The 240,787-nt window shown below is 56.5% G+C and overlaps 3 protein-coding genes across 7 annotated transcripts; 1 reads left to right on the top strand and 2 right to left on the bottom strand.

The window, feature by feature from the left end:
- Nucleotides 1-524: 524 nt before the first annotated feature.
- CPSF3 (cleavage and polyadenylation specific factor 3) lies at nucleotides 525-40,292 on the bottom strand. Its single transcript, XM_062208933.1, has 18 exons — nucleotides 40,111-40,292; nucleotides 35,743-35,806; nucleotides 33,246-33,343; nucleotides 31,501-31,629; nucleotides 30,131-30,308; nucleotides 27,909-27,998; nucleotides 26,278-26,428; nucleotides 24,815-24,990; nucleotides 22,712-22,870; nucleotides 21,214-21,360; nucleotides 19,820-19,972; nucleotides 16,783-16,891; nucleotides 15,303-15,401; nucleotides 13,640-13,734; nucleotides 12,204-12,291; nucleotides 6,633-6,702; nucleotides 2,509-2,605; nucleotides 525-685 (listed from the first exon to the last, which is right to left on the bottom strand). The coding sequence occupies exons 1-18, from the start codon at nucleotides 40,158-40,160 to the stop codon at nucleotides 584-586; spliced, it is 2,055 nt and encodes a 684-aa protein (XP_062064917.1). The 5' UTR covers nucleotides 40,161-40,292; the 3' UTR covers nucleotides 525-583.
- Nucleotides 40,293-40,417: 125 nt separating this feature from the next.
- Nucleotides 40,418-49,681, top strand: ITGB1BP1 (integrin subunit beta 1 binding protein 1). Its single transcript, XM_062208932.1, has 7 exons — nucleotides 40,418-40,534; nucleotides 44,096-44,199; nucleotides 45,608-45,686; nucleotides 46,858-46,994; nucleotides 48,392-48,484; nucleotides 48,820-48,969; nucleotides 49,423-49,681. Exons 2-7 carry the CDS (start codon nucleotides 44,128-44,130, stop codon nucleotides 49,492-49,494), a joined length of 603 nt encoding a protein of 200 aa, XP_062064916.1. The 5' UTR covers nucleotides 40,418-40,534; nucleotides 44,096-44,127; the 3' UTR covers nucleotides 49,495-49,681.
- A 979-nt stretch (nucleotides 49,682-50,660) lies between these two features.
- Nucleotides 50,661-222,116, bottom strand: ASAP2 (ArfGAP with SH3 domain, ankyrin repeat and PH domain 2). 5 transcript variants are annotated; one of them, XM_062208926.1, is made up of 28 exons: nucleotides 221,964-222,116; nucleotides 163,842-163,914; nucleotides 147,676-147,821; nucleotides 128,934-129,008; nucleotides 126,731-126,780; nucleotides 122,441-122,570; nucleotides 115,127-115,212; nucleotides 109,713-109,788; nucleotides 109,457-109,543; nucleotides 102,853-102,956; nucleotides 102,688-102,757; nucleotides 95,957-96,044; nucleotides 92,303-92,351; nucleotides 92,030-92,196; nucleotides 88,931-89,064; nucleotides 79,688-79,782; nucleotides 72,191-72,380; nucleotides 70,755-70,840; nucleotides 69,384-69,499; nucleotides 67,474-67,541; nucleotides 65,770-65,883; nucleotides 61,696-61,948; nucleotides 58,954-59,085; nucleotides 57,441-57,606; nucleotides 55,270-55,319; nucleotides 54,870-54,958; nucleotides 54,372-54,494; nucleotides 50,661-53,017 (listed from the first exon to the last, which is right to left on the bottom strand). In XM_062208926.1, the coding sequence occupies exons 1-28, from the start codon at nucleotides 222,087-222,089 to the stop codon at nucleotides 52,943-52,945; spliced, it is 3,018 nt and encodes a 1,005-aa protein (XP_062064910.1). In that variant the 5' UTR covers nucleotides 222,090-222,116; the 3' UTR covers nucleotides 50,661-52,942. The 5 variants fall into 5 exon arrangements, with proteins under 5 accessions (XP_062064910.1, XP_062064912.1, XP_062064913.1 ...); XM_062208928.1 differs by having other exon boundaries at nucleotides 54,870-54,955; XM_062208929.1 differs by lacking the exon at nucleotides 221,964-222,116 and adding an exon at nucleotides 189,566-189,688.
- Nucleotides 222,117-240,787: the final 18,671 nt, after the last annotated feature.

Raw genomic sequence — 240,787 nt, 5'->3', positions numbered from 1 at the left:
TGACCGTCCGGCTGGGCGCCTGCTGCGGGAGGGGCCGGCACCGCCGCAGAGGTCAGGTCCCGCCTGGGCAGGTGGGCGGACCCCAGCGCCCCGACGCCCCGGGCCCCGCGGGTTGCAGAGGCCAGGTCCCGCCTGGGTAGGTGGACGGACCCCAGCGCCCGGACAGGAGCCTGCACCCTGCAGCCCCGGGGCCCCGCGGGTGGGAGAGGCCAGGTCCCGCCTGGGCAGGTGGGCGGACCCCAGCGCCCCGACGCCCCGGGCCCCGCGGGTGGCAGAGGCCCGCGTCGGTGCGGTTCCGGGCTCCGTGGGTGGGCGGCTGAGCCCCCTCCGTGGGCGGCTCTGCTTGCTCCAGCCCGCAGCACGGGTCGTGCGCCCCCTGCAGCAGCACTAGGGTCCGGCTGTGAGCAGCTTCGGGGTTTCGCTGGGAGCCGCCTGGAGCCTGGAGCGAACCCGCAGCTCTACCCCGTGCAGTGTGGCTGCGGCACACGACGGCGGGACTCTGGAGGAGTGAAGACGCCGCCCCAGAGAAGAGACCACGCGTTTTATTAAGTCGCACGGCAGAGTCGAGGGTTCAACACGCAGCTCAGTGCACGGGCGTGAGCGCCTCGTACAGCCTCTGCGCCGCCAGCTCCACCATCTCCCGCAGCGACTCATCGTCCTCGCTCCCCTCTTCACACTCCACCGTCTGCAAGGAAACCAGAGAGCCGTCAGCGGGGAGCCGAGCAGGAGTGCAGGGGGCTCCCGGGGAGACACTCAGGGATGGGGCAGCACACACACCTGACCCCAGGACGGACACGGGGCGGGGGGGCAGTCTAACGGACCACACGCGCTGGGCAGGCTGTGCCGGAGCCTGGAACTCCGATCTCCCCTGTGGGTAGCAGGGTCTGGGCCAGGGGCCATCACTCACGGCTCGCGGCATGCCCATTAACAGGAAGCTGGAACCAGAAGCCCACGGGGCCTCCAATCCCAGCAGTTGGATTTGGGACACAGGCACCCGGCCACTGCTCTACACCTGCTCCCGCCGGCTTTGATGCAGTTCCCAAACTGCCCTCGGGAATGCACACGCCCTCTGCGCCCCAGGGCCCAGGATACAAGTTCCTTATTTATTTCACTCTCTTTGTGCTGATAATTCATACTTTAAACTTGTATTTCCTCTAATTATCTTTTTAAAGATTTATTCACTCCAGGGGCTGGGCTGTGCCTGCAGTGCCGGCACGCCTTACAGGCACCGGTTAGAGACCCGGCTGCGCCACTTCCAGTCCAGCTCTCCCCTGTGGCCTGGGAAAGCAGTGGAGGATGGCCCAAGTCTTTGGGCCCCTGCACCCACGTGGGAAGACCCGGAGGAAGCTCCTGGCTTCAGATCGGTGCAGCTCCAGCCGTTGTGGCTAATTGGGGAGTGAACCTGCTGATGGAAGACCTCTCTACTTCTCTCTGTAACTCTTTCAAATAAATAAATCTTTAAAAAAAAAAAAAGATTTTTTCATTTCAAAGGCATAGCAAGAGAGAGGGAGACACACACACACATGGAACCATCTGCTGGTTCACTTCCTCAATGGCTATGAGAGCCAGGTCTGGGCCAGGAGCCCCATTCTGGTCTCCCGCGTGGTTGGGAGGAGCTTCCCCGGCACATTAGCAGGAAGCGGGCCTGGAAGCAGAGTAGCCTGGACTGGAGCCGACATTCGGCCACGGGATGCTGGTGTCTCGAGCGGCAGCCCTGCCTGCTATGCCACAGCAGCCACGCCCCGCTGATCAGGGACGGATCTGAACGCTGTCCTATGCCTCCTGGCCACCTGTATCTCTCCAGTGAGATACCTACTCAGGTTTTCTCATTTATATCAAAGTAACATCTAGTGATTTCTCAGACACCTACATAGTCAAAGAACACAGAAATTAAAGACCGCGCAGAGGAGGTGGGGCTCCCATGGAGACCGCGCAGAGAGGTGGGGTTCCTGTGGGAGCCCATGGAGACCGTGCAGAGGGGTGGGGTTCCGGTGGGAGCCCATGGAGACCCTGCAGAGGGGTGGGGTTCCCGTGGAGCCCATGGAGACCCTGCAGAGGGGTGGGGTTCCCGTGGAGCCCATGGAGACTGCGCAGAGGAGTGGGGTTCCCGTGGGAGCCCATGGAGACCGCGCAGAGGGGTGGGTTCCCATGAAGCCCATGGAGACCCTGCAGAGGGGTGGGTTCCCATGAAGCCCATGGAGACCCTGCAGAGGGGTGGGGTTCCCATGGAGCCCCTGCAGAGGGGTGGGGTTCCCGTGGGAGCCCATGAAGAGATCCCATGGGAGTGAGGACCCTGCAGCAGAGCGCAGAGCACGCTGGGGAGCTTTCTACGTCACGCAGACTAGAACAGGAAGCTGGAATGAGAAGCAGAGCTGGACTAGCAAACAAGCACAGGAGGAGAGGAGGAAACCCAGCACGCGAACGTAAGCTGTCAGGTGTGGGCCATGGGTCACTCCTGTTCCACTCCACCTCCAGACACCTGAGGCGCAGGGAGAAGCTGCTGCGTACCCGCGTCTCCAGGTTGATGTTGGCCGTCTTCCCGTCCACCGTGACACTGAGCAGAGCGCCATCTTTCACACTGACACAGTCTTCTCCAAATATGTCCCTTGAAAGAACAAAGCAGCTGGATCAGCGGCACAGCCCGACCGCACAGCCGCGGGGAAACAGCTCTGAGCCGAAGACGCAAATCTTCCCTTAGACACACTTCCTACTTACCTTGATAGAACTTATTAATATACCAAACAGGCTACATAGACACACTCAGGAACCACTCAGTAAGACTGCTTTATTCAGCGGCACTGTGCTGGCCACTTCAGAGCCCAGTTTAACCAGGACTTGAGCTGTGATTTCCTAAGGATCCCTTTTGCCACTCGGCAGACGAGCCACAAGAGTTAAGTGGCTTCACGCCTCGTGGTGCACCAGCAGCTGAGCTGTTCGAATCCAGGTTCCAGATGCAGCTGGCGCCCACGTAAACTGCTTTTATCATCTTCAAACGCCTAGCTGAGTTAATTCATGTCGGCATTTTTTTAGAAGAGATTTATTTATTTGAAAGGCACAGTGACCGGGAGAGATCTACCCGCGGGTTCCCTCCCCAAATGCCTGCAGCAGCCGGGGCAGGGCCAAAGCGGAGCTGGGAGCCCCTGAGTTTACTCAGGTCCCCCAGGACTGGCAGGAGCGCAGGCACCTGGGCACGAAGTACAGCAGCCAGGACCCACCCAGGCACTCTACTGGGTGCTGGCGTCACCGGTGGTGGCTTCGCCACCCTTAAAGCTGGTACAGGCTGCGCATCCTCGGGGCCCGCTGCTGGGGATACAGAAGTCAGTAAGACCGGTCCTGTCACTGAGGAGCCAGTCTAACCACCCGTCAGTCAGCCCTGGTCATCCTGCACAGTCTAGTAACTCGGAGCGGGGAGGGGCAGCCACAGCTTTGCTCCATCAGGCAGTCTGATGCTGGAGGGCGGGGCACTGGCACAGTGGCTGAGACACCGCTCGGGAGGCCAGCTTGCCGTCAGAGCGCCTGGTAGGAGTCCTGGCTCCAGCTTCGATCCACTTCCGGCTAAACGTGCACCTTGGGGGACGGCAGAAAGCGGCTCAACTACTTGGGTCCCTGCCCTTGGGTGGGAGACCCGCAACTCCCGGCTTCAGCGTGGCCCAGCCCTGGTTGCTGTGCACATCTGAGGAGTTTGCCAGCAAATGGAAGGTCTCTGTCCCTTTCTGCCTTTTCAATAAAGTGGAAAAAAATACTGGGAATGTGACTTAGCTGGGTAACCAGCACCAAGGAAAGCACTCTATTTCAAATACAGATAAACGCAGAAGGACAGGACAAAGACGTTTCGTTCTCATGTAATTAACTGCCGGTCACTGAAACACTGTTCAGGTGGCTGTGGAAATGAGCTGCGCTTCTTAGGCTTCTGTGGACTTGCAAGTTCGAACACTGCCAGTCACACTGACGAAGCCAGAGCAAGCTGTGGCTCTGTCTTGTGTCTCTTCTCGGAATAACTGTGTGGTTCAGTGTTCATGGGGGAGGCGGGAGGGGGGAGGGGCCGGTGGGGGGCAGGCAGGAGGGGAAGGTGCAGGTGGGGGGGCAGGCAGGAGGGGGGAGGGGCCGGTGGGGGGCAGGCAGGAGGGGGAGCGGCAGGTGGGGGGCAGGCAGGAGGGGGAGGGGCAGGTGGGGGGGCAGGTGGGGGGCAGGCAGGAGGGGGAGCAGCAGGTGGGGGGGCAGGCAGGAGGGGGAGGGGCAGGTGGGGGCAGGCAGGAGGGGAGGGGGAGGGGCAGGTGGGGGCAGGCAGGAGGGGGGAGGGGCAGGTGGGGGGCAGGCAGGAGGGGGAGCGGCAGGTGGGGGGCAGGCAGGAAAGGGAGGGAAAGGCAGGAGAGAGAGGGGGAGACAGGCAGGAGGGGGAGGGGCAGGTGGGGGGCAGGCAGGAGGGGGGCAGGCAGGAGGGGGAGCGGCAGGTGGGGGGCAGGCAGGAAAGGGAGGGAAAGGCAGGAGAGAGGGGGAGGCAGGCAGGAGGGGGAGGGGCCAGTGGGGGGGCAGGCAGGAGGGGGGAGGGGCAGGTGGGGGGCCGGCAGGAGGGGGAGGGGCCGGTGGGGGGCAGGCAGGAGGGGGAGGGGCAGGTGGGGGCAGGCAGGAGGGGGAGGGGCAGGTGGGGGCAGGCAGGAGGGGGCGCAGAGGCCAGGTGCACAGTGAAGCTGAAGGGCTTGCAGGCCTCTTGCAGATGCCCCTTGGTCAGCCCAAGGGCCACCAGGGCAGTGCCCCTCCTATAGCCCCACTGTGGTGCCTGCAGAGCCACTCCAGGATCACAGGCTGCGGGTCCTGTAGAGGCCCCGGAACAGCGCTGTCCACAGCAGGACGTGCCGGGACACCCCGGGCTGGCCCACTCCCACGAACATAGGCCAAACTGCATGAGTGCACGTGTGTGTGCACGTGTGTGTGCACGTGTGCGCATCTCCCCTGCTCCCTGCCTGGGAAGAGTCCCGCAGCGTTACTGCCCACCCAAGGGCACAAGCACCTAACAGAGGCTCTCAGAGGCCAAAGCTGGCGGGTCAGCTTCCAGAGAGTGCAGGGCAAGGCCCTCTGCAAGGGGGGGCCGGGGGGGCTGGGGGCTGGGGCCAGGCGGGGAGCCGGGGGAGCCGGGGGGCTGGGGGAGCCAGGGGGCCGGGGGGGGTCATGGGGGCCGGGAGGAGCTGGGGGTTCCAGGGGGGCCGTGGGGGCCGGGGAGCCTGGGGAGCCAGGGAGAGCCAAGGGGAGCCGGGGGGAGGGGCTGGGGGAGCCAGGGGCTGGGGGGGCATGGGGGCCGGGGGGCTGGGGGAGCCAGGGGGAGCCAGGAGGAGCCAGGGGGCCTTAGCCGCAGCAGGAACCCATGTCCTGAGCTGTGCCTGCTGCTCAGTCTGGGTGACACAGGGTGGGTTTTAATCAGAATGACAACACCAGGAACACCTTCTGAAATGCGTGATGGCTCATGTGAGCAAAGTCACCATTTAAGGTCCATCACTGTGTACAAGTTAGCGAAGGTTCCTTTAGGAAGATGAGCAGCTCCTGCGTCGTCCCATAGGGGATGAGTCCCCGCCCAAGACACGGGAGGCCCACAGGGGGGCTGGTCTGCTTCCAATCCAGCTTCTTGTTAGTGCACCTGGGAGAGCAGCAGAGGAGGGCCTGAGTGGGCCCGAGTGCTGGGGGCCCTGCCACCGGGTGGAGAACCAGGATGGCGCTCCCGGCTCCTGGCTTCAGCCTGGCCCAACCCTGGCTGTTGCTGGCATTTGGGGAGTGAACTAGCAATCAATGGAAGATCGTCACTCTGCCTCCAAATAAATAAATAAGTAGACAAATTCATTTCATAAGTGTGGATTTTGGGGACAGGAAGGCAAAAACAGAAATGTTAACATGAAAACCTTCCAAACATGCGGAGCATTTTATTTCATTCAGGTGCCTAATTAAGTAACTTTCAATTTCAAACAGAAGCACTCACTTAGTCAACAAGTATGGGAGACATTAGGTACAAGCACTGTGCTAGATGCTGAAATTATAGAAACTCCCTTACTGTAGCTATCCACTCCGAAGAAGCTTTATGTTTATTTTATTTGGAAAAGCATTCTGAAATCAGGTTCAAAGAGTGCCTGCAGCAAGGTGGTGTTTAGAAAAATGCTGAGTTGAAGGTATTTCATAATTGCAGGCTCCCTATCTGAGCAGAGTCTAAAAAGAAACTATTCTTAATGAAGAATTCGCATCTACGTAAATACCTAAAATATTCCTTACAGGCATAAAAACACGTGAGGTTGTTAGAACTTATCCTTGAAAGACCACCTGCTGTTCACCCTCAAATGCCCCAGCAGCTGGGGGCTGGGTCAGGTGGAAGCCAGGAGCCAGGGACGCCATCAGGGCCTCCCACAGAGGTGGCAGGGACCCAACTACGGGAGCCGGATGACTCTGCCTGCCTTCCAGGAACATCCCAAGAAGCCACACAGAAGGGGACGTAAGTGGCTGGCCACACAGGTCACACGCTCAGCGAGCTGGAGTGCTGAGCTGGAAGAGAGCAACTCAAGGGTTCCCCCCCGGAAAGAAAGCCAGGCTCCCACAGCAGTCAGCGCTGGCCGGGCCTGAGCCCGCCGAGCCGAATCCAGGGCACGGAAACTTACTGCAGCATGATCTCCAACCTCTTGCTATAAACGTGCATTTCCAATTTCTTAGAAACCTTCTGTACTGCACCTGGAAAAAAATGAAGAAAGTTCCACTTAATGACAGCAAGTTCAATTTCCAAATGCCCATTGAGGAAAACTCCCAAATCAAGAACCGGAACACAGTAACGGGCAACTCAAAGTGATTAACTATGGAATCCTCCACGTGACAAGCTTCAATTTGTATCATCTACCTGCTACGGCAAATTGGTATTTTTATTACTTTCTTTCATGTTCTTATTAAAGAACCACAAAAGACATTTCAGATTACTTTTATTTCCAACTTTACATTTACGAGCAGAGGTGAGTAAAGTTCTACCTCTAGGAGTTCTAGAACAACCAGACCAAAGATCTGAGGTCTATTTAAAATGTTGTGTAAATTTATGGGGCTGGTGCTGTGGCGTAATGGGTTAAGCCTCCGCCTGCGGCGCCAGCATCCTACTTGGTTGCCAGTTCAAGTCCCAGCTGTTCCACTTCCAATCCAGCTCCCTGCTAATCTGCTAGGGAGAGCACTGGAGGATGGCCCAAGTGTTTGGGTCCCTTCATCCAGACGGGAGACCTAGAAAAAGCCCGTCTCCTGGCTTCAGACCAGCCCAACTCCGGCCACTGCAGTCACCTGGGGAGTGAACCAACGGATCGAAGATTCTCTCCCTCTCCCTCTATGTCTGTGACTCTGCCTTTCAAATAAATAATCTTTTTCTTTTTTTAAAAAAGCTATGTAAATTTAGCATTCTACTATATACAACACATCTGATTACTTTATACATGGCACATCTTTAATCTGGAGTTTGAAATGAGCCCTGGCACATCACTGAACACCTCCTGTCTAGCGGTTTCTCAAAACTTCTACCCCTAGCTCAGACCCAAGGGGAAAGAGAACCTGTCTACACAGACAGACTTGTAAATACCCACAGCAGTGATAGTTCTAGAGCTGCAGGGTAGAAACAACCCACAAGTCCATCAACCGGTGACTGGACAAACAAAACGTGCGCCAGCCCACAGTGAGGACAGAAGGAGGGTGTGACGTGCCGATCTGTGCTCCGACACGGCTGCACCACGCACACGTCACACTCCGCGAAAGCAGCCAGTCATGAAAGACCATGCGTGTAGGGTTCTACTTATATAAATAGAAAATCCGTCCCGAGCAGGCAAACTCACTGAGACAGACGCAGGGCAGTGATTCCGGGAGGAGGGCACAGGGCACAGGATTTCCTTCTGGAATGATATGAACGTTCTCACGTTCTCCCAGTGCATTAAAATCACTGACCTGGCGCTCTGCATGGGAGAGCCGCACGGCCGCGGTTATATGCCAGGAAAACTGCTCCAGGGACCGGCGTGTGACGCAGTGGGTGAGCTGCAGCTTGGGACCCCAGCATTCTCCATCGGAGCTGGGTCAGGTCCCAGCTGCTCCACTCCTGGTCTAAGTTCCCTGTTAATATCCCCTGGGAGGGGAGTAGCAGTGCCCCAAGTGCTGGGGCCCCTGCCAGCCATGTGGGAGACCAGGATGGAGCTCCTGGATCCTGGCTTCAGCTTGGCCCAGCCCCAGCTATTGTGGCCAATCAGTGGGTGAAAGATTTCTCTCTCTGGCTCCCCCATCTCTGTCACTCTGCCTTCCAAATAAATAAATAAACACATAAATAAATAAAGCTACTACAAGAGTAGTGTGGATTTTTATAATCCTTCATATAACACACACACACACACACACACACAAAACATATATACCATGGAGAAAAATGCCAGAAAAAAATTTTATGGCCTCACTCATAAATAGGGAAATATGAGACACCTTCTCCATATATTTTTAGATTTGAGAGGCAGAGTGACAGAGAGAGCTCTCATCTGCCGGTTTACACCTCAAGTGCCTATGCCAGCCAGGATGGGGCCAGGCTGTCGCCGGGAGCCAGGGACTCAATACGGGTCTCCCATGTAGGAGACAGGGACCCAATTACTTGAGGCATCACCGTTACCTCCCAGGGTCTGCATCAGCAGGAGCCACAGCCAGCTCTGAACCAGGCACTGTGATACGGGATGCAGGCATTCTCACCCGTCTCACCTGCTAGGCCAAACGTTCTCCTCCAACTCTTGTCATTTTAAGGAAACTTTAAAAGATTTCTTCAATATGCATTCAATTTCCCAGCCCAAGTAATTATTTTATCATTAAATACTATTAAATTTGTGGTATGATATATATCGCGGCCATCTGGAGAGTGAACCAGCAGATGGAAGACCTCTCTCTCTCTCTCTGCTTCTCTGTAACTCTGCCTTTCAAATAAATAAGTATATCTTTAAAAAAAATGTATGAGGAACTTCTCAGACACATACACCATCTGTGAACTCAACCAGACAAGCACAGTTGCCCTGTGTAGGTCTGTTAGAATAGTACATGCTGAAATAAACATGCTGAAAACATGGAACACGGAAGAGCATGATGGGACAAGAACATAAAAGAAGGCCTTTGTAAAATACATAAGCTGGGGAGCCTGTGCTGTGGCGTAGCAGGTAAAGCCGCCACCTGCAGTGCTGGCATCCCATATGGGTGTCAGTTCGAGTCCTGGCTGCTCCTCTTCGGAGCTCTCTGCTGTGGCCTGGGAAAGCAGTGGAGGATGGCCCAAGTCCTTGGGCCTCTGCACCCATGTAGGAGACCTGGAAGAAGCACCTGGCTCCTGGCTTTGGTATCAGCCCAGCTCTGGCCATGGTGGCCATTTGGGGAGTAAACCAGATGGAAGACCTCTCTCCCTCTAATAAATAAATCTTAAAAAAACAAAACAAAAGAAACCAAAACAAAAAAGGAAATGCACAAGCTTTCCTGTGTCTGGTGGCACAGGCACTGAAGGGAAAACCACACGGGCACAGAACTGGGATCGAGGCGGAGGAGGTCAGGATGGGAGGGGACAGTGCCACCTTCCTTCCCGTGGCCTCATCTCCTGAATCAGGTTGTTTCACAAACGCGCCTCCACAGGGCTGGCAGCCATTTCTGCAGATGCTGGATGGTGCTGTCAGCTTTGTGCACCACGGGTCTCAGCCAAAACTACTCAGCCCTGCTGTGGCCACATCACAGCAGCGCAGGCTGACGTGTGCACCATGGACAGGCCTGTTTTCCGGTAAGTCTCCTGCCAAAAGCAGGTGCAGCCTGGATTAGGCCTGGGGCCCAGCTGCACACCCTGCTCTGAAATGCTGAAACTGCAACTCGGGTAGGATGAGGTCAATCGGATAATAATCACCTTGTGAAGCACAGCCAAGAGCGAGTGTGTCAGCCCCTGCAACACTTCCCATCTTCAGGGGGAGCATGGACTCCTTACCAAGGCCTCTGTCACTCAGCTCCATGGGTGGCCCTGGGCCGTTAGTTCGTGGCTGAGACTCATCCTGACTGCGCCTCCCCTCACCCCTACACGAGCCCCACTTCCAAAATGATCTCCAGAACCCGAGCACTTTCCCAGCTCCACAGCTCAGACCACGTCTCCCATGTGGACAACTGGGAGAGCGCCTAACAGACTGCACTGCCAGCTGCCCTCCTGACAGCCCCTCTTCCAAGCACCACAGCAATTCTTTAAAGACTTGGTTTGGGGGTCGGTGCTGTGGCGTAGCAGGTAAAGCCGCTGTCTGCAGTGCCGGCATCCCATATGGGAGCTGGTTCAAGTCCCAGCCGCTCCACTTCTCATCCAGCTCTCTGCTATGGCCTAGAAAAGCAGTAGAGGATGGCCCAAGTCCTTGGGCCCCTGCACCCACGTGGGAGACCCAGAAGAAGCTCCTGGCTCCAGACTGGCACAGCTCCAGCCATTGTGGTCAATTGGAGAGTGAACCAGTGGATGGAAGACCTTTCTCTCTCTCTCTCTGCCTCTCCTTTTCTCTCTGTGTAACTGATTTTCAAATAAATAAATAAATCTTTAAAGAAAAAAAGACTTGGTCGCCCCTGCTCAATGCTCAGTGCTGCCCTGTCTCACTCAGACCTCAGTCCAAGGTCCCACAATGGCCCACGAGGCCCTCTGGCATCTTAGCCAACTCCATGCCCTATCAAACAGCCCTGGGACACGGCGGAATGCTGGCTCCTGGAGGGCAAGAATCCGCCTGCTTGGTTCTCTGACGTATCCTAAGCGCTAGACTACTGCCGCCAAGAAGCAGGTGCTCTGTACACACTTGTCATGTGAACGTCCCCTCCCCGAGAACAGTACAATCTGGCTTTCCATAAACACAACAGCGGCGAGCCAGGAGAGACAAGGCAGGCAGCTGGTCCACCAGACGCTCACCACAGGGGAAACACAACGAGCCTGCTTCTCACTGATCTGCAGGAGCTGCTGCGCAAACACCCAGAGGCACAGTTCTAGCAGTGGCAGGTGGACACGGATGTCATGACTGTCTTGTACCCAACTACAGTTGGCCCTCCACGTCCGTGGGTGGAATCAACCGTGATAAAAATATTAGGAAACAACAAGTCTCTGAACACAGATAGACCTTCTTCCTAGTCATGGTTCCCTGGAGAACACACTAGAACTATTAACAGTGCCTGTGGTACAGTAACTAACGGAGAGACAATTTAACGTACACGGGAGGATTGTGGGTAGGCCGTATAGAAATGCTATGCCATTTGGTCTAAGGGGAGACTTGAGCATCTGCGGCCTTCGGTATCCACAAGAGGGTGCTGGAAGCATTGCTCAGAGGACAGCAGGGCCGACGGGACCAGAGTGGGGAGAACGGCAGGCTTTCCCTGCGGGGCAGGGCACGACGGCAGGGTCAGACCCAGCTCTGGGGCGAGTTCTCCTTCCCGTACAGCAGACGTGAAGCCTCTGCTGGTCGTCTGTACCCCAGCCACTGTCGTGTTTCTCAGCACGTCACAGCCAAGCCGTGCTCAGAACAGCGAGTGGCACCTTTGGCGGTGTGCTCCAAGGCTCTCCCCGGCCAGGAAGCGGGGAGAACGGGCTAGCCCAGCTCAGGCACCACATCGCTGACGGCACACGACAGCTTCAGGGCCCTAGTACTGCCATTTCTGCACAGAACTTTAACCTTCTCAGAAGGTTACACAAATACAAGATTATGAAAGACGGTATTATGAAGACTTCATTTTATAAAGGGCTATCAGAATAAACAGAAGACCCGTATCTGAGGGCAGGCATTGGGCTGCATTACGTATCAGAGACCCGAGCTGCAAATCAGGAAGACAGAATGTTTCCAGTGGTGCTTTCCTCTGCTGAGAGCTGTCCCACAGGGCGAGCACACGCGACTCAGCACGCTTCTGACACACAAAGGCACAGCGCACACCTTCCTAACAGGCGTGCTGGCTCCGTGTAGCAATATTTGGAATTTTCCGTTAAAGTGTTTTGAAGAGGACTGTTCAAGGGGATTTTATCAGTGCTAACGGTAACCCAAATTGTACAATATAAACGGAGAGCTAGGACAAAAACAAAACACCAACAACATCCGCTGTTATGCGTATGAGCGATCTTAAAAACGACGTAAGCGGGAGAAATCTCAGGAGATCTCAAGCGCCATAGCCTTGTGCGCAAATCAACTGATAAGAGCGAGGCTGTTCAGTACCTTTCCTTATTTTGGGATTGGACTGAACTTCCAGTATCACCGTTGTCACCGCGTCTGCAAACATGTCGTTAGAAGGGTTCGCCAACCACTGGAAAGCAAAAGGCAGAGTCAGGAAGGGGCAGCTGTGGCCGACCACAAGGAGCACGAATGCTCCCACCCACCCGCGGAGTGCCACACGCCACGGACTGTCACTGCGATGACTGGGCCCGTTGTCTGCTGAAGTTAACAAGCAGTGCTAGACACCTGTCACTTCCTCTCAAACAAAGCGAGAAGCACGGAGCAGTTCCTCTGTGGCAAAGCGCTTTGCACGCCTTATCGATGGATTCTCATTGCAAAGAGCAGCACTGACTTCAGTTTGTGAAAGGGAAGACTCGAGTGTAATTTGCCTAAGATGCTAGAGCTGGGATCCAAGCTCAAACCCTGAATCCCTGTGTGTGCAGCACGGGCACGGACACTTTTAAACACGTGCTTCTGCCTCTCAGATGAAGCCCAAGACTCCCGTTCACCCGCCAAACGCTGCGGCGAAGCCTCCAAGTCTCTGAGAGAGAAGGAGCGCCCTCCCTGTCTCTTCTCGTCTCTCCCGAGAGTTCTTTTGCAAGCAATGCGAGGCCCTTGAAAAACCCTCTTAGATCTTCCTCGACAGTGTCAGCTCGGGGAACAAAACTACATTCTCTAATCACAGTAGCAAGAGCTAAATTCGTGTCTCTAACAACTCTTTCCCTTTCTCTGATGTTAACATTTCAGATACTTTATGGATTCATGTCACAGATAACCATGCCTTCTGACACTTTTAGTTTTTAGCTGTATTGTTAGACTTCAGTCACAGAATTATAGTGGGGCCAGAGCTGACAGATCTTGGAAATGCTTTAAAACAATCACGCTTTGGGAAGAAAATAGCTGATTGTATACCTGGGGACCAGAGACAGACAAGGTGCCTCCCTGGATCCTTCAGTCCCAGGACTCACTCTGAATCTAACAAATGCCAATCCATCAGAGCGCCAGGAGGAATTAAAATTCTAACAGTAGGAAACACATTTGCCTGAATTGATGATTTCTAGTCTTTTTTGATCTGGGTCTTCTTACCTGAATTTCCAGAATTTTACTTTTAAGGAATGCATGCCATTTGCTCGCTTTACTGTAACAGAATTCTATTTTTACCCTGAGAATTTTAAGACTCAGAAGACCATCCTGGAGTGCCACCCTTAAGGGACTCCTACATTCATGCACAAAATATTAACCCTGACTGTTGTAACACGTAAAAGCCCCGTTATATTATATTTAAAGATGAACTTAGGGAAAAAAGAAACATACATATACATATATTCCAACTACCCTTTTTTTCCCTGATTGGGAAGAAACTAATTTTCTCTATCATTGCACATGAACTGTTGTAAAACTCTGTTTCTTCCTTGTTTAGGTAAGTGATCTTATCTTACTTCTAATACCACCATGCCTGGTTCCTGTATTACAGTAATATTTTTGAACACTTTCAGAGCAGGTTTCTCTTGAATTTCTATTTCTTCTACATCACCTGAAAAAAAGGATAAGACGTGTATAATTTTCCACTAATATTCCAGCAGCATAATTATTCCTTTGTTTCTAAACAGCTGAAATAAGGCTGCTATACAATGATAAAAGTTAACTCACTGGTAGTCAATTTTTAAACAGAAAACAAAGTGTTAGGCTGATTGCTCAGAGCATCTGAAAGATCTCATTATACATGATAAAACTTAGTGATAGTCAAACACCAGTGTAGATAAGGACTTAGCCTTTCACTAGAATCTATTTTTTAAAATATACCTTTATTTGAAAGAGTGATATAGAGAGAAAGAGATAGCTGGCTCACTCCCCAGGATGGCCACAGCAGCCAGGGCTGGACTAGGCCAAATCCAGGAACCTGGAACTCCATCTGAATCTCCCACGTGGGTGGCAGGGACCCAAGCACTTGGGCCACCATGGGCTGCCTTCCCCAATGCAGTGGCAAAGCTGGATGAGAACTCAATTCTGTATTCTGATAGGGGAAGTAAATGTAGTGTCTGAAGCAGCAACTTCAGCCACGCACCACAGTGCCTGCCACTCTCCCCAGAACCCCCGTGTAGAACACAAGACTACTGCTAACCGGTCACGTCCACCTTCTGCCTTCGTCAGTTTAACTACCCCATGGGGAGATTCTACTGCCAAAGAGAAGAGGTTTCTGTCTGCAGTGTCCAAGATGACTTGGACTTATTTCATCAGCTGTCTGTGCTATGAGCTATAATTCTATCTTCAGGTTTTGAGGAAGAAAGCTTTTCCGGGGCTGGTGGTGTGGTGCGGCAGGTTAAGCCACTGCTTGAGACGCTGGCATTCCATTATCAAAGCACCAGTTCAAGTCCAGATGCTCCGCTTCTGACCCAGCTCCCTGCCAATGCACATGGGAAGGCAGAGGAAGACGGCCCAAGTGCTTGGGTCCTAGCAACCCACATGGGGAACTTGGATGGAGTTCCTGACTCCTGGCTTCGGCTCGGTCCAGCCCTGGACATTAAGGCCATTTAGGGAGTGGCCAGCGAGTGGAAGATCTCTCTCTCTCTAATGGCCTTTCAAATCAATCATAATTTTTTTTCTTTCTACTTGCTTACTACAATAGTACTTTACTCTAAGAATTACAAAGAGTATAATAAAGTGTATTTTTAAATATGAGATGATCTTGCTATTAGTCCACACTTTTTGATTCAATTAATGCCCCTCATTATGTTAATACACAAAAAATGTCTATTTCCCCAAGGTCTAATATGGAAACAGAATAGGTTTATTTGCTCATTGGCCTTAGGCCAGTGGTCATGAGCTCTTAGGAAATTTGCTGAACCCAATGATTCTGATGGAACCAGGAAAGAACAAAGACAAGAAATAGATAAAATTTTTGGTATAGTCAAGTAAAGCAGATAAAAGAAGTAAAGACTACTGACATTTTTAGACTTTAAGTGGATTGAGGATATTATGAGATTTTTAAAAAATCTTCAAAATTGTCCAATTCTGAGATAATTACCAAAATTACATGACATCTTTTTCTAGAAATAAAATTATCTTACTGAAAAAAATTAATGAATTTCAATAAACACAGACCTGTCAATTTCTGTAGCTGGTAATAGAGCAAATTAAAGGGGCCAGTGTATGGAATAGCTTGGGTCTGTTTCACAGTGCTCATGGCCAAGTCGGTATAATCTGAAGAGAAGATTAGAATAAACCTACTGTAAGAAACAGTACCAGTCCCACAAGACTCAACTTGCAAACACACACAGGGTAAAGAAAGAAGGACATTCACAGTCAAGAAGAACGTGTTTTTCTGAAAGCTAATGTCCTACTTATCTCCACAGGCCCTGCCCCCTCCAGTTAACTGGCACTTCAGCCACAGGAGAGCCCTCACCCTCCTGGACACAGCAGGTGCTTGGACATCTCTGAGCCACCACACCGGCTATCACCTGTCTCTGTTGTGCCTGGCAATTACTCCACCACCCGGCACAAGTACTACCTGATTTGCAAAGTTGTCCCCAACTCTAGGCCGGTCTCTCCCACATACTAACTGTGCAGATCCACATGTCACCAAGCTCTTTCCAAAGCTGCTTCCCTCCTGTGACTAGAGATCATGGGCTAAGTCTGCATTTTAAATCAGTCGTTAGTGCTTCAGCACCCGGCCCAAAGCTTGGATGAGAGTCAGCACACATCCACCTTCTAATGGAGGAACGAGTCAGACCTGAGGTGTGATGGTCCGAGAGCCAAGAGCCGGTGTCTCACAGACAGACACCTCACACGGCTGCTGTTTCTCACCCCTTCTCTAAGTGCTCACAGTTAAACAGTGCTGTCGAAATAAAACTAAGCTTGGCATTTTATTTACTGGAATACTGCTATTTTTTGGGAGAGTAATAATTTATTTATTGGCTTGGCGTTTACACAGATACAGAATTCATACAGAAATGTTTATAAACTGGGAGAAAAGCAATTCACACCCTTGAATGCACCCCTGTTAGCTTTGTGCATGTTATTCTACATAATAAGCTTCAGCTGGTAACACACGTCAGCTGTGCTTGTCGATGGCTGGTGTTAGTTGGATGATGAAAGAAATCCTAATGCAATGAAAAACTGGGCTTCATGTTAATATTCTTCCCTTTTAAAGGGAAAAAGGGTTTGTTCCCTGCTGAGACCGTTCTCCTGGAGTGGTACAGAACAGACAGGCCCGGAGGGTGACCCAGACCTACAGGTCATGAAAGCAAAGTGCTGATCGGGGATCCATAGTTCCTTCTGGATAAAGCACCGTACTCAGTTGTAAGGGGCAGCAGGCAGCAGGCAGGGTGGTAGGGTGGTGGGGTGGGGGGGTCAGAACAGCTGTAAATACGCCTCTGATTTGAAAGCTGCCCTCGTGAACATCCTCAGTGCTCTCACAGTCTGCGGGAGAATTCCCTAATTCCACCTAGAACTCTACTCTCACCGATTCCTACTTTATTCCTTGCTTGTGACTTACAATTTGGCAACTAGGTTAAGACACGTTTTCACAGGTCTTCTTTCAATGCTAAGATCAAATGACATCTGACACTGAGAGGATACTTACTGGACAGGTCACAAGGAGACAGTATGTGGTAGTTAAAGTTTCGTTTAACAAGTATTCCGGAGACCCGCTGGCCTTGTTCTGGCTTTTTGTCTGCTAAAAAGCCCATGACCTATTAAAAAAGACAACAAAAATCTTGAAGAAAATAGAATCTTGTCAAATGCAGCTACATTAACACACCCACTCCACACGGTGACCATTAGACATCTTAACCTTGAAAACAACACATGAATTTGCACCTCCACCACCAGGGCAGCAACGCGGCTACCACAATGTAAAAGGGAGATCCAGCATGAACAGCCACGCTCAGTTCAGTTCCAACCAGCTCAAAAGCCAAGTCCACAAGGCACTGGGGCTTAAGGAGCTTCCCCAGGGCGCCAGTGTAGTGGGGCGGGGCAGGCAGCGACTGTGACACGCACCTGCAGGCTGCGCTCAGCCTCTCTGAACCAAAAGGTGAAGGAAGCCAGGGACGGATGAGCTCCCCCACTGAGCGGGAGCCGTCCTTCAGAGAAGCTGACGCTCATTCACAAGTAAAACCGACACCCCTACAGCCAGGAGACCACAGCTGCTAATGTAACTTCTCTCAGCTAAAAATGAATGAACCCAAGGGCACAGACACGGGCAGGGCCTATGTACCCCCCCAACCCTAAGGGCGAGCAGCAAGCGGGCAGTGGCACTCTGGTTCTTACAACTCTAGACGGCGACAGCTCTATTTCTCGTGGTTTCTTAGGGCTAATTTCTCCTTGAACGAGGTGATTTTCTGAAAAGGGGCCTGGTTCCCAGGAGATTGTACTTGAGAAAAAACATCACTACAGCTAATGCCATGAAATAATACACTCGGGCTGAAAACCAGAACACCGCCCGGAAGAGCCCGAGCTCCTCTTTGATTACCTACCTACACGGCCTCCCCCTCTCCGCCAGCAGTTCCAAAAACCGGTTCTGGACTCTCAACTGAATACATTCTTCTTTTCTTTTTTAAGATTTATTTTTATTTTTATTTGAAAGAGTTACAGAGAGGCAGAGTGAAAGAGATTAAGACAGTCTTCCATTCACTGGTTCACTCTCCAAATGGCCACAACCCCTGGAGCTGGGCCGATACGAAGCCAGGAGCCAGGAGCTTCCCAAGGACCTGGGCCATCCTCCACTGCTCTCCCAGAAAATAGCAGAGAGCTGGATGGGAAGTGGAGCAGCCGGGACTGGAACCAGTGCCCACATGGGGTGCTGGCACTGTAGCTGGTGGCTTTACCCTCTACACCATAGCACCAGCCCCTGAATACAATCTTCTACAGCAGTAAGACAATACAATCTTCTACAGCAGTAAGACAAATGTTACCAAATGAGCCCTGCAAAGCCTTGTGAACAGTGAGACTGCAGGAAACACCACCACAGGCTCTGCTTTGGCAACGAAAGCCTCACATCTTAAGTTCTGCTCACTTCTGGTTTTTTGTTGTTGTTCATAAAAATTGAACAGCAAGAGGATATTCATCAATTAGCTGCTTCATGTCTGGGCCATTAAGAGAACTGTGAACTCAATCAGCACTTTCCCTTCGAAGTCTCTTTAAGGGACTGGCTTTGTGGTGCAGCAGGTTAACCCTGCGCCTGCCACTCCAGTATCCCTTATGGACACTGTTTCAAGACCCAGCTGCTCCAGTTCCTATCCCACTCCCTTGCTAATGCGCCTGGGAACGCAGAAGATGGTCCACTGCTTGGGCCCCTGCACCATGTGGGAAACCTGAAATAAGCTTCTGGCTTTGGCTTGGCCCAGCTCCCACCATTGCAGCCACCTGGGCAGTGAACCAGCAGACGGAAGACCTCTCTGTCTCTCTGCTCCTCTTTCTGAAACTCTGCCTTTCAAATAAAAAAATAAAACTTAAAAAAAAAAAAGTATATTAAAAAGGCTTTTGACCAACAGAGATAAAAATGGAGACTTCTTACAGCATCTCTCTAAAATCCTGGGTAAGGTTTTTCTTAACTATTTCAATTTTAAATTCAGAAAACATTACACTTCACCATTAAAAATTTTTTTTAAGGTCTATTTTTTTATTTTCATCCACACGAAAGGCAGAGTGAGAGATCTCCCAGCCACTGGTTCACTTGACAAAAGCCAGCAAGGGCTGGGGAAAACCAAAACCAGGAGCCCCAACGCAGTCCGGTCTCCGTGTAGGTGGCAGGGCCTGAGCTACCGAGGCATCTGCTGCCTCCCAGGATGAGGTGGCCGGAGCTGGACCTGAAGTCGCACAGCTGGGACCTGAGCTGGCACTAGGATTTGGGATGCAAGTATCTCAAGTGGTAACTAACCTGCTGCACCACAGAGTCTGCCAGTAACCAATTCTCAAAAAAGACATTTTAATATTTTCTAACTCTTTGATTTTTTTTTTTGACAGGCAGAGTTAGACAGTGAGAGAGAGAGAGACAGGGAGAAAGGTCTTCTTCTGTTGGTTCACCCCCCAAATGGCCACTGCGCCGATCTGAAGCCAGGAGCCAGGTGCTTCTCCTGGTCTCCCATGCGGGTGCAGGGCCCAAGGACCTGGGCCATCCTCCACTGCCCTCCCGGGCCACAGCAGAGAGCTGGCCTGGAAGAGGAGCAATAGGGGCAGAACCGGCGCCCCAACTGGGAATAGAACCCGGTGTGCCGGCGCCGCAAGGCGGAGGATTAGCCTAGTGAGCCGCGGCACTGGCCTTAATTTATTCTAACCTATCACATACATGTTCAGAGACACGGGCCTAGTTTTAGATTCCTGGGGAGAACAAGAGTTAGAAGCCAATATTGTACTGGGTACAGCAAAACCAGCGACGAGCAGGCGTTTACCCTCAGGTGAGGGAAGGACGGCACAGGGCGGTGTGGATTAGAGTTACCCACCCGACTAGATCTAACGGATCTGGAAACTTCCCATCTGAAGAAGAATCAGTGGACCCAGAAGGAGCCTAAAAAGCACAAAACTAAAGTTCCTGTAGGTGGAAACAGGCACAGTATCGTGATTTGCATAAAGGAGGCTTATCTTCAGAAAGCACGGAGAGGATGGGCGCCACGAGCCTCTACCTTCGCTAGTTTTTCTCCTCTGAAGTTTAAGGTCACTGCTTCTGTGTTCCGAGGATTATGGACCTCTATGTGAACTTCATCGTTGTCCTCATACTCTCGAATCAGGGCTGCTTTCAACCTGGCCATCTCGTTCTGCTCTCCGTGGACCAAAATCTATACAAAATAGAAGTTAAAAGGGCACAGAGAAACGTTCTTTATTCAGATGCATGATGGCCCGTTCCTGAATCAAATCCATGAAACAGACACTGGGAGCTGTGGAACTGCTTTTCCTCCTCCAGTCTTTGCCACTGAGAAAGCCCGTGACTTTTCCTGCTTCTACGCTAACACTGGTCAAGGGCTGGACCAGGCGACTCGTCCCTACCACCTCCCAGTGCACGATTCTGCTACAGAACCATTGTACTTTACTCTCAAGAAGCACCTACAGCTTTCTTCAAGTTTTTACTCTAAGACTTTCAACAGAAGCTTTTTGTGAGGATAAAACAAACTGATATTGTTTCCGTTTAATAAGCCATATCAAAGAAATATTTTAGAACTAACAGAAATGTCCTGGAGGAGGTATATGAGTATGCCACTAACTACCAGTCTCTCTGTCCACTTTTATGATGTCTATTCTACAAGACAGATCAGCCTTTGCCTGTAGACCCTGCTCAAGGGTGAACAGCATTACTAAAGTGCTTAAGCCACTGAATTACACACTGGAATTGTTAAAATTACAAATTCCATTTTATATATATTCAAACAAACGTATTTACAAAACAAACAAAACTAACCAAAGTCCACTTCCTTCATACTACTTAATAGACATGTTTTTAAGTGTTCTTCTAGTTAAAAATACATATTTTTTTCAGCTTATTCCTCTCTTAGATCCCACTAAGATACATAACTGTTTCATTTATGACTGCATGAAACTTAAAAATATAAACAAGCTGTACTAATAAGCTATTATGTGATTTATCTTTCTCCTTCTCCTAACCATCCTTGCACTGCCTGTCTGGTATTGCTAAGCGTCCATCTGCTCCCGGCACCCCATCCGGTGCTGTGGAAACAGGCCCCTGTTTAGCCTTCCCGACAGCTGCATGCAGGGCTATTCTCCCTACGGACACAGCAGGCAGAGTGGCTGCGTGGCCTGCCCAGGGCATGGAGCTGAGGGGGAAAACGAGCAGTGGTACAGCACTGGGGAAGCAGCCAGCCCCAGCAAGCACCGAGGCTGAGAGGTCCAGACACACACGAACAAGTGCGCAGCTTGCCTAGGGCAGGGCACTGAAACCACGCCCAAGTGCAGACGCTCTGCTCACCACAATGGAGGGCAGTGTCTGTCTGTGAACCAGCTGCTGCCTGGTTTCCTGGGTAAGCTTTTTCCACTAGAGCATTACAAATCAAATTCATACACTAACCACATGAGGCGGTTTCAAAGCACGAATAAATTCACTGGTTTGTTGGTAATCTGTGTGAGCAGAGAAAGAAATGTAATCAACAGACATTTTCAATGGTAGCTTCTGTCCAGACATGGTAGTAATTTCTTCAGGTTCAGACATGATATGCTGTGAAAAACAAAGACAAATCACAAAATAAAGCAAACAAACTCTCCAGTTAGAAAAGAGGAGGTGCACGTAGCCATTCAACTCCCAGAGTAATGTGGGACCTTCAGCACAAAGCCCATTTGAACACTGTGACTCAGTAATTAAATGTTCATTTTCCTCATCAGGCAAGCAATTAGTGAGGAAAATACGTAGATTAACAAAAATTCAATGTTTCGGGAGTGCTGGCAGTAAAAATCTCAAGTCTTATGATTAGAAAGACAAACCTGTATTCCCAACGAATTTTTTGCTCTAAAAATTCACTTTTCAGATACAAGGACTCATATAAAGCACAGATGTATTTCTATTCTAGAAATCTACCTTAAATATATGGCCAATATTGTTTCTAAAGGACTTGACAGAATTAGGCGAAATAATAAAAATGATCAAAGTGGGAACCATACCACATTTTTAAAAATAAAATTGATGTGCACGGTAAGAGGGTGAGGAGATGACCGTGGATATTCAGAAACTGCCGTTAGGCCTGGCACATCTTTTCCACAGCATCCACACCTCGGAGAACCAGCATCATGTTTTATACCAACAGGAGGACGGTCAACCCAATCCCAACAGGAGGATGGTCAACCCAATCCCAACAGGAGGACAGTCAACCCAATCCCAAGAGGAGGATCGTCAACCCAATCCCATTCCAGGGCTAATTAAGACAACTCGTTACCAGCTCAACATCCTTCATCTGAAAACCTAAAACCTTCAAAAACCTGAAACTCTTTGAGTGTTGGTATGACACAGCAAGCAGAAAATGCCATGTCTGACCTCACGTGATATGCCACACACAAAACACAGGCACTAAAAATATTACATAAAACTGCCTTCCTGTTATGTGTGTAGGATATATGTGAAACACAAATGAATTTCCTAGTTAGATTTGGGTCCCATACCCAAGATATCTCATTAACTATACAGAAAATGCAAAAAAAACAAAACAAAACAAAACAAAAAAACCCCAAAAACAAGAAAACAAGATAAATCAGAAATCCAAGCACTTCGGGTCTCAGGAACGTGAGGTTAGGAGGCCGTCCTATGTATTAGTGAACCTTCTCCACGGCACGAGGGCGTCACGTGTGTGTCTGTCTCAGAGAGGTGCCATCGGTTCTTTTTAACTGGCAAGCAGATGGGCGTCTCTCAAACGTCAGTGAGCGTGCCGACCGCATGGCTCTTGCTGTGCTGTTTGGTGCGTGCACAGCTCCTCGCCCCATGCACATCTCTAGCACCCTATTCCCATGCTCACTTTAATTAATGAAATACGTTGGTGGGAAAACCTCTGAGGGTCCCGAGAGCCCAAGACGTAACTGACCTTGGCAAGCGTGCCTTCCACGCAGTAGCCTGCTATGATGACGCCGTTTCTCTTGTCGGTGCACCAGCTTTCAAAGAGCTCTCTGGACAGGCCACTCTGCATCATGCCCGGTGAGGCCATGACCACGCTGGGGCCGATGTCGTCAAAGTGGTCCATGCTCTGAGAGAGAGAAGAGGCAAACGCACACCAACCACCAGGCTCGGCAACATGTTCTTCATTTTTAAACAGGGATCAAACGTTAGGTGAACCATTAATCATACTCCTGAAGGGTCTTCGCAAGACTAGTAGACACTCTAAGTCCAAAAGTTGAGTTCTAACAGTTTAGCTGGCAGGATAGGTAAAGAAGTTGATAAAAAGCAGGAAGTCAGCGTTGACCTGCAAAACCTACTTGGACCTAACGGGCCATCAGGACATTTTAGTGCCAGCAGGCAGGCGCGAAAGGCCAAGGAGAGTCCAGGGGGTCTCCACCCACCCAAGACAGAACTCCCAGAACGGAGCCAGACTCACCACGACCGCATGTTTCATCAACATTCTGAGCCAGCCTGGCATTCTTCTTTTTTCTTTTTTTTAAGGGATTATTTACTTATTTGAAAGACAGAGTTATTCAAAGGAGAGAGAGAGAAAGAGAAAGAGAGAGACAGAGAGAGAGAGATGTCTTCTGTCCACTGATTCACTTCCCAGATGGCCTTAATGTGCCAGGCCAGAGCCAGGGGCCGGAAGCTTTGTCTGTCCGGGTCACCCTTATGGGTGGCAGGGGCCCAAGCACTTGGGCCGTCCTCCACTGCTTTCCCAGGGTCATCAGCAGGGAGCTGGATCAGAACTGGAGCTGCTCAGACTCTAACAGGAGCCTAGCTGGCCCCACCATCTTAGCATTCTGACCAAAAAGTTCACAACTATTTCAAGGGAAAACTTGGCTCTAAATCTTAAACAACTGACATAAAAAAATACATACTTTAAAGATAGAGCCTTGGGGCTGGCACTGTGGTGTAGTGGGTTAAGTCTCTGCTTGTGGCGCCAGCATCCCATATGGGCACTGGTTCTAGTCTTGGCTGCTCCTCTTCTGATCCAACTCTGCTATGGCCTGGGAAAGCAATAGAAGATGGCCCAAGTCCTTGGGCCCCTGCACCCACGTGGGAGACCTGGAAGAAGCTCCTGGCTCCGGATTGGCCCAGCTCTGGCTGTTGCAGCCATCAGGGGAGTAAACCAGAGGGTGGAAACCCTCCCCACCCCCTCTCTCTCACCCTCTCTGTCTTTAACTCTGGCTTTCAAATAAATAAATCTTTAAAAAAAAATGAAAGTAAAAATAAAGGCAAAGCCTATTTACTCGAAGCTCACGTAAAATTACTTTGGATCTTATCCTATTATCATTAAAGCACTCACTGGAACAAAACAATCTCAGACTTATTGAATGCTTCAGAAAAGTAAACATAGAATGATTAGATTTGAGTGAGAATGGAGGAATGATAATGTTAACACAAAATGTTTTCTTGGCCGGCGCCGCGGCTCACTAGGCTAATCCTCCGCCTTGCGGCGCCGGCACACCGGGTTCCAGTCCCGGTCGGGGCACCGATCCTGTCCCGGTTGCCCCTCTTCCAGGCCAGCTCTCTGCTGTGGCCAGGGAGTGCAGTGGAGGATGGCCCAAGTCCTTGGGCCCTGCACCCCATGGGAGACCAGGATAAGCACCTGGCTCCTGCCATCGGAACAGCGCGGTGCGCTGGCCGCAGCGCGCCTACCGCGGCGGCCATTGGAGGGTGAACCAACGGCAAAAGGAAGACCTTTCTCTCTGTCTCTCTCTCTCACTGTCCACTCTGCCTGTAAAAAATTAAAAAAAAAAAAAAAAGTTTTCTTAGTAGAAGTTTTAACCAAGTACTTAGCAATGGTAAAGACTGAGGCCACAGGGAGACCTGGGACCAGGGCCACATCTGCTTATACAAAGAAAGAACGCCAGTCGCTGGGATTCTGATTTCGGGCAGAGAAATGCCACCTGCCAGGAAGAGCCCTGCTTTCCCCAGAGGAATTCAGCCACAGCTAACGGCAGGCACCGCCACCAAGGGTGGTCTGCATGTCCCCGCTCCTGTCCTTCGTCCTTCCACGAGCACGCACCTTGAGGTTACTGATGTGTTTGAAGACAAAGGGGTTGTTGATGTTGATCTGTTTGCGGATTTTGTCGTTCATGGCGTTCACGTACGTCTGGTACACGGCCATGCACTTCTTGGCCAGGGAAGACGCGTAGTATATGGGAATGTCATGCAGTTCTGGGTGATTCTGCCAGTACTCATCTGGAGAGGTTTTACAAGAAACACAAACTCTGTCTTATGTTGCATAAATAGCTCAAATAAAAAATGACACACATAATTAAGTTTCTAAACTTCAGAAAACCAAGAGGTGAATTAAAGCACTCAACTATGTTTAAGAGAATTACAAAAAATTAGTTGGATCCTTACCAACTTAAGCTCACAAATCCAAAAGTTATTTCTAAATACTAATATACCACCCCCAAAAATGCTGTAATTGTAGAACAAAGGGTGGGGGCTTTTAAAAATGATGGGAGTGGGTGGCAGCACTGTGGCATAGTGGGTAGAGCTGCTGCCTGCAGTGCCAGCATCCCATATGGGCGCTGGTTTGAGTCCTGGCTACTCCACTTCTGATCCAACCCTCTACTATGGCCTGGGAATGCAGTAGAAGATGGCCCAAGTGCTTGGGCCTCTGCACCTATGTGGGAGACCTGGAAGAGGCTCCTGGCTCCGGATCAGTGCACCTCTGGCAATTGCGGTCAGTTGGGGAGTGAACCAGTAGTTGGAAGACCTCTCTCTCTCTTTCTCTGCCTCTCCTTCTCTCTCTGTGTAACTCTGACTTTCAAAAAAAAAAAACAAAAAAAATCTTAAAAAAAAAAAAAAAAAAAGACTGGGGTGGGGGGCGCTGTGTCTGTGGTACAGTGGGTTAAGTCCCGGTTTGCAGTGCTGGTATCCACATGGGTGCCAGTTTGAGTCGTGGCTGCTCCGCTTCAGATCCAGCTCTCTGCTAACGTGCCTAGGAGAGCAGCTGAGGATGGCCCAAGCCCTGGGCCCCTGTACCCACGTGGGAGACCTGGAGGGAGCTCCTGGATCTTAGCTTCAGCCTGGGATAGCCCTGGCTGTTGCAGCCGTTTGGTGACTGAACTGGTAGATGATCTCTCTCTCTGCCCCTCCTTCTGTCTTTCTAACTTTGCCTTTCAAACGAATAAATAAATCTTAAAAATTGCTCTGATTCCAATCCAGCTTCCTGCTAATGTGCCTGGGAAGGCGGCAGAAGATACCCCAAGTACTTGGGCCCCTGCCATCCACGTGAGAGACCAGGACAGAGTTTCTGCTGGCCAGAGAATTCACGCCATTTAAGACTTCCAGGGCTGACGGCACCAGAATGGTATGCCAGCTTCTGGTCCCAAGAGCAGTGCCCAGAGTCGCTGGTTTGCTGGATTCTTATTAGGAAAGTGAAGCTCAGAAAGGCAGAGCGAAGCAGCCAAGGCTCTGTTATCATCTTGCTAAAACGGTGGAGATTTTGATAAGCTCCCAAATGAAGAGGCACACCTAGAATCAGGAGGAGCTCCTGAGCCCTCCCAAGAGCGAAGACAGGAATGAGACCTCGGCCTCCTCTGTTCACAATGTCGTGGACAGTGTTACAGAATCTTGCTTCTCGCTCTTCACGCTTCTCGTGGATATGGGTCCCGTATGTCGATTCCTAAATAACACATGAAAAACATGACACCAAGATCAGTGATGCCCAGAGATTCACAAAGTGAAAAATCAGCGAGCTGCTGAGGCAAAGTGATTCGCTTCTCTGTTAACATGCCATTTGCTTGAGCACACAGTAATAAAGGATTAATCAGAACAGCAAGTAAGAACATCAGAATTCAGCTCCGAGCGATAAGAAATTCTCAAAAAATGGGATCAGGAAATAGTCCAAATATGTACGGAAATGCTTCTTTTTCCTTCCAGACACTTTTGGTGTCTTTAAAAAAATCTTTAGGGGCTGGCACTATGGCATAGTGGGTTGGGGCCCCACCCTGCAGCACCAACATCCCAAGCAGGCTACAGCTGGAGTCCCTACTGCTGCTCCTGGGAAAGCAGAGAAGGCCCAGGCCCTTGGGCCCCTGTACCCACATGGGAGACCTGGAGGAAACTCCTGGCTGCGGGTCAGTTTAGCCCCAGCCATTGTGGCCATTTGGGGAGTGGACCAGTGGATGGAAGACCTGTCTGTCTCTATTTCTCTCTGTAACTCTTTCAAATAATTAAAATAAAAACATATCTTTATAAAACATTTTTAGCCGTTCTGCTTCCCACTGAGGTCCCACTGTAGTTCACCGGCCAGCTGCACAGCGCGCCCTGGGAGCCTCTCCCATGTGCAGAATCCCGGATGCACAGAATCAGAGGCTGCCTCTCAACAGAATCACGAAGGAGTCACAGCATTTAGCGCTGGAGAAGCCTGCTCCGCACTACAGCTACCCTGAAAATAACTACCTTTCCCGAGGGCTGAAAGAGTAAGTCTCCTGCTGGATCAAGGTCAGCTTCTACACGGCATACCGTGCGCGGAGTCCAACCTAAGCCGCCAGGAGTGTGTTGCTTAAGGACAGCAACCGGCACTGGCACGCCCACGCAGGCAGCTGAGGGATGCTGGGGCGGGACAGGGCTCTTCCACCCTGAGCCAAATATTCCAAAGGCCCCAGAGAGCACTTCCGGTCCCTGACCAATACAGTTATTGCTTTGCCCCTTAAGGAGCTTCAGTGCACAGTTCATTCTTCTTGTTCTCCTGGGACTTGCAACCTAGCATGGAGGTGGGACAGCAACATGAACAATGGGACAAGGTAAGCAGGTGTCCAAGGGCCGAGAGGCAGTGGGGCCCCAGCGTTTCTAAACAACCCTCAAGATGGTGTTGCACAGCTGGGCTCTCCCCTGCACAGAAATATCTAGCAGATAGGCGGCAGCACTCCCGGGTTTAAACAGCCTGGTCAGAGACAGCCTGGTGTTTCTGACATTAGACTCAGGTGAACACACTTCACAGAAAAAAGTGGAGTTGAACTACAAAGAAAATCCTGCAAAATCAAATTTTTACCCAGAAGACAGCAGATAAATTAAAACCTCAAAGTGCATGATGAATATGAGATAATTTTTTTCTTTTAGAAAATAGTTTCAGCATACTACTACAACACAGTATTACTTACAATGATAAGAATATCCGGCTTAATATTAGGAATTTCAGCTGCCATTAAGTGTCTATCTTCTTGTCTTGAGAAATCACCTGTGTACAAGAGCTGTGAAAAATATAAAGCCAGAAAGTGAGGATTTGGGGAAGGCTTCATTTTGCTAGTGAACATAGTAACCCCACGAGAACCCAAAGTGAAGCTAAATTAAATAACAACAGCCTACAACCAATGACATCTACATGCAACACACGTGTCTAATTCAAAATGTGTAACGCAAGTTAAGTCACTAACCCATCTAGTTCAACCACTGGATCTAATTAATAACAGTAATGTATTCCCAGAATCACCCCACAAGATAACAAACAAATTAGTAAATAAGCGGAGTGCTCCTGAACTTCTCAGAGAAGGGCTTGCTGATAAGGACAGGAACTCCCTCAGGTCCCTGGGAGCACTGTCTAAAATGAAAGAAGTGACCAACGGAACACATGCATCCAATTCCACATGGGAACCAGACTGCACTCTCACTGTTTCCTGCCTTGGGCAATCTGCAAGAGCATGTGGTTTAGTGATATAGTATATAATTCAATGTGTTGAAGTTTCAAACACTGGTATGTGAGCAGATCTAAAAAATTATCACAAGAGAGTACTGGTTCTCATCTTGGTTACAAACCAGAATCACCTAGAAAACTTAAACAGGAAGAAGTCAGGGGCCAATGGCCTGCGATGCCAGTGTCCCATTTGGGCACCAGTTCAAGACCCGGGTGCTTTACTTCTGATCCAGCTCCCTGCTGAGGCCTGGGAAAGGCAGTGGAAGATGGTCCAAGTGTTTTGGCCTTTGCCATCCCTGTGGGAAATCCAGACGAAGCTCCTGGCTCTGGCCTGGCCTAACCCTGGCCATTGTGGCCATCTGGGGAATGAAGCAGCAGATGAAAGATCTCTCTCTCTCTCTCTCTTCCCTCCCCCTCCCCCGGTCTCTGTTACTCTTTCAAAATAAAGAAGTCCTAGAAAAAAAAAGAGAGAGAGAAAAGGCAAAGTCCACACCTGCAGACTCAATTCAGTGAGCATTTTGGAAAAGCGCCCTAAGGGATTCTAACGTGCAGCCAGGACTCAGAACTGCTGCTCTAGAGGCCAGAAACCTCTTAGTCCCTCAGGGTTTGCACAAGTTCATCCCGCCTTCCTTTTTTTCTGTTTTTGACAGGTAGAGTTACAGACAGTGAGAGACAGAGAAAAAGGTCTTCCTTCCGTTGGTTCACACCCCCCCCACCCCCCCACCCCCAAATGGCTGCCAGGGCTGGAGCTGCCCCAATCTGAAGCCAGGAGCCAGGTGATTCTTCCTGGTCTCCCATGCGGGTGCAGGGACCCAAGCACTTGGGCCATCCTCCACTGCCTTCCCGGGCCACAGCAAGGAGCTGAACTGGAAGAGGAGCAGCTGGGACTAGAACCTGGCGCCCATATGGGATGCCGGCGCTGCAGGTGGAGGATTAGCCAAGTGAGCCACGGTGTCGGCCCCCTCATCCCACCTTCTATCACACTTGCCAATCAAGGACGGCTGCAAAGATCTTTCTAACTTTTCCTCTCAAGTGCTGCAGCCCAGCCTGCTCGGGGCTTGTCGGTGAGACCTAGGACATCAAGTGAACATGAATACCAAATCACGTTCCACGTTTGCACGGACACAGACCCAGAGAAAGCTCTGTAACCAGTTTCTTAATAGGCACTGAACAGGAATCACAGCTGCCCCTCAGTATCTGGGCAGACTGGTTCCAGGACCCTGCAGGGTACCGAAAGCTGCTGCTGCTGTTCAAGTCTCACACAGGCAGAATTATCTCTAGATAAATTATAATGCCAAATACACTGTAAATAACTGCCACACTGTAGTTTTTAGGGAATAATGAAATAAAATGCACATGTTCAGTACATGTGCAATTTTTCCCCTGAACATTTTCCATCTGCAGTTGGCTGAACCCATGGGGGCAAATGCAAGGAAACACAGGGCTGACTCCAACCCTACAGTGTAGGGCGGAACCTATGCTCTGATTGCTTATTTTACTCTCTTCTCAATTTTGCTAGAAAATCCATCATAATGAAGGTAGGAATCATGGTAGCCAAAAGCCTTACGTACTGACTTTATGCCATGTTTCAGTGTCTTGACACTTGGCAAATATCACGGAATTGTTTTTAATGCTCCTTGTGGATAAAGCTCTGACTGGGGCTCTCGGGGGGCAGGGCCACAGTGGCAGTACCTTCACACCCGCGATCTCGATCATGAACATGGCGGCTCCCAGGACGTGGCCTGCATGGTAACACCAAAACTTGATTCCTGCCACTTCCTTCACTTCATGAAAGTTGATAGTTTCAATTTTGTCCATGCTTTCTTCCAAGTCTGTCTCTGTATACAGCATGTCATCTGCTGATATGTTACTAAATTGTAAAGATGCCAACAAAAATAATTAGGGTAATATTTTTAATAAGTCTACATATTCAAAGAAATTGTGGATGAATTATGTCTTAAACTATATTATACAGATTGTGCTACTTACACACTGTCAGGTATTTTACATATTATTTTTTAGTTTGTTATTATAATAAAAATATTTAGGTTAAGTAGCTGTAAAACTTGATTTTAGGCAAAGTGCACAGTAAGTTAAAGCACCCTTCATTTCAAGTCAAACACAGTGAGCGAAGGCCAAGTCCTCTGTGGGTGGTGTTTCTCAAGCTTTCCTCCTGCCACAGCTTTCTTGAGAGAGAGCACACTCACGGGCAGGGGACCAGGGCAGAGTCTCCCACCGGGCTGTGAGAGGCCCCCAGAGCTTAGCCTATTTTGTCCTCTGAAAATGATGCTGAATTACCCCCGCAAGAGGGCCTAACGGCTGAGGACCCGGGCGCGGGAGGCAGACGGTCTGCGCTCGGATCTCAGGTCTGTCACTAGCTGGGCCTGCATTTCATCCTGTGTAAAGTGGGATTTATAACAGAACCTGTATCTTGAGTTCTTATGACACGTAAATGAGGTAAGGTAAGACCTGAGGCCGGGGCCTGACATGGGGTATGGATTATTTTAATGTCAACTGGTGTTAATATTATAAAGATAACTTTTCTACTTCTTTTTATTTACATATGAAGAATAACAAATAGTATTTTAGCTACCTCTCAGGACATACACATTAAATGACAAACTTTTGAAGGTTAATGATTTGTGTTGTAGATATCAAAAATTCTCCACATTTCCCAACGGAGCAATGAATCTTTCTCTTACAACTGGTAAGAGCCTCCTCAGGGAAATTTTCATTTAAAAATGTCATTTTTTTATTAAATAAACCAAACTAAGACTTCAGTATATACTACTGCACAAGGTGCCTGGTCTCAAATTTTTATGAAATCCTATTTATGGAGCATCTTTATCAACGCTTACAACTCACTTAGGATAAAACAAAGAGTCAGAAAGAGGTAACACTCCAGAGAGATCGAGGGCAGAGGTGTTAGATACCCAACAGAAATTCAATCACTTGCTACTGAATGCCTAAACTACAGGCATCCTTATGGACAGACAGCGCCTCATTTCAAAACACAAAACCTCACATGAACCACACGCACACAGAGTCTAACGGTAATTTACCTAACTTTCACATAATCTGAGAGAAGCCATCTGTAAATAGCTTTCGTTGCATGCGTCATAAATGTTCTTCCTTTGAAACTTGTCTTCTGTAGAAACCAGGGCAAAGCTCCACAGTGATCCAAATGGAAACTTAAAAAGAAACAAAGAGAACGTGTTCTTATTAAAATATTACCTATCAGATGCCACAAACAATGCAACCGTCACTCTAAAAAAAAAGTTCTCTGGAACAGAATACCACTGCTCATTGCTTGCTGTACCAAAAAAGTTCTGCATAACAATTAGATCTTGACACGTTCAGAAATCCAAGAGTAGACTTGTACACAGGTAAGGAATAATGCATATTATTCAGGATAGGAAAAAATTTCTACGACAGTTAAGAAATATTTTTAATTAAAAAAATTTTGGAGCCAGCACTATGGTATACCGGGTAAAGTCAGCACTTGCTGTGCTGGTTCAAGTCCTGGTTGTTCCACTTCTGATCCAGCTCTCTGCTATGGCCTGGGAAAGCAGTAGAAGATGGCCCAAGTCCTTGGGCCCCTGTACCCGTGTGGGAGACCCGGAAGAAGCTCCTGGCTCCTGGCTTCAGATCGGCACAGCTCTGGCTGTTGTGGCCACCTGGGAGTGAACCAGCGGTGGAAGACCTCTCTTTCTCTGCCTCTGACTCTCTGTAACTCTTTCAAATAAATAAACCAATCTTTTAAAAAATAGCTATAAAAATTATTTATTTTCATTTTATTTGAAAGGCAGAGAGACAGAGACAGATGGAGAGATCTTCCATGCACTAGTACACTCTCAAAATGCCCACAGCAGCCAGGACCGGAGGCCCCAACCCGGCGCCCAGAACTCAATATGGGTCTCCCATGTTGGTGGCAGGGACCCACCTACTTGAGCCATCACTGCTGACATTTAGGGAGTGAACCAGCCCAAGAAAGATCTGTTTGCCTATCTCTGTCTCTCTTTCAAATAAATTTAAAAATATATTCTTTTTAAAAGATAAGTTTATTTTGGTGCCAAAACTTCTGAAATCCTTGCATACTTGTAGCAAAAACTCCACCAGTGAATAATTAGAGGGACGACTGTACCCAAGTCTACTCCTGGCAGCCAGGTAAGCGGTCACTGTCGTGGACTAACGTCACAACGTGTTGCTGTTTATAACGAAGCTCACAGAAGAATGTGGTAAGACAGCGACCCAAGACGACACTGGCTAAGGGCTTTCTCAGTCTCACGCGTACGATCACTCCAGGTCTGCAGCGGCCCCTTCCCACGTACAGGACCAGCAGTGGAGTGCGGTAAACAAGCAAGCTCTTCACAGTAACCTCTGGCCTGTGGCCATAACATGCAGTGCTGCCTGGACCTTGGACATTTGCTATATGCTATCTGGTAGGAAACACTGTAAAAAATCAAAATCTCGTCAAGAATGATCTTGGAAATGAAAGTCCTTGAAAAACAGTGTCATTCCTATTTTTTAAAAAATTTATTTCAAAAGGCAGTTACACAGAGGGATCTTCCATCTGCTGGTTCACTCCCCAGATGGCTGCAACAGCCGGACCTAGGCTGGGGTGAAACCAGGAGCTTCCTCCAGGTCTCCCACACGGGTGGCAGGGGCCCAAGTACCTAAGCCATGTTTCACTGCTTCACTGGGGAGTGGATGAGAAGTGAAGCAGTCAGGACTTGAACCGGTGTCCGTATGGGATGCCATGCCTCAAGGCCAGCCCCCACGGGGTCATCATAAAGGAAGAACTTACTGACTAATTAGCAGGAGGTCGATCTCAGCGGGGTCTATTAAGTCGATGTAGGGAAGAGCATCCATTCCTTCCAGGCCAGGGTGGATCCCACAGTCCAGCTACGAGAGAGAGAGAGAAAATCACAACCTCCTGTCTTATCAACACTCACTCAGCAAACAGACAACAGCTGCAACCCGTCATCACCTTTGTAACTAAATATCAGCACCCGGACCTTAATTCTTACTGAATGTGGTAAACACGCCCTAACAAGTCACATTTCACAAATTTAAAATACGGCCCACATGCAGGCTCTGGCCAGCATGCAGACCACACGGTATCCTCCCAGACTTCTGGCAGTCACTCAAACAGTCCATGAACTCCTTTTCAAAGATTTATTAGCTGTAGGGCATTTTCCATAGACTTACTATAACACAACCTCTAACTATTGGGAGAAGACAATAATTAGAAATGGGAAACTTCCCTGGTTAGGGTAACCTGTTTACTTTGTGAACATCACTATTTTTTGTCTTTTTAATAGGGACCCGAGCACTTGGGCCATCCTCTGCTGCTCTCTGAAGCACATTAACAAACAGCTGGATGGGAAGCGAAGCAGCAGGGACTCAAACCGGCACCCATACTGGATGCTGGCATTGCAGGCCGTAGCTTAGCTCACTGTGCCACAGTGCTGGCCCTGGAACATTACTATGAAGTAAGTGACTGCCTGACACATAAAGAGGAACCAAAGAACACGAGCCACTGAACGGCTTTTCAGCGAACACCTTACAAAGCATCTCTACTACTCCCTCTGCCTTCGGGCAAAGAAGCAGGCTCAGAGAGTGAGTGACCAGCACCACGTCAGCACCCGGGCTCCCCAGCCAGGGCTCCGTCACCACAGCAGGATGGGCACAGCCGGGGCTCCAGATGTGTTTGCAGCGATCAGTCCCTTGGGGTCTTTCCTTGACGGTGTGGCGGGGGCTTGAGCAAACGCTCCAGAGTGGAAGAGGGGCTTTGATGAAACAACAGCTCAGCAGATCTAGCTGACAAATTTACAATCTTAGAATATGGGGATACTTCACAAAGTTTATGGAAAAATGGAATGAAGGGGCCGGCACTGTAGTGTAGCAGGTTAAACCACTGCCTGCAGTGCCAGCATCCCATATGGGCACTGGTTCAAACCCCGGTGGTTGCACCTCCGATCCGGCTCCCTGCTAATGTGCTTGGGAAAGCAGTGGAAGATGGCTCAAGTGCTTGGGCCTCTGCATCCATGTGGGAGACTGGGATGAAGCTCCTGGTTTCGCTCTGGCCCAGCCCTGGCCAATGCAGCCATTCGGGAAGTAAGACAGTGGATGGGGGATCTCTCTCTTGTCTCTCCCTCTCTATCTGTAATTCTGCTTTCCAAATAAATAAATGTCTTTGAAAAAATAGAATTAAAAGGCAAGTTTATTTTGGTGTAAAAATTTTAAAATCAATGTATAGTCCTTTCATATTGTCCATGAACTTTTTGAAAGTCCTTAAATAAACGATTTCAAAATTTTTGCACCAAAACAAGTTTATCTTTGTAAACAATTTTTAAAATCTATTTATTTCTACTTATTTGAAAGGCAGAGAGACCTCCCCTGCTGGTTTACTATTCAAATACCCACAATAGCCAGGGCTGGGCCAGGCCAAAGTCAGGAACCCAGAACCCAATCTGGTCCCTCAAGTGGGTGAGCCATCACCTGCCGCTTCCTAGGGCGTGCACGAGCAGGAAGCTGGAACTGGAAGCGGAGCTGGGACTTGAACCCAGGTACTTCGATATAGGACACAGGCATCCCAAGCAGCATCTTAACTGCAAGACCTTTTCTGTCTTTCCCTCGCACTGTCTCCACCTCTCAAATAAATAAATAAAATTAAAAAAGATACTCTCGTCCAGTGCCGCAGCTCACTAGGCTAATCCTCCACCTGCGGTGCCGGCACCCCAGGGTTCTAGTCCCGGTTGGGGCACAGGTTCTGTCCCGGTTGCTCCTCTTCCAGGCCAGCTTTCTGCTGTGGCCCGGGAGTGCAGTGGAGGATGGCCCAAGTGCTTGGGCCCTGCACCCCATGGGAGACCAGAAACACCTGGCTCCTGGCTTCAGATCGGCGCAATGCGTCGGCCGTAGTGGCCATCTTGGGGATGAACCAACGGAAGGAAGACCTTTCTCTCTGTCTCTCTCACTGTCTAACTAAGTGGAGCATGTATTAGTTCTTCACATTAATATTTCGCAGCAGGGGTAGGGACCATTTATCTGCCAGGGGCCACTGGACAGTTATAGCATTTGCGGACCACAAGATCATTAAGTTAAAAACTAGCCTGCTCTAGATGTATTGAATTTTGAGTCACATGTGCAGTTGCCTTGGCAGGCCCAGACCAGATGATTTCGCAGGCCTTATAGGCCCTGGCTGGACGCCCCCCGCCCTGTTCCTCAGCATAGTACTGTAAGGAAAAGACCTAACACTCAACACAGACACAGCCAAACTGCTGGAGAGAAACAGTGATTACCATTATTTTTCTTCCTTTGAACTCCAGAATAATACATGATCTTCCTACTTCCTGCCCAGCTCCGCTGTAAAAGGGGAAAGATAAAAAGGATTACACAACAATCAAGGCCCAGCCCAAGAGAGTCCAACTTTTTTACAACCTACAAGTGCATCCCGTTTGATGACAGCACTCACTTAAAATTTTTGAGGCAGAGAGAGTCCTACAAAATGACAAAGTGGGGCAAAACGGCGTCAGTGAGAGAAGAGATGGAGAGAAGGTGGTGCAAGACTGGAAGCGTCTGACTGTCGGCACTAAAGCCGTGGTTACACAGATGTGTACCACCGTTAGCAATAACAGTCTCTCTAGATACCTACTCATATGCCGTAAAATAACAATCATGGTAGCTTTACAATTAGATACCTGAGCTTGCGCCAGGATTCTCTGAAGATTTTGGTAACACCCTAGTAGCGTGACTAGTTGTATTTAGCAAGTTGACAACATTATAACTAACAAGTAGGAAGCAAGCTACTCAGTGGTTTCAATTATAAAAGCTAACTATTTGTTGTGAATGTGAAATTTGAAATAAGTTATTCCATTAAAAATACACATATAAAAAAAAAGAAATAACAGTCTCAGCGTCAAGCCCTAAGCACATCAACATTCCTTAACCTCCTTCAGGACCGTAACAGGCCTGCAGCACAGAGCTTACACTCAAGACTTATTCGGTATACTGTGAGTTTCAGTCCCTTTCTCGCGTTCCGCTATCTCAGTGCAGAGATAACGTTAGCTTCTTCCCAAGTCACGAAACAGCCATGATTTCCAAATGCCACAAGACGCCCTTTAAGCTAAACCTCACCTGCTTTTCAAATCCCTCCCCTTCTTGGAGGCCTTTCCCCAGCCACGGCAGCTCACAACTCACTCCACGTGACACGGCCTCGGTTTGCCAAGCCCTGCCTCAAGCGCTCAGGATATACAACTGTCCCATCCGTGGACCCTGATCTCACGGAGTTGGATTCTTCTAGCAGATGGCTGTAGAGGTACTGAACCCCAAACTAGCAGAGCAGGCTGCTGACAGAGGCAGCAGAGCGCCCGCACGGGAGCTCCTGCCTTCCACTTTTCACCAGGCCGTGCTGTGGCTCCCAGCGCCCCGGCTCGGTCTCGCTTCTACTTCCCCCAGCAGCGGTCCCGGCTCTCTTCTCTCTGCATCTCCTGGCCCTTTCTCTTCTGCCGCAACAACAGAGCTCACTGACATCTGCTCAACTGCACTCACCCACCAGCCCACATCTGTCTCCTGCCACCCCTGCCTCTTTCTAAGGGGACCCTCCTCCCGGTGGCTCCACACGGCACACTGCCCCCTCCTCCAGGTACTGAACACTGCTGTGTTCCCGCCGTCCGCTCTTCACCCTGTGAATTTAGACTTTCTAGTCGTTCTCACTCCCAGATTATCTCCTTCAGCTCATTTCACTGTTCCCAGAAGCGCTGCATTCCTTCCCTCCCGTTCGCTCCAATCGGGCCTTTACCCCACTGCTGTGAAAACGCCCTGCTGATAACGCAAGCGGCCCTGACCGCCCCCAGTCCCCTGCTCCTTCTTCGCCTATTCACTATTCATTTGTCTGAGAGACACAGAGAGAGCTTCCACCTGCTGCTTCACTCCCCAACAGCCACAACAGCCAGGGTGGGAGCAGGCCGTAATTTAGGGGCCAGGAGTTCCATGGTGGGGTGGGCAAACGCCGGCCCCCACCTGCTCCTTCCTCGACCACTTCTCCCTTGTTTCTTGGGCTCCACGTCCCCCCCTTTCTGGCTCTGGTGCCCGTCTTGCCCTACTATTCCCCTGCGCACTTCAAAGATCCTGCCCCTGTCCTCTTCTCAGCCTTCAACCTCACATACTAAGATGCTGACTTGCAAAGCTGTTTGTGGCCCAGGCTGCTGTCAGCTCCAGACAGCTAGTAAATACACCTGACACTGACTCTGCTGGGGTATCTGCCGGGCACTTCACAATGTGCCCAGTCAGCTTCCAGTACAAGCCGTGCACTTCTTTCTTCCCAGAATGCTCTCCTCTCAGATACTGACACACTGGACTCCTTTGTATCAGACAGGCTCTCAGTTCAAATGTCACCTTCTTGGGTCCTTGGGCCAACGCTGTAGCCTAGCAGATAAAGCTGCTGCCTGAGGCGCCGGCATTCCATATGGCCGCTGGTTTGAGTCCCAGCTGCTCCACTTCTGATCCAGCTCTCTGCTAATGCACCTGGGAAAGCAGCAGAGACAGCCCAAGTGCTTGGGCCCCTGCACCCATGTGGGAGACCCTGAGGAAGCTCTTGGCATCAGCCTGGCCCTGCCATGGCCAATGTGGTCATTTGGGGAATGAGCTAGTGGATGGAGGATCTCTCCTGTCTCTCCCTCTCCGTCTGTTAACTCTATAAATAAATATATACATACATAAATCTTAAACATTCACCTTCTCCAAGGCTTTCCCTTAATTACATCTTTTAAAAAAATTTTTTTTTTTATTTGGAAGGCAGAATTACAGAGAGACAGAGACAGATCTGCCATCCGCTGGTTCATTCCCCAGATGGCTGCAACAGGCGTAGCTGGGCCAGGCCAAAACCAGGAGCCAGGAGCTTCCTTCAGGTCTCCCATGTGGGTGCAGGGCCACCTTTGGCTGCTTTCCCAGGAGCAGCAGCAGGGAGCTGGATCAGAAGTGGAGCAGGTGGGACTTGAACCGGCGCCCATGTGGGATGCTGGCACACTTGCTACACCAGAGCACCAGCCCCCATCACCTCCTCTAACTTGTTCTTCACGGCAAATCACAACCCAGCAACCTCGAATCGTAGCACAGGCTATGAATGGCTTGTTTCTCCTAAAACAAGTTCCAAAGGAAACTTCATTTACTGCTGTTACCTCCACAGTACCTGATGTGCTAAGTCCCAAGAAACATTACACAGCAGCTCCCAAATTATGAGCATTAGAGACCTTGCGCTCATTCACCTACGACCCCGTTCACATGAAATGTCCAGAGCGGATCATCTAGAGGGAAACAGAGCTCGCGGGGCTGAGCAGACTCGGGGAGGAGTGACTGTGAGAGGAGCGAGGAGAGCATCCTGGAGTTAGTGGTGACAGGTACAGAACTCGGACACCCGTCAATGCCTGTGTTCTACCGGAGGCGAATACTGGATCAGCAAAGCTGCCACAAAACCACCCAACTCCCAAGCTCGCTCTCCACCTGCAGCATCTGACACTACGGACTGACAGCCCGGCCCAGACGTCGGCGTCCACCCAGGCCCAGCTCAGCCCTCACCAAGCCCCGGATTTCCCTGCCCCGCTCTCCACCCACGTGCGCTCGGGGCTGCAGGCTCCCCCCACTGCCACACTGTCGTCACCCGCGGCAGGGCTCCCCACAACGGACACCTGAGGCCCAGACGCCTCCTTCGCCTCCAGATGTTCCCAGCCCCTCTGGCCCACTCCCCCGGCACTCGGGCCGCGCGAGCCGGTGCTCTTCACCAGCTGAGTGACGACCTCCATGTTTCCTCCTCACTGCGCACACGAACTCCACACCAGGAGACGCCTTCGGGGAGATCCGCTGTCCTAGCCTAGCAGGCCGTGGGGCAGGGACCAGGCTCCAGCGCCGCCCCCAAAGGGCCCCCACCTCTCCCCAGCGTTTTCCGCTTTGCACTGCAGTTCGCTCCTGGAGGGTGAACGCCACGAACTCAGTCCTCTGTCGGATGTGCACCCCCAGCCCGGTGCTGTGCTTGGTACTTGCCCGGTCTTCCCTGAACGCACACCTGGGTTACGAACGTCCCTGCAGGCGCTCGGTGAACCCCTACAGGACGCGGGAGCAAAGCAGACACCACGCATGTGTGTGCGGGGGCTGGCACGGCGGTGCGGTGGGTGAAGCCCCTGTCCGGGACCCCCGCTCCACTGCCAACCCAGCTCCCAGCTAATGCAGCTGGGAAAGCAGCAGAGACGGTCCGAGTGCTTGGGCCCCTGCACCCGCGTGGGAGGCCCGGACGGAGCTCCAGGCTTCCGGCCGGCAGATGGAAGCTCGCTCCCTAAGTCTCTGCGGGTCCACACTGCTCTTCCAGAGTCCGACACTGATGCTCACCTGTATTCCTGTATTTACCCTCGGGGCCAGCCCTGGCGAGAGATCGGCCTCCCGACGGACAGGGCGCGCGCCTGCTCCCCCTCCCCGCCGCGGGCTGCGCTCCCGCACGCCCCTCTCCCCCTGGGGCCCCGCATCTCGGCACCGCCAGGCCCCGGGGGCCGTCGGCGACGGGGGCGGCTCTTCCCCGCGCCGCCTCCCCAGAGGCGGGAGACCGGGCGAAGCCAGCGCGGGAGGCCGCCCGGGCCGGGCCCCCAGGACCCCTCCCCGCCCCTCGCTCGCTGGGCCCTTACAGGGGTCGGATCAGCAGCTGGTCGCTCTCCTCGGCAGGAATCGCAGACATCCCGGGAGGCTCAGGGAGAAGCGTGGCTGAGCAACCGGGCACCCGAGTTCTTCCGAATTGGAAACGCAGCTCCCGAGACCTGAAGAAGGAAGAACCCGGGCCGGTGAAGGCACAACTTCCGGTTCTCTGGCGCTCTCGGAGTGAGGCTCCGCCCCGACTTCCGGTCCGAGACCCGGCCCGCGAGGTTCCGGGCGACGCGCAGTCCGGGAGGCCGGGGCGGGTCCTCAGGACTGCGCCTGCGCGGGGCTGGGGAGGCGCGCCCCGGCGGACGCGGCGAGGAGGCTTGGAAAAGCCGGCGCCGGAGTTAGAACTGGCGCAACCTCGGACTCGCCGCGGAGGGCCGGCGTCCCCGGGGCCGGGCCCGCGGCCGCGAGGTGAGGGCCCCGCGCGTCGCCTCAGGCGGGGCCGAGATGGCGGGCGCCGGCGCGGAACGCGGCCCCGAGGGCGGCGCCGGCGGCCGGGGAGCATGGGTGGGGCCGAGGCGGCGGCCGCGCGGGCCCCCGGGGCGAGGCGCGGGCCCCGCGTCCCCTTCTCTCGGCGCCCCGGGGCCAGGCCGGGGTCGTCGTCTGCGCACGCGCACGGTGCGGGCCCCCGGCAGGTGTGCGGCCCCCGGTGCCCGGCGCGGCCCGCTCGGCCCCCAGCCTGGCGCCCCCGGAGCGCGCGACGCCTGCCAAGGGGGCGGCGGTGCCGCGGCCTCGGGGGTCGCCCCGGGAAGTCCTCGGCTCGGTGTGCAGGGCTCTGCAGGCTGTGCCTGGGAAGGGGGCTCTGGGGCCGGTGGGCCCAGGGTGAGGGCGGGCACCCCCGCCGTGGCCCCGTGGCTCAGCCCGGGGGGCCGGGGGCCCGGTCGCGGAAGAGACGCAGCCTGAGGGGTGGGAGGTAGCCAGGTGACTCCGAGTGGAGGGGTGCGGGGGCTTAGCACACCCGTGCATTCCGGGCCGGGGGCTCGGGGGGCCTCCCGTGCCTGTGGACGGCTGTAAGTGGGCCGGGGGCGTCAGAGGAGAGGCTCAGGTGTGATGGGTGATTCAGGGTGGCGGGGCGCCCAGCAGGACAAGGTCCTGCGCCCTCCCAGGAGGGGCTCCCCACTGCCGGCAGGTCCTGAAAGGACAGCGACCTGGCCACGGAGCGGGTGGCCTCCGAGAGCTCCCGGGAGCCCGGTTCTGGGTTGGCTGTGGGGGCCGGGGCAGCCAGCACTCGGTTGTGGCAAAACCGTACTCTCCCGGGGTGAAGGTGGAGCAGGAGGGGGAAGACGCGGTGTTGCGCTGGCTGAACGACAGTGGCTTCGTGCGCCTCATTTTGGTGGATGAGTAAGGCAGGAGCGGTTTGCCGAAGAAGTGCATCAAGGTATCGAAGACTTAACAAGTGCTGCTCCCCCGAGCTCCCGGCCTGGTGATGTAAAGAGGCTTAAGGCGTCCCCGGGCCCAGAGCGTGGTCGATTCCAGCCGTTCTCGGGGTTCTACAGGTCGGGGAGATGCCTTAGGGAGCTGTGGACCGCGCTCGACGCCCTTGTGCACGTAACTGGGTTCTCACACACACAGAGGCCTTCCGGATCCAGCGATCCAGGACGACAGACTGCACCTGCTCTCAATGTGTACAGCTCTCCCCTGTTGCTCCTGGGTGGCCACGCATTATTTAGGCAGCGTCCACGGGGTACTGGCTGTTGTAAGCAATCCACGCACAGGAGGATGTGTGTAGCTCCTTTACAGATACTACACACTGAAGGGTGGTGCACATTCCGGTTTTCTTTGGTGGGCGAGGTTATCCTGGAACCAATCACCCGGGATCCTGAGGGGACGGGACCTGAACCCCATGTGTTCACTGTGGTAGCCCCCGCGGCCCCACCTTGGCACAGGAGGCTGCAGTGCTGGGCCTCCCCGGTCGTGTGCAGTCCTGGACATGAGGCCCTGCTGCCTCCTGTCTTGCTGAGAAGCACCCCTGAGTGATGGGCAGTGCTGCTGTCTGCGACAGTAGCCTGCGAACCAGGCTGCCTCTCTTTTCTCTTATCCTGGGCCATGAGCGCCCTACCTGGCAGCCAGAGCCATTTTTGTTTAAAAAACAAATGTTGTGACTTCACTGCTTTTTTAAAAAAAAATTTTATTTATTTGAAAGTCAGAGTTACACAGAGAGAGGAGAGGCAGAGAGAGAGAGAGAGAGAGAGAGAGAGGTCTTCTGTCTGCTGGTTCACTCCCCAATTGGCCACAACGGCCCGAGCTCCACCGATCCGAAGGCAGGAGCCAGGAGCTTCCTCCAGGTCTTCCCATGTGGGTGCAGGGGCCCAAGAACTTGGGCCATCCTCCACTGCTCTTCCAGGCCATAGAGAGCTGGATCGAAGTGGAGCAGCTGGGTCTCGTACTGGCACCCATATGGGATGCTGGCACTTCAGGCCAGGGTGTTAACCCGCTGCGCCACAGCACCAGCCCCCGTCCATGAATTCTCTTGACAGGCAGGCCCCAGATCCCCCCTCTGTAAAATACAGATTATAACGTACCTCTCAGAGCTCCCAGCAGAGCTGATGACATATAGTAGGCTTTATTTAAAATGTTTTTAAAGACTTTTTATTTTTCTTTATTTGAAAGAGCTACAGAGAGAGGTAGAGACACACAGAGAGAGATGTTGCATCCGCTGGTTCACTCCCAAATGGCCACAATGGCTGGAGCTGAGCCTATCTGAAGTCAGGAGCTAGGAGCTTCTTCTGGGTCTCCCACGTGGGTGCAGGGGCCCAAGGACTTGGGCCATTTTCCACTGCTTTCCCAGGCCATAGCAGAGAGCTGGATTGGAAGTGGAGCAGCCGGGACTTGAACTGCCACCCATATGGGATGCCGGCACTGCACGTGGTGGCTTTACCTGCTATACCATAGTGCCAGCCCTGACATAGTAGGCTTTTATACAGTCCCGTGGAGCTAATGAGAGAATAGAGTGTCCCAGAATCTGAGTGTCCCAGAATTGCTGGGAGGATATCATGAGACAGTCCATAGACGTTCTGATAGGTACTTCAGTTCTGTAGTACCTGGGGGTCCATTTTCCACGTACAACATCTGTGCTCTGAATTGATCAAGCATGCATCTCATTAGGTATATCTGACACAGACTCTGGGAAGGTCATCTCTACCTGTTTTGTTTTTTTAATATTTATTTGGAAGGCAGAGTTATAGAGAGGCAGATGCAGAGAAAGAGAGAGAAGGAGAGAGGTCTTCCATCCACTGGTTCACTCCCCAGATGCCATCCATGGCTGGAGCGGAGCCAGTCTGAAGCCAGGAGCCAGGAGCTTCCTCCAGGTCTCCCACACAGGTGCAGGGGCCTAGCGACTTGGGCCATCCTCCACTGCTTTCCCAGGCCACAGCAGAGAGCTGGATCAGAAGTGGAGCAGCTGGGCCTCAAAGTGGCACCCGTATGGGATGCGGGCACTGCAGGCCAGAGGCTTTACCTGGTACCCCACAGCGCCGGCCCCTCTACCTGGTTTTACCTGAGCGGGAGAGGGAGGAGCTAGCATCCAGGGATGTTTTTGTGTGTCAGCTTTTACTTACAGGAATTTCAAGACTTGCAGGAAAATGCATGTTTCTGAGAGCCCCCTATATTCCGTTCTTTGCTGTACCAGTACGAAGCCTGAACCCCAGACAGACCCTGCTGTAAGTCCCGAGTGGATTAAGAGAAGTAAGGAAGTTGAATTTTCTTGAGGACTGGATGGCCTGTATCTATTATTTACAAGAAAGAGCTCGTCACACCTGATGCAGGACAAGGCGCTTCCCGCCTGTTTGGAGTGGGAGTTTGCGCTCTGGTAGGAAGGGAGAGTGAAGAAGCCGTGTGCGGGGGACCGACGTTTTAAGTGAGAGGGAAGCAGTCATGGAACCGAAGGAGCCCGTGATCTGGGCTCCTGTTCTGTGGAAAGGGCCTCAGCGTGGCTTGCCATGCTGTGACCGTGACCAACACTTGTTCTTCCAGGGGAGCGGCTCTGGACCACGCCATGGTGAAGAATGTTCCGGAAAGGCAAAAAACGGCACAGCAGCAGCAGTTCCCAGAGCAGTGAGATCAGTACCAAGAGCAAGGTGGGGCTGGAATTTGGAGCACAGTCCCAAAGCAGCGAGCATTTTGTTTCTCCCAGAGGCTGCTCTCTAGGGGCGCTAACCACAGCCTTCTGACCGGCTGTGTTTTAGTGGGCGAAGTCGCTGATTTCTGGGAGCTAGTCAGGACCGCTGCCTCCCAGCCTCGGTGTGAGGGCCCAGCCTGGGGGTGGGTGACGTGGCCTGCGGTCTGGTCTGCTGGAGCAGAAACCAGGAGGGGGCGACTGCACGCCCGGTGCTGCAGAGCAGGGCGGGAACCCAGACTTCTCGTTGCTGGGAGGACCAGGACGACCTCGCGGATGCTGTGGGATGCTGTGGGATGCTGCTTCCCTGGCCATGGGTGCTGGACGCACCTGCCAACCCAGTTGGGCCACCCAAGCGGAGAGTGGGCAGAGGGGTGCAGAGGGGACCCAGTGGGAGGACTTTAGCTTCAAGGTGCTGGGGAGCGCGTGGTTTCTCAGCGACGTGGCGACTGTCGGCCAGGTGCCTCAGGAGGGCACAAGCGCTGGTTTTGAGACTCCGACTCCCTTTCTGCTCTCCTGCTCAGGGGTCGCTGGGACCTGCGTTGAGCTGCTGCTTTTCACTCAGGGAGGCAGTCTGGACCCCCCCACCCTGCCGCCCCTGCAGGCCTAGGCGTTGGCCCAGCATCTGCGTGCACAGGGCCCAAGTCCAGTTACTGAGAGAGGGCAGGCGTAGTGCGTTTCTGCACTCACCTTTGATGCACTCAGGGTTTTAGGAAAAGCGGAGTTTGCTAAAAGGTCATTTTGAGTGGCCAGGAAGCAGCTCACCTTTTGAATCAGCGCTCACAGAAGGCCGTTTCCCAGGGGACTGCAGCACACCGAGAGTGCCGTCCTGTAGAACAGCCGGTACTGCTCACAGTGTGACTCCTCGCATTTTGTCTGACGGCTCTGTCGGCTTCTCATAGCCGCTCACATGGGCAGGGGGCTCCCAGGCTCTGCCTTGGCCTCTGTGTTCCTGCGGCCGCCGAGCAGCCCCCTCGTGACATCAGTAGCTGGAGCGGCCCCAGCAGCCCGGGTGAGCACTTAGGAGACCCGAATCTCCCAGACGGGCCTTGGGGCCGCGCCTCCGTTCGTTAGGCCAAGGTTTCACTCCCACGGTTCGTTTTGGAGAAAGTGACAGCTCAGGGTTGGACCGAGCGCTTTGGCACCACAGGTATCCAGCGTCGGGTTACTGTGGGACGAACAACTGGAACTGCGTCTTTCTGTTCGTTTGCTATAGACTTTGTCTTTGCTGCACGTCAGTAACTGATCAGATTGTGTATGTGTTGGCTCAGTGATAGTAAGTAAGTAATTTGGGTGTGTTTGGCAGAGAACGTTAGAAAAGGCAGGGTTTCTTACAGTGTGAGGTTTCTGATTTGTCTTTTATCCCTCAGTCTGTGGATTCCAGCCTTGGGGGCCTTTCTCGGTCCAGCACTGTGGCCAGCCTCGACACAGACTCCACTAAGAGCTCGGGTACGTCACAGCTGGGCCCCCTCTCGTCTGTCCTGTGTCCAGCTAGTGTCGCCTGTAGCACATTAAGCTCTTCTGTGTTTGCTGTGTCTTCCGTTCCTCTGCCCCTTCTGCCGAGTTTAGAAATGGACCAAGATTTGGGGGATGTGGGCTGGGGTGTGGTGGGGAAGCCGGTGCCTTGGAGGTTGGCTCGGGCACGCGTGGGTCCCAACGCCAGACCGTTTGAAAGCTTCATGTGAAGACAGCTTAGAAGGTTCAGATGGCTTTTTAAGAAATGGGGGGAGGGGTTGGGAGGGAGCAGGACAAACGTCCTGGCGATGAGGGAGCCACCTAGCCCCGGGTCCCCGGGTCCCCGGATCCCCTGGGACGCGCTAGCTCACGGAGCACAGCTGACAGCTGCGTCTGGCAGAGACACCGCACACACAAAAGGCGGCTTCGCGCACAGCCCCTAGTGAGTGAGTGGCCCATTGGAAACGCAGTGTTCATTTTCTGGTGTGCAGTCCTGCAGGAGCGCAGGCCAGGTGACCTGTAAGAGAGCACTTGTAGCGTGAAGCCCATCGTCTGCTTCCAGATCCCTTTAACGTGTTGAAGACGTGCAGCTTCCCCCAACCCAAGTAACCACATAGATCTCCTGGTGTGGTCAGGAGCACTGAGTGTGCAGTCTCTGTGCTGGCTGCACTCCGCAGCTCCCGGTTCTTCAGCCTGGCTCTGTCTGTCGTGTCAAAGGACTTCCTGTGTGGCCTTGTTCCACCCCTCTTAAAAAAAAAAAAAGAAATCGCCTGGTCTTTCCAGGCTTCCTGAGCCAGGAACGGAAAGTGAACGAGGAAGAAACCAAAAAGAATGAAATCATTAGGCTTATAGAGGCACTCAGTCATTTTCAATCTATTCTTTTGTTTTTCCTGTTTGTTTTGAAACAAAGTTATTCACAGTGATGTAGTCCATTGTTGAGGCCTTTACATGCACTTAGTACACTCTGAGCCACCGAGGGACAAGGTTAGTGAAACTGGAAGTTCTTCCTGTCATATGAAAAAAAATTGGCATTTTGGAAGTTTGTACTTGAAGGCTATATTTTAATGACAATGTATTTTTTTTATTTGGGAAGGGGCCAAGGGTACTCTGTAATGTAGATATTTCTTCTGAAGTCTTACTGTTATAATGTTTCTTTCACCTTTAGGACAGAGCAACAGTAATCTAGATACCTGTGCAGAATTTCGAATAAAATATGTCGGTGCCATTGAAAAACTGAAATTCTCTGAGGGAAAAAGCCTTGAGGGACCCCTAGACCTGATAAACTATATAGATGTTGCCCAGGTAAGAACAATTCAGTTTAAGCCTCTGGTTCTGAGGTCCTAGAGAGGACACTCACAGCTGTGGGGACGATGCCTGTGCCCCAGGCCCCTGCATGGCCGTCTTCAGTGTCGTACTGGAGCCACCCGTCACTGTCGCCCATCCCGAGGGTGCTCTGTGGCCAGAGGTGGTCCGGAGTCACTTGGGAACACACACTGTTCTTTCCTTGCAGCGTGGCACTTTGACTTCTTTCCGAAAGGCAGACAGAGACAAAGCGTGCTTGTTCTTTCTCCAGATGCCCGTAACAACGGGCTGGGCCAGGCGGGAGGCGGACTCAGTCCAGCTCTCGCCATGGGTAGTAGGCACCCAGTGCCTCCCGGGAAGCTAGGGTCAGGAGCCGCAGCCAGGTACCAAACCCAGGCATTCTGATGTGGATGAAGACTTCTTAGCCACCAGGCCGCCCGCCCCACTTCATGTTTATGAGGCTGACTGAGCCCCGATGGTGGTCACTGCTCCCACTCACCCAGGTTCTCCTGTCCAGTCAGGCAGAAGCTCACCCGATCACATCGAACTAGTTCCATCTCCTAACACTCCGACTCACTGTGCTGTCGACATAACTTATCTATTCTTAGCTTGCTCCCAAGGAGAATTGAGGCGAGATACAAAATAGTCAAAAATAGTCAGCCCTTGCATCCACAGGTTTGACCAACCCTGGGTCTGTGTTTGCACGGAACGTGCACTTTTTCCCTCACCACAACTCCTACACAGTGTAGCACAACAGCTGTCTACATGGCCTTTACACTGTTAGGTAGCAAATACCACCACCACCACCCCCCCCCAGCCCCGTGACTTCACGTCCACGAGAGGGTGTGTCATTTCCATGCAATATTAAACCATTTTGTGCAAGGGACTGGCACAGCCCTGGGCTTTGGTATCCAGGGATGTCCTGGAGCCAGAACATCTAGGTCAAGAAAATGAAAAATAAGTCACAATGAAAATGAAGATAAGTCAGAGGTGTGAGGTTGGTAGCTAAGACTGTGTCCAGGGCGTACCCTTGCCTGCATGGGGAGGTGACCCCCGGTAAATCGCCTCCAGGAGCCGACAGCCACTCCCCTAGCGCTGCAGGCACCCAGACACGAAGGCGCAGGGCTAGAGCTCATTTACTGTTTCCACAAGACATCGCTAATGCGGGCTGGCCGGCCTGCCTGCCTGCCTGCCAGCCATGTCAATCAGATCAGCCAGGTAATTCCCTAGGGAAAACCAGGCATTATCTGCTGTTTTGTTTCTGAATAGCTCAAATACTGATTTTTTGGAGAGAGATTCTTGCCGGGCTAACGCGTGTCTCACAGTTTAAAGGGTTTGGTACTAATGACGACGAAGCCAATGTAATATGTTTCATGTAATTTATTTTTACTTTGAAGCAAGATGGAAAGTTGCCTTTTGTTCCCCTGGAGGAAGAATTTATTATGGGAGTTTCCAAGTACGGTATCAAAGTGTCAACGTCAGATCAGTATGTGAGTAACTGTGTGGGGCACAATCTTTGGGGAAAGGTGTGTCTCGGGAATTGGGGAATTTGCACTGTTAGCAGAGCGCCTGGTGTGCTGTGTTCCCGACAGCCAGCCTTAAACGTGACCGATTTCTTAGGGTGAACAAGGGCTTCCCTTTCTACCTCTCAGGTAAGGACAGCCCCTCCCCAGCTCCTAGCGCCCCGGGATCTGGGCAGGGAGGTAGATGCCCCTGGGGTGACGGCACCCAGGCCCGGCTGTGGGCGGCCTCACAGCACGCTCCTGCGGGGAGGCAGGGTGACGGCGGTGCAGCACGGCCTCTGATCCGCCGCGCATTGCTGCAGGACGTCCTGCACAGGCACGCTCTGTACCTGATCATCCGCATGGTGTGCTACGATGACGGCCTGGGGGCCGGGAGGAGCCTGCTGGCCCTGAAGACCACAGATGCAAGCAACGAAGAGTTCAGCCTGTGGGTCTATCAGTGCAACAGCCTGGTGAGACTTCCCGTTAACACTGTCCGTCACGTGTCAAATCCCGGGTCGGAGACCCCAGGCCAGCCACGCTGCGCACTTAGCACAGCTGTGAACGATTTCGGTTGGGCCCAACACCAGCACCCACCTGTGCCTGGCCCTGATGCATCAGGGTAGACACAGCAGCTGGGGACTTGCGGGTGGCCGGGGGCTCCCTGTTCCTGACGGCATTCTCCCTGGCCCGGGGGCCGTGCTGCTCACATGCCGCTCCCGTGTGCTGATGGCCTTTGCTCTTCTCGGGGAGCAGAGGGGGCCCAGGTGCAAGGGACTCAGGGTGGGGACCCCCATCCGGGCACACAGGTTGAGGCGCTGGATTGGGAGACATGCAAGGGCCAGGTTTATGCCTTTGCTGGTCAGCTCAGGTTCAGCGCAAGCCTGATGAACGCTGCTCTTACTGTGTCTTCTCACGGAACGCAGGAACAAGCACAAGCCATCTGCAAAGTTTTATCCACGGCTTTTGACTCTGTACTAACATCGGAGAAGCCGTGAATGCTGCAGCAGTGGAAGTCGACTTCATCTGAAGGGCGCGCTGTTTCCTACCAGTGGTTCCCAGCCTGCAGTGCTGAGCCGTCGCGGACAGATGAAGGAGTCCTTGGTCCTGCATTTCCTGAAGAGAGTGCAATGTAGAAGGCTGGTCATTCACTTTTGTATTAAAATGTGTTGTATCCGGCAGTGAGTCAACTCTCAGTGAGCTGCCTGCCTTCTGGGGTAAACAGGGAAGCTCGTGTGTGATTTCACACCAGGCAGGCTACACCCGGGTCACAAAGCCTGCTCAGTGACTGCACACACCGAGGGCCTGTGTGGCCGTGAACGCTGTCCCAGAGCGGCCCCCGGGAGATGCAGGTCACTGTCCTGACCTCGGATCAGACAGGTCTGGACTGACGGCCCAGCCCACACTGATGCGGAACAGCACTGAGTTCAATAGACAGTAAATCCGTCAAAGTGCGTTGCCAAGGTAACATGCTAGGAGCCCACAGCCTGTGTCAGGACCTGGGTTCAAGTTCTGGTTCCTCCACTTCCCATTCAGCTTCCTGCTAGTGTGCACCCTGGGGAGCAGCCGGTGATGCTTAGTACTTGGGCCGATGATGCTCAGTACTTGGGTCCCTGCCACCCACTGGGTGAGTCCCTGGCTCCTGGCTCTGGCCTGGCCCAGCCCTGGCTGTGAGGAGCCTTCAGGGAGTCAACCAGTGGATGGAAGACCTCTGATTCTGTCTCTGCCTTTCAAATTAAAAAAAAAAAAAAAAAAAAAGTAAAAGTAACTCCCAGCGTTCATCTGAGAATCTGGAGAACCTTAAGAGATTACTGCTTGTGTTAGCAGCGATACATTTCAAGGCTCTCGTGCCTGTGTCATGGCATAGGAAGTAAAGCCACTCCCTGTGACGCCCGCATCCCATGTGGGCGCTGGTTCGAGTCCCGGCTGCTCCACTTCTGATCCAGCTCCTAGCTAGTGTGTCTGGGAAAGCAGCAGAGGGTGGCTCAGGCACTTAGGCTCCTGTACCCACATGGGAGACCCAGCAGAAGCTCCTAGCTGGAGCAGATGGAAAATTTGCTTGCTCACTCTCTAACTATGCCTTTCAAATAAATAAAATCCTACAGACTGAAAGGACTGTCCATGTACACACTTGAGAGATGAAAACATTACAAATACGACAGTATCCATTTAAAAGTATTTTTATTTTTTCCAGTCAAATGACTAGTTAACAAGAGTAAACTTATTAAACATGCTCTAATTATAAATCACTGCATCGAGGACAATGAAAATAAGAATTTAGGTTATACAGTATATACAGTTGCGCTGCAACTAGACCAAAGTAATCAAGCGAATGGACTGAATATCATACATCTCAAAAGAGCGCTCGAGGCTGCGGTTCACATCACCCATCCCTCGGCAGCTCACACCGGAGCGTTCGTCTCTGCACGCGTTTCTAACGTTTGAGTCAACATCCCTAGAGGTCAGATCCGATGGAAAAGGGCACACAAGATGCCCAAGTCCTGCAGCTGACGTTCATAAAACATAAACTTTAAATATAAATAGATATCTACAATGGTTTCCTTTCTCTGGCGCTTTTTTTTTTTTTTTTTTTTTGGTAATTTGCAAAGAGCAAATAACTAGGCAAGTGTGTTAGCAGGGCAGTTAGTATAATTTCTCTTCTATTCATTACTGCACAATAGCACCACCAAACTGTAGATTGGAAAAATATTTCCTAGATATTTATGTACCAGTGAACCTGACAGACTAGTTTGGGGCCTGGAGTTAAAATGTTGGCGTGAATCAAGTTCACTCTTAGAGGTCTGGCACCAGCTAGCCCGAAGGCCAAGACACGGATGTGGGAGCTTTGCTGAGACAGACGGGAAGTGCGCTGTGCAAAATACACGTTTACTCCTTAAATCGAAGAAAATTAACCAAATGAAGGGTTCAAACAACAGAAATGAACAATTAGTGAAAATAGATGTAGTGCTTTAAAAAAAGAAGTTAATTACAGATCTAGCACATTGTTACCCAGAGCTCTGAAAGGAAAAAAAACAATTGCTATGCAACATCATAAAACATTCCAGTTTGTTCTGTCTTCCTTTAGGATAACAAAAAAATTACAATGCTAAGAAACAAAACAAAAACTCTACACCTACAAGAGACTTGCATATTAGCTGCTTCAGGCCGATGTACCATCGTAACCGCGCTGACAGCACGCCGCCTGGCTTCCAAGCCTGCACTACGGTTTATTCCTTCTGTTAAAAACCCGAGCGGGCATCAGAGGGCTAGTCATTCTCACACAGTGCCGACGTTTCTAATGTTCCTACTGTGAATCTTACGCTCACAACTGCAAAGAGGTATGACAGAGTTCCTTAAACTAGTGAGTTCTGATCTCATCACATACGACCTAACCCCACCCCTCCCCAAGCAGTTACGTTTAAATGCTATGATGGCTTTACACAGTCAAACTGGGGTGTCTGGGAGTATTTCGTCACCCGGGACCTACGGATTTCTGATATGCTCTCGGTCACAGACAAATGGACAGGGAAGCTACCATTCCTGTGGGCATGTTCTATAAACACGACACTAAGCTGAGGAGGCATTCATGAGCTAGGAAACGGGAAGGCAGTGGGACACACAGGACACGGCACGGGGCGGGCGCACCCAGTGTTCTCCCCGGCGCAGCTGCTTTCCCGGAGGTGAGGGGGCTCCAGGAGGCAGGAAAGCACCCAAAGCTGCTACTGCAATCCTTCATCCTTGGTTTTTAATCAAATTCAGGAAATGCAGGTTTACCTCCTCTCCAGGGACGGGAGTTGCTGCCGTCACCTAGGCTGTGCTGGAGCACCAGTGGTTCTGCTAGCTAGGCTTGGGCACAACGACAGGTCTCACACATGCAGGACACAGTGGCAGCTCCAACCTCAGGCCGGGCTGGAGAGGACAAGGCTCGTGTGCCAACTCCCAGGCTGTAGGAGGCAAACGCCGGGTGGGTGTCCAAGGAACAGGTGTGTGTAAAGGTGAACTGATGGCATCTACTGAGGAAGTCCAGAGCCGGGCTGGGACCCCGAGGCGGCAGTTATGGCTCCCCAAAATACTAATTGCACGAAAGGTCCCCGACTCTGTAACGGGGCAAAGGGAAGCAGGAAGAACTAAAATCCCAAACAGATTTTTTGGTTGAGCTAGTTCTATAGATGTAGAATCTAAATCTTGAATACATAGTTAAAATAACTCTTCAGTTCACCTTTTAGGAAATTCGGTTCTTTGTAGTAAAAGTATAACAATGTTTCATGGACATCACAAATTATAAAAACCACTGATATATAAAAGAAGTTGCCGTTGAGTTTGTCAAACAGAACGGAGAAAATGGGCCACCATAGGATTCACAAAGCCAGCACCTGGCAAGGGTGTTGGTGCCAACGACGGACTAGGAACATAACTGTTAAAAGGGTAGCTCTCGCCGGTGGCAGCTCAGTCGGCAATAAAGTGCACGAATGACACAGGGAACGCTCCTTTGCGACTGGGGTCTCCGTCGATGTGGCCGATCTGGAATGGATCAGAGTTGGGGCGGTTACAGGGCTCCTCGGGGCTGGAGCTCGGTGAAGACGGGAGGTCTGTTAGAAGGGTCCCTCCAGCCAGCAGGTACTACACTGCTCCTGTTTGCTCTCAACCACGCAGTCACGCATGCCTCCCACGCACCCCACACGTGTGCACCCCAGGATGGACGTGCAGGCCTGGCCCCGACCCCTACCCCGGGGAGCTCCCTCACCGCGTGCTTTGCCTTCCAGGGAATGAAGACAGAGGATCAGAGCAGCCATAAAGTGCAGAGGGTCTGACTTGGCTCCATTTAAACTTTGCCAAGCATTTGTGGAAGGTTCAAGAAATCCACTTAATTTTGCTGTGGGTTAACGTGTGTAAATGACACCCAAGTGTGATCCCAACAACGTGAATTATATGGGCACGTAAAGGTCTACAGGAAATGGCCAGAACACAGATGGTGGGGATTCTTAGTGAGGCGGGAGCGGGCCGTGGTTCTGGGCGGTACCCATGTTCCTCTCTCCAGCTCTCTGGATTCTGCACATCTAGGGGAACGAACAGGTGTTTTCCATCCGGCTCGGCCTGTTGTGTGTGGGCGTGGGGCCCTCACAGCCCTGCGCGGCTGACGCATGGTCAGCAGAGGCCGCGGGGGCTCCCTGCAGCCTGTGCTGAAGGCATGGAGGGACCCAGGACAGCGCTTGTCATGGCCCAGCCAGGGCAGGGACCCAGGACAGCGCTTGTCAGGCTTCCCTGAGCCCCACCCAAGTGGGGAGTTGAACCGCTGGGTATCCGAGTCCCAGGACGGGGCCGGGCCACGGCTGTGGCCACACGGCCGACTCTGCCAGGTGCTTTCTGCATGTGTCACTCCTGTGGTCACCCCCGCCTCCCTCAGAGGGTGCTCACCACAGGCTGCTGTGACTCCCTGCCAGGCGCTGGCGACAAAGGGAGAAGACCCCGGTGCCCTGGCCGAGGTCAGCAGCCTGTTAAGTGGCTGCATCTGAACTCCGGGGTCGCCCGGGGCAGGCCCAAGCTCACCCTGTACCCAGGAGGAAGCCTGAGCAGCCCACGCTCGCCTTGGAGCCAGGTGGCACCCGCGGCTCCAGCCTCTCGGGCAGCAGTGGGCGGTCACGACCTGGAGACTAGGGGCCCTCGCCTGTGGTCTGGAGACTGCAGCCCGAGAGGCTGCAGGGAGGAGCCCCCCCCCCCCGGGGGGGTCATCAGGTCCACTCGGAAGCCGATGTGCAGGAGGAGCCCCCCCCCCCCCCCAGAAGGCCAGGGGCAGAGCGCACGCTCGGGCTGAGAATCTCGCTGTGAGCAGGCGTCCCCGGCCAGGCAGGCAGGCCACGGCCCAGCCCCGACTCACCCACCACTCCTGGTCCTCCTCGCCGTCCACAACGATCACGTCCCCCTCGGAGAAGGTCAGCTCGTCCGGGTTGTCCGCCACACAGTTGTACAGCGCCTTCACCCGCTTGGGCTTCGCCTTGGTCTGCATCAAGCAGGGGAGGGAGCAGAAGCTGATGCGGCAGGGAGCTACGCTCTGGGCCGCTCTGCTTCCAGCTGCTCTCGGGGGCCGAGGCCCGGGGAGACCCCAGACGTGAAGGTGGGGCAGGCGCACGCAGCTCAGGAGCCAGGGGGTGAGGACCTGGGCAGAGCCGGGAAGCGAGGTAGCTGGGCCTGGCGCCCGTGCGGGCCCTGTGCTAGAATGGGAGCAAGAAGAGGACCAAGCCCAGCAGCTGACCACACCCCCGAGACCGGTGACCAGCAGGCAGCAGCCCCAGGGAAGTCTGCTACCGGCCCTCAGAGCGCCCCCTGTGCCCCGCTGGCCAGAGCGAGGGGCGGGAAGGGAGGTGTGTCTGCTTACCGCCTGTGACTTCCTGGGCATGGGCGCCGGCGGCTGCAGGACCACGGCATTGGACAGAGGACCCAGAGCTTCCGTTCCAGAGAGTTCTACTGCAAAATGGAGCGGCGTTACAAGATGCCCTGGCAATCCCGGGGGCGAGGGGTCAGCACGGTGTCATGTCTGACAGCAGATCCCCCGATGCTCTCATGGGGTGGGGAAAGGACCCTGAGAGCCAGAGCCTCCTGTCTCGAACACAGTGTTCACAGAGCTTAGGAGGCAGGCCAGTGTCTGGGCCCGGCCCTCCCCCCACACCTGCTCACATCAGCAGGGGCCTCGGGCCCTGGGGAGGGCTGGCGTGAGACCACCGGCTGGAAACGTCCTCTTGCTGCCCCCAAGAGCCCGGCCCGCGGCAGATAATTACCAGGTCCCCTGGACTGGCCCTTGCTGGTCGGCGGAGTTGACTTGTCAGCCCTGCAAAGAAGGGAAAACAGGTTTCCTGCTGCCCGCCCCACCCCGTCCCTCTGACAAGGGACTCACCTGCGTCCCATCTGTAAACGCGGGAGGTGATGTTACTCAACTTTTTTTGGAAAAAGGAGGAACCAGAAGCCCAGGAGAAAGTGCTAAATCAAGGTGCCCGAAACCAAGGTTCTCCCGAGGCACCATGTCCATGCATGCCTGCGACCCATGACCGGGTCTGGACAGGGGCTGGGCAGTAGCACCTGGCTCCACCACGCCCCCACCCTGGGCCCTGGCCCTGCTGTGAAAGGATGGCCTGCATCTTAACCCCGGGTCCAGGCGGCTCTGCCAGGACCTGCCCAGCCACCGCACTCAGTGTCATTCGTGTCTCTGTGTCCTGCAGTCCCGCTGACAGGCGCTGGCATGGCTGACCACGAGCTCGGGGCCACTCGTGAGCTGGGGGCCCAGTGTGTCCCAAGGCCAGGAGGCAGACACACAGCAGGAGGCCTTTGAGCTGACCTGCGACCTGGGCTGCTGCCTCACTGGGCTGCCGGCAGTCACAGTGTCATCTGCAGCCGGTGTGACAACAGCTCTGTTGTGAAGCACGGGCCACGTATCTTAGCGAGCCAAGAGAGGCGCCATCTTCCCGGAGCTAGCATGGAGCCAGCAGGTGGAGAGACGGGGCGGGGCTGCAGCCATGGAAAAGGAGGGAAGGGCGGGAGCTGGGGAGGGAATTCCTTCTGCGGCGTGCTGTGGTTGCTTTCTGAGCTGCCCCGAGAGCACGCTGGCTTGGTCGCCATCTGAGCTCCAGCAGCGTCTCTGGGCATGAATGTCTCGAGACCCCGTCAGCCCTCGCCCCTCGCTCACGGCCGTGGGAAGGCCTGAGCCTCTGAGCCACAGACGGCAGCTGTTCCTCGGAGGCCAGGCAGTAACTGGCTCTGTGGGCTGCGGAGTCCCTGCCAAGGTACCCTGGAGGCAGCCGCAGCCCGCACAGCATGGAGGGTATGGCCATGTGCCCACACTGCTCACGGGCACTGCAACCTGAACCTCGCGTCATTTTCACGTGCCAGACAGTGGCCTCGGGGGGGGGGGGGGGGGGGTTTGGTCTGGAGGTGGAGACGCCAGTTCCAGCATCCATGCCCCACATCCCAGGGCTGGGTCTGGTCCCAGCCCCACTCCTGGCTCCAGCTACCTGCCGGTGTGCACCTGGGAGGCAGCAGGTCCCGACAGCACAGGGGACACCCCGACTGAGTTCCTTGCTCCTGGCCTTAGCCTGGCGAAGTCCTGGCCGTTGCGGTCATTTGGGGAGCGAACCGGTGGATGGCAGCTCTCTCCGAATCTTGAAGACAAATTTCTTTCTTTCTTTTTTTTTTTAAGATTTATTTTATTTATTTGAAAGAGTTACAGAGAGGCAGAGACAGAGAGAGAGGTGTTCCATCCGCTGGTTCACTCCCAGATGGCCCCAAGAGACAGAGCTGCGCCGATTTGAAGCCAGGAGCTTCCTCCAGGTCTTCCCACAAGGGTGCAGGGACCCAAGGACTTGGGCCATCTTCTGCTGCTTTCCCAGGCCATAGCAGAGAGCTGGATTGCAAGTGGAGCAGCCGGGACTAGAACCGGCGCCCATATGGGATGCCGCTGCACCACAGCGCCGGCCCCCGTAGACAAATTTCTTTAAAATGTTCTTGATTTGTTCCCAGCCATTTAGAAACACAAAAGGCTTTCTGAGCTCACATGGCAGAGGAAGCCAGGTGGTGGGTCCAGTGCTCGTGCTAAGCAGAAATCGCACTTCATGACGCACATTTAAGATTCAGATGCATTTTAAAGAAATGTTCACAGCTTAGGAATTCCTGATGAATTAATTTTCAGACCTCTGAGACCTGGTGAATTAGGCATGTGATGCCTGATCTCGCCGTTACCGTTCTGGAAGCAGGAGAAACTTCAGACGCTCAAACAAACTCAGTGGATAACGGGAAGGGATTTCAACAAGTTCACGGAAAATGTGCTGTGAAGAAAGTGCACGTGGACTGCGACACTCATCTCTTCTGTGGCCTTCCGTGGCCTTCCTGAAGGGACGGTACAGGCCACTGCCCTGAAGGCAAGAGGCCAGCAGGGCCGGAGTGGGGGGGCAGGGCTTACCCGGGAGCTGGCTTCTTCTGGGGGAGGCGGCTGGGGGGCTGGGGCGGCAAAGGTGGGGCTTTGCTCTGCGAGACCCCTGGCTGGGTGGGCTTGCTGGGCTGGCTCAAGGCTTCAATCACGCTGGGCGTCCTGGCTACTGGAGGGGGTGGCATCGGGGTCAGGGGATCTGCGGAGACAGGAGAGCACAGAGAAACGCGGTCGGGCTCGGCTCGCAAGGTCTCCCGAGCAGCTCCTCCAGCACCGGCACCAGCTTCCTCTGTGCTACGGCCCAGTTCAGAAGGGTTGGGAAAACCGGACTTGCGTGAGAGGGTAGGGCCCTTGCCAAACCAATCAGGAAGTTGCCGCCTGCACCTGTGGCCTGAGCCGCTCTATCTGCCTCGCCTTGGCGAGGATTCCTGGCGGGGAAGGCAGCCCAGGACAAGCCCAGGAGGCTGCACCCAGGGCCCAGCTCTGGGCCTGCTCCCTGCCCCGCAGAGCTCCGTTCACCAGGCTGCTGAGCAGGGGCACGGCCAAGGGCAGATCACGAGAACTCTTGTGGCACAGGCTCCACGGGGGGAAAGTGTTCATCACGGTCATCACCAGGGGCTGCCTCTCCCAGAGCGCCTCCCTGTTGCTGGGCACCACCACCCTGCGCTGCCTGGGCGGGAGCGGGCACACCTTATTCCCTGCCAGGTTAGCCTTCTGGGGTCCAGAGAGGGGCCCGGGGCGCGCCGATGGAGGCAGCTCCAGCACGCAAACCCAGCCCCAGGCCCGCAGCCCAGAGGAAGGAGGGCGGCTGCTGGCTGCTGAGCCTCCCCAGCCCTGCAGCTGGACGGGGCTCTCTCCGCCGGCTCCCGTGTCCCTCCTAGGGCCAGAGCCTGAGACAGCCTCTGGATCACGCCCCCAGCCACCGTCCCGGGCTTGGCCGCAGCGCCTTGCAGCGGTGGGGCCGGACTGTGCTTCACGGTCCTGGTTTTACAGAGGTCACAAGCACCTGTGCCCGGGCCGTGCCCTCGATGCAGCAACACACAGGGATGCTTGGTGCCTCCATGCCAGGGCGGGGGGCGGCAGGCCAAGGCCAGGGCCTGCTTCACCGATGCCGTGAAGTGGCTCTGGCTGAGCACCACCGCCCCCTGCAGGAGGCTCTGGGGATTCTCGACCCCAGGTCGACACTGGAAGAAACATCCCGAGATGCTGAGACTCGCCCAGTGAAATGGGAGTCCCGGGGAGGCGAGTGGAAGCGGAAATGGTGCAAATGTTTTGGGAGACAGGAAAAGAACGAGTGAGCCCGAGTGAGCCATCCCAGGGGCGTTGGGGGGGTGGGGGGCAGGAGCTGGGGTGGCAGCTGGAAGGGTCGGGGCCGGGTGGACAGCCGTGGCTGGCCCGGCAGCACTGGGTGCCCAGTGCCTGTCTGTGCCGTGGGTGTGCGGCCCGCAGCGCTCTCTCCCCAGCTGGCTGTCGGCAGCACCAACCCCTCCCCGCCTTCCAGAGCTACGAAGCCCCCTGGCAAGAAAGGAAAAAGGCAAAAACGTACTGGTAGACGTGACGCGGAGAGGGGGCAGCGGTGGGTGGATGGCTGGCGGATCTGACGAAGACCGCTGCCTGCTTCCACCATCCACGCTCACGGAGTTTGTCTTCCACAGGGCGTTAGCTGAGGCTGCCTGAACTAAACCCGCACACGCACACACACGCACGCACACGCACGCGCACACGACAAAAACAGAAACAAGACACTGCGTTACTGATCCTCCCGCTTGCAAAGCGGCCGCCGTGACGCGTCCAGCCTAGCACGTGGAGCCGGCTGCGGGGACACACGACACCAGAGAGGCTTCTGGCGCAGGTCCAGCTGGTTTTCTCGATCTGATTGTGAGGTTTACAGAATTCCTGATTCTTTCTCAGTGAGGTTGAGCATCCCTTACCCGAACTGTCTGGTCCCAGAAATAGTTCAGATTCCGGGGAGAGGAACGTTTGTATTGACCTAACCAGGTCACCGTTCCTACTCTGAAAGGCTCCAAAACTCCAGTCACATCAACACTCAGAAAAAAATCCCCAGGTCTCGTGCCGTGGGAGGGGAGCCGGTGAGTGACACCCACGTCCCTTAATGGAACTCGGGTCCAATTCCCGGCTCTGGCTCCTGACTCCAGCTTCCTGCTAACGCAGACCGTAGGAGGCAGCAGTGCCGGCTCAAGTGCTGGGCTCTTGCCATCCACACGGGAGACCCCGAATGCATTCCTGGCTTTGCCTCCTGTGAGTCAAACAGCAGATGGAAGCTCTCTTTTGTTATCCATCTCCCTCTAATAAAAAAAAAAAAAAAAAAAAAAAAAAAAAGCTTCAGGTTCCGGAGCATTGCGGAGTTCTGGGCCAGGGAGGCTCCACCGTACAAATGCTGTTTGCAGAGGGAAGTTAGAGCCGCAGCTGCATCTCCCGAGCGCCGTGTTCAGGGTGTACGGACCTTCTGCCCTTCCCTGCCCACCCATGGGCCGTGGAGTGACCACAGTGGAAGGACAGCACTCGCCTCCCAGCCCCTATGGGGACAGAACGTGTAAGTCAGACACGAGGGGAAGGGCGCAGGTTCAGATGACCCGCAAGGGAGGAGGTGCTTCCCTGGTCACAAGTCCTTCAGCCACATGAAAATCGCAGTGCGTCTACGCAGGTGCACGGGGCCTGCGTCTGAGGTCGCGTGCAGCCCACGGGGAGGGCTGAGCCTGATGGTAAAAACAGGGCCCGCCCACTCCCGGGAACGAGGGGAGGCCCACGGAGGGGGGCGGCAGGCACAGGTGCAATCTCCACCGTCTCAAGCAGAAATGTAGCTGAGACAGAGTGGCAAACAGAAACACAAGGAAAACACCCAAATCCTCCAACTCCAAGACTGCCGGAAAGCCAGACACCGGAGGAAGAGCTCTCCCTTCCTTCCCTGACCCAACAGAACAAAGCCCCATCCGCCCTCGCCAGGGCACACACAGTGAGAGCCGCTCTGGGGTGAGCATGACCACCACGTTCGACGTGGGCCCTGCAGAGCCAGCCCGGCCCCAGGCCACAGGGCGTGGTGGCAGGAGGCACTGGGACAGCCCCAGCAGGACCCCACGCGGCCTGGGGAGGCCAGTGGGGAGGAGGCAGCTCTGCGAGGAGCCTGCAGCTGACTTTCTCGGGATGACCTCATCAAGCCTGGGTGCAGACACGGGTCTGGGATGTGGGGCACCTGGGGGCGGGGCCCTGGGGAGCACGTGGGTCTCGGGACATGGTTGGTGCCAGGTCTGCTCCCAGCGGGTGCTGCTGGGGCGGGCGACTCAGGGACTGCAGGGTCATCAGTCCCCTCTCTGGGCCTCCCTGGAGGCCAGGGGCAGCGCCGCATGTAGTCTCCGAGAGGGCGAGGCCCAGCCACCCTGCCCAGTCACACGGCTGTGTGCTGGCCTGCAGCCCGGCCTTCCAGCCACCTGCGACCCTGTCTCCCCTCCCCCACTCCCTAGCTACAGCTGCTGTATGAACACAATGTGAGTGGGCTTCGGTGCCACCGGGCTGCTCCACTGTGCTCCCAGGGGCCCCGAACCCCAAAGCCCGAGCAGCTCCCTCTTTCACACAGAAAACCCTCCAACAGCCACTGCCCAGGGCTGGGTGGCCCAGCCCACAGCCGGACGGGCCACTTGCCAGACCTGACTTCAGGGGCACGGCGGCCAGCCGGTCTTTAGTACTGGGTGGACTGATTAACTTTGGGGAGCAAAACCTCTCATGACTGCCGGGGTCAAACTTGCTAAGCTGGGACGCAGCGGCGGAGCTGGGTGAGGCCTGGGCACGGAGCACACTGGCAGGACACACAGGCATGATTCTGTGTTTCTACAGTAAGGCTGAGCTAAGTCCCCTAAGTCAGTGTCTCTTGTTCACCTTGTGGGGACCACAGAGATAGGAACCATGGCAGGGACCCCAGGGTGGCCCGGCTGCAGGAAGAGAGGTTAAGAGGGTCAGGATCGGGGCCCGGAGCGGCAGCGGGTGGGGCAAGCAGAGGAAGGAGGAGGTGATGCTCGACAGGCGCCTGTCTGCAGGTGGCTCCAGGGGCCGCCCACCACCACAGGCCGGTCGGCTGCGGCCCCAAGCACGCGGCACCACCACTCTGCCCACAAGAACTGTCAAGGCACACACATAAACACGATGGGGTCCCTTTAGGGAATACACAGACAGTAACTACAAAATAAGAGTCCCAGGGCTACCTCGCTGGGAACCTCCCCAAAGCACAGACCTACCCGCCACGTGTGTGTGTGCTGAGGGCACTGAGAGGCCGTACCTTTGCTGACGTTCCGAGGGGGCAGTGGGGGGGCGCTGGTGGTGCTGGGGACTGCCGGCTGGGCAGGGGGCGGGCTGCCACTCAGGATGGCACCGTAGGTCTCGTTCTGTAAGATGCTGGGCCCAAAGCCCCGCTGCTTGTCCTTGGCGAGGCTGGCGGCATCTCTGGCCAACGAGGCCACGCTGGACGGAAGCTGGCTGGATCCCAGCTGGTAGAAGCTGACGGGCCGGTCCTCCCGCCGGTTGGGACTGGGCTGTGGAGGAGCGGCCAGCAGAGGTGTGAGGCCAGGACACACAGGTCTCCCAGGGGGAGCATCCACCAAAGCGGGGAAAACCCCAGCCAGGCCTCGGGATGAGAGCACGCACTCCAGGAAGGGCGTGCCCCACGAGCATCCCGGCCCCGCCCCAGCCCCGATGTCCTACTCTGCTTCCTCACATCCCGGAGCAGAGCGGCTCTGGCCCCGGCAGCAGCCACAACGCTCTTGAACTTCCTCTAACTCAGGGTCAGTGGACTGTGGCTGCCAGAAAGAACGCTTTACGGAAACACAACCTCGCCCGGTCACTCGTATGTCCAGGCCAAGCTAGCAGTCCTGGCAGAGTGCAGTAGCTGCAACAGGCTGTTTGGGCACTAACCCTAAAGTGTTTAGCACCTGCCCCTTTAAGGGTCTGCCCAGCCCTGCTCTACCGGAAGGTCCCGTGGGGTCACGACCCAGGTAACTCAGATCCACCTCAGCTTTCGAATGTTACCTTCACTACAAACTATGTTCCTGAGCCACCCGCTCATCTGTTCAGCGTGCACGGCTTTGCCTGCTCTGCCAGCCTGGTGCCAGGCGCCTCGCAGGGGCTCAGTATCAGCACCACCCCCACCGCCCCTCCTAAGACCGCCTCTCAGCCTTGGCTCTTGGCTCTGGCCGTTCATACACGGCTCGGGATGTAGAGGTCTGCACCTGTGGCTCCTCACGCGGATTTTTTTTTTAAATACACGTTTTATGGGGCCAGCGTTGTGGTGCAGTGGGTTAAGACGCTGCCTGAGATGCTGGCATCCCACGCAGGAGCGCTGGTTTGAGTCCCAGCTGCTCCACTTCCGATCCAGCTCCCTGCTATGGCCTGGGAAAGCAGTGGAAGACGGCCCAGGTGCTTGGGCCCCTGCACCATGTGGGAGACCTGGATTGAGTTCTTGGCTCCTGGCTTCAGCCTGGCCCAGCCTGGCTATTGTGGGCATCTTGAGAGTGAATCAAGGAATGCGAGATTGTTTTCTGTCTCTCTGCCTTTCAAATAAATAAAAGTAACTTTTTAAAAAGCAAAAGAAAATAGTAAATACAGAGATTAACTGCTCACGGAACAAGAATAGGTCAACGAATTTCAGAAGTGCCATCTATTTATCTGTCTATACCTATTCATGTCTACATCAATTACTCATCCATTCATTCTCAAATACATTAGAACTTTAAAGTCCTATAGGGAAAACAAAAACAATCTAGGGGCTGGCATTGTGTTATAGTGGGCTAAGCCGCTGCTGGCAACACTAGCATCCCATATGGGTACCCCTTCAAGTCCTGGCTGCTCTACTTCTTTTTTTTTTTTTATAAATTTTTTATTATTATTATTATTATTATTTTTTTATTTTTGACAGGCAGAGTGGACAGTGAGAGAGAGACAGAGAGAAAGGTCTTCCTTTGCCGTTGGTTCACCCTCCAATGGCCGCCGCAGTAGGCGCGCTGCGGCCGGCGCACCGCGCTGATCCGATGGCAGGAGCCAGATGCTTCTCCTGGTCTCCCATGTGGGTGCAGGGCCCAAGGGCTTGGGCCATCCTCCACTGCACTCCTGGGCCACAGCAGAGAGCTGGCCTGGAAGAGGGGCAACCGGGACAGGATCGGTGCCCCGACCGGGACTAGAACCCGGTGTGCCGGCGCCACAAGGCGGAGGATTAGCCTAGTGAGCCGCGGCGCCGGCCTGCTCTACTTCTGATCCAGCTCCCTGCTAATGCATCTGGGAAAGCAGTAGAAGATGGCCCAAGTACTTGGGCCCCTGCACCCACGTGGGAGACCTGGAGGAGGCTCCTGGCTCCTGGTTTCAGTATGGTCTGGATCTGGCAGCTGCAGGCATTTGGGGAGTGAACCAGCAGATGGAAATTCTCTCTCTATATATAACTCTGCCTTTCAATAAATAAATCTTTTTTAAAATTTTTTTTAAAATTTAAATTACAACAGTATGTCTAATATGGAATTCCAGTTGTGTTAATAAGGCAATCTGTGTGTCTAACGTGGCATTCCAGCTTCCTTAACATGGCATTATGAGTGTGTCTAACGTGGCATTCCCACTGTGCATCTAACGTGGCATCCTGAGCATGTGTCTAACATGGCATTCTGAGTGTGTCTAACGTGGCATTCTGAGTGTGTCTAACGTGGCATCCCAAGCCTGTGTCTAACATGGCATTCCGAGCGTGTGTCTAACGTGGCAATCTGAGTGTGTCTAACGTGGCATCCTGAGCATGTGTCTAACATGGCATTCTGAGTGTGTCTAACGTGGCATTCTGAGTGTGTCTAATGTGGCATTCTGAGTGTGTCTAACGTGGCATCCCAAGCCTGTGTCTAACATGGCATTCCGAGCGTGTGTCTAACGTGGCCTCCTGAGTGTGTGTCTAACGTGGCATTCCAAGCCTGTGTCTAACGTGGCCTCCTGAGCCTGTGTCTAACATGGCATTCCAAGCGTGTGTGTAACGTGGCCTCCTGAGCCTGTGTCTAACGTGGCATTCCAAGCGTGTGTGTAACATGGCCTCCTGAGTGTGTGTCTAACGTGGCATTCCGAGTGTGTGTCTAACGTGGCATTCCGAGCATGTGTCTAACGTGGCATTCCAAGCCTGTGTCTAACATGGCATCCCGAGCCTGTGTCTAACGTGGCATTCCGAGCGTGTGTCTAACGTGGCATTCCAAGCCTGTGTCTAACGTGGCATTCCAAGCCTGTGTCTAACGTGGCATTCCAAGCGTGTGTGTAACATGGCCTCCTGAGTGTGTGTCTAACGTGGCATTCCGAGTGTGTGTCTAACGTGGCCTCCTGAGCGTGTGTCTAACGTGGCATTCCAAGCCTGTGTCTAACGTGGCATTCCAAGCGTGTGTGTAACATGGCCTCCTGAGTGTGTGTCTAACGTGGCATTCCGAGCGTGTGTCTAACGTGGCCTCCTGAGCGTGTGTCTAACGTGGCATTCCAAGCCTGTGTCTAACGTGGCCTCCTGAGCCTGTGTCTAACATGGCATCCCAAGCCTGTGTCTAACATGGCATTCCGAGCGTGTGTCTAACGTGGCATTCCGAGTGTGTGTCTAACGTGGCATTCCGAGTGTGTGTCTAATGTGGCCTCCTGAGCCTGTGTCTAACGTGGCATTCCCACTGTGGCGTTCCAGCTGTGCTGACACTGGATGTTTCCCAGCATCCCTCACTGACCCTGCTTGAGGGGAGATGAAGAGGCTCTCCGCTAGGGGTACGGGCCCAGAGTCGCATCCTCTGACTTTCTGCCCCGAGAGCCACGTGAAGGGGCCGGGCCTCCTGGGACCCAGCACGTGTGCCAGGTAGTGAGTGCTGAGAAGGGAGCTGGACCAGGGGCCAGAGCCCGGGTTCTCACCGCCAGGCCCCCTTTCGGCTTCAGTGTCCCACCTGATGAAGAAGGACATTGGCCCGAGGAGCTGCGAGGGCTGGTTGGTGAGGGCAGCTGAGTCTTTAAAATCAACAATACACGACCAAGCCGGTGGACGCGCTGGCCCACGCTGGGGGCAACCTGACCCTTTATACTCTGAGTCTGTCGCCAAGGGGCGTCCTCTAAACCCCCTCTAATCAGAGCAGCTCCCGCATCCCTTGGTGGGGAGGGCGAGCAGCTGCCTGATGACATAATTAGCCGTCCCTTTAACGAGCGTGGAGCTGGGAGACTGGAGGCTGCAGTGGGAAACCCGCTGAGGTGTGGGAAGCAAGAAGCCAGCCCTGCCTTCTGTCGTGTGGGGCAGCTCCCGCTCTAACTGCGGGCTGGACCCACCCTGCTGTGAACGAAGCTCTCCGAGCCCCTCCACGCCGGGCGGCCCGGCACACACCTGCAACTTCTCGTCCATGTCGTCATCACTTTCGTCCAGGTCTTCATGCAGCAGCCGCCACTCATATTCCACGTGAACGTGAGAATTGAACCTTCCAGACAGGGCCTGGTTCAGCTGGGAGGAAGAGAGGCGTGGTCAGAACTGCTGCCCGCTCACTCAGCCAGCTGATGCCGGCACCCTCCAGGTACCCAGACAGGCAGCGCAGGGGCAGCCCACGGAGAACGGGCCCAGGGGCCTGGGCTCTGGAGGCAGGGAGCTGCACTCTGCCCAGGGCAAACCCATTAAAATCCCAGGGTCTGGGGTCGAAGCCCCTCCACCTGAGGCACAAAAGAACCTTGAACCTCAGACCTGGTAACTCCTGGTAGGCGCTTTGTAAACTGTAAAGTGCTGTATGCTGGCAAGGGCTAGCAGGCATGATAGCCTGGGGGCACCAACCTGGTGTAAAGTCAAGCTTAGAACAGACGTTCTCCTAATGTCAACCCAGCCCTCCTCGGCTGGGCTAGAGAATTAAGTCCTGCAGGATATGAGCTGAGCGACTGTTTTCCTAACTCTCTCAAGGAAGAGAGAGAGCTGGATCCATTCTCGGTGTGCAGAAATGGGTATCCCGAGGACCGGCACTGTGGCGCAGTGGGTTAATGCCCTGGCCTGCAGCGCCAGCATCCCATGTGGGCACCAGCTTGAGTCCCGGCTGCTCCACTTCCGATCCAGCTCTCTGCTATGGCCTGGGAAAGCAGCAGAGGATGGCCCAAGTGCTTGGGCCCCTGCACCCATGTGGGAGACCTAGAAGAAGCTCCTGACTCCTGGCTTCAGATCAGCCCAGCTCCAGCCATTGCAGCCATTTGGGGGGTGAACCAGCAGATGGAAGACCTCTCTCTCTCTCTCTCCACCTCTCTCTGTAACTCTTTCAAATAAATAAATCCTAAAAAAAAAAAAAAAAAAAAAAAAAAGGTAACCTGGTCATAGGACTGAAAGCTCCCCAGAGCCAGACAGCAGCTGTGTGATACTGAACGAGTTATGTAACCTCTGCAAGGGTGCGTCCTTGGCGAGGCCATGGGAATCATGGTGGGGACCGTGTCACAGCCACAAAGAAGAACTTGAATGGACTTCAAGGCCACCACGTCGTGGGCACAGAGAGCGAACGAGGCAATGGCTGCCAGCACTGGATTAGGAGCTGCTGCTACGCAGCCTGCGCTCGCTCGGGTTTATGACAACACTTCTACTGACGGGGCACTCACTGCGTGATATCGCTCTAGAGTTCAGTGATTGTCTCATAGCCTTGCAAACTGCTCCACTGACCCACCTCACGAACAAGGACACCGCTGAGCGCACGCCCACTGCTGACCCGCGGCTGCCCGGGCCAGCTGGCTGCTTCGCGCCCAGGCTGCCACTCCTTCCCCAGCAGCAGAGGAAGACGGCGCTGAGCAGCCCACCCGGTGTGGGGCAGGTACACAGGGCAGCCCGGGGTGCACAGAGCAGCCCGGGGTGCTCAGAGCTCACACACACCAGAGGACAGGCAGCCGCGTGGCGTGGGCTTCTGCTCAGCTGTCCAGATGATGCCAGGGCACCGTCAACGCGCCCACCCATGCCTCCCCCAAGACGCGTGGTCGAGACTCCCCAGTGGCTTTTACAGGTAGGGCCGAGTCACGGCTCGTGCCCCCCGACACTGAGATCTGCTCGGGCCGTCCACACCAGCGGGGGCCTCACCAGCTCTTCACAGTGCTCGTGTTTGAGGCGCTTGGCGATGTCCAGCGGTGTCTCCCCGGCCTCGTTTGCTGAAAGTGAAGGGCGAGGAAAGGCGGCGTTACGGCAAAACCCAGCAGAGGCCTGACAGCTTCAAGTCATTTTAAGAAGATACAGTAGGGGTCGGTGTTGTGGTGCAGCAGGTTAAGCTACGGCTTGCGGCGCCAGCATCCCATATGGGCACAAGTTGAGTCCTAGCTGCTCCACTTCTGATCCAGCTCCCTGTTAATGCTGATGGGAAAGCAGGGGAAGACAGTCCACGTGCTTGGACTCCCGCCACCCACTTGGAGACCTGGATGCAGTTCCAGGGTCCTGGCCTTGGCCTGGCCCAGCCCTGACTGTTGCAGCCACTTGGGGAGTGAACCTGCGGATATAAGATCTTGTTCTCTGTCTGTCTGTCTTTCTCTGTAACTCTGTCCTTCAAATAAATAGATGAATCTTAAAAAAAAAAGAAAAAAAATAAAAATGATACAGTAAAATAACACTGAGTTAAATTAAGCACAATTCATGAAACCTGCAGCTGGTCTGCCCTGGCTGGGCTGGATTTGTGTTACAACTGCACAGAACTGCTGCAGAACACAAAAGGCGAGATTTTAAAAGGCGAGGTTTGAGCTAATCACAAAAATGAAACGGCTGATGCAGCCAGTGAATTTAAATCAATACTCAAACTACGTCTTTGAATCCAATAGTTTGTTGTAGCGGCTGGCACTGTGACATAGCGAGCAAAGCTGCCGCCTGCAGTGTCGGCATCCCATATAGGCCCCAGTTCAAGTCCTGGCTGCTCCACTTCTAACCCAGCTCTCTGCTATGGCCTGGGAAAGCAGTAGAAGACGACCCAAGTCCTTGGGCACCTGCACCCATGTGGGAGACCCAGAAGAAGCTCCTGCTTCTGGCTTCGAATCAGCGCAGCTCTGGCCACTGTGGCCAACTGGGGAGTGAACCAGCGAATGGAGGACCTCTCTCTCTCTCTCTCCCTCTCCCTCTCCTTCTCTATGTAACTCTGACTTTCAAATAAATAATCTTAAAAAAACAAACAGTTTGTTGTAAATCTCTAACCAAAAGCAGTGCTACTGCAGTTCCATGCATTTGACTGGAGTAAACTTTTATGCCTCCTGCTAGGCAGTCTATAAATTTGAAATTACGCCTTTTCTTCTTAAAAAGTCTCAGTCAGCATTTATTAAGTTTTTAAAAAGAGCAAGGCTCGGGGCTGAGGCTGTGGCAGAGTGGACTAAGCCTCCACCTGCAGCACTGACAACCCAAATGGGCGCGCTGGTTCACATCCCGGCTGCTCCTCTTCCAGTCCAGCTCTGCTGTGGCCTGGGAAAGCAGTGGAAGATGGCCCAAGTCCTTGGGCCCCAGCACCCCTGTGGGAGACCTGGAAGAAGCTCCTGGCCCCTGATCAGCCCCGCTCTGGCTGTTGTGGCTATCTGGAGAGTGAACCCAGGCTCCCTGGTGCAGGGACTGGGTGCAAGTGAAAGGGCAGAGTGGTCAACAGAGACTCCCAACAAACTGTCAGGACCCAGAGCCAAGCTAGGGACTAAGTCTGGCAGGGCTGGGGTAGCACGGCTTCAGGTCTGAGCTGGTTCCGGTTCCCCAGCCTCACCCAAATTCCCCAGCCCCAGTGGGCACAGCAAGGCCCAGTCTCTGGGGTCTGGGGGCCCGACAGGTGAGTGCCGCCCACCAGTGCCCCGTCCTGCAGCTGTGATTCCCTCCTCCTTGGCGCTCGCGGGAGCTCCAGTGTCTGCCGTGTCCAGCGGGTGGTGGGGGCCGGCAGGACCCCCCGGACCCAGGCCAGGACCCCCAGACCCCAGGCGGGACCCCCGGGCCCCAGACCAGGACGCCCGGGCCCCGGGCGGGACCCCGCTGCTGCTCACCTATCTCGATGGAGGCCTTGCCCCGCAGCAGCAGCTTGAGGCACTCGTTGTTGTCGGTCAGGCAGCAGTAGTGCAGGGCTGTGCTGCCCTTGCCCGTCTGCTTGTCCAGGTTCCCGCTGCCCAAGAACAAGGGGGAGAGGAAGAGCAGTGAGGGCCAGGACCGGCATCCTTGTCCCTTGCCCGTGCCTGCTGGGCTGCACCCAGGCCTCGGGAAGCTAGGCTGAGCTGCCCCACCTTATCTGCCAGCAGCAGGAAGGCCCACGCTCACCAAGCCCGCGGGCCCAGGGCTGCTCTGAGCTTCCAAAGGTTTGCAAAAGCTGCTCCCCCCAAGCCTGAAAAGGTGCCTGTGGCCTGTAGTCATGGGACAAATATTTCACCCCCCAGGGAGCAGCCTGTAGGCGTGGCCCCCGGCATGCTCTGAGCAGGGACACCAGGCTCTGTGGCCCTGGGCAGACAAGCGGGCAGACAGGACGTCAGGGGTGGCACCCACTGCTCCCATTCAGACGAAACCATCCGAGTTCTTGGGGTGGAACCAGGATTCCTCCTGTCCTGGCCCTGGAGAAGGCACACGGGGAGAGTCCATCACTCAGCTGCCCGTGGACTGTGCTCTAGGTGCGGGGCTCGCGTCACAGGACGGGTGTCGGACAGGTTTCTGCCAGGAGTCTGTGTCCCAGGTGAGGGCTGACGGCCCTACCTCAGGTCCCTCTCCTGTCTGCCCAATTCTGCCCTCCGCTGCCTGTCAGGGACAGCAGGGGAAAGCAGAGGATACAGAACACAACTCCTCTTCCATTCCTCCCTGGTGCAACTGCCCATTCCACTCGGAGCCAATGCAGTGGCTTTCACCCAGCACCTCCCCTCCCCACCATCACGGAGTCAAAATACACGCCAAGCGGTCCTGGTGTCTGGCCTTGGGATGCCGGGCAGGTAACGCCCACACAGGAAGGACCACGTGCCCAACAACAGGTAAAACAAGGCCCTGTGTCCTCAAAGCATAAAACAGCCTCTCAACCGAAGTGCCCCAGGCCAGAGCCCAGGCTGGCCATCTCTGGTGGCCCACGCAGGGATCTCTGCCCCCTCACACCTTGCAGGACAAGGTGAGGAACACACCTGTGCACAGGTGCTGTCACGGACCCCTGACACTCAAAGTTCGAGCTTACAGACAACACGGAGCCCAGGGTCCTACTCCCACCCTCCAGGGCTTCCTTGGAGATTACCATGAAACACCCCGTCTCTGGCCACACCTTTTCTGGCCCATAATTCTCGGTTAGACCTGAACTTGGGAGTTTCCTGGCAGCTTCGAAGCAGTGAGTCCTTCCCCGGAAACCCCAAGCAACCGAAACAAACGCCGCCCCGAACGTCTGGAACACCCACCTGTTCTGAACCAAAAAGTCCACGATGTGGAGAGAAGTCCGGTCCACGGATCTGACGGCCAGGTGGAGCGCCGTCTCGTCCGGCTCCTGAAAAGCAAACACAGACCCTCCAGAACCCAAGAGCAGCGTCCACTTTGCATCCAACACAAGTGAAACTCTACATGGACCTCCTCCCGCTAGATGATTTGCAAACCCTGCCCCTGGGAACACTTAATTTAGATACTGGTCGTCTTCCTCCTATCCCAGGGAAGTGAATGAGGAATTCAGGGGGGTGTGGTCCGAAGTCCCTGCAATGGTGAACGCCGCCAGCCCTATGTCACCACCACCACCACCACCGTGCGGCCAGCAGGCAGGGGAAGGCGGCCAGGCTCCTTGTCCCCACCCCTGCCCCTGTTCCCTCAGCCAACAGAAGTGTTCTGTGGCGGGGTCAGGGTTAAAGCCCTTCATTCTGCAGCTACAGTGTGAACGCCCACCTGGCCTGCAGTTCACCCTAGAGGGCATAGGACCCCCACTGCCACTTCTGACCATTGAGCTTGGCAGGGGGGAGAAGAGACGGACAGGGGGAGGGGTGCCAGGTGGGCAGTGGAGGGAGGGAAACTCCCACAGAACAGGGGACCGGGACTGCCTCCTGCCTACGGAGTGCTCTCCTCCCCAGTGGCCCAGCTCAAGTTCTCCTGAGACGGGGCTGGAAGGGGCACCGCCCATGCACAGCCTGCATGGGTGCAGGTGGGACAAGGGGGCAGCCGTCACCAGCACGAGGACGTTGCTGCCCTTTGCCCTCACTCTGGAGGCCCGAGCCCCCACCACCACCACCCTGGGATTCTGAAAATGATGGCTCCACATAGCAAGTGACACTGGTCAGGGTTAGGAGGGTCCAGGGCACGGCACTGTGCGTCCCCTGCATCTGTGGAAGAGTCCAGAACACCTGTCAGCCTCACTGTGTACCCGGCCCCTGGTGGGATGCCCAAGTCCCCTGGGGAAGCTGGGGTTCTCTCCTGCTCCTTCCTGTGGGAACCTGAAGATGAAGTTTGGCTGGGACTAGGCTCCCTGGGCCAGGGTGAGGCTCAGGGCAGAGAGGCCTCCCCGGGGCTGCCAGGGCTCCCTCGGCCCTGGGGAACAGTCTGTCTCTCCTGAGCTGGGATTTTGGCCTTGGTCTGAGAACAGCCCGAGGTACAGAGGAGTGAGCTCTGCAGAGCCGGGAGGCGCGAGGATGCCGGTCAGCCACGCGCACTGCCCATCTCAAATCAGGAGTGGACCTGAGATGCTCCCACCACCAAAGACGGTGGCTTCTTCATTCTGCAGCGTTAGCATCTATCTAAGCATCACGCCATATCCCCTGCACATACACCTGGCCGTCACCTAAACACGCCTACAGAACACAGCACCGCCTCCTCTCAGCCCACCATGCAGCCCCGCCCATTTCTCCCACGCCCTTACGTGGCCGTTGGCAAGCGGGATTTTCTCTGTGAGGTCCACGCCGTCCGCACAGGCCTGGAGTAACCCGAACACGTCTCGGGCCTTGACGGCCTCGCACAGGCTGTGAAGTTTGGCTGCATTGTCCACGTGCTTCTTCCGTGCGAATCTCCTCTCGATGTACTTGGCCGTGATGTAGTCCTTCCTCGCATTCCTGAAACCAGACAGACCTGCCACGTCAGGCCACCAGGCACCCACCATCCCCCAACACTGGAAACTCCAGGAAGCAACACTGACAACAACACACATGCACACACACACACACACACATGCACACACACATATGCACACACACGCACACACACATGCACACACACACGGCCCTGCTGTAGCGTCGCTGTCCATGGCTACCGCCTGGGCACCGACAAGAAGCACTGGAAGTCTTTAGTTCCCAGCCTTGGTGGCGTCGAGGTCCTGGGCCTTGCCCAGGAGCAAGGGACAGCTGGCCAGGCGGACGCCGCCCTCAGGTGCCCCCAGGCTGCAGGCTGTGTGCCGCATCTCCCAGCCCTCCTGAAGTTCTGTGCTGGGACCTCGGCACACCGCCACCGTCGTCACCATCCCAGCACCTTGTGCAGCAGCCCTTCTACGTGGCGTTCTCTGCACCCCTCTTCTCAGCCCATGGTGCTGTCAAAGTTGTTCATGAGCCACCTCCTCCAGGAAGGCAGGCCGCCCTCCTCTGCCCTCCAGACCGCCGCCCTCTGTCCTGACACCCTCTCCCAGTAGATGGAAGACCACTCTGTCTCTACCTCTATGTAACTCTTTCAAATAAATAACATAAATCTTAAAAAAAAAAAAAAGGTGCTGGCACACCACACAAAAAAAATTATTTGAGAGAATGCAAACCCCTACACAGGCAAGGCCAAAGCTGGGAGCTGGGAATTTGGCCCAGGACTCCCATGTGAGCGGCAGGACCCAACCACTGAGGCCATCACTGGACCTCCTCGGGTCTGCATTAGCAGGAGCTGCAGCCGGGAACCCAACACTGGCACTCGGATACGGTGCTCGGATACGGGACGTGGACACCTTAACCACCAGGCCAAACGCCCACCCCAGACAACGCTTTACTTTAACCAACAAGTCTACCAGAGATGCAAGGAGAAAAACCCAACGGGATTTGAGCCCCTTGGCTTCTGCTGCCCACTACTTTCTAGAAGATGTGACACACACTGAGCTACAGAAGGGTGGGCAGGGAAGGCTGAACTCAAAGGATGCACCTGGGCCACCTGCAGGCTGACGGTCAGCTCTGAGCGTGCGTCGCACAGCCTGGGCTCTCCTGGCCGCAGTCGGCCAGATCTCCAGCTGGCTCCCACCTCCCACTGGGTGACCGTGACCATGGGCAGGCTGCTCAACTCCTGTGTGTAGAGGAACTGCGCCCACAGCCCTCGCACAGGGCTGAAGGGGACAACACACTCAAGTGCTGAGCCCCGTGCTCTGGCGCCCAGCTGAAGTTCCGCTAACGGTCAGCGCTGCACAGAGGAGGCCGGGGGGTCCCGCTCAGCTCTCGAACTCGGGCCCCCCTGCCTCCAGCCCACTGCCAGGGCAGCCATGCCTGCTGCACCTGCACTCCTGCCGCTCAGGCACCAAGCCCCTCACGACAACGGGGTCCCGGCGGCAGGGCAGCAGTGCTTTGGGGCGAGCGGGTCACCCCACGCTCCCAGGGCAGGGGCTCCAGAGACAGACACCCCTGCGGACATCCTCCTGCCCTACCAAACCCACTTAACCGCCCCCCTCCTTTCCTTTTCAGGCTCTAGTGGAAAGGGGGAAGGGGTGGAGGACTCTTCGCTGGCCCCCACCCAACGCCTGCACTCAGGATGTCTCTAGGTGTGGACCTCAGGAACCAGAACCTGGGGGTGGGCCAGGTAACCCGAGCACCTGGATGCCCACTGAAGGCTTACGGCTGTGGCCCAGGTGACCCTGAGAGTCTCTGGAGGGCAAGAACCAGGCAGGGGCACAGCAGTTTTACCCACCTGTATCTCTCCGTGTCTAGGAAGGTGTGCCCACTCCCTAAGGGGCTGGCATTCCTATACTGCCCTGTCCCGACCTCCCTCTCACCCAACCGACTCCACACTGAGGTCTCTGGACTTTTCTGCAGCTGCCCCAAGTCCCCTCGGACCCCTCCTGCAGGGGTGCCCGAGCCCCTGGGAACAAACTCCAGGCAGAGAATGGAGCTGGTCAGCCAGGGTGAGAGGGCATCACCCCCACAAGGCCCAGACTGAGCCGTGGGACACGGTCGCGTCTCCACACCTCCCCCAGCTTCACGGCTGCCCTTGGCTGCACGCTGCTCCTGTGCCGGCCAGCTGGAGAGGGAAGCCCTGGCAGAGCAGCGGCTCCAGCTGGGCGGGAGCCGGTTTCACAGCCCTGGCGACCTGTGCTCTGACCTCGGGCTGCAGCCAGCCCACGTTTCTTCACCCCGCATCCTTCTGCTTTGGCCCCAGCCTTCTCATCCCCAGCGGCTCCCTGCTCACTCAGCAGAGTCGCCAGGTGACTGCCACATTGAGGGGAGACTTGCGGTCCCTGGGGGCCCCCCCCAACAGGGCAGTGGCTTCTGGTCTCCACTGAGCAGCTGAGCGCACTGAGGCCCACGGGGGCGATCCTGGGTTCTGTTTGCTCAGGCAGCAAGGCTCCCCGGGGCTGACGCCGCATTACTCTGCAGGTTCTCCTCTCAGGATCTCCTGGCTCGCATGTGATACGTGGGAACGGTGCCATGACCACCCTTGTCCTGACGACAGGTGGTGTGGGACGGCACACTCAACGGTCTACCACCGGGGTCTCCCACGGCAGGCGACGAGAGTGGACGGCTGTCAAGTCTCATGTACCTTCCACAGTCACTGTGGGACGATCACTACCACCGCATCTCCTTTCCTCGTTTTTAAAAGTGCACCGTCGATGCAGGCATTGTGGTGTGGCGGGTTAAGCCACCGCTTGTGACGCCAGCATCCCACATGGGCACTGGTTTGAGCCTCGGCTGCTCCACTTCAGGTCCAGCGCCCTGCTAATGCGCCCAGGAAAGCAAAAGATGCCCCAAGTGCTAGGAGACCCAGATGGGGCCACTGTGTCCACTTGGGGAGTAAACCAGCAGACGGAAGCGTGCTCTCTCTCTCCCCCTCCCTCTCTCTAACTCTGCCTTGCCCTGCTCATCTGGCCAGGGCTCTGAGGCCCTGAAGGCAGTTGCAACACAAACGTGGCCTGGATCTTAGCTCCATACCAGACTCCAGGCCTCAGGAAGGAAGCCTGCTCTGCCTGCGTGATCAGCCTCCTTCTGTTTACGTAAAGGCTTAGGCTCCGGGAGGAAAGAAACCAACTTCCTACAACAACACATCAGGTGTTCACAGGAGGGACGTCCCAACTTCCTACAGTGACATGTCGGGTGTTCACAGGAGGGGCGTCCCAACTTCCTACAGTGACATGTCGGGTGTTCACAGGAGGGGCGCCCCAACTTTATACAATGACACATCAGGTGTTCACAGGAGGGGCGTCCCAACTTCCTACAACGACACATCAGGTGTTCACAGGAGGGGCGTCCCAACTTCCTACAACGACACATCAGGTGTTCACAGGAGGGGCGTCCCAACTTCCTACAACGACACATCAGGTGTTCACAGGAGGGGCGTCCCAACTTCCTACAGTGACATGTCGGGTGTTCACAGGAGAGGCGTCCCAACTTCCTACAGTGACATGTCGGGTGTTCACAGGAGGGGCGTCCCAACTTCCTACAGTGACATGTCGGGTGTTCACAGGAGGGGCGTCCCAACTTCCTACAGTGACATGTCGGGTGTTCACAGGAGGGGCGTCCCAACTTCCTACAGTGACATGTCGGGTGTTCACAGGAGGGGCGTCCCAACTTCCTACAGTGACATGTCGGGTGTTCACAGGAGGGGCGTCCCAACTTCCTACAGTGACATGTCGGGTGTTCACAGGAGGGGCGTCCCAACTTCCTACAGTGACATGTCGGGTGTTCACAGGAGGGGCGTCCCAACTTCCTACAGTGACATGTCGGGTGTTCACAGGAGGGGCGTCCCAACTTCCTACAGTGACATGTCGGGTGTTCACAGGAGGGGCGTCCCAACTTCCTACAGTGACATGTCGGGTGTTCACAGGAGGGGCGTCCCAACTTCCTACAGTGACACGTCGGGTGTTCACAGGAGGGGCGTCCCAACTTCCTACAGTGACATGTCGGGTGTTCACAGGAGGGGCGTCCCAACTTCCTACAACGACACATCAGGTGTTCACAGGAGGGGCGTCCCAACTTCCTACAACGACACATCAGGTGTTCACAGGAGGGGCGTCCCAACTTCCTACAACGACACATCAGGTGTTCACAGGAGGGGCGTCCCAACTTCCTACAGTGACATGTCGGGTGTTCACAGGAGGGGCGTCCCAACTTCCTACAGTGACATGTCGGGTGTTCACAGGAGGGGCGTCCCAACTTCCTACAACACGTTGGGTGTTCACAGGAGGGGCGTCCTAACTTCCTACAGTGACATGTCGGGTGTTCACAGGAGGGGCGTCCCAACTTCCTACAGTGACATGTCGGGTGTTCACAGGAGGGGCGTCCCAACTTCCTACAACACGTTGGGTGTTCACAGGAGGGGCGTCCTAACTTCCTACAGTGACATGTCGGGTGTTCACAGGAGGGGCGTCCCAACTTCCTACAGTGACATGTCGGGTGTTCACAGGAGGGGCGTCCCAACTTCCTACAGTGACATGTCGGGTGTTCACAGGAGGGGCGTCCCAACTTCCTACAGTGACATGTCGGGTGTTCACAGGAGGGGCGTCCCAACTTCCTACAGTGACATGTCGGGTGTTCACAGGAGAGGCGTCCCAACTTCCTACAACACGTTGGGTGTTCACAGGAGGGGCGTCCTAACTTCCTACGACACACTGGGTGTTCACAGGAGGGGCGCCCCAACTTTCTACAACAACACATTAGGTGTTCACAGGAGGGGCGTCCCTTGGGCTCCTGAACCACAGGGAGCATGCAACGGGCCTGAATCGCAGACACAGTCCCGGCCTCAGAGCAGATCAAACCTGGCGTTCCCTGCCCAGCGGCACCCCTGCCCCCGCACGCCTCCTCCACCTGGGGCGGCGCAGGCCACTGGAGGGTGTCCGGTTCCCCCTTCGGCAGGTAGCTGCAGACGGCGTGTGGCTCCAACGGGAAGCTGGAAAGGCCACGTCTTGTCCTCTGGGAGCAAGCAGTCACTTCCTTCAGCAGGCACGGGGCTGGGACTATTGCTCCCGGTTGCTGAACCACCACAGACAGCACGGTGAGTGTGGTGGGAGGCACCAGCGTGAGCAAGATGCCACCTGCCAGAACAGCACCACACATGTGAACACCGAGGCCTCGTGTGACGTGGGGCCGAGGGTCTCAGACCAGAGTCAGTGCTACGGGACCGCGGAGAGCCGAGCCACTCGCCCTGACGGGAGGCCACGGGGGTGGCGTGGTGTCACCACACTGATCTTCGTTCTGAGAATCGGAGGGGACTGTAAACTTCCTTTCAGGGTTGCCAGGGCTGGGGGAGAGGTCTCAGTGCAGGCAGGGGCGTTTCCACTGGAGGATTCCTACAGGCAGTGTTTTTGTTCATGTCTGTTTATTTTCATCTACTTGAAAGCCAGAGAGAGAGAGAGAGAGAGATCTTCCATCCATTGGTTCTCCCCAAAAGCCCATGCAGCAAGGGTTGAGCCAGGCTGCAGCCAGGAGTCCAGAACTCCGGGCAAGGCTCCCACAAGGGTGGCAGGGCCCAAACACTTGAGCCTTCATCTGCCCCGCAGAGTACACACAAACAGGAATCTGAACTGGAAGTGGAGGAGCAAGGACTCGAACTGGCACTCCAAGGGGGACGCGGCGTCCCAAGGGGCTGCTTAACTGCTGCGCCACAGGACCCCAGTGTAGCCTTCTAGAATCTTCTAGCCCAGAACAAGCAAACGCTCTGATCTGCAAGGTGTCGCCAGAACCTGGAGTGAACTCTGTACTACACACTCTGCTCAGAGCTGAGCGGCCTCACAGCACAGTGGCAGACAGGATGAGTGAGCAGTGGCACACGGCGAACCACGGGCAGGGTTCCGGCACACCCCAGGGACTCCAACAGAAACCAGACCGGAGGGGCTCCTTTGTTTTCAGTGGTTGGAAGTCACCTGTGTGGCCTCTGCCGCCCACCCACCTGAGCACCCAAGCCACACTGATTTCCCCCGTGCTCGGGGTGGGGGGCAGTGCGCTCCCTTTTCACGGAGAAGCTGAACTAAGGCCTGAGTGCCTGCCAGGTCTGAACCCGAGATCGTCACCACGGGAGCACGACTGCTAGGAAGCCTCTCGCCTGGTGTCGGAGGCCACACGCATCCAACTTCCGGGACGCACACGGCGTGACGCCTGCCTTGGGATTCAGACACGAACTGCTTTCATCCGGCACCTGCCAAACAGCTTGCCCGCGACACCTGACACCAGGGAGAGCCCTGGAGGGACCAGGGCCCACGTGTTCCCGCAGGAACACTTCGCCCGCTGCGGTAACCGTTTCCACCACCAGAATGCAGCACAGCACGGGGCCTGCGGCCTCGGCTTCCCAGAGACACGCCCGACAGGAGGGTAGCACAAACCTGAGTCCCCAGCATCTACGAGAGCCCCAGACGCCTCCCCCGGTTTGTGAAACTGCTCTCAGAGACCCGCTGTCCCAGGAGGACCTGCCCCGTCCGTTCCGCGTCAGGTTTATCCAAGGAAAACACCGTCTTCTACTCCAGTGTTCTTAATTCTCTTCCTACGTCTGTTTTCACTTTTCCCTCTCCTGCCACAACACGGAGGTCCATCTGTAACCACGCCAACGCAGTTGCTGTCTTTCTGTTTTACTGGCCTGGGGACCTCTCTCTCCTGTCCGCCTTACTCCGCACCAGACCACAGCAGGTGCCACCCCGAGCCCTCTGGGCACGGTCAGGCCTGTACACTGGACAGGGCTGAGGGCAGAGGCAGGCAGGACACGCCCTGCCCGGCCTCGCCTGTCTCCCGGCTGACTCAGGCTTCATTCGGTAAGACTGGCAAGCAGCTTCCCTGCTGTCGCTGTGTCTCAGTGAGCCAGCTGGACGCGTGACGGGGCCCCAAGTTTTCTATGGATAGTAAAACAAACACGATGATTTTTGACCGAGACAAAACACACACACTGCACCCTGGCAAGGATGCCGGCAGAGGGAACAGAGCGCAACCACGTCTCTGTGACAGCAAGCTCCTCTTGGACACAGGACTGACGCGAGGGGACAGTGAGGAGGACGGCCAGCCAGGACGCGGAGTCGCTTCCTGTGCCTCCTTCTGGAAAAATGACCACCTGCAGTTTCTATACGGACACCCCAAAGCAAGGAACACAAAACCCAAGCCTAACTTACACCCACATATTTCCCAAAGGAGCAACAGCCGAGGTCCCCGAAGCCCTGGCTCCCCTGCGCCCCCTGGGGGAGGGGTGAGGGCAGCAGTGCCACACTTACATGTCGCTGCCCGGGTTGGGTTTGATGGAGTCCCCGGCCGGCAGGCAGCACTCCATAATTTCATTGAAGCCTGCGTTCCCGATGTTCTTGGCGAGCTGCAGAAACAAACGCCATCTCAGGGTCTTCAATTATTAACGCGCGGCACACACAGCGCATGGTTTATTTAACGGCCACTAAGAAATAGAGCAATAAAGTGGTTTGCCTTTATGAAGACAGACAAAGCCCAAGGTGCCCATGGAGTTAGAAACGCGAGGCGGCATGTCCTGGAGTCCCAGAGGAGACAGGGAGAAGCAGCCATCAGCCCCGGCCCCATGTCAGTTTCCATTCTTTCCACCGCCTCAAAAACACCTGTGTTCCCACTGAGTGGATCCACTCACCACCTCTGAACAACCTTGACTGAGGCCACCCACCAGGCGGCTCGGCCACAGTGGAAGAGATCCAGTGGAAGAAGCCAAGACTCGGGTTCAAAGCACGGCTCTGCCACTGGCCGTGTGGCAGCACATCAGTCTCCCCGAGCGCCAGGAAAAGGGGGGGTGGCCCTGTTCTCCCACGGTGGGAATAAAGTGGGAGCGTTGGGGTGAAAGCACTCAGCAAATTGAAGAAATGGGGCATGTCGGCTCCCGGGGGGAGGCCTCTGCAGGCCCATCTTCCGACCGCCGGACAGGAAATGAGCGCACTCTGAGGGTGTCAGTCTGCGTCACGCTACACTGGAAACGCGGCAGTGGCAGTCTCTAGAATGAGTGACAGCAGGACTGTGGTCCTCTTGAGACCCCGGCTTGGCACATCCTGGTCCCAGCTCCCCGCTCAGACCTCAGCTCCCCAGCAGAGTCTTAAATGTTTAAAGAAACGAGGCTGGAAGGATGCACCCGGCGCAGTGCTTGGAGAGCACACAGACGTCCATTCAACTCTACAGGGAGCACCGTGTGCTGGGGGAGTCAGGCACACTTCGGTATTTCTACTCTCAGCTAACTGTGTAAAACGCCGGGAGGCCCCGCTGCTGCCCTAACAGGCTTCTTTATATCCTGGCTTCAGCTGCCGAAAGGGAGTGGGGATAGCAAAGCTCCACCTCCTGGGGACACCAGAGCTGCAACTGTGGAATGGGACCACGGTGGACCGGGACCATGCAGGGACAAAGGAAACAGGTGGGGTGGCTTAGGAGTGAGTGTTAATAGTGGTGAGCCTTCCTACTTTTACCTTGTTCTTGAGAAGTGACCCAAACCTCCCCATGGCCCAAAGCATCAAGCACTAACCCACCGCACCTTCCTGCTCAGTCCTGACCGACCGGGGGCCTCCAGCCCAGGTGCAGGGCTGTAGTGTTCCCCAGGATGGGGAATCGTCAGGATGCCACACCACCTACAGTGACAAGTGCCCCAGCAACATGAAACCAGGGGCCCGGGGACATCTGGTGCCACACCCTGGGACGAACTTCAATCTTGGAGCCCCCGGTTCATAGCCAGGCAGCCTGCAATGCCCGTCTTACAGTCCAGTGCGGATTCACAATCCTCTCCAGAGGTGGGCGACAGAGGCCACAGCAGCCCCTCTGTGAGGGAGGGGCCACCCTGATGCTTCCTGTGCTGTGCTAAGCAGATGGGAGGTGGGAGGAGGAGAATTCCCCTGGGAGCAGGAAGCTGCTTCCCGTCTGCTTGGACTTGGCTGCTCTCCCAGGAGACAGCCGGTGCAAGGAGGCTCTGCAACCGTGTGCCACACGTGTCCCACACTCGAGAAGATGTGCCGCCCCCACGGCTCTGCCAGGACCCCTCCGGAGCCATCAAGAGAAGCAGAGTGTCTGTGCGGAGGGAGAGGGACATGAGGTGCCGGCCACAGAGCCTTTGTGTTAAGGGCACATCACTGTCACTCAGAAAGAATCCGACGGCCACCCCGACACAGACTGGGCTAGATACAAGCTGGCGGGAGAGGTCGGAGTGTTTCAGACCCAACTGCCGCCCCTGCCGCCACCCTGCACGTACATGGCTTCAGGAAAGCACGCCAAGCCCCTCACCTGCCGGGCACCGACCGGGCCCGAGTCACCACCATGCACCACGGCAGCTCAGTGGAACGAGACAGAGATGAGTAAGAGACAAACACAACGGGGTGAGACTTGGAGGATGTTTGCCCTGAGCACTGAACGACAGAGATGCTGGACCGCGGCGAGCAGAGCAGTGCACCCGCCCCAGCCCTCGCCTTGCACGGACCCTCAGGTGTGCACCGGCCTCCCTCACTGACGGCGGCCACCCGGACACACACTGTTTAGCCCGGCACCTACCGAGCAGCGCTCACAGAGCCACAAGGAGATCCCAGCTTTCACCTCGAAATCGCTTCTGGAGTGTGGAGTGGGGTGGGCTAGCGGGCTAGGGCCCTCCCCGTCCCCTTCCCTCACCCATTTCCATGCTTCCTCAATCACTGTGACATCTCCCACCTTCCCTGTTGGGACTCAGCCCGGGACGGGGACAGGCAGTGAGACCAGGCTGCCCTCCCCTGGCTCAGTGTGGCTGGGCCTCCTCCCTCACAGAACAGAGGGTCTGCTCCTGCCAGCTCAGCCCTTGCCAACAGCAGCCCCAACTCTGATCCCCATCAGCTCTCAACTGGCTCCCCACTGGAGCGTCCAAACAAGGTGTTCCCAACTGGGCCTCGGACAGCCCAGCAGGGTGGGAGGCACACCAAGGTCCACGGCCAGTGAAGGAGCTGGGCGGGGTGGGCAGGGCCAGGAAACAGCCAGAAAGAGCTGCCTCCAGGGCCGGGAGCAGGAAGGCTCCTCCGAGCAGCGGGGAAAGTTCACACGTGATGTTTGCACCTGAGCCTTTAGGACGCCTATTTTTGGGGCCGGTGTTGTGGTGCAGCAGGTTAAACGGCCACTTGCAACGCCGACATCCTATACTGCAGAGTGCCAGTCTGGGTCCTGGTTGCTCTGTTTCCTGCTAATGCACCTGGGAAAGCAGTGGAAGATGACCCAAGTACTTACAGCCCCGACACCCACATGGGGGACCAGGAGGGAGTTCTGGGTTCCTGGCTTCAGCCTGGCACAGCCCCAGCTGTTGCAGTCATTTGAGGAGTGAACCAGCAAACTGAAGATCTCTCTCTCTCTCTTCCTTTCAAATAAATAAAGTGTATTTAAAAATTTTTTTTTTAATTTTAATTTTTTAAAAATTTTTGACAGGCAGAGTGGACAGTGAGAGAGAGAGAGACAGAGAGAAAGGTCTTCTTTTTGCCATTGGTTCACCCTCCAATGGCTGCTGCGGCCGGTGCACTGCGCTGATCCGAAGCCAGGAGCCAGGTGCTTCTCCTGGTCTCCCATGGGGTGCAGGGCCCAAGCACTTGGGCCATCCTCCACTGCACTCCCGGGCCATAGCAGAGAGCTGGCCTGGAAGAGGGGCAACTGGGACAGAATCTGGCACCCCGACCAGGACTAGAACCTGGTGTGCCGGTGCTGCAAGGCGGAGGATTAGCCTATTGAGCCACGGCACCGGCCCATGATATTTTTAAAAAGCACACGTTTTGGTACCCAATTTTTTTGTGATAAGTTTGTGGTTTCTAAAAGCTCCGAGTTGTGGTTTTAAGAAAGGACAGGACACAGCCTCTGGCTTCTGCTGGTCGAGTGTAAATCCTGGCTCAGACGCCCTGAGCAAGCAAGTTCCTGACCCTCTGGGAGTTCCTGTTGAGGATGGGCACAGCACATGCCGAGCACCGGCAGCAATGCTTGGGGCCTAACAGTTATCCAATAAACGCTAGTGACGGCCACTCTGTCTGCCCTGGGCCATCACTTCCAGCACCTGGAGTGGCTCCGTTCAGCCCTAGGTGAACAGCAGCTTTCAGTTCATTCACTTCCTGGTCTTCGAGGGCTCTCCCAGTCTGGCTGCACCCTGACCCTCACCCTGTTTGAGCTGACAGGTTGCTATGAAGCTTCGGTGAAGGGACACACACGGAATCCACACACAGGGTGTGGGGCAGTAAACATTTGCTCCTAAGGCTGCTGACACTTGCTCTTCAATTCGATGGAACATGTAGAAGTTTCTGACTTAAATTTGATTTCAGAATATCAACATTTCCTTTATGACTGTCACTCAAGTTGGAGAAACTGATCACAGGCCACCAGCAGCCCAGACTCTGCTTGTACTGGCTTGTTTATATGTCCTAGAAGATCAGTGCTGAAATCGCCATCTTCCAAGATAAGGAGGAAGTTAATTCACCTTTATGTACACTTACTGGAGGGCAGATTTGCTCAAAAACCTAAGGATGTTTACGATGACACAAATCGCCAAATTCCATCAAACTACTGCTACTTCAAGCACTCGGTTTCTGTTCCATTGATGATTCTAAAAGCAGGAACAGGGAAGCAAAGATTACCGGTGACCAGCCATCCTCATGCAGGTTGACGAAATCCATTCAACTTACATGGAAGACAAGCGGCTTGGAAACCAGAACAAATTAAAGACGTAAATGGTGAGACAGCCGTGGTCACCATCCAGGGGAACTGCAAACCTGAGGCCAGAAATCAATTCCCAGACTCAAGCAAAAGACTCCGACCACGAGGACTGCAGTGTGGCCATATGGGAGCACAGGATTGACATGCTGTGGGTGACATCTGTCTATTTATAGACCCAATGCCAAACAGAAAACGGGCATGCCGCCAAGCAAGGTTTGCTCATGTGCCGTCCTCTCGGGCCGTTTGACATTGATTTTTTGCACAAGCAAAACCACACACATTGGACTGCTTCTCTCTCAAGAGCTTCAGTATAGCAAAAGCGACAACCTATAAGATGAGAGAAAATATCTTCCACCCCACACATATGATAACCGGTTGGTACCCAACACCAAGAAGGAACTCAACCCACATAGAAGCGGGTGAGGGCATGAGACATTTCTCCAAAGAAAGATACAAACAGGGGCTGGTGCTGTGGCGCAGCGGGTTAATGCCCTGGCCTGAAGCTCTGGCATCCCTTATGAGCACCAGTTCAAGGCCCAGCTGCTCTACTTCCGATCCAGCTCTCTGCTATAGCCTGGGAAAGCAGTAGAAGATGGTCCAATTCCTTGAGCCCCTGCATCTGTGTGGTAGTCCTGGAAGAAGCTCCTGGCTCCTGGCTTCGGATCAGCTCAGCTCCAGCCGTTGCGGCCATCTGGGGAGTGAACCAGTGGATGGAAGACCTCTCTTTCTCTCTCTCTGTGTAACACAGTATGCACAGTACGCAGGCTCCTCACACAACTGAAAACAGAATCTCCACGGGATTCCTCAGTCCAGCTACGGGGTCTGCACAGCACAGGAAGTGAAGCCGCACGCTGAGAAGACACTCGCCCCCGCCCGTGCATCGTGGCAGCCTAGTTAAGTGTCCGCCGATGCCCAAGAACCTGGGGTCCACACACACGGCGAAGTGCTATGCAGACCTAAAGATAAACCCCTGCCGTCTGGGACCACACGATGAACCAGCAGGGCATCACGTTACACGAAACGAGCCAGGCACAGAAAGAACACACGAGGTCAACTGCACGTGGCGTCTACAGCAGTCGCCTGAAGTCCCAGAGGAGGAGCCCAGAGCCGTGATGACCGGGGGAAGAGTGGAGATGCTGGTCAAAGCACAGGGAACGTCACCTGGACAGGGGAGATAAATCCTGGAGACCTACAGTGCGGGATGCTGGCCATGGCTGTTACTAAGGGACCAGCATGCTTGAAAACTGCTGAGGGCCCAGATTCTAAGTGTTCTCACCGCAACACATTGTTCAGCGTCTGAGACGATAGCTATGTTAACAGTTCAGTTGGTACATGCTGTACCAAAACATCACACTGAACAACGTAAATATACAGCAAAAAGCTAGGATAAATAACAACAGCAATAAATCCCTCCTCCACCACAGCACGTGAGCACGTGACACGGCTGTGCCGGCACTCACTGGAAAGACGAGACACTGCGTGTGACAGCTGTCCAGGCTGCCTCCGCTGATTTCCTCTAACAGGGGACTTGGGGTCAGCCCTGGCCGCACAAGGAAACACTCCCTGATGAACAGGTCAGCCCAGGGCCTGTTCACGGCTCCAAGAGGCAGAGGGTTCAGAAACAGAGCAGACAGGCGGAGGAGAGCTGCAAACCCACACGTGTGAGTCGTTTTCCTGAAAGGAGTTTGTTAAAGTCATCTTGCAGGAGACAACAGTGCTGGCCAATGGTTTACAGCTCTTAGTACTACATGCCAGACGGAACTTCAAATACATAGACACACAAATGGAGCAAGAGAGGAGAGCCAGGACTTCAGGAAACCTTGGTTCGGGCACCTCCTTGTCTAAGTGAGGCAAAATAAACAATGGGGTGCTGTAAAAAGGCCTGAATGCTTACGCTGTACAGGTGAGCACTGGCATCTGGGATCCCACCCAGGGCCGGCCCCGGGGGCTGGGGAGGAAGGTCCAGATGACGTCACACCCCAGACCCAGCACCCGGTAATGGGGGCTGAGGGAGGGGAGTCCCGTGAGCCACAGAGGACCAGCCAGGGCTCAGGCGCAAGCAGAGGACACTTCAAAAAATCCACGGGAAATGGAACTGTCAGATGCTCATACTGGTGCAGAGAAAATCTTCAGTCCTGCCTCGTCTTCTCACAGGGTGCACGTTCCATACACCTGTGAAGACCCCTTGCCTGCAGATTCCAGAGTTTTGTTTTTTTGCACCAAAATAAACTTTCCTGTGTGTTTTCTTAAGCATCTTCATAAATCCCACACAAATCAGCACCTCGTGGCGACCACCTAGGAAGAGAGGCCTACATAAGGGGGAGTGGAAAACCGCGGCAGAAGTTGGGTTTTGATAATACCTGCAGACATGAGCCACGCAGGCCCTGCCTGACCTCTCAGAACGGGCGGAGCTGTGCGAACTCTGGACGCCTGCGAGAACAGAAACTGCAGCCTGAGTCGGGAGGAGCAGTCACCCTGCGTCTCATCGAGACAGAGACCACAGCTCCTCGCCGACCTTCTTGGGTGTCTTCCTCGTTAGCGGGCAGTAGGATCATTGATTGGACTCCTGAGAAACACTGGGGAAGTTACGCCTGACCAGCCGATGAAAGCCGACTTCGATTTCCAGGAGCTCTGTGCGCCAGCTCTTGAGCATTGCGCTTACGAAAAACGGCGCTACAGAACCTCATACTCAAACAGATTGCATTAGAACAGGCATGAGCGTCTCAAACTCATCACCTAATTATCTCCCTACACGTAAGTTATTTGCATCCATTGTGGTGCAGTCATCATACGATCTAAATGGGCCATGGACCATCTCTTTCCAGCTGCACATCCCGTAATTCACACAAGTAGCGTGAAGCTGGCAATCAGTGGGAGCATTTACTCTGTTGGAAGAGGCAGGGCACAAACCCGGGTTCTTCAGACGTGGCTGTCACACATGTGATGTGGATGAGCTATGGGGAGGGACAGCAGCGATATTTGAATGCTTACCCTAAGGCAAAGACAACTTTACTGCAAATGCCAGTTTATGTCCCAGACTCCTCAAAGGTTAAGAGCGTACCTTTTACTTTTCTTTCCTTTCCTTTTAAAGATTTATTTATTTATTTGGAAGGCAGAGTGACACACAGAGAGGGAAAACCAGAGAGAGAGAGAGAGAGAGAGAGAGAGAGAGAGAGAGAGATCTTCCATCCTCTGCTTCACTCCTCAAAATGGCTGCAACAGCCAGAGCTGGGCTGGTCTGAAGCCAGGAGCTTCTTCTGGGTCTCCCACATGGGTGCAGGGGCCCAAGCACTTGGGCCATCTTCCACTGCTTTCCCAGGTGCGCCAGCAGGGAGCTGGATCAGAAGTGGAGCAGCCGTGACTTGAGCTGGTACCCATACGGGATGCCAACATTGCAGATGGTGGCTTTACCTGCTATGCCACAGCATTGGCCCTAAGAGTGCACCTTAATAGCTACATAAAACCTAGGCACATAGCATTCCAGGCCCGATTCCTCACTTGTAAAGTGGGGCTAACACACCAAGGCTGTCCAGTGGTTGTGCTGATCAAATGGACCAATTCATATAAAGCAATGACCCCATCCTCAGTCGCTTCATGCTTCCCATTATTTTAAGAAAAGTCAGTGAAAGTAGCACTTGCCATAATTCACCAGTGAGAGGTGAGAAGTAATTTGTGTTTCCGTAACATCACACTGTGTGATGATCTCAAACCATGCCATCACCAGCTACCCAGGAGCCATCACAAGCACACAAGCACCTCCATAGGTTTTCTGTGTTACATCAACACTAATCACGGAGGGGAACCACGAACACACTGCCTGGGTCTGGCCAAGCCCACCTTAGCTTCAAGCTAAGTAATCGGGAGCCCACTCACTGGCATACTGGGTTCCACTCTCCGTTCTCCCGACTCTGTCTTTCAAGACCATAAAGGAATTGCTTGAAAAGACGAGAAGGTTCAACAAGACAGTTCAAAAGCCTTCATTGGAAGTCCAGACACATCGGGCCCAGGGCAGTCATCAATGAGATTTACGGCCCCTTGAGAGGCATATTGACCACGGCGATTGATTTTCTGTCGAGACTATTGCTCTTGACATTAAAATCAGCAGCAATCAATACCCACTTAGTATTTACAGCCCCACGCCCAGCTTCCCCAGGGAAGAATGTGCACGAGTGCTTTCTCACGGCAGTAGTGTACTCTGAAGACAGTCCATAAAAGTTCATGTTTTAGGGGTCCGAAGCACAGCCTGAGCCTGACTCACCGTGAAACTCCTGGGGCCACGGAGTCAGAATCTCAAAGCTACCTCCCAGGAATGCATCCATCTCAGCTCCCCACCGCACAGCGGATGTGCTGCTACGGAACCAAGGAAAGGAAGGCCCCTGGTGAGAAACAAAGACCAGGCTCTCCCCCGAGAGGGACACAGGGAGAAGGGGAAAATCCAGTGAGATGTGAGGCAAGTGCTGACCACAGCCTTGCCAGAAACTTGCAAGGAGAATGGTTCCTTCATCGTCTCCAGGCCTTGGTTGGCATGGGGTGAACCCAGCTGAGGCCACCACCCCGTGCCACTTCAGCAGACTCATTTCGGCTCCAACAGTCACTTCACTGGCTTCCTCTCCCTTTATTCTAGCGACCAGAAGCGCACTCGAGTACCAGGAGCTGAGAACGAGCAGTTGTCACCGAGCTCCTACTTACTCGGATCCGTCAGCCACAGGACAATCCCTAGCCTCCCTGGAACTGCAGGGAACCAAAAGGGACCAGAATGCCAAAGCAAAATCCGAGTCCTCAGCTACTTATCTCCGATCTAAAATCAAGGACCCAAGAGTTACCAGCAGCTCAGACGTTCCCAGCACGTCCAAGGTTAGGGACTGCATCCTGGAGTAGTGAACTCCCAGCTCGCGGTGGATTCCGGAACACTCGATGCAGGTCAGAATGCCCAGGTTGGTGGAGAGCCACGTAGGATCTGCCAGAGAGAAGACACAGGTTGCAGCTTGCACTCAGAAGAGGGGCAGACGTTTCTCTGCACAGCTGCTGCAAATGGAGTTGCGAACGTGATCCCAGACACGGCTGTTCACGTTGTTCACCCACAATTACCATGCTTACACGCCAATCCACACACATGCACACGTCTGCTCACCCTCCACCTCCTCCCTACTTTCCCACCCAACAGGATCTGTGCATGCAAAAATGAACAGGACACAGAGCACTCTAGAATGCCACAGGTTCAAGGATGGGTCCTGAATACAGACCCATCACCCACCTGGTCGTATCAGCAGAGGGGAGCGGGAGAGAAAATGAAACCCACCCAAATCTAGTACTGTAAGGGATACAGCCTTAACACACACACGACTACAGATGCCAGTTGTAATAGTGGACGTATACCCTATGCTTATGATATGCCGTCCTCGGCACTTTGGTAGTAGCAGTTAACAGTCTGCGCTGTGAGAGCTTCAGAAATCACAGAGCGTTTTCAAATTAAGAGCTCCATGAGGCCGGTGCCATGGCTCAACAGGCTAATCCTCCGCCTTGCAGCACCGGCACACTGGGTTCTAGTCCCCATCAGGGCGCCGGATTCTGTCTCGGTTGCCCCTCTTTCAGGCCAGCTCTCTGCTGTGGCCCGGGAGTGCAGTGGAGGATGGCCCAAGTGCTTGGACCCCGCACTCCATGGGAGACCAGGATAAGTACCTGGCTCCTGCCTTCGGATCAGCGCACTGCGCCAGCCATTGGAGGGTGAACCAACGGCAAAGGAAGACCTTTCTCTCTCTCTCTCTCCACTCTGCCTGTCAAAAAAAAAAAAAACAAAACAAACAAACAAACAAACAAAAAAAAACTCCATGAGCAGCCCAGGGCAGGATTCTTCTTTTTGTTTTTTAAAGACTGATTGATTGATTGACCTACTTAATTATGCACCGTGAAAGGCAGATTGGCAGACAGAAGGAGAGGCACAGAAAGAGATCTGCTGGTTCACTCCTCAAATGACTCCAACAGCCGGGGCTGAGCCAGGCCAAAGCAGGGGTCAGGATCTCCACCCGGGTCTCCCACGTGGGTGCAGGGGCCCGAGCACCTGGGCCATCTCCCACTGCTTTCCCATGTGCTTCAGCAAGGAGCAGGATGGGAAGAGGAGCAGCCAGGACTCGAGCTGGTGTTCCCGTGGAGTTACAACACAGGCAGGGACCCTCACGAGCCACATCCCACCATGTGGCGGGGCTGGGCTGCAGCGCTCCCGTCACAGGTGCTGGTGAGCTCGGAGCAGACTGAGTGCAGAGCCACACCTTCCCCTCACAGCACCTTCCCTTTCTCACTGAAGCACCCTCCTCCGGGTGCTCCGCACACATGGGGACCCCAGAAATGCTGGACAGACGAAAGCTGAGGGCACTGAAAATGGGGAGTGAACATGGAGAGGAACTTGGGCACATCATCGCAGCCCAGCGGTGCCGGAGTCTTCAGATCTGCCGCTGCCTAAGAAATTCACAGCAGGTGCAGGTCACAGCCTGGCTCACCTGGTGCTCCTGAAGTTATTTAAAAACGCTCAAAACTAGAAAGCCTTTCCCCACGTCGGGAAATAGCGCAGGAATGTGCACTGGCCCTTGTGGACTATTCCCCGGAACCTACGGTGCTTCTGTGGGGACACGAGCCTATGTTTGCATGACTGTGTCAAGCTGCCGTATCACCCGTGCTGTCCTATCGTTTTCAAACAACAGCGCACACGGCTTCAGCTTCTTCAGTGTTTTAAATACCCAGAGTGCACACCGTCTTTCTCTCTGCTCAGGGAAGGGCAGGATTCGCTACTGATCGCTCCCTGTGTCATTGCTTGGCAAAAAGACATTTGCTAACGAATCCAAGACCACGCGTAGCCTTCAGGGTCACAGGACTCCAACGTCTGCTCGATTTTGGTCTGCCTGCTTTTTATAAAACCTGTCATGGATTGGGGGGGTGGAAAGGTAACTGACCACGCCAGCCGACCCACAATCCTCCTCCTTTAACATGGGTTAAGGCTGGCGTGCAGTTCCCCACTGCATCCTAATCAGAGCAAGTTCATCCCTTATACTTTTCAAATACTAGCCTCGTCCTTAAAACGAAACCACTGGGGCCGGCGTTATGTTGCAGTGGGTTTAGGCTGCCGCCTGCGACATCAGCATCCCATGTCAGGGCACCGGTTTGAGTCCCGGCTGCTCTGCTTCCAATCCACTTCTCTGCTAACGCACCTGGGAAAGCAGTGGAAAATGGCCCGGGCCTGTAGGCCCCTGCATCGACATGGGAGACCTGGATGGGGTTTTGGCTTGGTCCAGCCCAGGCCACAGAGGCCATTTGGGAAGTAAATGAACGGGTGGAAGAGCTCTCTGTTTTTTTCTCTCTCTGCTTCTATCACTCTTTCAAATAAATAATTTTAAAAAAAATTAATATCTCATCTCACTGAATAAGATGGAAAGGATGGGCTCCGCCACCTGACAGAAAGGAAAACCGACGCCTAGCGAGGCTGTGGCTCCTCCAGGGTCCCCAGGCTGGCGCACAGCCCAGAGTGACTTCAGAGGTTCTACAGAGCAGGACAGCGTGAGGACGGCAGACATCCCAGGCAAAGCGGCCCGCGCTGGGCTTCCACAGCCGCTCCGGGCCCCTGTGAGGCCCGCTGCCCTTGGTCTCGCCCTCACTGCGCCCTTCAGTTCTCATTTCTCAAAGAGCCCTGAGATCTTTCAGCTCCATCAGGCTGTCTCTCCCGCGTCTTGCTCAGCGGGCCGGCAGACAAGCCTCTCGTGCCCCAGCCCCCGCTGCCGCCTGCACACAGTTCATTAAGCATTTGTGTAATGGGATGAGCTCAGGCTGAGCTGCACTTCACGTCGCGTTTGACGGGAAAGCGAAAATCAACGCGCGGGCACGAGCTCCCGAGAGCATGCGCGTGCCCACACGCACACACGCGCGGCCCCGCTCACCTGGTGCCCCGCAGTCGCAGCACACGGCGTTGCCCGGCATCCTCCGGACGTCGGAGATGATCTCCTTGGTCAGCTCCTGCACGATGTTGTTCTCGCCGGTGCTGTCGTCCCCCTTGAACGCGTTGTTCAAGGCCTCCTCCTTGCTGTTCTGCAGCACGGACATCCATCTGGAAAGAGCAGTGAGGCGGGGTTGAACCCCCACGTCAGCCGCTGGGCCTGGGCCTGGGTCTGGCTCCGAGGGCCGCCCCCAGCCCACCCCTCCCCGGAACTCACATCTGACATTCCTGCTCGTCCTCTGCCTGGAAGTGGTACGTCCTGTCATCTGTGCGGCAAGAGACACTCGGTCAGCCGCCAGCCCAGGCCAAAGTCGCACACAAGCCGGCTGCTAATTACCCTCCAGGATCCTCCTAGCTCTCCGCCAGGAAATGAGCCATGTGCACTGAGGTGAGCACACCTCTGCCTCTGCCCGGGAATTGTGGTTTTCTGACGCAAGTTAGCCCCCTGCCCAGCTCCCCACCCCAGGCCACAGGGTACAGCTGCGGCTGTAGTTAGCTGTGGCTGTCCTCTCAGAAGCCACACCTAACTACAGGTTGGCCCCCAAAAAGCGACTGTCGATGCCCCCTGAAGACTAGAGCTCTTTCCCTAAAGAGCGCATCTCGAAGTTTTCTGGCTTTCTCAGAAAAAGGTCAGCGTGAGGACTTCTGAGAACAGCATGCTTGGGAGTCCCACGTTGCAAATATACCTAAAACAACAGGGTATTCTTAAATAATGGTCTGATAGAAAACCGTACGTCCACACACAGCCGCCGGCCTGTGGGGCAGGGGGAGGCGTGCAGTGGGACGACAGCACTTCCGCAGCCCAATCACTAAGATCCAGGTCAGGTGAATCCAAACTGAGGGACAGCTGACCAAAGCCCAGATCAGTCCTGGAAGGCAACGGGAGCCTGGTCTGTACAGGCGGCAGGACACCGGGGAGGAGGACTAAACACCACCCGGGGTCCCAGCCGGAATCGCGGAGCAGAAAAGTGCCTCCGTGGAGAACCGGAGGGTGTGAGGGAGACACTGGGGCCACGGCACCGTGCCACGCCTAACTTCCTGGTTTCGACCACTGAGCGTTGGCCGATCACATGCACTATTTGTGGATGACTGCACCAAGACACGACTGCTGGGGGAGGCTGGGTGGGGCACCCACATTCTCCGCCTACAGTGAGTCCGAAAACAAACCAATAAACCAACTTAAAGAAAAAAGGGTGGAGCTCCAGTTTCTGCAGAGGGCAGAGCAGAAGCACGGGGTCCTCAGGGCTCCACAGTGAGCACCTGTGCCCCTAGGAACGCGCGCGTGCGCACACACAGCGCCCTCCAGGCGTGGTTTCTTCTGAAAGCACTCTGCTCCTTGGAACAGCTCAGGGTCAGGGGACTGGGCGGAGGCTGCAGCCCAGAGACGATGCACGGAAGAGCAAGCAGAGCCAGGGGCGGTGGGCGTGTATCTGCTACACATTTCTTGTTTAACACCAGGAGACTGGGCTTCCTCCGGAGAGGAACAGTTTAAGAGAACTGTTTCCAGTTCGGAGAAATGAACGATTTGTGGCTGGGCCAGGCTGAGGTGCGTAGGGGGAACTGCCAGGCAAGCTGTTTCCTCCTGCTCCTGGGTGCTGGGCTCCTGAGCTCCACACCCACAGCCCGAGACCCCAGAGCCCTGGTGGTTTGCTCGCTAAGTGGGTCTTGGGGTTCCTGGAAGCTGCCTCATGGCCAGACCCGAAGCAGCTCGGGGAGACAGCGGGAGGAGCCGGCTTCCTCTGGCTAATCTTGGCATCTAACAGGTAAGAGCTGGAGGAGCAGGAGTCACAAGTCCGTGGAAAGGGCCAATAAACATCCCCCTCCCGGAAGCTCTCTGGAGACGCCTATTCGCCAGAGAACAAACACCACGCAGCAGAAAAGCCAGGGGACACGGTGGGGCCAGTCGGAGCTCTGACATGCTGGTGGCCTGGGAGGACCGCCCTGGGCTGAGGCTCTGGCTCCTACTGGCCATGAGCAAGCCGCCCAGACCTGGAAAGTGACCAAGTCCCTCAGGGCTCATCCTATTCAGGGAACTGGCCTGGGTGGCCTCAAAGTCCTCCCGTCCCCTCAACCCCACCCAGTCTGCCAGTTCAAGCTGAGGACAAATGACTCAGGCCTTAAATCTGCTAAGGGCTGGGCCAGTCTGAGGTCCTGAGGTCGGACGAACTTGGCCTTGACCCACCCTGTGCCCACTGAGCTGTGATCACAACAGGAAATCCCCATCTTGGGGCAAGAATGGAAAGAGAGGATCTCGCAGGAAACAGCTGAGGGCAGCAGTCAGCCTGCTTCTCTCCTGTGTCTCGGGCACATTCCAAGATGACCGCCCCAGGAGCAGGAGCAGGGGCGACTTGGGGCCCTGACAGGCTCCCAGCTCAGTTACTCTCACCCCACTGCTCTGGCTGAGAGGGAAGCAGCTCGTCCTGAGCCAGGAAGTCAGGTCCTGACCCAGGCCCCCGCCTCTGCACGCTCACCACACTGGAGCTGTCACTTCCTGCGGCGTCTCCCCGGTGAATCTCGGGGTGTCCCGCCGGTGGCCAAGTGTCTCTACAGCACCCCACAGCTGCACAGAGCACTCTCACTGCTGATACGCCAGGTGCTTTGGGAGACCGGCTGAGCATGTAAAATCTGTAGGGCTGGGATTTGCTGTCCCAGGGAGGGCCGTTCTGCAAGGTGACGATGGCCCCTGGTAAGCCTGCGTGGCTTGCGGTTCTTCCTAAAGGTATCTGCTGCGCCCCATGCTGCGGTAAAGACCCGGATGGAGGCTTGGCAAATGTCAGCCGCCGCAGCCCTCCGGGGCGGCCACCGTCCCCGATGTGAGGCGGGTCACACTGCTGGTCCTCCCCGGGGCTGGGGATGCCCTGCCCGTGGGGTGCTGGGCCAGGGTCCTCACTGCGGGGAGCCCGGCCAGGCCCGGCTAACAGGGACCCCCTGACGGAGGGGCTGGCTGCACTGTAGGAGGGGGCCCCGGGGTCGCCGCCTCAGGACATACAAAGGCCCAAACCCCCTGAGTCTTCCCAGCCGCAGGAGTCCCTCAGCCTCCACCACCAGCCTCTGCACGTAACGGGCTCTGGTCACGGCCGGTTCGCGCCTGACAGAGCCGAGAGCAAGCGCGTGAGACGGCACAGGCGACCCTGGGGCCCCGCCAGACGGAGAGGGACGAGCTCGCAGCAGGACCAGTGCCCACGGAGCTAACAAGTCAGTCCGGAGCCCACAGAGCAGAAGGAACGGGCCCCACACAGCAGTGACGCCGAGCGCCCAGCGCGAGCCCAGCGCGAGCCCAGCGCGAGCCCAGCGCGAGCCCAGCGCGAGCCCAGCGCGAGCCCAGCGCGAGCCCAGCGCGAGCCCAGCGCGAGCGAGTTGCCTCGCGGGGCTGACGCGCATGTGCAGCCACGTGACCGACAACTTCCGGGAGGCCCGGTCGCCGGAAGAAGCGGCCCCTGAGGCAGACAGGACGGCGCCATGTGGGCACGGGGAACTCCCGGGCCCACCATGGCGAGGCCCGGGCCTGGGCTCCCCGCAGCCACAGCCCTGCCTGCCCCACGGATCCCCAGGGACGCACGGTGCAGTGCGCTCCCGCCATCGGAGCCCTGGTCTCTGGGGTCAGGGCGGCTCCGGAGCGATTCTTCCAGGCGCGTGGCAGAGGGGCGGGGAGGCCGAGCCCGAGGCCGCGCAAGGATCTGCGGACATCACCCAGCGTGGCGGCGCCACCCACGGGGCCCTTGACCGCGTTCAGTGAGGCCGGAGGACATACGAGGTACGACCTCCCCACGCGCGGCCCCTGGGGGAAGGGAACACCCCCCCACACCCCGCTCTCGCCCTGCGTGTGTGGCCCACGCCCCAGAACGCGGCAGCACCAGCGCCCAGGCCTCACGTGAGATAAGGTCGAAACACTTCTTCTCCTCGGGGTTGGCCTTCACTTGGCACGTCAAGAGGTTGAGCTTGGCCGGCGGCCGGTTCGCCTGTGGAACACACGGAAACGGGGGCGTGGGCGCGGAGGAAATGGCACGGCGCCGCCCCTCGGGGCCGGAGCAGAGCAGGCGGAGGGCACCCCGGGACCCCGGCACCCCAGGGCCTGCATAGCCCCGCTCCACAGGGGAGGGGCGGTGCCAGCGGGGGGCGGGGGGGCCTGCGATGCCGCACCGCTCCAGCCCCGACATTCAGATCCCGACTTCCAGCCTGAGCCCCGCTCGGCTGCTGGTGCTCTGTGGGTTGTTAACCAGCACACGTGAATTGCACACAATTACAGAGCAGCCTGGGATGTTTCTGTAGCCAGCTCGCTGCCTAACGCCCCGTCATAGCTACCGTAAACATTCTGTCGTAAACATAGCTACCTCCTCATTTAACGTTTTTTGTGGTGGAAACATTCAAAATCATCTAATTTTTTAAGAGATACACACTACATTATAGTCAGCCCTTCTACAGAACTCTGACTGAAGTCCTGAACCTAAACCTCGCTCCCAGTGGAGTCCTCTCAGAGCACAGACAGCAGGGCAGCCATGTTCCCACCTCTGTGCGGGGATCATAGGCAATGCACTCAGCGTCCTAAATGCCGACCACCACTGTCGCTGACCAGAAAACACACTTCATGCCTCCATAACCCCCAACCCACCCGCCCCACAAGAGATCACAGCATCTCACACCTTTTGTCAGAGGTGCGTCAAAAAACAGCTATTTCACTACAGTTTCAAACAATTCACACTTAGTTTTTAAAAGCAAAGGGCAGGCCGGCTCTGCGGCTCACTTGGCTAATCTTCCACACCGAGTTCTAGTCCCAGTTGGGGCGCCAGATTCTGTCCCGGTTGCTCCTCTTCCAGTCCAGCTCTCTGCTGTGGCCCGGGAGTGCAGTGGAGGATGGACCAAGTGCTTGGGCCCTGCACCCGCATGGGAGACCAGGAGGAAGCAGCTGGCTCCTGGCTTTGGATTGGTGCAATGCGCCCACTGTAGTGGCCATTTTGGGGGGTGAACCAACAGAAGGAAGACCTTTCTCTTTGTCTCTCTCACTGTCCAACTCAGCTTGTCCAAAAAAAAAAAAAAAAACAAGACACCACTTGGGATGTCTGCATCCCATATTAGCGTGCCAAAGTTCAAGTTCCAATCGGTTTCCAATCCAGCTTCCTACTGATGTGTACCCTGGGAGGCAGCAGGTGATGGTGCAGGAAGTGGGTCCTTGGCACTCACACAAAAGCTCTAGACAGTCCCCAGTTCCTGGCTTTGGTCTGGCCCAGCCCCAGCTACTGGGGGCATTTGCAGAGTGAACCAGTTGTTTGGGAGATCTCTGTCTCTTTCTGCCTTCCAAACAAATACATAAATAAAAATATTAAAAAATAAATGTCTTAAAAGTTTATTTGTGGGGCCAGCGCTGTGGCATAGCAGGTAAAGCTGTTGCCTGCAGTGTTGGCATCCCATATGCGTGCCGGTCCAGGTCTCAGCTGCTCCACTTCTGATCCAGCTCCCTGCTAATGCACCTGGGAAAGCAGCAGAAGATGGCCCAAGTGCTTGGGCCCCTGCACCCATATGGGAGACCTGGGAGAAGCTCTTGGCTTCCAATTGGCCCAGCTCTGGCCACTGTGGCCATTTGGGGAGTGAACCAGCAAATGGAAGACTTTCTCTCTTTGTAACTCTACCTCTGAAATAAATAAATCTTAAAAAAAGAAGTTGGATAATCAGGACGGAACTTAGACTCTCCTGATCCTGATTTTGTCTCCTACATGGAAGTCATCAGCTGTCCTCCGTGGTCTGCACACGTCACTGAATTCCTGGATCCTCAGAAATCAGCATTAGGAGACTCCAAGCTCTGCCTAGTCTTGCAAACCTGGACAGTTCCCAGTAAAAGCACCATCAATTTTGGATCTTTACCAACAGGATATGTGGCTGGCCCAAAAGCCAATACGCCAAGTGACACATTGCAGTGGACAAGCAGGTGGCCATATCACATATAGAAGCAAGTGCTTTACCACAGGTGAATGGACCACAAAATGCGTCTATTCTGGTACCTCCCTGGGGCCCGTGCAACTGCCAATGTGCCATGTTTAGGACCACTGGTGTCCACTGAGCGCAAGACACAGGAGCAGTCAGAGGGGTGAATGCATGGTGATAAACACAGAAGCACCTTTCACAGACAAGCACATGACTCAAATACTCAAATACTGGGCGCTCCATTCACTCAGCTATTACCGCGTACTTACACAGGGCAGGCACCGTTCTAAACAATTTCCAGGAAGTAATCATTTACTTGTCCTATCTGCTCTCTGTATTAGGAACCACTATGATTTTACAGATACAGATTCTGGCCTGTACCGACTAAATAATCTGATGAGAGTCGCACCCACACCTGACAGGAGCAGTGGAGTGAGGGCTGGGACAAGCGTATCTGGCTCCTGGGCTTAGGCACCTTAGCTGCTGCTCTCCATGTCCATGGAGGTAGAGTCGTTCCTGGACTTATCTGGAAGAGCAGCAAAGAACCACCACATTTTCTCCCTCCTCACTTCTAATGTTCAGTCTTTCTGTTCCTGTGGACTGGGGAGAAGCTGCTCACTTCCCCTGGGCTAGCCACCACCCTCCAAGATGGATTTCTTACTGTACAGCACGTGGACTCTACCAAATACAGAAAACTATTCCATGCCTTTACTTGAACTCAGAATAACTGTAAAGGCATAAGTGTGGCTACAACTATTAAAAACTGACAGTCATAAAAAGGGCCCACAAAACACATATGCTGACACTCTTCAGTATCAACCATTCTAGTTTCATATTAATAATTATTTGTTATTTTATTTATTTATTTTTTTTGGGACAGGCAGAGTGGATAGTGAGAGGGAGAGACAGGGAGAAAGGTCTTCCTTTTTGCCGTTGGTTCACCCTCCAATGGCCGCTGCAGCCGGCGCATCTCGCTGATCCAAAGCTAGGAGCCATGTGCTTCTCCTGGTCTCCCATGCGGGCGCAGGGCCCAAGCACTTGGGCCATCCTCCACTGCCTTCCCGGGCCATAGCAGAGAGCTGGCCTGGAAGAGGGGCAACCGGGGGGACTAGAACCCGGTGTGCCGGCGCCACAAGGCAGAGGATTAGCCTGTTAAGCCACGGCGCCGGCCATAATTATTTGTTATTTGCCCATTCAGGATAAGTATCAGCTAACAGCAAAGCTGAAAGAAAAAGGTATGGAAGAAAATTCTATCCTATCCATGAAATTCTTTCCCAGGTGCAATTTGGAAGAAACAATATTATGATTGGATTCAGCTACAGAACGGTTTTATGGAATTCACAAAGGACGAGTATTCCCTGAGAAGCTCTGGTTGTATAGAAAACTCAGGACTGAATGGGCGGAAAAACCACCTGTAGCCTCAGCACTGGCCGCAGAGGCAGGGTCATCAGTGACTTTCCCTTTTGAATCGTGCCATTCTTTTTCCAAATGAATCAAGTTTTTAAAAGTGTGTATTCTCTCTGCATGATTGGCAATCATTTTCGACCTTTCAGATCACGTAAGAGTTGCTGGATGCTTGCTTCTACTTATCACAGTCCCAGGCCTCGCTGGTGTGGCCACGCCGTGAGTCTGGCGAAGATGCTGCCTGATGAGGATTACTACACCTCACGGACCCCTTCCTCCCTGCTCCAGAAAACACACTGGGCCTCACTGACTCCATCCCGGACGTCTCCCCTCCCCCACTAGAATCCAGAAGTCAACGTTTCACTTTGGGAGCTGCCCACGCCCTGGGAAGGCTGTTCCTAACACTGCAAACGCTTACACCACACACACACCCCATTCCCAGCTGTGCGCTCCAGGCTGCACCAGGATTCCCACTCGTCAAAGCTTCAGAAATCTGCCAGTGTCCCTGACAACAAGCTAGTACATGCAGCAGCTGCTGGCCAAGCAGGCAAGCTACAAAAGGAGGCAAATCACAACAGAAGCTAACCAGAAAGGCACCTGTCAACTCCCGCTCAGCTTGGGTTCATCCACACCACCACGTGCACACACTCTGGACGTGGCAATGGGGAGGGGTCTTCAGGGTGCTCACTTCCAGAAAGGGAAAGCGAAAGAGAGGACTCAGCAACTGAACGCAGGGCTGGACACCTGACTCGGCTCCCTGCAGGGCAGTGGGCGGTGGCCAGGACAGAGCCACCTGCTGCTCGGGGTGGGGGTGCATCTCGAAGTGGAGACTCCCTGGAGAGAGTGCCCCCCCCCCACAATGCACTCCTCAAGCACGAAGGTCGAAGGTCGTGAGACAAGCTGAGCCCTTGCCCTCCCACGGCACCTGTCGTTCTATCAGCCAAATAGCAGGGCAACCACCAGACTTCAGGGAGAACAAAGCCTCCGTGTGTCCTGAGGGAAAGCTCAAGTGACAGAAGTGACTCAAAGTGAAGTCCATCGCAGCAAAGCATTGCTGGGCACGTTGTCATCCACCAGGCAGCGAGAGCCACCCAGGGGCTTACCCTGAGGCCCCAGGTCCTGGGGACTGTCAATGAGGCAAAGATAGCTGTGGGAGAAGGGCTACAAGAGCATGAAGTGACACTCAGCCTCGCTTTATGACAGGTTCTGCATGGAGGCAGTAACTCAAGTTACAACAAACAACCAGACCCACAACGATTGGAGTCACAGAGGTGAGATTAAGAAGGGACCCTGTCACCATTTAAGGCCTAACCTTCTTAAAGATGAATGATGCCAAAATAAATTGTTTCCTCAGATGATGGTGCCCATACCACCCCTCCCCACACCCCACGTGTCTATCTACAGCAAAGAACATTGCACAGGGGTCCTAACTGGGCAGCCGCAGGAGTGAGGTGGTGACCACACAGCCGGGGGAGCTGGCTTTCGGAGAAGAGATGACCTTCTGTTGTGCTGTCAAGAGCCACAGTCAACCAAGAAGCCCCTGCAGACTACCCTTGATGTAAACTATGGAGGAACTTCAAAATGTCCGTGGAAAAATGGACTTTACAAAATAAGTTTATATGATGAAAAGCAATAGTTTTTGCATAATATGTATTTTAAAAGACCCCCTTGGGCCGGTGCCAGGCTCACTAGGCTAATCCTCTGCCTGCGGCGCCGGCACCCCACCTTCTAGTCCCAGTTGGAGCACCGGTTCTGTCCCAGTTGCTCCTCTTCCAGTTCAGCTCTCTGCTGTGGCCCAGGAAGGCAGTGGAGGATGGTCCAGGTCCTTAGGCGCCCTGCACCCGCATGGGAGACCAGGAGAAGCCCCTAGCTCCTGGCTTCGGATCAGCGCAGCGCCGGCTGCAGCGGCCATTTGGGGAGTGAACCAATGGAAGGAAGACCTTTCTCTCTCTCTCTCTCTCTCTCTCTCTCTCTCTCTAACTCTGCCTGTCCAAAAAAAAAAAAAAAAAAAAGATCCCCTTGAATGCATTATTTCAAAGCTTTTTGCACCAAAATATTCTTATCTTTTAATTCCATTTCCCCCCAAATTTTCTGAAGTTTCCTTAAGGTTCTAGTTTCTCTTCCTATAAAGGAACTGGCAAAAATGACAGGACTCCAGGGGAACACGACCTTGGCTTCAATATCACCCTTACTCTCTCTACTTCTGTCCTCGTCAGCACTGGGAAGGGCTGTTTCTCAGGACCGTACACTGAGCCACGACCTTGCCAGACGGCCCAAAAGGCCCCACGGTGCTCCTGCCCAGAGGGAACAGGTGGCACGGGGAAGGGGGGACCGAGACAAGACTCACGACGCAGACAGATGCAGACCATCACTGCATTCGTGATCAGCAGAGCAGCACGCCCCTCAGCCCCTGGACACTTCCAAAACTGTATACCAGTCCACACGGTCACCCCTAGCTCTGGTCCCACCAGGCCCAGGGAAGAGGAGCCTCGGGCCACGGGGAGCGGCTGTGTGCGCACTGGCGGCAGAAGCTCCTGGGCTCATTTTCCTCTGAGCGTCTTTTCCACAAGCTCAAAATTTGGGACCCCATTTTCCTTGCATGGGCAGCAAAAAGGGCTTGATGACGTAGGGCGCACAGTACACCAGCTGTCTATCATCAGATGGCGTAGGGCGCACAGCACACCAGCTGTCTACCATCAGATGGCGTAGGGCGCACAGCACACCAGCTGTCCATCATCAGATGGCGTAGGGTGCACAGTACACCAGCTGTCCATCATCAGATGGCATAGGGCGCACAGTACACCTGCTATCATCAGATGACGTAGGGCGCACAGTACACCCGCTGTGTATCATCAGATGACGTAGGGCGCACAGCACACCAGCTGTCTATCATCAGATGGCTGACATCGCTTTTCTCTTGGATTTCCAATGCTCCCATGTCTGGACCACGAAAACATTTCCCCCACAATGGAAAAAACGGACATCTTCCCCAGTGAGTGCCCGATTTCCAGAGACAAGGAGTTTCCCGTTTCTGCAGTTTCTGGAAGTCACACACTCCTGGACACAGCCAGCCAATTGGCTTGGTTACTGCTGACTCTGCAGCTCACACAGCAAACAGGGCACCCACGGGCGCAGGTGACCCCGCAGACAGGAACCCAAATGGGCTTTGCTGACACAGTCCTCAGACCGCGCCCTTCATCCGTCACACACACAGGGGACAGCTCCTGTCCTCGGCCTTCGCCAGGGACCACGGCAGACAGAGTTACAGGAGATAGTACTCACAGTCCCGTGCGAGATGGTCAGAAAGCCATTCTTCACGGAGCACTTCCTCTTCTGCCACACCTTCCGGATCCTTGTGGAGAAGCGGGAAAGACAACTGGGGTTTAGAGCTTTGGGACGCAGGGCGCTGGACGCGCGTCCTGTTCCCCACAGCGCCACGGCACCCACCCATCACTCTTCTTGTAGAGGCTGCCGCTGCGCTCTGTGCCGTGCTCCTTGTTGCCCTGAGGCTGGTGCAGGCTGTAGGCCGTGCTCTGGCGCATCTGGGAGTCCTGGAAAACACGCAACACGGTGTTCTTAGCCCTGTGCAGGTCTCTTTTTTAAAAGCAGCACACCAAGGACATTTATGACTTTTTTTTTAGAACAGATTTACTTATTTATTTGAAAGTCAGTTACAGAGAAGGAGAGGCAGAGAGAGAAAGAGGGATCTTCCATCTGCTGGTTCACTCCCCAAATGGCCAGGCCAAAGGCAGGAGCCAGAAGCTTCATCCAGGACTCCCACATGGTGTGGGGGCCCAGTTTCCACTGCTTTCCCAGGCCATTAGCAAGGAGCTGGATCAGAAGTAGAGCAGCCAGGACTTGAACCGGCACCCAGCTACGCCACAGGGCCAGTCCTTGACTTTTTTTTTTTTTTTTTTTTTTGAGATACTTCCCCGTCTCATCACCCCCAAATAAGGGACATAAGGCTCCTATGCAGGAACTCATGAATGCCATCTGCCAGGCAGGAGAGGGGCTGTCAGAAACCAGCATGAGCCCTAACAGTAGCAAAAAGCTCCGGGAATGGCACACACATCCCTGCCCATCAATGTGTGTGTGTGTGTGTGTACGTGCGCGCGCGTGTGTGTGTTGGGGGGGGGGTGCTGAGTTCAGTCGCTACTGGTCTGGGAGTCTTAATCACAGGGCAGACCATATGCACAGGCAGGACACTCCATCTCAGGGCATGGACTAGTCATGAGTCCCAGGGGCCTATGTCCAGTGTCTGGTCTCCAACAAGGTGCCCGACTGGTGCTTAACCTGGCTAAGAGAAGAGCTGCTGGGACCAGCACTGGCGATTCTGACAGATCTGACAGAAATGAGCAAAGGGGAGATGTGAACCAACGGCTGACAGGTCCAGCAGGCCCGGGCTGGAAGCTGCCTGCTTCCTGAGAAGCTCCCAAAGTGGCCCACTGGGGACAGAAGAAACAGAGAAGCAATGGGGTGAAGCAACACGCGCAAGGTGCAGAGCTCCTGAAAGCGGGAGCAGAACTCAAGAGGGGCTCCGGCCTCCCATCTGCTGCTCCTCCCCTCACTCCACACAGCCTCTCCAGCTGAGTGCCCCCGGGGGAGACTAAACCCACGTGGATGACGGAGGAACTGCATTGGAAGGCAGTGTGATGTAGGCTGAGAACAGGAGTCCTCAAGGGCAGACGAATGGGAAGGGGAGAATGGCAGGGAGAAGGGGGGCAGCAGCAGGGCCCGGGGGATGTCCCAGGCAAAGGTAACAGAGGGCAGATGGGCGTGGCCACCTCCCAGGGGAGGAAGGGCAAGGGCCAGAAGGGGCACGTAGGCCGGTGTCTGGGTGCAGACTTCATCTCAAAGCACCTGTGAGCCACCTGGATTCTTGACAGCTTGGAAGATTTTGGAAGCACAGGCTTCTCACTGTGACGAGGTCCCATTCCCCTACTGTCTGGTCCTTTGTGCGTTCATGGTCACGTGTAAGAAATCAGTGCCTAATCCACGCTCACAAAGATTTATGCCTGTACATCACTTCTGAGAGCTGTATAGACTCTTCTGTCTCACCTCTTGGCAACCTTGAGAATCAACTGACCATAAACATAAAGGGTTTATTTCTGGACTTTTCTGTTCCATGGAACAGGAGGTCTACCGTGACGCCAATGCCGCATGGCTTGGTTACTACAGCTTTGGGGTAAGCTGTGACCTCAGATATGGGAGTCCAGGGGCAAGCACTGTGGTATAGCTGGTGGGAGTGCTGGTTCAAGTCCCAGCTGCTCTACTTCCCATCAAGCTCCCTGCTAATGGCCTAGGAAAAGTAGAAGATGCCCAAGTACTTGGGCCCCTGCCACCCATGTAGGAGACCAAGATGAAGTTCCTGGCTTCTGGTTTTGGCCTGACCCAGCCCTGGCTGTTGCGGCCACCTGGGGAATGAATCAGTGATGGAAGATCTCTTTCTCTCTGCTCTCCTTCCCTCTCTGTAACCCTGACTTTCAAATAAATGAATACATCTTTTTTTTCCTTAAAAACTTTGAGTCCTCCAACTTTGTTCTTGTCTTTCAAGATCCATTTGGCTCCTCTGGGTCCCTCGCATTTCCGTATGAATTTTAGCATTTAGCTTGTTAATGTCTGCAAAGAGGCAGCTGGGATTTTGACAGGCACTGCGATGAATCTGCAGATCAATTTGGGGAGTTCTGTCATCTGAGGAATATTAAGTCTTCCAGTCCGTGAGATGTCTGGCACTGACTTTTAATATGCATGGAGCAGCTCGGCAAAGAACATCTTCATCGGAGCCTTCAGAAATGTGTGGAGGCACCGACAGCCGACCCTCAACCAAGCAGACTCCCAAACTCCAGAAATGACTTCCTCCACCGGAAGACGGCTGTCTCTGGACAACCAGGGCAAAGCTCACTCTCGGATGGGGCTGGACCCGGCGTCCGTATTGTCCCAAAGGGCGGAGCAGGAGCACTGCCAACTCAGAGCAAGCCAGCATTAAAGGCCGCTGGGAAATAACACAGGGGAGGAGAAACAGAGAAATGCTGCTCACCGCAAAAACCTCTGGGAGACTAAAAATAAACCTGTGGCAAGAACAGACCACACAGCCAGGAAACACACCTGCTGACTCGGGGAGGGAGGGCACACCTGCACAACGGCAGTGGTGCCATGGAGGGACAGCACTGCTGCAAGCGTCCGTGCCACACCCGCCCCTGAGAGCCACATGCACTGTGCGTGGTCGGGCACTGGGCGGGCGCAGGACCGCCTTCTCCACATGGGACTCCACGCCACACTTGAGGGGGGAATGCCCCCTTTACACTCTTCTGATCAGCCCCCTGGAACCCATTAAAAGCTGCAGCAAGTCTGACACTGCGCTGGCACAGACAACTCTTGCTTTGTAAACAGGAGGACCATTATACATTCAACTCAAACCCAAATGTGCTTCAGGCCACGCCCATCTCCCCCAGGGGACCCGACACCCGCCTCGCTACTCCTGTGCTGCAGAAGAGGCCAAGACTGCGCCACGCCAGGGGCAGGACGTGCGGGACCCAGGGTTCAAGCAGCGAGACCTAGCTCCGCTGCCTTGCTGGGCAGCTCCTCAGGAGCCCCCCTCATCAGAAGCCGGCCCACCCACGGCCAGCATGGTGGCGGAGCAGGTAAGGCTGCAGCCCGAGATGCTGCGTCTCACGTGGGCGCCAGTTCATGTCCCAGTTGTTCTACTTTCAGTCCAGTTCTCTGCTCATGGCCCAAGAACAGCAGTGGAAGATGGTGCAAGCGCTTGGGGCCCTGCACCCATGTGGGAGACCTGGAAGAGGCTCCTGGCTCCTGGTTTCAGCCTTTCCCAGCTCTGGCTGTTGTAGCCATTTGGGGAGTGAACCAGCAAATGGAATCTCTCTCTCCCTCCCTATATATATGTGTGTGTGTGTATAACTCTGCCAAATAAATAAACCCTTCAAAAAAAGGAAAGAAGAAGCTGGCTTACCTGCCCCACCTGCTAGGATTCTGCCAACTCCTAACCACACCCCCGCGCCCCTCCAGGCAACTCCCAGCCCTGGCATCATGGCTGGTGGGAAACCACCGGACAGCACCTGCCCCTGCCCCTGCCCCCGACAGCCCTTCCCGGAGCTGCCTCCATCAGCACCCTCACCGCCCAGCACATCACTTCTCTCTCCCCAGCCTGGACTGTGCGCCCCTGAAGAGGTGAGAATGGCATGTGTGTCACTCTGATCTATGTGCATGTGTGTGCACTGCCTGGCTCAGTGCCCATCGAGAGAAGGGCAGGGGGATGCGGGATGCCGTAAGCAACTCTCCTACCGAGGCGGCCACGGAGGCCAGGGCAGGCCCCAGGAGCTCGGCAGGGGAGGGGAGGCAAGGAAGTGGGTACGGCAGAGTTTCTGATTAGGGCCAGAGTCAGATAGGACAAGGACAAGCGCAGCTGGGAACATCAGAGCGAGCAGCCATCATGGCTAGGGTGGACTCTGCTGCCTGGCCAGCACACGCCATCCACTGTATCCTGCAGACGGGGCCTTCCCAAAGAGGGAGGCAAAGCTGACGAGGAGGCCACGGCCAAGATGGGAGTGCTGAAGGGGTTAACCTTCTCCAACAATCGAATACCAGGATGCATCATAAGTATTCACGCTACGATTTTCCACTCTCTCATAAGCTTGGAATGTGTGTAATAAGACGACAGAAAAAAGTCAAAGCAGTCACATCCTCTTCGGAGAGAGCAGCAAATACCAGGGAGAAAACAGGAAAGTCAGGTGATCTGCAGGCGTGACCCTTGTGGCCCCAGCCGCATCCCCAAGGGCAGCCAGGGAGTGACGAAGAAGAGCAGCCGGAAGCCCCACCCTGCAGGGCAGGTCCTTCACATGGCTGAGGTTTGAGACGCGAGGAGACGGGTGGAACAGCGGCTCCTGCCAGCCACGGAGGCAGCATGCATAGGGCGTGTGACCTCATCTGTAGGAACTGTCATCCCACAGAACTCCTACAACGCTGAGCAAAACCATCCTACACCTTGTTTCCCGAGTCATGGACGAGAATCCAACGGACAGGAACGAGGGCCTTGTGTGTGACGAAGTCCCGATGCCCGCTTCTCACAGCCATCAAAGGGACACGGGACGGGAATCCGGACATGAAAGTCATTTCACAGCACAGCAAATGGAACTGATTCACACTTGCTTGGTACTTGCAACTGTGTCCAGAGAGTCCAGTTTACTGTATTCCTCCCCCCAAAAGCGACGCAGAGCGCGAGACGTGGACAATATGACACGGTCACAAGGGGACAGCAGAGCTGGGTGGTGGCAGGTCGTGGCTGGTCGGGAAGAGGAAAGTGAGACGGTGGAGCTGGACAACAAAACCACGGAACGACAGAGCACGGAGACTTCCGGTTGGTGCTGCTAAGTCTGCTAAGTCTTGTGCAGAGCTGCAAGTGTCCCGCGCTCGGACGGCAGCAGTTCCCCCAAACTCCTGGTTCTGCACAGCCCAAGCAAGCTGGGCCTGCACACGCCCTGCATTGACAGCAGCCACCGCGGCTCCACAGCTTAAACCCGAGCTGCGTGGGGCTGCCGCCTCTTCCCAGACCTGGTTCCCCAAACGCCCCAGAGGGCAGCTGCCCTGCAGAGCATTCTGGCTGGATCAGGCCACTGTCTGCTCCACACTCCAAGCTCCCACCCCCACTTTGGTGTTTATGTTCCACATCTGGGAATAGCAGAGCATCCGGGCCTGTGCTCTCTAGCCTGGGAGGAAGGCCCCATGCTGGGAGGACGGGAGCCTTGCTCTGAGCTGATCCACACCGGACACCTCCTGGATGACACCACCCTCTCCGGAGGACAGGATGGGCACGGAGGGCCGAGGACGTCCTCATGCCACTCTCAGACTTCAGACCGGGTCTGGAAACAGAACGTGCTCCGTGACTCAGACAGCTGTGGGCCGGGCTGCGCGGAGGTGGCTCCTGGAGGCAGGGCCCTCACTTGGACAAGGGGCTGGGTAGAGTCCAGCCACGCAGGGAGGGGGCTTAAGCTGCTCCCCCTGCCCTAGGAGCCGCAGCAAAAGTGTAGACGGTGAACTCGGGAAATGTCTCTTTTACTACCATCTGTGCATCTAATAAGCTCCTGAGCCTTTAATAAAATCCACTACAACAAACGAGGCAGGGTTAAAATACAAAAATGCTACTAGCTATTCACAGATACATGGAAGGAACGAGTACTTTTGGAAGGTTACAAATGCATGCAAAAGTCTCCGACTTATTAAAATATTACTTACTCTCCTAGACTTCGGTCACAAAAGGTAAATGCATTTGGGAGAAAAACAACAATATTCAGTTACAGTACAAGAACTTACAACAAAACAGAGCCTAGGCCACAGCCAACAATGAACTCTGTGTTCCGCTAAGTAGCTTAGTAATCCGTCTAGCCTCTACCAGATACACGCTCAGACACATTCTGCATAAGGAAGTGGGATTATTCTAAATCTGTACTGTAGGGAACATATAAAACTTTTTTTAAAAGTTACTTTTTAATTTTTTTTTCTTAAACAAGGCCTGGAACACACAAGTCGTCACTGTCACGTGTCAGCACACAGAGAAGTCAGCGTGCGAGAGGCGAGGCCCATGGGGAGGTGGCATAAGAAAAGCTAACTCCAGACACTCAACTCTCAGGGCTGGACGGACACATAGCCCCGGGCACAGACCTGTGCCAGAGGGGCAGTGTCCAGACCTGGCCGGCCGGAGGAACCACCTGGGCCCAGGCTCAGAGTAAGATGGCACAGACGGCCACGGGTCCACGTGGCAGACACCAAGGGTGACTCCTCCAGTGACCGCCACAGCAAAGCAGCTTTATACACAGTCATCTGGTCACGCCGGAGCTAATGCTTCCCCCACAAAACTGCCTGTCGGAAAAGACGATTATGTAAAACTAAGAGGGCAAACTCAGTGTTTCATCGTGGGCTGACCCGGCCCCAGAAAGGGCCGTGGGCCCCCAGGATGCATGGGTTTCATGCTCCTCAAAGGCTAGGATTCACACACACACACACACACACACGACGGTCTTTCAAAATTCAATCCCCTCACCTCCTTCTGCTCCACCTGCAACGCTGACTTCAGGATATCTCGGAGCTGCATCAGCTGCCGCCTCTCTTCATCCTGGGCCTGTTTGATCTGTAAACACAGAGTGAAGTAAGAGGGAGGCACTGCCCGGTGCTGGCAGGCTGGGGCGGGAAGGCCACCCTCCCGCGTGGCCCCTTGCAGAAGGCAGGCGCGAACATTTAACTGCAGACGCGTGTGGCACGCAGGCGGCTCCCGCGGCACTGCGAGGGAAGCCACTCACCGTGTGAAGATCTGTTGAGAGCGTTTCGATGGAAGGTTTGAGGCTTTCCACTGCTTTCAGTCCATCCTGGAAAAAACTAGGGGGCAAAAGACAAAACAAAAACTGTATGAGGGCGTCTCCAAAAAGCTGGTGGCGAACGTCAGTGCCAACAAAACTGCGCGGATTCAGAAATGGCACCAAGATGAGCCCTGTCAACTGCACTTGCTAGGAGCGATGTGAAGCACGCTCGTAAGTCATAAAGGAGATCCTCCTTTCATTAGATGGAGAAAGAGCATCCCAGGAAAATGACGGACGGCGTCATGCAACTCCTGGGGACGCGAGATGACTCGGAGCCTCAGCAGAAGGGAACAGACAGGGAACCGAGTGAGCCCCGTGTCTGCTTCTTCCTGACCCACAAGGAACGAGGCTGCTGTTCTCAGACCGGCGGCAGCACGGTTTTGAGTTCTGAGCATGCGACACGAGGATCTGGAGAGCCCGGGTGCCTGTGAGCGTGAGACACTGAAGAGATCTCCTCCACGGCGGGAGCCGAGTGCCGGAGAGAAAGCTGCGGGAGACGGCGGGGCGTGCTCTGCGGAGAAGGGAACCGCGCTGGCGGGACGCGAGCCCCCACATCTGAGGCCTCTGCATCTTTCAGGCTCACAGCTCAGTGCCGCACAGCGATTCATAGCCATTGAGTCGGGGGACACGGCAGACACCGGACAGTGCGCCACAGCCACGGCAGGCTGCGCTGGGCAGCACTCCAAAGTGAGCGTGCACAGCACTTGAAGGAGCGAACGCAGGCTTCCCAGAGAGCTCGGGGGAGAGGCCAGGATGCCCATGGGATGAGCTCCTCTCTAAAGCCGTCTCCATACGCTCAACCGTTTCTTCCGGCTGATGCTCACCCACTCTTTAATTTCAACACTGCCTTCTTAGTGAGGTCTTCCAGGATCCCCTGCTTCTTTGGTTTTCTAAAACTGATTTTCATTTTATTTGAGAGGCAGAGAGACAGAAAGAGAGGGATCTTCCATGCGCTAGTTCACTCCCCAGATACCAGAGGGCTGAGCCAGGTCACAGCGCGTCCAGGTCTCCCACGTGAGTGGCAGGGACCCCAGCACGTGAGCCATCACCTGCTGCCTCCTATGGTGTGCATTCAAGCCAGGCTTTATGGGACGTGGGCACCCCAGGCCTTGACTTAGCCAAACACCTTAACCTTTAGGGCTTTAAGAGGCTTCCTTGCTATTTGCTTCAAAACTCTGATGGCGTAATTGTAAAAATATGATCCTCCCATCAGCTCCGACGTGTCCACACAGCCCCACACAGCCCGGCGCCGTGTTCATGGCATCCACACAGCCCGGCACGTGTTCACAGCGTCCACACAGCCTGGCGCCGGGTTCTTCTGCTCTTCCTTGAGTAGAGAAATAAAGTAACAAAGGCAGGAAGCAACTCCTGCCAGTTTCTAGCTCTGGGTCTCCCAGGCGCGCCTGGGAGGTGTTGTTGATTTCTATAAACTCGGCAGTGGCCCTGTGGGACTTCCCACACCACATGTGTCACCAACAGAAGGCTGTGAAACAATGAGGTGGGACCGTGGGTACAGTAATTCCAGGGAGAAGGCAGGGAGGGGCCCTGCACGCTGACGGCCGGTCACCAGCAGCAGTGAGTGCCTCGCCACCACCCCCAAGAACACTTTACAGCTCCGTCCCTGGGTTCACATTACTGGCCCGGCACCTGCACACTCCACGGCTCTGTCTGAGTGTGTGTGGCCATGGCTAGGGCATGAGTGCCCCCTCCTGCCCCCAGCGCAGAACTGAAAAGGAAACTTGGAAACCAGTGCAGGGCTGCGGCAGGGAGAAGCTGCACTTTGCCCTCTTGCCACGAACTCATCTACTTCTATTTTATTTACGTTTTTCCTTTATGAGGCTCCCTTAATGACTTCCAGTCCTTGAGAAACAGGCAGCAAGGGGGCGGGGAGAGAGCTGGTGAGGCGCAGACCTGTGCTGAAATGCCCCCAGGGAGTGGGACCAGGTGCACTGCTCTCAGGACCCTGCAGCCTGCAACACCCACCCCAGGCATGAGGGAGTCCTCCCCCGACCAGGCGCGAGAGCAACCTCCCATCCGGAGCGAGAGCCCCCCTGCCAGGCTTGCGAGCACCGCCCCGAGGCACGAGAGCCGGGAGCTTGATCAAAGCCGCAGAGCCTTGTCCCTCACTGCCACCATCAATTCTGCCTCGACCCCAGACGCCGCACTTGAATGACAAGATTTTGGACTCAAGACTCGAGTTTCATCTTTGTCACAGCCCAGCCAGTCCTACCCATCTATCGAGTGGAAACCTCCTCCCTCTGATTTTCAAAATCCTCATCTTGCTATGCCCTCCTCCCTCTGGCCTGTGCGGGCTCCCGGGGATGCTCTCAAAATGTCCCGGCAGTAGGGAAAGTGGCACGGGGCTGCGTCCGCCTGCTATGGCAGTGACACCCACACACAAGGCCCCTGGGGAGGCCGTCAGTGCTTCCCCACGTCCCCCACGGCACTCTCACATCAATGCCACCAGATCCAACCTCTCTTCTAGTACACATTTCCAAGCCCGACTTTCACACGTCTGCTCAGTGGACTGATGTGGACAGCGTGCAGTGCACACACACGCGCGTGTACACACACACACACGTGTGCCCACCAGGGCAGCAAGGGCCTGTTTTCAAAGGTTATTGAATTCATGTCCATAAAAGGCCAACTACTGCACTTTCCACAAGTGGACTGTTGCTACCCAACCAATCCGTTTGGGCAAAATAAAGGGGAAAAAAAGGAAATCCTAGAATAGCTTCGTCTTAAAAATAAAATATCAGCAAGGAAGCGACCCACTTCCTAAATTGCCTCGCAGAGGGTTAGCAGGGTGAGCACCGGGGAAGCACCTGCCTGGTGTTCACACGGGGGACACGGGGGCGGCTGCAGATGCCACACCCTGGAGTCTGCAGCGGCCGGGGCAGTGTCTCCGGGCTGGGGAAGCACTTGGACGTCCTCCTCTGGCCGGAACAGTGGCCGCTTTCCAGAAGTGGCCACGCACACTCCAGTCAACAGAGCGAGTCACGGCTGCAAACACGAGCCAGGCAGATGCCCCAGGCACTGGTTACGGAAAATACACTTTCTCTAAGGTCCGCAGTCCAGCAGGAGCCACCGACCAGAGGCCGGCAGAGGTGCTGCTGTCACCCAGCACGGTGAGAAGTAACTCCGGGGGGAAACACGAAGGACGGCGAAGCCGACGGGACCAGTGAGCGAGGGCCCGGGGAGAGGAGCTGGGGAGGCACCAAGGGCCCAGAATGGCGTTCCAGGAAAAGCGACATGCGCAGAGGTTCACCTGTCTGGCCAAGCCACGTGCACCTCAGCACTGTACAGGACAGCAGCCGTGGCCGCGGCCACTCTTGTCCCACCCAGCTCCTCCTCGTTTGGAAGTTGCTTCTGGTCAGTGCCACGCTCATGCTCTGCACAGCTTTGCCTCGCTTGCTCGTCTGTTTCCTGCCCCGTCCCCCGAGAGATTGCGGCCCACGACCCTAAGAACTTGGTTTCCCTCCTCCTCGACTCTTGGCTGTGCCCAGCATATTCAAAGGAATTCTCTGTGAAAAGTGGTCCAGAGCCTCCACGCAGTAGGGATAAAATGAAAAACCCATAACCAGGCAGCGAGGCGGCCCCGTCTCCAAGGCTTCTCACCCAGTCTCATCTGGCACTGCTGTCACTCACTGGTCTTACATCTCCACTCTTTCTGGAATGTTCTCCCACTCCTCCTCATCCTTTAGATGTCAGAACATATCTGCTCCCATCCGAGTCCCTACTGCGTGCCAGGAGCTAGGGCCTGGCTGCTGGTGAATACGGCAGGGGACAAAACAGGGAGAGAAAAATGCCTCTCCTCAAGCTGTCTAAATCACATCCTTCTATTGGACGCCTTCTTGGATTCTTGCACGTTAAACACTGCAGGAAACGCCCAGGTCCCAAGTCCAGCCCCCCTGCTGACTCCCCAGCAGGAACCGTGCGTGCACATCAAACCATCTGTAGCACCTATGGCAGCTCAGCACGGGGAGGGAGTGGGCAGGGGCCTGTGAATACCAGCAGCTGGGGGTCAGGAGGAGAGATGGGGGTCAGGGTGAGGGGCTATGAGGATGACAAAGCTGAGAACTCGAGGCACCCCCAGAACAAGGCAGCTTCTCCTTCTCTCCCACACACACCTTCCCCAGCCCAGCTCAGTCGTCCGTTTGATAGGGTGATATGTGAAAGTATTTTCTGAATTTAACGTACTGCACCAATATAATCTCATTGCTCTTTTACCAAGCAAAAACCATCTGAGAAGCACATGTTAGATCAAGCTAGTTTGCTCCTCTACAAAGAAAATAAATATATTTGGGTTGGTCATGTGGCACAGCAGGTAAGATGCTAGTTGGGATGCCTGCAGGCCACAGCAGAGTCTGCTAAGTCCTGGCCCCTCTGCTTCCAATCCAGCTTCTCGCACACACACACGGATAGCTCAGGTCCCTGGGCCCCTGACATCCTCATGGAAGACCTGGATGGAGCTCCAGGTTCCTGACTTCTACCTAGCCCAGCTCCAGCTGCTGTGGGCATCTGGCGAGTGAACCAGTGGATGGAAAATATTTCCTGTCTTCCAAATAAAATGAAAATCAATTTTTTAAAATTAAAATATACATATATTTGAACCATTACTATGAGTTTTTCCATTGCATAATTACTTTTTTTTTTTAAATTGAGCTATAACCCTCACAGCATGAGATTTCTGCTTTTAGGGACCTGGTGTCACAGCACAGTGAGTGAAGATTCTGCCTGTGACACTGGCATCCAATACTGGAGTCCTGGTTTGAGTCCCAGCTGCTCCATTTCCAATCTATCTCCCTGCTAATAAGGCTGAGAAAGCAGCAACAGATGGCTCAAGGCTTGAACTCCTGCAGCCCATGCTGGAGTTCTGGGCTCCTGGCTTTGGCCTGGTCCGGTCCTGGCTGTTGCAGCAACTTGGGGAGTGAACCAGAAGATGGAAGATCCCTTTCTCTGTCACTCCGTTTGTCAAATAAATACAACACATCTTTTAAAAATTTTACTCTGTAAGTGTGTCATTCCGTGGTTTTTGGTGTACTCAAAAAAGCTGTGTGATCACCAGCACTATCTAAACCCAGAACATTTTTAGCACCCTAAAAAGAAAGCCTGAGCCCGTCGGCCGCGTTTCCCACTTTCCCCTCCCCTCTGCAAACGAGCGGGGTCACAGTGTGTGGCCTTTAGCGTCCGGCTCCCTTCGCCTCACGCGTCGTCTAGGTCACGCATCAGTACCACACTCCTTTTCCTGTGGTGCTTACCTGAGTGCTTATTTCCTCGATACAATCTCACAGATCTACCAGCAGCTGTCCTACGTGGAGGAAATATTTAACACGGCATCGTCACAAAGAACTTACTTGCACTGGGCATGAAAATATTTGATCAGATTCTGAAGCAAATCCACTCCCTTTTTAATCTTGATTTCATTGACCTTCAGCAGATACTGTTGAAAGAGAGAGAGAGAGAGACTGTCACAGAAGGAAACAGAATACGAGCTTCATGGGAGCTTCCGAGCTCAGCGTCTCTGCCGTCTTCTACGGGGGGACAGCTTACGGCAGAAGCTCAGCATCTTCGACGTCATGACTCGAGGACTCAGCCTGCTGCCATACGAGCTACCTGACGGTCAGGCAGTCAGATGTGCAAGTGCCAAGAATCCCTCCTAGTCAGACACTCTAACAGCATGCGCGCTCCAGCCTCACGGAAGACTGAAGAACGAACAGAATTTCTACCCATTTCGACTCTTCCTGTGTATATACTTCTGTCCCAAGTACCTTTTTCTAGATGGGTCATTACCCAGAACACCAGCTGCTGAGATTCTATAGCTAAGACCCTTGTCATCACGTCTCTAACCCCAAGACACTCAACATTAAAAAAAAAAAAATCAATTATTAAAAGAGCAAATTGAAATTAATTAAGCCCACTTTTAACTTGGAAAATTCATTAAAAGCCATTAAGACATTAAGAAGCCCCAGGGACCTGCGAAACCAGCATCAGGAAATACATTTGGTCTATTTATTTATTTATTTATTTGACAGGTAGAATTACAGACCGTGAGAGAGACAGAGAGAAAGGTCTTCCTTCTGCTGGTTCACTCCCCAAATGGCCGCAATGGCCGGTGCTGCGCTGATCCAAAGCTAGGAGCCAGGTGCTTCTTCCTGGTCTCCCATGTGGGTGCAGGGTCCAAGCACTTGGGCCATTATCCCACTGCCTTCCCAGGCCACAAGCAGAGAGCTGGACTGGAAGAGGAGCAACCAAGACTAGAACCGGCGCCTATATGAGATGCCAGCGCCACATGCAGAGGATTAACCTAGTGTGCCATGGCGCCGGCCCCCTGGTCTTTCCTAAATGTTTGTAGAACAAGGTAACTCCCTGTGGAAGAAATCTGAGCGTCTCTTCTTTGAGACAGGATGTCCTCTGCAACAGCCACTGTACTGGGCTGAGTCACGTGGCACTCAGCTGTAATGCAGGGGTAGAGAACTGTGTGCACCTGCTCTCCCAGGGCTGTCCTGTGTGCATCTGCTCTCCCAGGGCTGTCCTGTGTGCACCTGCTCTCCCAGGGCTGTCCTGTGACACTGCTCTCCCAGGGCTGTCCTGTGTGCACCTGTTTTCCCATGGCTGTCCTGTGTGCACCTGCTCTCCCAGGGCTGTCCTGTGTGTACCTGCTCTCCCAGGGCTGTCCTGTGTGCACCTGCCCTCCCAGGGCTGTCCTGTGTGTACCTGCTCTCCCAGGGCTGTCCTGTGTGCACCTGCCCTCCCAGGGCTGTCCTGTGTGCACCTGCTCTCTCAGGGCTGTCCTGTGACACTGCTCTCCCAGGGCTGTCCTGTGTGCATCTGCTCTCCCAGGGCTGTCCTGTGTGCACCTGCTCTCCCAGGGCTGTCCTGTGTGCACCTGCTCTCCCAGGGCTGTCCTGTGTGCACCTGCTCTCTCAGGGCTGTCCTGTGACACTGCTCTCCCAGGGCTGTCCTGTGTGCACCTGCTCTCCCAGGGCTGTCCTGTGTGCACCTGCTCTCCCAGGGCTGTCCTGTGTGCACCTGCTCTCCCAGGGCTGTCCTGTGTGCACCTGCTCTCCCAGGGCTGTCCTGTGTGCACCTGCTCTCCCAGGGCTGTCCTGTGTGCACCTGCTCTCCCAGGGCTGTCCTGTGTGTACCTGCTCTCCCAGGGCTGTCCTGTGACACTGTTCTCCCAGGGCTGTCCTGTGACACCTGCTCTCCCAGGGCTGTCCTGTGTGTACCTGCTCTCCCAGGGCTGTCCTGTGTGTACCTGCTCTCCCATGGAAGGAAGCCGCTCTGACCTGTTAGCCACAGAAGACTCCTTTGCTTGCCATAACTCCCAGTACCTTCTCTTCTGCCTCTCTTTTTGATATTTATTCATTGTTAATTGGATGAGAAATTTGGCAAGGTATCAAAATGGTGACATCATTAATAAGGTGCTTGGCAATGTATCAAAAATTAAAGTGTATAGCATCTGACCCAGAAATTCTCCTTACAGGAACTTATTGTAAGAAGAGAATCATAAAAATCGACACAGATGAGCAGGTAAGAGGGCTCACGGTAGCCTTGTGTGTAAAGTGAAAACACAGCCGCGACCCAGAGGGACCAGACGGGCAATGGTGAGACGGTGGCTCCACACGGCGAGTGCAGTGGCGGCTCCACACGGCGAGTGCAGCGGTGGCTCCACACGGCGAGTGCAGCGGCGGCTCCACACGGCGAGTGCAGCGCAGCCACAGTGAGGAAGAGGGCAGGGGTGCTGACGTGGAGGACGGCCACAGCGCACTCCTGCCAGGGGGTAGCGCACGGGCAGCGCACGATCCACCTCTACACATCACTCAGTTGTCTTCATGTTCATCTTACTTAAACGGCAGGGCGAGGGGGAGGGGCAATGAGCTCTTCACCTGCTGCTTCACTTCTCAAACGCCTGCCACATACGAAGCGGGGCCAGGCCGAAGCCAGGAGTCCAGGGCTCTATCCAGGTCTCCCGTGTGGGTGTCAGGGACTCAGCTACTGCAGCCGTCACCTGCTACCTCCCAGGGCACACCCTGGCAGGAAGCTGGAAGGGGGAGTGGAGCTGGGATTTGAACCCAGGCGCTCCAATGTGGAATGCAGGCCTCCCCAGCTGTGTCTTAACCACTGTGCCAAACTCCCATCTCTGTGGAAATCATTTTTATACACGAATACACAGGGGTACACAAAAGACACCCTGCTAACCATCAGGTTGGTTATCTTCTGATAAGCAACATCTGGGGTGACTTTGGCTTTTTTATATGTGTTTTCCTACAGTGACCGGGCTCTTGAAAAGCACATCCTAGTTTTATATTCACGACAGAGCACGACAGCCCCTGTCACCCCTTCTCCATTCACAGCGGCTCTGTGAATTTCTCTATGAATTCACTTTGGAGACAAAGTTCCCAGCTTTAAGATAAAAGCCTGAAACCACTCCTGTAGATTAGTTCCTGGGCAACCAAAATTCCAAACCCTAAGGAACCTCCACAGTTTCGAGCCCAAGAACTTCAGTTTCCAGGAAAGGTCGGACAATCGTAACATGAGTTTAGCTGTCAGTCCTGTTCACTCGGATGCTGGCTTCTCACGTAACTGCTCTCCGTGGGATCTTTCTTGCTCAGCCCTTCCTGGTCCTCGGCCACCTGGCCCAAGGCTTCATCAGATGTCTTCCCTGAAAACCCCAAGTCCACGGCTGGCTGAGTCCACCCTTGCTTTTGCCCATGCACTGAGCACTTCTCTGGCTCCACAAGTGAGAGAGCCGCCAGCAGCTGCCAGCCCTGCAGAGCCAGGGCCCCCAGCACTGGACAGTCCGGGGCCAGCAGACCTCAAGTTCATGGCACGCAGGCACCGTCTTCACTTGGCATTTCAATAAAATAAGTGACCTCATCACTTGTCTACACCTGGACAGGGCAATGTAACCAGTGCAAAGCACACCCCCCAGAGCATGACCAGAGAGCCAGGAGGCAGCCCACCTCCTCACACTCACATCAAGGCCAGGCTCCCAGCAGGCTGCTAGAATTTCAGCAGTCAACACATTAAGGATTCTGGGAGAATTTAGATTAAAAAAAAAAACAACAAAAAAAAAACACAGAAGGAAATCCAACCATATCAATAAACATGAATGGATTAAACAGTCCAATCAAAAGGCAGAGACTGTCATGTAGCATCAAAAATATGACCCAGGGGCCGGTGCCATGGCTCAATAGGCTAATCCTCCACCTAGCAGCGCCGGCACACCGGGTTCTAGTCCTGGTTGGGGCACTGGATTCTGTCCTGGTTGCTCCTCTTCCAGGCCAGCTCTCTGCTGTGGCCAGGGAGTGCAGTGGAGGATGGCCCAAGTACTTGGGCCTTGCACCCCATGGGAGACCAGGATAAGCACCTGGCTCCTGCCATCGGATCAGCGCGGTGCGCCGGCCACGGCGGCCATTGGAGGGTGAACCAACGGCAAAGGAAGACCTTTCTCTCTGTCTCTCTCTCTCTCACTGTCCACTCTGCCTGTCAAAAATAAAAAAATAAAAATAAAATAAATGAATAAATAAATAAAAATATGACCCAGGGGCCGGCACTGTGGCATGGTAGGTTAAGCCTCTGCCTGTGGAGCTAGTGTCCCATATGGGCGCTAGTTTGAGTCCTGGATGCTCATCTTCCAATCCAACTCTCTGCTGAAGGCCTGGGAAAGCAGTAGAAGATGGCCCAAGTGCTTGGGCCCCTGCACCCATGTGGGAGACCCAGAAGACATTCCTGGCTCCTGGCTTTGGATTGGTTTAGCTCCAGTCATTTTTTTGTTTGTTTGTTTTAATTTTTTTATTGCTGTGAATTCAAGGAAAAAAAGTTGCACAAAATCCAATCTGTTCTAGAAATGTAAGTGGCCTTTCCAGTACATAGCATTTCAAATATCAAAGTATATGGTAAACATACAAAAAAGGAGGAGGTGACACACCTCCTGGGTACAGTACAGTATTTTAAATAAAATAAGCTCCATAAAGTACAACCGGCAGGTGATTCACAACACGCTCCATACGTGGCTTATCAGCACTCTCACTTAACAACTCAATTGCAGCTTAATAATTCATTTAATAATGTGGTCCAAGGCCGGCGCTGTGGCTCACTAGGCTAATCCTCCACCTGCAGCGCTGGCACCCCGGGTTCTAGTCCCGGTCGGGGCGCTGGATTCTCTCCTGGTTGCTCCTCTTCCTGTCCAGCTCTCTGCTGTGGCCCGGGAGTGCAGTGGAGGATGGCCCAGGTCCTTGGGCCCTGCACCCATATGGGAGACCAGGAGAAGTATCTGGCTCCTGGCTTTGGATTGGCGCAGCGCGCCGGCTGCAATGCACCAGCCATGGTGGCCACTTGGGGAGTGAACCAACGGAAAAAGGAAGACCTCTCTCTCTCTCTCTCTCTCTCTCTCTCTCTCTCTCTCTCTCTCTCTCACTGTCTAACTCTGCCTGTCAAAAAAATAATAATAATGTGGTCCAAAAATACCCAGATCAAATAAAATATATTTACTCAAAATAATTTTCTTTAGGGCCGGCGTCGTGGCTCACTTGGTTAATCCTCTGCCTGCGGCGACAGCATCCCATATGGGCGCAGGGTTCTAGTCCCAGCTGCCCCTCTGCTGTGGCCCAGGAGGGCAGTGGAGGATGGCCCAAGTGTTTGGGCCCCTGCACCCACATGGGAGACCAGGAGGAAGCACCTGGCTCCTGATCGGCGTAGCTCCAGCCGTAGCGGCCATTTGGGGGGTGAACCAATGGAAGGAAGACCTTTCTCTCTGTCTCTCTTTCTCACTGTTTATAACTCTACCTGTCAAATAAAAAAAATTCCTTTACTCAAACTGTTTCCCCACCCCTGAAAGTTTCAAAATGTACACTGGTGCTATAAATATAAATATAAAAGTGAACCGGCGGATGGAAGCTCTCTCTCTCTGCCTCTCTCTCTAACTCTGCCTTTCCAGCTGCACATTCTGTCTGTAAGAGGCACTAGAGTCAAAGCCGACACAGACAGGCCGGAGAGTTCACAGAAGCTGAAGCGCCGATGTCACAGAGGTTCAGAGCAGAGGCGCAGCCACTACAGGCCAGGCGTGGGGGAGGGGAGGGGCATGGAACCGGAGCCAAAACACAAGTCCGGGAAACAGGTTCCCCTGTTCTGCAGCACAGCTCACCACGACTCAGCACACATTTTGTAAAGAACCAGAAGAGATGGGTTCAGAGGTTCCCACCCTGAGGACACGATCAGCATGCCGGCACCCAGGACTGCCGATTGCCCTGATTTGATGGTTACACACCATGCACAGGCATCAAATGACACACTGCACCCACAAACACGTACAACTGAAACACAGTAATGCACTGGGCTCTTCAGTCCTTTTTTTTTTTTTTTAATACAATGCACATTATAACCAACGAGAGCTGGAGGGGCTACTCTAACTCCAGACAGACACACTTCAGGCTTTCCAGGACCAGCTCTCCGGCTGGGTGGGTGGTTTAGCCGTCAAGGTGCCCGTGTGCCGTATCCAAGCGCTCAGGCTGGATTCCTGCCTGCGCTCCTGACTCTACCTTCCTGCCAGTGCGCACGCTTGGAAGCAGCAGTGATAGTTCAAGTAACTCACAAGGGGCAACCGAGGGTGAATTCCTGGCTCCTGGCTTCAGCTTGGTGTAGCCTCCACCAGGGCAGGCGTTAGGGGAGGGGAGCAGGTGGGAGCTCTCTCTCCATGTCTCTGCCTTCCTCTCTGTGTGGCTCTACTGCTTAAATTATATAAATACATGTTTTTAAAATCAAAACATTGAAAAAAAAGAGTTTGTTCTGGGAACAAAAGCCCACTCAAATGTATTTCCAAGTTAAACACGTATCACGGCTAAGCTCCTGCTGCAGTTCCGAGACCAACACGCAGCATGAAGAAGTCCTTTTGGGTTAGCTTTGCTGCTGTTATTAGAGCTGGCCGAGCCCTCTCTCCACACCTGGCACAGACGTCACCCAGGCGTTTCCAAACTGGAAACCTAAGTGCGCACTGTGAGGAGAGGGAGATAGGGGCCACCCAGCCCGAGGGGCTCTGACCGGGAGCTGTCCCCACACGCTGTCCCCCATCTGCACCGGCAGCAAGGCATAAAAATAAAAGACCATGATCGGATGGCCCCTGGCCTCAGAGCAATGCTCCTATGAGCTTCTGTCCTGCCACACCCCTTCCCCCAGGCAAGCACCGGGGCCGCAGGATGGAGAGGGACGGAGAGGAGCTCCTCGGCGGGGGCTGCCGGCCTGGACACGCCCCGAGCACCATCCGACAGCTGGGTCTTGCCCCAGCTGACCCCTCAACCCTCTGCCCCTCCGCTCACTCCACGGGTACCACAGACACCCAGAGAGCTCATGAAACAGAAAAAGATAGACAGGATTCAGGTTGTTCCAGCGAGAGGTGAGTGGGACAGGGCGTGTTTCAGGAGGGCAAAAAGGGTATTTTTTCAGGTTTTTTCTCCACTTTTCATAAAAGGCTGGTGTGAATTTTATCTCCTCCCACCCGCCCCCTGTTCAGGCAACAGTCAACACAGGGAACAAACAGAATCCAACAACACGCTTGGTGTTTTCTCGGAGGCAACAGAGCCAGTGGCCGATGCCTGCTCCCCGCCAAGGGTGGGGCTGGGGGCGCTGTCCTGCAGCCCGGCCTGGGGTCCAGCCCCCCAGCCTCTTACCTCGCACATCTGCAGCTGGAAGAACCGCCTCTCCTTCTCCATCTCTTCTGCGATTTCAGCCCCGCTGATCTCGGTGCGGATCATCCCGTGGAGCTTGGCGTGCTCCTTCTTCTCCTTCTCTATTTTGGTTCTGTGCACGGGGAGGGGAAAGGCGAGGATCAGGAGAGGCCCTGGGCAAGGCCCTCGAGCCGCTCAGACAACGGCTGGCCGCACACCTGCCAACAGCACAGGCCTGCGCTCCCCGGGAAGGAACGCGCCTGGGCTCACAGAACGCCAAGCGTGACCGTCCCGCTGCTTACTCAGCAAAGCCTTCCCAAGGACCTGCCCGAGTCAGAGGCCACGGGAAGTGTGCACGTGCCTCAGTTTCCCCAGCACCTGCCTGCCCTGAGAGGCCCCGGGGGAACCACCCGGCCAGTTCTCCCGCCCTGCCCTACACAGGGCTCGCATGACAGAAGCAAACAAGCCACCTGCTCAGCCGCTCAGCCCCAAACCCCTTTGCTCTGAACTCTGTCACCCAGACGTCAAGTGTGCGGCCCGGCTATAAACCGCCCACAAAAGAGCAATGAGGGTCAAAGGAGCCCAAAGTCATGTGGTCCAAGAAGGGCTTGGAGGAGCCAGAGAAAACGAGAATAAACAAAAATAGCAGAAAGCAGTCCGAAGCTGGCGCGGCTGCCGTGAACACCAGGGGTCGGCACGCCCCGAGAGCCTCTGGGTAAACACTCAAAGACGCTTTCTTTCGTAGTCGGTCAGTGGGGCAGGTGTGCAGCCCAGCGGTTACACACCAGTTAGCAAGCCGGCGTCCCGCATCAGAGCTCCTGGGTCCAAGCCTGGCTCCGGCTCCTGACTCCTGCTTCTTGCTAACGCACACGCTAGGAGGCAGCCACGGCGGCTCAAAGGGCTGAGTTACCGCCACCTAGCTGTATGGACTGAGATCCCGGCTGCAACCCCGGCCAAGGCCTGGCCATGCGGGCATCTGGGAGGCACACCAGTGGGTGATGGCTCCCTCTCCCGCTCTCAGGTAAGTTTTTCAGTTGTGCAATGATGACATGAGCTACCCCGGAACTCCAGGGTGCCCACCACTGCGGGGAGCAGGAAGGAGTGTGAAGAGGCACGGGGACAGGTGCTAAAGATGGCCCCCTCCCACATCAGAGTCCCGGCTACTGCACTTCGGATCCAGTCTGCTGCTAATGCGTCCTGGGAAGCAGCAGGCCAGGGCTTAAGCGACTGGGGACCTGCCAACCACGTGGAACACCCAAACAGAGTTGTGGTTCCTGGCTTCAGTCTGGCCCACCACTGGCTATTGTGGGCATTTGAGAAGTGAACTAGAGGATGGAGAGCCCTCCCTCTCCTCTCCTCTCCTCTCCTCTCCTCTCCTCTCCTCTCTCCTCTCTCCTCTCTGTCACTCTGCCTTTTAGGAAGATGAAAATTAATGAGCATATTAAAGAAAACAAGGCACAGCGTGCAATGTGATTCTTCAGCTTGGAGCACAGTACTAGGCACAGAGCAGCCACACAATGATTTGAAGTCAAGAATAGAAACAAAAAGGCCATCCGGAGGGGATGCTCCTCGCTGACTTCATGCTCCCAGGAGGCAGTGCAGAGGGAGGCCCTGAGGTCCCTGGACAAAAATCACACACCTCCAGGGCCCCTCTGCCAAGGGACCAAGTCCAGACAGCAGCCACTCTCTTACCAGTCAGGTACGGGACAGTAAGGACCGCCTGCCCCAGGTCCCAGGTGTTAATCACCAGGGGTAAATGAGTCCCACACGGTCATGGATACGGAACTACTTCCTTGGGTGTGGCACAGCGGGGTAAGTGCTTACAACACCAGCACCCAGATGGGCGTCGGTTCGAGCCCCACTTGCTCTACTTCAGTCCTCACTCCTGGCTAATGTGCTTGGGAAAAGCCACAGAAGATGGCCCAAGTGCTTGGGCCCCTGCCACCTAAGTGGGAGGCCTGGATGGAGCTCCTGGCTCCTGGCTTGGGCCTGGCCCAGCCCTGGCATTTGCAGCCAATTAGGGAGTGAATCAGCAAATGGAAGATCTCTCTCTGTCTCTCTACCCCTCTTTCTGTAACTCTGCATTCCAAACAAATAAAAGTTTTTTTTTAATTATTTTTTTTTAATTTTTTTTATTTTTTGACAGGCAGAATGGATAGTGAGAGAGAGAGACAGAGAGAAAGGTCTTCCTTTTTGCCGTTGGTTCACCCTCCAATGGCCTGCTGCGGCCAGCACATCTCGCTGATCCGAAGCCAGGAGCCAGGTGCTTCTCCTGGTCTCCCATGCGGGTGCAGGGCCCAAGCACTTGGGCCATCCTCCACTGCCTTCCCGGGCCATAGCAGAGAGCTGGATCAGAAGAGGGGCAACCGGGATAGAATCCAGCATCCCAACCGGGACTAGAACCCGGTGTGCTGGCGCCGCAAGGTGGAGGATTAGCCTGTTAAGCCACAGCGCCGGCCTTTTTTAAATTATTTATCACAGAATTACTTCATGTTTTATTTTAAAGATTTATTTATTTGAAAGGCAGCATAACAGAGAGAGGGATCTTCCATCCGCTGGTTCACTCCCCAAATAGTCAGAATGGCTGGGGTTGGGCCAGGCTGAAGACAGGAGCCTGGCACTTTATCCGGGTCTCCCACGTGGGTAGCAGGAAGTTAAGCACCTGGGCCATCTTCCACTGCTTTCCTAGGGACATTAGCAGGGAGCTGGATCGGAAGTGGAGCAGCCAGGACTTGAACTGGTGCGCTCTGCGATGGGATGCTGGCTTACCCAGGTCCATCACCACGCCGGCCCCACACTTCACATTTTAAAGGGTGCTGCTCTCTCCTCCTCAAGTTCTAGGACAGTGGGAGTCTTTCTAACCCACCCTGTCTGTGCAAGTCTTGGGTTCACAGAGTGATGTTACTCCCCTTGTGCCCCTCCCTTCCTGAACCAGAGCTGGGTCTCCAGCATCCTCTGCAGAAACTCCGATGCCCTCGGTCCAGTCACTCCCAGAAGCCCTCCTTGCAGGTGCCTAAGGGGTGCAGGGGGGACAGACACGGGTGTGCTGGCCCTGGCCCGGCTACCCTCCTCCTGGTTGACCAGCAACACCCCCTGAGCCTGGCTTTCCAGCTGTCAAGGAGGAACGCTGACCCCTGCCCTCCTGCTCATCTCCCTGGGGAGCACCCAGACAAGGGACCTTGACGGCCCCGGGGTGATGGGTGGGGGCCCCTCCGGGGGGGGGGGGGGGGGACAACGTTGCGGCCATCCTCCAACATCGGGCGGGCTCGCAGGAGCCTGGTCCAGGGAGAAACTGCACACCCGGCCTGCGAGCTACGGCAGAGATGGGAATTGAAGGCTTCCACAGCAAGCATGAGAGGCAAGGGCTCACTGCTCTGTTCACCACGGGAAAGACACCCAAACCTGCTTGAAGTAAACAAACAGAAGCGTCTGAAATGACTTCCTCTGAACACCTCTCCCTTCACCAGATGGGAAAGCTCACACTTCCACCCAGAAATTTCTGCATTGCCCACGGCACAGATTACAGAGTTAACAGGAGGCATCGAGAAACAGCTCCCGTGTCTCCAGTACTTAAGAGACACAGTCACCAGCTCACCTCTAGCTGGGCCTAGGAGCGAAACACTGAGGTCGGGAATGTAACGAAGTAACCCAGCTACAGCGTCGTGCGCAGAAGCAACTGTGGGTCACACCCCAGCGTCAGCTAACCCACACACTGTGGGATCTCTCTCTCTCTCTCTCTCTCTCTCTCTCTCTCTCCCTCCCTCCCTCCCACCCTCTCTGGCAGCTCTCTCTTTCCCTCTCTCCCTCTCTCCCTCCCTCCCTCCCACCCTCTCTGGCAGATCAAACAACCAAATAAAGGTACAGGAGGTAGATACTCAGAGTCTCTCTGAGACCAAGGCCCTGGTATGCAGCAAAGCAGAGACCCAGGCTAAAGGCAGCCGGTTTTCACCAATCACCAGGAAGTTCCACTCGGCAAACTGTGCTGCCATCACCGACAGACAAGCAGGGAAGGTGTTTAAAGAGCACCATCAGAGACATGGTGCCTGGGCCTCCCCCATGCACTTCCCTGAAGGCAACATCGCATGAGCACAGACACCACAGAGGGAGGGACGAGGGGCAGCGCACGGGAGCCCAGCGCCACGGCCCCGCCCACAGGAGCAGGTGTCGCCGTAACCTCCACACCTGGCTGCAGGTGAATCCCTTCCCGGATTCAGGTTTGCCAAGACAAGCCCTCGGAGCAATAAATGGATTAAAGTTGAAATCGCAATGCCCCACACGCAGGAACGCACTCACATTTTTGTCTCATAGTCCTTCCACGCTTTGTCAAAAGGTTTCTTCAGATCCTGTGAACAGAGACGTCAGTTAAGTCAGACAAATCGTTAGCTTCCGTGCAATTAAACCTCCTTACTCGGGACCAGTCCTGAACGGAGCGTTCACTTCCGCAATAAATGGTGTGAGTCATCCTGGGAAAACGAAGAGCCTACAGCACAGCCCTTCAATGAGATGAGGGCTGGCATTTTCCTCCCTTTTAAAATATCTGATACAGGGGCCGGTGCTGTAAAGCCGCTGCCTGCAGTGCTGGCATTCCTTATGGGCATGAGTTCGAGTCCCGGCTGCTCCACTCTAGTCCAGCTCTCTGCTATGGCCGGAGAAAGCAGCAGAGGATGTCCCAAGCCCTTGGGTCCCTGCATCCATGTGGGAGACCAAGAAGCAGCTCCTGGCTCCTGGCTTCGGATTGGCTCAGCTCCAGCCATTGAGGGCATGACCCATTGGGGAATGACCCATTGGTTGGAAGAACTCTCTCTCTCTACCTCTGCCTCTTTCTCGGTAACTCTGCCTTTCAAATACATAAATATTTTAAAAATATATCTGATCTAGAATAAACCAAATGCACACAACAGTAGAGACACCCTCACCAGGGACCCAGCACCCAGACACAATCCTCACAGCCTATCTTGCATCACCTGCACCCTGTTTGCTACCCCAGGTTAATTCTGAGGTTGAACCCAAAATACAACATTCAATACGTAAATATCGGGGCCGGCGCTGAGGCGCAGCGGGTTAACACCCTGGCCTGAAGCGCCAGCATCCCATATGGGCGCCAGTTTGAGACCCGGCTGCTCCACTTTCGATCCAGCTCTCTGCTATGGCCTGGGAAAGCAGTGGAAGATGGCCCAAGTCCTTGGGCCCCTGCACCTGCGTGGGAGACCCGGAAGAAGCTCCTGGTTCCTGGCTTTGTGTTGGCACAGCTCCGGCCGTTGTGGCCATCTGGGGAGTGAACCAGTGGATGGAAGACCTCTCTCTCTCTCTCTCTCTCTCTTTGCCTCTCCTCTCTCTGTGTAACTCTTTCAAATAAATAAATAAATCTTTAAAAAATATGCAAATATTTCAGTCTATCTTGCTAAAAGAAATGGATTCAGGCAATCTCCACTAACATATGAATCTCAACGTGTGTAACCCTGACGTGAGCCCAGCTCACAACATAAAAGCAGACCCCTCCCCTCCACCCCGCGTCTCCTGCTGCACTGTCGTCTGGAATTCAGGACTTTCTACTCTGAAAAACCCTGGCTCAAAAGGACTGAGTTGGAGCAGCGCTGTGGCACAGCAGGCTAAGGCATCGCTCCCGATGCTGGCATCCCACATCTGAGCCCCAGCTGTCTGCTAATGGCCTGGGGAAGCAGCCCAAGAACCTGGGCCCCTGCACCCGCGGGGGAGACCTGGATGGAGTTCCTGGTCCCTGGCTTCGATCTGACCCAGCCCCGGTTCTTGCAGCCATACGCAGAGTGAACCAGCAGATGGAAGACCTCTTTCTCACTGACATTCATAGTAACAATAATTCTTTTACAAAATGAGCCACGTTCTAAGCGTTCCCACCTGGCGATGCCCCTTCCTCAGGGCTCTTTTAGAGGGGGAAACTGGTTGTTTTTTTGGTGAATTTCGGGCTGTATTTCCTTTGCAGCTTTCTAAGGCCTCAGGACACGGCCCAAGCCCCAGAGCCTTTCTGCCGGGTCCTCGGAGCACAGGCCTGGCCCAGCCTCTCCTCAGGGTCCTGACAGCTCCCGGCCACGCACCCGGCCCAGGAGACATCGAGCGTCTCCGGCGGCTCGCTTGATGGCCAGGCCGGGCGTGCAGAGGTGCCCGGCTGTCGCCGAGAAGCACAGGGAGATCCCATCACGGAACTCTGGTCTCCCAAGAACGCACCCACCTCCTTTCACAGCACACACCCGGCAGGGCCAATAGCGCTCAGCCCAGCACCCAAACGCCCCGCCCCCGCCCCGGCTGCTCCTCTGCACAGGGGCACAGCCGCACCCCCAGCAGCCATGCTGCTGCCCGCTCCCCCCCCCCCCCCCGCTCCCCCGAGGGGCCCAGCGCCCTCGCCTCCCAGACAGCCCCTCCCCCCGCACGTTCCCGCGTCGAGTCGACACCGCGGTCCTGGCCGAGGGCAGCACAGAGGCTCGACGGTTCTGGGCTTCCCCGGGGCGTCAGCGGTCATTACCCCTTTGACCCCCTTCAGGTCCCCCTTCAGCAAGCTGTCCAGGGGGAAGGAGATGATGTTGTTCATGTTCTGAATCTGGAAGACAAACAGAAAAAGACGTCCTTATGCACTTGCCTTGGAGCTCTGCGGTGAGAATGGGAGCCGGAGGTGGGCAAAGACGAGCCTTCCCTGCATGGCCTGGTGGGGGAGGGGGCAGCTGGGCGAGGGTCTGGCCTGTGCCCCCTGGCCCATTCTACAGAACGGACTCCCCGAGCCAGAACGGAACGGCAGCTCGGGGCAGGTGCCGGGTGAATGCCGAAGGCAAAGCAGAAGGGGGTGCGAGTCTGCACCTGTGGGCGAGCGGTGCCTGCGCAAGGGAGGGTGTGAGCATGAGGGGGACGGCGTGCGAGGGATGGGCTGCTCCAGGGGGAGCAGACACCCCAGGGAGGAAGGACAGGAGCTGCCCCTGCCCCTCCCCTGCGGTCAGGAGGCGGCTGCTGGAACCCTCCCTGTGGACCGGACACCCACAGGGCGAGTGTAGCCGCAGAGCTGGCTTCGCCGTGAGCAAGCCGGCAAGCTGCAAAAGCTCGGTCAGGAGGGGGCTCCCATGACAGCCCCTCCCTGTACAGGAAGTGCGCGCCACCTCCCTCCTCTCCCCCAGGTCAGACGCTGCAACCCCAGGCCGCCTGCACCCAGGCACAGGAGGAGGGTGGTGGGGAGGGAGACCGAGCACGGTGCCATTTTTAAGACGCTAAGGAGCTGGCTTCCCTGCGACTCGACTTGCAGACAGGAGCTCACTGCAGCAGCTCGGGAGGTGCATAACCAGGCCTGCGGCACAACCGGCTGTCCCCTCAGACATGCCTTTGTTGGGTACATCTGGGGCTTGGCGCAAACAGCGCAGCCCTTCTCAGCCACCTGGGCCCAGCCGAGGGCGGCCCAGCTACGGTGACTCAGGGGATCAGCCCGGGGGTGACACGTTCCAGCCCTGAAAAGCTGGCTCCCGGCGAGGCCTCGGGCTGAGTGGCAGGAGCGGCGCTGGTGACTCATCTCCGAGTGGCACACCTGGGTCCTCCTGGAGCCAGGCAGGAAGACGAAAGGGAGGGTGCGGGTCTCCACCCTGCTCCTGCCTGTCCGTGCACCACCCCTCACGCCTCTGAGCTCACACCTGCGCCTCCGCTCGGCACCACCTGCTGGGCCCCCACCGCCTCACCCAGCCACCAGCCCGCGGTCTTCCCACAGCATCCCCGACTCAGTGCCACGGGCCTGCCAGGCCTCGCGTGGCCCCACGGCCCCTCTCTGGAGGCCACGGTGGCCCCGGCTCCCTGTCTCTGCTGGCCCCACCCCTCCTTCACAGCTCTGCCATTCGCACCAGGGACCAGGGCCCTGAGCAAGTCTGGAGTTCCTGTTACTGCACCCAGAGGCCGGCCCGTGGGGCTGGGGTCCGTGGCCCTCAGACCTAGGGAGAACGTACGCCCTGCACAAGCAGGCTGCCGGCTGCGGCTGGAGAGCTGACTCCAGGCCGACCGGCCTCTCCCCACTGACAGCTTCTTGTGCTGCGTGTGCGACCTTGCGGCTTTCAATCTCACCTCCAGGGTGGCTGCCGTCTTTCACCCAGAGCTGGCAGGGGAAGGGCTGAGCCCCTGGGGAGAGTCGGACCGGCTCCAGGAGACCCTGGCTATCTCGTGTGACCCTTGTAGCTTTAAATCTGTCTTCCGTAGTGGGTAAAGCTGCCGCCTGCAGTGCTGGCATCCCATTTGGGTACCACTTCGAGTCTTGTCTGCCCACTTCCAACCCAGCTCTCTGCTGTGGCCTGGGAAAGCAGTAGAAGATGGCCCAAGTCCTTGGGCCCCTGCACCCACATGGGAGACCGGGAAGAAGCTCCTGGTTCCTGACTTTGGATCAGCACAGCTCCGGCCATTGCAGCCAACTGGGGAGTGAACCAGCAGATGGAAGACCTCTCTGTCCCTGCCTCTCCTTCTCTCTCTGTGTAACTCTTTCAAATAAATAAGTAAATCTTTAAAAATATATATATAAACCAGGCCTTCAAGTTAGCTGCAATCTCCCATCCAGAGCTAGCAGAGGAGGGAACCGAGCCCCTAAGGGGGAGACAGGCCATCTCTAGGAACCCCCTGCTATCTCCATGAGCCCCAAGCCAATCAACATAAAGTATGTGAAACCCCTGTCCAATAGGCGCTCCAATAGGATGACCCAACAAACAGACAGTAATGCCTTAAAAACCTGGGACCTTTTCAAAGCCGGTGTCCCGCTCGGGCACGCCACCTGCGCTCCTCTCGACCACACGCTTTCTCTGTCGCTTGCCAATCAAATCAGTTTCTTTTCTGTCAAATCAAAGTTTCTGCCTCTTTGCAAATTGTTTCCCGGCTTTCTATGTCTATACTAAGCTGAGGAAAAGAACCCACGAGACTCGCTCCTGCACCCCCTCCCCTCCGTGACCAGTGACACACTGACACCCTCCATGGCCCTGCCACGCTGGCCACATCGCGTTTTCACACTCAGCCAGAGCCGAGTTCCGCTGTTCGCTGCTTCCTGGCTTTGAGCGCATGCTCCAGGTCCCGCCTGCCCATCCCTACTCCCCGAAGCCTTCCCCACCACCCAGAGTCCACGAAGCACCCTCAGTCTCCCACGCAAAAATGGTCCCTCTCTCCCCAAACTCTTGTAGCATTTTCCTTTCTCTAAATCCCTCTAGGCGCTTGCCAGGCTGTCTCCTGCCTCCACCTCAGGGGTGCCACCCCGTGAGTCCCAGAGGGCGTGTCCACCTGTTACGCTGATACCCCCACGGCTGGTGGCAATTGCTCTACCCAGAGTAGAGGCACTGGGGGGCAAAACCATACAAATATTTTTTGGAGCATATAATATCTAAGAGTCAGCTCCACAGAGACTCCAGATGCAGCTGGAGTTGTTGTATTAACACGTTTAAACCAAACCTCCCACACCACACACACTTGTGACTTTATTAATTCAGTCATCACACAGGTACTGCCCACCTGCTTACAGGCAGCAACAGCTGGCTACAAAGGCACCTGCCTGCTCTCTCACAGGAAGAAAACACACACACACACACACACCCCAAGAATTAAAAATCCCTCTAAGCTGAAAAGCCCTTCACTCAGCCCAACTTCCAAAGGGACCACTGCAGCTGAGGGGATGGTCAAGTAGGGTCAGCAACATTGCAGGCAGAACTGTAAATTTCTTGTTAGAGATGCCACCTGCCTTTACCTGGCCAGCTCTCCTCCCAGGCCAGCCAAGTAATGAAAGTCAACAGAGTGCCTTCCCCTAGGAGGTTCACACCTCCCTTAGGATATACCCCATGTGAAGAGATAGATAGGTCTGGGCCTCTTAACTTACAAGGCCTAAAGCCCACCAGATTATTATCAAGCCCCTTCTGTCAGGTTCTATTTGCCTCTCAATCAGAAAACTTAATTGTAGCATAGACAGCACCTTTCTTAGCTCCTCTAATAATGACTCTGTCCTTTGTTCTAGGCCCTGTCTAGTGCACTTGGGCCTCATTCCTTTGTAATCATAACCTCTACTCTACCACCAATGGCTCTACTCCCAACATGTGTGTACTGATGGTCCTCTTCCCCACTTAATGCTGTATAATTGTTCAAACCTGGTAAATGCCACTCTTAGGATCATTGGTTACTATCCTCACTCTGTCTTTTATGACCTTGTCTAAATATGATCAGAGTCGGCAAACTTGGAAGGCTTCCATAGCCTTGGCAACTCATGACGACAGCCTAGGGTGGTTACTGGCGCCATAAACTAGAGTGTCGATTTGTTGGGTCAACAACAGGAGCCACTGTGCACTTGCTCCTCATGTGGGATCTCTGTCCTTAATGTGCTGTACATTGTGATTTAATGCTATAACTAGTACTCAAACAGTATGTTTCACTTTGTGTTTCTGTGTGGGTGCAAACTGTTGAAATCTTTATACTAAATTGATCTTCTGTATATAAAGAGAATTGAAAATGAATCTTGATGCAAATGGAACGGGAGAGGGAGTAGGAGAGGGGAGGGTTGCGGGTGGGAGGGAAGTTGGGGGGGGGGGAAGCCATTGTAATCCATAAGCTGTACACTGGAAATTTATATTCATTAAATAAAAGTTAAAAAAAAAAAAAATCCCAAGACAGGGGCAGGCATTGTGGCTCAGAGGGTTAGCTGTTGCTTGGCGTGCCTGTATTCCGTATAGGAGTGCTGGTTCGAGTCCCGGCTACTCTGCTTCTAATCCAGCTCTCTGCCTATGCACCTTGGCAACGGCTGTACCTGAGTCCCTACCACCCACGTAGGAGACCTGGGTGCACTTCCTGGTTCCTGGCTTCAGCCTGGCGCTGCTCCAGCTGTTGTGGCCATTTGGGGAATAAACCAGGGGATGGAAGATCTCTCCCTCTCTCTCTCTCTCTCTGTCACTCTGTCTTACAAATAAATGGATTTTTAAATACATTTTGGAAAAACAAACCCAAAGACACAGCACTCAAGGCGAACATTTCACACGGCACAGACACCAACGGCTCCTCACAGAGGAAATACGCAGTCATTATGGACGATGTCCATTCACCGGCGTGAGCGACAGAGCCACGCCAGGGGCCCGGGCACAGGCCAACCCAGCGCCGAGCACCACCTGCCTGGGAGCCAGGGCTGTGCCACCTTGGACAGAGGCACACGCAAGAAAGGGGGCGGCAGAAACCGCCCAGAGAGCTCCTGTGGTGGAGCAGGAGAGACTGTGGCTACCCACACACTCGGCCACGGTGCTTTCACTCTTCGTCCACTCGCGCGGTGAGCGTGCTAGTCCGTGCTGGGCAGAGCCCTAGCCTCGGGGGACCAGGCTTCCAACAACCCACTGCGGCAGTAATGACCCCTACGGAGGCGGCACAGCCAGCCCCGGGGAGTGAGGAGAGGCAGCCGGATGCAAGGACGAACAAGACGGGACCTCGGTCCGTAGGAGCATCGCTGTCAGCGTGGACCCTGAGCAGGAGACGTGAGGCGAGCGTCAGAAGCCGGGGAGAGGTGTGTGACAAGGGGGCAGGGGGAGCCCAGGCTGAAGTGGGCCGGGTCGGCCAGGTCACCCCAGGATCTGGCTCCACTGACAGGTTCTCCTTTTGGAGTTCCTCGAATGATCTAAAATAGAAAACGATTACTTTGCTAATCAGGAAATTACAGAGCCGGAAAGTGGAGCAGGGGCTGCCAGAGCTGGGGGAGGGGAGCAGGATTCACTGGGGGAAGCACACGGCCTGAGACTGACGGCGGTGTTGGGAGCACCACTCAGCGAAGCCACGTGGAAATCTGACCTGGGCGACGGCACCGCCCGTGACGCCAGCATCCTCTGTGGGTGCCTGGTTCTAGTCCTGGCTACTCGGCTTCAATCCAGCTCCTGCTATTACACCTGGGGAGGCATCGGAGGATGCTCCAAGTGCTTGGGGCCCTGCACCCACGTAAGGAACCAGGCTCCTGGCTTCAGCCTGGCCCAGCCCTGGCTGTTACAGCCATTTGGGGAGTGAACCAGATGGTGGAAGATCTCTCTCTGTCTCTCTCTCTCTCTGTCATTCTTCCTTTCAAATAAATAACTAAATAACTTCTTCATTTTTTAAAAAAAAAAAGATTTATTCATTTATTTGAAATTAAAATGACAGAGAGAGGGAGAGAGAAAAAGAGAGAGAGAGGGAGGGAGGGGGGAAGGGAGAGGGCGATGAAGAGAGAGAGAGAGAGAGAGAGAGAGAGAGATGGAATCTTCCATCCACCAGTTCATTCCCCAGATGGCCACAACATCCAGGACCGGCCCATGCTGAAGCCAGCAGCCAAGAGTTTCATGCAGGTCTCCCACGTGGGTGGCAGGGGTCTAAGGACTTGGACCATCTTCTGCTGTTTTTCTCAGGCCATCAGCAGGGAGCTGGATCAGAAGCAGAACAGGGGCCAGCGCTGTGGTGTAGCAGGTAAAGCCGCCGCCTACAGTGCTGGCATCCCATATGGGCACTGGTTCAAGTCCTGGCTGCTCCACTTCTGATCCAGCCTGGGAAAGCAGTAGAAGATGGCCCAAGTCCTTGGGCCCCTGCACCTGCATGGGAGACCAAGAAGAAGCTCCTGGCTCCTGGCTTTGGATCAGCGCAGCTCTGGCCATTGTGACCAGTTGGGGAGTGAACCAGCGGATGGGAAGACCCCTCTCTCTCTCTGCCTCTCCTCTCTGTGTGTAACTCTTTCAAACAAATAAATAAATTAAAAAAAAAAAAAAAAAGTGGAGCAGCTGCGACAGGAATCAGCGCCCATGTACTATGCCACAATACTGATCCCCAACTAAATACATCTTTTAAATATACATATATATTTATACCCATAGAATTTCTTAGAGAAACTGTTACAAATATAAATTGCATCGCCATCAACGGCTTCACTGAGCAAACGTCAGTCCTCCGGGACTTCGCCGTGTGGGCCTTCTCCCCCCTGCTCTGTGTGCGACACCTGCACACAGGGGACCTACTCGGGACACTGAAGCAGACATCTCTGCTTGGGCCACAGAAGAGGCGCACGGGGGCCCACACACTCTGGCTGGGCAGGTGCACCCACAGCCCACGGGAGGCAGGCTCTGTGTCTGTCTCCCTCCCCTCACTGTGTGTGTCCTCCCCCCGGCCCAAGAGACAAAATCCGCAGCCAAGAGGTGACTGCACGTCCCTCGTGTTCAGCCAGCCCAGCCTCAGTTTACCAGTAGTGAAATGCTTTCGATCTGTGGGAGGAATTAAATCATCTCCGGTTAACCCAACCACAACATCGCCCGTGGCACCGGGCAAGCACTGGGCTTTCTCTGAGTTACTCTGCACAAGCATATTACATAAAACACCTTTCTGCAACGGCAAGTGCAACCCAAATGCAAATTACCCCTCTTAAGTGCTGCAATTTTTAAGCGTGACGACGCTCCCTCTTTTTCCTCTCTCTTCCTTTCTTCCTAAGCTGACTTGGACCCGTCTGACAAGGTGGGTCAGGGCAGGGTGCGGTGTCTCAACACAGGCGGGATTAAAGCAATGCGGTCAGTGTAGCAGGGGAGCGGGGGCCAAGGGCAGGACTCTGGTGCCAAACGCCACAGCTGGTCAGCAAGCAGAGACAAGGAGAGAGAGGCAGCGGCCCGAAGAGTTGTCTTCTCGCTTCGCTCTTCCCAGTTATTTTTATTTGGTCTTAAAATCTCTGCCTCTGAATCTGTGGCTTTCCCCACTCCCCTGCGGTTCAGCAGGCCCTGGTCACCAGCTCTGACCGGAGCCAACCTCACCACAAGCACACCCCCGCCCCTCCATGCAGCCCACGCCAGGGGCCCTCGGCAGGCACTGCTCTCCCTCTGTGGAGGGAGGGAGTGGTTCTGCTTGGCCAGATGACCCAGCAGGGAGGGACCCACACAGAAGCCCCAGCCTAGGCAGGGCTCTCGGGTCAGAGCAGCACCAGGACCCGCCTCAGAGTCTGCGGAAAACAGGTCTTCCCAGGGCCCTGCCCCCAAACCCTGAGCAAGTCCAGGCGTTTTAGGAAATAATTCCAGCTCTTTCTGCAAAAGACCGTTCTGTCCCTTGTCTCTACATGACCTAAAACATGACCGAAGACTCGCACCTGAATCCTGCCAGTGCCATCGAGCTTACTTTATGTATTAGAAAGGCAGAGTGACAGAGAGACAGACAGACCTTCCGTCTGCTGGTTCACTCCCCAGATGGCCACAGTGGCCAGGGCTGGGCCAGGCTGAAGCCAGGAGCTCCATCTGGGGCTCCCATGTGGGTGCAGGGGCCGTGCCCTTGGGCCATCTGCTGCTGCTTCCCCAGGTGCGCTAGCAGGGAGCTGGGTCCAAAGCAGGGCACCAGGACTTGAACCAGCGCTCCAGTACGGGACGCTGGCATTGCAGATGAAAGCTTAGCTTTCTAACCACAACTCTGCCCCTCATTTATTTTAATATGCCCAACATATAAGAAACTCCAGCAGTAGAAACGACAGCACCTTGAGTCTGGGTTTTTTTTGTTTTTGTTTTTGTTTTTGTTTTTTTCTTATCTTTTCAAGTACAGCAAATGTGCTCAACCACAAAGCCAAAGAGAAAAGTGTAAGGCTTCTCAGACAGACACCCCAGCGTGCACCCTTGCAGAGGCCATGCAGCACGCCCTGGCCGAGCACAGAGAGCTGCAAGCCAGCCTCCCCACCACTGTCTCAGTTAAGGGCGTTCGGAGAGGCTGCAGTGTTCGCAAGAACATGCATGCATGGAACAGCTGCCCGGTGCTCGAAGTGCCCGGTCACCTCCAGGAGTGGGAGTGCGAGGCCCAGGGCGTCGTGGGTGTCAGGTGGGGCTGCTGGGCTGTCAGCGTGGCAGGTGAGGCTCCCACCGGCGCCCCGGCTCACTGCTACTTCACGTTCAAACTGACTCAGCTGCACGAGGAGCGTTCCATGAGCTCACAGGCAGCTGGCGCCTTACCACAGACCGCAAAGCACACACGGGCCAGCTCAATGCAGCCTGCAGCACCAGGTTCAAGTCCTGGCTGCTCCACTTCCAATCCAGCTCCCTGCTAATGCACCTGGGAGAGCAGTGGAGGATGGCCCAAGTCCTTGGGCCCCTGCACCTACGTGGGAGACCTGGAGGAGGCTCCTGGCTTCAGCCTGCTCCAGACCTGGCTGTTGTGGCCATTTGGGGAGTGAACCACCATCACCCCAAGTCCTCCTCCTCCCCCTCAGCCCTGCCCCCAGCACCTCACCCCCAGTCCTCCTCGTGCCCCTGCAGCCCTGCCCCAGCACCTCACCCCTGTCCGTAGTCCCCTGGCAGCCACGGACCCACTCCTGTCCCCATCGAACGGTCTGCGTTCTGCAGGACTTTCTGTACAAGGACTCACACAATCTGTGCTTCTCTGGCTTCTCCATAGCCATCTCTGGACAGAGCCCCGCCCACACTGCTGCCTGGGTCACCGCGTCACAGCCTTTCCACGGTGCGTCTACCCGGCACCACGGCCGCACCTGTGAGTGGTCCCCAGTGTGGGTGAGAAGCGGATACCACACGTAAAGATGCCCTGACCATTCGTGCAGTGAGGACTCCTCCGGAGAGCGGTCAGGAGGCCTGACGGGGGGGCACCTGAACAGCCCGGGAGCGAGGCGGGAGCCGGGGAGGAGCCCCGGGAACAGTGCTCTCGGCACACATTGGTGCGGGGCCAAGGAGCGGTTTTCCGTGTTCCTCCCACAGGCTGGGCATCCAGGCAGAAAACCCCAGCGACGCAGGGGCGCCAGGAGAAGCGGCCTGGAGAAGCCGCCACGGCACCTGGTCCTCAGGGCCACTCTGAGACGGAGGCTCTGTCTCCCCTGTTTACAGAAGGGGAGCTTACGTCATGCGTGTTCCCCGAAGCCAGGCAGCGCCGAAGGAGCAGCGCTGGGCTCAGCGCTCTGAAGCCACAGCCTCCCTCTGGCTTTCTTACCAAACACAGCTGAACCTCAAGGCCCCCTCACGGGCGGGAGGCGAGTGCTTGGTGTGAGCTCAGAATCCGATGCTGGGATGGGGTAACCGCTGCTACCCCGGGGCTGCCCCGAGATCTCCTTCCACTCCCCCACAGCACACAGCAGCGCTCCGGACACGCACAAGGCACTTGAAAACAGAAGGCCCGGCTGGGGTAGGGGTGCAGGCTAAGCCACCCTGCCGTGGCATCCCTATCCTATGGTGCCGGCACACGTGCCAGCCGCCCCACTTCCGCTCCAGCTCCCTGCTAATGGCCCACAAGGGCAGCAGGAGGCAGACCAGTGCATGGGTCCCGACACCCACAGCAGGACAAGGAAGAGTTTGGGATTCCTGGCTTCGGCCTGGCCCAGCCCCGACTGTTGTGGCCGTTTGGGGAGTGAACCAGCGGACAGAAGATCTCTCCATGTCTTTCCCTCTGTCTCTTTGTCACTGTCTTTCAAATAAGCAAGTCTTAAAAAATAAAGCAGAAGGCCGGCGCCGCGGCTCACTAGGCTAATCCTTCGCCTGCGGCGCCGGCACCCTGGGTTCTAGTCCCAGTTGGGGCGCCGGATTCTGTCCCGGTTGCTCCTCTTCCAGGCCAGCTCTCTGCTGTGGCCTGGGAAGGCAGTGGAGGATGGCCCAGGTCCTTGGGCCCCGCACTCGCATGGGAGACCAGGAGAAGCACCTGGCAGTGCACCGGCTGTAGTGGCTATTTAGGGGCTGAACCAACAGAGGGAAGACCTTTCTCTCTGTCTCTCTCTCTCTCTCACTGTCTAACTCTGCCTGTCAAAAAAAAAAAAGAAAAGAAAACCACCTAGGTCACTTTTGTTTTTGGTGTAAGAAAGGCCCCTGCCTATCAGCAGTGCTGCCTTAAAGTCTACCACACACGTGTGCACACCACACACACAGCACACACATGCACCCTCTCACAGAGGGCCCTGGTGAACACATGCATGCAATTGGCCCAGGGCCGCTCTGGTGTTTCCTTAATTAAAAAAAGAGCGGGGAGCCCACACCGATCTTAACACAAAGTGAAAGATCAAAAGCCATCAGCTGCCAGAAGACGGCGGGGAACCGCTGACCGGTTTCTGTTCGCTGCTGCTTCTCGAGCAGTCTCACTGCTTCCATCTCACTGGTTCTTAGATTCTTAGCTCCGCCCCTCCCCTACTAGAACAAACGAAAGGACGTGCACCCCAGCCGGCTCGCGAAGACCACCCTGAAAACCCGGTGCTGGGGATGCTAAAGTGGTTAGACCAAAAGCACTTTCTGAAAGACGGCCTCCTAGAGGCCAAGGTTGGAAAACCTTTGCGCTGGCCTCCGGCACTCCGGCTCCACTTCCCCGGGGGTGAGGCAGGACACGGGAGCACTTCCTGGAAATACAAATTTGTGATTCCATCCCAGAGCTCTGGGATCTGAAACTCCCGGGGGAGGAGCCCGACAAGGTGTGTCCACGTGATGCTGACGTCTCAGGTGCTTCTGTGGGTGCGGCGTGGGGGCTGTGATACTGCATTGTTGACAAGTCGCGGGTGCTGCTGACCTGGGGACCATGCTCTGGGGACCCCGGCCTCTGGCAGCTTCTGGAGCTCCAATGCACCTGGCCATCCCGTGGATCTGGGGGTGCACAGCTGGGGTGCAGACATAGCACACGCTGCCCAAGAACTCTGCACCCAGCACCGGCACAGCCAGGTCCTGGATGTTACCAGATGAACACGCAGCTGAAAACTGAAAGATGGGGCACATTCACCCAGAAGCCGGGCCCCTGTGTGTATTTGTACAGATTCCCCGACACCCCCTCGGAGACACAGTGCGTCCACAGCGGGAGACAGTCATAGGGCCCCGGCTCGCAGCCCCTGCTGCCGCCACCAGCCTCTGCCAGCTCAGCTCCTCCTCTGGAGCCCAGAAACAGGCCCTTCCCTGCCATCATCAACCTGGAACTCTGAACACCTGTCGTCTCTACCCTCCCCTGTCTTCTGCCCTTACAGAAAGCCACGCCCCCACAGCCAGGACGCAGACAGCACCACCCACGGCCCTGCGCCCCTCCCTCTTACTCACGCCCCCTACTCGAGCCTCCCCACATTCTCACATTGGTCCATGAAGCTTTCAGCTCCCTCCGTCAGGGCAGCTGTCCCTTTAAAAGCCAGCAAGAGAGAAAGCAGGCCCGTTCTCCGCGTGTGCAGGTGGGCTCCGGGACACTTGGCGGCAGACCCGGGTTGCCCCTGTCCACCCCAGGGCAGCCTTGGGGCTCCGGGAGCTGTCGCAGGCAGCACAGCACTCCCTGCACGTATCCTGCCCAGGGCGTGGGCAGCCCCTGGCAGGCCCAGGCCTCCTCTCGGAGCCCCTCCCTCTCCTCTGCACCACCTCTGACCCCTGCAAGCTGATGGGCCACGCAGCAGACAATGACGGACATACGGCAGCACTGCCCCTCCCCCAGCCTCCGGAACAGCGTCAGTGCAAAATTTAAACAAGTTAATCAGGTGGCAGGGCCGCAGCGGGGACTCGGGACCACAGTGGGGGACACGGAGTCCCACGTCCCCGCCATCGGCCTTCTGCCCTCACTGTTCCCATCCAACCCACAACGATGCGCTTGCACTTTTGACCGGGCCCTGGTGAGAACAGGAAGCGGTTTTCAGCGCTGGTCCTGCCTCAGAGCAGGAATTTCCAAGCCTAAATGAGGCCGCGGGGGAGCCTGAGCGGGGAGGGCCCCCAGGGGTGCCCAGCAGAGGTCTGTCCAGTACTCGAACCCCCTAGAGAGGCCCACAAGCCCCCCACTCAGAGGCTGTGGGCTCCAGCGCACGAGCAAGCCGAGCTGAGCGCAGTCTGGCTGTGCAGCTCAAGGCACAGAAACACGGGCCGGGCGGTGCACACCAGCACGGGGCAGCGGACAGAGGACACCAGGCGGCAGAGGCTGGAGACAGACACGGGGACGAGCCCGCAGCCCACAGGCCACGGCGGCCTCGCAGAGCTCAGGCGTGTGTGCCAAAACCACATGTAGCCTTCCTTCCAGACAGGGAGGCGGCGGCTCCTGGTTACAAGACAGAACGTAAGACCGAAACCACAGGGTCCTGCAGCGAGAGGCTGGAAGCCCGGAAGTCGAGGGACGCACCGAGCTCGGGGGACTCTGAGGTCTGCACGAGAAGTGAGGAGCCGGCTCTGTGCACACGGAGGTCCAGCTCACGTGCAGGGGCAAGAGTACTCTGCCCATCACCCACGCAGCCAAGAGTACCCTGCACCATCACCCATGCAGCCAAGAGTACCCTGCACCATCACGTACACAGCTAAGAGTACCCTGCACTATCACCCACACAACTGAGAGTACCCTGCACCATCACCCACACAGCCGAGTACCCTGCACCATCACCCACACAGCTGGGTACCCTGCACCACCACCCACACAGCTGAGTACCCTGTACCATCACCCACACAGCCGGGTACTCTGCACCATCACCTACACGCTGGGTACTCTGCACCATCACCCACACAGCCAGGTACCCTGCACCATCACCCACACAGCCAGGTACTCTGCACCATCACCCACACAGCCGGGTACTCTGCACCATCACCCACACAGCCGTACTCTGCACCGTCACCCACACGCTGGGTACCCTGCACCATCACCCACACAGCCGGGTACTCTGTACCATCACCCACACAGCCGGGTACTCTGCACCATCACCCACACAGCCGGGTACCCTGCACCATCACCCACACAGCCGGGTACTCTGTACCATCACCCACACAGCCGGGTACTCTGCACCATCACCTACACGCTGGGTACTCTGCACCATCACCCACACGCTGGGTACCCTGCACCATCACCCACACAGCCGGGCACTCTGCACCGTCACCCACACGCTGGGTACCCTGCACCATCACCCACACAGCCGGGTACCCTGCACCATCACCCACACAGCCAGGTACTTTGCACCATCACCTACACTCTGGGTACACTGCACCGTCACCCACACGCTGGGTACACTGCACCCACACAGCCGGGTTCAGTGCCCCACAGCCAGGTACTCTGCACTATCACCCCCATAGCCGGGTACCCGGCACCATCACCCCCACAGCTGGGTACTCTGCACTGTCACCTACACACCGGGTACTCTGCACTGTCACCCACACAGCTGGGTACTCTGCACTACCACCCACACAGCCGTACTCTGCACCGTCACCCACACGCTGGGTACTCTGCACCGTCACCCACACAGCCGAGTACCCTGCACCGTCACCCACACAGCCGGGTACTCTGCACTACCACCCACACAGCCGTACTCTGCACCATCACCCACACAGCCGTACTCTGCACCGTCACCCACACAGCCGGGTACTCTGCACCATCACCTACACAGCTGGGTATTCTGCACCATCACCTACACAGCTGGGTATTCTGCACCATCACCCACACAGCTGGGTACTCTGTACCATCACCCCCATAGCCGGGTACTCTGCACTACCACCCACACAGCCGTACTCTGCACCGTCACCCACACACCGGGTACTCTGCACCATCACCCACACACCAGGTACCCGGCACCGTCACCCACACAGCCGGGTACTCTGCACTACCACCCACACAGCTGTACTCTGCACTGTCACCCACACACCGGGTACTCTGCACCGTCACCCACACACCGGGTACCCGGCACCGTCACCCACACACTGGGTGAGGTGCCCTCCACCAGGCACAGCTGTGTGAGCTTCAAGGTTGGACCTCGCTTGTCCCCTGCCCCTGGCTGTCACGTCTTTTAACTCACAGTGACCTCCGTGCTCGCCTCCTGCCGGCACTCTCAGGTTCCTCTTTCAAACTGGCTGGACTGAAATTCCACGCGTGGGCCTGGCATGGCGGTGCCATCGCCAGCTTCGGCTCGGCACGGCTGGCCGCGGCTTGCACAGCACAGCCACCTTGTCCTGCCGATCGCCGACGTCAGAGTCTGCCTGCGTGTCGCTAACCACTCAGCCTCTCGTGAAACTGTCAGTGCACAGAAGGCGCCCCGGGGAAATCGTACTCTCCCATCCCTCTGGGACAGGAAAGAGCCAGAGATGGGCTGAGCTCAGGACCCGGTGAACCGCACCCGTGTGTCATTTGCAGCGCTGGCTTCCTTTCCCGCTGTTCCGCGGACCTCACGTCTGAAGGCGAGGATCTCGCCCGGGCGTCAGAGGCGCTGGGCTAGGAGCCGTCTCTCAGCCTGCAGGTGCGGGAACGGCACCTGGGCCACAGGGAACTGGAATGTGCCTCAAACGCCCGGGGAAAGCACGAGCCGGGCTTTGGAAACGTGAGCTGGGACAGATGTGGCCAAAAATAGGAACCAGAATGGTAAACGAAAGACCAAAAAAGGAGAATTCCCACATAGCCAGCTGATTCTGCCACGGCTTCTCAGAAGCCACCCGGGGCTGTGCGGCGGCCACATGGGCACCAGCCTGGGAAAGCCTGCTGAGTGCCAATTCAGGCTCAGATCAGAGACTTCCCTTCCCCTGACCTTTGCCAGGAAGCGGATCTACGATCCCAGCTCCAGGGAGCAAAAGCAGCGCACTTGCACGCAGAGCTGTTGCCATGGCAACACCGGACATCCCCTCGGCGCCGGGTATCTAATTCACAGAAGGGTTCATGCCTACAGGTGCCCTGTGTGATGGGCCCGGCCTCGGCTCCTGGACAAAGCCAGGCCCCGGGCTGCCTCCGGGGCCCTCCAGAGTGCACTTCCACAACACCTGACTTGTGTTCAGCGTTTCTCCCCCAAGCAGTTGGCGAGAGGCCTTGAAGGCCCCGGCAGGCCGCGCACTGCGTGCACCCTACGCCCTGCATAGGTGGGGAGGCGCGTACGACACTGCGGGTGCCGGCCCTTCCTCCCTGCAGGTCTGCAATGACCTCTGAGGCATTGAGGGTGGCAAAGCCGCAGGCTGACAAGTGACGCGCCCGTCCTCACGTCCAGGCCCTGCCCTGCTTCTGCAGAGAATGTTTTACGGCGGCGGGAGCGGCTGCTCTGACGTGGCTGCGTGTCTGCCCACGTGGCCATCAGCGCAGGCTGGCTGGCTCCTGGGAGCTGCAGGCCTGGAGGCACACACCCAAAGCCACTGGGGACTCCGGGCCTGCCCGCCCAGGGAGCTATTAGCTCGTTAAACCATCCAGGCCTCTGCTATCTAATCTCTAAAGGGGAGATAACCCTGAACCACCTCATAGGATTGTCGCAAGGACTAAGCAGCTAAACTGTGTAAAAGCAATCAGATGGCTACACTGTAGACAGAAACCAGGTCCGAGGTCATGTTTTACAGCTGAGCAAGGGGGCGCTGCCTAGGGGTGGAGGCACAGAGCCCTGGCGCCCCACCTCCACCTGGGCCTCACTCCTGCGAGGTCAGGCTGCTGTGAATCCCCCCACCCCACCCCACCCCGCCTTTTCACGTCTGGTTTTCCTGTGCTGGGTCCTGGTCCTTTCTAGGTTCTGGTTTTCTTAGCCTCCTCTTCATTTTGCTAACAAGCATCCTTTAGGAGTTTCAGAGACAGGACGCGTGCCAGCAAAGCCTCGGGGGCGTCACAGATGCCTCCCCTCCCCTCTCCCACCTAGCTGCTGGGGTGGGGTTCCAGCTACTGTCCCCAGGATTTTGAGGTCCAATGCCATTCTGATTCTGAATCCTCTGGGAGTGTCTAAAGCCTCTTGCAACTTCACACCGAGCTGCCGTGGGGTGGGCCTTTTCCCTGCTGTGCCGGCCAGGTGAGGCCCCCAGTCTACAGGCGGGGAACCTTCAGCCTTAAACATCGTCCTTTGCAGTGTTGCACTGATGATAGCCCATCATTTACAACTTTTTGTAAAAAGTACTGAGCGAGAGAGAGAAACGCTCCTACCCACTGGTTCGCTTCCCAAATGCCCACCTGGGCCCTTGGCTGGGGCTGACGAAAACTGCTGGGCACTCAATCCAGGTCTCCAGCGTGGGTCACAGAGGCCCAGCCTCTCGAGCCATCCCCACTGCATGCCAGGATCTGCATGAGCAGGGAGCTGGGGTCAGGAGCCGGAACTGGGATCCAACTCTGTCCACTGTGCACTTCTGTCTCTTGTCTCCTGGGCCACTCTCCGAGGGGCTGCTCCTGCTCCACCTCTTCTCTCTGGATGTTCATCATCAAACTCCCTACGCTGCCAGTCCCCCTGCCCCTCCAGCAGGCTCCACGCCAGCCCCCGCCTCTCGGAGAAGTCCCTTGCAGGGTCTCTAACATTCACTGCTTTCTGCACTGTCCAGCTTCCTCTTTCACTGCCTTCGTCCCTCCCTCTCGATGGCAAAGGAGACGGGGGCCCTGGAAGCTCCGTGGCTGCCCTGTGTGTGTGCAAGGCCGTGAGACCAGGCAACACGATGACCCCACGCCCTGTCGGCTTCCACAGCTACACCCTGGGAGCCTGCAGTCCCAACAGCCTTTCTGAGGTCTATCCACCTTACCTATCTGCCTGTCTGCAAGGCTAGAACAGCCGGCCAGGAGCTCCATCCCTGTCTCTCACATGGATGGCAGGGGCTCAAAGACTCGGGCCATCTTCTGCTGCTTCCCAGGTGCGTTAGCAGGGAGTGGGATGGGAAGCAGAGCAGCCGGGACTCAAACAGGCGCTCTGATGGACGCCAGTGTTGCAAGCAGCTGCGTCACATGCCGCACCCCAACACCGGCCCCTCAGACTCAGTAGTTTGTTTTTAAATGCTCCCCTGCTTTCTGACTCAATAGTGAGGCCCCCGGTGCGTGTCTGCCAGCATGGGGTGGGGTGAGAGCGTGGCTGTGCCGCACGCAGCCTCGGCCCTGTTTGGGACGGTGTCCCAGGGTGGTGACCTCCAGCCAAGCCCCAGGGGAGACTTCAGATTCCTCCCAGGACCAACGCTAAGCACAGCGGCAGCTTTTTCAGACGGGGAGGGGGCCAGAGCTGGGATGATCTCGGCCTCGCCCTCCCCGGGGCTAGCTCGTCCCTGGGAGTCCCCGTTTCTGTCTGCAGAGGCCTCCCTGCAGACCCACCGTCGCCACCAGCCAAGGCTCACGAGCAGTGTTTCCCTCACCCTGAGCTCGCTGAGAGCAGACAGGGAAAAGTCACTGCTGACGGCGCCCTACACACAGCGGCCCTGAGCCCTCACCCACGGCTTCTGTGACCTTGAGGAGAGCTGGGGAGGAGACAACAAAGAGATCCTGGGGCCAGCGCTGGGGCGCAGTGGGCTAAGCCTCCACCTGCGGCGCCAGCCTCCCATGTGGGCGCCAGCTTCTGTCCCGGCTGCTCCTCTTCTGATCCAGCTCCCTGCTAATGCGCCTGGGAAAGCAGCAGAAGATGGCCCAAGTGCTTGGGCCCCTGCACCCACATGGGAGACCTGGAAGAAGCTCCTGGCTTCGGTCTGGCCCAGCTCCAGCTGTTACAGCCGTTTGGGGAGTGAACCAGCGGATGGAAGACCTCTCTCTCTCTCTGTCTCTCACTGTCTGTAACTCGACCTCTCAATAAGTAAATAAAATCTTAAAAAAGAAAGAAAGAGATGCTGGGCCACCATATGGGCAGGCCATATGCAAGCAGGTTATAGGTCACATGTGGGCAGGTCATAGGTCACACGCCACACACGGGCAAGCCACACACGGGCAGGCCACAGGTCACACACCACATACAGGCAGGCCACACGTGGGCAGGCCACACGTGGGCAGGTCACAGGTCACACACGGGCAGGCCACACGTGGGCAGGTTACAGGCGGGCAGGTCACACATGAGGGCAGGCCACATGCAGCCTGGCCACACGCAGCCCCCTCAGGCCGCCCGCTCCATCAGAATTCTGTTCCCACAGCCAGGACAGCACGGAGCCGCCAAGCACCAGACTCACTACGCGCAACCTCACGGAGCACGCCCGACGCGCACACGCACGCAGACCCCCTCCGCGCCCGCTGCTCACCCCCGCCCTCCCTCCCAGCCCTGCTTTTTCTGGGCTCTGTGTCTGGGAGCATAAAAGACGTTGAAATGCTATGGTAATGTCTGTGCTTTGATTACAGGGTATCTTGCTGTGTGCGACATGTCTGAACCGTATTTATTAAATATTGTTAGAAGTCTGAATGCCTGCTATAATTACCAGAAACAAAGACTCGAAGCCACCGCACATGGGGGCTGGAGGCCCTTGGGAAGATGAATGAACTCAGCCCTTCTGCCCCACGGCGCTCTGGAAAGTCCTGGGGAGCAGCACTCACCGTTCTCAACGTTACCCCAAACTGACCCAATGTGTACAGAAAACGCAATTCCTTCAGGTCCCTGAGCCACGGAGCAAACTCCCAGTGCACCCAACAAACCGTAACCACGGCCCAGCGGCCCAGCTCCAGCGCCCACGCCCACTCACCAGGTTCTTGAAAAGCGCCGTCAGCTCCTTGGTGAACACGGAGAACTTGAGGAAGGCGCTGCCCAGATCCGGGTCGTCTCTGCACACACAGTTGCCTCCGAACTTCTCCAGCGCCTGGGTGTACTGCTCCTCGCTCTCCACGTGCGCTGCAATGGCCATGCGGTGAGCGTTAGCCACGAGCACGCCGCCCGCGCCCGCCCTCCGGCCAGAACGGCAGCGGGCGCGGGAGAGCCAAAGCTGCCCCGGGACTCTGCTTGCCGCCAGCAGCCTGCCGTGCCGTAGCGGGTGCTGCAGGAGCACAAGCGTGCAGAGCGGGAGGGAGGGGCCCGAAACCCATCAGAGGAGACCGCCAAGGGCACCCCGACCTTTCCACCCCTCCTCGGGCCCCTCCCTGGCCACCAGTCAGCTCTCTTGGAACGCTCCACAAGAGCCGGCCTGCTCCTCCCCAGCTGGAGCTCAGCCTCCCATGGGAAGCCACAACCCTGCAGGCAGGGGAGCGGTAGGGGTCTTTGGAGCCCAGGCTGGGGCAACAAAGGCCAGCCCCGCGCATCCACACCCCTGCTCAGGATGACCCTCTCCACCTGGGCTCCCACTGACTTCAAACGCTCACCCACCCTGCAGGCAGCCTACAGTGACTGCCCCAGACCCTGGGTATCTAGCTTTACACCCCCCTGTCCGGGCACTGAGTCTGTTTATGGAAACTGGCAGGTTAAAGGGTAGTCTGTGCGCTGGAAGCACTTGGAGGAGAGGCGCCGAGATGGACCCAGCCTCACGCACGCTGAAGACAATAAACACATGGGACGAACGGGAAAGGCAAATCCGTCATCCCCCGGCACCATCACCTTCGCCAGCCTCAGTGCCTTAAAGAGTGGAAATGTGGGCCCTGGGCCTCCAGCTCAGAGGTCCCCAATTCCTATCCAGTATCAAAATGACACAGGGATCTTCATCAGACTACAGGAGCTGGGGCCTGACTCAAACAGGAATCGGAGTTAGGGTAGGGACAGAAGCATCTGGTAACTCATTCACGTCCACAGGAAACCAACACAACTTCCATCTGCACAAACTCCTGCTTCCTACACCATCATTGTTTGAACCAGAAACCTAACGAGCACTTTGCAGACACGACGGGGCAGGCAGACACGCAGGGTGCACATGGACCTGAATGACAGGATGGCCCCAGTGCTGTGGCTTCCTCACTGGCACCCAAGAGCCCTGCTGTCCCCCACCCCCACCCCTTCCTCGGGGAAATAAGCAGTCACCAATGCCAGGGCCTGCGCTGGGCCCCACAGGCCAGCCTGCAACCACGAAATCCCGCACAGCTATCAGCTAGGGAAGCCGACATGCAGTGGCCACTGGTGTCTTAGAGGAGTCTGGTGTAGATGCAGCCAGCACAAAGGAAAATTAATGTCACCGTTCACAGGAGCAGAGAGCTCCAGATACATTCAAAGTGTTCCTGAGACCACAGTCAGCCAAATAAACGTGTGCACACGCACACAGAGAACTCTTGAGGCACAGGTGCAATGGCGGAGGGAGCTCTCAGAAGGCGTGGATTCCAGTCCTGCACCTGCCGTGTGCACCTGTGTGGCTGGGGAAGCCACAGTGACTGTGTCTGGGCTACTGCACCAGCGACACAAAGGGTACAGAGCTGCTGTGAGCCATTTACGAGCTCAGGGTAAGAATCAACGGAGGGGCCAGTGCTGTGGTGTAGCAGGTAAAGCTGCCGCCTGCAGTGCCAGCATCCCACATGGGCACCAGTTTGAGTCCCGGCTGCTCCACTTCTGATCCCACTCTATGCAATAGACTGGGAAAGCAATGGAAGATGGCCCAAGTCCTTGGGCCCCTTCTGTGGGAGACCCGGAAGATCCTGGCTCCTGGTTTTAGATCGGTGCAGCTCCAGCCGTTATAGCCATCTGGAGAATGAACCAGGGGATATAGGACCTCTCTCTCTCTCTCTCTCTCTCTCTCTCTGTAACTCTACCTTTCAAATAAATAAATAAAATCTTTTTTTAAAAAAAAAAAAAAGCATCAACGAAGCAGACCAGCATTGCACCACAGCAGGCAAAGCTGGCACCTGTCACTCCAACATCCCACGTCACACTGCCGGTTCAAATCCCAGCTGCTCTGCTTCCGATCCAGCTCCCTGCTAATGCGCCTGGGAGAGCAGCAGAAGACGGCCCGAGTGCTCTGGCCCCTGCCACCCTCTGGGAGACCGGGATGGGGCTCCGGGCTCCTGGCTCCTGGCTTTGGCCTGGCCCAGCCCCGGCTGCTGTGGCCATTTAGGGAGCAAACCAGTGAATGGAAGCTCTCTCTCTCCTTCTGTTTGCTACCCTGTCATTCAAATACATAAGTAAATCTCAAAATCAATCAACCAGTCAATCAACAGAGGACACCTGGCACATACGCACTAGCGTGGGCCATTTTTCTATAGCCCAGACATCGCGATATTTTTTCCGTGTTTCATAAGACGTGGTGCTGGCAGGAGGAGAAGCGACACATCCCGGGAAGCAGCCACACCGTGGCCGAGCTGGGGCCGAGACCCTGTGGGTCCCACGGTCGAGTCCTCTCTAACCACAGATCAGCTGACCCAGAGCAAACGTACTCCAGCCCTAGATGCTCCCCAATTCCATTTCACACTAGATCCCTACTTCCTCCTGCTCGACCTATTTAGTACGCGAGCACACGCGGTCTGCCGCAGGGCAGGTCCTTCCAAACCACTTGCTACTTTTGTGCTCTCTCTGGACTGTGGTGGAGACACAGGCGGCCCAGCGTGGTTTCAGGAAGGAGCCCATGGCCACAGGCGAACGTCGGTCCGTCTGTCTGGCCAGAACTGACAGCCTGCTGCTGGGCGGGGCGCAGAGGAAGGCCAGCCACACCCCCCCGCCTCCTCCCCTATGGGCTGTGGGCTTGCTGGTGACGCTGACGGGAGTCGCTGTGTTGTTGGCGATGTGAACACAGAAGCCCACCAGAGGCAAGTTGAGGAGCCTGCCGGACGCCTCCTGGTGCCTTCAGGGCCTCAAGGCTGCACTGAGCACCCAGCAGAAGGGGCGTGGTCCATGCAGACCAAACTGCCCATTAGGCGGCTTCTAAGTCTTTGGCCCAGTTCAGCCAGCCAGCAGCTGGAGGCGGGTATCACCACCCTGGTGTTCTACTGAGTGACGTGGGGTCAGAGCGGGCACCTGTCAGTCCCAGCTCACACAGGCAGAGGGGAGTGGGGTCCACTCGGTGCCCTCCGTCCATGGTGGGTCCACCAGTGACCAGAGCCCCACATCCCCACAGCCAGAAACAGAGAGAACTCCGGAATCCCCGCTTCTGTCTCCTCAACAGAGCACCTGGTGCAGGTCAGGTTTTCCACTCCACTCTTAAACTTCCCCCCCTTCCACATCTCCCAGGTCAGGCGCCCAGCAGCCTCAGGCACATCGGCAGCCCCACAGCACCGCCAGCATCTCGTGGGCTCTGCTTGAAGTCCTTTGGGCCACTGTGCGCGCTGATGCTCAACCCATCCCAGCTCAGCTCGGTGGGGACCGCTTCAGGCCGGCCCCGCTGGGGTTCTCCTCACCCTGCAAACGCAAGCAAAGCTTCCTGCAAAACCGCTCGCATGGTCTCTGCTTCCTCCTAGGCACCTGGTGCAGGGGCCCCGTGGGCCAAGCAAACCCTCCAGGCACACAGGACAACCAACTGCTCCGCGGGGCCCAAAGTTAGAGACGCTCCTGCCACAAAGTGCTTGAGCGTCCTTGTTTTCCTTTGGCCAAAGGCAACCTTGAAATAAGAGCCTAAAATAAACAGCTTGGGAATAAAGTGGCTGGAACCATCCCGAACCGGTCTATCAGCTTTTAGTCACAGAACGATGACAGCTGTTCATCTGAAAGGAGCTCACTGTCTCTCCTCTCTTGTTCAAACACAGTTTGAACTCTGGTGCTTATTAACGATCCAGATGTAAGTCTCTGACCCTTGGGGCCAGCGCTGTGGCGTAGTAGGTTAAGCATCCGCCTGCAGCACCAGCATCACATAGGGCACTGGGTCAAGTCCCGGCTGCTCCACTTCCAGTCCAGCTCCCTGCTAATGTGCCTGGGAAAGCAGTGGAGGATGGCCCGAGTCCCTGGGATGCTGCACCTGCGTGGGAGACGCAGAAGAAGCTCCTGGCTTTGGATTGGCCCAGCTCCAGCCATTGCGGCCTTTTGGCCATTTCTCCCCCACTCTAAGCCAGCAGTCCCACTCCCAGCCTCACGCACAAGACCCAAAGGTGAACTGAGCGGCCCAGACAGAAAAACCAACCACAGAGCCATAACACGCGCGTGTTCTGAGCTGAGAGGCAAGGACTGGGTCTTGCTGCACACTTCTTGTCTACTTGATTCTGAGATTCTAGAAGCTGACAGCTAAGGAGCCAGTGTAGCGCAGGTGCAGGTTAGGCAACCACTCACAGCACCAGCCCCCCATGTGGGCGCTGGTTCAGGTCCTGGCTGTCTCACTTCCAATCCAGTCCCTGCTAACGTGCCTGGGACAGCAGTGGAGGATGGCCCAAGTGACTGAGCCCCTGCCACCCACGTGGGAGACCTGGAGGGAACGCCTGGCACCAGGCTTCGGGCCTACCCCAGCCCCAGTGGTTAAGGCCATTTGGGGAGCAAATCAGTGGATGGAACATCTCTCTGTGTGTCATTTTGCCTTTCAAATGAATTTTAATTTTTTTCTTTTAAATAAAATGGATATCAAAGAGAAGACACTGTGTAGACGGCTCTGGCAAAACTGGCTCTTTGGATCCAGAAATGACGAGAGGCAGCTGCTCCGCTCCTCCTCACTGGTCAGTGGGCAGACCACTCTGATGGTCAGGGCGGCCACAGCGGGGCAGGAATCAGGCCACCCACACAACTCGCCTCCCGCCTCTTCTACCAGTCGACTCCGGCCCAGCCTCAGGGGCTGCTGGGATGCTGGCGTGGGCCCCCAGGACACGCCCGCTCACGGGAGCTGGCACGGATGCCAGGGAAGGATGCGTGGACCCAGGTGTCGATCACCTGCAAGGTGCCAGGTGACAGGCTGGGCGCTGAAGACTCAGGCACCAAGAAGGGGACATTGACCGTGGTTCCAGGGCCAGGTGGCCTTGCCAGAGAAGCAACAGGAACAGGCAGGTGTCCACCCAGGCAGACGCCGGGGGGGTCCACAGGCTCAAGGGCAGAGAAAAACCATTATGGGCCTTCCACACCGGCCACTGCGTCCTCTCGTCCGAAGCCCGCTGGATGGGACCAAGCCCAGAATCTTCTCCTCACAGACACGGAAGCCACAGTCCAGGGAGGGCGGCCAGGTGCCCAAGGTCACCACAAGGTCATCCAGCTGGCCAGTAGCAGAGCTGGAACTGTTCCTGCATTTACGCATCACAGCGCCACACTAGGCTGAAGGGGGTATTGCAACCTTCCAGTCCGACACACATCAACCCAAACCCCACAGCCAGTGACAAAGGGTGTGTGCGTGCCCCAGCCTGGTTCTGGCCTCATGACCCTCCAACCCCTGCTCCAGGCCATGGAGGCCACTCGGTGGTCAGGCTGGGGAGGAACCATCTGCTGATGCCACATGTTTCAGAGTCAGCTTGGCCAAGAGAGTCTTTAGGAGAGCAGGATGGAGGCCCTGGCCACGGCTTCGAGAGATGCTCAGAGATGCACCTGACTCAACACGGGGACGTTCCACACAACTCAGCGTGAAGGAGACCACGTCCCCTCAAGCTGTCGGCCCTACACGCACCTGGCCTCAGATCCGACCCGGGACACTCGACCTCCTGGGAGAGCAACTTCCAAAGATTATCTCCATTTTTACCCTACGGGCATCCCGTGAGACCCAACTGTTTTCAGAACTTTATTTCCAGAGTCATCCGGATAGACGGCTGAGACAATCTTGTTGTTCACCATTTGGCAGCATGTACCGCCAGTCTTAAAAACTTTCTTTTTTTAATGACTTATTTATTTAATTGAAAAGTCAGAGTTAAAAAGAGAGAGACAGATTGAGATTGAACTTTCTGCTGGTTCACTCCCCAGATGGCCACAACAGCTGGGGCTGGGCCAGGCTGAAGCCAGGAGCCAGGGGCTTCTCCAGGTCTCCCATGTGGGTGCAGGGGACCACACATTTGGGTCATCTTTTGCTGCTTTCCCAGGCCACTAGCAGGGAGCTGGACAGGAGGTGGAGCAGCCAGGACAGGAACTGGCATCCACGTCACAGGCGGCAGCTTCCCCCACTACGCCACCCCCATAAAAACATCTCTGCCATCTGGGAATCCCACTTCCAGGGTCAAGGTCATCGGGGGCGCACATTCACGAAGTGAAACCCAAAGAGCAGCGGCACTGGGGAGCAGTGGGGGAGCAGCTGCGGAGGACGTCTCACCCTGCCGGGTGCCTGGGACCTGGGCCCATGTCTGCTTCCCACTCAGCTCCCTGCCGATGCCCCTGGAGGCACCAGCTGATGGCCCAAGGGCTCGGGTTCCTGCCACCCATGTGGGAAACCGGAATGCAATTTCTGGCTCCTTGCTTTGGCCTAGCCTAGCCCTGGCTGTTGCGAGCACTTGGGGGAGTGAACCAGCAGATGGACCAACTCTGTCTCTCTCTCTTTGTGTCACTCTCTCTTTCAAATAAAATAAATACAACTTACAAGAAGTTTTTAAAAATATATCAAGCCCCAAGCATGTAGAAATGGTTAAATAACAGCTGGCGCCACGGCTCACTAGGCTAATCCTCCGTCTGCAGTGCCAGCACCCTGGGTTCTAGTCCCGGTTGGGGCACTGGATTCTGTCCTGGTTGCCCCGCTTCCAGTCCAGCTCTCTGCTGTGGCCCGGGAGTGCAGTGGAGGATGGCCCAAGTGCTTGGGCCCTGCACCCGCATGGGAGACCAGGAGGAAGCACCTGGCTCCTGGCTTCAGATAGGTGCAGCACTGGCCGTGGTGGCCTTTTGAGGGGTGAACCAACGGAAGGAAGACCTTTCTCTCTGTCTCTCTCTCTCACTGTCTAACTGCCTGTCAGAAAGAAAGAAAGAAAGAAAGAGAGAGAGAGAAAGGGTTAAATAACAATCTGTATCTATAAAATGGAGTATTATGTTGGCTTTTTAAATTGTGATGCAGGAGTAATGCGAGGACAAGCTAAAAACACGAAACTGGGCCGGCACCGTGGCTTAACGGGCTAATCCTCTGCCTTGCGGTGCCAGCACACCGGGTTCTGGTACCGGTTGGGGCGCTGGATTCTATCCCAGTTGCCCCTCTTCCAGGCCAGCTCTCTGCTATGGCCCGGGAAGGCAGTGGAGGACGGCCCAAGTGCTTGGGCCCTGCACCCGCATGGAAGACCAGGAGAAGCACCTGGCTCCTGGCTTCGGATCAGCGTGATGCGCCGGCTGCAGCGGCCACTGGAGGGTGAACCAATGGCAAAAGAGAGGACCTTTGTCTCTCTGTCTCTCACTGTCCACTCTGCCTGTCCAAAAAAAAAAAAAAAAAAAAAAACACGAAACTGGGTGTTCAGTCTTCATTTTGTGACAAGTACAGAGCAGAGAGAGAGGCTGAAAGGAAAAGACATCAAAATGCCAACAGCGGGGTAAAAAGGTCAGGCACTCAATGCACCACGCCCCGCACACCAGGCCGAGTCCTGTCACCACTTATCCTCTCTCTTTAGGAAATTATTCATTTTATCTACTTGAAAAGCAGGGAAATAGAAATCGCCCATCTGTTGAGTTGCTCCCCGAACCCCCACAAGAGCCACAGCCGGGACCGGGTCAGGTGGAGGCCAGAGCGGGAGCCGGGACTCGAACAAACCCAGGCACTCGGATACGGGACGTGTGCACCCCCAGCGGCATCACAGGGTCTGCACAGACGAGGGCGCACACGGCGGGCGTGTCAGGGCAGGGTGCCGTGTGCAGAGTGGGGGCTGGGTGCCCGTGTGCACAGTCGGGGCGGGCCGCGGCCCCCTGCTCACCTGGCTGGGGCCCAGAGAGATGCGGCCAGGCCCACACTCAGCCCTCAAGCTTTTCTGAATCTCCTAAACCCAGCTTCTATCATCTGGAGGAGAAGACAACACAAAGCATTCATTTTTTAGCAGGCGTCAGTTACAATGACTGGGTTATTTCCGCTCCCTCTGCCTGTGCCCATGGAGGATACGGCATCCATCTCTCTCCACCAAACTCTGATGTGAGGAGCTGAGCACGTGGAGCCCCGACCTGGGTGGGGGGGCTCTGGGGAACGCGCTTCCTGCATACGTGCCCTTGGAGCTCCTGGTCCCTCTCCAACCTCAGAACCTGTCCCTTCCTCCACTGTCCCCAACTTCTTGGGCCGGACTCAACTCCAGGGGTGGACGCTTGGCCTGGCAGTTAAAACGCTGGGCGAGACTCCTGCGTGCTCTGTCGAGGCGCCTGGGATCCACACCCGGTCCCCGTTCCCAGCTCCAGCCTCCTGCTAATGTGCACCCCCGGGGGGGCAGCACTGGGTTCCTGCCACCCACATTGGGGCCAGAGTTCCCGGCTTTGGCCCCCAGCCACCCTCAGCCATTGTGAGCTCAGGGAGTGAACCAGTGGATGGAAGATCTCTCTGTTTCTCTCTCTCTCTCTCTCTAACTCAGCCTTCTTTTCAAATAAACAAATCTTGCAAAGAAGAAAGCCTATCACACAGCAATTCCTGAGAAACGTATACGTTTCATAAAACCAAGCCCTGCATTCCTGGAACCAGCTCCCAGGAAGACAAAGATGGAAATCCAGCAATCGGGTGCAAAGACAGCAAGACTAGAAACAGACACTCCCTGGGGGGACCCACGGAGCTTGGTGTCCTTGACCTTGGGAGAGGCAGCAGAGCATGGGCTGCAGGGTCAGGAAAGGGCCAGGCAGTGATGGACTGCAGCCTGGGTCACGGGATTTGGGAGGGGCGCCGGTTCAAGTCCCAGCTGCTCCTCTTCCGATCCAGCTCTCTGCTATGGCCTGGGAAAGCAGTGGAAGATGGCCCAGGTCCTTGGGCCCCTGCACCTGCGTGGGAGACCTGGAAGAAGCTCCTGGCTCCTGGCTTTGGATTGCCACAGCTCTGGCCGTTGCAGCCATCTGGGGAGTGAACCAGTGGATGGAAGACCTCTCTCTCTCTCTGCCTCTCTCTGTAACTCTGTCTTTCAAATAAATAAAAAATAAATCTTTTTTTTTTTTTTTAAAGAGCTGCACTTAATAAAGATAAGTTGGGGCTGGTGCTGTGGTGTAGTGGGCTCAGCCTCTGCCTAGTTCGTGTCCCGGCTGCTCCTCTTCCAATCCAGCTCCCTGCTGTGGCCTGGGAAAGCAGTAGAAGATGGTCCAAGTCCTTGGGACGCTGCACTTGCGTGGGAGACCTGGAAGAAGCTCCTAGCTCCTGGCTCCTGGCTTCGGATCAGCTCAGCTAGCCATCTGGGGGAGTGAACCAGCAGGTCAAAGGCTTCTCTCTGTCTCTCCCTCTCTCTATCTGCAACTCTACCTCTCATATAAATAAATAAAAAGAAAGATGAGTTTGGAGGGGTCAAGGAGTTACAAAGCTCGGAAGCAGCCAACACACAGCGCAGGGAGACAAAGAGGAACAGGCACAGCTGCTCACCGCAGCCCAGGCCACAGGGGCGCAGACGCAGCCCTGCAGGAAACAGCACCGTGGGCGGACAGCACCGCGATTCCCGGCGGCTGCCAACAGGAAAGGCCGCTCGGAGGAGGCCGCGACTACAGCCGAGCTCCCCGCCGCGGCCTCTCCCAGGCTGCTCCAGGACCCCATCAGCTCCGGCTTACAACACCAGCAGGGCTCTCCGGGGCTCCCCGGGCGTCCGGGGGAACCTGTGTCCCAGTGACCGCAGCTCTCACGAGCTTCAGGTCCTACCGAGTGGACGCCCACTAATGGGGGCGGAGGCTGTGCTGGCCCTGCGGCTGCCCTCAGCCTTTCGTCCCCCTCCCGCCTGAAGGGCACAGCTCTGGCACAGGGACAGCAGAAGCCGTCACGCCCCTTCGGCCCCGCGGAGAGAACGCGGTTCCTGCAGGTGATGGGTTCCTGGGGCCCCGTGCTGAGGGACAAGCAGCCCTGGAGAGGCCCAGGGCCTCCAAAGCCTGCAAACGGCCGGTGCCACTGTGCTCAAACAGAAACACGCTCCCGCCTCGGCCACGGCTCCTCAGGGTTCTACAGGCAAGAAACGAGGCTGCCATGCAGGTTGGTCCACGTTTTGGGGTCGGTGAGACGAGGAGCTGACTCGAGGGCGATGTGCGTCAGTAAAACGCGTACCGGCTGGGCTACCTCTGGCTCTTCCTTGTTTGCTGACCACAGACACCAATAGGAATCAGAGGAAGGTTTCAGAGGCCGACCCCAGGACAGGCACCGTTCCACAAATCCATGGAGCCGAAACACGTGGAAACCTCCAAGTCTGAATTTCCTGCAGAATCAGTGGCACAACCCAGAGGCTGAGTCACGCTAAACCTCCTGCGTCCCAGACCATCCGTGGTCCACACACTGCTCACTGCAGAGGGGGCCCTGCACCCACGTGGAAGACCTGGATGAGAGTCCTGGCTCCTGGCTCTGGCCTGGCCCAGCCCTGGCTGTTGCAGCCACCTGGGGGGTGAATCGGCAGATAGATGGGAGATCTCTCTCTGTAACTCTGACTTTCAAATAAATAAATAAATGTTATAAAAAATCTTAAAAAACATATTTATTTGAAAGAGAGAAAGAGGGAGAGACAGAGATCTTTCACAATGGCTGGGGCTGGGCCAGGCCAAAGCCAGAAGCCTCAGCTGGGTCTCCCAGGTGGGTGCAGGGGCCCAGGGACTGCTGTTGCTTTCCCAGGGGCACAGCAGGGAGCTGGACAGGACTGGACCCGGCGCTCAGATGGGGCGCCGGTGTCACTGGGGGTGGCTTAACCCGCTGCACAAGGCTGGCAGCTGGCCTTTTCTGTCAGCACCGCGGACATCACTGGGGTCCCGTGTGACCTCCCCGGGCACACATGTGCTGGCTCACGCCAAGCCTGGGCTCTGCCAACCCCTCTGCCCCAGGGATCACTCAGAAGGATGGCAGCAGCTCAGGAAGTGACGTCTAGGACACACCCACAACGTACGTCCCTGCGCACCTGCCCGTGTGTGCAGAGGTCCGAGCGGGGCCTGGGAGCCATGCCTGGGTTACAGTCTCAGGTCTTCTCACTGCTGTGAGCTCACCTGGGCCAACCCTTTCCCTGTGCTGCAATGACCTCCTTTGCCAGGACGCTCCTAGCTCACAGCACGGCCGAGAGGATCCGGTTCATGCATTTATTTAGCACAGAGCTCGGCCCACATCCAGTACTCCACAAGCGTCAGAACCTTGTAATCATTACACGTCCGCCAAGTTTACACAGACGCTCCGTTTTCCTACCACCGTGTTATCATCTTGGGCTCCTCTCTCTCACAGGAGACTCCATCGCGGGCGCTGTTCCTCGTGTTGCTAGGCGACCGTACCTCCGGCAAGTCGCCAGATCCGGATTTAGCCAGTGCAGGCTTCGGGTTCTCGCTATGACAAAAGCGATGCAACTGCACAATGCGCACCTTTGTGCACGGGTGTCTTTCCACATAGATTCGCATTTGTAGGGATGCACACGGCCAGCCTGCTTTCCGGAAGCCCTGCTGCCAGTTTCCAAGGCCACAGCAGGGCAGCAGGGTACCAGCCTCCCCATTCGCTGGTCAAACACCAAGGATCTTTACGATTGAGTTCCTTTTCTTTGAAAGTGAGAGACAGACAGCAGACAAACCAGAGGTCTCCCATCAGCTGGTTCACTCCCCAAATGCCTGTAGCAGATGGGGTGGGGTCAGGAAGAAGCCAGAAGCCAGGAGCTCAATAAAGGTCTCCTATGTGAGTGGCAGGGACCCAAGCTGAACCCTCACCTGCTGCCTCCCAGGGTCTCCGTCAGCAGGAAGGTGGAACCGGAAGTGCAGCCAGCACTGAACCCAGGCACTGATACAGGATGTAGGCATCCCAAGCGGTATCTTAACCACCCCACCACCCAACCATCATTCAGTTATTTTCCCAGTAGGAAATCTTACCAGAAATAGTACCTTCCTAACGCATGGTAAGACTTTCTTTTTTTTTTTTAATCTATTTATTTATATTTACTTATTTGAATGGGAAAACATAAAGAGAGACACAGAGTTCGACAGATAGATATGGACTCCATCTGCTCATTCATCCCCAAATGCCTGCAACTGCCAGGGCCGGACCAGACCAGAGCAAGGAACCCAGAACGCCATCTGGGTCTCCCACGGGGTGGCAGGGGTCCGAGTACCACAGCCATCACTTGTCTCCAGGGAGCTGGACTGACTGCAGGCCAGGACTCAAGCCCAGACCCTCTGGTACGGGCTATGGGGCTGCACCACAATGCCTGCCCCAAGTCATCACTTCTTAAACTATTACACACACTTCTCTTGAACTGCCCTGTTCTAACCATATAATATGTACAACAGAAACGGTTCTGTCGGCCAGCATTGGCACGGGGAGCTGAGCCACTGCCTACCTTGCCAGCATCCTATTTGAGCACTGGTTTGAGTCCCAGCTGTTTCACTTCCATTCCAGCTCCCTGCCAATGCACCTGGGAAAGCAGCAGAAGATGGCCCAAGTGCTTGGGTCTCTGCACCCACGTGGGAGACCTGGATGAAGCTCCTGGCTCCTGGCTTTGGCCTGGCCCAGTCCCAGCCATTGCAGCCATTTGGGGAGTGAACCAGCAGATGGAAAGTCTCTCTGGGTGTGTCTCTCCCTCTGTCCGTGACTCTGCCTTTCAAATAAATAAATCTTAATAAAGGAAAAAAGGAACAGCCCTCTGTGTCAATCTGCAGCGTACTTTGGTGCTGTTTGCTAATTAGCATTGCAAACGCTAAGGAAACTGACACAGTCGTGAATTCCCATTTTAGGCGGAAGCTGGTAATGCTTTGAGCGGAAATCAGCATTTTTGCTTTGTCCCTCTCATTTCGAGGATGTGACGGCTTGTCTAGCACGTTCAGACCGAGTGCAGAGACATCACTCGGCCAGAAGCCTCCACCACACCCTGCAGAGGTCCCTGGAGAAGTGAACGTGGACACCTTGTCGCTTCCTTTGAGAGAGAGATGGAGTTCCCGGCCAGAGACGTCAAACACGGGTGAAAAATGGTAACTTCCACCGCCCAACTCAGGGGGGAAGACCACCTTCAGGGCTGGGACAGAGCTTGGGAAATTTTAGATTTTTAGTGAGAGTTTAAAATAAATACACACTGCTTTTCTTTTCCTTTTTTTTTTTTTTCTTGACAGGCAGAGTGGACAGTGAAAGAGAGAGACAGAGAGAAAGGTCTTCCTTTTCCATTGGTTCACCCCCCAATGGCTGCTGCGGCCGGCGCGCTGTGGCTGGTGCACTGCGCTGATCTGAAGCCAGGAGCCAGGTGCTTGTCCTGGTCTCCCATGGGGTGCAGGGCCCAAGGACTTGGGCCATCCTCCACTGCACTCCCTGGCCACAATAGAGAGCTGGCCTGGAAGAGGGGCAACCAGGATAGAATCCAGCGCCCTGACCGGGACTAGAACCCGGTGTGCCAGCACCGCAAGGCGGAGGATTAGCCTGTTGAGCCGCGACACCGGCCACACCCTGGGGCAGGCCCGGACTCTGCTCTGGTGACATTTCTGGAGCACACGACCTGTGTTCGGAAATAAAGACTTCCAGGATCAGTGCCCTGGCCATGACCGTATCCTAACTCAAGCCTGGCACGGGACCACCAATGGAGAAAAGAGGACGAACACAGGAGACCCCCTCCAAGGTCAGGGGAAGGCCCGGCCAGCTGGGCGCAGGGTACCTCGGAGAGGACACAGGCTGGGGGCCCAAAACCTGCATGAAAATCCCTGACCTGTGGCTGAGCACAGCTGGCAGCCTCCTGGGTCCCTGGAGTCCACGGCCAAGCGGGCGTGGAGGGAGAAGACGCAGGACGCAGCAAGGTGTTCCAACAAAGAGCACACACGACTCATCCCCTGCTCCGCCCGCAGTCTGGGGCCTGGGCCTGGGGTGGGCGAGCAGGGGAGCAGCAGCCGTGGGGCAGGCAAACGAATCCGAGGTCAAGACCGTCTCCTCTCAAACCACGTGCACACGCCATCTCTGGCTGGTTCTTTTCTGTTTGTTTTTGAAGATTTGATTTTTATTTATTTGAATGGCAGAGTTACAGAGACAGAGAGGGAGAGATAGATCTTCCATCCACTGGTTCACTCCCCAACAGCTGGGACCATGCCAATCCAAAGCCAGGAGCCAAGAGCTTCATCCGGGTCTCCCATGTGGTGCAGGGGCCCAAGGACTTGGGCCATCTTCTACTGCTTTCCCAGGCCACAGCAGAGAGCTGGATCGGAACTGGAGCAGCTGGGTCTTGAGTCGACACACACACAGGATGCTGCCATCACAGGCGGAGGCTTAACCCACGACATCCCAACGGCGGCCCCTGCTGGTTCTGCTGTAGGAACACTCTGCTCCCCTGTATGCTCTGAATGCCCACTTCCCTACCACGTGAAAGCCCTGGGCCCTTCCCCATCTCTCCCAGGCTCTGGCGTGGAACTCTCCAGCGTCACCTTCAATGTGGCCACAGGAAAGCACCCTCGGGTTTAACGGCGCTGGGTTTGTGTGTGAGGACATTGCTCTGGGGCAGGTGCAGCAATGAGGCACGTGCTGTCTCTCTCAGGCCGGCCCGACAGCGCCTCCCCCGGCTGCACCGCTGGGCACGGAGCTGGCTGTGGAGGCACACAGGCCCCTGCTCTGACAGCAGCGGTCACACAGCCAACGTGTGCGCAAGAAGCGGATTATTTCCGACCGGATAATAACAAGCCTTTTTCTACGGCACATGTAACACCCCTCCTAGAGCCCAAGTGAACTCGGTAAGCATCGCTATTCGCCAACACAGCCGAGCGTGCACTCCTCAGTGAGTTCTTGACTCCTGGAGCAGGCACAGCCGCACCCCGGGGGAGACAGGCGGGGCCGAGCTCTGCTTCCACAGGCGTCTTCCTCTGACCCCCAGGTCCCATCAGGATAAGGGGAAGGCTTGCTGTCCAGATCAGCGTTACATCTCAGAAGCACAAGGAACACAGGAAGCACAGAAGACGGGAAACTCTCTCCCCATCATTTTCTCCAGGGAACGACTACGGCCGAGGACCCGTTCGTACACATTTTAGCATCCTCGTCAGCCTCCCTCCTGGAATTCAGGGGAGGAACTGGAGGTGAACCTTGAGATCAATTCTGGGGGGATGGACAGTTACCAGCATCTAGGCCCGGCCCGTACTTCTCACGGAGTCTGCGGCGTTTCGTAGCCTGCAGGGCACAGCCGCTGAACATCTCGCTTTTGCTGAATCTGCTCTCGGTCATGGGGGAAGGCTCCGCCTTAACAGCGTTGGAACCCGCAGGGTGGCAGCCTGCACGCCCGTGCCCATGAACTTCCAGACTGTTCCACAAACCGCCTAAGGCATCCCCTGTCCTGCTCCCATCACCACCTCCACCATCGGGGGGAGAGGGAGACAGGGCTAGATGTGGAGGGGCCCACCACTTCCAGGGAGGCTCTCCCGGGAGCCGCAGCCTCCTGCTCTGCCGTCCGCCAGCCCCCTTTCAGCCCCTCGGGGGCTGCTCACGACGCCCCCCCGCCCTGCGGCTTTCTTGTTTCTGGGTACCCAACGCCTTTACAGCGCACAGCTATGCAAACACTAGGTGTGGACTTCAGCACGTTTTTCTGCACCAAAGTAAACTTAGCTTTGCAGCTTCTGTTTTCCCCAGCTGTCCGAGGCCCTCACGCAGCCACTGAATGACTTGCAAGAATCCTCTCCCACCCACAGGGCCAGGGCGGGGGCACACCTGCCACGCACAGGCAGCCAGACATCTTGAAGCCAAATGCCACAGCGAGGCCCTGTGAGCCTGCTTCAGGTCTAGGCTACACTCTGCACCGACTCAGCCGACTACGCTCACGTGCACTTCATTCATTTCCTTCCCAAACTGGGAAAGGTGAGATGTAGAGGCGAGAGAACAGGGAGGAGCGGGAGTCGGCCGGCGTCCTCAGCACCAGCAGGACAAGCCGGGCATGGGAGAACAGGGCGTGCGACACAGGGGTGGAAAGAGGGTGCCAAGGCCTCCCGGCTCAGCCCCAGGGCTGGGGTCTGGCTCCCTGGCCCGTAGGGGTCGCCGTCACGGCCTCAGGGCCCTGCACACAGAACCCCCAGGGAAGGGCGCGTACTCACCCAGCCCAGAGATGTTTATTGCTTTCACAGACTTCTTCATCTTGTACAGAACCATCCGGTCCACGTCCAGAGCCTAAAATATAAAGAGCACACTCATTAAAAAGCTGGCCTTGTCCTCAGGCCACCGCCACCAGGGAGCGGTCCCGTGAGAGCCACTCTGCCAGGCCCTGCTGGGCCATGAAAGGCCCCAGGGACCAGGCCTGGGCACTGGGTTGTAGAAGGCCCTGGGGACCAGGCCTGGGCACGGTGCAGCTCTCACTGGCTCTGACCCAGCCCTGAACAGCAGGGTGGTTGGCAGGGGTGGCGAAGCAGCTCCTCCCCACAGCCTCATCCGTCCTGGGCACCAGCAAGGCCTCCCCCATGTCCGTGCCCCTCCCCTGGGGAGAGCAGGCTCGGTGAGGTGGTGACACACAGGGTGCCCTCCCTCCGGTGAGCACTGGGACCAGCAGGTCCCCAAAGGCAGTCCCCTCTGGCGCCCTGGAGAGACCCTACAACTACGAAGGCACGGTGCAATCCGCCTAAGCGGACACCTTCCCCCGGCACAGCCCCCATCCTCCCGCAACCCAGCAGTCACACACCCACCTGCAAGGCTGACGGATGAAGCAGACACATTTAGCCAGTGCCTGCAGAGCCCTGCTCTGCTCCCACAGAGGTTCCTATGCTAGAAACCCGGACCCCCATGGGGTGAGCTGGGTGTGGGGACCTTGGAGAGGTGAGGCCTGGAGGGGGTTGGGCAGATCACTGGGGGGGGGAGGATGCACTCAGAAGGGATGAACTCGTCCTCAGGGGACCCCTCCCTTGCCCCGGCTGCCGGGCTCCCCATGGGATGCAGCTTAGTTGGGTCCTCCCCAGAGGTTGGACGGATGGGGCTGCCCGAGCTTGGACCTTCAGCTCAGCAAAACCTCTTCTTTCCAAAGCACCCACGCTGGGGTCCTCTGTCGGAATCACGGAAACCCGGGCAATGCTGACACCGCACCTGGCACCGCGTGCGTGCCTGGTGCAGAGCTGGCGCTCCACGGTATTCGCTGAGGACCAGACAAGCCTGGAGACGTCGTGATGGCGCCGCCCTCACAAACACACAGGTCCCATTGCTCGCCAACACCAAGGGCGAGGAGTGCTGGAGGCAAAGCGCACTGGTGACAGCAGGCACGTGACAACCAGCAGGCACGTGCACCACGCCCAGTTGCCGTGCACCACGCCCAGTTGCCGCCTCACAGACACTGGACAGCAGCAGTTACCGTGAGCCCTGATGGTAAAACACCACGGCGGCCACCCCATGACACACAGCACCGCACCCAGACCCACGGGCTGCAGACCTGCGCTTCCAGAACCCCCTCTCAGAGTGGCACAGTGTCCCAGCTCCTACGGCCAACCCAGCGACGGCTGCTAGTGGACACTAGAAACACACGCAGCAGCGCCGACCACCTTAAACGGACCAACGGTCACAAGGCACTGGGCATTTGACAGCGGTAAAGGGAAACTGTAACTGTGCCGTCATAGGGGCCGGCACTGTGGAGCAGTGGTTGAGACACTGCCTGTGACACTGGATCCTATGTGAATCCCGGTTCCATCCTGCCTGCTCCACTTCTGATCCAGCTCCCTGCTAATGCTCCTGTGAAATCAGCGGAAAATGGCCAAGTACCTGGGTCCCTGCCACCCCTGTGGGAGACCTGGATGGCGTTCCAGGCCCAGCCCTGGGCATTGCAGCCATGTGGGGAGCGAACCAGCAGACGAAGATCTCTCTCCTCTCTCTCTTAAGTCTGCCTTTCAAATAAATAAATAAATCTTTTAAAAAATTAGTGATAATATAAATTTGTCCAAATCGTCTGCAGAGGGCATATGGGAATCCTACTTTCTGTCCGACTTGCTGTGAACCGAAAACTAAAATTGTCTGTTTTTAAAAAACATCATCTCCTGCCATGCTGCAGGAAGAGAGAGAAGCACCAGCAGCGGCCACAGTGCAGCGCGGAGTCGACCCGCCCATCCCCGGGTGGTCCTCACTAAAATGCTCCTACCCTTCCTTTGGGGCAAAAAGAGGCGCCAGAAATGGCAAATAATCACCACGGACATCACCACGGAACCCAAGCCTCACCAAGTCTCATCACTTGTCCACCTGGGTCCACCAGCCAGCGAATGGCGTCCGGCCACAGCGCCGCAGACTCCCGGGCCGGGAGCAGATGGGGCCTGTGCTCAGGGCTGGGACCCCGCGCAGGCGACACAGCTGCAAGTGGGGTGCACGGCTCTCACACGGACACAAGTCCCACACACCCGTGCCCGTGCCCATCAGGGCGGTTGTCTTAGCTCCCGTCTCACGGTGAGCGTCCAGTCCTGCTCCGGCTCAGTCTGCACGTGGGTGGCACGGCGTCTGACCTCACCCAGACGACCGAAGCCACTCCTCGTTCTAACCCTCCCCAGACAGCCGGGGACGCCTGGCCCCTTCTCATCCAACACTTCCGGGGGCAGAGTGCGTAACACACAGAGAGACAGACACCGCCGAGGCCGGAGGGGTGCTCCCAGCCCTGGCACCGCAGCGTCACCACTCAACCTTCGGCAAGCTCCAAAACCCACTGTGGTCCAACCCCGCCCACTTCCCCAGTCACCTCTTGGCCTCCGCCCCCCGCCATGGACCTGGGTCCCCACCCTACTGCCTGCCACCTGCTGCCTGTTCTTTCTCCCCAGCACCTGCGACCCTCTCCTCCCTCAGCTTCTACTGGTCCCACGCTGCAGAGCAGTCCTGAGGTCTCTCCATCCTGAAAGCCATCCCAGACACTTTCCCCTTCTGGAAGGGCCACAGGCTCCCCTTGGCCTCCCTGCGGTGCCCGGCCTTGTTGCAGCCTCATCAGACAGAACTCAGGGAGCCCCAGTCCTGAGCCAGGCATCGCGCAGGGCTGAGCAGACAGGACAACGCCCGCACCTCCACGGGGTCTGCGATCTAGCCAGACGGTCCCTACACGGAACACAGACCTGCCACAGCCGGAGCCGCAAGGGCCGGACTTGGCACAGGTGCTGCCGTTCCCACCCGTCCAGCTCTGCCTCTGGATCCGCAGGGCCCCCTCCCACAGCTACCGGCCACGAGTGCTAAGTGCCACAACGGATGCTTTGCACACATACAGTTATGTACGACACTAATAGAAGGAGTTTCACTGCTTTTGACTCTTCAGGGCTCTGGTTCAAGGTCAGGCACTGTCTCTCCACGCTAACCCCAGTGCCTACCAGGCAGCCTGCCGGCCCCAAGCAGCACTGGGAATTCCCGGGAGGCTGGGAGACAGCAGGGGCTCAGATGCTGGCCACGGCGTTCCAACTGACCCCAGAGCTGTCCTGGAAGGTGACTCTGGCCACAGCGAGACAAACCCACCAGGCGGGCAGGAACTGACCTGAACCCACCAGGCAGGCAGGAAGTGAATTCGTGGAGCGGCTAACACCGAAGATGAGGGAACCTGCTGGGGCCTGGAGGGAGTCAGGGCTCAACGCGGGGCAGCAGGGTTCCGGAAAAGTCAGCCTGGGAGATTTATTACCTCTCTCATCTGGGTTGTACCTGCTCGCCTCTGACATCACACGGATGATATCACAGAGACCACAGAGCTCTAGTCCCAGGAGTTTGGCTCCATCACTCAAGACAGCAGGCTGACACTGCAACAGAGTTGCACTGAGACAAACTTCCTGCCCTGAAGCATGGGGGACACGCCCCTGCCTTCTCCCTCCCTGCTCAAAGGTCTAGTAAAGTATGAAGCCATGGCAACCTTCTGCCTTCCTTCCTAACGGGAAACTTAGGGAACCAGCGGGTACACAGTCCCTGCTTCTTAAGGATGGGCAGCAGAGGTGTCTGCACTTAACCTGTGTGGCTATGGAAAAGCATTCCTGTTCCCTAAACGCACCTCCATTTGTGGTGCACATTTACAACCAAGATTACACTTGGCCAAGACGAGTCAGAATGAGGGCTTGGAAAAGCGCTGGGCCCATTGTCTCTGAGAGCAGAAAGCGCATTGTGGGTGTCTCCAGAAACCAGAGGTGCCTGCCAGTTGGGCTGGGATTTCTAACACAGCAGGCGCTCACCTATCCCCTGCCCCCGCTTACTCCAGCAGAACTGTGCGTAGCAACATAGACACAGCGGGGGCCGCACAATAGCTCAAGTCTGGCCAAGCTCATTAATCGTGGGGAGCCAGACGGACGCTGACCTTTCGTTTGTAAAACAGATTTCACAGAGTAAATTCATCATGCACACAAGAGCGCAGGGAGAAGCCCCAAGCATTTCTAAGGAAAACAAACCACTGTTTCCAACCACTCGAAAAGCATCTTCAGAGAGCCCAGCGGGTGAATTCCCAGCCACTTGTTCTTGTCTTCACACCAAGCAGCCCTGAAGGTCTATGCTGTTTCGTGCCGTGGCCACCAGAACGGGGCTGGTGGTGAGCCGGGCTGGGCCAGGTGCATTCAGTGGTGTGTTTGGGGCAGGGGTCTCGGGGACAGGGAGCAGCGTGGGTGGGGGAGAGGGAAGAACAGCCACAGGCCGACCCCGCACAACCGCCCACTCTGCACTGCTCACATCTGCACTGGCCAACGCGGTGGCCACAAGCTACAAATGATCAAAATGAATTAAAATGAGAAAACCCTTCGACAGTCCATCGCTCGTGCCCTGCCACCTGCGAGGGCCCGCGGCCCCTCCCACCTCCTTCCCTCTGCATGCCCAGGGCTGCCCGATAGCCAGGATCAGCCAGGAGACCACATCCTCGCCCTCCAGGGCGCCCATGACACCTCCCTCTGCTCAGGGATGGAGCCAGTCTGTCTCCGATGGTCCCCGTGGAAGCCTACGGGTGCCTCCCGGCTGCCATGGAGACTGTGACGACAGGCTGGACGACAGGCTGGACGGAGGGCGCGAGTCCCCTGTCTGATGGAGGAGACAGCCTGGCTCGGGCGGGCAAGCGATGGTGCGCAGGCCGAGGCCAGCCTGTCCTTGTCAGCTGCAGGCTGAGGGTTTCCACGGGTGGACATTTCCAACTGCCGCAGTGATGGACGGGGTGCCGGGGAAAGCCGACTCTGAGCCCCACTAAAGAACTCCACTCTTCCCCCCGCGTGGCAGGGATCACACACTGCATCTCATTTGTAAAACGTGTGTGTACATCTATTTTCTCTCTCATAAAAACACCTGTACATTAGCCTTGGTTTTGTCTCTTGCCCTGCAAGGGCTGAAATATTTACCACGTGGCTCCTTATGGGAAGTGTCTGCCAACCTTGGCCCAGGATCCACACGAAAACCTCTCCCGTGGCGTCAGGCAGGGCGTCCCCCTTGGCTCTGGCCAGCATCCAGAGCTCTCCATTTCCGCCAGCAGGGTGGGAAGGGGCTGATGTCCCTCTCAGCTCCCCCAGATGCTGCCCAGAGAAGGACTTGCAGAGTACAGGCCTCCCCCACGCACGCTCCACTCTGCTGCCCCACGTCACCTCCCTTCATCTCACTCACAGCAAGCCAGCCTGAGAGGAGACGACATTTCTGAAAGACAGGAGACAAAACAAAACACACTAGATGTTTTCCCCAAAGGCAACTTTGCCAAGAGTCGCGCACACGCTTAGGTTGCGACTTGGACTCATCACGCATCTGACTTTACCAAGAGCCAACAGCAGGCATGAAGATGGAGACGAATGTTTCCAGAAGGCTTTCTGGGGCAGCGCAGACTCTCACGGAGACCTGCAGGCCCGGCTGACAGTCAGAGCAATAATGGACCCTCCTCCTTCCGGGAATACAGCGAGGCCGGGAGAAGAGCAGGTGTCATCAAGAATTAGCATCACACACAACCCAGGCGCCAGCACAGCTGTGCCAGACACATGTGCCAATGGCTGAGCTGGAAAGGGTGAGTCTCCCCGTTATTCTCTAATGAAATCAAAGACACAGATGCACCTGCCGCAGGAGACAAGCAAGGTGTTACTGGACGAACTTAAATGCCCCTGAGTGGGTCACTGCCGTGTGTCCACGCAAGAGAGAGCTGCCAGGCTGCGGGAAGGAAGGAACTCACCCCTCAGACCACCAACAGACCGGGCCAAAGACGACACACAGTGCAGCACCACACAAGGTCAGAACCACAGGCAAACCAGAGAGACTTGGGAGGCACAGATGGCTGGCAAAGCTACAGATGAACCCCGCAGTCAGGATGGCAGGACCCCTGAGATACCACGGGGAGGGGCGAGGTTCCGGGAGGCTGGTGGTGACCGGGGGACCAGGGCACGGCGGCAGTGAGGCCAGTCTGATCCCCTGATTGCCACTGTTCGAGGTACACGCGTAATACACACGTCTGAGCTATGCCAGCAAGAACGGGACCTGTTATAGACCAGAAGTGAAGACTGAACTGGAGTTTGGGAGAAGAGCAAGCGGTTCCACAATGGGAGTGAACTCTCGGGGGTCATTCATGGGACCAGCGCTTCGGCCACACACAATAAGCAAAAGAACTCGGGGGTCCCCCGCCCCCTCTCTGCCCACCAGAGAGAAGCAGGCCCAGGTCAGCCCCTCTCCTCAGCCCCAGCAGCTTCCTGTGGTCCAGGGGGTGCTTCCGGGCACTCTTCCTACACGGCTTAGTCTAACCTTGCAATACCTGCTCTTCCGAGCTCCTAAGGTGGGTGGCCTTTGAAGCCAGTCACATGAACCGCAAACATTTCTTTCAGTTTTTTTTTCCTAGATGTTGTTTTAGCATCTGGGATCTGTCCCCACCCTGGTCAGCTTGGGGGTGGTGGCACAGTGGGTATCCATCCCGTCACAGGGAGGCCAGCCTCGCTCACAGGGCCGACGCGAGTCCCCAGCCAGCGCACCAAGGGCCAGCCCATCATCCCCGAGCACAGCTCTAACAAAACGCCAGTGAAGTGGCTGCTGGGAAGATGAGGCCGCACGGCCCTCCCCTCTGCAGAAGTGCGGCTGGGGAGGGCGCGGGGGCGGTGCAGCAGTCACGTTGCTGTACCAGACGCCTGGGTCACGTCCCGGCTCTTCCACTTGATTGCGGCGCCCAGCTCATGTGCGCCCTGGGAGCAGCAGTGATGGCTCCGGTACGTCGGTCCCCGCCGCTCACCTGGGAGACCCACATGCGGTTCTGGGCTTTGGCCCAATTCAGCTCTGATGTGTGCATCTGGAGAGTGAACCAGAGAATGGGAAATCTCTCTCTCCCTGCCTTTCAAGATACAAGGGAAAAAAAAAAGGGGGGAAGAAACTAAAGTTAAAAATTAAAAAGCTGGGGCCAGTGCTGTGGTGTAGTAGGTAAAGCCGCCGCCTGCAGTGCCAGCATCCCGTATGGGCACTGGTTAGGGTCTCAGCTGCTCCACTTCCCATCCAGCTCTCTGCTGTGGCCTGGGGAAGCAGTAGAAGATGGCCCAAATGCTTGGGCCCCTGAACCCATGTGGAGACCCAGAAGAAGCTCCTGGCTCCTGGCTCCTGGCCTCGGATTGGCACAGCTCTGGCCGTTGCAGCCAACTAGGAAGTGAACCCGTGGATGGAAGACCTCTCTCTCTCTCTCTCTCTCTCTCTCTCTGTAACTCTTTCAGATAAATAAATAAATCTCTAAAAAAAATTAAAAAGCTCTTGCGTCTTAGGAAGCAGAAAGTACAAGAGTATCTCCCAAACCAACTAAGTGCAGACCAAGATTGCGAAAGCAAGAAAAACTGTAACTTATAAACGAGAACACGTATCGCATTGTTCACACCAACTGTGCACAGATCTGCAGACACAGGAAGAAGCCACCACAGCTCTCCCAGGGCAGCCGGAGGGTGATCTGGTCTCTCTAGTCTCAAACCCTCAGTGAGCACTTTATGTTTGAAACTTTTCAATTAAGGAAAATACAAAGCAGTTCAACATGCTACACTGTCTCTGTTATCTGGCCACCAAGCAGGTAGGGGCAATTTGTTTAACGCTGCCCACTGAAACAGATCTAACAACAAAGAGGACAGAAACACTCAAGGCTGCGTATTTTCACAAATGGATACACGGCAGAACACTCTGGGAGGAGCGCGTGCAGCCACCCAGCGTTCGCCTGAGGACAGGCAAGGGGACGGTGGTGGGACACTCGGCTCTTGGTCCTGTGTGACGTGTGCAGCACACGGAAACCTTCAGGTGTGGCCGTGAGGAAAGAGAATTCTGTGGAGCGAGATGAGGGACGCGCGACCCAAGCTGCCGGCTGAACACTGCTGCCCTGAGCTCCCGTGACTCTGTCCATGGTGGCCACCGGAACTGGAGCCCTGGGAGCTGAGGACCCTCGAGAGGAGAAACTGGGTGGAGGGGAGGCCACGGCAGGCAGCCCGTGGCAAGATGGCATCGCCACGATGTGCACGTGGCACCTGCTCGGGCTCGGGGGCTCACTTCCAAGAGGGAGCACTTGGGCCAACCTCCACTGCCTTCCTGGGCCACAGCAGAGAGCTGGACTGGAAGAGGAGCAGCCGGGACAGAATCCGGCGCCCCGACCAGGACTAGAACCCGGGGTGCCAGCGCTGCAGGCGGAGGATTAGCCTAGTGAGCTGTGGCGCCAGCCTCAGCAGCATTTTTAAAAAGAGAAAAAACAGGGGCTGGCGCTGTGGTGCAGTGAGTTAAAGCCCTGGCCTGCAGTGCCGGCATCCCACATGGGCGCCAGTTCTAGCCACGGCTGCTCCTCTTCCGATCCAGCTCTCTGCTATGGCCCTGGGCGAGCAGTAGAAGATGGCCCTAGTGCTTGGACCCCTGCACCTGCATGGGAGACCTGGAAGAAGCTCCTGGCTTCAGATCAGTACAGCTCCGGCCATTGCGGCCAATTGGGGAGTGAACCAATGGATGGAAGACCTCTCTCTCCCTCTCTCTGCTTCTCTCTCTCTCTGTGTAACTCTGACTTTCAAATAAATAAATAAATCTTTAAAAAAGAGAGAGAGAGAAAACGGGAAAGAATCCCAAATGCCCAGCCTAGATCACCAAGCCAACAACCAAATGTTTGGAACGGCGCTGACCGGCGTGGACATGTGGCCTGGCGTACAGGAACGTGCGCGGCTCTGGGCACTGCGCACACCTCACGTGAAAAGCCCAGGCCCAGAGGCACAGCCTTCCGCCGGGAATCCCGCTCTGCCGAGATGCTTCCGGGCCCGCTTTCTGTTTTGGGGGCAGAAAATCTGCAAGCTGTGGGGAAGGGAAAGCGCACTGGGCAAGACAGCCCCCGGCCCCCACGGCAGCACAGGCAGGCGGGCGGGCGGCACTGCCTCTAGGGAGAGCGGAGGGGGCAGGAGGGCCTGGCCGGGGCCCTGACACCTGCATTCCTGACTGCTGCCTCTGACAGGGGCAGGAGAGCAGCAAGACTCACCAGCAAGAGGAGACAGCACGCCGGAAGGTTCTGAGCACTTCCGGCCGCCCGGCCAGGCCTGGGCTCTGCTGTGCAGGAAGAGCAGAGCCCAGGCTGGGAAGGTGACCTTCAGCTGGGAGTGAGGTCACACTTCTGCATCTTCCCGGTCCCAGAAGACAATGGACTCCTGGGGCAGGCCGATTTCCCCAGGAAACAGGCTGGAGCCTCATGAAGTTGGCTTTAGCAAAACAAACAGGGCAGAGGAGCCATGAGACAGTGGGGTGTTCCTGCTGACCCCTCGTGGAGACAGGGAGGGCCGGGGCGGCGGAAGGCGCCTGGAGACCCTGTGCCAGGCTCGGCACCCCAGAAGCCGAGGGGCTCGAAACGCCTTCCTGCTGTCGAGTTTGATGTGTTCTTGTAACTGACCAGGGGATTTAACGGGGGGGGGGGGGGGGGGCTGGTTCCCATGGGAGGAGAGGCCAGAGGTCAAAACTGGCCGGCTTTGGGATCACAGACCTGGCTCTGGACCTGGCTCTGGACCAGGCTCTGAAAACGAGTACACCTCGCTCACGCCAGCCTCTCGCTCCACAGATGGGACAAACGCACCTGCTCCGCAGGATGAGATCATCCAGGCAGACTGCGTCTGGCATACAGTCGGCACTCAATAACGGACAGCGCTCATCCTCAGGGGCGGGTCTCCACAACGCCGGCCAAGGCAGCCTTGAGAACACAGCACCCCAGGGCTGCCCCAGCACAGGAGACCAAAGCCCTCTAAGAACAACCTTCACAGCTCCGGCTATCTTTCATTTCCTCCATAAGTCTCCTCCATCCGCATTGGCATTTTCAAAGCTGTCTGGCTGCCCATGGGGTGACACAGGCAGGACCACATGGCAAGTGGCAGAGGGGGGCACTCAGGCCAACCTGGTGGGGTGGGGGGAGTCACCTGTCATCTCTGCTTCCATGCTGATGGACGGACGAGGGGAGGGTGAAACCCAGGCCTGACGTACAGGGGGCCAGGGAGTGGCTGCCAGGTGGCTGCTGTGCCCCTCCCGATCCCAAAGACCCCACGGCTGAGGGAACCCCACTTGTGACACAAGGTCCTGGGCAGGCCCACGAGGCCCCCCGATGGCCACAGTGTTAAAGCCAGGGGGCAACCCTGACGGCCCCCAGAGCTCTCCAGGGGTCCCCAAGAGCACAGGCACACCCCAGGTCACCAAGGCGTGATCCACAGGGGCTCCACATTTCAGTCTTCCCAAGAGCTGCAGGGCTGGGGGGGGTCCCCAATTTGCACCCATCCAGGATGCACAATCTATTCCTGAGCTTTCCAAGGGGAACGTGAAGTCACCGCTATCTTTAGTCCTGCCTGGTCTCGCTCTTCCCCGTCTCAGTTCCTGTTTCCCATGCCGAAGAGCTGGCCCCATTCCCTGTGATGGAATGGGAAGCAGGCAGGACGGGGAGGGAGAAGAAAAGCAGGAAGGAGCGCCGGCGGACTCTGTGTGCAGAGCCACAAACAAGGCTGAGCCGCCTTCTAAGGCGGTAGATGACCCTGTGCCCTACCGCGCTTCTACCGCAGAGTCCCAGCCTGGCCTCCGTTCCCAGCTCCCACCCCAGGCGCTCACGGGGAAAGCGGAGCAAGGGGCTGTGCCAGAGCAGCCGGGCATCCTCCCTGGCCCAGGCCTGTGTGAGAGCCACGGGGACAGCGAGCTTGTCCCCAGGTCTGCAGACACAGGCCCGAGCACTCGCTCCCACGTCTCGACGCATCCCCCAAGCACGGGCAGCAGTCTCCACGGGACGTGGGAGCTGCTGGGACGCCCTGGCACTTGGATCGAACAGGACTTGGCTCCCCAAACTCATGCAGAAGTCTGAACCCCAAAGGCTTGTGTTAACAAGTCAATGGGTTAACACTGATGGGTGACAGGCTGGGGTCGGGGCTCAACCCAATCTGGCAGCCAGAGGGAGGGCCTTTGGGAAGTGACTGGATTGGGCCAGGATGCTGGGAGACCCCATGTGGACTAATGGTGGCTTTATAAAGACAAGGCACAGAAGGTGGAAGAGCTATGCCTGCGGCCCTGCTTCCCGGCTCCCTCTCACACACCCCACCACCTCAAGCCCCTACCCCACGCCAGCTCACGGGGCCACCTGGTCTTTAGCTGTGAACCCCCAAACTAGGAGCCAAAACAACCCCTCTCCTTCCCAACAGTGCCTCTTGGGTATTAACAGTAACGAACGCTGACTGACATAGAAAGCATCCAATGACGGTGAAGCCCCGCCCCGCCCACCTCCCTCCCCAGCAATCAGCCCGCCTGACAGTGATCCCCATGGCTTCCTGCGTGGGGTCCCTCAGCCACAGGGTCTCCAGGGCAGGGGTGAGGAGGGGATGGGTGGACACCTGGCAGCGCCACATCCTGCTCCATTCAACCCTAGAACTGCAGGGACCCTCGTGGGGCAGGTTCAGTGTGAGCCCCCGGCCCAGGCGTGCCCACCCCCTTTACACACTACATGTGAACAAAGGTCCTGGGCTGAAACAGACACCAGGCCGGACCCCGCTGCCTTGAACCCGAAGGAGCCCACATGCGGTGCCGCGGTCGGGGCAGGAGGCCTGACAGCCACAAGGAACAGGTGGGGACAGACAGGGGCCACCAAGAGGTGCAGTCTGGCTGAAATCACCGTGCCCTGGCAGCATCCACCCATCTGGAACATGGAAGTAAGGATGTGCAGAGGGGCTGGGGCACAGAACAGAGGTGAGGGCAAGGCAGGGTTTGCTGGGGGCCTGCAGAGCAGAGACCCCAGGCTGCGGGAGCCTGCGGAGGAGACAGGGACCCCAGCCAGGGCCCAGGGGTCATAGAGAAGCAGCAGAAATTAGGGCTCAGAAAAAGTTCCCCTATTTTCCAAGGCCACAGAGGTAAAGACAATCCAAGATGCCACCTGTGTGTTCTCACTTTTCAGCTCCAAAATTACTCCCTCCAGTCCCCGAGCCGACCACTCTGCCACGGGCTGTGTCCTCAGGGTGCTCAGAGAGACAACCAGCCAAGAGCGTAACGGTGCGTCGACCTCGGAGGAAAAAGCTCTAGAACCTGTGGTTACTGCGCAACGCTCACCGGGCAGGTCCGTCACTGCTGCCAGGGTCTGAGTGACGGTGGCGCCATCCTGGCTTCCAAAGGACTGAAATCTCCCAAGGCAGCCGGGACTTCTCACCAGCGGGGCCTGGGCAACACAGGGGAGAGGACAGGGCTTGCCCGGCCAGGGCCTGCACCGTGCCTGACTCACAAAGCTCCACGCATGTGGAAGAGGTAGAACCACGCACGGCGGCCCTGAGGCTCCTACCCAGCGGCCCTGAGGCAGGCGGTCAGCTCACAAAATCCTGAAGAAGGTGACAGCTCCAGGCCATCGGCAGGACACCTGGCTGGCTGCAGAGGACGGGGTGGGGGGTGGGGGTAGGGAGGAGCAGGGACTGACAACGCAGGGCCAGAGGCTGAGAGTCCCCATGGGCCACTCACTCCACCAGCGAGGTTCTCTCTTAGAGAGAGAGAGAGAGAGGGATAGAGAGAGAGACAGAGAGAGACAGACACAGAGAGGGAGGGAGAGCACTCCCCAACACTCTCCAAACACCTGCAATGGAAGGACTGGGCCAGGCCAAAGCCTGGAGAAGATACCTCCATCTGGGTCTCCCACGTGGGTGGCAGGGACCCCGATACTTGCGCCATCACCTGGTGGCTCCCAGGATGTGCACTGGGAAGAAGCTGGACTCGGGAGCGGAGCCGGGACTTGGACCCAAGCTCTCTGACATGGGAGGAGGGCGTCCCACTAGTATTTCAACCACCGCACCAACAGCCTGCGCCCAGTGGTTTTTACTTCAAACCCAACTGCTCCTCGTGAGGTAGGTGAAAAGTCTTCTTACTCAAACACAAATCACGGGGCTGCACTGTGGCGTGGTGGGTAGGGTCACCGCCTGCAGTGCCGGCATCCCATGTGGGCACCGGTTCAAGTCCTAGCTGCTCCACTTCTGATCCAGCTCTGTGCTTGTGGCCTGGGAAAGCAGTGGAAGATGGCCCAAGTCCTTGGGCCCCTGCACCCATGTGGGAGACTCGGAGGAAGCTCCTGGCTCCTGGCTCCTGGCTTCAGATTGGCGCAGCTCCAGCGTTGTGGCCATTTGGGAGTGAACCAGCAGATAGAAGACCTCTCCCCGTCTGCCTCTGCCTCTCTGTAGCTGTGCCTTTCAAATAAATAAATAAATAAAGCTTTAAAAAAATTACAAATTGCTCCAATGTACGATATCATAGCCTAACTCACCTACAAGACGCAAGATGGAGGCCAGGGCCTGAATTACCTTTTAGCACCGTGGGTGACCCAGAGGGAGACAGCACTAAGGGGTAACCACAGACAGAAACACTCGGCTTTCTTAAAAACAAAATTGGAAAGCTTTGAAACAGGAACTTTGTTGCAACTCCACTACTAGCACCTAGTATCTCCTGCAGGTACTTAGTCTAAGCATTTGTGAGGCCAGTACACCCTCTAGGTACTTAGTCTAAGCACTTGTGAAGCCAGCATAACCTCAGGGTACTCAGTCTAAGCACTTGTGGAGCCAACATAACCTTGGGGTACTTAGTCTAAGCACTTGCGAAGCTGGCATAACCTCGGGGTACTCAGTCTAAGCACTTGCGAAGCCAGCACAACCTCATGAGGGAGTGATGTGCTCAACACTCACTTTACAGTTGGCTCTGCTGCTCTGCCTGACCTTTAACTGGAGGCAGTACACACACACACACACGCACAGGCCAAACACCGACTTTCAACATCTCACACTCACAATGTGACTTTTTCTGTCTTCATCACGGCAGGGCCAGGCTTGGCTCACAGCTCACACTCAATAAATACTCCTTAAATGGCGTTGCTGGCACAAACGACTCCCCTCCTGGGGCCTCCGTGACCCTCTCTGAAGCTGCGAGGGTGTCACGAGGAGCCCGTGGCTCTGCTGTGACCACTCTGGGAACGTGGGTCTCCACAGGGGTCTTCCACCACCCGGGGCGGTAAGAACGTCGGAACTGTGTCTCTACACCTTCCTACAAACTCCAGGTCACGCCCCCTCCACACTCAATGTGCGGTCAACAGCACACAAACCCTGCGGCGGCGCCCTCCCACAGCCCCCGGGAGTCCTGAATGTTCCAGCGACATCCCCTCACCGTTCCCGGACGCACACATCTAGTGTAATCTTTTTTGGAAACTTCTTAGCAATCGTTGGAAATAGCAAAGATTCTTCCAAAACCCTGTCAAGGTGATACGGACATCGTCAAGGAGCCCTGGGCAACCTCGGAACGAACACTTTGGCTCCAACGCCATTTCCCTCCGTAATCCCAGCAAGGCTCCACCGCCAAGACTGGGAGGAAGCCCGAGTCCCAGGATCTCTACGGAGATGGCCCCGAGCACAGGGCAGCCAGGAGACCGACAACGGCCGATGCTGCATGGCCATCGAGGAGATGTAAATGAAACCACAGTGAGGCTCCACTCCACACCCATTCTACAAAGGCTAGAATGGCAGATAATACCAAGCGCTGATGAGGAGGTGAGGTCCCTGGAGATGAAAATGGTACAGCCACGTAGGGAATCGGCATGGCCCAGTCTGATGAAGGTAAACACACTCGGAGCACAGCACCCGGCCACGCCTCCCCTGCGTATTTCACACCAAGTCAAAGACATGTCTACACAAAGCCCTGCACTCAAGTGTTCACAGCAGCTGTACTCATCACAGCTGAGAACCGGGAACAACCTAAAGCCCAGCCTGTGCTGAGCTGATGAACGAACCAAGGTATACCCATGCCCCACCGAGGTACACCCATGCCCCACCGAGGTACACCCATGCCCCGCCGAGGTACACCCATGCCCCGCCGAGGTACACCCATGCCCCACCGAGGTACACCCATGCCCCGCCGAGGTACACCCATGCCCCACCGAGGTACACCCATGCCCTACCGAGGTACACCCATGCCCCGGAACGTTACATAGGCACGGCCTCAGCTGCGCGCGATGCAGGCTCGGCGAAGACAGAGAGGGTCCCGGACCACACGACTCCATTTCCACAAAATTGTCACAGGCAAAGCCGACCAGTGACTGCAGGGCCAGGAGCAGGGCTCTGTGGCGAGCGGCAGGAGGAGCCATTCTGTGGGGGCAGTGCCAAGAGGCCCGCGTCCCGAGTGAGGCTGCCTGAGCTCCACAGCCGGCTCCACCTGCCTGCCGCACAGGCCCTGTAGTCAGGACCCTGCACATGCAACCTGGATGGAGTCCCCAGCTCCCGGCCCCAGCTCTAGCCGGCAGCAGCCATGGGCATTTGGGGAGTGAACCCGTGGACGGGAGCTGTCTCTGACTGTCTCTCTGCCTCTGGAAGAAATAAGTAGATTTAAAAAAAAAAAAAAAAGAGGCAGAACTCTTCCTCTGGGGTGATGTATTGCTAAGTTACACCTGTAGTGGCAAACCCATGACACACAGGACAAAGGTCAGCGAACTACAGACTTCACCCTGGTGGATTTTATTGTACGTAAAGTATTCCTCAATTAAAGTGATTCTTAAAAACCAACAGAAAATTGTGGCTTTTCTCTTCTGTAACCTCAGGACAGGCCAGGGCTGCGGGGAGCACAGGCACTCTGGGAGGGCTGGAGTGAATGACAAATGCTGGGTGCAGACCCACACACCACCCAACGCCTTTAAGGTAACTTCCCGACATCCACCGTCCACTGGTTTGTCAGTCGCTCTCCACCGTCACGTGCCGTGTGGCTGCCAAGGCTCATGGGCGCGGTTCCAACATCGAGGCCTCAGCCATCCATGGCCCAAGAGGGCCCTGGTGACCTCCCTGTCACCACACTTGCCAGTGTCTACACAGTGCCATCAGCGGCTTTTTTGACGTGGAGGACGCTACGTCCAGCATCTCCCTGAGGGGGCACCGTTGCAGGTAATCCATCACCCAGCAGTCGGGACAGCCCAAATACGTCCGAGTCATCGCTCTACAGCGATGGCAGACACCCAGGGAACTCCAGACGATGAGGCTGTGAATAACCAAGTGCCAGCACACGCTTCGCGCTCCCCAAGCATCGCCTCTGTCCCCATCCAGCACTGCAGTGAAGCCCAGCACGCGAGCCCAAGCCGGTCCCACTGTGACGTCTCCCTTCACGTCACACCCCAGGCGCTCTGCTGGCCCCACTGCCTTCCTCCCAACCGCTCCACTTCATCACAAACCGCAGCTCCCTGGGAAGGCGTCTGTCCACAGATTCCAACAGGCGAGTGAGTCCCCCAGCGCTCCCGCCCAAGAGCCACAGGCTCCCAGACTCTGCGAGCCAGGAGGGAGGAAAGGGAGACTAGAGACCACGCACCCCACACCTATCTCCTGTCGCCACTCGGCGGGTGCCAGGGACCTGTGGTCCTGCTCCAGCGTGTCTCCACACTCTCCGCGCAGACTCCAGCAAGCCAGACCCCGCCAGACGCCCAAGGCTTCAGCACCTGCTGGGAGGACAGCGCCCCCAGGCTGCAGCAACACAGCCTGAGCCAAAGGCAGGGCAGGGGGTGGGGGGCTCCCAGGGCTCTTGGGACCACAGCCCCCTTCACTATGGATGGAGTGAGCTCAGGAGAAAGCAGGCCTTCCCGGCGCACAGGAGGAAGCTCCCGGGGTGAGGACGAAGGCTCTGGCCCCACCCTCTGCTCCACCGTTCCCTGGAGACCTCGTGGATCCGCAGCCAGGCACATTTCCCCACTTCTCTGGTTTCAGCCCTCCAGATGCCTCCAGATCCACCCCGCTCCCTCCGCCAGCTTCCCACCCGCTGTGCCGCATGGTCTCCCACAACCCCTCTGAGAAAACTCCCCCTGCCCTGTTTCTCAGGTCACTGCTTCAGGCTCCCTGCGGCAAGAGCCCGTGCCTTGCCCCTTTCGGCAACTCGGCCGGCCGTGCTCACGGGCAGGGGCAGCGGAAGCTCTGAATCCCATCTCCGTGACCCCGTCCCCCCAGCGGTCAAGGCTTCCTTCCATGCGTGGAGCTCGCAGGAGGCAGGCAGCATCTCAGGCCACGGCCTCTCTGGGCAGTCACTGCTCTCCCCGCAGGTCTAACACTGACCGTGGCCTCCAGACTTAACTGAATGGTAACACAACTTCCCTGGGGCTGACAGCAGCCCTTCCCCCTGCTGCTGGCTGCAGAGTGGCAAACAGACTCCCGGACCCCGGGCCAGCACCCAGCCCCCACCTCCAAAGCCTCACGCGGCACCTGCGCACAGGAGAACCCTGGGAGTCCTGCTTCCCACCATGTCCATCAGCTGAGTTATTACCTTCTAGGAAGAACCACCACGTGAGTCACACGCGCACAGGTTACATGGTAACACCCACACTGTGTCAGCCAGCTCCTTCCAGGCTAAAAATAACAACGTCGGGGTTCGTGTCCCCACAGAGATCACACGCAGGATCCCAGCTTTGCAGCAACCCTAGCAGGCAGGCGAGGTGGGTTTCACTGTCCTCATTTTGAATGCAACTGAGACTTCAAGGACAAAGTCAATTTGCCAAGTAAGAAATTGGCAGAGTCGGGAAGAGACGCAAACCTGGATCTGGCCCCAAATCCCAGTCTCCCTGCACAGCGGGCAGCCTGATCACAGGGCGGTGACTGCAGCCCGACGTCCCCACACACGTCTCACGGACGCTGTGCAGGGGCAGGATGGACACCTGGAAACAGCCTTCGGGGCTGAGCCTCCTCTGGCCACACTCCCAGGAGGCCCCACCCTCTGCAGTGTGTCCCCCCCCCCCCACTGGGCCCCCCAGGCAGTCGTGGGGGTTCCAGCTCACAACCCAGGCTGAGCTGTCCTTCCTCCACCCCTCACTGGTGTGACCACGCCCTGCGTCACAGACATGCAGCCCACGTGACAGGTCCATCTGTCATCTCCCTCCCAGGGATCATCCACACGGCCTTGGCAAGATCCCACCGACGGGCCCAACTTGGCAGGCTCCTGGGGAGTGCCTGGGCAGACACGGACGGCACACATGTGCGTAGGAAACCACTGGACACCGCTGCCATCAGAGACACGAACATCAGGACACGGGAAGCATTGCCACGGCTGCAGAGAGGCCACGGCAGGGCCGAGCCACAGACCCTGGTGCCGGAGTTCAGGCCACACTGGAGGTCTTCCTGGAGCAGGGCGGTCGCCGGCCTTGTGGCAGAAGAGCAAAGCGTAGGAACTGGTGTCAGAGAACGGACAGAAGCCTGGGCTAAGGGCACCCAAGAACCCAAGGGCCACCAGTGTGGCCTTGACAAGCAACAGCCTCTGAGCCCATGCCTGGGCCCACGCATCCAGAAAACACACAAGTCATCCCTGAGAACACGAACTCTCTTGTAGACCTGTCATCCCATCCCAGAGCCTAGCAGTCCGTGTACGTTGCTGGGGTGAGGCAGGATCACAAACGGCACCCCTCTGGGCTCAAGGGCCACACAGGCCGGCCTCACTGCCACCCAGCCCCACAGTCACCGTTGGGGGCCAGCAGGGGCGGTGCCCATGTGGTAAGAATGTGGAGCTACTTCAAACCATGATCAGGGATGGAGGAACGCCTGACCTAACTGAACTATACAACCTGTGCATCGAAGGGTGCGATAAAACTTACCAGCTAACTGCCCGCGGGCTGAGGGGAGCTGAAACAGGGCAGCGGCCGGACGCGGGGGCACCTCTGCGGCTCACGCCTCACAGCCGGCGGCCAGCTCTCTCCTGCGTCTCCCTGTGACAGCCCGTGGGCAGCGCGACAGAAGCCAGGGCTGCTCGGCTGAGCCTCCTACCAGGTCCGTGGCGGGAACAGAGATTCACACCCCAGACGGGGACGCCCCCGCCCCCGCCCGCCACGGTCTGTGCTCCGATGTCTTCCTCACGATGGAGGAAGAGCTCCCCGAGCCTTAATCATCCAGACCAACGGCCACGGAGACTCCAAAGGGGTCCTGCAAACACCTCCGCTGGGAATCCCACAGAAACCAATTCTCTCTTTTCCTGTTTCAATAAACAGGGGGTGCGGAACACAGCTCTGCCACAATGCTCAGGACTCGCTGCGTCAAGGATGCTGGCTCACAGCGCTGGCTGCATGGGCCTGGACTGCGTGCAATGTAGACCCGGCCACCACTGCGCACGGCCACCGCCCCCGGCTCGGCAGTCGGCCGCCCCTCCCCCACCCCGCCCTGCCAGCTGGGCTCAGAGGTTGCTTCTCCTGGACCCGTGCCAGATGGCAGGGGTTGCCAAGAGTCCGACCTCTGGGTGACAGGAGCACAGTGAGGCCTGAGAGCTGGAAGGACTCATCAGGGAAACGTGATCAGCGCGTGCACATGCGTGTGCACATGTGTGTGCAGGGGCGTGGGGGGCAGGGCTAAAGACTGCCGGTTTCCTGGACTCACTGAGTTTGGCACTGGATCTCAAAGCCAAGACCTGTGAAATTAAGATAAAATTGAAACGCTGAGGACAGGAGCTGCCTGCACAGCAGAGAACCTGAACCTGAGCTCCCCGTGCACTGACGCCTCCCCCACGGAGCCAGTGCCGAGGAGCGTCCTGAACACCACTGCAGCTAATGACCCATTTGTTTTTTTACAAATTTTTAAAAGAGTTAAAAGAGTTACAGAGAGAGAAGGGGACAGACAGAGAGAGGTCTTCCATCTGCTGGTTCACTCCTCAAATGGCCACAATGGCCGGAGCTGCACAAAGCCAAAGCCAGGAGCCAGGAGCTTCTTCCGGGTCTCCCACGTGTGTGCAGGGGCTCAAGGACTTGAGCCATCTTCTACTGCTTTCCCAGGTCACAGCAGAGAGCTGGATCAGAAGTGGAGCAGTCGGGACTCGAACTGGTGCTCATATGGAATGCCAACGTTGCAGGCAGCAGTTTAACCTGCTACGCCACAGCACCAGCCCCTGATGAAGGATTTTGTGTCCTTGCAAATTTCTGAATGAGGACTCTGATGACCAGAAAAGCTTCCGAGACCAAAATCTACCAAGCTAGGGTGCAGCAGAGGCAAGATGTGAGTCCTGGGACACGAACGCCAGTGCCGGTAACCTTCCAGAATTCCGCCGCCCTGTGCTGCCTAAGGAACCTTCCCACATCAAAAAGCCAGCAGCACGTGCGGTCACAGGGTCCCAAGGCCAGCAACCTGTTAGGCAGGCAAATTGCTAAACTGATTCGCCTTGTGCGAAGGAGGGCTGCAGGCCATCGGAGCCTCCCTGGGCGTCTGGTGACTTGGAAGTGGTCCAGGACGGTGGCCTCTCGGGTGAGGGCCGAGTCCTCCTGCTTAACTGAGTTCAGCCTCATCAGAATTTCCAGCTGGAGCCACCCCAGGCCCAGATCCGCGCAGCCGGTGCTGCCAACACGGGCAGACAGACTGCTGTCAGGCAGGGGACCTCTTCCCCTCAATTAAAAACCCTGCTGCACGCAGCCTCCTGCGGGAGCCGTGAGGGGCCCAGGGCCCCGCCTGCCTACGCCGGGAGCTGTGTGATGCTAAATGACTCGGACGTGCAGAGAGGCATCGAGAGTGTGAAGGACGAAACAGACAGAGACGTGGGCGCAGGACCTGTCCCTGTTCTTGTCACAAAGGCTGCCCTGCAGAATGACCACAGCCAGCCACAGGCTTACCGAAAAGCCGGGCGCCTGTCACAGGGTGGTCTGTCCCAGGGAGGTGAATGCTCGGGGGGCGCAGACTGGAAAACCGCGCAGAGCATCCCACCTGCATCCCCACTCGCACACGGAGGAGCTGCACACGGAGGAGCTGCCCACGTCACCCAGGCCCCAAACCAGGCCTCCTGACCACACCCAGACCTCCTGACCACACCCAGGCCTGCCTAACCCACACCCCAGGCCCGCCTGACCCACACCCCACGTCACCCAGCCCCCAAACCAGGCCTGCCTGACCCACAGCCCAGGCCTCCTGACCACACCCAGGCCTGCCTGACCCACAGCCCAGGCCCACCTGACCCACACTCAGGCCTCCTGATCACACCCAGGCCATGTCTTCCAAACACCCAGGCCACGCCTAACCCACACTCAGGCCACACCTGACCTACACCCAGGCCACGCCTGACCCACACCCAGGCCATGTCTGACCCACACCCCAGGCCACGCCTGACCCACACCCCAGGCCACACCTGACCTACACCCAGGCCACGCCTGACCCACACCCCGGCCTCCTGACCCACACCCAGGCCACGCCTGACCCACACCCCAAGCCACGTCTGACCATACCCAGGCCATGCCCAACACACACCCAGGCTATGCCTGACCCACACCCCAGGCCATGTCTGACCATACCCAGGCCACGCCCGACCCACACCCCAGCCTCCTGACCTACACCCAGGCCATGCCTGACCCACACCCCAGGCCACGTCTGACCATACCCAGGCCACGCCCGACATACACCCAGGTCACACCTGACCCACACCCAGGCCACGCCTGACCCACACCCCAGCCTCCTGACCACACCCAGGCTATGCCTGACCCACACCCAGGCCACGCCTGACCCACACCCCAGGCCACGTCTGACCATACCCAGGCCATGCCCGACACACACCCAGGCCATGCCTTCCCCACACCCCAGGCCACGCCTGACCTACACCCAGGCCACGCCTGACCCACACCCCAGCCTCCTGACCACACCCAGGCTATGCCTGACCCACACCCCGGCCTCCTGACCACACCCAGGCCACGCCTGACCCACACCCCGGCCTCCTGACCATACCCAGGCCATGCCTGACCCACACCCCAAGCCTCCTTTCTCTGCTTGACCCTAAACAGCCACTCCTTCCACGTGCTCGTCTAAGGGTTTCTCCACTCCTCATCAAATGTGGGCCTCACTTTCCTGGCCCCTGGGCCCACAGGCAGCAGAGTAAAACACCTGCGGGAACCAGAGAGGTCCCAGGTACCCTCCCAGGTGCTGGGGAGCCGACGGCAGGCAAAGCAGAGCTTCTGTCACCAAGAGTAGGCTATAGAACGTTCTGTCGACTCTGAGCGATGACGAACACCTGCCAGGGACCACGCGTGCATCACTGCACGGAGTCCTCAACAACCTGCCCAAGTGGGTAATAAGTGACGTCCCCACGGCCACACCGCCAACCAGAAGTTCACGTTCACATCCAAACCTCACGCACACCTCATGCATGTACCTCTTACAGCAAGGCAGGCGTCCCAGCCAAGCTGGCCCAACGTCACCAGCCCGTCCTCCCGCAGAACGAGTGATGGCCACGCCTCACTCACGCTTGTTATGAAGCCTCACAAAGGATCTGGTGAGATCCAGCACACGTTCTGCCTGCCGGCCACGTATTCTCACTGCACTGTAATTAAATGCCCTTTAAATCCATCACCCGCCGTTCCCATAAACACTCCTGGGGACCTGGAAAAGGGCTCCGAGACCGGCCACCCAGCATCGCTGACACAGGGGCACAGGCCCAGTGATGGCACAGCTCGGCGGTTCTCTCTGTTCTTCAGCCCAGCCAGGACCAGAGCCGTGGAGGCAGAGGGCGAAACGGGAAAACTGCACCTGCAGCTGTGTCACGTGCACGTGTGGGGGCTGTGCCGGTGTGCAGGAAGGCACCTCCGGTCTGCTGGCGTCGCAAGCCCTCCCACGTGGTTCTGAGACCACACTGAGTCCACGCCCTCTCTGCCGCCCGCCACCCACTGAGTCTCCCCCAGGCAAGCATTTCAACGAACCTGAATCCTTAGGACTTGTCAGCGAGCTCTGGGAGGGAGCTTCCAACACTGCGCGGGAAATGGAGTTAAAGGGTAACTTTATCTTGGTACAAGAAATGGTGAAATCCATGCAGTTTTCATATGATATGCATTTTCCATGCACTTTTTGAAATACCCTAGTACGTGTGAATACATTCAAATTCCTTTAACGATGCATTTATGTAAAAATAAATTTTCAGGGCCAGGGTTGTGGTGTAGCATCCCATACGGGCACTGGTTCGAGTCCTGGCTGCTCCACTTCCAAACCAGCTCCCTGTTAATGGCTTGGGAAAGCAGCAGAAGATGGCCCAGGTGTTTGGGCCCCTGCACCCACGTGGGAGACTCAGGAGAAGCTCCTGGCTCCTGGCGTCAGCCTGGCCGAGCCCCAGCCATTGCCTCCATTTGGGGAGTGAACCAGCAGATGGAATACCTCTCTCTCTGTCTCCCTTTATCTCTATAACTCTGCCTTTCAAATAAATAAAAAATAAATATCTTTTTTTAAAAAAGTAAATTGTTGGGGCCAGTGCTATGGCGTAGTGAGTAAAGCCATTGCCTGCAGTGCCGGCATCCCATATGGGTGCAGGTTTGAGTCCCAACTGCTCCACTTCCAATTCAGTTCTTTGCTATGGCTTGGGAAAACAGCAGAAGATGGCCCAAGTCCTTGGACATCTGCACCTGTGTGGGCGATCTGGAAGAAGTTCCTGGCTCCTGGCTTCAGTTCAGCGCAGCTCCGCTGTTGCAGCCATCTGGGGAGTGATCCAGTGGATGGAAGACCTCTCTCTCTCTCTCTGCCTCTCCTTCTCTCTGTATAACTCTTTCAAATAAATAAATAAATCTTTAAAAAAGTAAATTGTCTGCTATTTCCCAAAAGAAGCTTCATATACATACTTCATGAACACACACACACACACACGTGCAGGTACACACATACTTCATGAACACACACACATGCACACGTGCAGGTACGCACATACTTCATGAACACACACACATGCACACGTGCAGGTACACACATACTTCATGAACACACACACATGCACACGTGCAGGTACACACATACTTCATGAACACACACACGTGCAGGTACACATACTTTATGAACACACACACATGCACACACGCAGGTACACACATACTTCATGAACACACACACACGCAGGTACACACTCTACTTCTCATTTTGGGTGAGAAACAGAATTCACTAAGCTGTTTTTACTACACTGTTTCCTAGCGACTCCCATCTGTCCCCCACAACTACACTGAGTCCCGGAAGGCCCACAGTTAGACTCCCCAGCAAACACCTACTTGCCTGATGACGAACTGAACAAATGAGTGAACGGATACGCATCAGCGCAATCTGGTTACACATGCACTCTGCCTCGACCTGAACAACGCACACTTCAGCCTCTCTACCCAGATACACACGCACTCTGCTCGACCTGAACAACGCACGCTTCACCCTCTCTACCCAGATACACACGCGCTCTGCCTCGACCTGAACAACGCACGCTTCAACCTCTCTACCCAGATACACACGCGCTCTGCCTCGACCTGAACAACGCACGCTTCACCCTCTCTACCCAGATACACACGCGCTCTGCCTCGACCTGAACAACGCACGCTTCACCCTCTCTACCCAGATACACACGCGCTCTGCCTCGACCTGAACAACGCACGCTTCAACCTCTCTACCCAGAGGCCCTACCTCCCGACATCTTTGATTTTTTTCCATCAGCCTCCATCCTGGAAGTCTCTTAATTAAATTCATGCATGGCAGATAGCACAGCGGCAGGTGCTTTTAAGCAAAATATCATTGTAAGTTACTTCTCTGATTCGATGACATTTCCTGTCTGAGTTCCTAAACCAATGGTGATTATTCTCTGTGGACAGAAGTGCGTGTGAGAAAGCTTTCAAGGCTTACTGTTCTTGGAAAGTGAAATACAAACCAAACCGTGGCTGATCACACACCTCCTGAACTCAACGACACTGGAGGCCACACCCAGGGGCTGGGCTCTGGCCCAGCAGCTAAGACGCCTGCGTCCCACAGCAGAACACCGGGCTCTGATCCCCGGCTCCGGCTTCCTGCCCGTGCACATCCTGGGAGGCAGTGACGACGGCTCGAGTTGTTGGGTTCCTGTCTCCCACGTGAGGACCCGGATGGAGTCCCAGCTCCAGGGTTCGGCCTGGCCCAGCCCCAGCCATTGCCTGAGTTCAGGGAGTGACTCAATAGTTGCGAGTACTGTGTGTGTGTATGTGTGTGTGTGTTTGCTCCTCTCCCAAACTTTTTTTTTTTTAATTGCTTTTAAAAAGCCATCCTTCAGCTTGCCAAAATCAAGAAAGCGTACGAGGGGCCAGTGTTGTGGTGCAGTGGGTGAAGCCACCGCCTGCAAAGCCTGGGTCCCATGTGAGTGCCGAGTCGCGTCCCAGCTGTTCCCTGCTGACGTGCCTGGGAAAGCAGGAGGAGACGCCCAAGCGCTTTGATCCCTGAGCCCACGGGGGAGACCCGGATGGAGTTTTAGGCTCCTGGCTTTGGCCTGGCCCAGCCCTGGTTGTTGCAGCCATTTGGGGAGTGACCCAGCAGATAGAAGATCTCCGCCCCCCCCCCCCCGCCATTCCTTTCCTTCTCCTCCCTTTTCTTGATCTAGCATAGTGCTTGGCACACAGTAGGTGCTTCAAGTGCTGACTGAGTTGAGAATTCTCATGTCCACAACAGGAAACGCGACAACCGTGTTGCTGAGGCAGGAGCCTTCCCTGAAATCAACCAACCTTCATGACATACGCGATCCCAACTACGGATAAGGAACTCAGCGTCACACCGCGGCTCAGCGGCCAGGTGGCAACCAAAGGCCACTGGAGGCTTCAGGAAACAGAATTAGCATTGCATGTGCACACAGCTCAGCCAGAATTCTGCATCACTACTTGGTATCAGTCAACCGTCTTCCTGGGAAGGATGTAGTCCTAAAGATGAAAAGATTAAACAGGTGAGCCATCTCATTCCAGAATGTACTTTTGTATCCAACTTGAGATTCAGATAAGTCTGTGAAAATCCTGTCTGGATGTTTTAGGAAAGCCAGGTTTTTAATCCTGACTTAATTCCTTTCTATAAACCATACAGAAATTACTCAAGACAGAGAAAAGAGCTCAGCTTGGAAATCCAATGTCTCATCAGCTAGGAAGCCTTAGGGAAGTTATTTAACCCTCTCTGTAAAGACGAGGATGTCTCCGTCTAATAGAGCTTGCACCACCGACGTGGGCCAGAATGGTTGGCAAACACGCAGGTCACACTTCACGTTGGGGTCGTGGGGTTCACTTCTCCCACCTGTCCACAGGCAGGGCCTCCATTTCCTGCAGCTGACAGCCCTGGGCAGCGAGGAGAACCAGTGCCCAGCACAGAGCAAAGTCTGCAAGAGGGCCTGCTGTGGTCATCCACGTCCCCGGCACACACGCGGCTGTGTCCTCCCCAAAACAGGTCATCCACGTCCCCGGCACACACGCGGCTATGTCCTCCCCAAAACAGGTCATCCACGTCCCCGGCACACACGCGGCTGCGTCCTCCCCAAAACAGGTCATCCACGTCCCCGGCACACACGCGGCTATGTCCTCCCCAAAACAGGTCATCCATGTCCCCGGCACACATGCGGCTGCGTCCTCCCCAAAACATAACCAAAGAGTAGAAGCTCAACACAGGTGTCAGGAACGGCTGCGCAGGTGCGAGCGAGCATCCAGGCAGCGCCGAGGCTGCCGGTCCCTGTGCGTGCGCTGCATCCATAGGAAGTGAACAGCCTACCCTCGAACCCCGACATCAAGGCCCCCCCATCTGCGCTTCCCCGGCACAGAAGGCTTCCCCGGCACAGAGAGTCACAGCGTTAAAAATGTCACGGAATTCACCACGCGAACAAGCTAAAAAAAGGAAAACCATATGGTCACCCCAATCGATGCAGAAAAAGCATCTGACGAAATTCAATATCCATTCATGGCAAAAACTCAGCCAACGGAAACCGAAGGGAACCTGCTGAAGGGCAGCCACGCGGCCCTGCGGCCTACGCCTCGGTGCACAGCCGCAGAGGGGTGAGGAAGGAGCCAGGGATGCTGACTCTGCCGCTGCTGCTGCTGCTGCCACGCACGCTGAACCCGAGGCCCGCGGGGACACAGGGCAGGCAGAGAGGGAGAAATGCGAACGGCGGGAGCAAGGGAGCACCCCTGGTGCTCAGAAAGGCCACGCCCATGTGTGGAAAACGCCAAGCAATCTGCCAGAAAGCTAAGGGCACGGCTGGCACGGGGGGCACTCCCGGGTGCTGGCGGTGTTTAGATGCAGTCACGGTGATTACAGGACGGAGGGCTTGCCAGACCTCATCAAAGTGCACCCTTAAAATGGGCGAACTGGGGCCAGCGCTGTGGTGGAGCGCGTGAAGCCACGGTCTGTAGCCCCGGAATCCCATATGGGCGCTGGGTCATGCTCCAGCTGTTCCACTTCCAATCCAGCCCTCTGCTGTGGCCTGGGAAAGCAGTAGAAGATGGCCCAAGTGCTTAGGCCCCTGCACCCACATGAGAAGACCCAGAGGAAGCTCCTGGCTCCTGGCTTCGGACTGGTGCAGCTCCAGCCGTTGTGGCCGTCTGGGGAAGTGAAACACTGGATGGAAGACCTCTCTCTTTCTCTCTCTGTAAATCTGCCTTTCAAATAAACAAATAAATCTTTTAAAAAATGGGCGAACTTCATCATCTGTAAATCATGCCACAAGAAAGCTGGCCCGGAAGGGAAACAAACATGGCACCATTCCCCAGTCTGCAGGCTCTCCCTGTGAAACCTCACTGCGGACCACAGCCCTGGGGCACTCCGAGAAGCCGGGGCTGCCCCACGTCCAGAGACACTTGTAAATCGGAAAAGAGGCTGGGGAAAAGATGTTAAATAACACAGGGGCTGCAAGGGCTCCCGCCGAGGCTGATCGAAGCCATCAGGACTCCGCAGGCTTTGCAAAGTCAGGAGAAGCCATGCACAGGCGAGGGTGTGGTGCCGACACCGGGGCCGTGGGGCTGACGTCGCCAAGCAGCAGGGGCCCTTCTAGTCAGCTCTCTGGTGCTACAGGTTTGGAAACTGAGGCTCCCAAGATAACACACAGATTTTTGAGAGATTTTTATTTACTTATTTGAAAGGCAGAGCTACAGAGAAAAGAAGAAACAGAGACAGAGAGAGATCTTCCATCCTCTGGTTCACGCCCCAGATGGCCAGGATGAAGCCAGGAGCCCAGAACTCCATTTAGATCTCCCATGTGAGGAGCGGCAGGGGCCAAGCACTTGGGCCATCTTCTGCTGCTTTCCCAGTGCATTGGAAGGGAGCTGGATCGGGCCGGCGCCGCGGCTCACTAGGCTAATCCTCTGCCTGCAGCACCAGCACACCGGGTTCTAGTCCCGGTTGGGGTGCCAGATTCTGTCCCAGCTGCTCCTCTTCCAGTCCAGCTCTCTGCTGTGGCCCAGGAAGGCAGTGGAGGATGGCCCAAGTCCTTGGGCCCTGCACCCACATGGGAGACCAGGAGAAGCACCTGGCTCCTGGCTTCAGATCAGCGCAGCGCCAGCTGTAGCAGCCATTTGGGGGGTGAACCAACGGAAGGAAGACCTTTCTCTCTGTCTCTCTCTCTCAGTGTCTAACTCTGCCTGTCAAAAAAAAAAAAAAAAGAAGGGAGCTGGATCAGAAGAGGAGCAGCCGGGACTCGAACCGGCACCCTTGTGGGATGTTGGCATCATAAGCAGTGGCTTAACCCACCATACCACAGCTACCCCCTCACACTGACCACCCCCACAGAGGAAGGAGCCCACATCCCACCCACGTGGAGCCCACACTGGACAGGGAAGTCCTCCCCTCTGACGCCGCGGCCTTGCCCACCACTTTTCCCTTGGGACAGACACAAGACGCAGCCTTCAGAACCCCCGTATGTGAAGACGCCTGACCGGCTCTCCCCAAGACCCCCACCTTGCCACGGCCTGCGGTGCACTCCAGTGGGGGCAGGACCGCCCCCTCCCTCCTGCGGCTCAGAATTCAGGAGTGTTGAGTGGACGCTCCCTGCATTCCTGAAAGTGGACAGAACGATCGGCCTCTTTCCAAAGGCGTCCGGTGGGTTTTATCTAAGAGTCGCGATCCGGTGTGGTTTTACCTAAGAGTCGCGATCCGGTGTGGTTTTACCTAAGAGTCGCGATCCGGTGTGGTTTTACCTAAGAGTCGCGATCCGGTGTGTCTTTACCTAAGAGTCGCGATCCGGTGTGTCTTTACCTAAGAGTCGCGATCCGGTGTGGTTTTACCTAAGAGTCGCGATCCGGTGTGGTTTTACCTAAGAGTCGCGATCCGGTGTGTCTTTACCTAAGAGTCGCGATCCGGTGTGGTTTTACCTAAGAGTCGCGATCCGGTGTGTCTTTACCTAAGAGTCGCGATCCGGTGTGTCTTTACCTAAGAGTCGCGATCCGGTGTGGTTTTACCTAAGAGTCGCGATCCGGTGTGGTTTTACCTAAGAGTCGCGATCCGGTGTGTCTTTACCTAAGAGTCGCGATCCGGTGTGGTTTTACCTAAGAGTCGCGATCCGGTGTGGTTTTACCTAAGAGTCGCGATCCGGTGTGTCTTTACCTAAGAGTCGCGATCCGGTGTGGTTTTACCTAAGAGTCGCGATCCGGTGTGGTTTTACCTAAGAGTCGCGATCCGGTGTGTCTTTACCTAAGAGTCGCGATCCGGTGTGGTTTTACCTAAGAGTCGCGATCCGGTGTGTCTTTACCTAAGAGTCGCGATCCGGTGTGGTTTTACCTAAGAGTCACGATCCGGTGTGGTTTTACCTAAGAGTCGCGATCCGGTGTGGTTTTACCTAAGAGTCGCGATCCGGTGTGTCTTTACCCAAGAGTCGCGATCCGGTGTGTCTTTATAGAGTCCCGACGTGTCAGGAAACACCCAATCCGGCCTCCAGGCCGAGGCCCTGTTCCGATGATGTCTCTGCTTTCACTTCCTCCCAGGAAGCAAAAGTGAAAATGCAACAGCAGCCACAAAACCACGCGCAGGACTGGGGTTCCCCCACCTCCTGGAGATCCTCCTCCCACTCAGACGAGAAGTGGGAGCTGTCCTGGGTCCCCACCCCTTCCACAGCCCCCACAGCCAGGTCGGGGAGACGGGGCCCTGCGGCCCACTTCTCCAAACTGTCCTGGCCCCACGGCCCCACCACGAGCCTGGCTCCCGACCCCAGCAACGCCTGGACCCACAGCAGCCTCAGGGGCTCAGCCCCGCACTCGGATCTGGTCCTGCTCCTGCGGCAGCTCAGAGGTGTCCACAGCTCCCGCCAGGGGCAGCATCAAGCCCCAGCTCTGCAGCCTTGGGTAAAGCGCCCATTAAGCAATAAACCAGCGGCAGGCAGCACACCCGCAGAAGAAAACAAACAGCCCTTCTCTGACACGGAAAAAGGCACAGAGCAAGAAAGCACTGTTAACTGTGCTGGCAACAAACTGTTCTTCCAAACTGTGTCTGACCCAGCCGCCACCGTGCACCCATGACACACACGCGCGATAATGGGGTCACAGCGGCGCCTCGGCCCATCCGTCTTCAATTTCCTTTTAGCTCCCCAGGAGAAGGCCCCCCTGCTCAGATAGCTGTTGGGGATTTTTATACACAATTATTAGAAGAGTAAATTAAGTTCCAGCTGCCTGTGTCAGTTCCAAGGCAGCATTATAAATCTCTGTGACCACAGACGGCCGCCTGTATTCCCCAAAAGGCAAGGCCAGCAGCCCGCACGGCACAGGGCGGAGGGCGGGAGTCGTCCCCATGGCAGGAGACGCGGTGGACTCGGGCGACGGAGCCGTCTTTCCTGGATTACTGTAAGACGCAGCTTATGAAAATCCCAGTCATCTTCATCCTGTCCTCCTTTAAGAAGCTCAGGAAGGCCACGGCCTCCGCCCCCGCATCTGGGCCTGGGGCCCAGGAGCAGTCGGGGTATAGAGGATGCCCCCCAAATTTCCCACCACCTGACCCCCTCACAGCCCTGAGGCCAGGAGCCCCCCCCCACCACCATGTCTGGGTACCACGCCTGGGGCCCCCCCAGGTTCAGAGCGTCTGACCAAGCGGCCTGGGTGCCATGTTGCTCACGGGGCCTCCTCCCCCCATGCCTGGGCTCACCCTGCTCCAACTCTCCCTCTCGCTCCCTCTGTGTTCCGTCACTCCCTGCACGTCCTAACGTACGGAGCTTTCTGGGGAGTCTGCTGAGGGCCGAGAGCCACACAGAAGGCCACCTGCGTGTGTGACTTCCAACACCCAGCCGCTGCAGGGAGGACAAACAGCCTCGCTCTGGGAGGCGGGGGGTAACAGCCGGCTGCAGGCTCTATCGGGGCCACGGGGAGGAGACCCCTTTGTTCCCCCACCCCACCCCATAGTCACAGCTGCACGGGCACCCACACCGTGGCACCGCCCTGGAACACAGGAAGTCAGGCCATGTTGGTTCACAGGTCATCTAACTCAGCCAGGTCCAGCGCCAGGCCCCACCTGCAACCGGGCTGATCTCATCATTAGTCACTCTGCGTCCACACACACTCCCCGCCTGCAGCCCAGAGGGGCAAGTCCAGCGGGCCCGTGTCGGGCCAAGGCAGGGGGCGCCGCGGCTGGGAAACCCGGCTGGGCTGGGGACGGGGGCGCGGCCAGGAGGCTGCAGTGGCCATCCGCAGAGCAGCTTCACGCCGCCCCGAAGGCCTCCCTGGACAGTCCCCAAACAGGATGTGTTCAATCAGTGAGTCACGACACACAGGGCGCCTGCAGACAGCCCCGGGAGGAAGATGTGGGAGAAGAGCCCCAGGGACAGCGGGCGCCACGGCGGCACACGCCTCAGAGCGGCCCTCTTGTCCAATCGGGTGAGGACAGGGTTGTGAGGACCGCAGGCCGTGAACACTGGCTAAGCACTCGCTGCCTGGGGTGACACGGGAGCGGCCTGCAGCCACGGCTGGCCGGGAGGCAGAACCGGGGTGCAGGCCCGGCCAGCGCCCTGCAGGTGCTGGAGTCCCCGCGTGGGGTAAGGTGGGGCAGGAGCCGCCAGGAGGGCGGGGCCACTTCTGACCCAGCTGGGCGCTGCTGCCCGGCACTGGTCGGGGGCCACAGTATCACGGAAAATGGGAAATCTGAAGGATGTCTCGAACCCCCTCTCTGGAAAGAGAACACAGACATAAGGAAAACTGTGTACAGACAGCACCAAAGCCTTCGGTCGAGGTAAACGCCGTAAACTGGCCGCTCCGTGCTGGAATCCTTAGCCGACAGGCAGATGTCCACAGGACCGTCCACCCACAGGCAAGCAGGGGCCAGCACAGACGCCACTCGGTGTCACCGAAGCAACACCGGGGTGAGCGCCCAGCCGCCTGCACAGCAACCGGGGGAGTCGAACCCTTTCGAAGCCATATCTGCGTCTCCCTGACACAAAACTACCGTGGTCCACAGGAGCACAGACTGGCCGTACCCCTTCCCGACAGGCAGCAATCTGGGGACACACAGGGGTTCTCGGAGCTCTGCTGGCCGCGGACAGGGCCAGGCAGCACCTTCTGCAGCAGTCACACAATGCTAGGGACCAACACCACCCCAACTTACAACCACTACCCTCTCCCTTTTTAAAGGTCTGTGTTTGTATTATTTATTTTTATCTGAAAAGCAGAGCGAAAGAGAGAAAGGGAGAGAGAGAGAAAAAAAAGGAGAGAAAGATCTTCCATCTGCTGGCTCCCTCCCCAAACGGCCACAACTGCCAGGGCTGGGCCAGGCCAAAGCCAGGAGCTCCTCCCTGGTCCCTCATATGGTGGCAGGGGTCCAAGTTCCTGGACCATCCTCCACTGTCTTCCCAGGCACCTCAGCAGGAAGCTGGATCAGAAGTGGAGCAGCTGGGACTTGGACAGGGGATGCCAGCATTGCAAGCAGCAGCGTAGCCCGCCCCTCCAACCACCACCCTCTAGGAACCAAGTTCCTGTACCAGAGAACCAAGTTTTCCTATAAACCAAGAGATCACGGCTCGCAGGAACGCCAGTTTCACTCCCCAGGAGCTGTGCTGCATTTGCTGGCCATTTTTACTCACTGGACAAACACCTGAAACACGCATGATGTCAGGGCATGGTGCAGAGTGCTGGGCACGCATCACCGATGGAGATAAAAACCCTGCCCTCGGAGTTCACAATCTAACGGCAGAGGGAGACGCACCAGCCAAGGCGAGGGTACAACCTATGGGAGCAAGAGCAGTGGCAGCCCCAGCTGCACGGAGACCAGCGCGAGCCTGGCGAGAAGGGGATCCCGGACGCGGCGAGGGAGAGCCCGAGGGCTCTGGACAGAGGGCCAGCGTCTGGTCATCATCAGGATGGAGAAGCCACCGAGGAGTCTCCCGGGCAGACGTTAAAGGTCAGACCTTCAACCGGCCGTGGGACGAGCGGCGGGAGTGGCACCTGCAGCTGCGGGGCGGAGGAAGACCCAGAGAGCTTCAGGCCGTAAAATACCCTACAGGACGAGGGAGGCGACCAGCGGCCAGCCAGGCTGACTGACACCTGTCACCGCCCAAAGGGACAGCATGGGGCAGCCCCTGGACTCTCAGCAGCTGCAGGAACGCACAAGGCTGCCGGCGTGAGCGCCAAACCTCCAGGGCGGCACAGCCAGACGTGAGTGAGGGTCTCCCGGGGGAGGGCATGGCCTGATGGGCAGAGAGGGCGGACCCTGGGACACCAACGGCCGGCAGACAGGAAAGTCCACGCTGCCTGTGGGGAGGTCGTGGGCAACATCAGAGCCTTGGCCAGCGGAGGCCAGGGAAGCAGGATGAGAGCGGCAGGAAGGGCAGGTGCCCGGGAGTCTGCGCTGGTGGCCAGGCGCAGCAGGGGCCGGGGCCGTGTCGTGACACCAGCCTACCACACCGGGCACTCCCTACAACTGGGGTCCACACGGGATGTGGCTGGACAGAAGCATGAGAGCAGCCCCCTCTTTCCTGGGGGGGAGAGGGTGGAGCCATCACCTGCTCCTGGGGGATGATCGCGCCCTGGCGCAGGGAGGGAGGGAGGGAGGTTCGAAGACTCCCGCCAGCAGAGGGCTGTGCCCAGCCGCCCCGCCCTCCACCAACCGCTGGCAGGAAGAGGAAACTCCTCAGGCCTAGTCTGGCAGAAGAAAGAAAACGGAAGGAAGTGGTGCAGGGAGAGTGCGGCCCCGCCCGGCCTGCAGCCACCACCACCACCACCACCACCACCCCCCCCAAAGGCAGGGGTTTGTGTCTCCATGAGACAAGCAGACAGCCTGAACCCTCCAGAGAGCTAGCCCAGGGCCCTTCGGGCCACACCTGGGCCATCGCCACTCCCGTCCCAGGTCACAGCCCTTGGAGATGCCGCCTGCTCCCCAAGACGGCCTCGCCACGGCCCTGTCCCCTGCACGTCCCCAGCAGGCAGCTCAGGGGCCTGGGCTGGGCTCAGCAGCAGCAGAGCCAGCTCGGAGCAGATGCGTGGGCGGCTGCTCTCCTCCCTCCCGCCCCACCCTCAGGGGCTCCTGCTGTGCCAGCCAAGGCCCTGGACGTCCTGGGGGACCTGTCACAGCTCGGCTTTGTTCCCGGAGGTTTCAGCAGCCACCCGGGCCCTGGGCCCCCGCATGCGGTCCCTGGCAGACCTGTGCGTGGTGAACCTGCCCGGCCCAGCCAGCCCTCTGCGTCCCCAGCCAGACCCTGACTCCCTCGGGTTATAATGGACTTCTTGTTGTCATGGCAACTGCCTCTGCACCTCACATTTTCCAAACCACATGGCAGTCGGTTGCTGACATGTCTGCTTACGCTGGGAAACTGTCACCTCCCAGAAATCTCTTTATTCCCTAAGGAAAACACCCCAAGGCCTGAGAAGGCCGACCGAGCGTCCAGAAAGGACGGAGAAGCCGCAGGCCGATACCCTCTAGAAACCAGCAGTTTCCTGGCCTCTCAGAGCTGGCCAAGGCCCCTCCAGTCCACATGGACAACAGCGGAGCCCCAGAAGGTGGCCATCATCCCAGGCCACCAACATGGGCCTCAGCCCCATGACCTACAGGTGAGCCGACGCTCAGCATTCTCCAAGCCACCTGTCGCCCTCCTATGCTCGGGGACCCCGCCCCTCCCCACCCCCATGCTGTCTTCGGTCTCCTGCTGTCATGGTTCCATCATCAACTCAAATATCCTCCCTCGGCCCTGTGCAGCCCTCCTGGAGGGACCTGTGTGTCCTCCCAGGTCCAACAGGAAGCCAGCGGCTTCCACACGGGCCACCCTGCCCCCCCTCGGTCCTCTACGGGGGCCTGGGCCTCTCCCACGGGGCCTGCGAACCCCAGCAAAGCCCAGCTCCAGCTCTCAGGCTGGTTATCAGCAGATGGGGCACCATCTGTCCAGTCTGAAGGATGACCACAGCACAGGTGGGGAGATGCTGGCTGCTGCGGCCACCCTGGGCAGCGTGTGGCCCAGCAGCCGACGTCCCACGTCCCTGCAGCAGCAGCACAGCAGGTCGTGGAGGTGGCACAGCGAGGCGCGGTTCCCTGAGTGCGTGCCACCTGCACCACAGCTCGGAGGGCAGAACCCTCCTGGCTGCACCTGCTGGGCTTCTCACTCCCTGAATCTGATGATCCGGGGTGGGACACGGAACACACTTGAAAAACAAACCCAACTCCAAGCTTCCTTCCTTGTCCCAACACCCCCAGATCTGCTCTGCTTGAGCCACCTCTGTCCTGCCTGTCCACTCCCACCCCAGCCTCATGGGGGGCTCCTCCCTCAGGAGACAGCCACAGCCCTCGAGGGGAGCTCCCCAATCTCCCTCCCCCAGCGCCCGAGCTCCGAGGGCTCCTGGAGCCACTGGAAACCTCACAGAAATTCAGCAGGAACCAGCAACAGCGATGCACTTCACTGTCAGGATGATAAAACCAAAGTGCAGGGACGGGCGCAGTGCCACGGCGGGTTAGCCCACTGCCTGTGACGCCGGCATCCCATGTGGGCACCAGGTTCGAGTCTCGGCTGCTCCACTTCCATCCAGCTCCCTGTGTATAGCCTGGGAAAGCAGCAGAAGATGGTCCAAGTGCCTGGGACCCTGTCACCACACAAGAGACCAGGATGGAGCTCCAGACTCTTAACCTCTGCCTGGACCAAACCCAGCCACTGCAGCCATCGAGAGTGAAGCAGCAGATGAGAGATTCTCTCTCCCTCTCTCTGTAACTTTGCCTTTAAATAAAAACAACTAAACCTTTACAAGACACACACACAACCTCAGTGAGAGAGCACTGGTGGGGGGAGTCGCATCCACGTCTCTGCCAGCTGAGAAGCGTAAATCCACACAGCCCAGGAATCCTTGGAAACGACCTGCATTTGGGCGCCAGTCCACACCGCCTGCCGTCCCTGAGGTCCCAGGTCACCCTTCCAGGGGCACCGCGGCTTCTCACCAACGTGACGGCCAGAGGGGAAGAGACCACTCACTCACAAGTCACAGGCGAACTCCGACTCGGGGAAGGGACCATTTACCCCCGGCGAGCACAACAAAAACAAATCCATCACCCCCAAACCAGGGCTGCACCTGCTCTGGCCACTCAATCGGTCCTGACCAAAGACCAAATATCCAAACACAGCAAGGAACAGGAGTGAGAAGAAACGGGGGGGTGCATAGGAACACAGACTCCACAAGCGGGGGCCGCTGCAGCCGTCACCTAAAATCCTTTCTCTCCCCGAGGGTAGCACAAGGGCGTGGGCAAGCTATAAAAGCAGAAGTCTGCTGTAGCCAGAATCCTCTGTGACAGACGACAGGGACGTGGCAGCAAGACAAGAAGTCTCTGAAAAGGATGCTTCATTCCAGTGAGTCACTCTGGAGTGTGCTTAGCCTGGGTTCCACACAGAGCCAGGGCCAGAGCGCCTCCCTATCAGACACCCTGCATGAAACCGGAATTCCTCCAACCTGACAGTGAGGATTCACCCCCACCATATCTAAATTATTCACTGAACCTCCACTTTCGTAATGTCTTCTGGATCTTCCAATCTGGCTGCAGTTACTTGGTTATTAAGAATAAGAGGACGGGGATGCTGTGGCGTAGCAGGTAAAGCCGCCACCTGCAACGCCGGCATCCCACGTGAGCGCCGGTTCGAGTCCCAGCTGCTCCACTTCTGCATAAGGGGGGAGGGGGGAAAGCGCTGTGGCACAGTGGATAAAGCCAGCACCTGCAATGCCGGCATCCCATGTGGGTGCCCGTTCATATCCCAGCGGCTCCACATCAGATCCAGCTCCCTGCTAATGGCCTGGGAAAGCAGCAGCAGATGGCCCAAGTGCTTGGGCCCCTGCATCCACGTGGGAGACCGGGGAGAAGTGCCTGGCCCTGGCTTTGGCCTGGCCCAGTCCAGGCTGTTGCAGCCAACTGGGGAGTGAACCCATGGATGGAAGACCTATCTCTCTTTCTATGCCTCTCTGCCTTTCGAGTAGATGAAAATAGACAAACATTAAAAAAAGAAAAGGCACAACCTTTTCCCAGAACAGTTAATACCACCAGTATTAATAGCAACGAGTACTATTAATCCCCTCCTGACCTCAGGTGGGCTATTTCTAAGTTCTCCATCCTCTCGAGTCATCGCTGAAGCCAGGGCCCCACGACGCCTCCTCCCGAGCTCAGTGCGGAGCACTCCTAGACACTCAGCTGGTTCTGGGTGACAAAGACCATTTGCCGAGCCACAGCCACTGGGCCCTAGTTCAAGCCCCAGGGCCACCGCTTACCAAATGCTTCGAGACTCCAGTTAGCCTCTGTCAGGCCGCCTGTCCCGCTGCTGACATGTGCAAGGCGACCCAGTGTTCCGAAGATCACCCGGTTTTCGTCACTACAGCAGGATACCCGAGGCAGCCCAACTTTATAGACGATGCTGGAGGCCCCAGTGCCCACCTGGTGATGGCCTCCTGCTTGCAGAGCCCCAAGGTCAGGTACAGGGCAGCACCCGGCAGCTGTCTGCCTGTGTCTGTGCCTCTCTCCCTCTGCTTAGAAAGCCCTGGGAGTCACCATGGGAGCCCCACCCTCAATGCCACCGTCCACTTAAACTCCCAACCCCTCCATAACATCAACAACACACGACTCTGGGATTCAAACCTTGGCTCCCAGACCTCAACCTCCAAGTTAGGGTCAGGGGCTGGCAGCAGCTGAGGCCAAGCCGGTCTCGGGATGCAGGGTGTGGGTGGGGGGCAGGCACAGGTGTAGCGGGTCAGACACCTACATCCTGCACGGCAGCACCGGGGCCTGAGTCCTGGCCGCCCCTCCTGATTCCAGCTTCCTGTTAACCAGCCCCTGGGAGCCAGCAGGTGAAAGATCTCGTTCTAAGCACAGCAGGGCCAAGCAGGGTCCCCGCCATCCACGGCCTCCATGCATAGCTCCCACACACCAAGCAGCAGAAGGGACCATGGACGTGGCCCGAGCACCTGCATCCCTCGCCGTCTGGCTCCACCAGGCACACCTGCAAGGTGTGTACCAGTCCCCTGGAACGGGCGGCCAAAGGCTCCTGGACAAGGTGCCCCTACGATCTCTCCCGACCACCAGGCATGTCCCGCCCCTGCGTGAGCTGGAAGAGAGGTCACACAGGTGGTGCCGGGCACGGCACGGCCAGAGCCACTGCTGGTGTTCTCAGTGGGCGGGCGGCAGCTCCTCTGTTCTTCCCGGCTCCCTGTGCCCGGTGCCCGAGTCCTCCCTCCCATGGCAACCGTGCCAGGGCTTCTGAGAGAGTGGGGAGGTGACACACGATGGCCCTGCTGTGGTGGCCAGGGAGGGCCTTCAGAGCTGGACGACGTCAGCAGGGCTGGCTCTACCCACCTCCCGGACTTCCAAAAGCAGATTCTCCAGGCTGGAAGGTGCCTTGGAAGTCATCCACCGACACCACGGAGATCCAGAAACAAGGCAAAAGGTGTTGGCGGAGAAGCCCAAGGGGGCGGCAGGCAGACCTGGGTGCCCCTGCGTGGCCTCGGGGAGAGGCCCTCGCTCCCTGAAATGCATTTTGGCAATTACTGTGCACAGGTGTATGTATTATGGGCTCTGTATAACACAAGTTGGCACTGAATGAACGAAGGGCTGATCTTTTATCAACAGTAGGTTCTTACAGGCAGAGATAGGACTGTATTTTCAGTAGTTCCATTGCAATGTTCACTTCTAGTATAGCACATTCTACGGCAGAGATGGCCAGCTGCCAGCCCAGGTCAAACACTCAACCCTCCTGTCGTCCTTACAGGCACAGGGTGGGAACAGCCCCACAGCAGGAACCACACAGGAGCTCCCCGCCATCACCTCCCCCACACCTGAGAGCCACTCCCTCTCCTCCCTTCCAGCTCACGAGCTCCTTGGAGGCAGGACCTCTGGGGACCCCAGGGCCCGGGACACAGCAGGTGCTCTGCAGAGAAGTTAGTAAGGGAGGAAGGAGGGACTGAACTCGGCAACAGCAAACCCATGAGCCCCTGGGGAGGGCCGGGGACTGGAGGACGGGGTCTGACTGCCCTGCAACGCGTCCTTCCTCCCTAGTGCCAAGGCCCTAACTCAGGCCCCACTGCCACCCCCACATCTGCCGCCTCACTCACCTCCCCCAAGGCCTGTGCAGATCACTCCCTGCCCAAAACGCCTTTGCCACTTCCCTCCCTGCCTCGATTCCAGCCCACGTTCTCCGTCCTCCACAGGGCCTCCAGCTCGGACGCACCTGTCACTGGGACCTAACCGATGACATTAAGAGATAACGTCAAGGGGCCAGCGCTGTGGCGCAGTGGATTAAAGTCCTGGCCTGAAGCGCCAGCATCCCATATGGGTGCTGGTTCTAGTCCCGGCTGCTCCTCTTCCGATCCAGCTCTCTGCTATGGCCTGGGAAAGCAGTGGAAGATGGCCCAAGTCCTTGGGCCCCTGCACCCGCATGGGAGACCCAGAAGAAGCTTCTGGCTCCTGGCTTCAGATCAGCGCAGGTCCAGCCATTGTGGCCATCTGGGGAGTGAACCAGCAGATAGAAGACCTCCCTCCCCCCGCCACCCCTCTCTCTCTCTCTCTGCCTCTCCTTCTCTGTGTAACTCTTTCAAATAAATAAATAAATCTTAAAAAAAAAAAAAAAAAGAAAGAAAAAGGAGATAACATCAAGTCCCAAGAGGCCAAGGAGAAGCCCATCCTCCCACTAACTCTCCAAGGGGGGAAAAGCAGCTCCCACGGGCAAGAAGCACCGCTCACTGCAGCTGCGGCGTCACATCTCCGCAGGGGCCTGCGTGCCACACACACCTGCAGAGGAGGGACCAAGGTCCTCACATCCCAAACGTCCAGACCCCGGCTGGGACCCATCCAGGGGTCCCTCACTCCAGCCGGAGCAGGACACAGGACACTGGATTCCCAGGGGTACCCCGCGTTCCAGCCCAGGGTAGAACACAGGACACTGACCTCCCAGGGGCTCCCCATGCTCTAGCCGGGGCAGGACACAGGACACTGACCTCCCAGGGGCTCCCCACGCTCCAGCCCGAGCAGGACACAGGACACTGACCTCCCAGGGGCACCCCGCACTCTAGCGAGGGCAGGACACAAGACACTGGGTTCCCAGGGGCATCCTGTGTTCCAGCCCGGGGCAGGACAGGGGACACTGGGATCCCAGGGGCTCCCAACACTCCAGCCCAGGGCAGGACACAGGACATGGGCCCCCCCAGGGCTATTCTCTACTTCAGGCTCTGCGGGTCACATAGACACCGTCTCTACTGCAGATTCTTTGCTAATCTTTTTTTCTCCCACAACCCTTCCAACCCAAAACAGCACATCCAGCTTCCACTGTTTGCATACAAAAACAGGCTGCAGCTACGGTTCACTGACCTCCATCCTGACCACCCAGGGACAGCGCTGAGCGTCCTGCACCCAACTTGCTTCCATGCAACAAAAGTGACCCCTTGCAAATCCTCCTTTGCTGAGCTCCTCGGTCTACAGCAGACGAGAGCAGCGGGGACCGCCGGGGACAGAAGGGGGCCCTGGGGCTGGGTACACGACACCGGGCATCCCAGCTGCCCAAGGCTGTAGGCTCCGGTCTGTCCCAGTGATGGACAGTGGGCATGCAGATGGTCAGGTGGAAAACAAGAGCCATGCAAAGTGAGTCAATAAGTAACTGCTTCAAGGCCGGCGCCGCGGCTCACTAGGCTAATCCTCCGCCTTGCGGCGCCAGCACACCGGGTTCTAGTCCCGGTTGGGGCACTGGTCCTGTCCCAGATGCCCCTCTTCCAGGCCAGCTCTCTGCTGTGGCCAGGGAGTGCAGTGGAGGATGGCCCAAGTACTTGGGTCCTGCACCCTATGGGAGACCAGGATAAGCACCTGGCTCCTGCCATCGGATCAGCGCGGTGCGCCGGCCGCAGCGCGCCAACCACGGCGGCCATTGGAGGGTGAACCAACGGGCAAGGAAGACCTTTCTCTCTGTCTCTCTCTCACTGTCCACTCTGCCTGTCAAAAAAAAAAAAAAAAAGTAACTGCTTCAAGAACTCACAGAAGATAGTTGTGATGAGTGAGGAATGTTACAGAAGAAAATATATGGTCTATTTTTCTAAAGATTTATTTATTTATTTGAAAGGCAGAGTGACAGAAGGTAGGTAGGAGACAAAGGTTTCCCATCCCCTGGTTCAGTCCCCACAGGGCCCGGCCAGGGCCAGACTGAAGCCAGGGGCCGGGCACTCCACGCAAGTCTCCCATGTGGGTGTGCAAGGATCCAGGCGCTGGGGCCATCCTCTGCTGCCTTCCCAGGTGCATCAGCAGGGAGCTGGATTGGAAGTGGAGCAGCCAGGACTCGAACCGGCACTGGCAGCCTGAGCGGCAGCTTAATCCACTGCACCGCAATGCCGGCCCCAGCAATATATTTTTCAATGAAGAAATTGGATGCTAATTAGGATGATTTACAGAGCAGAGGTTTCAACAGTTCTAAAAGTTCCCTGTTTCTCTAATTATTTCAAAGGATGACGTAACCACCTCTACTTTGCCAATCAAAACGAATTTACTTCCTAACATACAGCAAGACTTTTAAAGGGAAGGCTACAAAATGCCAAAACCAAGAGGCACTCCTGGACCGTGAGGCTCAGCCAACACTTCCCGAGAACCACACGCTGGGCCCCAGGTGGGCTCTGGGCAGTGGAGAAGGGGTGCTTAGTCCTGGCCGTGGGCACACGCACAGCTGGGGAGGGGTCCCGCGTGAAGACCCAGAACCGCAAACAGGAGACCTTTGGGTTTGCAAGCTCCCTGACCTCAGAAAGGAAGTGGTGGAGTACTCTGAGGTCGCACAGGAAACCACACAGGGAGCCCAGTCACCCGCCAGGCTGACACCTCCCCCGCCCCCCACACGCACACACACCTGAGGGCCAGGGCGACGTGTCCCCAACAGATGTCCGTGCTGTCCTGCCACGGCCCAAGCTCCACCCAGGAGGACGCCCTGGTCACCTCACCCGAGCCAACAGGAAAGGCAGGGGCTCTTCCACGCGGTTTTCCCAGCCAAGGCCAGCTATCGCCACCACACAGCAAAATCCAACGCCTCCTTCCACGGACGCAGCCCACCCTGACCCGGACGCATCGCCATGACCAAGCTTATGTCAAGAGGCATGTGCCGGGTGAGACGCTGGGGAGCACCTGTGGGGGGAGCCGCCCCACCTGTGCAGAGGGTCTCCTTCTCCTCCGTCTCCTCCCTCGCCCTGGCCTCAGCAGCTCCTGCATCAGCACAGAGCCTGAGGAAGACATGGCCTTGACCTACAGACCCTATGGGACCTGCGGCAGCTACATTCTCCCGTCACGGGTCTCTCTGGTTTCTCTCCATGTTCTAATGCCCATCCGAGGTTGCCGGTGTAGTCGAGCCAACAGTACATTTTCCTTTAGAAAAACAGAAAATTCCCATCGCATCCATCTGCCGACAATGCCACCCCCTAACTCAACCCGAAATCCAGGCCCACGGTAATTCATGCGAATCAGGGGAACCGAGTGCTCCCTCACTGAGCGAAGGACCCAAGAGGGATCGTAAACTAAAGAGCAAATGAAACAGGGCCTTCAGGACGTCCCCAGCAGCTGTGACTCAAACCATTTTGTCACAGGATCCCTCAAGCCTCCCTTGCTTCCCTTGGACCATACAGAAGCCGCAGGCTTCAGAAATCCAGCTCCTTCCAACTCTGCTACAGAAGATCACAAGTCACTTCCAAAGCACAGAACAATGAACCCGGGTCTGGAAAAGCAGGAGCCAACCTCAAAGGTCATCCCCGGAGCAGCGGCTCAAGCAGCAGTGGCCAAGGCCCCAGAGCAATCTCACTCCCCAGGCCCCTGGCTGCAAGCAGAGGGCTATGAGTCTGGGAACAAACCGAGCAAGTGAGGGTCACAGAAAACCAGGGGAAGGAAGGAGGTGGGGCGCGAAGCCAAGCTCTGGGCGCACTCAGCTGGCGGGCCAAGCATCCTGGTCCCCGAGGAAAAGGCAGGACCCGGCGCGCAGCTCAGCGAGGGGAAGGGAGGGGAAGGAGAGGGGAAGGAGAGGCACTGGAGGACCCAGGCGCCCTGCTCCAGCAGGGCCTCTTCCAAGTGAGAAGCCTGCGCCCGCCCCGCCCGGCCCAGCCCAGCCCAGCAGGCTTCAACCCTGGCCAGCAGCGACAGGTCCTGACAGCCCGTCTGCTCAGGCAGTAAACACGCCTGCTTCCTATTTGTTTGCCAAAGAAGAAAAACAAACGAGAAATCCCTCCTCTCTCCTGGTGAGCAGCCTCCTGGGGGAACAAGGGAAGGTGACGGTCAACTGTACGGGACACCAGCAGCCCAGCCCACGACACCTCCCAGACACCCGGCCACAGCATGCAAATACCCAACACCCCTTTGCCAAAGCAAGTGACACTCCCCACTAGCTGACTGCAACCACAGACCGAGCAGGCAAATCCCACTGTGTCGGGACGCGCCGAGGCCAGACAAGAAGGAACAGGAGAAAACAGATTAAGCATCAGCGACCTCGGCTACACACACAAACTGGTTTTTTCCAAACACTAAAGTCAGGCATTGAATTATATTATTGAGCCTTTATTCTGTGCAAATCACTGGTATTGAAGACCCAGAACTGATCCAACAATTAGGCAAGAAAAAGAAATGAAAATCACCCAGCATGTCAAAAAATACATGAAACTACCCGTATTAGCAGCTATCTTGGATACAGATAATCCAAGGAACGCTCGCATATGCACACAAAACCATCAGAACCAACAAACAAATCCAGCTGACAAACCAGATCAGTAGACAAAAACTAACTGTTTCTGTAAACGAGTGAACGATCTAGAAGTGAAATTAAGAAAACAAGTCTATTGGGCCGGTGCTGTGGCGTAGCAGGTAAATCCACCGCCTGCAGTGCTGGCATCCCATAATGGGCGCCAGTTCAGGTCCCGGCTGCTCAACTTCCGATCCAGCTCCCTGCTGTGACTGGGAAAGCAGTGAAAGATGGGCCAAGTGCTTGGGCTCCTGCACCCGCGTGGGAGACCCGGAAGAAGCTCCTGGCTCCTGGCTTTGGATCGGCCCAGCTCTGGCCGATGTGGCCATCTAGGGAGTGAACCAGCAGATGGAAGACACATCTCTCTCTCTCTCTCTCTCTCTCTCTCTCTCTCTCTCTACCTCTCTAAATCTGCCTTTTGTATAAATAAACAAATCTTAAAAAAATAAAAAAGGAAAAAATGCCACTGAAAAGTTTCAGAAAAAATTAGACTTGAAGAGCAGGACAAGAGGAGCGGGCGAGCTCACGTTCGTAGGTCAGATGTGAACATGGAGCACAACGAGGTCACACTCCCCAGATTCTTCTATGGACTCAAAGTATCACCCCTGAACATCCCAGCCAGCTTCTTCCCAGGAACTGACAGAGTGACCCCAAAATTCACGTGGGAACGCAAGGGACCCAGAGTTCCGGAAACAGTCCCGGAAAAGGAGGACGAAGTTGAAGGTGCCACACTGCTTGATCTCCAACTTTCCTGTCGATCTGCAGTCACAGGCCTGGGAGACCGCATGGGCAGACTTCCTCGTGCCTGGGGCCATCTGGGCAGCTATGACATCGTTCACAGGCCTCGCAGGTCATCAGTCTAACCACCAGCCTGCTAAGGATCGACTGACTGTCGAGTCCCCTGGATGGCTGTCTTGGCACAGCCAGACCAGATGACCTCGTGGGTCTCACACGGCCCGTGGGCCGGATGTTCCCCAGCCGTCATGAGGATCTAAAGACCAACACAAGGGAACGGAGAACTCAGACACGAACCCGCACGTCAAAGACCACTCTCAAAAATGGTGTTGGGAGAACTCAAGGGGGAAAGCGATGGTCTCCCAGCAAACAGCTGCAGGACACGGGAACCCACACACAGAAGGAAGCCGGTCCCCACCTCACGCCACACGCAAAGACTGGCTTCACACGGCCAAACACCTACAGGCAAGACTGGAAACTACAAACAGAAGACACAGGGCAAATCTCTGTCTTACTCTCAGGCCACGGCTCCTCAGGTGCGACATCAGACACAGAGGAAGCACAGCGCTTCTGCGCGTCCCCGAGCCTCAAGACATCGCTGCTTTGAAAAACAGCATCACGTGGGGGAAAGACGCCCAAAATACGGGAGAAACTGTTTGAAATTATAGACCCGGTTAGTCACGTGTCCCAAACACGTGAAAGAAGGAAATAACCCAATATAAGAAACGGGCAGGGGCCGGCGCTGTGGCATAGCGGGTACGGCCGCTGCCTGCAGTGCCGGCATCCCATATGGGCACCGGTTCAAGTCCCAGCTGCTCCACTTCTGATCCAACTCTCTGCTATGGCCTGGGAAAGCAGCAGAGGATGGCCCAGTCCTTCGGCCCCTGCATCTGCGCAGGAGACCTAGAGGAAGCGCCTAGCTCCTGGCTTCAAATCGGCGCAGCTCCAACCATTGCGGCTATCTGGGGGAGTGAACCAGCAGATGGAAGACCCCTCTCTCTCTCTCTCTCTCTCTCTGTGTGTCTCTCCTTGTCTCTCTGTGAAACTCTGTCTTTCAAATAAATAAATCTTTAAAAAAAAAGGTGCAAACTTAAAAAAAAGAAAGAAAGAAACGGGCAAAGGACTGGAATAGGTATTTACCCAAAGACGACATGATGCAGATAGCCACAGGCACACCAAACAGCTTGACATCATTAGTCATCCATCAAGGAAACGGAACCAAACCCGGAGGGAAGCACGGCTTCACCTCCGGCAGGCTGGGTGCAACCAGACAGACAGTGACAGGCGCTGGCAGGGCCGGAGAACACACTCACGCCGCTCGTGGAAGGCAGGTGGTGCGGCCTCTGAGCAAAAGGTAAACCATGACCCAAGCTCAACAACCCCACTCCCGGGGCCACACAAGAGACCCCCAGGCATCCACGCCACTCGTCACCAATCGAGAAGCGGAGATACCCCAAACATCCCCGGGCTAACGAACGGACCAACGAGACGAGCTAGCGCCACACGTACAAACAGCAATGGCGCACAGATGCCTGGGACAGCTAGGGTGACCCTGGAACACCCCCGGCTAAGCCAGCGCCGCCGGACACCAGGGCCAACGCACCGGGTAATCCGCAGTGTGGAAGGTCCAAAGAGGCAAGGCCATGGGGGCGGAGAACGGGCGTGGGGTCTCCACTCGGGGAGAAAAACGTTCCAGAACGGAGCAGCGGAGAAGGCTCTGTGGCTGCCTGAGGTTCTCAGTCGTGTGCGGGCCACTTCCAAGGGCTGAGTTTTGTGGTGTGTGAGTTACAGCTCAATCTTTCACAAAGGTGACAATAACCGCAGCCCCCCCCCCCCCAAAATAAAAAAGCACTTCAGAAAACTACAGAAACTTTTATTTAAAAAGTTCATAATCAGGGCCGGCGCTGTGTAGCAGTAGACTAAGCCTCTGCCAGCAGTGCCAGCATCCCCTATGGGCACCGGTTTGAGTCCCAGCTGCTCCTGTTCTGATCCAGCTCCCTGCTAAGGCCTGGGAAAGCAGCAGAAGATGGCCCAAGTGCTTGGGCCCCTGCACCACATGGGAGACCTGGAAGAAGCTCCTGGCTCCTGGCTTCAGCCTGGCCCAGCCCTGGCCATTGTGGACACTGGGGAGTGAAACAGTAGATGCAAGATTCTCTCTCACTCTCTCTCTCTCCCTCCCTGCCTCTCTCCCTCTCCCTCCTCTCCCTCTTCTCTCCCTCCCTCCTCTCCCTCTTCTCTCCCTCCCTCCCTGCCTTCCTCCCTCCCTCTCCTCTCTGTATCTCTGTCTTTCGAACACATAAGTAAGTCTTTGTAAGCTGTTAAGAATCCCACTGGAAGCTTCAGCAGCTAAGCTGTCTCGGGACACCGAACTCCCCATTCCTCCTGATCTGACCCCTGTCGGCCATTCCTGAGCCTTCCCTGACCCAACGGGCACAATGCAGAGAACCACAGGAAGCTTCAGGCTGGCGAGGGTCCACGGCCCTGCTTCAGAGCCCAGACACTGCATGTCACCCAGGCAGGTGGGGGCCAAGCTGGAAGCCAGCCCTCCCCACCCATCGCAGGACCACAGCCAAATCCACAGGACAGCTGGGAGAGCCCCTGCTTCAGCACACAGGGCACAGCGGCCAAGGGGGAGGGCATCGGCTCCCCCAGTTCAAGGGGGAGCTCCTAGAAGCCTGGAGTAAGACAACCACCAAAGTCCAAGAGTCCACATCGCTGGAGGACACAAACCCCTGTGACCATGCACAGCACCTGCTGTTCACCCGAGAAGCAAGGCTCAGCGGGGCAGAATCAAGAGGCAGGCGGCAGGCGGCAGGCGGCAGGGGCTACAAAAACGCTGTTTCAGAAGGTGAGCCGGGCGGCAGCCCCGTGATTCCCAAACCCCAGCCAGCAACGCACCTGGTACGATTCCAGCCCAACGGCCAAACATCACAGCGGGCCCAGGGATACGGTGCAGGGAGGGAATCCTTAAAGGAGGGGCTCAAGCTCACGTTGACCTCGGCCTTAGGAATATCAATAGCTCAGATGGTTTGAAGAAGTGAGGTGTGGCGAGAGGCAGGTGCCTGCCTGGGGAGACAGCAGGAACAGCTCGCCTCTTCCAACCTGCACCTTCCAGAAGAGACAACCCAGGCTGCACCGGGCAGGTGACCTGCTCAGTGTGAGAGCTCACCAGGAACAGACTAGGGCCACCGGGGGACACAGCACAGGGACTTAGCACTGGCTCTGCTTTTCCGAATCCCTCCACCAAAGTCCCCTAAATGGCACCAGGAGGCTGCACCTCCCCGCCTGAGCCTGCCTGGACACGCAGCGTCCATGGCGCAGCCTTCAGGGGCCACCTCTCGACACACACGTGTGCTGACACCCAGGGCCTGCTCTGTGCGCCCTGCGTCCCACCCACACAGCAGTGTCAGCGTTCTCCTCCCTGGGCTCCAAGGGCTCAGGTCTGTCCTTTGCATTCACATCCAGGCAGTCAAGGTCACATCACATGCGCCTGCCCAGCGGTCAGTGTCCCACGCCACGAGTAATCACACGCTGTCTAAGCCTGTGGAAGGTCCATCTCGCGAAAGGAGCCCAGAGGAACGCCCTGGCGGCCGCCTCCACAGGCAACAGAGATCCCAGCAGGAGAGGCAGGAGGGCTGTGGGCAAGGCAGGGGCAGAGCGGGCTCCGGCCAGGCGGTGAGCCCCACCCTGCTCTGGGCTGCAGGGCCGGGCGAGTTAGCAGAGGGGAGGGCAAGGGATGGGAGCAGCTCTGTGAGCAGCGGGACAGGCAGGGGAGGCAGAGAGCAAACGGTGGCAGGAATCTTCCAGAAGCACTCCAGAAATGTAGATGCGACTCACTGACACTGAGACAGAGCGTCTACAGGCGGCACAGCCAGGAACACCGCGGGCTTCCCCGGCCGGCACGCGCTCTGCAGGGGCAGCGGCAGCGCTGAGAAAGAGCAGATTCTGGTGTCAACACCCTGGCCCTGCTTCCCAGCTCTGGGACCTCTGGTCGTGTGGCCAAACTGCTCTGGACCTCGTGGGGTTTTTGAAATGACTAAGCGAGGGACTAATTAACATATGCAAAGACCTGCAAGCGTGGCCGGCACAAGAACAAGCACTCAACGAATGTTAGAAATTAGAGGGGCGAGGGGCGGCACTGTGGTGCAGCGGGTAGAGCCAGCGCCTGCAGCACCAGCATCCCATATGGGCACCAGTTCGAGTCCCAGCTGCTCCACTTCTGATCCAGCTCTCTGCTGTGGCCTGGGAAAGCAGTGGAAGATGGCCCAAGTCCTTGGGCCCCTGCACCCACGTGGGAGACCTGAAAGAAGCTCCCGGCTCCTGGTTTCCAATCAGCACAGCTATGGCCGTTGCAGCAAATCAGAGAGTGAACCAGTGGATGTTAGACCTCTCTCTCTCTCTCTCTCTGCCTCTGCCTCTGCCTCTCTGTAACTCTTTCAAATAAATTAAAAAAAAAATTAGTCTTTAAAAAAAAAACTAGAGCCAAAATGAGAAATCACCCCGTGTGGACTGACACCACTCTAGCCACGCTCTGCACATCTCGTCAAATCTGTGACCCCTCTGGAAAGAACCCTGACCTCAGAGCTCTCTTGCAGCCCAGGGTAGAAGGTGCCCATGAACCTGCCATCAGCCCACAGGGCAGCCTGCCCTGCAGCGCCTGGTACAGCTGGACACGAGGGGCACGCCAGGAGGGCTGGCCTGCACAGCCCGCCCAGCTCAGCGGGACCAGAGGCGGCTTGCACAGCTGTGGGAGCTGACCACCGCCCAGGCGAGCAATGAGGGCACACAGTGCCCTGCTGGTGCCCCGCCCGAGCTCCTCTAACCGCGTGCCCTACTCCACAATTCTACCACCTGCTCAGGGTCCAGCTCTTCTCAGCCACACTCTCAGAATCAAGTCACGACCATGGCGACGGTGACGGTGACAGTGAAATAACCGTGCAGCCGTTTAACCAGAGCTGTTAAACAATCAATCACTCCAGAAAAACAGTTCGCTCAGACTCTCACCATCACCCCTGGAATTCTTCCCTGAATTCAGGGATGTCGGAAACCTGAGCAGGAAAACAAACTGCACCTGTATTTCACGGGCATCTAACTGAAACCCAGCCCCCACTTCAATTAGGAATGCAGGCAGCCCACTGGGGGAGCATTAACCAGAGAAATGTTAATACCACATTACAGTTATAATACTGTTTACATTCCTCAATACTTTAATGTCAAGGTTAAATCTTTTTTTTTTAAAGACATTTATTTATTTGAAAGGCACAGTTAGAGAGAGAGAGAGAGAAAGCGAGAGAGAGATTCTTAAACCTGCTAGTTTATTCCCCAAATGGCCTCAATGGCTGGAGCTGGGCTGATCTGAAGCCAGGAGCCAGGAGACGCCTCTGAGTCTCCCACATGAGTGCAGAGGTTCAAAGACTCAGGCCGTCTTCCGCTGCCTTCCCAGGCACATTAGCAGGGAGCTGGACCAGAAGTGGAGCAGCCAGGACTGGAACCGGCACCCACACAGGATGCCGGTGCTGCCGGCGGCAGCTCACCCCACTGTGCCCCAGCGCTGGCCCCAAGGTTAATGTTGACAACATGTGTCTTAGTGAGGAACTGTACGTCACAGGCCTGGCACCGAGGTGCAGCGGGTTACGCTGCCTCCTGTCATGCCGCCATCCTCTATGGGAGTCCAGGGTCAGGTCCCAGCTGCTCCGCTTCCTCTCCAGCTCCCTGCTAATGCGCCTGGGAAAGCAGGGGAGACAGCCCAAGTGCTTGGGCCCCTGCCACTCACGTGGAGACCTGGATGGAGTTCCTGGCTCCTGGCTTCGGCCTGGCCCAGCCTAAGCTATCACGTCCATTTGAGGAGTGAGCCAGCAGATGGAAGACTCTCTCTCCCTCTCTCTCTGTCACTTCCCCTTTCAAATAAATAAATAAATCCTTTTTTAAAACAAGAGTTTATAAAAAGAGTATGACACTGATTTTAAAAATATTCTACTAACTCAGTGTAACTGGTCCCTTTGAAACCTTTGAAATCCGTGCTTTATTCCACGCATCAAAACACCTTTCTGAAAATAAACCAGCACCAGGAGAGGGTCAGAGGGACTCCCGGCACAACAAAAGGTTAGAGGCCAGGGGCCGGCGCTGTGGCGCAGCGGGTTAACGCCCTGGCCTCCCATATGGACACCAATTCAAGACCCAGCTGCTCCTCTTCCGATCCAGCTCTCTGCTGTGGCCTGGGAAGGCAGTGGAGGATGGCCCAAGTCCTTGGGCCCCTGCACCCACACGGGAGACCCGGAGGAAGCTCCTGGCTCCTGGCTTTGGACCGGCTCAGCAGAGCTGTCGTAGCCATCTGGGGAGTGAACCAGCGGATGGAAGACCTCTCTATCTCTCCCTCTCTCTGTCTATAACTCTACCTCTCAAATAAATGAATAAAATCTTCAACAAGCAAACAAATACCTGAGGTTGACATGTGCCCTGCAGGAAAGGAGCTAGTCCTGTCGTCCACTCGCACCCCGGGCGCTGGGCAGTGAGGACACCGGGACGTGCCCGAGACCACGTCTGGGTGAGTAATCCTCTACAAAGACGACGACCATCACCAGCTCCGGCCCACGTCTCCGGCTCTGGCGGACGATGCACTGCACAGCTGACCCGGCAGCACAGAAGTGGTGCAAAAGACCCGGCAGGGCCGTGGGGGACCACTTCTCCAAGTGGTCCCTAAGAGGTGGGAGGGGGCGAGCAGAGGAGGCACACTCCTACGATGGAATGATGTCATCGCATCCTTTCGGTAGAGAAAGAGAAGTGTTGGGAGCTCAGACAGGGATGGCACCCAGGCACGTGACACCTGCCGGCTTCTGTCTAGAAACAGCAGAGCACGCCCTCCGGCCCCAGTCCGGGCAGCAGCCTCTCCCTGACCGGCGTCTGCATTACAACACCAGTCCCCACACAAGCACTCTGACCAGCCACGCTGAGCAGCTCGGAACCGGGCCCCCTCCTGCAGGTGGCCTGGAGGGCGAAGCTTGGCAGGCGTCTCCTTTGGAGCAGAAACTGATCTGCTCACCTCCGCATCCCAACCAAACGCAGCCACCAAACTGCGGCCAGGTCTGACTGCCCTTCCCGCACCATGGGTCTCCAGGGACTGCCCACGCTGCACGGCCACGGCCTCACCACAGCCCCCTCTGCCTGGATCCTGCCACAGCCCCCTGCTGGCCCCCTCTCTTCTCTGTGCCCTGCAGTTCTATTTTCCCTGGAACGACCACGAGGAAGCTTTTAAGATGGAAATCAGACCACGCGATGCCTGGCTCAAAACCCTCCCCGGGCTCCCCATCCCAAAGTCCAGCAAGACTCCCTGAGCACTCTGGCCCCCAGCTCACAGGCCTGGCAGCTCCGCCATCTCCCCTTGCCAACACCTCCCGTGAACTCGCCTTCTTCCTGGCCCACACACTCCCAGCCACTCACACCCGGGGCCTCTCCTTCCACCCACAGAACTCCCACGGCCGGCTCCCTCCACGTCCCCGGCTGCCCAGACACCACCCCTGTGCCGAGGCCTCTCCTGACGGCCAAAACCCTCCCCTCCCCATATTCCACTTGGCTCTTCCTGACAGCACGTACCACTCTCTGACCTGACACCACGCGGCATCGGTTTATCAGTCATTATCAGCACTGTTTAGGAGGAGTCTTTAAAAAAAAATAAAAAAACAAGGCTACAGGTCCCACCCAAACCAATCAGAGCAGAATCCTAGGGAGTACACCAGACCAGGGGCGGGGGTTGGGGGCCCACAAAAGGACCCCAGCAACTGTCAGGCACTCGGGTCCCAGTCCAGGACCTGCCTCCCGAGCCCTCCATGGGGCTGGATCTCAGCCTTTGCTGCCTTCTTCCTCTTCTTCATTTGAGGCAGAGAGACAGGAAGAGCGCCCTATCTACTGGTTTACTCCCCAAACGCCCACAACACCTGGGGCTGACACAGACCCAGGAGCAGGGACGACCCAGCCTCCCGCATGGCTAACAGGAGCCATCACCACCGTCTCCCAGGGTCTGCAGTGGCAGGAGGCCAGGGTCAGCCAGGGCCCGCCCCCAGGCTCTCCAAGGCGGGTCCTGGGGGTCTTAGCGGCTAGGCTAAATGCGCGTTCCCATGCTGGCCGCATCTAACAAGCTCCCAGAAGGTGCCCAGGCTGGAGACGGCTGCAAGGGTCTCACACAGCAGTGCCAACAGCACCGCCTGTAGCAATGACGGATTCTCAACCTGTACCACCCGCGTCGGGAGCGGCCTGGGCACCCGAGAGAGACGAGACGAGACGAGACGAGTGGGGTGGGGGAGCAGGCTGCCACGCTGACCAGCACAGGTCTACGATGTGTACGCTCCAGGAAGACAGGCACAGTGCCCCGAAATGGGGCGTAGGGGAAAAAGCCAGGTTCCCTCCAGCTGCTTGGCCCACCCAGCCCTCTGCAGATCGGGACGAGGCCCGGCTGACCACCCACTCAGGACTGGGTCAGTATTTACCTGCGGCAGGGAGGGGCAGCCCCCTGGAAGACCGTGAGGAAGGAAGCCCCTGGGTGACCACAGCGCGCAGTAACCCACGGGCGACAGCCTTCAGGCCAAGACTCAACATCAAAGGAAGCCTCTGTAGTCACGGGCACAGAGCACCACCCTCACCTCTGCACAGCAACCCGGGCACAGAGCACCACCCTCACCCCTGCACAGTCACCCGGGCACAGAGCACCACCCTCACCCCTGCACAGCCAGCCAGGCACAGTGCGCCACCCTCACCCCTGCACAGCCACCTGGGCACAGAGCACCACCCTCACCCCTGCACAGTCACCTGGGCACAGAGCACCACCCTCAGCCCTGCACAGCCAGCCGTGCTGGGTGATCCTAAAGACACAGTCCCATCACATGTCAGCGCGTGGAGCTGTTTATGGGGTGCCTGTGCCTCTCAGGGAGAGAGGGGGAGAGAGAGAGGGCTTCCATCCGCGGGCTCACTCCCCAAATGATGCAGCGGCTGGAGCTGGGCCGATCCGAAGCCAGGGGCCGGTCTCCTCCTGGTTTTCTATCCCCATCACCTAACACTCGGCCTCGCTGTGCAACCCTGACTGAGCCTGGTGGGAGCAGGACTGCGCTTCCAACCTTCAGAGCACCGAGCTCAGTGTCTCCAGCGCTTCAGATTCCCCAGCTATGCACAAATGCAGATTCCATGGCCCAGCATGGAAAGGGGGCCCTGAGTGGGCGCAAAAGACCTCCTGGGCAAGGCGGTGACACCCTCCAGACCCAAAATCTCTTAGTCCAGGGTCCAACAAGTCACAAAGGACCAGATTCCGAATCATCGCATTCTTGCCTAGAAACCAGGAGGCCTGGTTCCCACCGCCCCTGCCCAGAGGGGGCCTGGGCCCATGGACGGCAGGGCTCTGGGCGCCCATGGGGCCCGGATGCTCCTTCTGCCCCTGTAGTCTGTGCTGTCACAGCAATAGGATTTCCACGGTAACCAGGGACAACAGAGTCGAGAATCACGGCCCCGGAAGGAAGCAGATTAAATTTTCATACTTACAAGTCAACATCAAATTTATTTTTAAAACTGCACTCACGCCATATAAGCAAGCCAGACGGGACAGCATGAAAGGCAGGGTCTAGCTGAAAACGTGCACATCTCAAGTACGGATACACGTCTTCCCTGGTCTGAGGTTCTTTCCGAGTGCCCAGAGGCTCCCAGAAGTAAATCCAAAGGAGAAAAAGAAAGGAAAAATGCTCACTTCTCAGCTTCCTACCGCAACTGCTTATTTTTTCCACCATTTCCAAAAACACAGGGCAAACTCCGACTGCAGCACCAAACTTGGCGAAGCTTGCGAAAGCTGTGCAAAATAATTACTTCACCCCGAGAAAGTGACAGAGTCAAAACTTTAAAACACAGCCACGCTCTCACTCACTGCCAAGACAACAAACTGGCTACAAAGAAAACGCAGGGTTAATGCGTCCGCAGTGTTTTACTCACTCATTCCACCGCTCCTCCATTCCCTCTGCCCTTCCCGCCCTCACCGGGGACGCTGCGTTAACTGGGGTACAGCCTGGTGAGCGGCTGGCACTCCCTGAGCCGGGTCTGCGTCGGTTCTGCGCTGTGTACAACCTCACGCAGCCCTCACCCCTCTCCTGAGGCACACAGGAACCGCCAGGCAGACTGCAACGCCGAGGAAACTGAGACAAAGCTCAGCTTCTCACCCAAGCCCCCACAGCTGGCAAGTGGCAGACTGCACTTGACCCCAGGTTCACGGGTTGGAGTCATTTAGAGAATCCAGCGTGGTGAACAGCGGAAGCAGCAGTTTCTGAGAACAACGTGGAGCCACGTTCAAATCCCGCCGAACAAAGCACCTGACCTCTCCCGGCCCCCGTCTCCTCAACCACGGAGCGTGATGAGGGCCAAACCCATCACGTGGCGGGGTTCGGTGCACCACCGGCAGGGACCCAGCGACAGGTGTGCCGATCCACGAGTGCACTTCTGTGGGTCAGCTTTTAGCAGATAAAGGCTACCTCAGAAATGACAGGTTCACAAGGCTCAGGGGTTAAAATTAGTTTACTAATTCCACCGTTCATTTGTTTAAACGCAGAAACAAGGGCTACGGATTTTCAATCGATTTCTGTTAGATGAGTAGCTGTCACAAGGCCTGCCCGTGTCTGCTCCACATGATGCGACTCTGGGAACAAAATCCCGTGAGCGTCGTGGTCAGCAGGCACCGAACGGCTACTCTTTGTAGTGGACTTAAACACCACTCCGGAAAGAACGTTCTGGAAAGGCGTCTACGCAATCCCTCTCAGAAAGCAAGCAGCCTGCAAGTTGAGGTTTTTGTTTATTTTTGTTTTAAAGATTTATTTATTTACTTTAAAGGCAGAGTTACAGAGAGGAAGAGGCAGAGAGAGAGAGAGAGAGAGAAAGGTTTTCCATCCACTGGTTCACTCCCCAGATGGCCACAATGGCCAGAGCTGCACCGATCCAAAGCCAGGAGCCAGGAGCTTCTTCCAGGTCTCCCAAGTGGATGCAGGGGCCCAAACACTTGGGCCATCTTCCACTGCTTTCCTAGGCCATAGCAGAGAGCTGGATTGGAAGAGGAGCAGCCGGGACTTGAACTGGCGCCCACAGGGGAGGGATGCCGGCCCTGCAGGCAGCAGCTTTACTTGCTATGTCACAGTGCTGGCCCTGCATTTAGTTTTAGACCCAGGTCTATACACACCATCATCACAGCATGTACACTGGACTTACTTAGAGGAAGATGAACCTGCAACAAGTTCAATTTTTCCATTTTGGAAACTTGAACCAAGGGACTGGTGTTGTGGCATGGCAGGTTAAGCCACCTCCGGTGATGCCAGTATCCCACAGGGGCCAGGCCAGTTGGAGTCCCAGCTACTCCACTTCCAATCCAGCTCCCTGCTAATGTGCCTGGGAGAGCAACGAGGATGGCCCAAGTGCTTGGGCCCCTGCACCCACGTGGGAGACCTGGATGAAGCTCCTGGCTCCTGGCTTCAGCCTGGCCCAGCTCTGGCTGCTGCGGCCATGTGGGGAGTGAACCAGCCAATGGGAGATCTCTTATCTCCCCCACCCCCATCTCTGTTTCTGACGTTCAAATAAATAAGTAAATAAATCGTATTAAAAAGTAAGAAACAGGAACCGACTCTTGTGCTTGGTTGGCAACACGAAGCAATCTTGCAATTTAACAAAATGGCCAAATCCTGTCTCTTTTTAATCTGCTCAGTCACTGAGCTCTGAGGTAATCTCCCCACAGCCTACAGAGAGCTTTGGAATTATACGCTGCAAACTAAAATTAATCAGGGAAAGGGGACGCCAATCTTAACAGCAATTCCTATTTGCCTGGCTTTGCAGCATCCGCCCAGGCTGATACATTGAACGGACTGACGGGCTGCAGGAGGGGGGGAAAGGTACACAACTTTACAAACACGACCAGGCACTGGGGATGAAGCTCCCTTGCCTTGCAAGGCACCTGCTACTACCTTGGGTGCGGAAGGTGTACGTTCAGGACTTTTCTCTTGCTTTCCAACTAGGTCTTCTGAAACCATCTCACGCCATCCCCACCTGCCTCGTGCATGCTTTTTTAAGCCTTTCAGATAAAAGTAGAATTAAGTCACCTGGAGAACACTGGACCCCCTGCAAAAGGTTTCCACGCAGCTGCCTTGTGCCAAAAAAGGGGTGGGGACAGGAGGAGCTACCTGGGCCGACACCGTCAAGAACGCGAACCCGAGCGGTGACCTCTGATCCAGCCCCTCCAAGGGCTGTTTCTGCCTACAGAGAACGTTCTGCATCTTTTTCTCAAACGGTTGCTAAGCGCAGATTCTTTGTTCCGGTGGGGGTGGCGGGATGAATCCCGGCCTTGATCTACCGCTCCGGGGGACCCCGGGCCCCCGACTCTGGCCCAGGCATTTGGGTCTAAAACACCCCCCCCCCCCATACCCGATTCTAATGCGGCAGCCTCACGCTGCAGCCAAAGAACAACCAAACCGGCGACTCCCGGCTGCCGCACGCGGGGCTGGGCGCCGGGTCCCCGCCACCGGCCCCGCGGAAGGCAGGCGCCCGCGCTCGGAGGCCCCGGCTCCAGCAGGTGAGCGAGGCGCCGCCGCAGCGAGGACCCGCCCGGGCTGCGGCCCGGACCTGGACAGCGCCCCGCGATGACTGTGCACCCTGAAAGCGCTGCCTGAAGCCAGGCCTCGCCCAGGGAGCCGAGGCAGGCGGCCAGGGGTTCCCGCAGGTGAGACGCAGGTAGCCCGGAGCCGCAGCAGAGGCCTCCCGGCCCTAGCGGCGCCGGCTCCGCGCGCACGGCGCGGGGGCGCCCAGGCCTCCTCCCCTCGGCGGCCCGGGCTCCCCTGGACGAACCCGCGCCGAGCCGCGCCGGGGACCAGCTGCCGAGGTCCGCGCCGGGGAGTCGCACCCCGGACCGCGGCGGGCTCAGGGGTGCCCCGCGCACCGCCGCCTCCGGCCCTCGGCCCAAAGTTGGCCGCGCGGGGAGGGAAGGGCCCCCGCCGGAGCCCCCGGGAGGGCAATGGGGGCGGGGCGGGGGTCCCGCAGAGGCCCGAAGTGGCCCTCGACCGTCGCCTGCGAGCCCCGACGCGGGAACAAAGGGCTTCTGTGTCGGGCAGGGCTGGCCCGGCCGCGTCCGCAGCGCCGGAGAAGAAACTTTTCCCGGCCGCGGGGGCCGGGACCCGCGCGGGCCGCCTCGGGCGGGGACCCGGCCGGGGCGCGGCGCCGCGGTCCCTGCGGCCAGAACCGCCGCCCAGGCCGCCGCTCACCTCCTCGATGGCCGCCACCGTGTTCCGGCACTGGGCCGTGCGCGTGGTGAAGCTGGAGGCCGTGGGCGCCTTGTAGTCCTCATGGGTCTCGGCCACGAATTCCGACACGGAGATCTGGTCCGGCATCGCCGCGGCGCGCGGGCGAGGGACAGCCGCCGCCGCCGCCGCCCGGGCGCGCGGACAAAGGGGAGCGCCGGGGCGCGGGGGCCGCCGCTGGGCGCGGGAGCCGGCGCGGGGCCCGGCGGCGGGAGCAGGGGCGGCGCGCAGCCCGCAGCTCGGCCCGGCCGTCCGCGCGCGCGCCGAGGGCTCCCGCGACCGCCGCCGCCGCCGCCGCCGCCGCGCGTCCTCTCCAGCGAGCCCCGAGGCGGGCGCGCAGAGCCGGCGGGAACTGCCCGCCACCCAGCCGCGGGCCCCGAGCGCCTCCCGCGGAGAGGGGCGGGTCCGGGCCGGGGGCGGCGGCCGGCCGGGCGCGGGGCGGGGCGGCGCGGAGGCCCGGGCGCCAATCGGCGCGCTCGCCGCCGCCGCGCCGCCGGGCAGCGGAGCCCGCAGGAAGCAGCGCGGCGCGCGCCCCGGCCCGCCGAGCCGCTCCCCGCCGCCGCCGCCGCCGCATTGTCTCGGCGCCCGGGGCCGGCGCGGCGCGCGGGGTCTCGGGGCGCGCCCCCCGGGGGGGTCTCGCCGCGCACGGAGACCTCCCGAGGCCGTCGCTCGGACCCTGGGTGCGCCCGGGCCGAGCCCGGGCCGCTCCCCGCCCCCCTCCCCGTGCACGCCAGCCCGGCCCCGGCGGGGAGCCCCCCGGGGGCCCCCACCTGAAGCGCACCCGGGGAAAGCCCGGGCTGCGGGAAGCCGGCGCGAGTCGCTCGCCCCCTGCCGGAGGACGCGCTCCGCCCGGGGCACCTGACACAGCCACGAGTGGGAACCCTGTAGTGAGCGTCTGCGTGGTTTCCGTGGGGTCGTCTCGCCCCGGCAGGCGTGAGAGAGGCGGGTGCCTGTCCTGCCCGGACCAGCGGGCCCGAGGGCTGGGGGCCTGGTGGGATTCAGACCCCCACGGGTGGCCCCTCTGCTGGCGCCAGGAAGTGCCCCAGTCGTGTCCGCTGCGCTCCCCGGGCTTGGCGGGAAATCCTCCCAGGGTGCCCGGCCGGACCCCTCCCGGGGACGCCGCGCGAGGGAGGAGGGGTCCCCTCCGGGGGTGGAGGGCGGCCGGTCCGCGGGAAGAGGCGGAATCACGCCGGCTTCCATGCGCAGCTCACGGGTCTGGGGACTGCGCTCGCGTGGAACCGCGCCCGCAGCTCCGCCACCCTGTGCAGCGACGGCCGTGGCTGCCGGCTCAGACCCGGGAGAAATGGACAAAAACCTTTTGTGCTTCGGACGAGGAGGAAGTGCGAGAGCCGCTGGGGGAGCAGCCTCCGGGGACAGGGGACCCCACAGCCCGTCTTAAGCGGCCTTGTGAGCATTCGCTGTCGGGGGGGCGCCTCCGCTCAGACGTTATGTATGGCCTCTGGTATTTTAGCAGCGCTCCCTGGATGGCTTGGTGCGGGGCTTTCAGTACTGCTCAGCCATGAGCTGCAACTTCGAAACTCTCTCTGCTGCTGTCCTCCGGGTAGGGCTTCCACCCTTTGGATTCGCAACTTTGTATACTTCCAGCCTGGCGTACCTGTTGCAGGTGTAATGGCCCCCGGGCTCCTTCGGTGGCCGCCTGCCTGCTCTTCTAGCTGCAGTCTTTTTGTTCCTGGGTGGTGTGGGGCAATGTCCATCCTGGTGGGACAATGTCCATCCTGGTGGGGCAATGTCCATCCTGGTGGGGCAGTGTCCATCCTGGTGGGGCAATGTCCATCCTGGTGGGGCAGTGTCCATCCTGGTGGGGCAATGTCCATCCTGGTGGGGCAGTGTCCATCCTGGTGGGGCAGTGTCTATCCTGGTGGGACAGTGTCCATCCTGGTGGGACAGTGTCCATCCTGGTGGGGCAGTGTCCATCCTGGTGGGGCAATGTCCATCCTGGTGGGGCAGTGTCCATCCTGGTGGGGCAGTGTCTATCCTGGTGGGACAGTGTCCATCCTGGTGGGACAGTGTCCATCCTGGTGGGGCAGTGTCCATCCTGGTGGGACAGTGTCCATCCTGGTGGGGCAGTGTCCATCCTGGTGGGACAATGTCCATCCTGGTGGGGCAGTGTCCATCCTGGTGGGACAGTGTCCATCCTGGTGGGACAATGTCCATCCTGGTGGGGCAGTGTCCATCCTGGTGGGACAGTGTCCATCCTGGTGGGGCAGTGTCTATCCTGGTGGGACAGTGTCCATCCTGGTGGGACAATGTCCATCCTGGTGGGGCAATGTCCATCCTGGTGGGGCAGTGTCCATCCTGGTGGGGCAGTGTCCATCCTGGTGGGACATTGTCCATCCTGGTGGGACAGTGTCCATCCTGGCCACCTTTTCAGGGCTTGGTGACCGCAGTCTCTGTGAGGCTCTGAGGCTTAGGATGGGCAAGCAGTGGTTTTCCTTGGCATCTGGTCTAGCATTAGCCAAAGCGTTCAGGACGCCTTCTACAAGGGCAAAGTGAAGCTCGGGGTCCTCTCTCCGTGCACCTCTTGCCCCCGTTTCTTCTCATTTGTGGTATTTTCTCGGGGCAGGAAGTAGTGGTGCTGCATTGCGTGTTGCAAGCGGATGAGAAGGCTGGTGGAAAAGAAATCCTCACCAGGTCCATTGGCGGCATAAAGAGGACGTCAGATGGATCGGAATGACAGAGCAGCTCACTCCTTTGCCACTCCTTAGACGTCTGAGCAAGGGGCCGTATGCACACCACCTGCATTGCTTCCCATACCTGAGACCCAGTTCAGGCCCTGGCTGCTCCACGTTCGGTCCGGCTCTCTGCTAATGCTCCTGGGAAAGCAGAAGGTGATGGCCCAAGTCCTCAGGCCCTTGTTACCCATGTGGGAGACCCAGATGGTGTTCCAGGCTCCTGGCTTCTGCTCCAGCTGTTGCAGCCACTTGAGGAGTGAACCAGTGGATGGAGGACCTTTCTCTCTGCCTCTCCCTCTCCCTTTCAAATACATAAATAAAATCTTTATTTAAAAAATCTAAAAGGCCTTGAGTAAGTAAGTGGGCCTTTGGCACTGTGATTAAGATGTCACTTCATGAGGCAGGGGGATGGTGCTGTGACGTAGTGGGCTAAGCCTCCACCTGCAGTGCCGGCATCCATTGTGGGTGCGGGTTCGAGTCCCGGCTGCTCCACTTCCTGTCCAGCTCTCTGCTATGGCCTGGGAAAGCAGTATACATAGTGAGACAGGATGAGTCCCCAGCTCCTGGTTTCAGCCTGGCCCAGCCCAACCCCAGCTGTTATACACATCTGGGAAGTGAACCAGCAGATGGAAGATCTCTCTGTTCTCTCTCTCTCTCCCTCTCCCTCTCTCTCTCCCTCTCCCTCTCTCCCTTTCAAGTACAATGAAAATAAATACATAAATGTCTAAAACCCTGAAAATCTGTCACAGAGCTCTTGGTGGTGAGATCGCCCACGATGACCTGATTTGAGGATGTGTGGCCCCGTGGACCCTGCTTCTCGCGACAGTTTGTGTTTCACTGCAGAAGGGCAGTGTGCTTGCTTATGGGGCAGTGGCCCTGTCTCCACCGGGCCTGAGTCCTAGCACATGTCGCCGTCAGGGAAGAGACTGCAGGCTGGTATCATTTTTTTAAAAAAAGAGAAAACATGGTGTTGCAGATTTATCATTTCCTGAGAAGAAAGAAGACTGTATTCTCAAAAAGGAAAATTTTAGCAACCCGCTGAGATTGGCCAACAACCCATTTTGCAAAGAGATTTTCTGCCTTCACAAGAACCTGAGATTTTTTTTTTTCATTCTTGGATCAAGATACAAAATATGTTCTCGGCCCTAACTGTGCTTCAGGGTTGGCTGGTTTAACGCAGGACTTGTCCAGTTCACCTGCTGATAACTTGTAAATGATTATTCGTGGAACCCAGGTCTGTGCCTTAAAAGTTCAATGAACAGTGCAATAAAATAGAAACAGAGGAACAGGAAAAAGCCCCTGGGGACGTGGACATGTGAGCAAGTCCATGTCCACACCTGAAGGGTCCGCTGCCCACAGCAGTGTTGCTGAGTGGACCCGTTAATCCACAGGTAAGGAAGGTGGCGTGCGCTTGCCATGGTTCTCTCCCCCCCAGCACAGTAGGGACAGAAGCAGCGCTCAGGAACTTCCTATGAAAACCTGGGGGTTGGCACCAGCTTTGCTTCTCTGGTAAGTAAATGAAGTCCCTGGACGTCGGGGACCTCATTCGCAAGATGAGAGACGCTGACATGGGCTCACTCCCAAGGCTTCTCCCCACCCCGGCATTCGGTGAGATCCCATTACCCATGTAACAGAGCGTGCAGCCGGTGCTGCGAGGGCCATGTTACTGCGGAGAGACTGATCGCTGACCCTGGGTATTTGAGCCTGAGAATGTTTTAGATGACGTCCTGAGCTAATTTCTGAGAGTGTGGTCATTTTGTTAGCAGATCTATTCATAGCTAACTTTCCAGAAAGCTACTTGACGTCTGGTTTGTTGTTGTTGTTAGCAAAGCAGCTTCTGTACACGACGCTCTCACTGCTAGACTGCAGGACGCAGCTCCGGGTACGAGTGCCATCTCTACCGGGCTGGGCCGCCCCATGCTGGCTGTTCCTTGTGTGTGGACGGTGGAAATACCCTAGGGCGGCCTGTCCCTTGTCTTCCCAGCTGTCCACTCTGGGAGTTTGAACTTGGTCACAGGAGGGGGATCACACCAGGATGCGGGCAAAACCATGGCTTGGTTTATTGTTTCGTTGATTGTCTCAGCCTGATGAAGTCACAGAGAAGATGCGCATCATGCAAACCAGACTTAAAGCTGCACCACCTGTAGCCACTGCAGCGTGAGCACCGGCCATTTCTGAGGCCGTGTTTTTCCAATAGTTGCAAATTGTTGTCTGATGCAGCCCCAAGGTCACCGTGTCCTTGCCAGATGAAGTTACGCCATGCATCTCCACTCTCTCACGTGCATCTCGGTCATTAACAGACGCAAATGTCAGCCAACAGTCGTGTCACAACGGCACTCGTCTGTCAGGGACACGAGCAACCTCTTTGCTTCGTTGGATAATCATCAAGCATTTACTCATAGTCCTGCTCTGTCGAGTGGTGGGTGAGTTGCAGACACAGATTGGCTACGAATGAAGCTTTGGTGGAAATCACCGTGAGAGCTGATGAGAATCATTGAGCTCTGTGGAATTCACAAGGACGCACAGTGTATCAGTTGTAACTCCTTTTAACTTGTGTGCAACCCTCAGTGCACCTCCAGATACGCTCACTTCTGTCTGTGCACGCATACTTTGTTTTGGTGAGCAGTTGGTTAAACATTTACCCTTGCATGCTGGGTATCAATGTATCTTTCCTGCCAAGAGGCAGGGCGTGGACCTTCCAACTTTGAGTCATGCTTGTGGGACTCAGCACATGTAGGGCAGCACCTCAGCAAACTGGACTGTATGAGCGAGAGTGAAGGCAACTGTGTTCATAAAAAGTATTTATCTTAATGAAGAAAATGCCATTGGTTGTTTGCAAGTACTTAGCAGATGCCAGCAGAGGGTGTGGTTTGTTTTAACGAAAAAGCAAAAACAGTTTCTTGAGCACTCCATCCAAATAGGTTCTGCTCGAATTCCTCAGGGGTGCATTTAACAAGTGATTTTATTTCTTTAAGATTTTACTTATTTATTTGAAAGACAGAGGCAGAGTTACAGAGAGAGAGGCGAGAGATCTTCCAGCTGCTGGTTCACTCCCCAAATGGCCACCACGGCCAGGGCTGGGCCAGGCTGAAGCCAGGAGTCTGGAGCCTCTTCCTGGTCTCCCATGTGGGTGCACGTGGGCCCTCCTCCACTGCCTTCCCAGGCACATTAGCAGGAAGCTGGATGGGAAGTGCAGCAGCCACTTTCCCCGCTCCACAGCGCCATTTGGTGCGAAATAAGCTGAGGGTGCTTCTCATCCCCGAGCCCTCACGCCACGCCCTCTCTCTGAGCGCCCCTCCCTAGTCCACCTGGCTGACTCCTGGTCACCTGCCTTCGTGAGGTCCTTCTGTCCTCTGGGCGGAGTCAGCGCCTCCTCCCTGCTTTCCTGGTGTGTGGGGGGGCAGACCTACAGTGCTGCTGCCAGGAGCCAGCGTGCAGCAGCCGCACTCAGAGCTTAGCATCCTGCTGCCCCCCCCCCAGTATGCACACCCGCCCCGCCCCAGCCCCCAGCCTCATTGTCTGCCAAGTACCCAGAGAGACCAGACGCAAGCTAAGTGAAGCTAAGTGTCAGCTTCACTCTGGCCACAAGATGCTCTAGGTCCCTCAAAGCACCGGCTGCTTCCAGTATACAAATTTCATTTCTCATTTCACTGCCATCGCTAGACCGGGCTCTTGGGACAAGGGGACAACGAGTGTTTTCTCTATACCTCCAGTTCCCAAGGCAGGAGAATGAATGGCGTGCAGCTGCTTACGTTCCAGCCTGCAGAATGGGTGAGGATCAGCCAGCACCGAGGTGAGCCGAGGCACAGTGGGGCTTCGCGCCGTGGCGGGGTCTTCTCTGTCTGGTAAAGACACATGTGCACTGCTTGGGCAGCAGAGGTGCCTGGGCTGGGTCCCCCTACCCCATGAGAGACTGGAACGCCAGAAGCGAGTGTGGTTGTCCCGTGGCATCAGAAGCCAGTGTTCCAAGGCGCGTAAAGTGCGACGTACAGACGGGTCTCCGGGAAACCGCAGGCAGAGTCCTCCCCATCCTAATGTTGCTGAAGGCTCCATTCACTGCCGAGGGGCCAGGCTGTAACACCCTCTGCCTGGTTGCTGCCGTGGCACTTTGTTAATTCCGATAATGTTTACTAAATGCCTACTCTGTGCCAAGCAGCGCCCTAAACTGGGGCGCAGCCGTGGACAAGCCGGAGTCTCTCTCTGCTGTCCAAGAACTTGGATTCTAGCAAGGGAAGATGGGTACGAAATGCATGAGTGAGGTAAGTTCATGTGAGCCCTAGCCAGAGAAGGGAACCAGAGCCCTGTGACGAAGCACCTCTGGAGTGGTGTGAAGAGAAGCTTCCTTAAGACAACCAGGGAAGGCTGCTTGGAGGAGGTGGCCAGGATGAAGGGTGGAACAGCTGACCATAGCAGCGAGGAGAGTGTTGCATGAGCAAAGGCCCTGAGGCGGGAGTGAGGTGGACATCCTGAGAGGCAGTCAGAGAGGCTGTGACGGCTGTGACGAGGGTGAGATGGCCCCGGGACGCGGAGGAGGTGGGCAGGGCCGCATCCTGCAGGGCCTCCTCTCTGAGCAGGGCTGGCGTGGTTTGCTTCACACTTAAACATCGTCTCCGTCTCTCTCTCAAATAAAAAAATTAAGATTCCTTTATTTCTTCAAATGGCAGATTTGCAGGGAGGCAGAGGGAGAGAGAGAAAGAGAGAGTGAAAGAGAGGTCTTCCATCCGCTGGTTCACTCCCCAGATGGCCACAATGGCTGGAGCTGTGCCAATCTGAAGCCAGCAGCCAGGAGCTTCCTCCGGGTCTTCCCACGTGGGTGCAGGGGTTCAAGCACTTGGGCCATCTTCTACTGCTTTCCCAGGCCATAGCAGAGACCTGGATTGAAAGTGGAGCAGCTGGGACTCGAACCAGGCACTGCAGGTGGCAGCTTCACCAGCTACACCACAGCACAGGCCCCAAATAAAAATTCTGAAGAGGCGGGCAGGACTTTAGCGCAGCAGGTAAGACACTGGGGAAGCTGAGCTCCACATCTGAGCACCTGGGCTTCACTCCCGGCTCCGGCTCCTGATTCAGCTTCTTGCTAGGGAAGACCCTGGCACGCAGGGTGATGACTCAAGCAATTGGGCTCTTTCCCCTCATGTGGGAGACCTGGATGGATCCCAGCCAGGATCCTGCCCAGCCCCAGCTCCTGCATGCATTTGAAGGAGTGACCAGCAGGTGCACTTGCACCCCCCCTTCTCTCTCTCTCTCTCTCTCTCTCTCCCTCTCTTACACAATCTCTCTTCCTCTCAAACAAATACATAAATTTTAAATAAATAAATAAATAAATACTCAAACAGTCATTGTGGCTGCTCCTGGAGAAATTATTATAGAGAGGTAAACTTAGAGGCAAACAGGTGCGCAAAATAATAATAATGCATTGTATTTCATCTAAGTTGAATACTTTTGTACCCCAAAGAACACATCAAGAATGGGAAGAGATCCAGCTCTCTGCTGTGGCCTGGGAAAGCAGTAGAAGATGGCCCAAGCCCTTGGGCCCCTGCACCTGCATGGGAGACCTGGAAGAAGCTCCTGGCTCCTGGCTTCAGCCTGGCCCAGCTCTGGTCATTGCAGTCATCTGGGGAGTGAACCAGCACATGGGAGATTGCTCGCTCTCTCTCTCTCTCTCTCTCTCTCTCTCCCCCTCTCTAACTCTGCCTTTCAAATAAATAAATAAATCTTTTTTTAAAAAAAGAACTTTTAAAAAGAAAGAAAACTCAGATCATAAGGAAATATTTATAAACATGGCATCTGATAAAGGACTTTATCTCGAATATTTAAAGAACTCTTTTTTAACTCAATAACAAAAAAGATGACCCAATTGGAAACTGGGCAAAGGATCCGAATAGACATTTCTCCAAAGAAGAGACTCAAGTCACCGTAGCCACGTGCTGAGGATTGTCTGCGATCCAGGAAGTGCCAATCAAAACCACAACCGCTAGGGTGGCCAAAATCAAACACAGGGACTGGCAGGTGTGTAGGCCAGCAGCCGGGAAACCACACCCACGCTGGAGCACCTGGGTTCAGTTCCCAGTGCAGACCTGGGAGGCAGCGGTGCCACTCCTGTGGGTGACTTGGATGGAGCGTCTGGCTCCCAGCTGCCGTCTTGTTGCAGCCATTTGGGGAGGGAGCCAGCAGGGCTCTTTCTCCCTGCCTCTCTGCCTCTGAAGTGATAATATGATCAAGACAGATAATAGCAAGTGTTGATGAAGACATGGAGAATCTGGAGTCCTCTTGTTCAGCTGGCAGGGATGTAAACGGATGCCGCTGCCCTGGAAACAGCCCGTGAGCTCCTTGGAAGCTTGTACACAGGGCTGGGCACAGCAGGTGCAGCCGCCACTCCGGATGCGCATATCCCATATGGTTCAAGTCCCAGCCACTCTGCGCTCCTGATCCAGCTTCCTGCTAGTGCGCCTGGGAGCCAGTGGGTGACCGCCCGGTACCCAGGTTCCTGCCACCCTTGTGCAAGATCCGGAGGGAGTTCCTGGCTCCTGGCTTCCACTTGGCCGGGTCCCAGCTGTTGCAGCCATGTGCAGAGGGAGCCAGCCGAGGGAAGCGTTCTCGGGGAGTTGCCATGGGACTCAGCCATCCCACTCCTTGGTATACCCCGGGAGAAATGAGAACGCACTTCACACAAGAGCTTGTTCAGACCATCAACAGCAGCGCTATTCATAGCCACCAAAACGTGGAAACCACCCAAGTGCCCCGTGACCCGAGAGCTGGGGCAGCAAGACGGCATGCGTCCCGGTACTGGAACAGGAATGGGCCTTGAGATGGTGAGGGGAGAGAAGCCAATCGCGAAAGACCCCTTACTCTACGGGTCTGCTCCTAAGAAATTTCCAGGAGAGAGGAACCAGTAGATGTGGAAAGTGGACTTGAAGTTGCTTAGGGCTACAGAGGGCACGGGGTTAATAGGAAGTGATGGTTAAAGGGATGAGGTTTCCATTGGGGGTGACTAAAATCTTCTAAACTTGACTGTGGTGACGGTTGCCCAACCCTGTGACTATGCCAAAAACCAGTGGGCTGCAGGCTCGCAGTGGCTGAATTGTGTGGAATGCGAATTACGTAGCAGTAACGCTGTTAGGGAAAAAACACCAAGTTAGTGTGGTAAAAACGTCCTGCAAGACTAAAAGACGAGAAGTGTAGACTTCCAGGGTTTGGAGGCCTGGTTTCAGTGTTTCTTTATTTTCATTTTACTTCAGAGGCAGAGACAGAGAGACCCATGGGGAGAGCGCTCCATCCGCTGGTTCACTCCCCAAATGCCCGCAAAGCCCAGGCTGGAGCAGGCTGGAGCCAGCCGTGGGGATCTCCATCCCGGTCTCCCATGTGGGTGGCAGGGACTCCAGCACCTGTGCAGCCATCTGCAGCCTCCCAGAGCGCACGTTAGCAGGAAGCCGGATCCGGGAGCGCAGCGGGACTGGAGCCAGGAGGCAGGCGGCCGTCTGCTGTGCCGGGGCACTGCCCCTGGCAGCCTTCCGGCTCCGGGAGGCTCAGCCCCGGTTCTGGAAAAGTGGGAAGAGGGGAGGGAGGAACCATCACACAGGTAGCTGTGTTGCTACCAGATGTCCAGGATCACCCAGGTAGCCGTGTTGATACCAGATGTCCAGATTCCAGGATCCCTGATTAGTCACGTGCTTGAAACTTGCTGTGATTCTGCAACAGAGAAATCTCCCTTAGAAAATGGTCAGTGAGGCCTTTTAACCCTCTCCTCCCTGCAAAGAGAGCGACCGCCCCAGATGGAAGTGAAACAGAGAAGAGACGCAGTTCCTTCCCGTCATGCCCGCCCCGGACGACCCCGGCCGTCCGCCTCTGATGGCCCCAGCCCTCTGTCTTGAGCCTTCAGCTGCGCACTGGGCTGTCAGAGCAGGTGCACACGCATCAGGGCCTTGGTGACAGCAAGCTCCAGCCGGGACCCCAGGCAGCGCTCTGCCCTCCTGGGACGCTCAAGCCCCCCATTGGGTTATTCAGTCTCTGTGTGTGGGGGGGTCCAGCTTGTCCATATAGGTGTGAGGGTCAGTGCGGGCCCGCAGAGGGTGCGGTCAGGGTGTGCGGGGCTGCTGCCCAGGACTGAACACTTCCTGAGATAACAGAGAGAAACCGCCTGGATGTTTCCCTGGTGACTGCTGCTGAGAACTGTCCGGTCCACTCAGACGCCTCCGTCCCAGACGGGAGCCCTCAGGTCACAGAACGGATCCGAGTCGAAGCACTCAGGCTCATGGTGGGCGTGGCGATCCAGGCACTGTGCTTGACCCCAGGACTGGAAGCTGAGGTGGAATGGGGTCTGCGAGGGTCTCACAGGGGAACAAACCCCTTCACTGCCCCAAGAGCAGGCCCCAGCCACAGGCACTGACACCTGCACCACCCAGCACCCACCACTAGTGGCCACGGTGGGCTGGGGGTGAGGGGCGGCATTAGCCAGATCTCCTAACCCCTCTCCCGCCCGCCGAGTCCTCCCGCGGGGCCTGTGCAGCGGCCTGTGAGTGCGAGACCCCAGACTGTAGTGACCTCAGCCAGAACGCATCATTCCAGGGTGACTGAGAAAACCTGCCACTCCCCTCAGAGCCTCCCTCCCTGTGCCAGGCCCAGCACAGGCCTCGCCTGTCCCCAGGTCCCCCAGTCACCCACGCCCAGCCGGCAGCAGCTCCTCCCCATGGCATCCGGGCTCAGTGTTGGGGGGGGCACTGACTGTGGGGCCTGACTCTCCCTGGGCCCCTTGGCTCAAAAGCACTGCTGACACTTGCCTAGTCACAGAGATGGCCAGGCAACCCTGAAAAAACGAAGGTTCTGGGGGCTGGCATTGTGGTGCAGCAGGTTAATGCCTGCGACACCGGCATTCCATGTGAGTGCCAGTTCGAGTCCCGGCTGCTCCACTTCTCATCCAGCTCCCTGCTTATCCACCACGGAAAGCAACGGATGGCCCAGGTTCTCCCTGCCTCCCATGTGGGAGACCCAGATGGAGTTCCTGGCTCCTGGCTTCAGCCTGGCCCAGCCCCGGCCATTGCAGCCATTTGGGGAGTGAACCAGTGGATGGAAGATCTCTCTGTCTCTCCCACCTCTAACATTCAAATAAACAAATTAAATCTTTAAAAAAAAAATGCAGTTTCTGGAAGGCCCTACCGTATACCTGCTGAGTCAGCCTTCAAGAGCCAGGCCTGGAAATCTGCATTTTAAATCCAGGAGCTTCTGGGATTTTAGCAGAGGAACCGAAAGCCGAGGCTTGGAGCTGCCTGTGTGGGGTGGCACCTGCACAGTGGGCCTGGGAGAGAGCAGCCCTGGGGGACCCCTTGCAAAATCATGACCCAGAACACAGCTGTCCCCCAGGGATCTGAAAGAGCTCGCTGACCCAGCGTCCAGGGAGGCCTCAGGGGACCCACAGGACTTGCTGCTATGGCTGCTTCCTGCCTCTGATGGGAAGTCGTCACCCTGAGTCATGTCAGAGGCGGAGCGAGGGCTCGCACCTCCGCCCGTGTGTGACTGTCTTTGCGAACGCTTACAGGGGCTTCCTTCCGAAGGCCTTTCCACCTTGCTAGCAGGCCAGGGACAGGTGTCCGGTCCTCCCCCCTCCCCCCAGAGGGAGCCCCCCGGGGCTGCAAAGCCAGCTTCCTTTTTTCTGCTGGTGTTTTTCAAACAGGGCCACTCCCTGGTTACTTCTGCTCGGGCCTCGCCTTCCTTCCTGCCCTGGCCTTGCACGCCGCCAGGTTTGTAGCCAAAGCTGACCTCACTGGCCAGCCCCGCATTGCACTGCGGTGACTCCCACTTGCAGACGCCAAGGCATGAGCTGTGCAGTTTGTCCAGGCCCTGTTCACATTTTCCATATGGCTCTGAACATGTAGCAACTGAGGGCCTGGACTCGTGTCCCCAGCAGGGGCCTGTCCTGAACCCTCCACTGGGCAGAGCCCAGGACCCGGCCAGCAGGGCCCCCCGGCTGGGCCAGACCTGTGGAAACGGCCGGTTGGGCACCCTGGGTCGCCTGAGCCATTGTGCGGCAGACAGGGCCCCGGGAGCTGATGGCAGGCTGCCAGCCGCTCAGAGTCAGAGCCGGCTTGGTGCCCTGCTCCCCGCTGTGACGTCCAGCCTGAGGTCCTGGGGGCGGGGCAAAGAGCACTCCCTACAGATGCAGCCTCCCACTTGGAGTCGGGGGAAGCTGCTGGTGTCACCTGCAGAAGAGTTGCCCCCCAGGGTGCTGAGTGAGTCTCCGAGCGCGCACCTGACTCGCAGGGGGACACAGGGGTCCCCACGCTTCCTGGGTCTCGCTGTGCTGCCTGGGTGCTCGTGCTTCCTTGCTCGGAAAGGCTGGCCAGAGGCGGCAGACGACTCAGCTTCCTTCGGTTGGGGCGCTCGTGCTGCCCGCCCAAGAAAAGCGAGAGTCTACATCACGGCTTTTCCGAGTGCCCATCCGTCAGCGCTCCACCTTGATTCCACCACGTACCGCTCACGTCCGCGGCCCCTGCCCTCAGTCCCCGCCTCCTCTCTCGCTGACTCAGACCCTCCTCCCTCTTTCCAGAAAGGCGACTTCATCTCAAGTCTTATCTGCAGCCCACGCACCCCTAGGCTTCCTCCCGTTTACCTGGGTGCCAGAGCTCTCTGAGCTTGCAAGTGCAGTGTGGCGCCCACGTCAAACTCCTCCGAGCCTGTGAATAACATCCCAGGTCCTCGCTGAGCTGTGTAAGGCCCTGGCCAGTCTGGACCACCCCACTGCTCAGCCTGATTTCTCCTCAAACCTCACATCCACCCAGAGATACGATCGCACCTGCCCGATCCATTCATTCACGTGTCCGGTGGGCGTCTGACCCCGTGCCTGCTCCAGGACTCCTGTGGTGAGCCAGGTAAGCCCCGGCACTGGGGGCGGCTTCTAACAGGCGGCCTCTGCCAGTGGGTGCTGTGCTGGGGCACACGCAGGGACGCCCCTGGCCTCCGGGATGGAGGAGCAGGGATGAGTTTGCGTCACACGACGGTGGTGAGAGACGTTCTGTGCAGAGTCCAAGGTGAGAGAGAGTTTGTGCTTTCAGGGACTGAAGGGGGCGTGGCTGTGGGTGGTGGGGGAGAGCCTAGAAGATTCCATGGCAGGAGCGTGGCGCTCTCTGAGGCCAGTGGACCTTCTCTGGCTGCAGCCACAATGACTGTGCATCCACTCACACCATGCCTCAGCACAGGCCCCTCCATCCAGCGCGAGGCCCGCTGCCCCGGCCCCCCTGCCCTGGCCCCCCTGCTCCTTCCGGCCCCCCAGACCCAGCTCAGAATCTTCACGTTTCCCAGCCCACCCTCGCCCCGCCCAGTCATCTCCGCCCTCGCTCCCATGGTGCCTTGTTCTCCCATTTAGTGCCCTGTTTTTACCGGCATCCCCACCCCTGACTGTGCGTTTCCAGGGGGAATGCAGTCCGTGAACCTCTGAGATTTGTATTCCTAAAGCCCAGAACTTTCTAGTTGCTCTAAGCATGCTCTGTGGGGACCAGCGTCGTGGCACAGCAGGTTAAGCTGCTGCCTGCCACACCAGCATCCCATCCCATATTGGAGTTCAGCTCAAGTCCTGGCCGCTCCACTTCCCGTCCAGCTCCCAGCCAATGCACCTGGGAAAGCAGCAGAGGGTGGCCCAGTGCTTGGGCCCCTGCCTCCTTCTAAGTGGGGCACCTGGATGGAGCTCTGGGGTCCTGGCTTTATCCTGGCCCATTTGTAACTCTGTAACTCTGCCTTTCAAATAAATACATAAATCTTTTAAAAAAGACGAAGAAAAAAGAAAAGTGGCCTCCAAAGAGACACCCATGATATTTCTGGGAGTTACGAAGTTGTAGAGGCCAGTTCTGACCGCCAAGGCGTGGGAAGGCTTCCTGGAGGAGGCAGCATTTGAACTGGACTTGATGGGACTTGGAAACGGAGGAAAGGAGACGAGATCCCTGCAGGGTGGTTCCAGAAGCTGCCTGGAGGGGTGCAAAGGTCAGGAGGAGGGAAAGAACCCAGACACAGTGCCTGGACCCTGCCCTGGGGTCAGCAGCTGGGGAGCACCCCCTGCCCCCACAAGCACGAGCCAGTAGAGCAACAGCCAGGGTCAAAAGCAACTTCTGATTTTATCTTCAGAGGCAATGAGAGGTGAGGCGCATACCTTGGCAGATTCCTGCCTCTCATAGTTCCCCTGGGCTTTATGGCCTGTCCGTCATCAGTGTCCGTCCCTGGAGGGGGCGGGCTGAGTAAGCCACGGGCAATGTGGGCGGGAGATCAATGCCGGGACCCGGTGCCCGGTGCTCAAGTCCTTCCACTCTCCACCAAAGATCTCGCCTCTGGTCTACTTCCGGGGCTCCCATGGGAAATGATCCCAAATGGTATTTGGCTCCGTGCCTTGCCCGAAGCCAATCATGACCATGTTCACCCGGCGTATGGTGGTGTCAGGGGCGTAGGGGGATGAGGGCTGCATTGGTGGGGCTCCATGGGGTTGTGTCGTGTCAGTTACCTGCCAGTCCAACTGGTCATGCTCCGAAAACACAGGATTGCTTTTAAAATGTATGGTTTCACAGCGTCTATTGACTTGGGTTTAATATGTGCACTGAATAGGTAAATAATTAATCAGTGCCAGGCTTTGCCGCGGGCGGGCAGTGCAAGGCAGGGAGGAAGAGGTGTGCTGAGGCTTTCCACCCGTGCCGGGCGAGGGGTCCCCCCAGACCCGAGCAGCACGCCCGACGCTCAGCTCTGATGGGTGCCTTTACCCCGGGAATGGCAGGAGATCCGAGGACGGGATCCCAGAGCAGCCACAGGGGTCTTCAGCGCTGACGCGGTCACTCGTGTTGGAGCGCCTGGTGGTGGTGTGCTAGGGCGCACAGCGTTCCCCACCGTCTGCCCGTGAGCCAGGCTAAGGGAGGAGGGCGCTGGCATCCTTCCCCACGGCGAGGGGGGTGCAGGGTGTCACACAGCAAGGGGACATCGGAGCTGGGACTTGATCCACCCCGACTGTGGGGGCGTCCTCCAAGTCACAGTGGAGAACAGGTGAGACCCCCCTAATGCCTTCTGAACACACATCGGGCTCAATCACCTGCCGCACTCCCCTGCCCCTCCCCTGCCCCTCCCCTGCCCCACTCTCCTGCCCCTCCCCTGCGCCTCCCCTGCCCCTCACCTGCCCCTCCCCTGCCCCTCCCCTGCCCCACTCTCCTGCCCCACTCTCCTGCCTCTCCCCTGCGCCTCCCCTGCCCCTCACCTGTCCCTCACCTGCCCCTCCCCTGCCCCTCCCCTGCCCCTCGCCTGCCCCTCCCCTGCCCCTCAGCCAGCTCGTCCTCTTGCCCTCCCAGCTGCAGCTCTGTGTCCACATGAATGTTGTCCTGGAGCTGCTCCCCGAGCCTCTTCCAGGGCCCATGTCCCATCCCCCAGCTCGCCTCAGTCTTCCCTTGCAAGCAATGGGTCTCCCTGCCCGCGGTCCCCTCGCCTGACAGCTGAGCTCTGGCTGCAGCCTCTGCAGGGCGTCCCCGCTTGGATCCGGTTTTTCTGGATCGCCTAACACCGGTACAACCAGTTCCACCTCCAACAGGCGATTCTTGTCCCTGCCCGGAACGAAGCCGCTTATGTGACCGAGGACTTGGCACGCTGTTTTACGCGTAACCAGCAGCTGAGAGGAATGCGCTGCAGGGGGCTGGGGTCACCGGTGGGCGCCCTTGACCGAGCACAGGAGGGGAGGCCACTGTCCACGCCCTTCCTCCTGCCAAATCGGCCTTCAGACTGCTCAGCTTGGCCCTCGACACTTTATAAATTATTGTCCTGTTTGCCAGGGCTCGTTATGCTTTGAGAGATTAGAAACCCAATTTTAAGAAACCTAAGCCGCCTGCAGAAGTAGAAGGTCTGAATGTCAGCAAGAGGATCCCTGGGGCCAGGGGCTCCCCAGGGTCCCTGTGGGCAGGGGATGTGGATACACAGGGAGGGGAGGGGTGGGGTGGGCACTGGCTGTGCTTGAGGCCAGTCCAGGAGCCCATGGCCTCTGTGGGTAAATCTTGGTGGTCCTTAGGGACCGAGAGCCAGGACAGCTCAGGCTGAGGGTGGGGCTGGAGGTAGATGCAGGGTCTCACCCAGGGAGACAGCTCACCACCTCCTGCCCCCACCCATGAAAATTATTTCCTTCCTGCAAGAAGCCAGAGTTCAGAATCACCAGGGCAGGGGCTGGCCCAGAACCACCCCCGCACGCGTGCGCCTGGAGTCGGGACCCACACAGAGGGCTGTCGCCCAGGCCTCTGCTGTGACTGTGTCTTGGGTCCTCTCTCACTGACCACATGGGAGTTCTCTGGTTTGAGGAAGTCCAAGGGAAAGTGGCCCAGGGCTCATGCAAATCAACCATCCTTCCCAGTCATGCGTGGCCCCAGCTCCAAGCTGGGCCTGGAGGCACAGGGCCGAGGCAGGGCAAACCCCAGGAGAGTGACAGGAGCTAGGGGCGCCCCGGGCCATGCCTTGTGTTCAGGAAGGTGTGTGCTGGTGGGTGCAGACGGAGGCCCGGTTGCTAGCTGTGTGTGTGTGTGTGTGTGTGTGTGGCGAGCCCACGTGTGCGAACATGGAGCAGGTTGTGCTGTTGATATCAATTCAGATTTTTTTGCAGGAAGTGACTAAGTCCTGAAGGCCTCTCGGGTCACTGCCTGCCTTTTCCTGCTACTGCACCCAAACCTGCAGAGTCACAGGGCTTCCTGAAGCCTCGGAGGATCCCCAAGGGCCCTGGGGGGCCGTGCATGAACCTCGGGGGGCTCAGCGAGGGTAAGCGACCTGCTCCAGGGCACACAGGCAGAAGAGGGTGGCACCTGGATTCAAACCCGGGTTTGCTGACTGCGTGGCAGTGCTCTCCGCCCTCCAGGGGCTGGACTCTGTGTGCGGACCGCCTGGCTTGCCGTCCAGCTCTGCCACACTCCGGCGGGGTAGCCCTGGGCACGCTGCACACTCTCTCCACGCCTCTGTGTTTCACCCAGGGCGCCCTGCCCTGGGAACACCCAGCCTTGCCGCTCCCGCGTGGTCCCACTGGCCACCCTGGGAACACCCAGCCTTGCCGCTCCCGCGTGGTCCCGCTGGCCACCCCTCCCGGGTCCCCTGGCCTCAGGCGGTCAGCATGTTTGGGAGAACCGCGTTCTTTGTTGTTCCCCGTGAGAACACGTCCTCTGTAAAGGGCGCTGGTGAGTCACTGCTGCCCAGAACGAAGGAGCCTCCGTCTGAACCTTCCGCGGGCTCGCGGGGGTCTTATGAAGCCGCAGGCAGGCCTCCGAGGGGCCCTGGGTGCCCAGGCCAGCTGGGTTCCCCGCTGGGCCTCGGCGTGGCGGGGGGCAGGGGAAGTTGTTGGGAGGGGTTTTGAGGCGGGGAGCGCAGGGTGGGTTCCCAGCCATGCCGTTCCTGGGAGCAGCTCTCCAGCTCTGCCCCTCAGTCCCCAAGTTACCCACACGCCACCAGGGCACTGAAGGCAAATGCGACGTGAGGAGAAGAGAGAGCCAAGTGCAGCGAGTCCCTGGAGCCGCCCGCAGCCCGTGACATCCAAACCCATCTGTCTGGGGGCAGCCCCCCACCCCGTCTCAGCACTCCGTGCACCTGTGCCGCACCTGTCCCCACCCGGTCACACATGGGGCCAGAGGACAGTGGCCAAGCACAGGGCCAGGCCCAGGCCTGTGCCTCCTCTTAGCAAGGGACCAGGCAGCTGGCTGCACGCCTGTGCCTCAGCTCTGGCCACCTCGAAGGCTGCTGTGAGGGAGCCATGGCATCGGGCGTGGTTGGTGCCCACCCAGCATGCGGCACATGGTCAGGGCCGACCGGCATGGGCTCCCTGCTGTCGGCCAGTGAACAAGTCCCAGCGTGGCGTCTGGGGAAGGGTGGTCACTCAGACTTGTAGCAGGTCCCCCCTTCCCACGCCCACCTGATTTCCAGCCCTCCGAGCTCAGCCCACTGAGTTCCCTAAGCTCCTCGAGGCCTCGCTCCCTCTCCTGCAACACCGTCCGTGCCTGCTCCTGGCTTCGGGACAGGATCTGGAGCTCCTGTGGCTGGGAGCAGCTCGGCCAGTGCGTGGACCCTGGGAGCCGTTCTGTCCCGCGGCCAGGGAGCAGGGGAGACAGGTGGAGCAGACCC

Source organism: Lepus europaeus, chromosome 13 (assembly GCF_033115175.1).
Source record: "Lepus europaeus isolate LE1 chromosome 13, mLepTim1.pri, whole genome shotgun sequence".
NCBI classification, from domain to species: Eukaryota; Metazoa; Chordata; class Mammalia; order Lagomorpha; family Leporidae; genus Lepus; species Lepus europaeus.
This window is presented reverse-complemented; position numbering and strand designations above follow the sequence as displayed.

What these genes read in the sequence shown, in the direction of transcription:
- CPSF3 (XM_062208933.1), bottom strand. Translation starts at nt 40,160, where the DNA reads ATGTCTGCGATTCCTGCCGAGGAGAGCGACCAGCTGCTGATCCGACCC. An exon ending in GTCTCCTTGTGACCTGTCCA is followed by an intron (nt 15,402 to 16,782) that starts GTAAGTATCCTC and finishes TCTTCTCTTCAG; the next exon opens with ATTATACCGACTTGGCCATG. An exon ending in AGGTTGGAGATCATGCTGCA is followed by an intron (nt 2,606 to 6,632) that starts GTAAGTTTCCGT and finishes TGTTCTTTCAAG; the next exon opens with GGACATATTTGGAGAAGACT.
- ITGB1BP1 (XM_062208932.1), top strand. Translation starts at nt 44,128, where the DNA reads ATGTTCCGGAAAGGCAAAAAACGGCACAGCAGCAGCAGTTCCCAGAGC. An exon ending in AGATCAGTACCAAGAGCAAG is followed by an intron (nt 44,200 to 45,607) that starts GTGGGGCTGGAA and finishes TTTATCCCTCAG; the next exon opens with TCTGTGGATTCCAGCCTTGG. An exon ending in AGACTCCACTAAGAGCTCGG is followed by an intron (nt 45,687 to 46,857) that starts GTACGTCACAGC and finishes TTTCACCTTTAG; the next exon opens with GACAGAGCAACAGTAATCTA.
- ASAP2 (XM_062208926.1), bottom strand. Translation starts at nt 222,089, where the DNA reads ATGCCGGACCAGATCTCCGTGTCGGAATTCGTGGCCGAGACCCATGAG. An exon ending in CTCTACAAGAAGAGTGATGG is followed by an intron (nt 102,758 to 102,852) that starts GTGGGTGCCGTG and finishes CTTCTCCACAAG; the next exon opens with GATCCGGAAGGTGTGGCAGA. An exon ending in AGGAGGACCAGGAGTGGTGG is followed by an intron (nt 53,018 to 54,371) that starts GTGAGTCGGGGC and finishes GATCCATTCCAG; the next exon opens with ATCGGCCACATCGACGGAGA.